Consider the following 265,974-nt stretch of genomic DNA (forward strand, 5'->3'; position numbering starts at 1 on the left):
AGTCTGCGGAGACATTGCCTAAAATGCACATTGTCCCGAGCTTCGCTAAACTCTGGCTTAGAAAAACCGAGCAGTGATAAAGAGGACGGAGGTCATTTTATGAACTTAGGAATTCATAAGTACCCATGATATGAACTTAGCAGTTCATAAGTACTGATGCGGAAGGAGCTACCAGATAGAGTTAGCTGAAAAAAGTGTAGCACCCACACACGATGTTATGCAAATATACAAATCACTTGTGCAAAAAGTTAAAGTTACTGCAAATATATATTTCTTTTCCCTTTGAAGAGCATATCACCGGAAAGATAAATAAGAAACTGCATCAACCCTCCTAATAGGTAATTTTGTTTGTGTCGTTGAGAGCTGGGTTCTGTAGGAATTCTTTTTGCCTGGGAAGACCCTTCCTGGGGAAGAAGCAATGTCCTATCCAGGCAAGACATCGAATTCACACTTTGCCTGCTTGGCTGTCTCACTTGGGCTTACCTGTATCTGCATACCAGCTTTCCACTTGAGAATGGGTGTCATTACTTTGAGGAAAAAAAAAAAATTCTCAGCTCTAAAAATTGCCCAACCATAAAAATGAAAGTGTTTTGTGCCTACTGCCGACATTCTTGAAATGCTTTTTGTATTGAGAAAAAATAAAATGAATTTCCCTTGCAGAAAGTGAGGAGCAACTTCTTTTCCAAGGAAGAAAATACCTATTTCAGGGAATAATACCCCATCTTTCTTTTCTTTCTCTCTCTCTCTCTTTTTTAAAGGAGTCACTAGTGCTGTATGCAGATAACAGGAGCTGGGTAGTCCCGGCTCAGTCACCTCACCTTTCTGAGCTTGGTGTCCTAACGGTTTTTATAACACCTGCCCTTCTGGCCTTAGACTGAAAAATGTGTTTATTCAAGAAATAAAAGAGATGAAAGTAGGGAGAATTCTTTGAAACGGGATCAGGGATTTCCCTGGAGGTCTAGTGGCTCGAATTCAGTGCTTTCACCACTGAGGTCGCAGGTCAGTCCCCGGTCTGGAAACTGAGATCCTACGGCCATGCATGGGGAAGAAAGGAAGGGAGGAGGGAAGGAAGGAAGAAAGAGGGAGGGAAAGAGTGGAGGGAGGGAGGAAGGAAAGAGGAAAGAAACTGTCTTGTGCTACAAACTACTATATATAAATATAAAATAAATAAACAGCAACAAAGTGCTACTGTATAGCACAGGGAACTATATCCGATATCCTGTAATAAACCATAATGAAAAAGCACTTTTCTATGTGTAAAACTGAATCTCTGCTGTACACCAGAACCTAACACAACATTGTAAATCAACTCTACCTCAAAAAAAAAAAGAAAAAAAAAGAAAAGGGGCTCTTGGATGATAGGGATGATTGCACCATAACTTGAATGTATTTTTTTTTTTCTTTTTAGGGCTGCGCCTGTGACATAGGAAGTTCCCGGTCTAGAAGTCGAATCGGAGCAGCCGCTGGAGCCTAAGCCACAGCCACAGCAATGCCAGATCCGAGACACATCCTCGACCTATGGCACAGTGTGGCTGTGCCGAATCCTTAACACACTGGGCAAGGCCAGGGATTGAACCCTCATCCTCGGGGACACTATGCTGGGTACTTAACCCACTGAGCCATAATGGGAACTAAGAATCGGAACATACTTAATGCCACTGTACTATATGCTTAAATACAGTTAGAATGGTAAATTTCATGATATGCATATTTTACTATAACAGAAAAATTTGCAGTGGCCCTTGACATTTGTCCTTAGGGTTTGAGGTTCCAAGAAATGGTTCCCAAGAGATGGCTCTTGGGGATGGGCGTAGAGCGAAGCTAAAATTTGGAGGACTTTACCTTGACTATGCTCAGACCTTCAATAAAATATTTAAAAAGCTGGGCGACACCAATACTGGCATCACAGCCTAACGATGACCTCAATGTCCTCCTCCCTACATGAGCAGAATAAATTCTTGTCTGCAGTAGCTTCTTTGAGGAAGTAGAGGGGCACCCAGGAAGTGGCAGAAGGTACACATTGGGGTCAGTGCTGTAAATTCTCCCACCTGCTCACCACTGTCTAGTCATCTCAAAACTGAAACAAGCGAGTTTCTGTCATGGGGCAGTTGAAATGAATCCTACTAGAAACCATGGGGTTTTGGGTTCGATCCCTGGCCTCGCTCAGTGGGTTAAGGATCCAGTGTTGTCGTGAGCTGTCGTGTAGGTGGCAGACGTGGCTAGGAGCTCACGTTGCTGTGGCTCTGGTGTAGGCCGGTGGCTACAGCTCCGATTGGACCCCTAGTCTGGGAACCTCCATATGCCTCGGTGTGGGCCCTAAAAATGCAAAAAAAAAAAAAAAAAAAGAAAAGAAACAAAAATCAAAAGACTTACAATCGCAGCTGTTGAAAACATTTAGAGAATTGTCTGAACCTCTCCTTTCACGTCTTGGAAAAGGTGACATGGATGGATTGGAATGCAATCAACTTTCTTATCCTTCACCACTCCCTTCAGAGTCTAGGGCCAGAGCCACAGCCAGCTTGAAGAAGGGGGACGAGGGGTCCACTGAATCCACACCCCAGACCATCTGGCCTGTGGTTCAGTTGTACACAACTTAACAGAGAAGCAACCAAAAAAAAGAGCGTGCATGTTTTGTTTCACTGTCAGTACCTGTCCTTGAATAAAATCCTGTGGTTCAAGCCCGGGTCAGTGGGACATGTGTGCCACAGCCAGTTGAAAGGAGGTTTACTCATTCTTGTCTTTCTTAGGGAGACTTACAGATCCGGACTGGCTTTTAGCAGATTAGTAGACACGAGTCTTGGGAGCAGGCTGTCAGGGAGGAGCTGAGACTCCGGAGGGTGGAAATATGGTGGCACTTAGGTCAAATCAGGCTTTCCTCACCCTGTGCTGAGCAGACACCAGCTCCCCGTGTCCTGCTGAACTTCAGCACCTCCAGGTCTTCCAGCTTCCCCAGGACTAAAGTATTCCTTCTGATGTGAATAATCACGCAGACATTTAGCCCAAAAGATGGAGGCAAGAAGCTGGTTAAGGCGAGTGAATTAATATTGATCCTCTCAGATCACAAAAGGAATGTAACCAACTTGAGGTTCACGATTCACTTGTTGATTATTTGTCCTCCTTTTAAAAAAGACCTAAGACCAGGAGAGTCTAGGATCGATAACTTAACAAAACACAAAAGCCCTGAGACTCTGCCTCTCATCTTTGTATGGCCTCCTGAGTGCCTCTGGCAGCTCATCCATTTCTGCCTGGCTTGGGGGTGAGGGGAGGGGAAGGGGTGAGGGGAGGGGAAGGGATGAGTATGGACATTCCTGGGTTCATGTGCCACCCACGCTGTTTGTCAGCTTATTGACACTGGACTTAGTTTTCTCATCTGTACAATAGGTCTAATAACTCATAGCCAACTTACAGGTGTTGTAAACTTAAGTAGCCATTGTAGCGAGTATTTACTGAGCACTGTTGAAGGCCCAGGTCTTATTTTAAGTGCTCAGTCTGTTTTCTCTCCTGTAATTCTTCTCAGGTAGGAATTCCAAAGCTGGGAGGTCTCGTTATGGCTTAGCTGTGATGGACCCAACCAGTATCCATGAGGATGTGGGTTCCATCCCTTGCCTTGCTCAGTGGACACATTGCTGTGTACTGCGGTGTAGGTCACAGATGAGGCTCGGCTCCCACGTTGCTGTGGCTGTGGTGTAGGCTGGCAGCTGCAGCTCCCATTTGACCTCTAGCCTGGGAACTTCCATATGTGGCAGGTGTGGCCCTAAAAATCAAAAAAAAAAAAAAAAAATCCAAGGCTGGGTTCTTGTTCATGGAGCTGAAGAATGACTTCGCGAACACACACTCACACAGGCAGCAAGCAAAAGACTTTATTACAGGAAAGCAAAAAGCTCCCAGCACAGACACTGGGAGGGGGAGAAAGGGTCCCCCTTTCTATTGTTTTATGGAGGCTTTTACTTCTTAGGGATGGGGGTACCAACGTGGGATCTAAACAGCATTCCTTTTTCCCATTGGCCTTGTCTGTCACCTCTATCAGGTCTTATCCAAGAGGCGTCTTAGGGATGGATCTGCCCCAGAGGTTTGATGGCTACTTTGTTCTTCTTCCCCCCAGATTAGGAGTTGCCCCTGTTTACATTCTTTTGCTAACACTCAAATATAGAGGTCAGGGGTTAATGCGCACCTTGGCTTATAACAAAAGTACTTTTTTTTTTTGGTCTTTTTGGCTTTTCTAGGGCCACACCCGCGGCATATGGAGGTTCCCAGGCTAGGGGTCAATCGGAGCTGTAGCCACCGGCCTACGCCAGAGCCACAGCAACTCGGGATCCGAGCTGCGTCTGCAACCTACACCACAGCTCACAGCAACGCCGGATCCTTAACCCACTGAGCAAGGCCAGGGATCCAACCTGCAACCTCATGTTTCCTAGTCGGATTTGTCAATCACTGTGCCACGACGAGAACTCCAACAAATGTACTTTTAATAATCAATTTTCCAACAAGCAAGGCGTGTTTGTCTAGGTTTGCTTTTACAAATCTTAAAACCATGGACATTAATCAGGGAACATATCAAAGCCCATGTTCCTACACTAACTACCGGAATTATTTATTCTGCCTCACGAAGACTGGTATTTTTTTTAATTTTTAATTTTTAATTTTTTTGGGTCTTTTGTCTTTTTAGGGCTGCACCCATGGCCTATGGAGGTTCCCAGGATAGGGGTCCAATCGGAGCTGTAGCTGCCGGCCTGCACCACAGCCGCAACAACGCAGGATCTGAGCCTCGTCTGTGACCTACACCACTGTTCACAGCAACGCCGGATCCTTCACCCAATGAGCGAGGCCAGGCATTGAACCTGTGTCCTCATGGATACAAGTTAAGTTCCTTAACCACTGAGCCATGACGGGAACTCTGGTATTTTCTTTTTAAACTTCCTCTGTTAATCCTCAGATCAGTCAGCTTGAGAACCATGGTTGTGTATTAGTGTTCAGACTGTGATTAACCTCTCAGGGTCTCAGAGACATGCAAGCCTCATTCTGCCACTCATTTGCAGAAGGTACTTGGCCAAATCGTCGACCACCCCAAACCTCAGTTTCCTTGTTCATAAAGTGGGAGCAAAAATAGGGTCCCCTTCTGGGAATTGTTTTGAAGGTGAAATGAGTCTGTTAGGGTGGCTGTGCCTGGCACACAAAGTGTTTATTAAATGTTAGCTGGTGCCATTAGGCCACCTCCTTTTTTCTTAGGAGATCTGACTTTTTGTGCATAGGTCATTGTCTTCATTTCAATTTACGGCTCTTCCGGAGTTCCCGTCGTGGTGCAGTGGTTAACGAATCCAACTGGGAACCATGAGGTTTCGGGTTTGGTCCCTGCCCTTGCTCAGTGGGTTAAGGATCCTGAGTTGCCGTGAGCTGTGGTGTAGGTTGCAGACGCGGCTCGGATCCCGCGTTGCTGTGGCTCTGGCGTAGGCCGGCGGCTACAGCTCCGATTCAACCACTAGTCTGGGAACCTCCACATGCCGCGGAAGCAGCCCAAAGAAATAGCAAAAAGACAAAAAATAAATAAATAAATAAATAAATAAATAAATAAAAATAAATTTACGGCTCTTCCAACCACATGGTTCAGGTCAAATCTGAAGTGTTGCGGAGGGGGAAGAGGGTATTACAGTGAAAAAGATCCTTGAGTTTGGTCTGACAGGACTGGGTTTGAAACTGAGTGTCTGTTTGAGCCTCAGTTTCCTCATCCATAACATGGGGGAACAATCCCCTGCCTTGCTGTGAGAATTAGAGATAATCCATGTTTAGGTACGACATATAGGTACTGTATTATTGCTGGTGTTTTGGTTATACAATGTACAAGATGGGAAAATAAAAAGGCAGAAAATCCTTTAAAAAATGAGAATAGGGGAGTTCATGTTGTGGCTCAGTGGGTTAAGAACCTAGCTAGTATCCATGAGAATGCAGGTTCAATCCCTAGCCTTGGTCCATGGGTTAAGCATCCTGTGTTGCTACGAACTGTGGCATAGGTGGCAGGTGTGGCTCAAATCTGGTGTTGCTATGGCTGTGGTGTAGGCCGGTAGTTGCAGCTCCAATTCGAGCCCTAGCTGAGGAATATTCATATGCTGCAGATGTGGCCTTCAAAAGAGAAAAAAAAAAAAAAGGAAAAAAATTCCTGTAGGAAAGAGAGGCAGAAGGTGGGGAGAGGGTGGAGGAGGAAGAAAAGCTGGGGAGGGCCTGGGGCTCAGGGTTCTGGGGGACAGATCTCCTCATTACCACCCCTCCGGACTCAGCGCTGGACAGGCACGGTTTACTGCCAATCCCAAGGGCAGGGCATTGGTCAGGGACTGTTATCCCTGCTCAGGGCTGAGCCAGATCTGCCCCCTTTTCATGCAGTTTCTCCCCACATCCCAGCTAGAGATCTGCTTTGACCCAAGAAGCATTCTAGCCATAAGATACAGGGGACTGGTCCCTGGCTTCAGTGCTGAGGTTTAGACCACAGAACAGGCGGTCAATTCCTTGCCCCAGACCCCTTAGAAGGGAGAATGGCACTTTACTTGCCACAGGAAATTGCAAGCCTGCCTTTAAAAATTACAGGGCTTATTACCACCAAATGTGGTCAGTAGAAATGCACGTCAATCCAGCTTCCTGGTTTTTAGTTTGCAGGCTGATCCTCAGTCATCTCCCTCTTCTGAACGCGTGGAAAATTGGGCATCGGTTCCTTTAAATAAACCTTTTCTGCTGGAGTGAGTCACTTCTCCAGTTTTCTAAATCATGTTGTTTTCCTCATTCTCTCTGTTCAGGAATTTTCTTTCCATCTTACCGAAGACCAGAGTTTGCCCTTCTGCTGGAGGAAGTTTTCACAGGGTGTCCTTTTATCTCGCGATGTTTTAAAGCCTGGTTGAATTTGCTAGTAAAATCTGAGGGTGGCAATGAGAGGAACAGGAAATGAATCCTCTGGGGCAGGCAGCAAAGCCTGCTGGAGTGGTTCGAAAGTAAAAGAAACCTTCTTCCAGGAGGCGTTTCCAACCCCACCCCTTTCCTCTCTGCCGGGTTTCCAGAGTTTTTTTTTTTTTTTTTTTTTTTTTCTCTCAAGTGCCAGGAAGCAGCCTCAGGAATCAGGACTTGTGAAGTTAGGCAGTCTAGGGGTCTTGGCCTCGGGAACTTGGTGACTGTGAGGTTGCCGGGACGGGGTGGAGCAGGTGAGTGCCTGGTACCGAGGTGGCTTCTGGATACCACGTTTCTGGGACTCACTCAAGGGGCCGTGGAATCATTTCTGGGTCCTGCCAGGGCCTCAGATCTCCGAGTGAGTTTCTGTCTGAACCACAGCCACTGGCTTTGCTACTTTTGAACTCCGAGGAATTTCCAGTTCCTCTGCTGCCTCAGGGACACAGTGACTCTCTTTTGCTGGGTTACTTTGGAGACTCCACAAGACTATATACCTACTTATGTTTGTTTTCTTTTCGTTTGGCCTGGGGTACAGGGTTGAGCTACTCATGGGGTCAGATGCCAGTTCCCTGGAGCACTTTGTCAAGAAGCCCCGGGGACAGCCCCCTCCGCTCTGCCGTGTTTTGGGTATTTTCTTTCATCTTCCCACTCCCACCCTGTCTCCTACCCACCTTGCTGGCTCCCAAAGACAACTCTAAATCTTTTGATATGTTTCCCTGAATTGATCTCATATCTTTGCAAACTGTATCATTGTTTTGTGTGTGTACACTACTTTTGGAAGGCAGCTATGTTCACCCCTCTACCACCAACGCCACCGATACACTCCTTTTTTTTAACTGTGTGACCTGGAGCAAGAAGGCAGTTTCTCCGAACCTCTGTTTCCTTATCATTAAATGGGATTAATACTCCCTCATGAGGTGGCCATGGGGATTTAAACGGATAATGACAACCTTAGCCGCTTAGAACCGTGACTGGCTCTAAGTACGTGTTAGCAATTAGTATTACATATTAGAATTATTTGTATTGTGTTCCTATTGCATAGCTTGTTCTATTTCTTTTTTTAAGCAAGCACACTGCGCTACAAGTTCTGCTTTTGGCCAGATCCCACTTGGTAACCACAACTTGCTCTTCCACGATGGACAGGCTGCTCAACCCTATGTAAAGGCTGTGTAAGCACGTGCCCATCAATCCTTAGCCTGATGCAGCTTGCAAACGTTTGCCCATCTGATACGTACAAAGCAGGGAGCTCGTTGCTTTATTTTGCATTTCTCAGCTTCTTCATGAGTCTGAGCATCATTGGTCCACTTTGGCCTTCTGAGTACCCTGTCAGGGAACCCTGTGTTTCTATCCACTGTCCTTCTATAGGGTTTTTTCTTTTTCCCTTGTTGATTTGCAGGAAACCTTGTAACATTCTAGATGTTGCTGCTCTTGTGTCCTGGGAACAGGGACACAAAAGTTTCAGTCTCTGCCTTTGTGATGCTCACAGCTGAGGACAGGAACTAGTCACAAAACAGCGGGACACCAACTGGCTGGATGCTCTGGAGAGTCTCGAGGGAGAGTCAGGAAGACCCTCCTGGCCTAAGAGTTAGCTGTGAAAAGGGCTTCATTCTGTTGGTGTGTTTTCCCTCATAATTCTCAGAGTGGAGTCAGGGTAGCAAAGGGCCACGGCACTTCTCTTCGGCCCTGGGCAGGTGGCTGGGCTCTTTCAGACACCTCATTAATCCTCAGGCATCCGTGAGATGGGTCTCTGCCCTCTGAAAATTTATATTCCATTTGGGAGAAAAAAAAAAAAAAGCAGTTCTGAAGAAGAGAGGTGTTTGATTTTTTTCCCCCTCTGTTTTTATCATCAGAAAACATTTCAACTGACTGACAGCAAAAAGGCAGGGTTAATGTGTATTTTGTTCTCTGTTGTATCTCCAGGCCCCAGACTGTGGTGAGGACCCCAGGATTTGTCTCCTTGGTAAGTTCTGCTGGGAACTTTGCGAGGAAGGACTGTGCTTCTAGAATTTTCTAGGCAGCTGAAAGTGGGACCTGGTGGCCTCCGGGTCACGAGGTGATCGTTGTATTTGAGGGCCAATGGGGAAACCATGAGCGTTTCCGTTGAAGGTCAGCAGAGCCTCTGAGAGCTGTGGTGAGGGGCCTCCGTTTCTAGACCTCCTGGCCACGCAGGAAGGCTCCATGAATTGAAAACATTGATGTCTTCATCACAAATGCAGCAAAATCTGTAAACTCTTGAAAGAAGAGAGTGGTAAACGAGGGTCCAAGGGAAAATGACCTGCCCAAAGCCACACAGCCAGAGCCAAAGGTCAGGTGGCCAGGGTCCCCGCCCAGCCCTGCCTCCTGTTCTTGGGCTCTCTCCTGGAGCTCTAGACGGAGGTGCTGCCTGGAGGCTGGCCTACCTCATTCAGCCTAAGTGACTCAGGAGTTTCGAAAACAGGAAGTTAGTGAGCGGTGCTGTTGGTTCTTTATTCGACTTTTATTCTTGTCGTAGATGGGCCAGGAGAGAAGAGGCCTGTGAAGCGGCTGCCACGGTGAGGATCCCAGGATTTGCCTCCGGTAAGGTCGGATGGGGCTCTGGAGAGGAAAGCCTTTGATTTTAGGGTTTTCTAGGCTTTGAGTGTGGGAGCTGGTGGCCGCAGGGCCCATGGGGAGATCCTTGTATTTGAGGGGATGGGGACCTGGGAGAGGGAGCAGCTCCTCTGAGAGCTGTGGTGAGGGTCCCCAGACCCCAGATCTCCAGGCCCCTCCGGCTTCAGTTGGTCATTCCTGGGTGTTTTTTTTGTTTTGTTTTTGTTTTTTTTCTTGATACTTCAAGCCAATTATGCTGGGCAGATGATCAAATAGAAACCAAAATTTAAATCTCAACTGACTTTCCTGCTATAGTTACCCATCCGCTGATACACAGACCCACCAATATAAACACACGCATCAACAGATACATGCGTGCACACCTAAGAATTCAATTATTTATTTTTTTGAGAAATTGAAGGGGTACAGAACAGTACAGGAATAATATAATGGCAACCACAGACTGGTCATCAGAGACTTGTGCTTGTGAGGTTAAGCATTTGTTGGTGAAGTCACACATCTCTTCGGTTTGGCTAGAAGTTTTGTTGAGGTTTGGACACATTTTCTGGTGTGTGTGATAGCGCCGGCTGGGGCCTGCAGTGGACAGTGTTTGTTTGCAAGGTGGACCTCTGGCAGGTTCTGGGGGAACCCCCAGTTTGGGGCGGCCAGCCTGGGCTTGTGGGAGCGACCACACTATCGCTTGAGTGTTTCGGCCTGACAGCAGCTTTCAAGTACTCTTGAGCGTAGAATGAGATACAGGTTGTTGTCTCAGAAGATTAATGCAAATTTGAGGTTCCTTTTCCCTAGCTTTGAGGTAGTTTCCCAAAGGAGCAAGGGTGCTGCTAGAATGGTGCCCGAAGGATTGTTTGTGATTTGATGAGATTTATTTGCAATTATATTGCGGCATAAAAGGTGATTTAGGTTCTGGGATAAGACGCTGAGGTCTAAATCCAGGCTCCAGCATGTATTGGCTTGGTGTGTAAGGTTCTAATCCTCTCTTGGCATTAGTGGATTTGTTAAAATGTCCTGTTTTCGTATTTTGGGGGTTTCTGTGGTCTTTCCAATTTTTAAATAATTTATAATCTTCAAAAACATTTTGATTATGTGTCTTTCTTCATTAAATTCCTTCACTGGCTTCCAACTGTAATTAGAATGAAATCCAAATCTTCGTGATGTCTGTCATTGAGGCCCTTGAGTGAGATGCTCAAATCTGGGCCTGATGCTTCTCACCAGCTTATTTCCAAAGTGATTTTTCACCATAGCAAAATGAGGGGGTAACAGCAATATCTTCAGAGGATTATAGTAAATGAGACAAGAAAAATACATGGTTATTCTTGTATGGTTATATGTTATAAACACATATATAAGCATTTACGTATATCAAAGTACTTTGGGGTACACATTTATTATAAAAATATTAGGTATGTATTATATAGTACAAATATCTTTATATGGACTTATTATTGAGATATATAATTTAAAGTGAAAGAAAACTTCTGGAGGCCTTTCCATTCCTGCCCATCTCCTCCTCCTTATGCATTATGTATCAAAATATTCAAAGTTTTATGTTCTGCATATGTAGATGTGTGCATATTTTATGCATATATATATATATATATATATATATATATATGAATATGTGAATAAAATTGGAAAAAAAACACCAGGGGTGACCCCCCAGATTATTTCTAAATGGAAAGTTTCTAGGTGGCTTTTCCTTTTCTGTTTAAAGTTCTCCAAGGAACATGTTACTTTTACTGTTTTAGGAGGAGACAAATATAACAATGAATATTCTTTTAAAAATATTACTCTAACAAAGTTTCTAAGTCATGAGCTCATGCGGTAAACCTAGGTCCATAAAAAAGGAAGTGCATTTTTGGTCCTTGTACTGAGGCCAGAACCTAGAGGTGGCCCGTTGTTAACGGTGTAAAATCTAGCGCAGGTGCTCATTCTTCCCAGGCACTACGACCAAAGAGATGTGATCTAAACAAAGGCTGAATCCCATTCCGCAGTATGTTCCAGAAAGCCTGGGTCAGAAAAGAAGCCCCTCTAGTTTTTTTCGCTACTGAGTGTCCATTTTAGTAAGATACAAAAAATCACTTCAAACTGCATGGCCAGGCTATTGCAAGAAAAATGAAACAAGTGAGGTGAACTGGCTACAGAGGACGGACACCAGTTATGTAATAGCCAATGATATCCTGGCCTTGGAAATATATATATATATATATATATAAAATTAATACATGTATAAATCTATCACATACTATCAGAAAATGCTATTGAATATATAACAAGAGCCTTAAGAAGCTTTATTCTTCTTGTCTCAGTAATACTATTTCTACTTATTCTATTTAATTAAATATGCTCTTATCTCAGTATACTACTTCTATTTATTCTAAGCGATTATTCTGTTAACGTAATCAGAGGTATACATGGAGATTCACATTGTAAAATCATCCTAGATATAATCAGAGACTGGTTAGATAAATATTGTCCATTTGTATGATTACAATCTTACAGATTTTAAAATACATGTTGTAGAAAAAATAAAGACATAAAGATGTGTTCATTATCAGAGGAAAAATCCACTTGCCTCTCAGAAATATGGTGTGTTCAAATATGAGGGAACATATAGGTACATAAAATATTTGTTAAGAGAGATAGTAAGATATTAGGTATTTATCTTTGGATGATGGAATTATAGGCAATTTTTATTCACATGTTTATCTTTTCTATATTTTCTAAAATGAATACAAGAAGCATTTTTAGCATCAGAAAAAAATAATTCTGCTGTCATTTGATTCTTTGGTTAATTTTATTCCATAAAATAATGTTTTAACAGTGGTTAGAGCCAGTTAAAAATGGAAGGACACTGGACTTAAAGGTAGTAAACAGAGCTGGGCCCAGTTCAGATTATTTCTAGGTTCATATATTGGAATAAAAATATGTATTTACTTAGAGGTTTTAATTTAAGTACATATGCATTTAGGATAAATAATACATGCAAATGGTACACTTTCACGATGTGCAAAGGGTGTAGAATGAACAGCAAGTCTCTTTCTTGTCCACCCCGGGGCCTCTTCCAACCCTACTCCACCCCCAGGCCTTTAGTTCCTCTCCTCTGAGGCAGCCACTGAAGCAGCTTCCTGTGTGTTTTCATCAAAGATCTGTGAATACGACATGGATGTACTTTCTGAGTTAGGTTTGTCTCTTTCCAGAATTTCCTTATCTTTTGTTTTCTGCTCATGTGTATATATGTGTGTCTGTAATGACAGAAAGTCTCATTGTTTTATCTGTTTCTAAAAAATAAAAAATGAAAAATAGATGCATAATTTTTTTGGTTATATTGCAACTCACTTTTTTCATTGTCATAATAACCTGTCTTGAATATCTATCCAGTTTTATTTCAGAAGATGGGGTGCATTTTCTTAGCTGTTGCATAATGTTCTGTAGTATGATTAGGTTATTTAGCCATTTCTTTATTGGAGGATATTTGGGATGTTTCTAGTTGTTCAAGGTTATATCATGCTGTGGTGGGAGTCCACATACAAACCCTGTTGAGCACACGTGTGTTTCCATAGAGTGCGATTTAAGGAATGAACTTGCTAGTTGGTTCCCTTGAATATCCAGGAGTTTTCGTTTGTTGTTTTTTTTTTTGTTGTTGTTGTTGTTGTTTTGTTTTGTTTTGTTTTGCCTTTTCTAGGGGCTCACCCGCAGCATGTGGAGGTTCCCAGGTTAGGAGTCGAATCAGAGCTGTAGACATGGACCTACAACAGAGCCACAGCAATGTGGGATCTGAGCCGCATCTGCAACCTACACCACAGCTCACAGCAACGCCAGATCCTTAACCCACTGATCAAGGCCAGGGATCGAACCCACAACCTCATGGTTCCTAGTCGGATTCATTAACCACTGCACCGCGACAGGAACTCCTCGTTTGTGGTACTTTGAACACATGCTTTTAGTTGCTGGCTGCACATTTAAGATACCTTTCCTAAATAAAAATATTTTCATGATAATTGGTTGCTTTTGCAGTACATGATGTAGGCTCTGCAGGCTTCATGAATCTAGTGTAAACCAAAATGTATATTTCCAAGACACTGTCCTTCTGCTTTCCTAACCAAGAAAACTTGTCTAAATAATAATGTCGGTTCTAGATTAAAAGGGAGAAAAACATTTTGCCCATAACTCCAAGAAGGAAATAATCAAAGATATGTACAGGATACATGAAAAAACCTCTCAATGCAATATTATTTTTAATAGTAAAGAAATGGAAAATTGCTTAAAATAAATTTTGATATCTCCACATGCTGGAAATTAAGACACACTAAAAACATGCCCAAAAAGAATATTTATGGTAGGGTAAATGTTCATTCTAAATACTAAGTGGGTAAAAACAAAAACAAAAACAAAACCCAGGTGTACATAGTTGGATGTGCAATCCGACTCTAATTTTTATATAAATGCACCTTTGTGTGTATGTGTGTGTGTTGAGGGGGTATATAACAATGATAACTGTGACAATTTTATAATTTATTATATTTTCAATTTTCACCAAAATAACCCCTAGCATTCTATAATCAGGGTTGGAGGAAATTGAAGTGTAATTGATTTACAATATTGTATAAATTTCTGCTATATAGCAAAGCGATTTAGTGATATATGTATATATTATATATGTGCACGCACACACACACACACACACACACACACACACACACACACACACACACAAACTCCTTTTAAAAAATATTCTCTTCCATTATGGGTGATCATAGGACACTGACTATAGTCCTCTGTGCTGTGCAGCAGGGGCTTGTTGATCATCCCGTTCATGTGTAGTCGCTTATGTCTGCGAACCTCAACCTCCTACTCCATCCCTCCAAAGGTGTTTAAAAAAAAAAACACCAAAACTAAAAGCATCAAAGTCTTTTGCACCATTTAAAAAAGTACATTAAAATTTACCTTTATGCTTTCATTTTAACATCAAATGTACGGAATACATGGGTCCTGGCTCACTTGATCACCACCTCAAGTGACAGTCAGAATTTGTGGTTTCATCCAAGAAAATCAGCAAAGGCATGAAGCTTAAAAAGTCAGGAGCCTTAGAGTTCCCATCATGGCGCAGCGGAAATGAATCCGACTAGGAACCATGAGGTTGCGGGTTCGATCCCTGGCCTCGCTCAGTGGGTTAAGGATCCGGCGTTGCTGTGAGCTGTGGTGTAGGTTGCAGATGCAGCTCGGATCTGGTGTTGCCGTGGCTCTGGTGTAGGCTGGCAGCGACAGCTCCGATTCGACCCCTAGCCTGGGAACCTCCATATGCCACTGGTGCGGCCCTAAAAAAAGAAATGCGTGCGCACGCACACACACACACAACAGTAAGTGGTGGTTTTCTTCCTCATCTGAACATAACAATGTGTTTTGACCTAGGTTACAACTACATCCTCCTAACGCTTGAGCAGCATGAATTTCAACAGATGTCTCTATAATATTGGGGAACATTTGGACAGTGATGACCTGGCTTCCCTCAAGTTCCTGAGCCTGGACTACATCCCACATAGGAAGCAGGAACCCATCAAAGATGCTCTGATGTTATTCCAGAGGCTCCAAGAGAAGAGAATGTTGGAGGAAAGCAACTTGTCCTTCTTGAAGGAACTGCTTTTCCGAATGAATAGACTGGATCTTCTGATCAATTACCTGGAAACCAATGAGGAGGAGATGGAGAGTGAGCTTCGGATACCAGGCAGGGCCCAGATCTCTGCCTACAGGTGGGGAGAACGTCCATGGTGTGGACCTGGGAGGTGGGGGTCGAATGAACATATCTTTAGGGGCCTGGCTGAGGCTGTGTGCAGGCTGTGTGTGTGTGGTGTGACTTTGAACACTGCAAAGATGTCCCATCAGGGCCAGAGGAAGAAATTTGGAGGGAGTTTCTGTGGTGGCATATTGGTAACGAACCCAACTAGTATCCATGAGGATGTGGGTTCAATTCCTCGCCTTGCTCAGTGGGTTAAGGATCTGGCATTACCGTGAGCTGTGGTGTAGGTCACAGACGCTGCTCCGATCCCTTGCTGCTGTGACTGTGGTGTAGGCCGACAGCTGCAGCTCCGATTTGACCCCTAGCCCAGGAAGTTCCATAGGCCGTGGGTGCGGCCCTAAAAAAAAAGGAAAAATAAATTTCCATGTTCTTTTAATGATACCAGTCACTGGATTAGGGCCATCCTAATCTGCTGTGACCTCATCTTAACAAGATTACATTCACGGAGACTCTTTTCCCAAATGGAGTCACATTTACACATACTAGGTGGACATGAATTTGGAAGGAGAGTGGGGAAGGTTATTATTCAATCCAGGGTAACTTTGGTTTAATAGAATTGTACAGTCCTTATAATGAAAATCTTTTCATTAAGGCACCAACTAGTCATAAAAAACAATGGCTCCATAATTAGGAAAGCTGGAGGGTCTCGTCTTGTGCCTATGATCTTGGTCTTCTGAAGGTGGCACTCCTGCCATGTGAGCAAGGCCAAGGCAAACTGCCAAAGCAGAGGACATGGGCCTCTGTTAGAGGGTTAAGAGACTCTAACAAGGGCAGGAGCTGTCTGTTAAAATCTTCAAGACAGAACACTAAACCAACTGTAATGGAAAAAATAAAAATCATTAAAAAAAAATCTTTGACGTGTTAGCTTGGGAGCAAAAGGGTCAGCACAGATACAATCTACTGCTTGTTCATCATTGTTGAATATTTTCCAGGAAATGAGAAATATGCTAGTGTGACCATTTTCCAGTTATAAGAAAACACTAGACAATTAAAATTTCAAAGTATCAGAGTTCCCGTTGTGGCTCAGCAGTAACAAACTGACTAGGACCCATGAGGATGCAGGTTCGATCCCTGGCCTCACTCAATGTGTTAAGGATCTGGTGGTGTTGTGAGCTATGGTGTAGGTCACAGACAAGGCTTGGATCCCACATGGCTGTGGCTGTGTCTGTGGCCGGCAACTGTAGCTCCAAGTTCGACCCCTAGCCTGGGAACTTCCATAAACTGCAGGTTTGGCATTAAAAAAAAAATTTCAAATTATCATTGCTACCTATAAAATCATTACCTTATAAACCATCCATGTTTCTTTCTGGACAATGATGGTACAGAAACGTCAGCAAGTGTCAGTAATGCAAGATGTAGAAAGGCAAGATACCTTGTGATAAGGTTAAAAGGGGAGATAGCTTTTGATTGGACCCAATCTTGGCCAAACTGAGAAAACATCACAGAACCACTTCTAGGGCAGAGATTTTCTGAGAAGGATGAAGTGGGTGATAATACTGAGTAACCGCTGCTTCTACACTGCAGTTGATCATTGAACAACATGGGAGTTGGGGGTGAGGACTCCCTGCACAATTGGAAACCCACTTATAACTTAGAGTCCACCCCTGTATCTTAGGTTCCACATTTGCAGATTCAACCAACTGCAGACCATGTGGTACTGTGTTAGGTATTTATTGAAAAAAAAATCCATGTACATATGGACCCACGGACTTCAAACTTATGTTGTTCAAGGGTCGACCATATTTTTATTTTCAGATTTTCATTTTCTAATTTAATTTTGAAGTTAACATGTTTTTGTATTGAAGTTATTTTCCATTATACCATAATAGCAAAAGATTTGCTGCCGTATAAAATATTCCCTTATTCAATCAACAAGCATATCCCAAGAGCCTATCGTATTTTGGGAAATAATAATACCTGCCATGTTTGAACACTTAGTGTGTTGCCAAAGGTTGGTTTAAGGGTTTCAGGTACACTTATTTATGTCATCCTCAACCTCTCCCAGTGGGGTGGATATACTACTATCCACAGTCTACAGATAAAAATGTATAACATGTCTAAAAGCCCACAGCTTGATGGTGGATCAAAGGTTCCAACACCAGGAGCCAGGGCCCCTGCGCTTAAACCCTGTATCTCATGACCTTCTGGGCCTTTAGAAACCAAAAGGGCACTGATTCCACTCTCAGGGAACTCATCATAAACAGACAGTTACAGTGTGTGTTACCCTTCTAGAGACACCCAGGCACAGCGGGCTGAATGTAGCCTTGAGGACAGGCAGGCAGTGCCTGAGCTGTTAGTGGATGAGGGGTTGTCTGGAGGTGCACAATGAAATGGGGGTGTCGGGGGCACAGCATCAAAGGGTAAGGGGCAGAGCAGCTGGTTGGGTTTGGAGAGGAGATGGGGGGACGATGGCGAGAAGTGGCTGGAGAAGAGGTCAGCTCAGCTCAGTTTACAAAAGTCTATTCCAGAGGGATGTGTTTGGCCTTCCTGCTGAAGGCAGTGGCTGGGAGAACATTGACTAGTTTTAATTAAGGAAGTGATGATCTGATTTGCACTCTGACAAGCACAATATCCAAAATCAAAGCCTTTTTCTATTGTAACAAGATCTTGATTTTCGGGAGTTCCTGTCATGGCCCAGTGGTAATGAACCCAACTAGTGTCCATGAGGACGTGGGTTCGAACCCTGGCCTTGCTCCATTAAGGATCCAATGTTGCCATGAGCTGTGGTATAAATTGCGGATGTGGCTTGGATCCCATGTTTCTGTGGTTGTGGTATAGGTCAGCAGCTGCAGCTCCAATTTGACCCCTAACCTGGGGACTTTGACTTCATATGTGGCAGGAGAGGCCCTAAAAAGCCAAAAAAAAAAAAAAAAGTGGGCTAATTGGGCATGAATCAGTAGTCTCAGTGTCAATACACCCCTTTCCAAGGACTAAACCCATAAATCAAATCATTAGCTGGCTTTATTTTATTTTTATTTATCATTTTGGCTGCACTTGCAGCATGCAGAAGTTCCCAGGCCAGGGACTGATCCTGTGTCCCAGCAGTGACCACACCAGATCCTTAACCCACTGAGCCACCAGGGAACTCCCTAGCTAGCTAGCTTTTTAAAGTGAGCCATAGGAAACAAGTGCACTGTGACTCATGCATCAAATGGGAAATTATTGAAGAAAGTAGTTCTAAAAGTGATTCTGTTTCCCACTACAGGGTCATGCTTTTTCAGATTTCCGAAAATGTGACCAGGTCGGAATTGAAGGACTTTAAGTTTTTTTTGAGTCAGGAGATTGCCAAATGTAAACTGGATGATGACATGGTAAGACCTGGTGTCTCACCGAGATTTAGTCCTGAGGGTGAGTCAGCCAGTGGGGACTTCTGAGACCAAAGAGAATGCGAGTCGGTAAAAGTAACCTGAAGTCTCAATTTTTTATTGGGGGAGAACAACGTTATCAGGCATGAGTGCTGTAGATGCATTGCCTTTGTATATTGTAAAGTGCTGCTCATATTAATTTTCAGGAACAAGGCAGGGTCTTGGGAAGCTAGGGTGGGCACTTGGTTTGGAGAAAGTGGCAGTGAAAAAAATGAATCTAAAAGCCAGTATGGGGGCAGTTCCTATTGTGGTGCAGTGGAAATGAATCCGACTAGTATTCGTGAGGATGTGTTTGATTCCTGGCCTCGCTCAGTGGTCCAGGATCTGCTGTTGCCGTGAGCTGTGGTATAGTTCGCAGACACAGCTCAGATCCCCCATCGCTGTGGTGTAGGCCGGCAGCTGGGTAGCTCCGATTTGGCACCTAGCCTGGGAACCTCCATATGCTTTGGGTGGGGCCCTAAAAAGCAAATAAAAAATAAAAAAAAATAATAAAAAAAGCCATAATGGGGAGTTCCAGCTGTGGCTCAGTATCCATGAGGATGTGGGTTCAATCCCTGCCTTTGCTCAGTAGTTTAAGGATCTGACGTTGCTGTGAGCTGTGGTATAGGTCGCAGCCACGGTTCGGAACCCACATTACTGTGTCTGCGGCTACAGATCCAATTCGACCCCTAGCCCGGGGACTTCATATGCCGCAAAAAAAAGACAATAAATAAATAAATAAATAAATAAAAGCCAATATGGTTCCATCCAGTTTTCCAACTTTATATCTCCTCCCTCTAGACCTTGCTTGATATGTTTATAGAGATGGAGAAGAGGGCCATCCTAGGGGAAAGAAATTTGGAGACTCTGAAAAGAATCTGTGAACAAATCAACAAGGCCCTGCTGAAGAAAATCTGTGATTATGAAGAATTAAACAAAGGTAAAAATAACCTGAGGGTGGAGTTCCTGTTGTGACTAGTATCCATGAGGATGCAGGTTCAATCCCTGGCCTCACTCAGTGCGTTAAGGATCTGGCATTCCTGCAAGCTGCAGCATAGATCACAGATACAGCTCGGATCTGGCGTTGTTGTGGCTGTGACGTAGGCCGGCAGCTGCAGCTCTACAGTTCCGAGTGTGGGCACTTCCATACACTGGTGGTGCAGCCCTTAAAAGAAGAAAAAAAACAAAACAAACCTAAGAGCTGTAAATCAGCAAATGGTAGTCATAAATTGATTGAGCCCTCTATGTCACAGCTGTTTCAAATCAAATGTTTGTTTGTTTGTTTGCTTTTAAAATTCAGATCGAAGAATGAGCCTTGAAAGTGCTTCGGATGAATTTTCAAATGGTAATGCTTGGAGATGTTTTCCGGGTTTCTTTAGTTTAATTTACCCCCTGAGAGCTTCACAGACCCAAGAGACCTGCCGTGCTAATAGCAGTGGCTACTTGTTGACACCTTCTCTGCAGGTTGGTAGATGTCGAAGCTGTCAAAAGACAGAGGCCCTGCAGCCCCAAGTTTGAAATGAGGGCAGTTGGTCAGTGATAAGATTTTCACTTACTCTGTGGACTGCATGGATATTATATTTAAGGTGGTTTGTGAATTCTCACTTTCAAAATGAAACGGACAGCACTAACGGCTGGAACCTAGCCAGACCACAGACTGGGACTTGAACCCACATGCCAGGACTTGAACCTGGCCTAAACCCAGATGGAGACTTGAACCCATGTTTTTAAATGAGCACTCACCTGATGTCTGGACTTGTGGAGGTTCAGGTTCTTTATGCCTCCTCACAGAAGGAATTCAGCAAGAGACAAAGGGATAGGCAAGAAATAGATTGATTAGGATGGAACGCTTGTGAGAGATGCAAGCAGGCGGGCAAGAGGGTCTTCCCGGAGGATTAGGTGGGCTACAGTTTTATCATCCAAGGGGAGTGGGGGTTGGAAAAGCCCACCTCTTCCTTTTTGGGAGTAGCAGCTCCTCCTCGGTATCCTGTAAGGTGTGTATTCAAATCAGCAGAAGGGCGGTCCTCAAATTCCTGTCTTGGTCTGAATCTGAACGCAGATCTCCTTCCATCCCCCACCCAATGACCTGAGGCAATTCTGAACTTCCTTCCACGAGCCGAGCAAGCCTGCCTTGCTCTGATGGCTTTTTTGAGCAATTTATTAACTCACGGTGATCTCCCAGCGTCCCCTAGATTTCCCTCTCTATCTATGATTCTTTATTGGGACTTCTATAACTACCCGTGTCTACTCCATCCCTATCAAAAGGGACCTTACGTTGTCCTGAGTGCCATGTCCCTCCTTACCAAAGGAACTTCCCTGCCGTGTCTCTTTCCAGATATGTCTCAACTGGTGATCCAGGAGGGGTCCCTGGGAGAGCTGGCCATGTCGGACTGTCTGGGAGAACAGGACAGTGAATCAGAGGTAACTTCCCGTCTCTTTTTCCCTTTGCGCTGCAGATACTAATTATCAGATTCCTGAGCATTTTTAGCTTCCAGATAAAACTGAACAGCTCTTTGGTTTCCTGTGTATTAAGTTTCTATTTCTATTGGAATAGTTGGAGGACAGAGGGGTAGGGAGCCTCTAACCTCGTCTTTCGGCAGCTGCATCAGCTTTGGGGGGAAAGATGAGCAGGATTGGAAAAAAGTTGTCTTTTTTTTTTTTTTTTTAGCTTGGCATTTAAAAACTGATTCTCCTTCGTGATTAGGTGTAAGCAGCAAAATGCTCATGATCCAAGTGTCTCTATGTTCTCGTCCGGGTGAGCTGGCCCAAGAATTGCCTTTCCAGATATAATCACTTCTGTTTCTACAGCCTTCAACAATTCACCGCATCCTGACTCACCAGTCCATTCACTTCTCTCTGTGGCGGGAAGCAGAGGAAACCCTGTATGCTAGAAGTCTAGTGGGAGACTTTTTTTTTTCTTTCTTCTTTTTTTTTTTTGCCTTTTTGCCTTTTCTAGGGCCACTCCCTTGGCATATGAAAGTTCCCGGGCTAGGGACCCAATCGGAGCTGTAGCCAACCTACCCTGGAGCCACAGCAACACGGGATCCGAGCTGCGTCTGCGACCTACACCACAGCTCACGGCAACGCTGGATCCTTAACCCACTGAGCGAGGCCAGGGATCGAACCCACAACTTCATGGTTCCTAGTTGGATTCGTTGACCACTGAGCCACAATGGGAACTCCCTGTAGTGGGAGACTTCTAATTAAGCTTGAGAGAGTCCATTTATTAGCGGGCTCCTGAGCAAATTACCAGATCTCTCTCAGTCTGAACATCAAGAATTAACCAAAGTCACGCGGCACTTGGTGAACAGTGAAGCACTCTGCAAGTGTCGTGCCCATCCATCAGCTAAGGCTACCGAGTGCAAGAGAGATCATGTAACTTGTCCAAAGTCTTAAGGTTATTAAATAGTAGAGCCAGGAATTTGGCCCCCTAGCCTGGGGCCCTTTTCTCTGCCTCCAGAAACTGCACGGATTTCCCAATAAATGTTAACTACCTTAGTTTAGCACTGAAACAGCCCTGGAAAAGTCAGGAGGTCACCGCCTTTCCTCTGACTGATACTGTCAAGTGCTGGAGTCTAGATACTGTAACCTGTAGCACAGCCAAGACCTGCGACTGGCACATCTCTATCCTCCAGTCCCTGTGATCCTCAGAAGTGGATTAAGCCGTCAGCTTTAAAAATCCTGGGGCCATGTTGTGTGACGGGCAGGCCCTCAGCTATTAGCCCAGAAACCTGGATGAGTTGAGCAGAGAGCCAGGGGGATCACAAGGTCACAAAGTGGCAGCTCAGAGACAGCATGAGGACACCCATGTGTCCAGCAACTCCTGCTCAATTAGAAATATATCCTAGTCCCTGGCATAGATGTCCTCTGCTTTGAGCAGAAAGGAGAATGAATAATACCAACACGGGAGTTCCCGTTGTGGCTCAGTGGGTTAAGAACCCAACATCGTATCCGTGAGGATTCGGGTTTGACCCCTGGCTTTGTTCAGTGGGTTAAGTATCTGGTGTTGCAGCAAGCTGTGGTCATAGATGCAGCTCAGTTCCGGTGCTGCTGTGGCCTAGCCTCAGCTGCAGCTCTACCCCTGGCCCAGGAACTTCCATGTGCCTCAGGTGTGGCTGGAAAAAGAAAAAAAAAAAAATCATACCAATGCAGTGTGATGACAACACTATTCATAAATATGCTCAGGAAGCCTGAGTGTGGGACACTGCTGTTCCACACTAACTGGGGGGCAGAAGTCTGGGGATCTTGGTGGGTGGGAATGAGTGGAAACTAGTTCCTTGGGGGAGCAGTGCCAAGTTGGGGTGGGGCTGTGAAAAGTGCACTCGGATCCCAGTTTAGCTGAGGACATGTCTCCCCTCTTACCCGGGGTTGTTTGTTCACATCTCAAGTGTTGGACCCACAGAGTCAGCTCCTGAGTTGGATTTTTTTGTTTTCCAGGCATCAGAAGCGGTTTACCGAATGAAAAGCAAGCCTCGGGGATACTGTTTGATCTTCAACAATTATGATTTTAGTGTAGCACGGAAGAATATAGCCAGACTTCACAACATTAAGGATAGAAATGGAACAGACTTGGATGCAGGTACAGAAGAACCCAAAAGGGAAGGGAAATATTTCTAACACCTATGTTTTTATCAAAAGGCAAGAATAAGAGCTGAATCAACAGGGCCACAGGTTTTTAAAAAGATAGATAAAAAAACAAAACAAAACAAAAACAGAGTTCCCGTCATGGGACAGCCGAAATGAATCTGACTAGGAACCATGAGGTTTCGGGTTCGATCCCTGGCCTGGCTCAGTGGGTTAAGGATCTGGCTATGAGCTGTGGTGTAGGTCACAGACACAGCTTGGATCCTGCATTGCTGTGGCTGTGGCACAGGCTGGCAGCTGTATTTCTGATTCAGCCCCTAGCCTGGGAACCTCCATGTGCCTCGGGTGTGGCCCTAAAAAGCAAAAAAAAAAAAAAAAAAAAAAGGATATAACCACATTTCCCTGTGGAAGTGAAGAACATTCATATGTATTTTCTAGTTTTCTGCTTTTTTTTAAAAAATAATTTTTAAAATCAAAGTGATGTATATATAAACAAAATATCAAATCTTACTAAGAGGTTTATAAAATGCAATGATAAGCTTTTTTATTTGTTTTTTTTTTGTTTTCTTTTTTGGCCACACTCATGGCACTTGGAAGTTCCTGGGCCAGGGATTGAATCCGAGCTGCAGCTCGACACCAAATCACCACCAAGAGAAATTCCAACAACTTCCTTTTTTTTTTTTGCTGGGGGTGGGGGCACACCAATGGCATATGGAGTTTCCCAGGCTAGGGGTTGAATTGCAGCTGTAGCTGCTGGCCTACACCACAGCCACAGCAACACAGGATCTGAGACGAATCTTTGACCTACACCATAGCTCACGGCAATGCGGATCCTTTAACCCCTTGAGCAAGGCCAGGGATCTAACCTGCGTCCTCATGGATGCTAGTCAGATTCATTAACTGCTGAGCCATGACGGGGAACTCCTCCAGTGAGTTATTTTTAGAATAAAGTTCAGAAAGTTAAGATAGGTTGATTTTATTTGGTATTTTTCTTTTTTTCTTTTTGCCATTTCTTGGGCCGCTCTCGCGGCATATGGAGTTTCCCAGGCTAGGGGTCGAATTGGAGCTGTAGCCGCCAGCCTACGCCAGAGCCACAGCAACGTAGGGTCCGAGCCGTGTCTGCAACCTACACCACAGCTCACGGCAATGCCAAAACCTTGACCCACCGAGCAAGGGCAGGGATCGAACCCGCAACCTCATGGTTCCTAGTCGGATTCATTAACCACTGCGCCACGATGGGAACTCCTATTTGGTATTTTTCTATTTTGGCCACCCTGAGACATATGGAGTTCCCAAGCTAGGGGCCAAGGATCAGATCCAAGCCAAAGTTTCGACTGTGGCAACGATGAATCCTTTAACCCACTGTGTGGGGCTGGGGATTGAACGTGTGTCCTGGTGCTACAGAAATCCTGCCAATCCCATTGTGCCACAGTGGGAACTTCAAGATAGGCTGATTTTATTTTTTTATTTTTTTGTCTTTTTGCCTCTTCTAGGGCCGCTTCCTGCGGCATATGGAGGTTCCCAGGCTAGAGGTCTATCGGAGCTGTAGCCACCGGCCTACGCCAGAGCCACAGCAACATGGGATCCGAGCTGAGCCTGCGACCTACACCACAGCTCACAGCAACGCTGGATCCTCAACCCACTGAGCAAGGCCAGGGACTGAACCCGCAACCTCATGGTTCCTAGTCGGATTCGTTAACCACTGCGCCATGACGGGAACTCCAAGATAGGCTGATTTTAATCACCAGGACTCAATGAATGGTTTCGGTTAACATTTGTTTATTTAAGCAAATCTATTCTAAGGTTTTAAAAAACCCACAGAACTTAAGTTCACTGACTACACCATTCATCACAACCATGTATCTTGTTATTGAAAAATAGGTTTCAGACCTTGATTTTCATTTATTTACTCTTAAATCATTTTTATTAGGGTATTGATTCTATTTCTGATCAAGGGTACAAAGTAGCAAGCAGTATGCAGGATGAGTAAGTTTTGAGATCTAATGTACAGCATGGTGATCAGAGTTAATAATGCTGTATTGAACACTAGAAATATGTGAAGAAAGTCTGTTTCAGGTGCCTTCATTACACACACACACACACACACACACACACACACACAGAGTAACTGAGGAAATATGTTACTAAATTTACTGCAGTAATCATCTCACTATTCATATCATCATGTACATCTTAAAGATATGCTATTTTTTATGGCTGTTTTCCAATAACTTTTATTTTATTTTAATTTTTTTATTTTGCAGCCACCCCTGTGGCAAATGGAAGTTCTTAGACCAGGGATTGAACTTGAGCCAGACCTGCAACCTACACCACAGCTGCAGCAATGCTAGATCCTTAACCCACTGCGGCAGGCCAGGGATCCAACCGGCGCCCCCACAGAGACAAGCTGGATCATTAACCTACTGCACCACAGCAGGAACTCCCCAGTAAATCATTTACAAAAATGGGCACCCATTATGTGTTTGCTAACCCCAGATTTATATGAACTTTATGCTTCCGAGCTTTGGGTCCTCTCCCTTTCAGCCTAGTTCTTAATTTTGATGAAATTGTAGGGGAGGCAAAACCTTAACCTCTACCCACCTTAGATTTATAGGTGAGACTCTTGAAACAAAAAAGAAAAACAATTTATTAAAGCATGCAGTGCTCAAAAGTTACGCTATTTTAATTTAAAACAAAGAATCAGACAGGGAGTCTGAAAATGTTGAGGTTGCCTAGATCTACTAGCATTTGGGGAAAAAAAATAATATTAAGTATGTAGAAAACAAAGCAATGAAAAATAAAGCAATTGCTAATTCCAGGAAAGACAAAAAAATTAATAAGAAAGGATGCATAATTTAAGAATATTGTGTGTACATAGTAGTAGCAATATTTCTATTGCTTTCAGTAGAAGTTGTGAATGTATAAGAGCACCAAGTGCTCATCACCCACAGTGGGAACTCAAAAGTCTAAAATTTATAAATGAATAAATAACAATGTACCCAAATTCATTACAAAATGGAGGCTAACACCAAAAAAAAAAAAAAGTAGTTAAAAGTTGAAAGTGGCTGCCTTCATACTAATGACTAGACAGAACATGACCAAGTAATAGGGAGGAGTAGAGAGGGGATGGCTGTTTTTTTTGGGTAATGACTTTTAGTTCTACTTGACTTTTTAAACATTCATGTCTTGTATTTCGATGAACAGTTTTGAGAAGGTTTAGGATAAAATAAGTATGGATCTTTTATCCAGGAAAAGTTATTTGCACCTTATTTCTGATTATGCAAGTAATACAGTTAGATTTTAGACCGGTTATGTTGTAAGCCTAAATAATAGCTTACCCATCTTGTATACTAGTTGAGAAAAGGCAACAGGCCAGTAATAGCACTCTCCCCTTTCTCATTTGCCTCAGGACTGGAAATGTTTGCAGCTAGTGGCAGTAAACACTAAAAGCTGTGGAGTTCCCTGGTGGCTCAGTGGGTTAAGGATGTGGTGCTGTCACAGCTGTGGCTCAGGTCGCTGCTGTGGTGTAGGTTCAGTCCCTGGCCTGGGAACTTCTACATGCTGAGGGTGTGGCCAAAAAATAAAGTGAATGGAATCCAGCTACTAACATAGACAGGTTTATTCTTTTGTTGTTGTTGTCTTTTTGCCTTTTCTGGGGCCGCACCTGTAGCATATGGAGGTTCCCAGGCTAAGGGGTCTAATTGGAGCTGTAGCTGCCAGCCTACACCACAGCCACAGCAACGCTGGATCCTTAACCCACTGAGCAAGGCCAGGGATCGAATCCGCAACCTCACGGTTCCTAGTTGGATTTGTTAACCACTGAACCACGATGGGAACTCCAGACAGGTTTGTTCTTCAGTTTTCATTCAAATTCTTATCTATCTGATCAATGTTCTCGCTAGTTTTGGGTTATGGTCTGGGAACTTCTGTGGTGTAATGTGACTTTTCTTGTTTCACTTTTCAGCGGCTCTGAGCAAGACCTTTAGTGATCTTCATTTTGAAGTAATACCTTACAAAGACGTCACAGCAAAGGGAATCTGTGATGTTCTGGAATACTACCGAAACTTGGACCATAATGACAAAGACTGCTTTGTCTGCTGCATCCTCTCCCATGGAGACAAGGGCATCATCTACGGCTCCGATGGGAGGGAAGCCCCCATCTATGATCTGACCTCTTATTTCACTGGTTCGAAGTGCCCTTCCCTTCTTGGTAAACCCAAAATTTTTTTTATTCAGGCTTGTCAAGGGGATAAATACCAGAAAGGTATAGCTATTGAGACAGACTCAGAACAGACAGAAGCCTATTTAGAAATGGATTCATCACTTCAGAAGAGATATATCCCAGACGAGGCGGACTTCCTGCTGGGGATGGCCACTGTGAACAACTGTGTTTCTTACCGAAGCACCATGGAGGGGACCTGGTATATCCAATCACTGTGCCAGAGCCTGAAAGAAAGATGTCCCAGGTAATTTTTGTTTCTTCAAACTTGCATTCATCTCGAAGTGTCTGGCTGTGGATCGCCTAGCTGTAATTCTCAGGTCAGTTGCCATGGGGGAGAGACGGCAAGTGTGAGGATCTTGAGTTGACAGATAGAAAAAACTGAGATACTTCCTGAGGAGTTTCTTCTGTTTAGGACCTCATACGACAATCAGGGTGTCATAGCGTTGGCCGCGTCGTAAAGTCATGGAGTCCAGCTCTATCTCTAGGCAGAAACATGACTGAACCAACTCAACTAGTCGGGAAGGCTTCCAAGAAGGCAGTAGCCCATTTCAACATTCAACCTCCTCCAACCCTGTCAAAGCTCTTTAATAGCTAACCAACCTCAAACCCTCTCGTGGAAAGTAAGTGCCAAAGAAAGGAAACCTTTTATATTCCCACGAATTTGGCCGGATTTGAAGCCACGCAAAATGTGGGAAAATATCTTTCCCTCATTTATCGCAGCTGATGTTTCCTTTAACTAAATGATGGCTTTGTGTGGCACAGCTCACCAAATGCACACACACACAACCAGCAGATAAGTAGCAAGGAATCTTCCGCAGGTTGTTTCTAGTTCTACGTCTCATTATGTTATAAGTGTATGAAGAGCAAGAATTGCCCATGGCAGATAAAGGACTGAACCAGAACATCCCCGCTACATTTTCGTTTTACAACAGACCAGGAATCCTGCGAGGTTCCAGGAGGCTAGCAACAGAAGTGAATGAACAGGTTGCCCAACTAAGCTGTTAAGAGAGGCTAGTGAGGGAGTTCCCATCATGGCGCAGTGGTTAACGAATCCGACTAGGAACCATGAGGTTGTGGGTTTGATCCCTGGCCTTGCTCAGTGGGTTAAGGATCCGGCGTTGCTGTGGCTGTGGTGTAGGCCGGCGGCTACAGCTCCGATTAGACACCTAGCCTGGGAGCCTGGGAACTTCCACATGCCTCGGAAGCGGCCCTAGAAAAGGCAAAGAAAAAAGAGAGGCTAGTGAGAAAAGGGTGGGGTGGCTGAAAGAGACATTTGATTTCCACTTGACTAAAGTTTGATGACATCATAGATGAATCCATGGACAAAAACGCCAGTTTGAGGCAGAGAATGTTGGGGGCAGGCGTTGAGACAATGATCCTGAGTAAATCAGAGATAAGTTATTAAGCTCTAAGATATATTCTTTACCTGGAAAGCTGTGGTAGGTCTTGGTTTAGCAACTTTTTTTTTTTGGTCTTTTTGGCTTTTCTAGGGCCATACCCGCGGCCTATGGAGGTTCCCAGGCTAGGGGTCGAATCAGAGCTGTAGCTGCCAGCCTATGCCAGAGCCACAGCAACACTGGATCCGAGCCTCTTCTGCAACCTACACCACAGCTCATGGCAATGCCGGATCCTTAACCCACTGAGCAAGGCCAGGGATCAAACCCTCAACCTCATGGTTCCTAGTTGGATTCGTTAACCACTGAGCCACGACAGGAACTCCTTGGTTTAGCAACTTATCATTTCAAACGCCTAATGTTCGAGGGAAATAACAATCACAGATCACAGCATGTGAAGGGTTTACCAGTTGATTTTTTCCCCTACAGATGATTACAAAGTTATGTTATGTTTTTCAGGGGTGAAGATATTCTTACCATCCTCACCAAGGTGAACTTTGAAGTAAGCAATAAGGATGATAAGAAGAACATGGGCAAACAGATGCCACAACCTACTTTCACCCTGAGAAAAAAACTCTTCTTTCCTCTTAATTAATGCTATTGTTTGATTGCATAACACTATGCTTAATTTATTGAAGGGCTGCTATTTTCCCTATTTTGGTGGGTGGGATAGATTGAAGGAGTAGGGCCGGAGTCATTTTTATGCAAATTCAAAGCTAAATCTTTGACTTTTCAATAGCTAGGCTGTAACAGCTACAGGCATGATTTGAATTATTTTTAATTCGATGAAAAAGTTTAAAAATAAACTAGTAGATACAAACAGTTATATTTTAAAAGATAAAAAGTTTAAAGAAATGTAACATCACAAAGGATCAAAAACAGCGGATGAATGTTCTTCCCACATCTTTCATCTACCTTCAGCCCAGAATAATTCAGTTGAATTCTCTTCAAACTGTTAACTATTTAAAAGAAAAAATTAAGGAAGTCATTCCAAAGTTTTAACCTCAAACACAGAGTTAATGGTAGCACAAAGGAAAAGTTTCCTACTTGAGAGCTCAGAATAAATGAAGGTTTTTAAAATTAAATCAGCAATCATGGGAAAAAAATCCATATTAAATAAAAATAAAATGTTAGGAGAAGGCATTGAGAAAAACCATAATCTCAGTCCCCTCCTGAGGAGGGCTGATTCCTTATTCCTGGTTCAGACTTAATTTCTGCGGACTGGATGTGATTTTATGGGAAAGCATATGAGCTATTCAATGGGTATGCAAGAGGAGAGCCAGCGCGCTCACTCACAGATGACTCTGGAAGCTTGATGTTGACAGTGAGAGAGCCATGGCCCCTGATTGCTGATGTGAGTGTGACCAGCAACCTCAGAAACACATGAGCCTCTGCCTCTGAGCCATGAGAAGACTTTACTTGTCAGTAGGAAAAGACTCCCTGACTCTGTTTAGACTTTGATTTCAAAAGCCTGGCTTTTGAATGATTTTCCTTGTTTAAAATTAGTTGTAAGTATAGCTTTCCGCCCACTTTTAAGAGGACTGATGTTAATAGAGTATTAACTTTATACTTCTGGGACTACTTCCCAAATTATTGTACACACTAATTTACAAATTAAAAAAAAACTAAAAAAAAAATTCTTGCGTTAAAAACTTTAAACGATTCTAAATATTTTATTATTTCTATTTCCAAACTTGCTTTTTAGGCTTTCAGTACTTAGAATATATACATGCTTCTATAGCAATCAATATGATTTGCTTTTTTGCTAACAATGCTGTGCCTCTTTTATGCATTTGCTTGTTATCTGTTCATTTCAAATCTTTAGTAACTTAGTAAATTATCTTTCAAAGCTAATTTTAAAAATATGGACTTTTTTTTAATGGAATAAATATAACTTTTCTTACCACTCCTTGGAGAGTGTTTATGTTTGTTTTGGGGTTTTTTGTTTGTTTGTTTGTGTTTATTTTTTTGGCCACACTCCGTGCATGTGGAAGTTCCTCAGCCAAGGACCAAAGCTGCTCCAGTACAACCCTGGATCCTTAACTCACTGTTACTCAAGAAAACTCGTTTTGTTTTTGTTCTTTGCCATTGGAATCTTACTGGCAGAAAAATGTTTGGATCATAGATTTGAAGATATGTTATCCTTGAGCCTTGTAATGCTGGCTTACGGAGTTCTATTTTTTTTTTTTTTTTTTTTGCTTTTTAGGGCTGCACCCTTGGAAGTTCCCAGGCTAGGGGTCTGATCAGAGTTACAGCTTCTGGCCTACACATGAGCTGCCTCTGCAACCTACACCACAGCTCACAGCAACCCTGGAGCCTAACCTACTGAGCAAGGCCAGGGATTGAACCCATATCCTCATGGATCCTAGTCAGGTTTGTTAACCAGTGCACCACAAAGGGAATTCCCAGAGTTCTATTTTTAAAACATTTCTTGACTACATTTAAAAATTGGGAGATGTGGAGTTCCCGTCGTGATGCAGTGGAAACGAATCTGACTAGGAACCATGAGGTTGCGGGTTTGATCCTTGGCCTTGCTCAGTGGGTTAAGGATCTGGTGTTGCTACAAGCTGTGGTGTAGGTCACAGACTCGGCTTGGATCCTGTGTTGCTATGGCTGTGGTGTAGGCTGACAGCTGTAGCTCCGATTGGACCGCTAGCCTTGGAACCTCCACATGCTGCAGGTGTGGCCCCAAAAAGACAAAATAAAATAAAATAAAATAAGTAAAAATTGGGAGATGTGACCTAAAAACCATAATACTTTCATTTGAAAAATCAGAATATCTGACCACGTTAACTCCATACTCTTGCTTGGCAACAATGGAGTGGGTTCACCTAATCCCCACTCCTCAGCCTCCCACACCACCCACCCAATTCCTTCTTATGAAGCTGCTGCCTATTACCATTTATCATCGTGCTTGTGTGATTCCTTTTTCTCTTATATCCAACCCACTTCTCTTATTTACGTTGCCTGCCCCATGGGCATTTGAATTTTGGTGATGGTTTAGAGAAGCTGGCAGGAATCATTAGAAATTCTGCCCACAGAATTCCCATTGTGGCTCATCAGGTTAAGAACCCCACAAGTATCTATGAGGATATGGGTTCCATCCCTGGCCTCCCACCGTGAGTTAAAGGATCTGGTGTGAGCTGTAGTGTAGGCTCGCAGCTGCAGCTCTGATTCAATCCCCAGCCCAGGAACTTCCCTATGCTGCAGGCCGCAGCCATAAAAACAAAAATAAAACCGAAACAAACAAAAAAACAAAAAAGAACCCAACATAGTGTCCATGAAGATGTGGATTCGATCCTTAGCCTGGCTCAGTGGGTTAAGGATCTGGCGTAGGTCTCAGATGAGGCTCAAATCAGGAATCCAGTGTGGCTGTGGCTGTGGCGTAGGCCTGCAGCTCGTATTCGACCCCGGGCCTGGGAACTTCCAGATGCTGCAGGTGTGGCCATAAAAAGAATAAAGAGGAAAGAAAGAAAAAAAGAAATTCTTCCCAAATTATAAATTACTGAACATGACTGAGAGGTAGCAGAGACGGAACACACATAGGAGAGAAAATGTTTGGGGGAATTGAATCAATAAATTCTTTCTCTTAACTAGCTAAATGTCCCAGGGGGACAAAAAGTACACCCCGAAATATCATCAATATTTAATAGAAAGAAGGTCTTTAAATCAGTGTCTCCTAATGAAATATGCATAGGTAGAAGAGAAAATAGTACAAAGCCCAGAGAAAGCTCAGCTCTAGGTAAAGAGAAAATCACCTTTCTTTTCCTCTTTTTTTGCTTTTTATTTATTTATTTATTTATTTTTATTTTTTTGTCTTTTGTCTTTTGTTGTTGTTGTTGTTGTTGTTGTTGCTATTTCTTGGGCCGCTCCCGCGGCATATGGAGGTTCCCAGGCTAGGGGTTGAATTGGAGCTGTAGTCACCCGCCTACGCCAGAGCCACAGCAACGCGGGATCCAAGCCGCGTCTGCAACCTACACCACAGCTCACGGCAACGCCGGATCCTTAACCCACTGAGCAAGGGCAGGGACCGAACCCGCAACCTCATGGTTCCTAGTCGGATTCATTAACCACTGCGCCACCACGGGAACTCCTCTTTTTTTGCTTTTTAAAACTGCACCAGAGGCATATGGAAGTTCCTAGGCTATGCCACAGCCATAGGCAACATGGGATCTGAGTTGTGTCTGTGCTACACTGCAGATCACAGCAACACCAGATCCTTAACCCGCTGAGCAAATCTGCGTCCTCATGGATAACAGTCAGCTTTGTAACCTACTGAGCCACATCGGGAACTCCGAGAAAATCACTTTTCAATGAAGGGTCATGAAAGTCTATGTTGAGATGAGAGTTCAAACATTCCCAGCCACTCAGAAGAGAACAGATTGTGAAAAGACACAACTCAACAAAGGCAACCCAAGAACTAAACTCACCATATGCATTTCTTAAGAAAACCTCACAGGAGTTCTTAAACCTACAAAAGCTATCACTGCCTTTGATGATAGAAAATAACTTATCTGCTCATGATTCTTATGTTTCGCTGCCTCCGTCTTCAGAATTACGTTCATAAATTGTAACAGAGGTTGATTTCCCGGATCGTTCGTCATAAATTTCTTCATTTTTGGCAATCATCTTTTGCCTATAAAGAAAGATGTATCACTATAGAATCAAAGAGAAGAAAGGGGAACAGGATATCTATGGGGCAGAGAAATGTGGTTTTATTTCTTCACTGGAAGGTGGGGATCTCATTCCTTATTTTCAGGGGTTTTGAATTTAGTGGGATATCATATTTAGATTAGTAAGTTCCCATACAAGGAATTGTCTACTAAATTTACACAAATGAGTAACGTCCCTTTATTAAAGCATTGACCAAAATTTCAATGATTTAGGGCATTCCCGTCGTGGCGCAGTGGTTAACGAATCCGACTAGGAACCATGAGGTTGCGGGTTCGGTCCCTGCCCTTGCTCAGTGGGTTAACGATCCGGCATTGCCGTGAACTGTGGTGTAGGTTGCAGACTCGGCTCGGATCCCGCGTTGCTGTGGCTCTGGCGTAGGCCGGTGGCTACAGCTCCGATTAGACCCCTAGCCTGGGAACCTCCATATGCTGCGGGGGCGGCCCAAAGAAATAGCAAAAAAACAATAATAATAATAATAATAATAATAATAAAATAAATAAAAATAAAAAGCAAAAAAAAAAATTTCAATGATTTAGAACGCATCTTCAGGTAACAGCCAAAGTTTTGACCTGAAGCTGATTTTCATGGGAACCAAACACAGCTCCATCTAAGGGTAAACCACTGACACCTAAATCCCTTGTAAAAAAAAAAAAATTAATAAACAGAAACCTCAATTAAATAGAGCAGGGAGACCAGAATGGGGAGCTCTCACACCCTCCATGGATAGCAGAGCCCAAAAGGAAGAAGACTCCTCTGCCTTCCTGGTGAGAACTCAGCCAGTGGGGCGCCCTGGACTCTTGGTTTATGATAGCTTCCCCACTTCCTTTCCCGCTCCTTAAAAGTGTTCTTCTTCCTTGCCTTACACATGGTTGCCATGGTTGCAGACCCCAAATTGCAATTCTTTGAGGATCTCAAATAAACCCTCCTTGCCGGAGAAATAACTTGCAGTCTATTTGTTTTAGGTCAACATTTTGGTGGTCTATGTGGGGATATACAGAGAAGACCTCTGATGATTCTGGGGCTGGTGAGCAAATGTGTATGGAACCCACCACTGAGCCCACTGAGTTTGCTGTTTTGCTCAATGACCCTGGAAAGTGAAAGTACATCTTTCCCCTGGATCCTCGCTCATGCCTTCTTTGTGTTTGAAGCTCGCTAGGCTTTATTCAGGATCCATTTTAAGATTTTTGTCTTCCTGGTTAAGGCCCTGTTCTATGTGTGAGTACTCATTTGGCACTTTGGTCTGATTCTGAGATTAGACTGTCTTAACTGAAGCTGGCTGAGAAGCTGTCAGCCCATTCCTTGGGGAACAGGGGCTGCTTCACTGAAATGGTGTCAGTTCAGCTATGGACCCATTCCTTTGGAATAGGATTTGTTCTCTGGAAACTGATTGAAAATCCTCTGATCTGGGTCCTCTGGGATCAAGTTGTTTCCTTTCTTTCTTTTCCTTTCTTTTCTTTCTTTCTTCCTTTCTCTTTCTTCTTTCTTTCTTTCTTTCTTTCTTTCTTTCTTTCTTTTCTTTCTTTCTTCTCTTTCTCTCTTTCTTTCTCGTCTCTTCTTTCTTTCTTTCTTTCTTTCTTTCTTTCTTTCTTTCTTTCTTTCTTTCTTTCTCTCTTTCTCTCTTTCTCTCTTTCTTTCTTTTTCCTTTCCTTTCCTTCCCTTTCCTTCCCTTTCCTTTCTCTCTCTTTCTTTCTTCCTTTCTTCCTTTCTTCCTTTCTTTCTTTCTTTCTTTCTTTCTTTCTTTCTTTCTTTCTTTCTTTCTTCTTCTTTCTTTCTTTCTTCTTCTTTCTTCTCTTTTCTCTTTCTTTTCCTCCTTTCCTTCCTTCCCTTTCTCCTTCTTTCCTTCTCTCTTCTCTCGTTCTCTCTTCTCTCTTTCTTGTTTCTTTCGCTTTCTTCTCGTCTTCCTGTCCTCTCTTTCTTTCTCTTCTCTTCTTTCTTTTCTTTTTTTTCTTTCTTCTTTCTTTCTTTCTTCTTTCTTTCTTTCTTTCTTTCTCTTTCTCTCTTTCTTTCTTTTTCCTTTCCTTCCTTCCTTTCCTTCCTTTCCCTTTCTTTTCTTTCTTTCTTCCTCCTTTCTTTCTTCTTTCTTTCTTTCTTTCTTTCTTCTTTCTTTCTCTCTTTCTCTCTTCTCTCTTTCTTTCTTTTTCCTTTCCTTTCCTTCCCTTTCTCTTTCTTTCTTTCTTTCTTTCTTTCTTTCTTTCTTTCTTTCTTTCTTTCTTTCTTTCTTTCTTTCTTCTTTCTCTCTTTCTCTTTTCTCTTTCCCCCTTTGGATATGTTTTCTTTTCTTTTTTTTCACTCTATGTTTCTTAGTGGGCTGAACTGGGATCTTTCCCTTTTGTAAGAAGGACCAGGATAGAATGAGAAACTATGTCCACCCCACATTTAATCTGGCAAGCCAGTGCTCTCACACTCTAGATGGGTCACCAATAGGGGAGACCGCCTACTAACTTAATCTTTAATTCTAGAAAATGAAGTCTATTAAACAAGACCAGACCTCTCTTAGTTTCCTCTATTGTTGCAAAAAGCCAGCACATTGGAAAAGAGATGGATACAAACTTAAATGCTTCAGACACTTTCAGGCCTTTAATCAGCCTCTCCAACCTCCTCCCAGTTCTCAAAGATAGGGCTCCAAGGAACTGGAGCCTCCCTCTTAATTGGGTTGGAGAAATATTTCTCCAGATTGGGGATGAACCTCTTCCAAGCCTAACTGTCATCAGAGCCACACAGTGCCCAGTCTCACTCTTATAAAGCAGTCCCTGCCTCTGAGTGTGAAAACAGCTCAAATAGTGGGGATCCAATGAGACTCAAGAGGTTCCTGTCTCTGAACCTATTCTCTTGGTCCTTTGACACATACACACACTTTTTTCCTTAGTTCCTCCACCCCTACTGATTTATTAAGCTGAGACTTCTTAGACAAGCGTCATGCCAGAATTTCTCTCTCCCCAAAGGGGGAAATAATTCTAGAATTTGACAACAGTCATCAAAGCAGCCAACCAGGTGAATCAAATGACCTTGTGACATCTTGTATTTGCTCTGTCTCCCACAGTACTGGAGCAGATTCCGGAAACTCAGATCTCTTGTCCCTATTAAATCAGCTACCAACCCCATTTATGAGCAACATCTTTGCCTGATTTTGGCAAAATCCACAGCACACCTCCCATCAAGATTCAAATAGAGCCTTCGATTCCTCTTCCCGGAATGAATCAACACCCTATGAGTAAAGAAGCTCTTCAAGGCCTAGAACCCATAATAGAAGACCACAAGGCTCAAGGCTTTGGAGTTGAAAATAACCCTCAATCCTAAAACTGAATATATTCAGAGGCTCAGGCAAATCTCATGGGTCCTTCTGTATAAGAACTAACATAGGCAAGGGAGAGGAGTCTGGACACATTCCCGGCACCACTTCAGATGAACTGACCTCAGTCAGTAACTTCTTTGGCCAGGCTCCCTGCCAGCCGTGCCTGTGCCTGGACTTCACCAGGGAACACCCAGGTTCACTTCCACCTATGCCTCATCCCACACCCTCCCACTTTCTAAAGATAACTCAGCCATGTCTTTCTGGGCAGCCTCATTCATACCTTAGAAGAATGTTTTCTTCTGTCAGGTGCTGGATGGTGCGCTGAAACTTTTCTTCAGCTTCAGCGAGCTTGGATTGGAGTGCTTTCTCCAGATTTGCCACCGTAGCTTTCTGCAAGACATGTACCTTTTAACAGTCTTCTTTCCCCATTGAGAGTCACTCAGAGCAGCGCCATCAGGCAGAGCTGCCCAGAGACCTGGTTCCTCCCTCCAACTCCCAAGCCCAGTCCAGCCAGGACCCACCTCTCTCTGGAGCTCCATCTGGGTTTGGTAGAGGGTTGTGTTAAGTGATTCCAGAATAAGAGCTTGAGCATGCAGCTCTTCCTCTAAGACCTGTGTAAGGAGAAATCATTTCGGGACTTCGTGATGATGTCTACTCAGTTATTCCCTTCTCCAGGGCACCTGGACTAGACTGTGAAAGTCTACGCCTTCTCCTGCCCTGTTACTATGCTCTCTTAAGGCTGCCTCTTCTGTGTCTCACTCATCCATACCCTTCCCTTCAGCCTCACTGTCACTGCCCCAGAGCCAGCACTCCTCAGCACTCACATGGGTTGTTCAAATAGCTCTCCATCCTCTCCTCATTAAACAAGTCTTTACTAAATATCTAGTATGGATTCCAACTATATGACTTTGTGGAAAAGGCAAAACCATAAAGACAGTAAAAAGACCAGTGGTTTCTGGGAGCTGGGAAGGGAAACAAGGAGGGATAGGAGGACAGAGGGTTTTTAGGGCAGAGAAACTGTTCTGTATGATGCTGCAACAAAGGGTACAAGGCATGATGCATGAGATAAAACCGATAGGATGTATGGCACAAAGAGTGAGCCTAAGGTAAACCATGGACTTTAGTTGAAAATGATGTATCGATATGGGTTCAACTGTAACAATTATACCACTAATGCAAGATGTTAACAGTAAAGGAAATTGTGCGTGTGTGTGTGTGTGTGTGTGTGTGAAAGAGAGAGAGAGAGAATCTCTGCACTTTTTGCTTAATTTGGCAGGGGGAGTGCTGAGCCCAGGGCATGCAAAAGTTCCCTGGCCAGAGCAGTGACCCAAGCCACAGCAGTGACAACACTGGATCCTTTAACCACTAGGCCACCAGGGAACTCTTTCCTTAATTTTTTAGTAAACCTAGCACTGTTCACAACACAACAAAAATCTGCTAATTAGAAAACTCCACCCCCCCAAACCTATTACTGTGTAAGGCATCAGGGACGTTATGATGAATAAGAGGATGAAATTCCTATTGTTATGGGTATACATGCTAGTGAGAGATGCAAAACAATTTTAACTAAAAGTAAATAAAGTACATACAAAATAAACTGAAAACGAACCAAGGATGCAAGTGCAGGGAAGGGATAAATGTGGAATCCACTTCAGAAAGATGCTGAAGAGACTATAAAAATGAGCCAGATGGGCCTCTGCTTTCAAGTGTCAGCCCCATTTAACTCCTACTTCTCTTCAGGGCTTTTGTCTATAAAGAGCATCCTCCCAGAACGTATTAACTGGAGAGGCACCATCACTTATGGCAATGGCATTGAGTGCTGAACCCGGTCATTTTGCATTTTTTCATTTATTTATTTTTATTAAACAATTATTTGCTACTTACTGAGTGTCTGTGATATGCCAAGCACTGTTTTAGAGACTGAGGATTAGCAGTAAAGAAAATATACAAAAATCTCTGCCTTCATGGAATGTATTGGGTTTGATGGTTATTAAGTCTGGGTAGAAGAATAAAACAGGAAAAAGGAAGTGTCAGGCAGGTGGTTGAGCGTTTAAGTAGAGCAGCCCTTGAGAAAGACCAGAAGGAGCTAAGGAAGTGAGCTGTGGGGACATCTGGGAAAGAGTTTTCCAAGAAAAGAAAATAATCAAGTACAAAGACCCCAAAGTGGGAGCAACCTGGCTTGTTGAGGAAACAGCCAGAAGTCCAGTGTCCCTGTAGCTGTACGATGATGGAAGAAACAGAGATGAGGCTGGTGGGGGGAGGGGGGGAAGAATCACCTGTTGGGTGGGCAGAACAATCCCAGGACCAAAACAGGATGGGAATAGTTCATGTTTCCACCAGCCAAAGCAAAAAAAAAAAACCAACCAACCAAACAAACAACAACAACAACAAAAAAAACCTTTTAATACACTGAGTATTGGGTGGACTGCTCAGAAGGGTATTATCTCAGGAGTGCAGAAAAACTAGTCCTAGACCAAGACTGCTCTAATTCTGCCTAACAAAGCTTAAAACCAAGGCTCGAAAATTCAAACTGTTGCCAGTAACTTAACTGAACTCCAGAGCAAAGCTCAGTGATATTTAAAGGGATATAAAAGTATTTAGCACACAACAAAGGAAACTTCACAATAGCTGGCATCCAATTAAAAAAAAAATCACTAGACATGCAAACAAGCAAGAAAATATGACCCTGCATGAGGAGTAAAACAGTTGATAGAAGCAGACCTAGAAATGACACAAGTGATTAGATTAGTAGCCAGGCTCATTAAAGTAGTTATTATAATACACCGAGTCTGCCTTGCACCAAAACCCACCCTTTACCTTGTAGGACACTGTGCTCTGTTTGCCCAACAAGGCTGAACCCGTGCCTGGGTTCTCAGATATCATGCCATGCTTTCATAATGCCTAATCTTTCCTGAAACATGTCCACTTTGGGTCCACATTTACTTCTCGGTGGAAGAACCACAAGACAGTTTGTGAGTTGGCCAGTTTCCCTTTTGGTGGCTCCCCCATGGGCAGTGCTTTAATTTATTCCTAGAGAGGCTGTGGGAGTGAGGTACACTCAGAGTTTTAAGGAAAAGCTTGGAATCAGAGTTCCAGGGGGGCAGAATTGTACTTTTCAGAGCTTAAAATGAAGAATTTGGCATTTTACTGTTTCAGGTCCTATTGCAGTTTGAGCCTTGTGAGAAATGGAAGGCATTTAACACTGAAGATCACACAGTATATTGTCCGTATGCTTGTTCAGAGCTGGCTCTAAAAAGACAACAATGGCCTTGCTTTTCAGACAGTTTTAAAATCCTTTTTGACTTATTGAATCTAGAAAATTAGGCTTTAGGTCTTCTATTTTTTATTGGTTTGGGGGAAATTACCATAGATTCCATTTTATGGAGAGTGTATCTATTTTAGCGATATATTTGTAAGATGTTAACTCTATAGAAAAAAAATGAGCAAACTTACCTCTTTGTTCTTCCTCAGCTCCTCTAATTGCAAGGTGTCCCTTTCATGTTGTTTCAAGAGCTCCTAAAAATAATTTTGGAGAATGTCAGCACTGGGGCTCTGGCACTTCTTTCAGAAAATGAAGAAAGCCAGAAGAGAATTCAGGAATATTCACCAAAGTTTAGATGTTTCTTTAATGAAACACACATTATAAGCTAATGACATAACATATTGAAGTAAAATAATGAAAATCTGAAGTTTAACCTTAGTGCATTGAGACATGTTAAGAGAGATCATATTTTCATCAAAGGCTTTTCTTGTTAGGGTACAGATTTAATACTGTTAAATATCCAGTTCTCCACAGATTGCACTTTATATTCTATGCAATCCCACTCAAAATGCCAGCAGGCTTTCTTGACAAGATAATTCTAAAATTTACACAGAAATACAGAGGATATAGAAGAGCCAAAATAATCTTGGAAAGAAAGAGCAAAGTTAAAAAATTTTTACTCCTTAATTTCAAGCTGCAGTAATTAAGACACTGTGTTGTTGGCTTAAATATAGACAAAAAGTTGACAAAACAGATGGAGAATCCATTCCACCCCCCAAGTACAACAATGACACCAAAGCAACTTAATGGAGAAAGGAATGATTTTTTTCCCAAAAAGTCATTCTGAAAAAAGGAACGTCTATCTGGGGAAAAATGACCTGTGCCCTTTGCCTTGTTCCAAACACAAAAATTATTCAAAATAGATCACAGAATCATAAAAGCTAAAACTATAAAGCTTTTAAAAGAATAGAGTATCTTCACATTCTTGGAAAAGGCAACAGTTTCAGAGAGGACACAAAAAGCTATTACTGTAAAAGGAAAAAATTGATAAACCAACTTTCATCAAAACTAAAATCTTTAGCATATGGAAAGACAACATGAGCAAAATGAAAAAGCAAACCACAGACTGGGAGACAGAATTCACAACATGCACATCTGATAAAGAACCGGTATCCATGCTATAAAAAGTACTCCTACAGGAGTTCCTGCTGTGGCTCAGTGGCAACAAACCTGACTAGTACCCATGAAGATGCAGGTTCAATCCCTGGCCTCACTTAGCGGGTTAAGGATCCGGTGTTGCCAAGAGCTGTGGTGTAGATTGCAGACATGGCTCGATCTGGTGTTGCTGTGGCCGTGGCATAGGCCAGCAGCTGCAGCTCCAATTTGACCCTTAGCCTGGAAACTTTCATATGCCATAGGAGCGGCCCTAAAAAACAACAAAATACTCCTATATACCGATGGTAAAATGATAAACAACCCAACTTCTTTTTAAATGGCAAAAGAACCAAAAGAACCAAAACTTCACAAAAGGAGACATATAAATGGTCTAATATTCATATGAAAGATTTCCTGACATAATTAGTCCTCAGGGAAAATAAAATCATAATGAAATACCACTTCATACACATCGGAATGGCCAAAATTTAAAGATTGGTAATACTAGGTTTTTTTTAAGGGTCGCAACTGCAGTATATGGAAGTTTCCAGGCTAAGTGTCCAACTGGAGCTGCAAGGGCCAGCCTACACCACAGCCACAGCAACACCAGTTCCAAGCCACATCTGTGACCTACGCCACAGCTTGCAGCAATGCCAGATGCTTTAACCTACTGAGCGAGGCCAAGGATTGAACCTGCATCTTCGTGGATATTAGTCGCATTCTTAACCCACTGAACCACAATGGGAACTCCAGGAATACGAGTTGTCATTGATATAGAACAACTGGAATTCTTATATATTTAAGATGCAAGAGTAAAATGGTACAAATCCTGTGGAAAATACCATGGTAATTTCTTATAAAGTTAAATCTATCCCTATCTTAGAGGCCAGTAATAACTCAAGAGAACTGAAAGCCTAAACCTTCAAAAATAATTGTACAGGGGTGTTTATAGAAGTTTTATTTGTAAAAGCCATACAAGGGAAACAGCCGAAATCTTCAAAAATAGAAAAAAGGTAAGCATATTGTGTGATATTCCTGCAAAGAAATATTCCTACTGTGTGATAAAAAGGGAGAAAGAACTGATGTGAATAATTCATGGATAAATTTCACAGAAGTTATACTGAGAGGAAAGAAGTTGCAAACAGAAGAGTATATACTGTATGATTTCATTTATAGGAAGTTTAAGGACAAGTGAAACTAATTTATATTCACTGGAATCAACAGAGTCGTTGTTTTGGGGCAGGTTTTGAGAGAGACACAGCTTAGCGGGAAAGGAACATAAATGTGCCTTCTGGTTGATGAAATATTCTAGATCTTGATTTGAGCGTTGGGTACCTGGATGAACACATTTGTCAAAACTCATCAAACCTGAGTTATGCGTGATCACATTTGCTTAATTTAGTTTGCAACAGTGCTTTTCCCTTCGGGTACAGTCAAGGATGAGGATGTTCAGGAGTTCCCGTCGTGGTGCAGTGGTTAACGAATCCGACTAGGAACCATGAGGTTGCGGGTTTGATCCCTGGCCTTGCTCAGTGGGTTAAGGATCTGGCGTTGCTGTGAGCTGTGGTGTAGGTGGCAGACGCGGCTCGGATCCCACGTTGCTGTGACTCTGGCGTAGGCCCGTGGCTACAGCTCCGATTGGACCCCTAGCCTGGGAACCTCCATATGCCTCATGCCTCGAGTGTGGCTCTATAAAGCAATAAATAAATAAATAAATAAAATAAATGAAAGGATGAGGCTGTTCAGAGACTGGGATTTTGGCAAATAGGGAATTTCAGGTTCAGTATATGTTTAGCATTCTCTTGTTTCCTGTTAATGCCAATTTTCATTCCCATAACCCGGGGGTAAGACTGTCTAAAGGACTGAAAGATGGACAGTCTGCTTGCATATATGCCCAGGGAAGCTGGGAAAGGAGGATCATGCCCCAAAAGACAAAAAGCTTGCCTCGTGGCTGAGGCACCTCTGGGAAACGGACATCCCACCCAGACTGCACCTTCAACCACTGATACGCTTTGGGCTGAGTTACCTCCTTCTCTTGATTGAAGTTCTCAAAGATAGCACTGTAGGAGTCACTTAGTTTCTTCTTCTCTTCTTCTGACTCTAACTCAAACTTTTTGGTTATCCTATGTTCTGTGGAGGTGAGGCAATCACATATATGTGTAAATGCAGGAAAAACAGACAGAGAGAGAAAACCAGAGTAACTGAAGATAGTGGCAATTCTGGCCCAGGTCAAAGTCAGGTCCTTGCAGGTGTTTGGCCTCTGATGCGCACCTGGAGATGCTTGAGAGTGAGGAATATGCGGCTGGTTCTCTATCACATCAGCCATATGGATTGCCCTCTAATGCCTCTGGATCCTTTTGTGTAGTTCATTTTGGATCTGCTGCTTATTATTTTGTCCAATCCCTCTGCTGAAGTAACCACTATGTTTTCCTGGATACTTTTACCTTAAAATACAGCTTTTGGCTAATGTGACTTTTCCAGCCATAAAATTCATTCTGTACTTAGCCCTGGGGTAGCAATAGGCTTAAGGGGTCTTGGTTGGAGGCAGAGGAACCTGCTAGCAGAGCCCCAATACTAAAAAGGAGGAGAGAAGGGTGAAGGGCTTTTACATCATGGTGCTGGGGATGGATAGGGAAACAACCTCTGGGCTCTCAGGAGAAGTGTGGACTGAGCTGCACGATGAAGAGATAAAGTCGTCTCTTCCAAAATTGGTTGGAGCATCTTAATGTTTTTTTTTTTTTTTTGTCTTTTGTCTTTTTGTTGTTGTTGCTATTTCTTGGGCCGCTCCCGCGGCATATGGAGGTTCCCAGGCTAGGGGTTGAATCGGAGCTGTAGCCACCGGCCTACACCACCGGCCAGAGCCACAGTAACACGGGATCCGAGCCGCGTCTGCAACCTACACCACAGCTCACGGCAACGCCGGATCCTTAACCCACTGAGCAAGGGCAGGGACCGAACCCGCAACCTCATGGTTCCTAGTCGGATTCATTAACCACTGCGCCACGACGGGAACTCCCAGGAGCATCTTAATGTTGACATGACCACATAGTATGAGGAGTCTGGGAGATGACCTAGGCTACGCTGCACCAGGATTCCAGGTAAAGTCTCAAACAGGAGCAGCTCCACATCCCATTCCCCAGCCTTGACTCCAGGGTCTTCATGCTACCTCATCGTAGTCCAGGGCGGGAAGCGCCCTGCGGATGACCTCTGCTAAAGTTAACTAATTCCGATTGAAATTGGGTTGGGCTAGGATATGGAATAGGTTTATAGAGACTCCAAATTCTACTTCAACTAGTCCTCTAGGTCAGGGAACAGAGTCCCCATAGATTTCTCTCCCCGTTTTCCATTTATGAGGAAGCTCGTGGGGTTAGGAGGGTCTCCTATAAAGCACTTTGCATGATCCAAGCTCTGTGCTGAGTATTGGAAACATTCAAAATATATGGTCATTGTGAGTTCGATCCCTGGCCTCACTCAGTGGGTTAAGGATCTGGTGTTGCCGTGAGCGGTGGTGTGGGTCCCAGATGCGGCTCAGATCCTGAGTTTCTGTGGCTGTGGTGTAGGCCGGCAGCTACAGCTCCCATTCGACCCCTAGCCTGGGAACCTCCATATGCCACAGGTGCAGCACTAAAAAAAAAAAAAAAAAAAATTTCCTTTGGAGTTCCTGTCGTGGCGCAGTGGTTAACGAATCCGACTAGGAACCATGAGGTTGCGGGTTCGGTCCCTGCCCTTGCTCAGTGGGTTAAGGATCCGGCGTTGCCGTGAGCTGTGGTGTAGGTTGCAGACGCGGCTCGGATCCCGTGTTACTGTGGCTCTGGCGTAGGCCGGTGGCTACAGCTCCGATCAGACCCCTAGCCTGGGAACCTCCATATGCCGCGGGAGCGGCCCAAGAAATAGCAACAACAACAACAACAACAATTAACAAAAGACAAAAAAAAAAATATGGTCATACATGAATGTATCAAATCACCATGTTGTACACTTTAAATGTATACAACCTTCTATGTCAATTATATCTATACATCGATATTTATCTATCATCTATCATCTATCTATCTATCTATCTATCTATCTATCTATCTATCTATCTATCTATCTATCTATCACATGGCTTCCTGGAGTTCCTGTCGTGGCACAGCAGAAATGAATCCGAGTAGGAACCATGAGGTTGTGGGTTCGATCCCTGGCCTCACTCAGTGGGCTAAGGATCTGGCGTTGCCGTGAGCTGTGGTGTAGGTCACAGACATGGTGAGGATCCTGAGTTGTGGTTCTGGCGTAGGCCAGCAGCTACAGCTCCGATTAGACCCCTAGCCTAGGAACCTCTGTATGCCGTGGGTGTGGCCCTAAAAAGACCAAAAAAAAAAAAAAAACCACCAAAACCCAAAAAACACATGGCTTCCTTTGGGTAGGACAGGGTAGCATGAAGGCTTTCAGTGTAAAAGATTATGCTGCCCTTTCCCCAATAAGTGGATATTTGAAACTAATTCAACAGCTTTTTTTCTGGAACTTTGGTATCACTCGTATCTAGATAACAAGTCTGATCACCCACAGATGTCCCCAAGCTTGTTCCAGCCCACGACTACCCAACTTGCAACCAGTGAGTTCTGGAAGGTACAGTTTAGACCTTCGGGTGGCTAAACTCCATAAAAGACTCCATCCTTGTTGCACTTTCTTGAAGACTCCAGGCACCTTCCATTCAGGAGTCCAGCCATGTGGCCCATCACTCTTGGTGACTCCAAGTCTGCCTTCCTCCAGTTGAGACCAAACTTAACGCCAGTTTTTTGGCGCACCTGTCATCCAAAGTCCAAAATCTCTGTACTCACTTTGCTGTAGAAGGATCTTTTCCCGCTCCAACTTCTCATCCTTCTCCCATTCTGCCTTCTTTTTTGACCATTTGTCCTCCATTTCATCATAAATGCTGTCCTGTGGAGGCATAAAGGTACCATGAAGAAAAGCATCTTTTTTTTTTTAATGTATTTTATTTTTTATTTATTTATTTTTTGTCTTTTCTTTTTTTTTAGGGCCGCACCCTTGGCATATGGAGGTTCCCAGGCTAGGGGTCCAATTGGAGCTGTAGCTGCTGGCCTTCTCCACAGCCACAGCAACGTGGGATCTGAGCTGCGTCTGTGAATTACAGCACAGCTCACGGCAATACCGGGTCCTTAACCCACTGAGTGAGGCCAGGGATTGAACCCATGTCCTCATGGATACTAGTCATGTTTGTTAACCACTGAGCCATAGCAGAAACTCCAGAAAAGCATCTTGAAAGGCTACACCCCAGCTCCAGGCCCAGCACTGTGCCCTCTGCAGATTCCCTTACCCGGGATGTTTCCTGGGGGCACCATATGGTAACCGGTGGGAGTCAATTCCAGCCCAGCCTCCCAAGAGCCTACAGAACCCTAAAGATCAAAGGTAAACTCTGCACAGTGTCTGCCCCATTGTAACTGGGCTTTCTTTGAAGACAGACAGGGTTCCCCATGTTGCAGACACTCATGTTGGTTCCCTCTGAATCAGGAATCACTCTTGGATAGCACAGGAGGAAACAGGAGAATGTCTCATTGTTCATTTTTTTTTTATAATTATGCCTACTATATAGGGGCCATACCTGCAGCATATGGAGGTTCCCAGGCTAGGGGTCTAATCAGAAAATTTTTTATTATAGTTGATTTATACCTCACCTACCATATTTTCTTTCAAGTCATTGATGAAAACATTGTACACAATAGTGCCAAGTCAGAATGCTGGTTCACTCCCCTGAAAGTCATTGATATTCATCAATTAGAACTCCTTTAGGATTATTTGTGTAAGAAATGCCTTTGTGCTTCCTCTTGCTCTACTTCCACTTGCTCTGTATTTTCTTTCTTTCTTTTTTTTTTTTGTCTTGCTTTTTTGTTTTGCTTTTTAGGACCACACCTGCGACATATGGAGGTTCCCAGGCTAGGGGTCTAATCAGAGCTAAAGCTGCCAGCCTACACCACAGCCACAGCAACGCCAGATCCGAACGGCATCTTCAACCTACATCACAGCTCACGGCCGCACTGGATCCTTAACCCGCTGAGTGAGGCCAGGGATCGAACCCGCAACCTCATGGTTCCTAGTCGGATTCGTTTCCACTGAGCCATGACGGAAATGCCCTATTTTCTTGTTTTTGCATCATGAGATTTCTTACCAAATGATTTGTCAAAATGTCATAGATATATCATGTCTAGTAATTCTATCTAGACATTCATTTGAACACTTAGGGAAAAAATGGGAGGTTTTTCTCAGTGTTCATTTTTTTTCTCAGCAAACCTAACTTCCTCTGCAGTTGGGGTTAAATAAGCCTAATGTGATGCTGTCCTGTTGGTTGGCTCAGACCTCATGAATGTGGGACATCAACACTGGAAGGGCCAGGACCAGGATGCTGCCGGTAAGGTCTCAGAACCCTGACCCTACTTCCTTCTCAGGCTTGCAGCAGGTTCCACATGTGGTGAGCCTCAGAGCTCATTTGCAATTGCTTGTGGCCCTTTAGCTAGAGGGTCTCATCCTTTTCAAGACTGGGAGGCAGGTCAGTCTCCACAGAGCTCACCCTCTCTGGCGAGGCCCAGATTGAAGCAAATACAAAGCAGACCTGGGAAACTGGGGCACTTTAACCGCTTGCCAGTTGATGCTTCTCTTAGGCCCTGCCCATTGTTTCCTCTGACTTGTATCAAGGGGCATCTTCAAAAATGAGTCTTGAATAGAAGCTCAAAACTGAAACTGTGAGTTGGAAATAGAATTGCAGAGGTGGTACTGAGGCTTCACTTGGGTTCCTCCCTCGTGCTGTAATCAACCGTCGTTGTTTGCCTGAGACCGAGTTCTTTCTTGGGACTCCAGACCATCAGTGCTAAACCTGAAAAGTCCCTGGCACACCAGGACCAGTTGGTCACCATAGGATGGAGGCTTGCTGCCCAGGCCCTTCCTCTGTCCACTTCTGGTCTCCCACTCTCTGATCCCTCTAAGGGGGGGAATCACGCCTTAATTCTGTTTCCCTGGGCCTCCATCAGATTAACTGATGAAGCAAATGGGCCATGTTCTGAGAGGACGAGGGCCTCCCCCTGCTCTGCCTGCGGGAGTCGTGCAGAGTGACAGGGTCTTTTTGGATGACCATTTGGCCAAATGCATCAAAGGCCTCAAGAATGTTTATTCTATTTGACCCAGTGCTCTGCTAAAATCAAAGATGTTACAAAGTACAAATATCAACAGTGGCTGTCTAGGGGGTGGTGATAGTTCTTTCTTTTTGTTGTTGCTCTTGTTGGCTTTTGAATTTCCATTAAAAAACAAAACAAAACAGGAGTTCCTGTCACGGCACAGTGGAAACAAATTCAGCTAGGAGCCATCGTTTAGTGGGTTAAGGACCAGGTGTTGCCATGAGCTGTGGTGTAGGTTGCAGATGCGGCTCGGATCCCGCATTGCTGTGACTGTGGTATAGGCTGGCACCTGAAGCTCCAGTTAGCCCCGTAACCTGGGCACCTTCCTATGCCACGGGTGTGGCCCTAAAAAAGCCAAAAACAAACAAACAAAAAAACCCAAAACAACCCACTGAGCAGGAATTACTTTTGTAATCACAAACATATTTTCCAAAAGGCTTCCTTAGGGTCCAGGTGACCAACTGGTCCTGCAGAGTTGCCCTCACCATCGTCAGGTTCAAGGATGGTGGGAATTTCAGGAAACTGGATGCAGCAAGTGCCACTTGAGGTTCAAGGAGGCTGGGAACTTCAGGAAATTATTTTCTGGGCAAGAGCTCTCGATCCATCTCAATGCCAGCCAGGGATGAGCCTTGCTTCTTTCACTCTCATAATCTAGAAGGCGCTCTGAATCTCACCTGATATATGTGAAACATATTCTTCAAATACTTATATTCCTTTCCCATCTCCTCTGGACAAAAGGAAAACAACAGGGTCATCATTATTTCTCTGAAATACATGTTTTCTTTCTTTCTTTGTTTTTGTTTTTGTTTTTGTCTTTTTTAGGGCCACACCCAGGTTATATGGAGGTTCCCAGGCTAGGGCTTGAATCGGAGCTACAGCTGCCAGCCTACACCAGAGCCACAGCAACACCAGATCCGAGCTGTGTCTGCCACCTACACCACAGCTCATTGCAACGCTGCCGTATCCGTAACCCACTGAGCGAGGCCAGGGATTGAACTCACAACCTCAGGGTTCCTAGTTGGATTTGTTTCCACTGCACCACGACGGGTGCAAATATATACTTTCAAGTTCAACTGTTAACTCCCCTGCCCACCTCAAGCTTATCCCGCTAGTGGTGAAACCATGGTGTGGCCTCAGGACACACTCTGGATGCTTTTAGAAATTCAGATGCCTGGACCCCACCCTAAACCTACTGAATCAAGGTCTCAGAGGCCAGACCCAGAGTCTGTCTGTCAATAACATGCTTCTCAGGTGACCGGTGCACACCGAGTCTGAGAACTAATCCCTGGGGCAAACCTACCACTGAAGGAAAAAGAGAAGCAAAACCTTGTAGGGTGTATCTACTTCTCTCTTCTTAAAATAATGTTCCCTAGTGTGCCTCGGCTTTGAAAACAATACATATTCTCTTCAGAAAATTGGAAAACGAGCGAGATGCAAATATCAGCTTTTAAAAGCGTAAGATAAAAGAAAGGGAGAAGATTACAGAATTTCTCCTACTCCCTGTGGAAATAAGTCTATAAACTCAGAATTCTGAAGGAGATACACTTTTCCCTTCTCCAGGGCAGCATAAATAAAGGGAAAAGTGGCTCGCACAACCCTTACAGGTGACCAGGCCATACAAATCATAGAGTGTCAGTTAGAATTTAATGAGATCATTATTTTACAGGTGAGGGAACTTGCTGAATTGGCACAGTATTACATTTGCAGATTTTTTTTTTTTTTTTTTTGTCTTTTTAGGTTGTACCCACAGTACGTGGAAGTTCCCAGGCTAAGGGTTGAATCAGAGCTGTAGCTGCTGGCCTACACCACAGCCATAGCCATGCAGGATCCAAGCCGTTTCTTTGACCTACACCACAGCTCACAGCAACGCTGGATCCTTAACCCACTGAGCGAGGCCAGGGATCAAACCTGAGTCCTCATGTAAACTAGTTGGGTTTGTTACCACTGAGCCACGATGGGAACTCCCCATTTGTAGAACTTTTAAACATTCTTTAAAAATTGCTTTCTAATTCTTTTCACTCTGATAAAAGCAGGTGTTATTGTCCTCAATTCCCCAAGATTCAGGGAGATGAAGGAACTTGCTCAGATCCCAAAACAATCCCCAAACGTGGCTGCAGGCCCTTCCATCTTCTGGGTGTAGAGAGGACATTGGTTGACAAGACTTCCCTTTTTTTCGGTTTTATTATCAATCACTCCCTCTTCCTGGGCATTAGAGGGAAAACCTCGAAATCCTAGCGGAGTCCACCCACAGCCACGGGAGTGCCTTGGCCCTAGACCCACACGGTCAGCCTCCACCCCTTCACCAGGATCATTCCCAGGTCCCAACCATACCTAGTTTATCCTGGGCAGCCAATTTCTCTGCCTTCAAAGCTGCTTTGTAGTTTTTCTCCAGCTCACAGAGCTGTGCTGCATGAGCCTCCTCAAGCTCCCTGTGAGATCCCAGGAGAAGGCCACAGTCATCCCTAAAGGGTTCACCGGATCCCATCTCCCCTCCCTCATGCAGGCAGCTGGTGGGCCCTCACTTCCTGCCGCATCCTCCCGGCACGCCACCCGAAGACCCTTAGTTTCACCATCTCCTATTGTGAATGGAGCAGGCGGGGGCCATAGGCTCCTCGCAAGAGCACAGCCTTTGCTTTCAGCTCTCTTGGGAAATTGGACTGATGAGCGCTCAGGATAATTTTAGAGCCCAAGGTCTCTCCAGCCTTCATTCCAGGAGGCAGATGCTGGCCTGGTTCAAGAGGTGTGTTAAAATAAAAGGCCAGCTGAGCTAACAAGCCAGAAACATAGAGGAACTTTAAATGCATGTTGGTAGGTGCCAGAAGTCAGTCTGAAAAGGCTGCAGGCTGTATGATGCCAACCATACAACGTTCTGGAAAATGCACAGCAATGGAGACAGTAAAAAACCAGTGGTTTCCGGGGGTTCATGGGGAGAGAGGGATGCAGAGGCAGAGCCCAAAGGATTTGTAGGGCAATGAAATTATTGTGTGATATTACAATGGCAGATAGATATCACTAACATTCGTCAAAACCCATAGAATGCACAGCACCAAGAGTCAACCCTAATGGAAACTATGGACTTTGAAGGTTACAGTGAGTCCATGTAGGTTCGTGGATTGTAATGAATGCCCTTAGGGACGCAAGATGTCATTGCTGACATAGGTTGAGCAGGTGTGGGGGTCAAGGGTGTGTGGGCAGTCTCTGTACTTTACGCTCAATTTCACTGTGAACTTAAAACTGCTCTAAAAATAAAGTCTGTTAATAAAATAAATAAGGGAGTTCCCATTGTGGCTCAGTAGTAACAAACCGGACTAATATCCCTGAGGACATGGGTTCGATCCCTGGTCCCACTCAATGGGTTAAGGACCCCTTGTTGCTGTGGCTGTGGTTAGGCCGGCAGCTGCACTTCCACTTGGACCCCTAGCCTGGGAACTTCCACATGCTGTGGGTGCGGCCCTAAAAAGACAAAATCAATAAATACATACATCAATAAATCCTTAAAATTAAAAAAATACATACATAAATCTTTTTTTTTGTCTTTTTTTGCCATTTCTTGGGCTGCTCCTGCAGCATATGGAAATGCCCAGGCTAGGGGTCGAATTGGAGCTGTAGCCACCAGCCTATGCCAGAGCCACAGTAATGCGGGATCTGAGCCGTGTCTGCAACCTACACCACAGCTCACGGCAACGCTGGATCCCCAACCCACTGAGCAAGGGCAGGGACCGAACCCGCAACCTCATGGTTCCTAGTCGGATTCGTTAACCCCTGAGCCAAGACGGGAACTCCACATTCATCTTTGAAATTAAAAAAAAAAAAAAAAAGCAATTCTGTGACATCTAGGAGGGCTTCTCTCCAGCAGGACTACTGAGGCTGCTCTGGGGCCCAGTGGGGGAGGTGGAAGGGGAATTTAAGGATTTTCTCACTCGCACAGACAATGCTCCTCCTTTTCCTTCCTCTTGGTTTGTCTCTGCGGCTCTGCCTCCTGCCCCTCCCAGACCTTCTGTCGGATTTGCTCAAGCCCTGAGCAAGCCCCCAGGGGGCAGTAGAGGTGGAGGAGGAGGTGGGCAGGGAGAGACTGGGCTAAGAACAACAGTAGCTACCACAGAAATCTCACAGAGAACTGATAAATGGTTCTCAGCAATCAACAAAGGAGGGGAGTTCCCGTTGTGGCTCAGCGGTACTGGCCTCCCTAAGTAGTTAAGGATCCCCCATTGCTGTGACTCTGGCGCAGGCTGGCAGCTGCAGGTCCAATTTGACCTCTAGCTGGGGAACTTCCATAGGCCACAGGCGTGGCCCTGAAAAGCAAAAAAAAAAAAAAAAAAAATTGGAGATTTCTTGAAACTATGTTTTAGCGACCTCAAACCGTCCTGTTCTCCAAAGATGTCGCTCTCATTCTCCACCCCTCACCACCCAGCTCCATTTGGCGCTGTCTGAAAACCCAGGCAACTGAAATCCTGCAAGGAGGCAGGAGCCTTAGGACCTTTGGTACACAGGCACGTGTGCCAGAAAGCCTACCTCTTCTTGCTTTCAAAGTTCTGCTGCATCTCAGCACAGCGGAGATCCATTTCATGGGAGAGCTGGAAACGAGGCCAGTGTGAACAAGTCAGGACAGAGGAAATCACTCCCACTCCAGCCTGCAACTTCTGAGAAGCCTCCGCATTCATGGCGAGTGCCCCCCTCCCCAGGCTCACCCTGCCGTGTCCTGTAGTGCCATCTCACACCATTGCTGAGGGAATAGAGCAATTCTTGTCTCTCTCTGTGTTGTTCGGTGCATGATCAGTTCATAATATTGGTGCATGGAAATCATCCTTTTCACTGTTTTGTGGGCAAGTCTGGTCTCTTTGGCTGGACTATAATTGCTTTGTAAGATTCCGGCTTTTGGATTTGGGGATACATAAGTCGACTGAGCGAAGGGCATGGCCTGGAAGAGCCAGAGACCTAAGCCTCATGTTCTACTTTCATCGAACTTAAAACCAGGGCTGATAGGGAGTTCCCATCATGGCTCAATGGTAACAAACCCGACTAGTATCCATGAGGATGTGAGTTCCATCCCTGGCCTGACTCAGTGGGTTCTGGATCTGGTGTTGCGGTGAGCTGTGGTATAGGTTGCAGACGAGGTTTGGATCTGGCATTGCTGTGGCTGTGGTGTAGGCCAGCAGCTTTAGCTCTGATTTGACCCCTAGCCTGGGAACTTCCATATGCTGAGAGTACAGCCCTAAAAAGACAAAAATAAAAACAACAACAGAAAGCCCAGTGCTGGTTGGCAGAATGGCCGTGTTGCATAGCAGGAAGTGCTCACTTCCAGGCAACCTCCAATTCTAATGCACCCAGTCTTCTGGTCAGTGTCTCAAGAAGAATGGACACTGACAGCTGAAACAAGGGTTCAGGGTCAGCCCTTCTCCCTTCTACACAGTCACACAACAATGGGGGGTGTTCACAGCCGGAGAATTTTAAGAGTCACTATCCGAGGTACTTCTTTTTTTTTTTTTTTTTTCCTTTTCTAGGGCCATTTGTGCGGCATATGAAGGTTCCCAGGCTAGGGGTCGAATCAGAGCTGTAGCCGTTGGCCTACGCCAGAGCCACAGCAACGCGGGATCCAAGCCACATCTGCGACCTATACCACAGCTCACGGCAACGCCGGATTCTTAACCCACTGAGCAAGGCCAGGGATTTGAACCTGCAACCTCATGGTTCCTAGTCAGATTCGTTAACCACTGCACCATGATGGGAACTCCATATCTGAGGTCCTTCTATGGAAATATTCTCCACATGTGTCTTCAGCTGGGCTGAGATATCAGTGACTCTAAAGGTGAATTTTAACCAGTAACCCACCCCTGATGAGGTGAGGATCTCATGCAAATTATTTAACTTCCTGAGCTTCAATTTCCTTTCTGAGGAAAGAGACCATAAATCTGGCAGGGTTTTCAGATAAATATAGAAACAAATCAACAGAAGGGAAGGCCTCAGCCTGAGTCAGTCGCTGGGTCACTGTAGGATTCAGACACATCTGTGGTGTATGGGGGGGGGGGGGAAGGGGGAGGGAGGGGTGTCCTGCTGGGCAGTCAACCTTCCCACTGGGTTTCAATGGGTTTCAATGGGTTTCAATAACAATTGGCAAAGGGTGGGGGAAGAGGGATCTGAGCATCCCTCTGGTTTATCCCTCCAGCCAGGCCACCAGGCCCTCTGCTTGGGATGCAGAGGAGTCCCTGATAAATACAGATAATAAAATCTAAAGGAAGTATCACCAAAGTCTCCGGGGAACATGAAGGGTACAAATTGAAATCAGCAGATTCCGAAGCATGGGCTTTGGCAGTTTCAACAGCAATAGGAAGTGGGTTCTAGACACTTCTGGGCAGCTTTTGAGCAAAACTGGAAGTACTGGTCACACTGGTGTCATTGGCAAGAACCTCAGCAACCTCTGAAATTTAATTCACCATGCAGGCCCCAGCAGCCCTGCTGGAAATGGCCAGTGTCCCCTAGTGTGGAGAGGATAGTGGCATTGAATGCCCGGAAATTAAGTTGGGCTGTGAGGAGGGACTTGAGTTCTTGCAGTTAGGGATGAAAATGGGATCAGAACTACTGCTGGGTGACCATGGTCAGAGCTGTCGCCTGGACAACCTGGCTCCCACAGGTAAAGGGCTTGGCCTCTTGCCTGGACCAGAGCAGGTGATCTGAAACTATTGGTCTCTCCCTTTCCTACAGAGATGTCGGCTAACTCAAGGATCACTCACCAATTTCTGGGCAGAATGATGATCTCTGTTCATTTGCTCTATAATCACTGTCAGCTCTGAGATCTGTTCCTCTAGGTCGGTAACGATGTCAGTCCTACAGGACAAGTAACCCATCATGCACACAGCTTCTCATGCACACAGCTTCCAAGCCATGCCAATCAGGCCCCTCCCGGAAAGTGGCTGGCTCGGGCCTGGTGAGAGCCAGCCGTGTTCTGCACCTGCTCCCTCATCATGAGGGTGGGGGTGGAGGGGTGGAAGGGTGGTCAGGAAGAAGGGATTTGGCAGTAGGGTGGCTGAGCCTCTGACATAGCCTTTTTGGGTAAGCTGGCCAGAAGTGAGCAGGGGTGGTAGAGTGACCCATTGAATAGAGGAGAAAGAGAATATGTCAGAAATCTATTAGGGTTTGGAGTTCCTATTGTGGCTCAATGGTTAGCGAATCCGACTAGGAACCATGAGGTTGCGGGTTGATCCCTGGCCTTGCTTGGTGGGTTAAAGATCTGGTGTTGCTGTGAGCTGTGGTGTAGGTTGCAGATGCGGCTTGGATCCTGCATTGCTGTGGCTCTGGCGTTGGCTGGTGGCTACAGCTCTGATTCGACCCCTAGCCTGGGAACCTCCATATGCCGTGGGAGCAGCCCTAGAGAAGACAAAAAAAAAAAAAAGAGAGAGAGAAATCTGTTAGGGTTTGACCTTGACTCAGTAAAGAGAGTTGAAAAGGAGGAGGGAAAAGTTCAGAGGATTAGGAAATGAGGTGGGGGAATAGGATTAATGCTGACAGGGCATCATAAACAAGGAACGGGCTGGACCAAGAAGGGATTGTGTGGCTTTCAGAGTAGGTTATAGATGTTGATGATTCTGAGTCTGGGGCGTCCATGAGATCAGTAAGCTTATTCAGCTCTATTTGGTGGAGCTGGAACAAACAGGGTGGCAAGCAGTGCAGCAGAGACGAGCGCCTTGATACAAGAGAGTGTGAAAACGAGAGAGAGGATGTAGGAGGAGATGGGGGAGGCGAGGATGTGAATGAGAGACTGAGGAGTAGAAAGAAAACCATGCGGGGACTGAGTTTACATGGTCCTGGAGGATAGAGAGCGGATGGACCATGATTGGCAGAGGGGGTGGCCGCCTGCTCAACCAGGATGGAGTCAGGCCAGAAGCACCCACGCTGCATCTCTCAGAGGCTTAAACTGAGTGGTATCTGTGGACATAACGAATCAGAGATGCAGACGTGAGGCTCCCAGAAATCCTGATGTTAGTGTCAATTCTCACCTTCCAAATGCAGACTCTTTTATGAATATTTCATCCATGTGTTACCTCCAGGAACAACTACCTCCTTTAGTGCGAGTGACACCAACCCAGTCATCCTCCAGGTTGGAAAAGGCCTGACGTGTCCATCCTCCTGACTCCCATGGGCTCTGAGCAGGGCGGTGGGAGTGGAGAGGAGTGGGTTGCAGGGCTGAGGAGGGAAGGGACACTGGGGACTGGGCGTCAAATGAGGGGCTTGTCCTTGAGGCCAGGCTGGGACAGGTGGATGTGGGTGCAAGGACATTACCTGGAAAAATTGACTTTGTTCATGTGCTCTGATTCCAAAAGCTTTTTCCTCTCAAATATCTCATCTCCCAAGGTGACGGAAATCTGCTCCCTGTTCCGAATGAGGCGGTAGCCAGGTGACACGTTTATCACTTCCTGGGAGTTGGGGTGGAAGGTAAGGTAAACAGTGCAGACTTGGAGCACTGAGCCTGCGCCGATCTTCTGCTAGGGCCCTGCTCACATCTTACAGACAGACGCGCGAGGTGGGATTCCAGGGCCCAACTCCCTTCTGTGCCCTCCCCGGGGTCCCGCTCCTGAAATCTGATTGTAAGCCTCAGCTGGCTCCTGCACATCCCCATGGGCCTCTCAGATCCAACACGTGCAAAACCCAGCCATTGATACCACCCCCCCACAACACTCTGCCTCTGGGCCCTGCTCCTTCCCTTCCCTGCAGCTGGGCATTGGGAAAACTGCTCACAGTTTGGAATTAGATGGGCCTGAGTTTAAATCCTGTCTGGCTCTGCCACCAACCATAGCTATTCAGCATCTCTCAGAAAGTGAGGATAGGGCGTTCCTGTCATGGCTCAGTGGTAACGAACCCGACTAGCATCCACGAGGACTAGGTTCTATCCCTGGCCTCACTCAGTGGGTTCAGGATCTGGTGTTGCTGTGGGTTGCGGTGTAGGTCACAGACACAGCTCAGATCCTGAGTTATGGTGGCTATGGTGTAGGCCGGCAGCTACAGCTCTGATTTGATCTCAAGCCTGGGAACCTCCATATGCCATGGATGTGGCCCTAAAAAAAAAAAAAATTAGTGAGAAGGAGAACTCTCAAAAGACTTTTTTGAGGAATAAATAACACATGAGAAAATGCCTAGCACAGTTACAAACAAAACAACCCCTAAAAACATTTTAGTCAGTTCCACCTCATCCCCAACCAGACACCAAGTCTTTTACTCACATTAAGTAATTTATTGCTCTCCTCTTGTTTTCCCAAATGGATTTTCATCCTGCAAGAGAAAGGTGTGCTCAGAAAGCAACTGATGAGGAAAGAAAAGTTCCAAGCTTGGGAGCTGTACCCCGATCCCACCACCCATCTGTGAAAAGTGACCTTACCTGGAGTAAATCTCTTAAAATGCTCTCCTTCAGAAAATAGGAGGGAGTTCCCTTCATGGCTCAGCCGGTTACAGACCTGACTAGGATCCATGAGGACACAGGTTTGAGCCTGGGCCTTGCTCAGTGGGTTAAGGATGCGGCGTTGCTGTGAGTTGTGGTGTAGGTCGCAGACACAGCTGGGATTTGGTGTTGCTGGGGCTGTGGTGTCGGCTGGCACCTGCTGCTCTGATGCAAACCCTAGCCTGGGAACCTCCATATGCTGTGGGAGTGGCCCTAAAAAAGCAAAAATTGAAAAAAAAAGGGGGAGTAGGAAATATTTAAGAGTCCCGGGATCACTGGCACACAGATTGTGATGAAACGGTGGTCAGTAGAAAAGTGAAAAATCAAGTTGTCATTAGTCTAATAGTAGAACTATCCCTAAAACACAGGCCGAGAGACTTGGCGTGAAGATCCCCAGTGCTCCTCTAGAAGCACAGTGCTTAATTTTCATGCACATATTTTTAGCGACATCTACGTTGTCTGCACAACAGCCATACTTGGTGTTTGCACCGGAAATTGGTGTTCTAGAACCCTGAAAGTGCTCATTACATGCATTCAGGATAAGCAAAGTGCTACTATTGGGAGATCTAGTGTTAACTCTGATTAGAATCAATTTTTGTTTGCAGGTACGAAAACACAAGCATAACGTCAGGTACTTAAGTGTCTCAAGAGTATCTATAAGGGAGCTTATCTGCAAGGTTGAAAGATTCGGAAAAGAGTAATTAGCTTCCGATGCGGTAAAAGAAATGCAAGTCAGATCCTCAGAACCCTCTGATGGCTTCCTGTCTGTTAATCCCCACCCTGCCCCCACCCCCACCCCGTGCAAAGTCATAGCTTGAAGCTCTAACACCCGAGGTCTCAGAATGTGACCATATTCAGATTTACCATCTTTAAAGAGGTGATTTAGTTAAAATGAGGCCATTAGGGTGAGCACTGATCTCATTTTACTGGAGTCCTTGCACGAGAGATTAGGATGCACAGGGGGACCCATGGGGGGAACATGCCAAGGAAAGCCCAGGGGAGGAAGCAGCAGGCAGGCAGCCATCGGCAAGCCCCGGAGAGAGTCATGCACTGGAAACCAAGCCCACGGGCACCTTGATCTTGGACCTCTGGCTTCCAGAGCCGTGAGATAATAAACTTCTGTTGCTGAAGCTACCCAGTCTGTGGCTTTTTTGTTATGGCAGCCCTAACAGCGGACACACCATCTCTTACAGTGGCCAGCACAACTGCCAGAGTTTCCTGCTGTTACTGTAACACATTACTACAAACTTGGTGGCTTAAAACAACACCAACTTGTTATAGTTCTGGAGGTCAGAGTCTGAATGGGTCTCTCTGGGCGAAAATCAAGGTGTCAGCAGGGCTACACTGCTTTCTGGAGGATGGTAGGGAAGAATCTGTATCCTTGCTTTTTCCAGCTCCTAGAAGTTGCCCTCTTCCTAGCAGCCTTGTCCTCTATATTCAGAGCCAACACTGGCATCACTCCTGCCTCTGCTTCTATTGTCATGTCTCCTTTTCTGCTATTCTGACTTTCTCCTTCCCAGGTAAGGACTCTGATGTTTACATAAGGCCCACCTGGATATTCCAGGTTGATCTGACCATTTCAAGGCCAGCTGATCAGTAATATAATTCCATCTGCAATCTTTTACAGTTTAAATTTTTTTTTTTTGCCTTTTTAAGGCTGCAAGCACAGCATATGGAAGTTCCCAGGCTAGGGGTTGACTTGGAGCTGTAGCTGCCGGCCTACACCACAGTCACAGCAACGCAGGATCTGAGCTGCATCTGTGTCCTACACCACAGCTCACAACAACGCCGCGATCCTTAACCTACTGAGTGAGGAGGGATCGAACCCATATCCTCGTGGATACTAGTTGGGTTCTTAACCTGCTGAGCCACAATGGGAACTCCTCATCTGCAATCTTAATTCTCCCTTGGCAAGTAACAGGGCATAATCTCATTTGCCAGGGATTAGGACGTGGACTTCATGGGGGGCGGGGGAAGGTCATTATTTTGCTGGCCACATTCACCAGCTCTGCTGTGTCTCTGAGTTCACTTTGCAACTCTCTCTTCTCACTTCCTGCACTCCCCTTGTCTGGGCCTCTTTGCCTTCCAGTAAAAATCAGACGTGCCAAGCACATTCCCACCTAGGGCCTTGGTACTGGCTGTTCCCTTTGCCAGGAGTGCTCCCCCCAGGTATCAGCACAGCTCTTGCTGTTTCTTTACAAAGGGATTGCCTGACCTCTCTTTATAAAACAGCAGCCCCACCCGCACCATCCCCTTCTCCCTGTGCCTACATTATTTTTCTACCTACCACTTGCAGACCTTGGATGGATTAATGCGTTTATGGTCATCTCCCTGCCCCTCCCCAGTGGAATGCAAGGTCAGGAGAGTGGCAACCTCACTGCAGGCCCCATGCACCTGACTCAATGTCTCACAAATAATAGGTGCTCAATAAATATTTTCCAAATAAAGAAATAGAATATAGAGATTCACGCAAAAGCCTAAAGCTAAGTTACACATCTAAGTTTATAAACGAGGATTAAAATTTTAATTGATGTGTAAAAGCAGAGCTGCAATCTAGGGACAACCTTAGACATTGTAAAGTAATCGGGAAAAGGATGAGTCAACACCATAAATCCGTGGAAGGCTCTTTGCCAATGACATGCCTTGGGCATTGTACCCTTTTAGGGCAGGTATGGCCCTCTGGGGCACCCAGCTGAGAGCTCCTTTGTAGTGACCTTGAAAGCTGTGGGTGCAGAGGCCACAGAATCTGCTTGTAAGATCTGAGGTTTGGGGCAAATCCCAGTGGATTCTGGTAATTCTCTGACATATCTGGCAGCAATTAGCTCAAGTCAGGAAAGTCTGCGAAGGCCAAGAAGGGAGATTATTTTATTCACGTACTTTGGAACATTCCTGCCCCATGGACAAAAAGTACTTACTTTGGGGTGATAACAGATTTAGTTATTGGTTGGACATAATTTTGTTTTTTTGAAGCTGAAGGAAGAGGAGTTAGCCTGAAAGAGAAAAAGAAAAACAAGAAAGAGAAAATTGGAAATTTAGAAACCTAGTTTGGTACTCCCAAATAAGGGAGATCCCCACAGTGACCCTAAATTGGAATATATGGTCTGACAGTGGGAATCTTTAAAATTAGGAAGTTCTTGGGGAACCTCAGGCCCAAGGCCTCGGCACTTGTTCACTAATTTGGGGGTTCCTCATTTCCCGGAGCGCTTCGTCCCTCTTGGAGGGGAAGCCTCGACAGGTCCTTTCTCTGCTGCACTAATTCTGAGACCTCGTCATTGAAAAGCTCGCTCAGCCCAGGCAGCACTGGCCAGACGGCTGTGCAGCCAACAGGCTGTAGAGCTGGACTTTCTGACCCTCTGGGATTTTGCTGCCAAGTTGAATGTGCTGCAAACCTTGTGAAGGAAAGAAGGCTGCAAATGGAACCCAATCGCCCAGGCTTTGCTCCATCTCGAATAATCCTTACTTGGGCTTCACTGGAGAGGTCTTCCTGGGTGGCTGAGGAGTCTTGATTAGCCTTCGTGGTCCCAGGTTCCAGGGGTCCCAGCAGGTGCAGTAGATGAGAGGGTTGGGGTACATGGCAGGTCGGGGGCCGCCCTGGCTTCTAGGTCAGAAGGCCCTTTCTGAAATGAGAAAAGAGCAGCAGAGTTACACTGTTCAGAATCAGAGCAATAATACTTAGAGACCAATTGGGAAGCACCCAGGAATGGCCCACAGTGCAGACAGAAGACTCTGGAAGCTGTTGAAGTGGTGCAGGGTCTTCACTATAAATAACACCTCGCCCCTGGCCATCCCAGAGACGTGACTTGAAAGCAATTTAGGAGTTCCCGTCGTGGCTCAGTGGTTAACGAATCCGACTAGGAACCATGAGGTTGTGGGTTTGATCCCTGCCCTTGCTCAATGGGTTAAGGATCTGGCATTGCTGTGAGCTGTGGTGTAGGTTGCAGACATGGCTTGGATCCCGAGTTGCTGTGATTCTGGCATAGGCCGGAGGCTACAGCTCCGATTGGACCCCTAGCCTGGGAACCTCCATATGCTGTGGGAGCAGCCCAAGAAATGGCAAAAAGACAAAAAGACCAAAAAAAAAAAAAAAGAAAAAGAAAGAAAGCAAGCAATTTAACATTTGACATAGCCGAGTGCTTATTGTGGGCCAGGGATTGATCCCGCACAGTAGGTTGCCATTTCATTTTGTTGATGGTCTCTTTTGCTGTACAACCTAAGTGCCCATCAGTTGATGAATAAAGAAGATGTGTTATGTAGCTACAATGGAATATTGGTCATAAAAAAGAATGCAATCTTGACATTTGCCTCAACATAAATGGACTTAGAGGCTATCATGCCAAGTGAAATAAGTCAGAGAAAGACAAATGCTACATGATTTCACTTATATGTGGAATCTAAAAAATGAAACAAATGAGCAAACAAAACAAAACAGAAACAGAATCATTGATACAGAGAACAAACTGGTTGCCAGAGGGGAGTGGGGTAAGAGATTGGGCAGAATAGATGAAGGGATCAAGACATACAAATGACCAGTTATAAAATAAATGTCATAGTGATGTAATGTACAGCGTGGGGGCTATAGTCAATAATATTATAATAACTTTGCATGGTGACAGATGGCAACTAGACTTATCATGATTAGTTTGTCATGTATATAAATGTCAAATCACTCTTTTTCATACCAGAAACTAATATAAGGTTGCATGTCTGGGGAGTTCCTGTTGTGGCTCAGTGGAAATGAATCTGACAAGCATCCATGAAGACGCAGGTTTGATCCCTGACCTCGATCAGTGGGTTAAGGATCCAGCATAGCTGTGAGCTGGTATAGGTCCCAGACGCAGCTTGGATCTGGTGTTGCTGTGGCTGTGGTGTAGTCCAGCAGCTACAGCTCTGATTTGGCAGCTCTAAAAAGACAAAAGACAAAGACAAAAAAAAAAAAAAGGCAACTGACTGAATGGGAGAAGATATTTGCAAATGATATATTTGATAAGGAGCTAATATCCAAAAGACACGAAGAACTCATAAAACTCAATAGCAAAAAACCAAACAATCCAATTTTTAAATGAGCAAAGGGGAGTTCCCTGGTGGCCTAGTGGTTAAAGAAGAAGAAAATTTAATAATTAAATAAATAAACATGGGCAAAGGACCTAAATAATCATTTTTCCAAGGAAGACATACAGATGGCCAACAGACACATGAAAAAATGCTCAACATCCCTAGTCATCAGGAAAGGCAAATCAAAACCACAATGAGATATCACCTCAAACCTGTCAGAATGGCTATTATCCAAAAGGCAACAACTAGCAAGTGTTAATGAGGATGTGCACTGTTGGTGGGAATGTAAATTGGAGCAGCCGCTTTGGAAAACAGTATGGAGATTCCCCTAAATAGTTAAAAATAGAACTACCATTGAATCCAGCCATTCCACTTCTTGGTATTTATCTGAAGAAAACAAAAACACTCATTTGAAAAGACATACCCGCCCCTATGATCATTGCAGCACTATTCACAGTAGCCGAGACAGGCAAGTTAAGGATCTTGAGAGGGAGAGTATATCTGGATTATCCATGTGGGTCCAAGGTAATCACTAGGGTTCATATAAAAGGAATGTGGGAGGGTCAGAATCAGAGAAGAAAATGACCAAGTAGGAGTCCTTGAGAAAGGGACCATGAGCCAAGGAAAGTGGGCAGCTTTTAGAATCTGGAAGATGCTAGGGAATGAAACTCCCCTGAACCTACAGAAGGAATAAAGTCCTGCCAACATCTTTTTTTTTTTTGTCTTTTTGCCATTTCTTGGGCCGCTCCCGCAGCATATGGAGGTTCCCAGGCTAGGGGTCTGATCGGAGCTGTAGACAAGAGCCTACACCAGAGTCACAGCAACGCGGGATCCGAGCCACGTCTGCGACCTACACCACAGTTCACGGCAACGCGGGATCGTTAACCCACTGAGCAAGGGCAGGGACTGAACCCGCAACCTCATGGTTCCTAGTCGGATTCGTTAACCACTGCGCCACGACAGGAACTCCAGTCCTGCCAACATCTTGATGTAAGCCCTGTGAGGCCCATTTCAGATTTCTGACTGCAGAACTGTGAGTTAAACTGGCATTGTTTTAAGGCACTACATTTGTGGTAATGTGTTTACAGAGCATCTGTAATAGGAAACAGAAATTTGGTGGAAAATTAGCAATAGAAACCTAGACACCTAAGAAAATTAAAATTGCATAATTACTTTAGGTTAAAATGTATCGCATAAGAGGAGTTCCCATCGTGGCTCAGTGCTAACAAACCGATTAGCATCCATGAGGACTTGGGTTTGATCCCTGGCCTTGCTCAGTGGGTTAAGGATCCGGCGTTGCCATGAGCTGTGGTATAGGTCGCAGAAACAGCTTGGATCCCTTGTTGCTGTGGCTGTGGTGTAGGCTGGAGGCTGCAGCTCCAATTTGACCCCTAGCCTGGGAACTTCCATGTGCCCCAGGTATGGCCCTAAAAAAGACAAAAAAAAAATTGCATAAGAAAACAAATATAGTAATAGTAAGCTACACACTCATACATATTAATGTAAAAAACATTGATTTAGGAGTTCCTGTCGTGGCGCAGTGGCTAACGAATCCGACTAGGAACCATGAGGTTGCGGGTTCGGTCCCTGCCCTTGCTCAGTGGGTTGACGATCCGGCGTTGCCGTGAGCTGTGGTGTAGGTTGCAGACGCAGCTCGGATCCTGCGTTGCTGTGGCTCTGGCCTAGGCCGGTGGCTACAGCTCCGATTCAACCCTAGCCTGGGAACCTCCATATGCCGCGGGAGCGGCCCAAGAAATAGCAACAACAACAACAACAACAACAAAAAAGACAAAAGACAAAAAAAAAATATTGATTTAACCACAAAGTGATTGTGACTACACTAGAAGTGTGAGGGTGGGGGATGGAATGGAAAACGTTGGCCTAGCAACCAGGCCCCCATATTTAGCTACCTGTGTTCCCCTTAGCTTGGGCACCAGGTCAGGAGATCTCAGGGAGGCAAGGGAAACAGGTGGGAAGAAGATGATGAGAAGATGGTGCCACAGGCAGTTAGAATTCAAGTAAGAAAGAAGGCTGCGGAGATAATACAGAAGCTTCCTGTGAGGGCAGAGCCAATCCTGAGCCTGGGGGGGTTAGAGGAGTCCCTGCAGCAGGAAGTGAGAGGCTGGGGCAGCCTGGCTCCCAGCAAGTGCCTTCACTTCTCATCTGCCATCTCAACTGAGAGGTTCTTTTTTTTTTTTTTTTTTTTTTTTTTTGCTTTTCAGGGCTGCACCCATAGCATATGGAGGTTCCCAGGCTAAGGGTCAATTGGAGCTACAGCTGCTGGCCTACGCCAGGCACAGCAATGCCAGATCCTTAACCCACTGAGCAAGGCCAGGGATCAAACCTGCAACCTCACGGTTCCCAGTCAGATTCGTTTCCGCTGCACCATGATGCGAACTCCTGAACTGAGCGGTTCTTCAAGGCCTGGCTCCACCAGGACACTCTCTGTGCCCCCAGGGAGCCTCTAAGTGACTTGTCCACAACCGATATTTGATAAAATCTGGTTACCAATAAACTGGGTGGCTCTAATCACAGGGACCAATCAACAAGGAGAAGAAGGATCCACAGGTGAAACTATAAAAATATCATGGTCATTACAATATTATAGATACATCAAAAATTAGAATTAAAAACCAAAATGCATAGGTAAATTATGGGACAGCCACTCAGTGGAGTTTTAAATAGATTTTAATTGACCCAGTGAAAGCCTGTGGAAACATGAAGAATGAAAATGAAGCAAGATATAAAACAGTGTGTGCGCAATGAACAGCTACGTAAAAGTTTTAGCAGTATGGATGTGGGTTAGAAATGACTACAGTAAAAAATGATATTGGGTCAGAATGTCAGGATTATGATTTTTTTCCCCCCTCCACAACATTCTTTACTAAAATTTTCCTTGGGTTTTGGAGTCAGATGGGTCTGACTTTGCATAGACGCTTCTCCACTTATCAGCTGTGGGATCTTAAGAAATGAACTTTTACTTTTCTGAGTCTCAGTTTCCTCGTCTGTAGGGAACATGGGAATTCATGCCTCGCTGGGCTGCTGTGTACATGAAATGAGACCATGTCAGGAAAGCTCTCGGCTCACTGCCTTGCCTACATTAGGTTTCTAAAAACTGGCAACTGAGTTTAGGAATATTATGTACCCCAGTGGTGTTTGGCTTATGGAAGATCATTGCCCCCTTTTTTTGGCCACAACGTGTAGTGGTTTGATGGTTTGATGGGATGGGACCTGGGCTGCAGTGGTGAAAGCACTGAATGCTACCCACTACACTACCAGGGAACTCCCAGAAGCTCTTATTTCTAAATTTGTAGAATAGGTTTATTTTTGTGTTTGTGTTAAATTGAAACTAAATTGCTAGCTTCAACAGTCATCAATTTGTGTGGAGTTCCTGTAGAAGCTCAGTGGAAACAAATCCAACTAGGAACCATGAGGTAGCGGGTTTGATCCCTGGCCTTGCTCAGTGGGTTAAGGATCCGGCATTGCCGTGAGCTGTGGTGTAAGCCGCAGACATGGCTCGGATCTGGTGTTGCTATGGCTGTTGGCATAGGCTGGCAGCTGTAGCTCCGATTCAACCCCTAGCCTAGGAACCTCCATATGCCATGGGGGCAGCCCTAAAAAAAAAGGCAAAAAACCCCCAAAACAATTATCAATTTGTGTCTAACCTCATTCTTCTATACCCAGCCCACTTCTCTAACACTAAAGCCAAAACAAATCTATTATTTTAATTATACTTAGGGCAAATCTTTATTTATTTATTTATTTTGGCTGCACTGGAGACTTACGGAGTTTCCCTGGCCAGGGATCGAAACTGCACTGCAGTTGTGGGCTGTGCCACAGCTGTGGCAATGATGGATCCTTAACCCACTGTGCTGCTAGGGAACTGCTAAGGCAAATCTTTAAAAGAGACCTGAGATTTGTTTCTATATCATCGTGACTATGTAAATTTCTCCTCTATGAATGTACCCATTTATACTTTTAGCCAGTTTTGCATTGAAGAATATTTGTTTCCTTTTTTTTTTTTCCTATTACGAACAATGCCTCAGTGTACATTCTTTTGCTCTTAAAAAGTAAAAGCCTCTCCCTCCAAATACGCAAGGGGATGATATGTAAAATATTTCACAGCTAGTAAGACAAGGCTATCGATCAGAGTAGCCATGGGCTGCAGGGCTGGGACAGGGTGCTGGAGGTGCCCACTCCCATTCCCAGCCACCTCCCCACCCAGGCATTAACCCCTTACTTGCTGAATCCTGAGGAGGTCTGAGGGTGCCAGAGGAGATGTTGCGGTAACCAAGGTGGCAGGGAGGGCATTCGAGGGCCTTGGACAATGTGTACACACAATCAGTATGGCAGTATTTCAGTCTTTCAATAAACTTGCATATGAGCTAAACATCAGCTACCTCCCTTACTCTCCCAAGAGGAGAGTACTCTTACTCTCCTAAGAGGAAACCACTATAACAGCTTTTTGGATATCATTCCAGAAATGTTCTATAATCTTTAAAAATTTTTGCATAAATCAGACCATACTTGACACACTATACCATGCCTCGCTCTTTTTATATAACAGGATATCTAATAGGTATTTTCATATCAGCATAGATAGATCTGCTGCATTCCCACAATGGCTTGATTTGTTGCATTGTACGATTCCAAGAACATAGGTGTGTGTGCGTCTTAGAGTTCTTTCTCCTCAATCTTTTCCTTTCCTGTATCTCTCCCTGATGATTTTACCTGGGGCTCAGTGCACTAACCGTGCCAGCTAGTGAGCCTGTAGTCACAAGTAAGCCAGCTGAACTTCTAGAAAGAAGAAAAAAATTATATAAAATCTCTTTTCAAAGAGCTTACCTTGGACTGCCCAAAGATTTGTTTTTCCCATGTGGTTCCTCTCCAAGGCAAGGCTCTTAAAGACCCCACAACGATACAGAGAAACTGTCTCCCATCAACACAAAATCAGAATTCATTTTAGGTTAAATCCAGAGGTTCCAGAACTTGAGGCTTTAGTGGTCATTCCAAGTGATTGAAATGCCAGAGCAGAAAATCCACAGTGTGTGTGGTGCAGAGAGACAGGCTGAAGCCAGCCAAAGTCTTTTACGAAGGCTGACTTGGAGCGTGCATGAATTTCCCTCCTAAAGACAATTCAGTACTGCAGGGAAAGTCAAACTAGAACAGAAGGTCACCTCCGTTCCGATTCTCTTGATTTGAGCCTCTAGTTGTGAGGTTTGTCCTTGGGGATGGCAGAGGAAGGTTTGTTTCTTTTATTGCTATGGAAACAGAACAGCAGCACCTCATTGGCTCGGACACTCTGCTCTTAAAGAGAGAAGGCTGGAGAGGCAGCCATTGAGAAATTCTCCAAGGCCGTGAGACAAGGTATGTTTAAGATACACTTTCTGGGGAAATAGAATTAAATAGCACTCCTAGGCTTAAATGGCTATGGCAGGCAGCATCTGTGATGGATTTGAAGTTCCTCTGTTATTTGCTCACAGAAACCTAAAATGCTAAAGTAGGCACTTTCTTCCTTGAATTTCAGGCTTTGAAATCTATGAAAGTAATCCCCCGGGACAGGAGTCCTTTTCAACCAAAGGAGCTCAGATTTTTTTTTCATAAAGGGAGCTGCTTCTTTTCATTATAGAAAAAAAATGCTTGCGTATTAAACGCCAGTTACTTTCATTTTTATTTTACTAAACCACCTCACTCTAAGAACTATATTTGACAAATTTATAATAAAAATTTGCACGAACTAATACCCTTATTACATACTATTCTCACCTACTTATTTTTCGTCTATTTAAAATGAAAGCTGGGAGTTCCCGCTGTGGTGCAGCGGAAACGAATCTGACTAGGAACCATGAGGTTGAGAGTTCGATCCCTGGCCTTGCTCAGTGGGTTAAGGATTCAGCATTGTCGTGAGCTGTACTGGAGGCCGGCAGCTGTAGCTCCAATTCGACCCCTAGCCTGGGAACCTCCATATGCCGCACACGGGTGCAGCCCTAAAAAGCAAAATAATAATAATGATGATAATAATAAATAAATAAGAATAAAATAAAATGAAAATTGATCATAAATCCACTAGATTGAGTTCATGATTCATTGATAAGTCACCACCCAAAGCTTTTAAAACTTTGTTGTAAGTCCATCCATTCATTCTACCCCACACTTATTAGCTACTGAGTGCCAGGTGTGGTTGCGTGGTATGGGGAGTTAGCTCCATTCCTGCGCTCTGTAGGGCTTAGGGACTATCGGGGAAATGGACAATAAATTCACTAAAATCACAATGAAGCTTATATTAAGGGCTTCACCAGGGACTGGATTGCAGGGATTTCTGTCTAGTTTAGTGAGTCAGGCAACAGTTTTAACTAGAGAAAGAATCTGACTGGCTTCGCATATTAGAAAGATAATTTTGACTGCACCATAGAAAACCAATGGGAAGGGCCAAGACAGGAAGGAAAGAAACCAGCTAGGAGTCTGTGGCAGTTGGCACATGAGACCCCGTGGGGGCCTCAACGGAGGGAGTAGCAGTGGGGATGGAGAGAAAGAGGACACATGGGGATTGAGGGAGAAGGAGGAGGCAGTAAAGATTCCTGGGTTTCTAGCCCAAGCCATTGGGTAGGTGGTGGTGCCATTTATTGAGATGGGAAATTCTGGGGGATGAACAGACTCAGGGAGCAGGTCATGATTTCTTGGTCTTATTGAGTCTGAGACAGCCAAGTGGTGCTGTCTATTACAGAGTTCGTTCCATGTTTGGGGAGTTCCAAAGAAGAATTTGGGCTAGAAATACTTCAGGAGTAGATAATATCTGAAACCAAGGGAGTGGATGAGATCACCCAGGGAAAGGATGTGTGCAGAGAGCAGGATCTAGAACAGAGCCCGGAGGAACACTAATATTTATGACAGTGCGTCTCAAAGAGTGGGCTAGTTAAAATATGCACAACAATCACTTGAATGAAAGTGGCTTAAATCAAACAAGTTCATTAATTTCATGAAACATAAGTTCTGGAGAGCATGCCGAAATGTCATTGTAGAACTGGATTCTTCCCATCCTTTTGTCATGCCAGCCTCAGTGTGTTGACATACGGGAGCCCCAAGATTGCATTGTGGCTGCCACAATTCCAACTTTGGGTGTATTCTCTAAGTACCATGAGCAGATCAGGTGGAGACAACTTCAATAGCTAAAGGGAGGGAAAGATGTTACCAGGAGAACAATGGGATAGGATCTAGGAATTGGATATTTACTTCGAATCTGTTTATTGTGTGAAAAATTATACTCAAAGGCTTTCTTTTTTTTAATTTCCCCAATACATTATTTTTTTTTTCTACTGTACAGCATGGTGACCCATTTACACATACATGTATACATTCTTTTTTTCATACATTTTCATGCTCCATCATAAGTGACTAGACATAGTTCCCAGGGCTCCACAGCAGGACCTCATTGCTAATCCATTCCAAAAGCAACCTTTCTGATAATTAAAAAATAAAGCATGGTTTGGGTCTTGTGTGGAGAGGGCCTAAAAACAAAGATACACAGGAAGCGGATGCTAACGGAAAACCCCAGCCACTCCGCTTGGCTGAGACTTAGCACTAATTACATTGGGTTTTTTCCCCTTCTTTCCCCTTTTTAGACATGAATACAACTTTGTCAGCTTCAAAACAGGGGAAGGGAAGGAAATGAAAACTTCTGGGGGCTAAGTATAAACTGCTCTTCTCTTTGGTTGAATTTAGGGAAACGGGCATTGCATAAAAGGCTCTTTCCAGAGACCCCGTAAGGGGACTGATGCTACTAACATTCACAGCAACTTTCCCCAAAGCAATGTTCCTTAGTGTTTGGAATGGAGGTGGCTTAGGCCAGAATACTGATGGGATAACCAAGTAAAGTTGAATGAGAGAAACTGACTTGACGATCCGCCTGTGTCATCAGAATTAGTCTGCATGTCGTTGGGGGAAATGGGAACCATCTCGGGTGAGGCTTCAGCCTTCACGAAGTGGTGAATGTGATCAGTGGGTGAACATTTAGAGGTTCTCACTTGTGTAATTTGTTTGTGGCTCTCTGAGAATACACCCAGTGTAGAGAAGGCCAGTGTTCTTTTACGGAGCCTGTCATTATTTTCAAATTACTCAGTTCTCTTTGATCATTTCTTGTCCTTCAAGATCCGTATAAAGGATGCTATGCTAAATCCCACAGACTCACTCAGCAGTTTCCAAGTAGCCCATCACCAGGGAACCACAGAATCATGCAAAAGCCTGCAGTACCACTCTTACACCCAGAAAGAGGGTGTTGCCCTGAGCCCTGATCTTCCGAGGGCTCTGCATATCACAGGTTTACACAAAAACCTCAGTTTATTATAGAACACATGGGCACTTAATCTGAAGCTCAGTTCTGGAATAGCAGGACGTGGAGCCCTAAACATCCATTCTCATTGCTGACATTGTCAGGCCCCAGGGGGATGCTTCTCCACATCTCTTGCCCTTTATCTTCCAAACAAAAATGATTGTATCCACATGCTATGATATAAAGGTTTCTGTGTGGTTTTGCTGCAAAGGTCAGAGTCCCTGCTTTGGAATGCAGGAGCAGTGAGCTGAGGGGAAAGGGAAAAACTCTCAGAAAGCATGAATGCACAAATTCACACATGATGAGATGGTGTTTCCCAGTGGTGCTGAGCATCCACTTTTTGCTTCTTTTCATGTTTTCATTTTTAAGTCCACAGGTACTCATCTATTGGAGTGGTACTTGCAAGAGTATTGTGGCTGAAGAGCATCTTGCAATGTGAATTCTGATTATCTTTAAATTTATACATGTATATAGGTCTAGATGGAACACGCATGAATCTTGGTACCAATTCTTCACATTATTGTATGGATCTAGAATCTGCTTTGAGAGATGGTGAAAGAGCTATGTAAGTGGTAGTGAATTACCTGAAATTAAAATACTTTGGGAGCTCCTGCTGTGGCACAATGGGATTGGTGGCATCTTGGGAACGCTGGACACGGGTTCAATCGCCAGCCCAGCACAGTGGGTTAGGGATCTGGTTGGTGTTGCCGAAGCTGCGGCTGGAATTTGATCCCCGGCCTGGGAACTCCGTATGCCACCGGGTGGCCAAAAAAGAAAAAAAAAATTGTAAAATTTTCTGACCCATTGTTCTAATGTTTGAATGTGATGTGAAACTCTTGCTTTTAAGCAACTTGGTGATTTTGCTGAGAAGGTAAGAAAAATAAATGTAATGGAGTAATACTTTTTAACGTAATTGACCTTTATGTATCTTTCTCTAACATCTCACATCCCCTTTGCTGTGCTTCACCTATGCTTTTTTTTTTTCCGTCTTTTTAGGGTCAAACCCTCGGCATATGGAGGTTCCCAGGCTAGGGGTCGAATTGGAGCTGTTGCCGCCGATCTACGCCACAGCAACAGCAATGCTGGATCCGAGCTGCGTCTGCAACCTACAATACAGCTCACGGCAACGCCGGATCCCTAACCCACTGAGCGAGACCAGGGATCAAACCCAAAACCTCATGGTTCCTAGTGGGATTCATTTCTGTTGCTCCACGACAGGAACTCCCCATCTGTACTTTCTTATGCTAAAGAATATAACATTTTCTGCCTGTTCACCAAAGTTGTGTTTTGGCATCTTTGCCAAACCTGCACAGCATTTGTTCATTTGAAAAATTTATGGCATTTTAGCCCTTATTTCATAAAAACTAATGAACAGAAAAAACAAATTTGATCCTAGCATAACTCAAACTTAAAAACAGAGATGAAAGCCAACAGGATGCTTGCTGAAAGTCTCAAATCTTTACTCTCATCAGGGTTTTGAACTTAAACACGTCTATTGATAATCATTTGTGAAAGAAAACAATAAAAAATGCTGGGAATAGCACTAAATTATTTATGAAAGACGTAGATTTCAATATTTCCTACAAAGTGTTTTTATTTCTAAGTGGATATTAAATATTTTTTAAAATACAGCAATTAAATTGCAACAGAAAATAAACATCAAAGGGCTTTTTCCATTAGAATCCAACAATTCTCAAATTTCTTGGAAATAGTTTCTAAACAGCTAAGAGTATTAACAGTAAATTGTAGACTATAGGAAAAGAATTGCTTCATACTTCCTGAGTCTTTTCAAATTAAAGCTCTGTATGTCAGTGATTTTAGATTTTTGTTGTTGTTGCTGATACTTTGCTAAGGAAACAATATGGCTATTCTATTTTTAAAAAATCTACGAAAATACAATAAAATCTGTTTACTACTCCTGTCTACTGTTGGTCTGTTTTGTGTTGGTCTGGCAAATTGAGGTCGTTTTCTGTACCAAAAACAACATAATGGAAAGACTTAATACAGTGTTATCTGTGAAAAGAGCTGAGACAAAAACACACGAAGACAAACAGAAATTTAAGAAGATACTCATATTTATTTGATTTACATCTGACAAAGCAAAAGTAGGTATACAAAGAGCTGTTTGACAAAGTCAAGCTCCAGATATCAAACAACAGTATCTCCCTGGCAGCCCCAGAGGGCACCCATGCCACTCCCAGGCAGCTGTGCTGGCAATGCAACCACTCAATGTGGGTGCGGCTGTGCTGTGCGTGGAGTACAGGCTTGCAGGCATCCCAAAGGAGTGGGCCACTGACTACTAAGAGCTCTAGGTCCAGATGTCAAAAGTCAAAATTATTACCAACAAGTACTAATTATGTATCAGAATGGTCAGAAAAAATTACAGGCTTTGAATACTGTATAAAATACACCTTTTCTAGAGAATAGGCTCTTGAGAGCTGCCTTTATTTCCTCCCTTTGCCAAAGTTTGTTCGTTCAGGTCAAATCAAGGACATAGAGTACAGAATTTTTTTTTTTTTTTAAAGCTACTTTAACAATGGTCATTAACTTTTCCCCAAGACCCATGCCTAAGGCTATTTACATCACATTTGGGATCATCATAATTCAGGAGAATTTTAAATTCTGAGTTCACAGGGAAGGTATTCCTCCTAGTAGATAACAGGATACTCAGAAATACCTGAGATGTAATCACCGAGAACCTTCAGTAGAAAAAAAAAAAGACTGGAGTTTCCTATACTGGCATCAAAGTACATACACAGTTGATAACAGGAAAACTAAAATGTGAACACTGCTAAAACATAACAGATAAATTAAGAAGGAACTTGCTACAAGGCTCTAGTTCTTAACTATACTTTATACATAATTTCATCATAATAGAGATTCTCAAGCTGTACCAAAAATGATTTCAGGTGGAAATTGCAAAAACAGCAAAACTCAATTTCAAAACAGGATTCATTTTTATTTTTTATTGTTTTTTAAATTTTATAATGATTTTTATTTTTTCCATTATAGCTGGTTTACAGTGTTCTGTCAATTTTCTACTATACAAGGTAGAAAGGTGACCCAGTTACATATACATGCATATAGCCTAGGATTCCTTTTTAGGGACAAGCATGCACCAGTATACAATCACTGTATTTCTGGTGGGATAGTAACATCAACTGAATTTTCAAAAACCAAAGTCTGGTTCTCTTCAATCAGATGGGCTTATTTGGCTGTGATTATATCCCCACCCTGCCTCCAAAGTGATCATTTTCACATTGGTAATTTTCAGAGTACACTAATTATACAGAACACTCTAAAATCTAGCTTGATTTATAGGTGTTTATATAATAGACATAAAAATCTGATAATTTAACACTTGTACCACTCTCTGGCCCTATATTTTCCTATTTCCTGATGTTTCTTGGAAACTGGCAATAGGAAGATTATACTTGCTTAGAGAATAAATAAAAAGCTTAAGGGATTTGCTTAAAATAAGCACCCTGGAGTTACTTTATGAAGTAGAAACTCAAATATTATCACTTAAAATGTGAATTGGAATATTTTAGAAATTTCAACGTCAGGAATTCTTTTGGTCCACGTTCAGGGACACTTACATTCACTTATAGACCAGCTGGAATCCCTTCTGAACATTCACGTGTGTGGTCTGCTGACTTCAGAATGACTGAGCAAGGGGGAGAGAATGGGGAGAGGACACACTTTTTTTTTAAAGAAATTTATGTAGAAAAGTTCTATTAAAAGATTCTAAAAACCATGGAAAAGTCACCCATCTTCCTACTGCATGTGTGTTGGTTTTTCCATCTGAAGGAGAGGCAGCTCAAGAGATGAGAAGGACCCTCCTCCGGCCTTGTAACAGGTGTATGGATGGGAGCCACTCATCAAGAATTCTCCAGAAGGAGTTCCCATTGTGGCTCAGTAGGTTAAGGACCTGGCACAAGCTGTGGAGTAGGGTTTCAGATGCAGCTTGGATCTGGTGTTGCCATGGCTGCAGCTCTGATTTGACTCCTACCTTGGGAACTTCCAAATGCTGCAGGTGTGGCCATAAAAAGAAAGAAAGAAAAAAAAAAAAAAAGAATTCTCCAGAAAAATGCCTTTCAGTTATGTTGGAAAAAAGGAGCAAAACATTTGCAAATTAAAAACCAAAATGAACAAGTAACATACTTCCCATTTTCAAAAATCATTAGCCCCCTCCTTCATCTTCTCTCCATTATGCCTTTCATGTAAGTGGCATGTCTTTCTGAACCGTACTGCCAAGATAAGGCCATGTCACCTTGGTCAGCAACCCTCGGAAAACAGAAAGAAAGAAAGAAAACAAATCTGCTTCTTCCCAATTCACAGCCTTGCATCACACTGCTGAAAACGGAAACCTAAGCCCCAAGTTTCACTTTGCCATTTCACACAGTTTGTTTAAAAAAAATAAAAAAGGAATCCCAGAGGGAAAAAAACAAGCTCTGACTTTCCCTTTAAAAAGTTCATTCTCTAATTCTATAGATATTGAGAAAAAGGCATATGTGTTTTTGTTTTATTTTATATTAAAAAAAAAAACCACAATCTCAAAGCAAGCACCTGGGTTTTACTTCAGTTTATAATAATTTACTGTGCCTGAGAATTTTTGTGCAAATACATGTCATCTTTCATTAAAGATATGCATAGCACATTTGGGAGAAAATTTTGTTGCAACCAACTTTCCTTACAAAAAAACTTACAGACATAAATACACAACACTCTCTAATTCCTAATGATTGCACTTCTGGTTTAACCCTTCCAGCCTCCAAGGAAATTTGAAAGACATGTAACATTGTTCATATGCCTCGGCCACTGCACTTATTCAGAAGAAATGTTCTGAAAATAAGTTTCCTTGGTTCCAATGCACCCATATTTTCTTTCTTAAAAGTAAATCCCACCTACCCCCCACTCATGTTGTTTTGGGGGGGGATGTTGTATAAAAATACAAATTAAAAAATGAACTCTTATTAATCACAAAAACAAAAGGAATGTGGATGATGTTTGGGCTCCCAGGGGCTCAAAGGCCTGCAAACAAAGCAAAAAGGGAGTCTCCACTACTCTGATCTTATGAAAAAGGTAAAATTTCTTGTTTGATAATGCAGGAAGCATTCTCTTTGGTGGATGTGTAATTTCACCAGACACTAACAGGGGCCAACGTAAAAGGTGTCCTTCTCTTGTCTCAACAACACACTGAGTTAATTTTAGCAACCCTCCAGAATAGCTTTCTAAAGGCAACCTCAGTGCTGCTCCTTCTTTCTTCCTGTCTCCCATCCTGGGTCTTCCCTGCTTATGCTCATCAGAAGTAAATGTGCGACCAAGTTCAGGGTTTCTGGTGTGTTTCCATATTACTGAATTTATTTTCTAGTCACTTTTTATTTTCAAGACCAGAAAAACCACCAGATGGAAGACGTTAAACCTTTCCTCTTTTTCTGCCTCCAGACACACATAACCCATTCATTTATACTTCCAAGTTATCAGTCAGACCTCATGCTCTAGGGCCTCATTCCAACTCTGTTTCTATTCTCCCACTTTCCTCTTCCCACATTCACAACCCTTCTGCAACATTCCTTTTCTTTCAGACAAGACTACATGTATCAGTGCAAATCTTTCCTTCATGTGCTAACTTGTTAGAGAGGTCAGTCAATGGCTAGACCTCAGTCCTCCTTCAGGATATCCATTTTGGGTGAGGATGTGCAAACTGGGGTGCCAAAGCTACCCATCATGACCGGAAGACTCTGATTCCTCCTCAGTCCACTCAATAAATTGCTACCTGAATTTAAATAGATAGCAGAGCTTGGTCTTTGAAGACCATTTTCTGCCTCTTGGCTTCTTCCATGTGCCCGGGCTTCCGGGGTCTTGATCACTCTGGCTATCCCCAGTCTCTTCAGCCTCTCCACCAAGTTCATCTTCAACTGGCCGACATCAGGAGGGTTTCGGGATGGTCTCAAGCCATACATCTCTTGAAGGAATGTTTCAGCTGGTCGAGAGGCCAAAAAATTGTCAGAGAGATGCATTCGAGGCTCAAGGGGCAAAGGAGAAGGGCAAGGTGAGTGGGATGGTGAATTTGGTGGTGTGGAAGGGATAGCTGGGCCTCTAGGGAGAGGCTGGAGGAGAGGGTTCTCTGAAACTGGGCTGTGGTATACTTTAGCAGAGATGCCTCGCTCTTGCAGAAGTTTGGCCAAGCTCATCGTACTGCTGAAGGTTGTGGTGGAATCTCGTCGGTTGGTGATGGATTCACTGATGCTGAGTCTATAGGACAGAGCAGGAGAATTCACCACCGTGTTTGATGAACTGCTACCACTACTGCCACATCCTAATGAAGGGAAGCCAGAGCTTCACCAAGAAAGAAAAAAAGGAAAAACAAAAGCAGGAGAATGATTTTAAGAGTAAAAAAGTAATCCCAGTCAGCATTTAAAGTAATTAGGGTAGCTATCCATAGTAAATATAGAGGAACAGGCAACACAACATCAGTATCTGAGGAATGAAAAATCTGCTGTTACCTCAATGATTAGTTATTTGTAATTTAGCCATTAACTTATTGAAATATGTTTCTTTTCATAGAATATGAAAAAGTTTGCTCTTAGATAACTTTACTTTTTAAACTTTTTTTGGTTTGTTTTTTGGTCTTTTTAGGGCCATACCTGCGGATATGGAAGTCCCCAGGCTAGGGGTTAAATCAGAGCTGCTGTTGCCGGCCTACACCACAGCCAAAGCAATGCCTGATCCGAGCTGCGTCTGCGACCTACACCACAGCTCCTGGCAACGTCAGATCCTTAACCCACTGAGTGAGGCCAGGGATTAAACCCTCATCCTCATGGATACTAGTCAGGTTCATTACTGCTGAGCCATGATGGGAACCCCAGGATAACTTTATTTTTAAAAATGAAATCTAAAATATGTATCTGGAAATACAGTTAAATTTTATGATGAAAAATAAAAAATTTAAATATTAAAGTAAACTTTATAATTTTTTATTAATATATCCATTCCACGAAATGAAATACACCGACAATCATCCATGATTTAATAATCTTCGACCTTTTAGAAAGTACAATCTTTCATAATTAAACCAAAAATGCTCTTCTAAGGAGAAACATTTCTTTTTAAACTTTCAATTTTATATGACTGAGAATAAAGTTCTAATCGTTAAATTTCCACTTTCAAGGATGTTAATTCCAAACAACACAAGCATAAGGATATCCATGGAATGAATTTTTCTCCATCTTGACTGAAAGCATGCATTCTGGGGAAATTACAAATAATTAAAAGCTTTGACAGCTATCAGGATTGTTCCTCTCATTTTATGTTTTGTTAAAAAGAAGAAAAAACTAAATAAGCAATCAGGTACTCAAGGAAATGGTAATAGAATGGAGAGGGTATTTCTTTGGCAAATAATTTCCCCTTGAGCAAACATTACCAGCATTTAATAGATAAACTTCCACATTAAAACAAAATATTCAGAATATCTAGATATTAAGATTTTTAAAGACTATGAACAAAATGCAAATTTAGGGTCGATAAGTAAACTTTTTGACTCCTTAGTAAGCTAGTCCAATTAGGAGACTCTAATCTGAGGCGGTCTGTCTCCTGTACTCCCAGTCTCCCTGTCTCTGCTTTGTAGTAGAACTGCCCATCCCTTCCTAGATTATATAACCACTACCAAACCAAAGGATGTGTGGAGAGGCTCCTCAGGAACCAATTTTATAAAATCTGTTATCGTGCTGACTATTTGAATAAGGTAGAAAAACTGCAGATGTGTCTGTTTATTAGACACTTTATTGAGGTCTTTATAGAAAGCACCCAAATGGCTTACCTAAACAATCAATTTGCTTTTTTACAGACATTGTGAATCATATCCTTTCCCTCCACACTGGCAGCTAGAAAGTTACAACTCAAGTACATGGCTCCCCTTACTTACCAAGTATATAAGATTTTATAGCACAATTTGTACACTAGTTTTACCTATCCATTTTATATCCTTTCTCTTGATTCCTCTCTGCTTCATTTTTCTTCTCTACTTCCAGTTAACATATCTCTGCAATGCTCTACAAATCTCTGAAAACCACCTTAGAGTCTTTTGGGAATTGATGGGATAGAAATTGCGGCAATATTGCTTATTACTCTATTCTGTATAATAAATACTTTGGAATGCCCAGAGGGTTCTGGCTTTGCCTTCAGCTTCTGGGAGGTAATCTGTGCCATATCTCTAAAAGTGCATTTGTTTAGGGTAGAGGCTGGCCATACTAGATCTTGGGGTGGACCTGGCCACACCCAATAGTTGTAAGATGGTGACTGGCCATAATAGAAAGAGCAACCAGGTGATTCAAGGTGGAAACTTTAGGTAAGTGGACCCAGAGGTGAGTTCAACCATATGGGTCATCAGTCATTCGTGATTACACACTGAAGCCTCAATAAAAAATCCAGACGCTGAGGCTAAGGTGAACTTCCTTGGTTGGCAATACCCTTGTTTACAGTCACACATAGATGCCAGGAAGTAATGAATCTTAAGGATAAAGGAAGCTTCGTGTGAGGAACCTTCCCAGACTCTGTGTTTCTTCCTTTGGCTAATTTTATCCTGTAACTTTTCCCTGCAATAAATAATAACAAAACCACATCAATAGCAGCTTTCAGTGAGTTCTGCGAGTCCTTCTGGAAAATTTACTAAACAAGAACATGGTTTTGGGAAGTCCCTGAATTTGCAGGTGGCATCAGAAGTGAGAGCAGTCTTGTGTGGAAGGCTGGTCCCTCAAGTCTTACAGTTTGACTAACTCTGACGTAGTTCCATCTGGATCATTTACTCACTGTCTGCCCCTGGACCAGCCACCTGAGCTTTCTATGCCTCACTTTCTTTTTTTTTTTTTTGTCTTTTGTCTTTTTTGTTGTTGTTGTTGTTGTTGCTATTTCTTGGGCCGCTCCCGCGGCATATGGAGGTTCCCAGGCTAGGGGTGGAATCGGAGCTGTAGCCACCGGCCTACGCCAGAGCCACAGCAACGCTGGATCCGAGCCGCGTCTGCAACCTACACCACAGCTCACGGCAATGCCGGATCGTCAACCCACTGAGCAAGGGCAGGGACCGAACCCGCAACCCCATGGTTCCTAGTCGGATTCGTTAACCACTGCGCCACGACGGGAACTCCATATGCCTCACTTTCTTCATTTAGACACTACATACTTGCTTACCCTGCCTACTTCAGAGAAATAATGATCAAATGAGAATACAACGTGCAAGGATTCTAAAGACAAATTATCACAGAACACTGATTAAAATTCTGAGGAGACAGTAAATTAAAAAAGAAATTCATGAAAACACAGTTGAGGAAGCTGTAAAGCCTCAAAGTGCCCAGCCCTTCTTACCTGGGAGTAACCTGAGTGATATCAGAGGGATGTAAGATCCTACAGGTGGTGAAGGTGAATGTCGAGTTTGTGCACGACAGACACTTTCCTGGGTTTGAGGTTGCAACTAAAGTAAAGAGTTTTAGGAAATCAAATACAAAATTGAAAGACTAGGTTAATAATGTAAAACGTTCATCATAATTTATTAATAATATAGCACTTAATCAAGTGTCTTTTGTACAAAAATTCCCAAATCTAGAAATGATATAAATATTACATTAGTATCAACTGGTTAGTATACAGCCGAATCCTTCAATAATTTGAAACTGTAATTCAAAAGTATCTAAAATAGCTTAGAAATAAGACAAAAACACAGTCTGAAAAAAATGCATTTAAAAAAACCCCTCGGGCTAAGAGCTAGTCATCAGATATTTCTAGTTAAACTATCTACTCCAGCAGTTCTCCAAGTGTGGTTTGCACCTTGGTGGGAACCTACAGGCCAAAATCACTCTCACAGCCATGTTAAGATGCTATCTGCCTCTTTGACTGGGTTGGCATTTGCACTGCTGGTGCAAAAGTAAAACTGCTGGTGCCTTCGCACAAGGCAAGGTGATGGCGCCAAGCTGTACAAGTGGTATTCGCCAATGCCATCCAATTACAGTAGGAAAAAGACAAAAGCCAGAATCACACAAAAATGTCCCTGATGAAGAAGTAAAAATTATTAAATCTTGTCCTTTGAATCTGTTTACTATTCTGTGTGATGAACAGGAAATAAGCATTAAACACTGCACATACCACGACACAATGGTTTTCTGAGGGAAAAGTACATGTGCAATTAAGTTTTACATTTTTCCCCCCGTAGAACACCATTTTTACCTAAAAGAACAAGTAACACAAAAACTACAATTACTCAGACTTGGATATCTGGCAACATTTTCTTGAAAATGAATGTAGTGAGCCTGACTCTTCAGGAAAATAATTGATAGGATTTGTTGCCAGGGATACGATTTGAGTTTCCAAGGGAAAATTAGTGTTTTGGTAGACTTGTATCCATCACTGAGAGCTTGAAAGTTTTCTTTTCTTTTATCTTTTTAGGGCTGCAACTGCAGCATATGCAAGTTACCAGGCTAGGGGTCGAATTGGAGCTATAGCTTCTAGCGTACACCACAGCCACAGCAATGCCAGATTTAAGCCACATCTGTGACCTACACCACAGCTCACAACAATGCTGGATCCTTAACCCACTGAGTGAGGCCAGGGATCGAACCCACGTCCTATGGATACTAGTCAGATTCATTTCTGCTGAGCCACGATGGGAATTCCTTAAAAGCTTTCTAACATTAAAAGACTTACCCAATGAGAAAGGTGGTAATATCACACACTTTTAATATATCATATAATGAAAAGTGCCAACATTTGGAAGAACTATGTAACTCAGTGAACCAATATTTTCCAAATGACCAATGCATGCCGTTAAAAAATCATGCATGGGTAAAAGATGCATTCTAAGTGTAGGACAGACCAATAGATTTTAATGTGGCAAAGTTTGAAAAGTTCACTAATAGGGTTTTAGGTTCACATTGCTACAAACCTTAAAGAAACTATCACTGATGAAGTTTTGGTATAATATCAAAGAATATCCACTAATACCTCAGAGGCTATTAAAATACTTTTTCCTTTTTTAACTACCTATTTGTGTAAGGCTGCATTTTATTCATACTCTTCAATCAAAACAACATACCATAAAGGACCCAATGTAAAAGCTGATATAACAATCCAACTATCTTCTATTAAGCCATAAACCAGAGACTTGCAAAACCATAAAAATTTCTCACTACTTAGAAAAATAGAGCTATTTTTCATAAAACATACTTGTGTTAACAAGTAACTATTTTAAAATACTGAGCTAATAAATATTTTTATAATTTTTTAGTTTTGATTTCTAATACGGTATCTATCAACCCACACAGATAAGCTCTCTGGAATTCTCAATGATTTTTAAGAGTGTAAAGAGATCCTGAGTCCAAAGGTTTGTGATCCACTAAGTGAATTGCTCTCTCTTTCTCTCTCTCTCTGCCTGATCTATTTACGCAGGTTAGCTAAAAAGCAGAGGGAATTAGAAGGGCCACTTATGTTACAGATTTCCATTATCTTATATTCAAGATTGAGTAAATTCCAGTAAGATTTAGAGACAGTCAGGTGACCATACAGCTATGCGGAAAGTCAAGTATTACTGGTATTATAAACTCAACCGAGCCCTCTTCTCACCTGTAACTGGACCACCAGCTGAAGTCACGGGAGGCAGGAAGATTCCTGTTACTGGCTGGGATATTGATGGTTTCTGTTCCACTTGAAGAGGTTGCTGAACCTGAAAAGTGATACCTTCCTCTTCATCTTCTTCTAAATCTGAGAGGTGATAGATGGTATCCTTGGGAAACTGGGTAAAGCCTTTAGTGATGACACCTGGCCGTGGGTCAAGAATGGTTCCTAAATTTGGTTGAGCAAGTTGCTGCCACTGATGCAGAGTTTGTGATCCTGCGTATGCAAGCCAAAAGGGGGGCATGTTTAAAATTGCCTAAAAATATTAAATCTTGAAAGAGAAGCTAAAATTACATGTATATGGAGAACAGTATGGAGATTCCTTAAAAAACTAAATGTAGAACTACCATATGATCCAGCAATCTCACTCCTGGGCATATATCTTGGAGAAAACCATAATTTGAAAAGATAAATGCACCCAAACATTCACTGCAGCAGTATTTACAATAGCCAAGACATGCAAGCAATCTAAATGTCCATCAACAGAGGAATGGGTTAAGCAGACGTGGTACATATATACAATGGAATATTACTCAACCATAAAAAAGAGCAAAATAATGCCACTTGCAGCAACATGGATGGACCTACAGATTATCATACTAAGTGAACTAAATCAAAGAAAGACAAGTATCATATGATATCACTTATATGTGGAATCTAATAACAAATGATAGAAAAGAACTTATTTACAAAACAGAAATAGACTCACAGACTTCAAAATCAAACTTATGGCTACCAAAGGGGAAACACAGCAGGGAAAGATAAATTAGAAGTTGGGGATTAACAAATATATACTACTAACTGTTAAATAACAAGGACCCACTATATAGCATAGGGAAATCTACTCAATATTCTATAATAACCTACATGGGAAAAGGATCTGAAAGAGAATGTATATATGTATATGTATAACTGATCCACTTTGCTATAACCCTGAATCTAACACTACATTGTAAGTCAACTGTACTCCAATAAAATTCAAAATAAAATAAAATAAAATCATATGTGTAAAAAAGTAATGATAATAATAAAGCTACTTATTTGGTCTTAATATTTTGGTAAAATTTGTAAATTAAAGTTCTCCGTGGAAGACTGACAAGACGCTAAAGGTATGAGTAATAATCTATTTCAAAAGTTAACTTCAAAAAGGCAAATTTTACCAAAACATTAAGATGAAATTTTGCGTAATGCAGACCCCTTTTATGATAATAGCAGAGGAGCATCTGATGATTGTCAATATTCCATAAAACAAAGAAATCTATTTTGTTTTTTTTTGTTTTGGTTTTTAGGGCTGCACCTGCAGCATATGGAAGTTTCCAGGCTAGGGGTCAAATCAGAGCTACAGCCGGCCTACACCACATGGGATTTGAGCTGTGTCTGCAAACTACTCCACAGCTCACGGCAATGCCAGATCCTTAACCCACTGAACAAGGCCAGGGATTGAACCTGCATCCTCGTAGATACTAGTCGGGTTTGTAACCTGCTGAGCCACAGCTCAACTCAATTCAACTCTATTTTGAATTCAAGTTCCATCTTAAACTGAACTGAACTGAAATTAAAAGAACTGAACAACAGAAAAATATAGACACACATATTTCTAAGTAAATGACACTTCTTGGGTAAAGAACTCTTTTTTGAAAAAGTGGAGATGAAGTATTACATTTAGATTATTTTATTCATCTACTACATTAGATTTATTTTACCATGAAAACTGCTGTCAAGGATATTCTTTAGCAAAGGACAAGATAAGATTACTCCTCCTCCCTCATATTTGTATAAAAACAACATGAGTTGAAGAGAACTGACAGCTGATGGCTTGGAGACTGCAGATCTCCTCATTCCTTTTCCACAAAGTACTGCAGTGCACAGTCACACAGACAGCAAAGATTTAGAGATAAAAAGTATCTTCTGCACACAGGGTTCTTATAATTACAAGAGAAATCTCAATTCTGGGGGAAGGCAGAGCCAATAAACAACATGGCTTAGAAATGGCCTTTACTTATTTATTACCTTCAAGGGGCTTGACAATTTGTAATTTTTCAGGCATAAAACCTCGAAGGCAAGTGGCACTGCTGAGGTCCGTGATCTCTGACTGGTCCGTGCAGAAAGAGGCAAGGCTCTCTGTGGGGGTGCCACAGCCATTAACCCCTTCTTTCTGGTCAGCCAGAACCTGGATCTTCCGCTCCCATTCTTCAGCAAAGAACTGCTTCTCGCTTAAGTAGTTCTGTCGCCGCAGACTCAGACGATGCAGTGCTGTTGCCAAATCGCTCTCTGCAGAGGGTCCTGGTTGATCCACCTTCTGAACATTCCTACAGGAAAACCACACTCACTGACTAGATCTGTGAGAGTCATGAGCACAGCACAGACCTCTCCTTTCCACAATGGGGACTGTTCAAGAGCTTGATCTTAAAAACCTGTATTTTTTTCCCTAGATACGGGGAATACAGAAATAGTAACAACATACTAAAATCTCTAATACTACTATATAACATTTTAATAGATCATTTCAAGTGATTTCAGATAGGCCAAAACATACTTTATTACTACGTTGTGTTTACTAACTTTTCTGTTTCACTTAACTTATGAAACGACAGATAATGACCATCTATAAATTCAGTTTAGACAGTCAAAAAACTAAATATTACCATATTTCACTGAATCTATAATACCATTGATGGCAAGGGGTATCATTATTTTACTACTCTTAAGAAAGAAAAAAAATGCTACCCATTAAATTATGACATGTCATTAGCTACAAAAATAGAAAATTTTAAATTGGGCCATAGAATTTTCTATGAATATTATAGACATTTAAAAGAAAACAACAAGATTTGTAAATACTGCTTTCTCATAGTTCTGCAATACATTTTTTTCCATTAAATATTTTAAAAATTGGAGGTATCTTATAATTGATACCAAAAGAAAGAGTAGAAAGCCGAGTTTTAGTTATTCCATGTGTGAATTCAAATAGATCTGTTTGTTAGATCTTTTCTTAAGGTAACTGTGAACAATGAGGTAGTACTGACACATAATACTACTGTGGGTACAGAATCTACCTGTACAGAGCAGGCAATGCAATTGAAAACTCAGGGTGATGGACTTCTGCGTTAGGAAACTGTCTCTCAGGTGCCAAACATCTAATTTTCAAAAACATTCAGCTGACTTCCCAGTATTTTTCTCTAATTTCTAGTTGTATGTAAGTCAATGAACTGAACTAATGAAAAAAAGAAAGAAAATCCAAATTTAAGCAAGTAGGAATTGAAAAGCAATCTACTTTTCCTCAGTAGGTATTCAAGATTATTGTTTATTCTACAGGCACCAAAGGAGCTGAGATTATGAGCATGGGTTATGAGAAAGTGTTACCTAATGCTATGCATAGCTGCCAATGACCAAACAGATTCAAACAAATTTGATTTTGAACATGAAGCTTTAGATTCAAATTTTGCCAAGCCAAAGAAGAAAACAGTAAAGAATTTTATAGTTCAATGCAAACTCCATTTTGAATATACTTAATTAAACTTAACCTTTTTGGGAATTCTGTAGAGGCTCAGAGGAAACCAATCTGATTAGCATCCATGAGGATGCAGGTTCTATCCCTGGCCTCGCTCAGTGGTTAAGGATCCAGCGTTGCCATGAGCTATGGTGTAGGTTGCAGACGTGGCTCATATCCTGCATTGCTGTGGTTGTGGTATACAGGCCAGCAGCTACAGCTCCGAATGGACCCCTAGCCTGGGAACCTCCATATGCCGTGGGTACGGCCCTAAAAAAAATAAAAATAAAAATAAACTTAGTCTTTTCATTACAAGTAATGATAGAGGGAATCATTATTAAATGAAAACTGACATTCCAGAACCTCCTTGGGGCAGCACAAACTCCTTGGGGAGTTGGTGTAAATCTACGTTTCTTACCCTGGGTCCTCCTCCAAGTTGCCCCCTTGGATCGTTTTGTTCTCTGTTTGTTGTAAACCAGACTCAAAAGGTTTTGCTGTCATGATGACACTTGAACGGTTGGAGCCTGGAATGGGCAGCAGGGCCGGGAATGGGACAGAGCGGCCCCGTGTGTCATTGGCAACTTTGACAGTATCAAACACCCGCTTCTGTTGGACTCTGTCAAAAAAGAAGTGTTCATTACTGCCACTGCCTGCCACTGGAGTGCTCTAGAAAAGAGACATGTAAGTTCATTAAAACTAAAGCCATCCTGACTAGTCTCTGAAGCTTAGGAGAAATTATTAAAAAATAAATTTCGGGACAAGAGAATGTTCTCACAAATGTGAGCACTATGAGGAAAAAACTAAACTGTAAGCAGATTTACTACTGAATCTCATAATACCGATCACTTTGGATTGTGACTTCTTTTTCATTTCCATCCTGGTGGCTGAGTAACAACACATGTGACTGGTACTCACTTTTGCTTGAAGAGAGAAGATTCCTCATCCAAACTTAATTTCTTCCGCATGGTCCCCTCAATCTCAGCTGCCAGAGATTCCTAGGAAAAAGAGTTTGAGCTTATTACTACAGTGATTACCTAAGAAGCCTGTTAGGAGAAATAAATTGTCTTTAACTTAATTAACAGAGTTTCCAGAATCCTTTTGGTGTTATAATAAAAGAAAATACAAGAAAATAGTCAGGCTGAAATACAGGGGGAAAAAGAGACATTCTGGAAATGAAACTTTTAACAAGGAACCAACTACTTTTCCATGATATATTTTTACAGGAAAACAGTGGGAAAAACCAATTATGATAAATAAAAATATTACATATGCAGACACACAAAAAGAAAAGATTTGAAAGGCTATAAATCAAGATGTTAAAAGTAATCCTGTGGAGGTCAGGATTTGATGGTATTTAACTATTTTTTTTTACATCTCTGTAATTTCTAACTTTTCTATAATAACCACATAACTTTTTTCTTTTCTGGTAAAAATTTTATACTATAAAAAGAAAATTAGGCAAGCTCCCCCTTTCCCTGGCCAGGAATGAAGATTCAACAGCATGGGTGGCATGCTCAGTGGGGCTGAACTGAAATCGCTGGAACTGGGGGTGCTTGTATGAACTCATGATTTTTAAATAGACACTATGTAAACATGGATATGAATGGAAAGATAGAGATGTGTTCATGTGGGTGTGTATGAACATAAACATACTTGCCAGTTTTAGAGGGCCTGAAAGCAATGAGACTCTGGTGGCAACGGATAGCTAGCACCCAGATTTTGGATTCTAAATATCATTCCTCATTAAAAATAACCAGAGTTCCTTGGAGAAATGAATGATCCCAGGACTGGGCCAGGGAAAGGACAAGATGAGCTTGAAGGAGATTCCCCTGGCCATATCTGGGAAAATTTAAGTATCAAAATAAAAAACAGTAATAATGGATTATAATCCATTGATTAAACTGTGACTCCATGAGTCTATACTGACATAATTTGATGAACAAATGAATAAATAAATGAGACAAAAAAGTTCTAACTTACAAAAGGATGCCAATCAATAAACATTGAAAAAATAATGGAATTAGAAAATCACCATTTGGCAATCATCATTGTAGTAACTAAGGCAGATATAAAGCATCAATGGGTATTAAAACTAGTGGGTAAAGTTTGATGAGGAACAGAATATTTAAACAATCTTGAAGTATCACCTCATGAAAATAGTAATTTTGATCACTTGGTTAAGGTTGCAAAGCTAATTAGTAACACTAATTCAATTAACCATTAATTAACAAAGATAAACTTGACAGTGGAAAAAAACTGGCAGATACTACATTATTAAGCAAGAGATCAAAGTTAATTAACACCATCAATAATGGGATAAATAGACAATGTGGGCCTCCCAATGCAATGTACTGAGAAGAGCACAGCATTATTTCTGCTAAAAATGCATTGCTTGAATTTAATAGTGGGGAAACAATAGACAAACCCAAATTGAGGACATTCTGCAAAGGTCATGAAAGACAAAGCAAAGACAGAACTATCCCAGACTGAAACAACCAAATGCAATGTATCCTTCAAAAGATATTGATGAGACAATTGGCAAAATTTAAGTGGATTCTGTGGATGAGACAGTGATCAAATCATAGCAATGTCAATATCCTAAAGTTGATGGTTGTTATGTGGTTATGTAGGAGGGTGTCTCTCTTTTTAATAAATACACACTAAAGTATTAAGGGGTAATAGAGTTATCTGTAACTTTCTGCTAAATGGTCCAGAAAAAATAAAGAGAACAATATGGCAAATGTAGTAAAATGTTAAAATTGAGGAGTCTAGGTGAAGGACAATAGGAGAGTTTTTTGCACTACAGTTGGAATGATATTCTAAGTTTAAAAGTATTTCAAAATAAAAAGTTAACAAAAATTCTGGGGAGTTCCCGTCGTGGCGCAGTGGTTAACGAATCCGACTAGGAACCATGAGGTTGCAGGTTCGGTCCCTGCCCTTGCTCAGTGGGTTAATGATCTGGCGTTGCCGTGAGCTGTGGTGTAGGTTGCAGATGCGGCTCGGATCCCGCGTTGCTGTGGCTCTGGCGTAGGCCAGTGGCTATAGCTCCGATTCCACCCCTAGCCTGGGAACCTCCATATGCCGCGGGAGTGGCCCAAGAAATAGCAACAACAACAACAACAAAAAAGACAAAAGACAAAAAAAAAACAACAAAAAAACCCCAAAAAAACAAAAAAAACAAAAATTCTGCCCCAATATTCTTTACAAAATCTACTAAAATTTATAGTCTCTTACAAAATTTCACAGGATTGCATATAAGTGAGAACTTGATTGTTAAAATAATTCTGAACCAACATGACAAATTCTGGTATAAACTTAGAAGTTTTCATTAATTTCTTTAATTCAATAAATAAATATTGTTTATTGATGAATTAAATAAACATGATTCCTGCACATGTGGGGCTTATACTCTAACTGAAGTTAAATTTACCAAGAAACTCAAGATCTGTTAAAAGAAGTTGGAGATGTTCAGAGTACTATTTGAGTAAGTGGTATGTGGTGGGACTAGGGTAAGGATGACTCAAGATTAACAAGCTCTATGGTACACAGACCTAAACCTAATTTCCTTAGGGTTCATCTCACATACTACAACAGATATGGAAAGTCATCTGTTAGAAGGAAGGCTACAATAAATATGAGTATTAAGGGTAGACAAAGATATGCAAACAAAGGCCTAAACTGAATTCCATCAACAAGGACAAACCATGTAATCTCTTCTCAAATGTGCTACGTCATTAGAAATTGTTTTACTCTCAGAACCATCCAATCTTAAACAAGTTTCCTTAAGCATGTAACATCTTTTCCAATTCCTTACCCCAGAAAAAACTCCACATGACTGGGAGAAGTAGAGATGAGCGGCAGGGCTAGATCTACTCCGAAGTTCCTTTATTTCTTCTTGGGACTCATGTAACATCCCTAGACACTCCATATTCCTATCTTGTAACTCATGTAGCTGAAAGAAGGATGGCAATCAGTAAACCTTATCATAGTCTCAAAATGACCATGGGGAAAAAACCCATTGGGATGTGTTTTATTTTTATCAGAGGACTAACTTTATGAATATAAACTTAATACAAAGACTCTGAAACAAACTAAGCAAGAAAGGTATATATATTTCAAGCTGCCAGAATAGGGGGTATCTTGGCCAGATTATATATAAGCATGATTTCCTAAAAATCTGAAATGTACCTGAGACAACTGTACTGTCAATTCAACATTTAATGCTTCTTACCCTGAAAAAAACCCCTTATATAAGAAGTGTAACAGCCATGGTCAAGTTAGTTTAGCATAATATTATACGTGCATATTTTTAAACATCACTCTTAAGTTTATAAATGACAAAATCAAGTCAATAAGGTATTGTATAAGATGTCAGGGTGCTCAATCGTCCTGAACACTTCTCCCTTGTTTCAGAATCTTCTTTGTTGTAGATACACAAGCATGTTAAAAGAATACATAATTTTCAGAGTACATTTTAACTTCAAAAATTTCTTCAAGTGTGCTATATGGACTGGATCATCAGAACCACTAGCGCTAGGGGTGCTTATTAAAAATGCAGATTATCTTATTTTAAAAACTATTGGGGAGTTCCCGTCGTGGCTCGGTGGTTGGCGAATCCGACTGGGAACCATGGGGTTTCGGGTTAGATCCCTGGCCTTGCTCAATGGGTTGGGGATCTGGTGTTGCCGTGAGCTGTGGTGTGGGTCGCAGATGTGGCTCGGATCCCGTGCTGCTGTGGCTCTGGTGTAGGCCGGTGGCTGCGGCTCCGGTTCGGTTCGACCCCTAGCCTGGGAACCTCCATGTGCCATGGGAGTGGCCCAAGAAATGGCAAAAAGACAAACAAACAAACAAACAAAAAAAACTATTGGGTTAGTTAATGTAGACTGGTAAAAGGTCACATATTCCTAAAGAAACTTATAAAAGTCAAGGTTTCTCTATTAATCATGAAGGATGCCATGTTATTGGTTTTATTGACAGAATTTTTCAAAAGTTTTACTTTTTAGATCTCATTATTTCATTTTAATCTTTTGTTGTTGTTTTAAATCTGGTAATCACCTTTAATCATTCTTATTCACAAAGAAGAAACTATTCATTCCTCTCCTCCCATATTATATAAAATAAAGGAAGATCTTATTACCTCCATTGTTAGTTGTCTTTGAGCATCTTTGGAAGCTTGGAGGTGAAGTCTCAGTTCTTCCTTCTCAATCACATGCTAACGACACATTAAAAGAGACACAAGTGAAGCCTTCCCATATAAAATACAGGTTGCTCTCTCTCTTTTTAAAACTTCTTAAGAGTGTCTTTTAGGGATACAGTCTAGAGGACTACCAAAGGCTAACTTTTCAAAAGCCATATCCATCAGGGTGTTCAGACGACAATGAGCATAAGTCGGTAATTCACATCACACTTTCTGAGGAAAATATAATTCCATTTTACGGAAAGAAATAGTGATTTGAAGGTAGTTATTCATGATATTTCACGACAAAAGTCTAAAACAGCAATGAGACTAAAGCACTGTAAAGGGCAACAACCATGTTTACTGTATCTGGCACTCGGCACAATGCCCAGTACGAGGGCAGTGCTTAGCAAACAAACATCTCTTGAACAAATGGACCTACTTCTTTAAGTTTGTGCTGAAGATCTACAATCTGAGACAAGAGAGAAGAGATCTCTTCTTGGTAGCGAATCAGTTCATCACTCTTTCCAGATAATTCTTCAGTCATTCTGGACATCTGAGCATTTGTTTCACCTTGAAAACAAAATAAAACATGTAAAAATTAATGTAAATATGGGTAGAGGTTGGCAAACTGTGGCCTGTGGGGCAAATCCTATTTTGTAACAAGCACTGGACTATCATGAATTGATTTTTCTTTAAAATACATTTAAAATAATAAATTTCAATAACACAACAGAGAAAATTAAAGGTTCTTCTGAAACAGGTACATGTAGGAATTTAATAGGAGGCAATGAAGCGAAAGAGAGGACCTGTAAAGACAAGGAAGCTAAAGATTTTGCCTCAATCTTTTTCTTTATGAAAGACAAGAAGGCTGCAAAGACAGAGGTGAATTATATATCTTTGCAAGTGCCAAGGCATTTTTGTCTTTGAGAAAGCTTCAGGGATAAAAGTAAGATACCCAAAGCAATGAAAATCAAACTTAACAAACCTAACAAGGAATATTTCCAGAATGGAAGAGTCACAATCTGTTAAAGCTACTGAGATGCTTCTGTAGGAGAGAGACTTCCTTGGATACCCAGCAAACTGAGGAAGGCCTCTAAGGCAATTCTTATAGCCTAGCATTCTTGAATGCTTTATAATTCACTGGGGGAAATAAATCTTCATTTCATATAAAAACTCTAGCATCTAAACACAAGTGGCAAAACTATTTCTCAGTGTTATACAAAACTATTTTCAAATTGATGGAAACCCTGTAACATTTCAAAGGACAGCAAGAAGGAGGCAGGAGACCGGGATCTAAGCTCTTGGGAAAGTCATTTTTCTTGTTTTGTTTTGTTTTTTAAAGTGTAAAATGTGGGTAATGATAGCGTTGAGAGAGAAGACTCAATTTACATTCCTTCTGGTTCTCTAATATTCTGCAGAAGGTACTACATTCTGAGGCCCACAGTCCAAATGATTTGATATGATGTTATCATATCTTCTTTTCCAACATAAGAGGCTATTTATAGAGAGATTAATGTTTTTTCTCTAGTAAAGCTAATCTTTTCCCAACCGATTTATTTTTTTGAATTATTTTAGTCAACAATATATGAAGCCAAAACATATTCTTTTATAGACACAGAGCTGGCATTTAATACTGACTGAATGTTACATTTTATGCCACCGTTTAAGCCTCAGCTTTGCTACTAATCAATTTCCTGACTTTGCAAACCATATTCTCTGTAGGATTATTTCCTCATCAACAAAATAAGACCTGTGGTTCCTTTCATTCTAAAATGCTGTAATGGATAGAAATAAAGGTCTTTATTTAATGATGATGACAATTTGAAACAAAGATATTTCTTAAAAGCACATATGGTACTTTAGAGTTGTGGACTCAATGTGATATTCCAAGATTTTCAGTTAATTATTTAAAATTGTTCTGGAGATGCTTCTCCTGAAACTGAAGATCGAATTTCTGAGTTAGTAATATCCTACCAAAGAATTGTCCAAAGGCTGTAACACAGAATACTTACGAAGTTCTTTAACACAATCACTGACAAGCTGCTGTTCCTTTTCTTCATAGGTAATAGTTTCTGTCTTTATGTGACACGCCTTCAAGAAAAAAAAATCAGTATGTGATAATATCTTCTAATGACTTTATAGTATTAGCTAAAAATACCTTTAATACTCACTTGAAGATAAAAGTTCATCATTTACAAAGGAAAAAAAATTAAAGCTTTATCATAAAATAAGGATATGGAAAAGGGCATGACAAACGTCTTGCCCTCATTCCCCTCAGGGCCTTTGTACATGCCTGCTCTTCCCCACCCTAAACCCCTCCCCTCCACTACACAGCTGTGATCGGCTAATCCTTAACCTCAACTCAAATGTCACTTCTGTTTCTTTTCTTTTTCTTTTTAAGGCAGCATCAACGTCATATGGAAGTTTCCAGGCCAGGGGTAGAATTGGAGCTGCAGCTACAGGCCCACACCACAGGCTCAGCAACACGGGATCCGAGCTGCATCTGTGACCTATGCTGCAGCTTGTGGCAATGCAGAATCCTTAACTCACTGAGCGAGGCCAGGGATTAAACCCACATCTTCACGGATACTAATTGGGTTCTTAACCAGCCGAACCACAATGGGAACTCCCTCATTTTTTTTTTTTTTAATGTCACTTACTTAGGTAGGACTTCTTTGATCTGCTTCCCCAGCCGCCATTATATAGGTTCATGAAACACTGTAATTTTCCAATATAGTTCTTAGTTGTAATTATTTAGTTATTGGTATAAACTCCACAAGATATATATTTTATGCTGTGGATTTCTCTATTGCACCTGTCAGTTTGCTACTATCCACTTTTCAGTGGGACCTAAGAAACAATGGAAGGCAAACACCTGTGCCCTAGCTGCCACTTCCCTAACTGGAATATTAATAGAAAATCCTTAGTTATACCATATTTCACCATAATACTACCTGGACCTAAACCTTATAGCCTTTAAGGTAAAGGAGAGTGGGAATTAAGTTGACTGTACTTTGGATCGAAGAACCATATTCTCTTCTTCCAGTTCTTTGAGCTTTTCCTGCAGCATGTCCAACTGCAGCAAACCTTGAGATAAGCTAAAGGACTCATTGAACCGGAGAGGTGTAGAACAGCTGGAATCAGTTTCACTCTCCTCAGAAGCAATGGAGACAATTCGCAGTAACTCATCTTTCTTGGACAGCTCATGCTGCAGTTGATTAACCTGGACATCAAAAGGACTTGATTTACAAGACAGTCTTTACTTTGCATTGTTTACAAGTAATACAGCTTCTAATTCATGGACCAACTGTTTCTTGCCATAAAACAAAATCATAAAGTCAAGCTGCTAGATTTTACTGACTAAAGTAATAGCGGCTAAAAAGAGAATACCAAAACTGAGATACTGCCTAAGCTATAATTTTAGAGTATTAACTCAACAAATATAGCTTTTCTTATACTGGGTGAAAAGAAAGGCCAATTTAGATATTCCAGGTAATAGGCATTTAGGAGGAAAATTGCACATAAGATAATGATATATTCACAGTATAAAACAAAACTGAAGAAACTTGAAAGTATCAGAATAGAGCCTTACTTCAAATTGTTAAAACTTATGTTTTTAACCCCAACTTTCGTTGTAGGAATAAGTACTTTCAATGCAAAGGCTTGAATGTTATTAAATATGATGCATTTATAAAATATACATGAAACCAGATAATAAAATTGTAAAAAAATTGAAATGTAACCATTCAAGTTAATAACTAAATTAGTTCTCACTAAAAATATTTATTGCTATGGAATAAATATATTTTTTAAAAATAGCTTTTCTTTTTCTTTTTTTCCTTTTGTTTGGGATTTTGAATAAAGATAATTCCTTTGGGTATTTATTATTTGGGGATATATTTTTTAAAAATAAATTTAAGATAAGATCACACACAGAGTTTACACAGGGGTAAGACTAACGGGTTAGAATCTAAGCAGGATGCCACAAGTACTGTAGGCACTGAATATAGGCTTTTATATGGACTAAGGTAGAGCCACACAAGTACTCTTCTGTACAAAAATGTCTCATTTCTCTACTGGTTAGTTCAACGGGTACCAACAATCGACATGTGCTAGTGTTATTTATCTACCTATTGTCATCACTTCAGGGACACCCAGGAAAATAAATTCTACACTGCTCAAAACCTAATTGTTTCATGTTGCAAATACCTGATCCAAGACTTACTTGATCAAAAGCTTGTCCCAATTGCTCCTCCAGGGCTTCATTCTGCTCAGACAAGACATGGTTCCGCTTTAAGAGAGCCTGTCCAATCCGAGCAGCTAGCTCCAGATCACGATCCCTCTGTTAAAATACCAAATACGTCTTTTCTTTGAGTACAAACAAAATTAAATGGTAGTTTAGAAATTCTGCAGTCAGTTTTGCTAAACTCAAAAGCAATGTCCTAGAAAGCAACAAGAACCATTTTAATGCCCAGATGCACAAATGGATACAGGGCCTGACACACAATGTTTAATATGTGTTAGTCAAATGAATGACTGCCATAGTTATAAATGCAAGAGAGCATTTCTTTTCTTGATATCAAGTAAGATTTATTGATTGCCCTGTTAATTAGGATCCAGCAATGCAACCTTTAAACTTATGACTTTAAGGACTTAGAAAATCAATACAGTTTTAAAAAATGAGGACAGGGCCTGATGCACAGTAAAAGTCAATAAATATTTGTTGAGGCATAGTAATGATACAATAGGCATGTTGAAAGCAGTTCCAATTAGGGCAAAGCTTACACACATTCAGAGCCAGAGGCTTAGAGGAAAGCATAATCGAGAGCCCTATTGTAAAATGATGTAAGAATCATAATATGAAATAAACTAGGAGATATAATGGACTAGAAGTTTTGAGGTTACAGCATTCTTGGAATAGGGAGAAAAGGGAAGCTGAAGAAGTTGGTGGTAATGATGCAAGAAAGCCTACAGAAAAGTCAAGCCAGGCAAGAGTTACTCTTTCTGGGTAGATAGTTACACTTAGCAAGAGCACAGAGGTCTCATCTACATGGTGGTGGTGAGGATTATATTCTGTAGGATGGAAACTGTCAATATACATCTAAATGCCTTATAGTATACGAGTATGGGTTCTGCTTACATTAATAACTGTAAATAAAATTAAGCTTAAATCCTTTTGCTCCACAGCAACATGAAAACAGGTGGGTGGGTTATCTCCAAATTTTCAAGGCTGACTTACCTCATTTTTAGTATGGCATAAGTCACATACACAAAATCATTCTGGAGAGCTAATGGGGGTGGGGGAAGCATGGGGAGAAAGGTATTTCAGAGAAAGACAGTTTCTGTAATATTAACTAAAATGGAAGCATAAGGAGAGATTTCTAAGACCGTCACTTGGAAGAGCTAAACTATACATACTAAATACTAAACTACTAAAATGTCATTGACAAAAGTGAGCTTAAGTAAAAGCCTAAACTGAAAGGAGAAAAGGACAGATGGTCCAAACCATTGGTGTTGATGTGCAATGAAGCTGCTTCTTGAATGGGCAGCTGTTTCGGGGTTAGTGACAGCAAGGATTAAAAAAAAAAAAATTTTTTTTTAAAGATTCCTTTCCTAGGACAGAGAAGCCAGCCATCGCCATTATAACACAATTACAAAAAATTAAGCCCTCTACTATTTCACAACAAAAAACTTCAGGAACCATTCTACTTTGGAATGCCAGTTGGCATGCTAGAAAAAAAGACATCATCATTGTTCATTGGTGTACACATTTGATAGATTCTATATGATCTTTAAGTTTTAGTTTTTTGTATGAGAAAAGAAAAAGAGATTCCTACCTCTGCCAGGAGATGTGTAACCATGTCGATGTCATTGTAGGTCTTGGTCATCTGCTCCACCCTGTCTGTGCCTAGAACTAAGATGGTGAAAAACGACTGTTGATAGGATATAGAAGTAACACAGTTTAAAATATTTATAGAGAATTGAAAGATTAAAAACAACAAATAACTCAGGCTTTTACAAAAAGCCGTTCAGAATAAAAACATAGGTGAAATAAAGAAAAGAGAAAGAAATATTTCATGGGTTAGACACTCAGGAACTAGACCACTTACTACAAAGTGTACATCATACAGTGAAGTGAGACAGTATCAAATGATCACAAGGCAGTTGCTCCTTTCCCATCTCTGCCCGTAAGATTGGGACTTTGCCACCCTCGCTCACACTACAGAATGTGGGTCTGGAGAATGAACTGCATTGTTTTATATCCTAATCTAAATTAAAGTTATTGAGGGCGGAGTTCATGAGGAGTTATGTATAAAGGAATTTAATTAGAATTCTTTAGTGATTATCTTAAAGATCTAAGATCACCTATAAAGTGATATCAATAAACAAAGAATAGGACCTTGTAGGACTTTTTGGAGTTCTGTTATGAACCCCTTTTTAGTAGAATTAAAAACCCCTTTTCTTTTTTTAAAAATGACTTTATTTTTATTTATTTTTTTCTTTTACAGCCGCACCTGCAGCACACAGAAGTTCCTGGGGTCAGGGGCTGAATCGCAGCTGTAGCTCCCAGCCTACGCCACAGCCACAGTAATGCTGAATCTAAGCCGCATCTGTGATCCATAGCTTGCGGCAATGCTGGATACTTAACCCACTGAGTGAGGCCAGTGATTGAACCCAAGTCCTCACTGACACTATGTGGGGTTCTTAACCTGCTGAGCCTCAACAGGAACTCCCCTAACCCCTCTTCTTTATGATGATCCTCATCAAATGTAGGCCTTTGCTATAAAAAAACAATAACAACTATACACTATACTATTACCTGTACAACCCAAACCCATTACTTCTGGCACTCTATAATTCAGGAACTGCACTTGAATAATTTAGCTCCAAAGAACAGGACCAATATGACTCTAATAATTCCACAGCCACAATAAGCAATAGCTTTTTAAGCTAATGAAGCATAATAATAGAGGAATCCTTTGACTTTCATTACATGAAATTGACTTGTGTTTGACTCAGATTGATTTTATATTAGTTTGTTATGAAGTTTGAAAAATTAGAGGTTTGAGGCAGAAAAGCTGAATTCACCTATTTGAGTGAGCTTGAACAAGTCACTTACCCCTTCCGAGATTCAGATTCCATATTTATAATATCTCACAAGGTCATCAGGAGGTTCAACTATGATAATTTAGTATTCAGTAAACAGCTAAGTATCATATAACTATACTCTTTAAACCCAACTGGCATGTATGAAACAGCCCCAATTTAAAATTCTCTGTAGATAATGCACGGAATTGGCAGCAGATACTATGATTTAAGTCATTTGTAGTTCCTTAGTCCCACCTTAACACTTGAGATTGCTCAAAAGACATCGTTTAGATAGGTCTTACTTTAAAGTGAACTTTTAATTTTTCTTCCTAGCATCACTGCTTAAAATGAAATTGGAAATTACCCAGAGCTTAATTATTAATAATACTCTAAAAGTAAAACAAAGAGCAGATTGATAGTATTAGGGGATAGCTAAAAAAGTTTTAAACTGAAAATAAGAAAACAAAACAAACCAAACATCTATAAAGAAATATTTTGGAGTTCCTGTCGTGGCGCAGTGGTTAACGAATCCGACTAGGAACCATGAGGTTGCGGGTTCGGTTCCTGCCCTTGATCAGTGGGTTAACAATCCGGCATTGCCGTGAGCTGTGGTGTAGGTTGCGGACGTGGCTCAGATCCCACGTTGCTATGGCTCTGGCATAGGCCGGAGGCTACAGCTCCGATTTGACCCCTAGCTTGGGAACCTCCATATGCCACGGGAGCGGCCCAAGAAACAGCAAAAAGACAAAAAAAAAAAAAGACATATTTTTACTTCAAAAGAATTTGTATTTACAAGCAGAGAACCAGCTCTATAATTTAACCACAGGGATAAGGGAAATAGGCTTTTGGGCCTAAGGAATCTTCACAATTTAACTTGATAGCATAGCAGGAACAAAGGATTAAAAATTAAGGCAGATACTAACAGTGTGTGGTGTCTTCTACTTCAAGCCTTAATAATAAGATGAAGGCAAAAACCCAAATTGATATATCCGTGCTCTAAACTACAGAAAACTAGCCAATGATTGCAAAAACAAATGTAACACAGAGCAGTGGGTCTCAATTCCAGATTCAAATTTAATTCATTTGGAGGTGCTCCAAGGCACAGGTAGTAAGTAAAATATGCCTAGATGTGTGATGTAAAGCTAGGGATGAAATCCACTGATTTAGGGTTAGCACTCAAAACAAGAACCAGGAATCTTGGGGACTCAGTTAAAAACTGTTTTTACACAACTAATTTAAAAGACGTGGCTTATATTACACGACTGACAAGAGCTGAAGATGAAGTGACAAATTTAATTTGTAGTGAAACCAGTAAATTTAGGATAATTAAAAGCTGTGACGTACAAGTCATACATGATGAAAGAGGAACAGAAAATGAAGGACACAGTAATACAGAAAAGAAATGTTTAGAATAAAATATGTTTTAGTGAGGAGAAACTAAAACATATTTCCTATAAATGCTTGCCATCTGTCATAGCCTGACAATTTAAATCTGAACCTTAAGAAGTTATCTAGTTCAATGACCTCATTTTATTATATGAGGACTCTTGACTGAAAGGAATTATGTGACATGTCCAAGAGGGCGAGGGAAGCTATTAGTGGCAAAGCCAAAATAATAACAAGGTGATAACAACTCTCATCTCACAAGGTCATAAGAAAAAACTTGGGTCTGCTTGTGATGGGCTCTTTGTACCATGTTGCTGTTTCTGCCACAGTGCCACCAAGATTAAAAGGCTTTCATCTGATGAAATATGAAATATTAGTATTTATCTGTGGGCACAAGTTATAAAATAGAGGTCTCAATTCTGTCTGTAAGCCAGGCCACAGCAGTGACAAGCACTGGAATCCTAACCACTAGACCACGAGGGAACTCCCTCAATTTTGGGTTTGTTTTTTTTTTTGCTATTTCTTGGGCCGCTCCCGCGGCATATGGAGGTTCCCAGGCTAGGGGTCGAATCGGAGCTGTAGCCACCGGCCTACGCCAGAGCCACAGCAACGCTGGATCCGAGCCGCGTCTGCAACCTACACCACAGCTCACGGCAACGCCGGATTGTTAACCCACTGAGCAAGGGCAGGGACCGAACCCGCAACCTCATGGTTCCTAGTCGGATTCGTTAACCACTGCGCCACAACGGGAACTCCTCAATTTTGTTTTTAAAGGGTAAGTCTGTCTGTCTGTCTGTCTGTCTGTCTGTCTATCTATACACCCAGAGAGGTTGGAAGACTAGACATCGAAATGTTAATAGAGATTATCTCTGGGTAGAGATTATGATTGATCTGTTTTTCTCTTTTCAGTTTTTTTCTAATTTTCCATGAAGAACAAATGTTCTCTGTAAAAAAAATAGCTCTTGTTAAGAGGTTTCAAAATGAAAAAAAAAATGAATTTTCAAATGCTTAAATATTTTTTTATGGCAAAGAAGTTAGATAATACAACCAGAATTCTCCAATTCTTATGTTTTATGTCAAAGAGTCATACCAAGCCCCAAAGGCAGGGCCACCTCAATTGTACAGAGTTGCTCAGTTGATGCCAGTTAGTCACAAAGCACATAGGAACACAAAGGACTCCTTTTTGCAGCTTAATCAGTTCTGTCTTCTCTTCTTTAACACAATACCTCTGATAAAGATAGGCTGCTTGGGATGATTCCAAAAGCACTCCAGGCAAAACTCTTAAGTGTTCTCTTGGCATTTAGGCATTGTGATTAAATGCTCTCAAAGCGATATAGTCACTGTAACCCTGGAACCGAGTATGCAGACCAAGCATTCTGACTTTATTATAATTAATCCTATCAAATCCTATTTTCTCTTTAGTTCACAGAGGTTAAAATAAAAATATGTTACATGGTATACAGAAATTAGCAGTGCTCCTTGTTTGTTTCCAAATATGAACTTTCTACCACTGCAAAAAAATTATACTTCAGGGAGAGGATAAACATTTTTTATGGAATAATTTTGGTTTCTGAAGCTTCTTAATGTTCAACATTTTTTGTTTAATATTTGGAGAATCTAATGTTCCTGACAAAATATGGAGGGAGGGAATACACACACGCATTTCACTAATTCTTACTTTATAACTGCGTATTTTCACATTTATCATTCCCCAATCATTTTCAGGATGGAAAATGCCAATGTTAATCCATTTTGATACCCCTGTCATACAGGATGGTGCTTGAACAGTTCTCTCAAACATCTTTTTCAACCTCTAGAGTTTTTACCACAATTATCTAATTTTAAAGACTCCTGGAGTTCCTGCTGTGGTGCAATGGGATCAGTGGCATCTTGAAAACACTGCTACGCAGGTTTGATCCCCGGCCCAGCACAATGGGTCAAGGATCACTGCGGCTCGGATGTGATCCCTGACTTGGGAACTTCATATACTGTGGGGTGGCCAAAAAAGAAAAAAAAATAAAGATCCCTAATCTTTCATCACTCTCCAATCCTCCCACAACAAAGAACAAAAACAAAACAATGAAAACCAAAAATGAAACACAAACACTGCCCAGATGGCAGAGTAAAAGCTGCAATAGCTCCTGGTAACTAGTGATAACTATGGATACGTCTTGAGGTTTTTACCCCAAAGAAGCGGTTCTTGCTGCTATGATAAAGAGAACATTTCTGCAATATAAAAAACTGCCTTCAAAAGAACTGAGAACAAAAAGAAGGCTGACGATATATACCATCTAGGACAACTTTTCTCACTAGGTTGCAGGGAAGAATTAAGATAATGATTTCAGTGACAATCTGCTCAGTTCTCCCATGAATAATACCTAACTAGTACATGATACATATGTAATAAGGTAATCCATTCTACGATAGATGTCTTAGGGTATATGACTTAATTCCTTTGTGGAACTGGTTGAGGGGAATTATAAATCTGCTAACTTCTACAGCTTGACTTATGGTTAATGCTTCCTGAACATTATCTGATGTATTTCCTTTCCTGCCTGAATAGGTTAATGATTTTTGAAGGCAGAGCTTGAGGAAAAGTATAGCTACCAATCAGAAGTAATAATTTCTACAACTGTATTTCTCTGAAAAATTCTCCATAATTCCTTAAATTCTCCAATTAATGTCACTGTGAAATGGCCATATGGCTTTGGTGACAATGCTTTAGATGATTGGTTCTCAAATCTGATTGTGCATCAGTACCATCAGGAGGACTTGTTAAAACAGAGACAGGAAAAAAGTTTCTGAATCAGTAGATCCGGGGTGGGGGCACAAGGATCTGCATTTCTAACAAGTAGCAAGTGAAGCTGATGCCTTAAATACAACTTATATAACCAAGCATCCCCCTCCCTTTTCTTATGTATTAGGAAGTGGTACAGGAGATCCCTTATTCCCAAATAAAAAATACCCTGAAAGGTAGATCACATTTTTATTTTTAGCCTTTGCATGAACAAATGGTATTTTCAGTCATGGAGCACTCTGATTGCACTGCTTGCTCCACAGCTGTGGGCTTTCTCTTAATAAAATTAAGAAAATCCTGCACATGAAACATTCTTTGAGTATTTTATTTTATTATTTATTTATTTAAAAACTTTTTTTTTTTTTTTGGTCTTTTTGTCTTTTCCAGGGCCGCACTCGAGGCATATGGAGGTTCCCAGGCTAGGGGTCTAATTGGAGCTGTAGCCGCCGGCCCACGCCAGAGCCACAGCAGCGCGGGATCCAAGCCGGGTCTGCGACCTATACCACAGCTCACGACAACGCTGGATCCTTAACCCACTGAGCGAGCCAGGGATGGAACCCGTAACCTCATGGTTCCTAGTCGGATTTGTTAACTACTGCGACAAGACAGGAACTCCCTGAGTATTTTAAACTTTGTGTATGGAAGGGACTAGGAGGGAATGATTTCTTTTGGACATTCAGTGCTTTTAAGAATTCTATATATACATTTTTTTTTTTTGGCTTTTTTTAGGGCTGCACCCGCGGCACATGGAAGTTCCCAGGCTAGGGGTCAAATCGGAGCTGCAGTTGCCAGCCTACGGCACAGCCACAACAACGCAGGATCCAAGCCACATCTGCAACCTACACCATAGTTCAAGGCAATGCCGGATCCTTAACCCCCTGAGTGAGGCCAGGGATTGAACCCGACTCCTCATGGATTCTAGTCAGGTTCGTTACTGCTGAGCCATGATGGGAACTCCTCGAGTATTCTATTTTAAGAGTAAACAATCTCTGTTTGGTTAGGGGCTCAGAGAACAACCAGAGCCCTTTCATTCATGTGAGATAGGCTTCCATCCCAAAATTGTGCCCAAGTTTCCTCCCAAATTTATTTTCTTCTCATGGCTCTTTCAATTTGTGTTACATAAGAGAAAAAGTGCTTCTGTCTGTGACACTTCTTTTTATCAGCTGTTAGAATTCATTTTAATGAGACCGAGTATCTATTGGCATGTGATGGAAGTAGAGATAAGAAGAGGCTGAAATAACACTGGGAGCTGAGCCCTAGGATGGCTTGCCGGGGTCTGTAATTATTATTCAAAACCACAAATCTTGACATCCCAAGGGACAGAAAACTGTGGAAAAGGGTAAGAGAATGATTGCATCATGCTTTTTAAAACCCTGATCAATTTGCTAAACAAAGTAAACCATTTATCTTTTACATTCAAACAATGCAAATTCATAATGAAGTTTATTGACATTTGAGTGAACTGTTAACCCAAAGAACTGATACCTTTTTGTTTTTTTGTTTTTTTTTTGCTATTTCTTTGGGCTGCTTCTGCGGCATATGGAGGTTCCCAGGCTAGGGGTCGAATCGGAGCTGTAGCTGCTGGCCTACGCCAGAGCCACAGCAATGCGGGATCCGAGCCACGTCTGCAACCTACACCACAGGTCATGGCAACGCCGGATCGTTAACCCACTGAGCAAGGGCAGGGACCGAACCCGCAACCTCATGGTTCCTAGTCGGATTCGTTAACCACTGCGCCACGACGGGAACTCCAGAACTGATACCTTTAAAATAACAGTGAAAATAAGTATAGTACAGTGATAACTCACAGACATGGAGAACAGACTTGTGGTTATCAATGGGGAGGGGAGGGAATGGGATGGACGTGGAGTTTGGGGTTGGTAGATGCAAACTATTATGTTTAGAATGGCTAAGCAATGAGGTCCTACTGTACAGCACAGGGAAATGTATCTAATCTCTTGTAATAGAACATGATGGAAGATAGTATGAGAAAAAGAATGTATATATATGCATATGTATGACTGGGTCACTTTTCTGTATAGCAGAAATCGACACAACATTGTAAATCAACTATACTTTAAAGAACTTTTTAAAAAGTACAGTACAGAGATAAAGTATCAGTGAAGAACTATAATTCTAGCTTACTTGCTTCATGATCTTAGATATATTCCATGTAGTTTAATTTTCAAATTGTTGAAGTGAAAATAGGACTACTGGATGAAAGGAATAGAACAGTTTTCTTGAACCTGGAAGTATGGATCTTGTAATATCCTATTAATCTCAAATTTTAAATTACTCCTTTGAACACTATGGTTTGATTTATATAAAGTCCTATAAACCAAGTATTTTAGAATTTACCTTTTATTTTCCAGTCTTTTTATGTAAAATTCATCTTAAAATTAATTCCATTAAATCATGATCTAAGACATCTTTCTAGTTACACCGGCATATTGAGCAAAGGGCAAGCAAACTAAAGGATACTTTCTCTGCCACTTTATGAAAATAGTGACAAGTTAAATTTGTCTCAATGAAATTTCAGTTTGAAACTTTCTCGCAAACTTAAAAACTCATTGAACAATGGAAAATGGAAAGAGAAAACAGTGCTCCTTTTAAAAAGCATTTTCCAGAAAATCTCAAGCAAGCAATTTCTCAAACTAGAAAGTTAAGAAAATCGTAAGAGCCTTAATTTAATATTCAGCTACTTAAAGGAATTATTGAGGACAGTTTTATTTGAGTTTCCAATTCAAGTTTAAACAATGCTTATAAGTCTTTTTTTTTTTTTTTGTCTTTTTGTCATTTATTGGGCCGCTCTCTCGGCATACGGAGTTCCCAGGCTAGGGGCCTAATCGGAGCTGTAGCCGCCAGCCTACGCCAGAGCCACAGCAACGCAGGATCCGAGCTGCATCTGCAACCTACACCACAGCTCACGGCAATGCCGGATTGTTAACCCACCGAGCAAGGCCAGGGATCGAACCCGCAACCTCATGGTTCCTAGTTGGATTCGTTAACCACTGTGCCACGACGGGAACTCCAAATGCTTATACGTCTTTTCCTGAGAGGTAAGTACCTGTTACACGAAAGTACCACTAAAAGTTAATGAAAATGAGGAGCTCACAACAATCACTCTCCGGGTAGAATCTTTAACATATTGAAGCCTTCACTGGGAAAATATCTAAGACCTGATGTAATCTCATATCTAATTCATATGAAAATAATTTTATAAATATATTGATATTGAATTTAGGGACCTACTGTGTATTCTAACAGCTACTACACATACAGCATCTTTACAATGAATGAATAAAAAAAGTACACTCAGTCTGAAAGCAGATTTTTGGAATAAGGTCAAAAGCAAAAAAAGGTCTCCATACTTTAAAGTTTAAAATTGTGTCCTACTTAATTTTGTCATTTTTAATAGCTGGGTGTAAAACATTTATTTTCTGAACAAATCTGGCTTAGTTTCTCACTGAAATACTCTCTCTGAATCTTAAGTGAATAATGAAAATTACCAGAAAGTGTACATGCAGTTCTCCTTGGCATTATTAAAACTACTTATGAATCTAAGAACTGTTTCTTAATGACTTGACAAGTTTCTGTGACTATGTCCGTTTAAAGGGGTAGATAAGAGTCAAAAAGCTAATGGCTCAAGATATTAAACCATTAGGACAATAAATGCTGAGAAATATAAAGAGATATTAACATTTTTAATACTTTTACAGCTTTTTAAAAAAGTTCCCTTTTCTACTCAGTCTGTGGAAAGTATCAAGTTAAAGATAGGAGAAATAGAAACCTCTGAGGATGCCTGAAACCCTGGACACTCGGAGTCATTAAGGATGATAAACTTTCTGCATTTAGACATAACACAATTGGAATCATCTCTTCATGTTGTTTAATCAGTTCAAGTAAAAGTAGGTACAAACTTTTTTTGGGGCTAGGGATGTCAAATGTTTTAAAAGCCAACAGCAAGATACTCATGATCTTTAGATCCACGGACAAACTCTAAAATACTCACTCATGTAACGGAAAGTCTCTTCGGCAAGGACTGGAGAGAGGGCATCAGATGCATGTTGTTGCTGGTGTGGGGACTGAGTCCAGTCTTGATTTTCATACAGAAAGAGAGAGTCCACTCTTAGCTTATACTGCGGTAGCTGTTCTTCTAGCAGGCTCACCAGCTCAACTTCAGGGAGATCTTCATTGGAACAGACATCTAAAGAGGAGATTCCACGTAAATGAATCCAACATATTTCAATCTACTAGGCTACAGGGAAAAATTGGTGAAATTGGCTTTGTGAAAGTAGGACAACTAAAGAAACAACAGCCAAGATCATGTCTCCAGTGATTTTTATTATTATATCCTGGTACTGGAGTTGGTCTTTCTCTAGGTTTCTTTGAAAAAGCCTTTAGTAAAAATAACATACCATGAATTTCCTTGTATGCTATCTAAAAATATACTGCTTAGGGAATATAACGATGTTTTAAAATTTTCTTATTTCCTCCTTATCTATTTACTGCTGCTTCAAAGAGCTCTGATCTCAAAGAACTTACAATGCTTGGGGGAGAAAAAGCCACACAAAACAACCAGCAGAATATAGTGAGTTCAAAAGGAGTAAAATTACATGTTCTTTAATAACAGAATTTGAACTCTGTGGGAAGATACTTCATTATCTGGAAAAATTATACCTTAGCATATTCTCATAGCATCTAGATATTTTTTAAAAAAGTTAACATTTACTGGTTAAATGTTACACAGTAATGTTAACATTCTAGCACAGTGTTTCAACACTGGTGCTAGAGTAAGTACTTAATCATTTTTATTTTAAAAATGTGATACCTTTGCCATTACTACCCTCTTACCTGCATACCTCTAACTCCCCCTGCATATACTTCTTGGGCTTCTTTGCCTTTGTGTTTACTCCTGACTTCTTATTTGAGATACTGCCCACCATTTAACACCTCCTAAATTTAGCAGTTTACAAAAAAAAAAAAAAAAAAGTCATCCCGTTTAACATGCTTAAAATATTAGGGCTTAAAATAGAGAAAATACAGGATATCATACCAACCCTCTTATCTTTTAAAGAGATCTGGTATTTCCTTTGTGGGTAGCATAAAGAAATATTTTCTAACTCTGGCAAAGAACAATAAAGTTGATTTTAAGAAAACATACCTTAAAAGAGTAAATTTCAACTATTTGACCTTAACAATGAAGAGGCTGACATTAATCAAATCAAATAGGAAGAGGCTGACAATATCAGATAATCCTATTTACCTAGACTAGCAGTGGCTTCATAACCACTAGGATGAGGTACATAATCACAGAGATGAGGCACTTAAATAGGGCTCTAAAGAAGCTCCTCTCAATCTTTAGCAGATCTCTTAAATAAGATATCTGAAAATAGCATAAGAGATAATATTTTCAACAAATGGTGCAAGAACAACTAAATATTCAATTGGGAAAAAAAATCTGGACCCTAACTTCGTTACATATTTAAAATTAATTATACAATGAACTACTGACTTCAATGTAAATGCAAACACTATAAGACTTTTAAAAGAAAGCAAAAATAAAAAAAAATAAAAATAAAAAAGTAAAAGAAAGCAAAGGAGAATCTCTTTGTGATCTTGGAATATGCAAAGATTTCTTAGAAATGACACAAAATATGAACATGCGGGTGCATGTGTCTCTTTTAAGTAGAGTTTTGTCCGAATAGATGCCCAAGAGTGGGATTGCGGGGTCATATGGAAGTTCTATGTATAGATTTCTAAGGTATCTCCAAACTGTTCTCCATTGTGGCTGTACCAGTTGACATTCCCACCAACAGTGCAGGAGGGTTCCCTTTTCTCCACAGCCCCTCCAGCACTTGTTATTTGTGGATTTATTAATGAGGGCCATTCTGTCTGGTGTGAGGTGGTATCTCATGGTAGTTTTGATTTGCATTTCTCTTATGATCACCGATATTGAGCATTTTTTCATGTGTTTACTGGCCATCTGTATATCTTCCTTGGAGAACAGTCTACTTAAAAGAGACACATGCACCTGCATGTTCATTGCAGCACTATTCACAATAGCCAGGACATGGAAACAACCCAAATGTCCATCAATGGATGACTGGATTCAGAAGATGTGGTATATATACACAATGGAATACTACTCAGCCATCAAAAAGAATGACATAATGCCATTTGCAGCAACATGGATGGAACAAGAGAATCTCATACTGGGTGAAATGAGCCAGAAAGACAAAGACAAATACCATATGATATCACTTATAACTGGAATCTAATATCCAATGCAAATGAACATCTCCTCAGAAAAGAAAATTATGGACTTGGAGAAAAGACTTGTGGATGCCTGATGGGAGAGAGAGGGAGTGGGAGGGATAGGGAGCTTGGGGTTATCAGACACAACTTAGAATAGATTTACAAGGAGATCCTGCTGAATAGCATTGAGAACTTTGTCTAGATACTCATGTTGCAACAGAACAAAGGGTGGGGGAAAAAACGTAAATGTAATGTATACATGTAAGGATAACTTGATCCCCTTGCTGTACAGTGGGAAAATAAAATAAACAAATAAATAAAAAAAATAAAAAGATTGTAGCCTCAAAAAAATAAATAAATAAATAAAAGGCAAGCCACAGTCTGGGAGAAAATATTTGCATCTCATTTATTTAATGAAGGATTTACATAGACTACATAAAGAAAATTTACAATTTAATAATAAGACAAATATAAAAATGTGCAAATTATTTAAATAGACAATTCAAAATATCTAGAAATAGCCAATAAGCACAAGAAAAGACAATCAATATCATTAGTCATCAGGGAAAAATGAATTAAAACCACATGGAGATACCAATATACACCTACTAGAATGGCTAAAATAAAAAGCACTGACAACACTACTAAGTGTTGATGCTGTTAAGCAGAGGTCAGCAAACTATGGCTCACAGGCCTACTCTAGCCTATTGCAAATCAAGTTTTATTGAAACAATTACATTTGTTTATGTACTGTTTTTATTGGTGCTTTACTGCTACATCAGCTGAGTTGAGTAGTTGTAACTTGGCAATAAAAAGGAGCGAACTGCTGACATGTATACTCCAATGTAGATAAATCTCAAAAACACATTGCTGCATAAAAAGCCAGGCACAAAAGACAGAGATTAATCTACAGGAAATTCTAGAACAAGCAAACTATCTATTGCAAAAGAAAGTACACTGGTAGATGACTGGAGCCAGCAGTTGAGGAGTGGGGTGATCTGGGTATGAGGGAACTTTTGAGGGGTAATAAAAATGTTCTATAACTTGATTGTACTAGTGGCTACATGAGAGTATATATGTTTATCAAAACCAAACTGTATACTTAAAATGGGTGCATTTTATTGTATCTTAATGCAGATATCTCAATAAAGTTGAATAAAAAATGAGAAAAACAAACTTTGGGTTTAGATGAGCTTCAGAATTTTGTGACATTTTAGAGTAGCACTGTGCATTTACTGTATGTTATCCAACACCTTCAACTGGTTTTGTAGCAGCATCCCATATTGAAATACGTTAAAAGATTTTTCAGCAAATATTTGAACTAAGTGAGATAAGTCTAGAAATAGCTGCACAAGTCAGATTTTGTAGACCAATGAGTTTTAGAATTAAAGTTTACCAAAAAAACTTGGGGAGTACAGTTTTTTTTAATTTAGTCTTGTAGATAAGGCTGTACCTGTGTTTGCATACACTGTGTGTCCTGAGAGCCTCTTAGGTGCCAGGTACTGTTACCAGGTGCCTGCAGGGTATAGAAACACAAGCACTCTGTCTTCGGGCAGCAGAGATAGGAAGACAGGAATAGAAAGACAACAGGGAGATAAGTAAGCACTTCCTACTGACTGACTAGGGCTCACACTGTGTAGGAAGTCAGACATAGATAAGGAACCACACCTAAGATTTTGGAAATGTGATAGGAGACCTGGAGATGGAGAGATTAATTCAGTTGGTCTCTGAGTAGACTGGGATGGAAAGAGAAGCTGGGTTTTATCATGGCAGGTCTTATATGCCTTTTATCCTATAGCAACAGTACTTCATTTATTAAACTGGACTCACCAGTAATGCTCTCTGAGTCTCTGTGATTGATATTCATGAGGCTTTCTTCACCTTTCGGTGATATAAAAATGGCATTCTGGGACTGATTCATGCAAGATCCTTTCTTGCTTTGGTTGAGAAGGACAGCTTTGGTTTGAATCAGAGTAAAGGAAATCCATCAAGCCATTCAATAAAGAAAAGCTCTGACCACATGGATGTTTTCTTTTAAACAGATTTTTTTTTCCTGATGAGTCAAATGACATCTGGAGGAACAAGTGCTCTCATGTGATTATCACACCTCGGATGGTCATGACCTAAAACAAAGAACACATCAAGTGACTTTAGAATTCAGCATGCTCATTAAAAACAGCAGCCCCATTGTCCAAAAGGTCTGTCGTTAAGAATGTTTTCCTAATGATACACACACCATGTAGATAAATCTCAAAATAATTATGCTGGATGAAAGAGATCAGATAAAAGAAGGATAGTTTATGATTACATTTATATAAAATTCTAGAAAATGTATACATCTATAGTGACAGAAAGCAGACCAGTGGTTGTCTGGGGTTGGGGAGGAATTACCAAGAAGCAAGAGTAAAGTTTGGGGGATGATGAATTATTCTGATTGTGATGATGGTTTCACAAGTACATACATAGGTCAAAATTTATCAAATTGTATATTTGAAATATGTGCAATATAATGTAAATTATAATTCATCAAAGCTGTTCACCCTAAAGCAACCAATAACTCAAGAATAACAGATAATAAACTGACAAAGAAGATGAATGGAAGATGGAAAATGGAAGATGGATGAAATAATATAAAACAGGGTTTCCCAACCCCAGCACTATTTGGGGCTGGATAATACAGTGTTGTGTGCAATGCAGGATGTTTAGCAGCATGCCAGTAGAATCCTCTTCCCTGATCCTCTCCCAGTTGTAACAGCCCCCAAGTGTCTCCAGACATTACCAATGGTCCTCTGGGGGAGAGGGGGTAAAACTGTCCCCAGTTGAAAATCACCAATAAAAAAGATGCTCAACTTCATTTATAATTAAAATAAATAAAAATGTAAAGAAAGTATTTTTCATTCTTTAGATCAGCAAACATGAACTTTTATTACATGCATTGCTAGAGAGGGTATGGAGAAAGCTGGTACTCATACTGTTGATAAAAGTGCAAATTGATACAAGCTTTCAGAAAGGCCATCTGGGAGTTCCCATAGTGGCTCAGCAGTTAAGGAATCCAACTAGGAACCATGAGGTTGCGGGTTCAATCCCTGGCCTTGTTCAGTGGGTTAAGGATCCGGCGTTGCCGTGAGCTGTGGTGTAGGTCGTAGAGGAGGCTTGGATCCCGCGTTGCTCTGGCTCTAGCATAGGTAGGCGGCCACAGCTCCGATTCGACCCCTAGCCTGGGAACCTCCATATGCCACGGGAGCAGCCCAAGAAATGGCAAAAAGACACACACACACACACACACACACACGCTATCTGGCAATGCCTATCAACATTTTCAATGCATATATACCACAACTGAACAACTGTACCATGAGGAATTTATACAATGGATATACTCAAGAATATGCCAAGATGTAGGCATAAGGATGCCCATTCAGTACTTTTTTTTTTTTTGTCTTTTTGCTATTTCTTGGGCCGCTCCCACGGCATATGGAGGTTCCCAGGCTAGGGGTCTAATCAGAGCTGTAGCTGCCCGCCTACGCCAGAGCTACAGCAACACGGAATCCGAGCCGCGTCTGCAACCTACACCACAGCTCATGGCAACGCCGGATCGTTAACCCACTGAGCAAGGAAGGGCAGGGACCGAATCCGCAACCTCACGGTTCCTAGTTGGATTCGTTAACCACTGCGCCACGACGGGAACTCCAGTACTTTCTTTTTTTAAAGCATACACACACAACTGGAATAAAAATATCCATAAAAAATAGTTTAAATATGGTACATATAGTGAAATATAATGCATTAAATATATGTGTGTACTTTTAAAAAAACTCAGTTGTTAATGATTAAGAAAAATGTTCAATATTCATTATAAGCCTAGCTTTATATCAAAATACTGTTCTACTAAACAGTGTCTGCTTAGCAACATGCAGCTTCTATTTATGGCTATTTCTTTCTCCTGCCTACTATTTATAGGCATTGTAAACATTCAGTGTTCTTTTAAGAGTCACACCCAAGAAATAGAAATGACCAAAATAAAAGAACTAAGGAAGACTGAAAATGGTCACTAAGGTAGCACAGAGAAGCATTTTCAGTAAACATTAGGGAACAGAATTTGAGAGAGAGAATGGGCAATGGAATTAAATATTACATAGAAGTCAAAAGAGACATTTGGTTTAAAATGGGGGGGTATACGGAGACCATAAAATCAACAGGAACCTTCTAGAAACCAGATCAACCAAGAGATTCAGCCCAAAGCCAAGCTGTAAGTAATCAAGAAGCAAGATGGTAAGATGGAGTTTAGTGAGTACACGCCAAGATTTGCAACATTCAGGCTTTCAGATTTTCATGGATCAGTGAAGTTTCAAAAACTTCTATGGTTATTAGCATAGGGTTGCTGTTTTTATACTTCATAAATGAAAAAAATGTATAAGGGAAAAAACATAATAAACAACAGTCCTTCCCAGAAAGGTCCATAATTTTATATTGGCATAACACATTTTTTAAATATTTGAATTCAGGAAATTTTAATAATTTTTTAAAATTCTATTTTACATATACAACAATTTTCTTGAAGTATGTTTGTCAATATAGCAATCTCGCCAGCCAGTGCAACATGAAATAAAGTTCAAAAGTATTTGTTCAGGTACTTCGATTTTAATTCCAGCTGTCCAAAATTCATTTTCATATCCAAGATGAGTCTACTGTATGCAATTAAATTCTTCCCCATGTACTATTTTACTGTCAAAATTACCACTCCCAAATTAACCACTGCAAGGGAAATGGAACAAAAATGGGATCAGACCAATAAAGATGTGCCCACCTCCACCTCCTGAAATTGGGAGGAGGAAGAAACTCCGTTGAAGTACTCGACCGTGAGGAATCCGAACAAAATCTCAACTAAGGGTTCTGTCAACAAAGAATCAACAGTGATTCTTGAGTAGGCAGTCAAAACCCATCTGTTTTGTAAGTTTTTGTGTCGCAGGTAATTTTTACCAAGGTCTTTCAAATTTCAGTGTTTAAGCATGAAGTTTTAGGAGTTCCCGTTGTGGCTCAGTGGTTAATGAACCTGACTAGGAACCATGAAGTTGCGGTTTGATCCCTGGCCTTGCTCAGTGGGTTAAGGCTCCGGCGTTGCTGTGAGCTGTGGTGTTGGCTGCAGACGCGGCTTGGATCCTGTGTTGCTGTGGCTGTGGTGTAGGCCGGTGGCTACAGCTCCAATTCAACCCCTAGCCTAGGAACCTCCATATGCTGCAGGAGCGGCCCTAGAAATGGCAAAAAGACAAAAAAAAAAAAAAGAATGAAGTTTTACTAGAACATAGCCATGCTCATTTGTTTGATTTGTCAACCGTTGCTTTCATGCTACAATGGCAGAGCTTAGTGATTGTAACAGAGACCTTACAGTCAGGCAAAATCTAAAATATTTACTATCTGACCCTTTAAAGAAAAAGCTTTCCAACCCTTGATTTAGTAGTAAAATAATTCAGGAATTGGAGATCCCGTAGTGGCTCAGCAGTTAGCAAACCCGACGAGCATCCATGAAGACTCGGGTTTGATCCCTGGCCTCGCTCAGTGGATTAAGGATGCAGCATTGCCTGAACTGCGGTGTAGATCACAGATGTGGCTTGGATCTGGCATTGCCATGGCTTGGCTGTGGTGTAGGCCGGCAGCTGCAGCTCCGATTAGACCCCTAGCCTGGGAACCTCCATATGCCACAGGTGCGGCCCTAAAAAGACAAAAAGACAAAACAAAACCAAACAAAACAAAAAACCAAACAAAACAAAAAACCAAACAAAACAATTCAGGCATCAAATAACCATGTCTAAGTCAATGATTTCCCAGATCAACTTCTGAAATAGGGAACCCCCTACAAGTATTCAGATATACTTGTTTTTTTGTTATGTTTTGTTTTAGGGCTGCACTCGTGGTATATAGAGGTTCCCAGGCTAGGGGTCGAATTGGAGCTACAGCTGCTGGCCTAGACCACAGCTGAAGCAAGGCCAGACCAAGCTGTGTCTGTAACCTACACCACAGCTCATGACAACACCAGATCCTTAACCCACTGAGTGAGGCCAGGGATCAAACCCTCAACCTCATGGTTATTAGTTGGATTTGTTTCCACTGTGCCACATCAGGAACTCCTATTTAGATATACTTGTAATTAGATCACTAATACTAGAAGAATTTCAGTAAAGAACAGACTTCTACTTTCTATACCTACAAGTATGCTTAAAAGTTATTTTCAATTTGTGAGATGTATTTTTTAAAAGTAATAAGTTACAAATTTGCTTGTGAAGAAGGAAGTGGAGAGGGAAGAAAAGATGAAGAGAGGAGAGAAAGAAGAGAGGGAGGAGGAGGAGGATGAAAAGAGAGAAAAGCAAAGTGCTCCTCATATCTATCCAAACTGGTTCTTAAACAAAATTGTGGTACTTAATCATATCATAATCAAAGATAATTATGAAAATCTAAAGATAACTTTGGGACCTTCTGCCTGCCATTTGTAACATAACTGGCTGGTTTAACCTTTTTTTTTTTTGCTTTTTAGGGCTGCACCCATGGCATACCGAAGTTCCCAGGCTGGGGGTCTAATTGGAGCTGCAGCTGCCCACCTACAGCCACAGCAACTTGGGATCTGAGCCACATCTGAAACCTACACCACAGCTCACAGCAACGCTGGATCCTTAACCAACTGAGTGAGGTCAGGGATCAAACCTGCATTATCATGGATCCTGGTCGGGTCTGTTACCGCTGAGCCATGAAGGGAACTCCTACTGGCTGGTTTAATCTTATATTTATATTATGAGTCCCTTTTTTTTTTGTTTTTGTATTTACATATATCACATAGGAACATACAAAAAGGTGTATGTGTGTACATATAAATATGTTTCAACTATGAATGTTAGATCTGTGATCTAGAGAACTGCTTTTTAATTAGTTTTGGTGATATTGTTAATGGTATGGTTTTAACGCTTACATACAAGAATGGAGAAAGCTAAGTAAACACAGAACTAAGTCCATCTCCAGAGTTATGCAGGAAGACTCTAGACCTGCAGGGCAATCCAGGAATCTGCCCAGCCTGCACACTGTGCTCCAGGTCAGGGGTGATCTGGAAATGATAAGTTCTTCCTGGTGACTCTTTAGAAGTAAGTAAACCCTTTGGATACGCCCTGGTCTAGATCTGAGCTCCTCAGGAGGATTAGTTTAGAGTAGCAATGTTGACTATAGAACAATGTATGCCCCTTGGCATTAGAAAAGCCTGAATTTCATTTTATTACTGGTTTTCTGACTCTGAGCACATTACTCAACAGTTCGTAATTGTCAAGGTGGGAGTAATAATTAACTACTCTTTACAGGGAGGGTCAGGTATGAGGACTAAATGAACAACAGAAATTCCTGGCTCAGTACCTGACATACAGTAGACACTGAAATGCTCATTCCTTCCAGCTTTCCCCTTTTTCTTGGGCCTGAAGAAAAAATGATGTCTTCTGCCTAATATTTCTTAAGTTTCTGGCTTAAGAGTCAGCTCTGAGCTCAGAATGGCTACCCTGGTTGAATATGTATTCAAAGCTTAACTATAACTAGTACCTTTACCCACACCATAGTTGCTGTATTAGTTTTTCTCATTGCTGTTACAACAAATTACCACAAATTTAGTGGTTTAAAACAACACCAATTTATTATCTTATAGTTCTGGACCTCGAGGGATGAAAAAGTTTTAATGGGCCAAAACCAAAAACCCAAGAACTGGAAGGGCTGTGCTTCCTCTGGAGGCCCTGGGGAGAATCTCTTTCCCTGTCTTTTCTAGCTTTTAGACCGGTAACCCTTGGCTCAGGGTAACCCTTTCCATCTTCAAACCCAGCACCATAGCACCTCCAAAATCTGTCTCTGCTTCCACTGTCACATTACCATCTTCTGCCAAATCTCCTGCTGCCCCCCTCAAGGACATCCACGGTTTCATTTAAGACCCAACTGGATAATTCAAGATCATCTCCCCCTCTCAAAATTCTTAATTTAGTCCTTTCTGCAAAATCCCTTTTGCCATATCAGGTAATACGCAAAGTTTCCAGGGGATTAGGATCTGGATATCCTTGAGGGCCATTATTGAGACTACCGCAGTGGTTAAAAACATGGATTCCAAAACTCAGCTCTACTACATACTAGTTGTATGACCCTGGACAAAATGCTGAACCTCATTTCTTCATGTGTAAAATCAGCTTAATAACATGGTCTATTTATGGGGTTGCTATGGAGATTAAGGGAGTTATAAGAGGATAACAGTACCTACCTTAGATGGTCATTGGGGAAATTACAAGAATTAACACATGTAAAGGTCTTAGAACAATAACCTTAGAATACAATAAGTATGCCAGTATTAGTTATTTCCATCACTACCAAATAGTACTATTTTATCATTATTACGACTGTTGTACCTTACACAAAGTTGAGCACACTGTAAACCCTACTGTTGACTGCTTAACAGCCTCTTCTCTCAACCTAAGCCATTTACTTCCTGCCCTCTGATGAGTGATGTTAGTTTAGTGCCATTAATCTTTTTTTTTTCCTACTTCTCCAATGCATGAATAAACAGAAAGCTTGCAGAATCAGAGTCCTAAATGGAGTAGAAACTAAACTCTGGCAAGCACAAATAATACTTTTTCAGTTCCCTTCCTAGATCGTACACAGATATTCTTAGTACTTTCTTGAGTACCATCGACTTGCTATGCTGGATCATTATTCACTCTTTTTAGGAACAACTTCACTGTTTTTCTTCATAAAACAATCAACCAAGCATGCATTATTTAACAAGAAGGCAGCCTTTGTTATTCTTGCACACTTCAGAGAAAATAAAGTAAATCAGCCAAGTGACTTATTTTAATAAGAATGAGACTTAAAAAGAACAAACATGTCATTCATATAAATATTGCTGGCAGAATACAACACACTGATGACTTAGATAGGTTAGCCTAGCTATGGAAACTAAATGGTCAACAGTGAGGGCCTAAATATAGGCCTTGTGCCTTAAAAAAATCTTGCTACTTCCTTAAAACAGGATATTCTGGCTAAAAGAGGCTTATAGAAAAGACTAAAACAATTCAGGGACACTTCACTTCAGCAAAGGTGCAGAGCCTAGAATTACAGTAAATATAATAATGTAACAAACATTTAAACTGGAAATATATTTTCACATTTTATTGTACAAATAATACTTTCACAATTAATTTAAAATACATGCTGGCTGCTGATGTGCACACAGAAGTGGGGACAGTGCCAATTACCAACTCCAGCAGCAGTTCTTGTAGGCAGTGACAACCTTAATCCAGACAAGATAAAGTGTATAATTTAAAAAATAAAATAAATGAACCATGTTCCTACAGATTTTTAACAAAGACAAAGAGTCACTAATTTTAATGTACCTGGTTACACCAAAGATAAAACTTACCAAAAAAGCCATAATAATTTTTAAACCAGACATTATGCCACTAAAAGACTATATGATGGCTTCAGTGCTAAGAGCTGAAAAAAAAAAAAAAAGGGTGGTAAGTGGTGTCAACCTCCAAATCCAACCTGAGAGTAAGCAGCAGACCTCACAAGTGCAAAGACCACACACCAACACCAAGTCCAGCTGCACTGATGGGCCACTACTCCAGTTGCCCTGGGGTGCACTACGTTCAGCCCAGCCATTCCACCAGCAAACGTAAAGTTCACCCTGAGGAACTATTTGGTCCTAGCAAATATCTGGTCCCTCTTTTTTTGTGTCATTCAATTAATGACCAGTAGGTTTTCAGAATATAAAATACATGGAGACAGCTCTACTCAAAAACAGGATGGATTCCAAAAGGCTACTTAAACCCATTAGTTTAAAAGTCCAAAACCATGAGTGAGATTCAGGCTTATGGGGTCTGCATTCTCACCTATCTGGTACATTTTTGGCATTTAAAAAAAATTAAGTGCCCTATTTTGTTTACAATGAGCATTTACTGAGGCAGGCAACCCCTCCCTGCCACAATCTCTACCAACAGAAGGGAGGGAACCTCTGGTAGCTAAGGAATCTACACCAGAGTTTCACCTGCAGATAAGAAAAGGTCTGGAACCACGGTGCCATCTGTGGTTTTTGATAAGTTTCCACAGCACTACTTTCACTCGTCATGCTCGGCCTTTCAGTTCTTGGACTCCAACTTTAACCTGAATTAACCTTTGACTAAACAGGCATCCCACCTGAACGATAATCCTCTGCTAAAACCACTTCAAACATTCATACTTCTTCACCCTTGGCTGACTGTCAACTGCACAGGCACATCTTTTTTTTCACACATCTTGGGACTGTCCTTCATAATCATTTTCCAGTCATATATCTAACGTGTAATCTTCTCACTTCCAATTTTTTACACCCTTTCTTTTTAGGGCCGCATCCTCAGCATATAGAAGTTCTCAGGCTAGGGGTCAAAATAGAGCTATAGCTGCCGGCCCACACCATAGCCACAGCAACACGGGATCCAAGCCGTGTCCTTGACCTCACGGCAATGCCAGATCCTTAATCCACTGAATGAGGCCAGGGATCGGACCTGTGTCCTCATGGATACTAGTTGGATTCATTTCCACTGCGCCACAACAGGAACTCCCCACTACTTCTATTTTAGTGTTCATCAATCTATCATTAGCATTGCTTTCAGAGACAAAATGGAATTTGTAATATTTATAAGATGCCTCAAAATTATACATGTATAAAACAAACATAAATAACAATAATGGCTGAGTTGAAAATGACCATCTATTGGTAACCAGCAGAGCTGAATGAATCCTTTGCTCTGAGGCATACTTTGTCCCTATCCAGAAACTTTCTTAAGTTACAGGTTCTAATCTAAGCAGGTAATTTTGTGTTACAACAGATTTATAAGAGAGTAAATCTACCATGCAAGGACGGGGCTTTCTGTCCTATACATTTGGAGATGTAATTTTATATGTTGCTTGTGCTTGGCATTTGGTTTCAAGCCAAATATTAAAGAAAGTTTGAAGAAAAAATAAGCCTACTATCTTGTTTGCAAAGATAACAAATTTATAGTGCAGTAATCCAGTTCAAATTATTGCAGTGGAAAAGGATACTGTTTCTCTCCGTTTCCTCAACAAACAGTAAATAGCAAGAGAATGGGTTACTGCTAACAGGTATTTGATTCATCAGGATCTTCAAATCACTAAAACTGCCACAGCAACATCGAAGAAGATTTTCTAGGCAAGGAATCACTTGTGAGTCAATGAGCAATTTTACAGAAAAGCAGCCACATTACACAGCAGTGTCTGTATATGCCATACTTTACCTTTTATAAAATTAGGCAAATAATCCAGAAGAAAAAGGATATTAGGGACTTTTTCGAGAACGCCAAGTCTAGTCATTATTAGAAGCCTTCTGTTTCACATTTCACATCTACATCCTCATCAAAGTACAATGATAGTTATTAAAATATGACCCTAATCATGTTAAATCATGCTTTCATACCTACTCTTTAGGAAGTTAGGAAAGCAGGATTTAAAAGAAAATGTGAAAAGGTAATAGTTTACGGTATTTGAATAATTAAGTTTTACCATCTAGAAAATAAACATATCCAGTGTGCTAGAATAACAACTGGGGCAACTAATAAATGTTATCACTATCCATAAATTTTATTTTGGAATTCTTAGAAGCATAATGCTAAACATGTTTCCCTTTCCCATTTGGCATTATGATGAGTTACAGATATCCATACGCAAAAGTTAGTCAGAAAAGTTAAAGAGCACCTTCATATTTGTAATGGACTATGAAATAACATATACTACATAACTGGTTTACTTTTCATGGACTTTTCATTAGTTCTCCATTCCTCAACTGGTGATATTAAAACAATCTCCCTGTTCCTCTGTTTCCTCATTTATAAAATGGGAACAATAACAGTACCTATTTTATAGGCTATGTGGATTAAATGAGTTAATGTTTATAAATCATATTTAATAGTATTTGATAAACAGAAGCATTACTTATGTGTTTCATATGATTAAAAAGTTAGATAAGGAGATAGAATTATAAAATATGAACAATACCATTTCATGAGACCTGGCCATAAGAATGTAGACTTAGAAGACACAGGATTCAGATCAGTTCCTACCCTTCCACCTTGTCAACAGCTTTAGCTCTCAAAAAGTACATGCTCTTATAAAAAAAACATGGCTCTATATCTCATCTGGAATTGCCACCAGCTGAGATACAGCAATAATTCAGGAGTTCTAACAATTATTCTCACCTTAGAGGTAATCCCGTCTTACCACTAATTACTGATGGTAGAGAAACTCTTACAAAATTTTACCCAAATAAAAAGCCCATGGTGGGAATGCACAGTGAAGCCATTCAAAGGAACCATACAAACCATGCTGTCAAATTAAGGTACATGTTCCCTAGGATCCAGCAATTCTGATCCTGGGTATATCTATCTCAAAGAAATTCTCATATAGCTCATAGAGACAACACCTTGGAGGGTAGACAGGTAAAATGTGGATATATACCACAGAACACAGTGCTAAAAATACAGTGCTGAATGAATAAAGCAGGAAGCAAAAGGAGAGAGATACCACAATGCAATGTACATAAATTAAATTTATTCTGCATCATAAACATATTAAAATTTGGAACAATGTAGTATGGTAACAGAAGGAAAATTTTTAAAAAATCTATGGAAGTCCTACTGTTCTTTTGGCAAACTACTTATCTATATTATTGCACCTCTTCAATCCTTAACATCTGACTATGCCTGGACATGAAAACACTTGCTGGAAACAATGAATACAAAATTAGCAATCTCTGTAATGTACACTATGTGGGACACAGTTCCTGACAATTTCTTAAAAGGCCAGTTGCTTTTATATTACCACCCAGCTGCTCTAAAGAAGTGTAGTTAGATTTCAGCCAAAGAAATGGTTAAAAAAAAGTGAGATTAAGCCTTGATGTTGACATCTTCAGGTGTTTGGTTATCTGATAAAAGTTTTGAAGGGAAAAGTGCTTAAAGTTCAAAGATGACAAGAGTTTAAAAGTGGTAATATAATAAGTTATATTCCTTAAACAAACATATTCATCATCTGATGAAAATCAGCCACAAGTGACACTGAAATTTCCATTCAGTTTCTCTTTAAAACACACAGACACGACACACACATATACATCTGTGCACCTTTCTTTCTCATTATAAATTAGGTAATATGTTTATTCAAAAAAATTCAGGCAATATATAAATATGAACAATCAAATGAAAGCTGTTTGTAATCTTTTACCATCCCTTCATTGGGAGATAGACTGTTGACATGCTGTTTAGTAGTCTACTCATCTATCTTTAAAGGTCAACATTTTATTGATCTGTGTTATCATTTTAATGTAACTCATTTGGTAATGGATTACACAGAATTCAGAAATACAATTACATAACCACTGATAGTTTCTACCGGTGACCTTGTAACAATTCTTTATACACTTTTAAACTTTTTTAACTCAAGAATCTAAACTTTTTTTGTAAAAAGCCAGGCAGTAAATATGTTAGGCTTTGCAGTCATGTAAGGCTTTTGTCATCTATTATCTTTGTTGTTATTTTTTAACCCTTTAAAAAGTGGAAAAACAATTCTTAGCTTATAGATTTGCTGGATTTGGCCCATTTGCTAGTTTGCTGACCTCTGGTCTATACCCTCAATCACAACAGTTTTGTACCACAGGGTAAAACAAGGACACAAAACTCTTCAAGAAAAGGCAACAAGTACCTGAATAAGCAATATGAACATGAAATCTTTTCAAAATTCTACTTCTAGACAAGAATTCCAACTTTTACATGATGGCCCAGTGATAGCAAATATCAAAAAAGATCAGAGAGGAGATCTTCAGTGCCCTAGTGGTTAAGCATATGGTGTTGTCACTGCTGTGGTGCGGGTTTGATCCCTAGTCTGGGAATTTCCGCATGCAGCGGTGTAATCAAAGTTTTTAAAAAAGACAGTATATATATATATAAATCCTAAAAACAGTGTTAACTACTATTTATGCATCCCTAGTTTTATCCCTCTTTCCCATCACCTATTTTTTTTTGAACTTGTTTCTATAAAAGATCATGATTGATTAGAAGTAAAAAAGCCATTGCAAATTATTATTTGGCAGTCAGAAATAATTTAGTGATGTCATAGTTTAGCCAAAGGAAATTGCATAGAAAATAGGGCAAAAAAGCTAAATGCAAACTTCAAAAGGGTAGACTTTTGTCTTACATTCACAAAATAGTCTTTAGTTCTCTAAGAGAAAGAGCAACGTGATACTTAAAATCTGAAATTCTGTATCCTCTTATTATTTATTTACTTTGCTTTTTAGGGCTGCACCTGCGGTATATAGAGGTTCCCAGGCTAGGGGTCTAATCAGAACCACAGCCGCCAGCCTACACCACAGCCATGCCAGATCTGAACTGTGTCTGCAACCCACACCACGGCTCATGGCAATGCTGGATCCTCAACCCAGTGAGCGAGGCCATGGATCAAACCCGCAACTTCATGCTTCCTAGTCAGATTCTTTTCCATTGTGCCATGATGATGGGAACTCCTGAAATTCTGTATTCTTTTAAATGACCACTATCTTCTCTGTACCACCTGGCAAAAGAAATACACAGTGCTATATAGTATAGTCAATTCTAACACTGCAGAAGCTTTTTCAAGATGCGGTTTTATTACAACTTCTTTAAAGAATGGAGACTGAGTTTAGTATGAATTATTTAAATTTTTGAAAATTTGGTAAATGGAGAAAATAAGAGTTATTGGAAGGATTATTATAATCACCTAACAAGACACACACTTCATCATCTTTACATGCAACAGCAGAGCTTCTCTTAGGAAAGAAATGCTTTTTATTTGGGAAAACACAAGGAAAAGGCACTTATGGTGGAAGGCAAGGCTGTTCTGTATAAGTCCAGGGAAACAACTGTTTGGTCCCTCCCACCCCCGCCCCGGGGAGGAAGAGAGAAGGGAAGGGAAAGAAGTCCCATCCAGATGGCAGTAACTCAAAGGCCACAAGAACACTAGGAATTTGCAGAAATCTCAGGGAGGGTTTTGGCTTCCCCATAACATGAAACCAAAGGTGCGAGCCAACTGTTTAGCTCCTAAAGGGTCTGTCTGGACACTCATCTGACATTTGGGCTATAGACATATTAAAATATTCATTCACAAGAGCATTTGCCATCAAGTATTTACATTCCAGGATACTGATAAAGTTATCATAATTACTATGTATCTTTTTTTAAACACAGAGAATCATGCCCTTTTGACTAAAGTAATAGTTAAAAAAAAAAAAAGAAAAAAACACTCATAAGTCTTCAAAAATGAATAATGCAGAGGAAACAGCATTACAGAGTTTGTGGATTTCCTGTTCTCTTAACCAAAAGTGAGGGCAAAAATGCCTCAAGCAGAGGCATTTTATATAACAGAGTCTGTGGGTACTTTATACGTACTATATATCTAAAACCAAATAAATCCTTCCCCAGCAAATCAGAAAGCATTTTTTGTTTTCAACACTGACTGGTAATATTTAGGCAGTAGATTAAATCAAAAGACACCATCATCTGAAAACCTACACAGACACTTCATGGAAGATTAAGAAATAAACTGAACACATAATCATGCTGACAAACTTAAGAATATTTCTTTATAATCTGCTATTCAAGACTTACTCTCAAATAAAATAGCACTTTCATAGAGCAGTAAAGTAAATTCAAATTTTCAAAATAAATAATTCAAAAAGAGGCAGAAAATCTGTGTCTTCATTTCTCTATCTCCTCTAACAGTCAAATATAAATTGGCTTTGGCAGCTTAAAACGATCCGAAAATTTTCAGTTATTTTAAACCTAAAATACTTAAAGCCTTCAGAAATAAGTTTCCAAAAACTGAAAAACGGTAGGCAAGATAGTTCTTCAGATCAATGAAGTAATCAGTGGCAGGAGGACATGCAATCTTTTAGGAGCAGGAACAGGGTGTAACTTAACATGGGAGTGAGTGATGGTCAGGATAGAATATTTATTATAAACATGGTTGTAAACATATAATCCTAGAATGATTCTAGAATTCTGCATATCTAAGACATATATTCATTTTAGTAATGTAATTCTACTGGGCAAGAGATGTTCAAGTTACGGTTCAGACATAAGACTCATGGTTTCCGAACCAGTCAACTCCAGGACTTCAAGATAAGGTTACCTTTTGAGGGAGAATTGCACACAGTGGATGATTCTGGTTTGCCAATGAAATTCAGAAATCAAATAAGAACGGATACAGCTTTCTGAGGTATGGCAAGTGGCTACCTGCAACATCTCAGACAATTAGACTCTGAGCTTGATGGGTATAGTAACCAGCTGGCTAAGGAAATTTAGGAACTCTCTCCATCTGTATTTTATTTTTTAAATTTTTATTTATTTAATTTTTTAATGGCATGTGGACGTTCCCAAATGGTCAGGGACAGAATCTGAGCCACAACTGCAGCAACACTGGATCCTTTAACCTGTTGCGCCAGGCTGGGGATCGAACCCTCGCCTCCACAGCAACCCGAGCTGCTGCAGTAGGATTCTTAACCCACTGTACCACAGCAGGAACTCCTTCCACTTGCCTGTAGTGGCTACCAGTATCCCCATTTCTTCAGGATTTTATCCTGAGCCCTCTCCTTTTTCTCATTAGGACTCTCATCTACTTCAAAGGCCTTAATTTCCAATTACATAATAATAAGTCCTTAAGGCTCTAACTTCAACCCAAATTGGCATTTCTTGGCTTTAAACTGGACCTCTCAGTATTAACTTATAATCAATACCATAAACTCACCACATTCTAAACTGAACCCATTATCCTTCTTCTATGAAATCTATTTTTTCCTGCTTTACCTATTAGTTAATATTATCAATTTACCTGAGCAGCAGAACCAAAGATTTCAGAGTCATCTTTCTTTTCCTCAATCCCTGCTTTCCAAGTTGTCACCAGTTCCCATCAATTTATTCTCCACGCCTGTTGCTCTGGCCTTATTTCAAGCCCTTCTCTCTGTCTCTGGCAACAGCTTTCCACCTAGGCCCCAGCTTCAGCCCTTGCTATTCTGAGTTAGCATAGCTCTTGGAGTGCATACTGCTACTCAGCTCACTCCTCCACTCCCTTAGCATAGTGTTCCTTAAGTTTCAAATGTCCTCTACCTCTAAATGCACGTGCACACACCCCCAACACACACTTATAGTAACTTGGTTTCTCATGCAGATTTTCCTATAAGGGAAAATACATTAACTATGGGAACCAAAACACATAGTTCATTTGACAGTTTTACTCTATGTTAAGAATAGACATCCTGGGAGTTCCTGTTGTGGCTCAGGGGGTTAAGGACCCAACGTTGTCTCTGTGGGATACAGGTTCAATCCCTGGTTTTGCTTAGTGGATTACGGATCTGGCATTGCTGTGAGCTGCAGTACAGGTTGCAGGTGCAGCTCAGATCTGGTGTTGCAGTGGTTGTAGCAGCAGCTCTGATTTGACCCCTAGCCTGGAAACTTGCACATGTGCACAGGTGTGGCTATAAAAAGCAAAAGAAAACAAACAAAAAGAATAGACATCCTTGCTTATTTATCATTATTCAGTGAGTCTGCTTAACGTGTCTTTTCCTCCAGGCCTGAGCGACTCTGCGCACACAAACTTCACTTTGTGGACCTGAACAAATGAAGAGGCATCATCACTACCCTGTGAGAATTTTCCTGAGCAAAAACGAGCTCTTTTGACACTGAAAGCAAAAACTCAAACATCTGTTAAATTCATGACCTTTCTCTAGAATATACCAAATGAAACAAGCCCTGTAAAGTTTTCTGAAGCTGGCTTCTAGGAGTTCAGTGGGTTAAGAATCTTCTGTAGTGGCTTGGGTCGTTGTGGAGGCATGGATTTGATCCCTGGGCCAGCACAGAGGGTTAAAGGATCTGGCATTGTTGTAGCTGCGGCATGGGTCACACCTCCATTTCCTTATTTTAGAAACATAGATAGTAAGGTATTTTCCCCCTAAAGTTAAGACATGGTAATGAGAAAACTCCAACAAATTGCTATATGGGAAGAGGAAAAAAGTCCTTAAGAGGCTAAAAAGAACTTGATGACTCATGGTCACAACTATGACTAGCAATTACTGTATTATAGTGATTATGGTGATATGCTTCGGGATTATAAGCTTCTAAGGAGTTCTTTCTCCCTATGCTAAATGGTTTCCAATTGCTAATTTTCTGGAGATTTTAAGTCCACTTCTAATTCTCTTTCCTCTCCCACGGTGAGGCTATCAGTCTTTGTTGCCAGTATGGCTCTCCCTTTTGCTGTTGGCTGAGAAACCAGATAACCGGGTTATCGGAGAACCCAGAAGGTGTCTGCTTGAGACTGAACCCTAGGACCTGTTTTTCAGCCCTTGGCTAGTTCCTCAAGTACCTCTACTTTCATCCCTCCTTCTTTCCATCCGCAGGGAATTAGCTGGCTGGCTTCTCTTCCTTTGGCACTGTCGCCAAGTGCTTTCTCACCTGGTGTTCTTTTTCCTAGGCTGGCTGTGAATACACTCTGTCCTTTGTCTCTCAAGAAAAGTCTAGGGTCTGCATCTCTTTTGTGAGAATTTTGCTGTTAATCAGTATAAAGAAATACAGTGGAAACATGGAGAAAATGGTTTAGGAAAACTTAACATTTTTCATTGTGATTTTGCTCCTTAACCAGTGTTTGTTGACCCCCTTACTCAGATGCTCCCAGAAGAGTACATGCTCAATTTTTCCCTCACTACAAGCTCCTTGAATGAAGGTATCTTATTTTTGTATGCCCAAAAAACCTTAAAGCAATTGACACACAGTAGGTCCACAACACATGCCCGACTATAAGCTTAATTATTAAAATGTCAACACAGAATTCAGAAGTAACTGAATGAACACAATTATTAAAACATTTCAGTTCAACATCAACTAAAGAAACTGCCTTGAAAAACAAAATCAAGCGAAGAGTGAACATGTGAAAGAAAACACTATTTGGTTTATGAAAAACTCTGTATAAGTGTTTGATGGTAAAAGGGTGATTTATTATTTTTATAGCAATAACACACTACCCACTTTTCTTGTGATAACTAAAAAAAGAACAAGTTGTCAGTTTTGTCAGGAAGCTAAACCTGAACCTTTGGCTCATTCCTTGGTTTTATCATGTTTCCCACTAAGACTGTTTACAGCTGTTTATGAATGAACTTAAAATAATCCCCATATCAAATAAGAAATGACCAAATATCTTCTTTAAAAAACTCACAATTGCTAATATGTCTCATTTGTAATCTTTTAATCTCTGTGACTAAAGATAAAATAGTCATAGTCAGTGGTTTAGCCTAACACTAGCTAAAAAGATGAGAATAGCTGAAAAGAAATTTTTCTTAAGTTGTTAAATTATATGCTTTAGGAACAGCAGTACCACCTCAGAGACACTGGTTGGTTCCCAGTCTCCTCTTCCTTTCTTCCCTCAGACAGAGAGTGCTCTTTCTTAACCAACAAGCTTCCCTTTGTTTTGATTTATACCACTGGTCTGAATAACCCCAAAGCACCACACAACATGCCTTTGACTGAAAGCGACTAAGAACCAAAAACAGAGTTTTGGCACTTGGACCCCAAACATGTACTTACTTTATTTAAGTGATGAATTTTTGAGAAATCTATTTTCTCAGTTGACGTACATTTTAAATATAAAGATGTAGTTAAGTTCTCTTTAAAAGGTCACGAAGCCACGTGGAGAGGGGCTGGTACAAATTCTTCAGCCATGGACCTCACACCATAGACATGTACCCTGTTGGCCTTTTTAAAAATTTATTTATTTATTTTAAATTTAATGGCTCCACTCTCTGCATATGGTAGTTCCCCGGGCCAGGGCCTGAATCTGAGCCACAGCTGTGACGTGCACTGCAGCGATGGCAATGCTGGATCCTTTAACCCACTGCACTGGGCCAGGGTTCAAACCTGCACCTCTGCAGCAACCTGAGCCACTATAGCCAGATTCTTAACCCACTGCACCATGGCAAGAAGTCCAAAAGAACTTTCTTCTTCTTCTTCTTTGGCCACACCCAGAGCATATGGAACTTCCCTGGCCAGGGAGTGAATCTGAGCCACAGCTGTGACCTATGCCACTGCAGCTGGGGATCAAACCTGTGCCTTCCCAGTGACCAGAGCCACTGCAACTGGATTCTTAATCCACACACCACAGCAAGAACTCCGTTGTTAGTCTCTTAAAGATCCTTCTTTTCTGAACCAATTCCACACCACATCTTCTCACTCATCTCTGATCCACTTCATTCCTCCCACCAATCAAACCATATATTTATCTCTAGCTTTCTCTCCAAACTCTGAGAATTAAGTGCAAACATAATTTCAATCATGCCCTTGCACACTTGTGGATGGGAGTGTAAATTAGCAATCTTCTAAGAAGAGGAACTGGGTGGCCTTTGCTTCATTCTCTTCTAATTTTTATACCACATGCATAGATTCACCCAGTTTTAAAAAATAATAAAATGTATATTACTTAAAAGTCTTTACTCCTACCTTCTCTAAACTTTATTCTACTGCTTATCCCTATACTCTACTAGCTTTACCTCTTCCTTGGCCTATTATCATGCCCAAAGCCTTCCATTTTATTAAAAACAGACAAAATAAAAATTAAAAAAAATATCCCGTCCCAACATGCTGGGTTACTTCCTAGCTGCTGACCTCTGTTTTCAGTCAAGCCTCTTCACAGAGTATTTACTCTCACTCTCTTTTCGTCATCTCTCCTTTATACCTCAACCCTACAGCAATCTAACTTTTCCTGAAACTACTCTCCCTTCAGTCATCAATAGTTCCTGCTAACTGATCCATTCACACCCTCCTAGTTGTCTTATGTCATTCTGGTTCAATATGATTGACTACTCCCTACTTCAACCTTCCTGCTATGGCTCACCTGGAGCTGCTTTCTCAGATCCATTCAATGGATCACCCAGCTCCATCCCTTTGATCCTTAAATGTTACTATTTTCCAAAGTTCCAATTGTGACCATGTTCTTATTTTCCACTTACCTTTGTGCAAACCATCCACTACCACAGATTAAACCACCTCTTTAGCATTAATAATTCATAATCTGGATCTTCAGATGAGACTTCTCCCTGAGCTCCACTAAAATTTCTCACAGGCTAATTATGATCCCCTGAAATGATCCACTGAACAGGACATGCCTTTTCTCTCACCTTGCCACATCCAACCCATTATCAAATCCTGTACAGTCTATTACCCATACATATCTCAAATGTGCCCCTTCTCTTCATCCCTTCTTCTATCATCCTAATTCAAGCATCATCATCTCTCAGAATACGAAACACCTCCTAACAGATTCCATGCTTTAATCTTCTAGTTTCCATAAGGCAACAAGAATAAAGGTGTTATTGTTGATGTTTGTTTTTTGGCTTCCCCACAGCATATGGAGTTCCTGATCTGAGCCGAAGCCGCAACCTACGCTGGAGGTGTGGCAACGCTGGATGCTTAACCCACTCAACCTTCATCCCAGCACTCCAGAAATCCATCAATCTCATTGTACCACAGCAGGAACTCCAACAGGAATAGGTTTTAAAACTAAACTCCTTTAAAAAAAAAGTTCAAAGGTGCCTGTAATATTTAGAATTAAATCTGTACTCCGCATCTCAATCTCCAAGATCCGGCCTTGCTGGGGCCCTGACTACTTCTTCCTCATCCTGCACCACTCTCTTTCTTGCTCATATTTAGCCACAGGCCTTCTGTCATTTCTTTCCACTTCCTCATCACACTCTCTCCTATCTTGGGCCTTTGCAACTGTTCACTGTACCTAGAATACTCTTCCCTCTTTATCTTTCTATTGCAACTACTTCTTACCCTTCAGGTCTCAGCTTAAAAGTCATCCTCAGGAAGAAGATACAGTGCATTTGACCTGAAGTAACCTCCCCTGCCACCATTATTTTCTAACTCAACATCTAATGTTTCTTTCACAACATATATTAGAATTCAATTCTTGGAAGTCCTCTTCCAGAAAGGAAGGGGGAAAGTGCTATTCTTCTTTCTTTCCTCCTCCTTGCTGATCAGAATGGAAATATAATGGCAGGATCTCAAACAACTCAATAAATATTTGCTGTTGAAATGAACTATCAGCTGAACTGGTGTGTGAATTCTTTCACTATTTAACATGTGTAACTATCAATTCTGTTGTTGGACAGCATAGCATAACACTCTCAAATTAGACCCTGTTTTATCTGAAGGATTCCTGCCTTCTTTGCGACTTGTCAGAAAGCTTTCTAAAGAGAAAGAACTCAAAGTCTGGCAAGAGAGATATATGGATAAGCTTCAAAGACCTCAACGATTTTTACAACATGAATTAGTTCCACTTCTATACCACGGGTAGGCTTTGTATGCTCATTTTCTAGCATGAATAAACCATAACAGAGGGCAGTTAAACAGGATGTCCCCAAGGGTACCTCACTTAGTAGTAAAGTCAGCAATAAAGTCAGAACATTACATATTAAGAAGCCAGTTATAAAAGAAATTTCAATAAAATGATCTCAATTAACAACTTGTCAATCAGTTGCTTACTGGACAGCTTTCAAAAAATGCTTCTTGAATTAAACTAAAAGTACTGAAAAGAGATAAAAAGTAGTATACAACAGCTTCTGACTTAAGGGAAGATAAAAATCCAAGAAATCTGATCTCAATGGGGAGAGTTCTAATGATCTCTAGGATCTAGATTAGATCTAAGATCTCATGATCTAAGATATCTAAGAACATAAGATAACAGCACCAAATAAGAAATAAGTATTTAATGAGTCTTAGAACTGTTCTATGGATAGTCAGTGGGGTGAGAGTTCTTTTCTAGCTGAAGTCCTGGTTTCACATAGAAGTAAGATTTAATACAGGACTCCTCAAGGAATATAGGTTCCTCAAGGATGGAAAGATTTTGAGTGAGACTGGGAGTATCCAGTAGGTAAAGGGACAAAGAGAGAAGAAGGCCCCAAAGCAAACAGCAGACAAAGCTAATGTGGTAGCTGTGTATAGACCAACTTACGTGGGATTGATTATGGGGAAGTACTTGGAGCTTTAAATTTGACTAGTGCAGATTAAGAAGTCTGAACTTGATCCCAGAGGGAACAAGTTCCTAAGTGGAAAGTGACATTTGAAAAATAAACCTGGAGTCAGAATAGAGGATAAATTTCAGGAATGGAGAGGTCAGAGACAGAAAAACAATTAAGAAATCTCATCGCATTATGCCTAGATTATGGTAAGAAAGGCATAAATTAGGTGAAAGGAAACAGCAAGAGGGATGTGTGGGGTTTGTGAGACATGGCATGAAATGAAATGGGACTTAATGGTTAAAATGGGACTAGATGAACTTTATTTATCCTCTCCTAAAAGATAATTACTTCTAGGGGAGTTCCCGTCATGGCGCAGTGGTTGGCGAATCCGACTAGGAACCATGAGGTTGCGGGTTCGGTCCCTGCCCTTGCTCAGTGGGTTAATGATCCGGCATTGCCGTGAGCTGTGGTGTAGGTTGCAGACGCGGCTCGGATCCCGCGTTGCTGTGGCTCTGGCGTAGGCCGGTGGCTACGGCTCCGATTCGACCCCTAGCCTGGGAACCTCCATATGCCGCGGGAGCGGCCTAAGAAATAGCAAAAACAACAACAACAACAACAACAAAAGACAAAGACAAAAGACAAAAGACAAAAAAAAAAAAAAAAGATAATTACTTCTAGTATATACCTCAAACATTTGGCTTAAAAACCTCACAGTTTTCCTTGCCCCTCACTCTGTAAGTTCTCTTTCCCAGACATTCACTATCTGTGCCCCTGCGCCCCCCAAAAAAACTGGCTTCTCCAACCACACAATATTTTCTAGCCAAAACAAAGGACTGTATTTACCAATTCCCTAGACACACCAGGAAATTCTCAAACCTATAACTTCATCCATGCTATGTCTTCTACCTTTAATGTCTTCTCCCCCTTCTACATATCCAAATTCTAGACATTCTTCACACCTCAGGTCAATGCCACTTTTTCCCATTAAGCTCCCAGGCTAGGGATCAAATTGCACCTGTAGCTGCCAGCCACAGCCACAGTCACAGCAAGGCCAGATCCCAGCCAAGTGGTGACCTACACCACAGCTGGAGGCAACGCCAGATCCTTAGCCTACTGGGTGAGGCCAGAGATGGAAACCACACCCTCATGGATACTAGTAGAGTTTGTTACCACTGAGTCACAACGGGAACTCCTCTCTAAAATTAAAAAAAGAAAAGGAAAAAAAAAAAGAAAAAATACACTTGTTCCTTATCATTTCTGATTAACTTTATATTCTCTGTGGCAAACATATTCTATTTTGGTATTTTTTTCCTTCTCTTTTCAGAGGCATTTGAAGACCTCGATAAATAGTAAATGGCAACAGGAGAGTATAATGGCTAAAAGCACAGATTCTAAAGACAGACTGCTTGAGTTTGAATCTTAACCACTATCCTTTATTAGCTATGTGACCATGGGCAAGTTACTTAATTTCTCTGTGCGTCAGTATCTTTATGTATAAAATTGAGATAGTAAGAGTAGGTATTTCATGAAGTTGTCAGTGGACTTGGCATAGAAGAGAATAAGCATCATTAAGAATGTCTATTAAATACAGTGGAAAAATAATGAATATTCTGTGATAACTGAATAAAGCTTCATTTCTTTATGGAAAGCAAAATGTCAAAAGCAAAGCCAATCTCTAGGTACGAAAGAGGTATATACAAATTATTCCTAAATCACCTTATGTATGCCCTAAGGGTCAGCTGTGCCCTTTAAAATCGTTCTTATGTTAACAATGGTTCCACTTTAGTTTGCTATTTCAATATTCCGAGAAAATATTCAGTTCGGCTTCCTGTGGCAATAAGATACCTAACTGATCTTATTGCCTCCAGTCTTACCCCCTTTAATCCATCCTCCATGGCTCACAGAGTATCTTTCTAAAATACAGACTTAATGTTTTCCTATTGCTACAAACTCCCTCCATTCCATACCCCTTAGGAAAAAGTTTAAAATTCTTAGTGTCTCATACAAACTCATCCAAATATGACTCCAGCCTAGTCTCCAGCTTCATTTCTCAACACTTCTTACCATGAAACCTAAGCACTTGGCTACACATCGAAGGCTTTTTGTAAGTCATCTCTTCGGTAAAACATCTCTCCATTAGTTTGCACGGGTTTCCATAACAAACTACCAGACTGGGCAGCTTAAACAACAGAAATTTATTTTCTCTTAATTCTGGAGAATTATGAGAAGTGTAAATTCTACCACTTAGCATGGTGTCTGTCCCACTGAAGGTACTTACTAAAGATTTGATTATTTATAGTAGAAGAAGGAACATGGACTTTGAAGAAAGGCAAGTGTGAGTTCAAATCCTGGCTCTACAACTGACTTATCTCATGACTTTGGACAAGTCACTAAATGCCAACCTTCCATTCTACATAAGGTAGTTATAAAGATAAATGGCAAATTATAATAAAAGCATTCTGTTGTAGGGCTGGTACATAGTAGGTGCTCAATAAATGTTATAGTAAAGACTCTGGGACTGCCTGGGTTTGACACCCAGTTCCATCACTTAGTATCAGCATGACCTTGGGTATGTTAACTTACCCTCTGCTTTAGTTATCTACAAAAACACCTCATACTGCTACTATGACAATAAGCTAATATAGGTGAAACATTTAGAGAAGTATCTAACACATAGTAAGATCTATACAAATGTTTCCTATTATATGATTACTGCAGATCAAATACGACTGGAAATCATGAATAACTTAGCTCTTTCAACTATTAAGTTATTTTAAATGTGAATATTACCTTAGTGTTCAGATTTCTTATTAACTAAACAGGATAGTAACTAGAGGTTCAAAAATTGGTATGGATGATATAAACAAAGCTGAAAATAAACATGCAATAACATTATCATCTCATTCCTTATATTGGTGTTTACCGTATTTTGTGTATTGAAGTAAAAATCTTAAGAAACAATTTTTTCTACTCTTTGTGACTACAGATGTTAACCATTTGCAGAAGAGAATAACACTCCTTGGCTCATATTTTCAATTACAGAACCACTAAACCTTTGAACTGGAAAGACTTTTGAGATGAAAGGCCAATCCTACCAAGGCTTACGTAAGTAAAGAGGTGCATTTGTAATGGTCTTTAGCTCTGTGGAGGATGAGAATTGCAAGTAGATAGAACAACTGGTTCAAAAGCACTAAAGCAGGGCTTCAGGATTTATTCTAGATGTCCAAGGTATGCAGTAGGAACCGGTATTAGGAAATAATGCTGGAAAATGCTTTTCCAACCTTTAAGGTCAGTAATTTCTTTCTTTCTTTCTTTCTTTTTTTTTTTAAGGTCAGTAATTTCTGAAGTAGGTACAAGTTACCTGACCCACACTTTGAAGTAAGGCAGATCTAGGTATGAATCTCTACTTGTTACATAAGCAAAGTTTTTGAACCTCAGATTATGCAACAGAATTATTTTAGTGATTAAGTGATCCAACGTATGTAGAGCTCATAACTGAGATGCCTGGCTGACTGGAAGTACTCAAATGTTTGTCTGACTCCTATCATCCTATGAATAAAGATCTGTAAATATAACAACTGTCTTTTAGTGTTTGATGAATGTCTGAGACTTTCTGAATGTTACTGAATTTTAAAAACAGAAAGCTGGAATAACTGCTGAGATGATAAAGTGTCTTCATGCTTGCCCTTTCTTACCACCAAATGTCCTTCACAATTTCTTCTGTAGTGTCATGTCACCACCATCAACATGCTATTTGGAGATCACTGTAGCTCAGACTTCCAATTCTACAGCAAAGATTTGAAGTTGAGGGGAAAAATGACTGAAATAAATTAAAAACAAAAACCTGAAAGAGTCCTTTTCATTTTATTTCTATGGTCCATTCTAGCTTGATGAATTTCCAGTGAAAAGTTTGTTTCTGGGGCAGAAACTGCAGGTTTAAATAAAAGGCTCGTGGGCAAGTAACCGAGTTCACCACTATTAAAATGACCCAGAAGTCTTTTAAGTGTTTGGGAGATTATCTTTATGCTGATACTAAAAGGATATCTGCCAATATTCATTATTTACGGTTGAAACTAAAGGCAACTGTCTTTCTTTTAAAAGATGTCTGGCTCAAAATCAATTGCAAGAAAAGCCCAACTCAACACAGAGCTCTTTTCCACTATCGTCTCATCTCTCTCCCATCACAGATGGCGACTGAGGCTTAAGATTTAACGTCCAGACACTAAAGCCGCTCATCGCTCGGGGATGGGGCACTAGGTGAGTACTGTCCGGCAGAGGATGGGATACTGCTAATCCTCCTCAGAGGCGCATCTGGGGTGAACCCGGGGACCAGAGTCCAATGCCCACCACTTCGCCCTTATCCTTAGAAAACCACCCGCTTCCCAGAGCGGGGCGGGGACCCGGCGAGCACCCAGCCCTCCAGTACCCAGCTCCGGCTCCGGTGTCCGCGCGCGACCTCCGAGGACCAGGAGGAGCGCGGGGCGAGGAGGCTCCTCTGCCTTCAAGAGAAGATGGCAAGAGCAAGTTCGGGTCGTGCGCGGGAAGGTTACTTACAGGAATAGCCCGGTGTCCTCGGTCCTGCGCCCGCGCTCCTTCAAGGAGAAGATTCTAAAAGCGGCGGCAGCCTAGGAGCAGCAGCCAAAGCGGCCGCCGCTGCCTGTAACCGCCCGGGCGTGGCAGGGACTGGTGGGCGACTTCACAACATCATCACTCGGCGACTTCGGTTTTGCAGCGACGCCGACTCAATTACAGTCCCCCGCCCCGCACAATTGGGGAAGAGAAGACAAGACCCACTCTCCCAGCAGCCTCTAAGGCGCTAGCGCACTACCTGCTGGGAATTGCAGTTTCCTCTAGGCCACGCCCCTAGCACGAAAGGCCACGCCCCCTAACCGGCGGCCCCGAGGCGGGAGGCGGGGCCGCGACCCTGCAGTCGGGGTGGGGCGAATCCCGTCCCGGCGGGGTGCCCCGGGCTGGGGCCGAGTTCCAGGCCCACAGTCCCAGTCCGGGTCGCGCCGCCCTCTTGAGCTTCGCGGCCCGCGCTGGGAGCGGGCCTGGCGCTCTCGCCTTGCCCCTGGGCGGGCCGGGCACCCGGGCCCTGCACCTTTGGCTGCCTGAGGAGAGCTGCTGGCTTTGGTCGCCTCCTAGGTAATGAGGGGACGCCGGGCCGGGGAGGGTAAGGGAGGGGCAGTTGGGACGTGAGGGAGCGCGGTTGCGTTCGCGCTAACCTCGGGAAGCCCGGGACTAGAACTCGCCACCGCGCCTCAAGCCCGAGCCCGGGCGGCCAGCGGGGCTGTGGAGGGAGCCCGGCTCTGCGTGGCGACCGGCCCGTGCGCCCCGCGCAGCTCCGGCTCTGCCCGGGAGTCCTGGGCCTCGCGGCGGCGGCGGAGGCACCTGCGTGCGGCGGAGGCGGTGCCTGCTGGGGTTGGCGGTGCCAGGTGTTCGGGGGCCCATCCGCCCGCCGCGCTCTCCCCCGGCCCCGCCACCCCCACCCTTACCCTTGCTCTCACCTTTGGCCGTGCTTCCCCGCTCGAGAAGTTTCCAAACCGAGGACGCCCTCCGGCCCCCGCGCCGTGTGACACCTTCTGTGAGTTCGCTAACAAAGTGCCCCAAAACAGGACTCGGAAGGAAGCTTTTACATCATTAAATGCTCAAGCTGCGTTTGGTCCTCGGTATTTAAGTTCAGCGTTGTGTTGTTTCCTCGTGGGTTTGTTGTGTCAGGCACCTTTTCCCTCAGAACTTGATCAGAATTTGTGACAGCGCCTACCTAGCCTAGAGCCTGGCACACAGTAGGCACTTCGTAAATATTTTTTGAAAGCGTGAGTCACGATGCTAAGTTTGGAAAATTCTACTGAGTTGTGCGTCGCTCTAATTTTTAAGACTTTATGGGTTCCCAGGATCTCTTTGAAACTTACAGTAATCTTAGAGCTCCGCGCAGTTAAATCAGGTTTTTTGCATTCCCACTAACAGTGGTCTCTTTTGGATGTTTACATTAACTAACTCTCTCCCCCCTCCCCAGTTGTGTAATTTAGATGCGCTCCTGATTTTCTCAGCAAGTGTTAATTTAACCTTTCAGATTAAAGCCTTAGGAGCAACCATTAGTATAGAACAGATTTAAATTATTTATAAGGCTTTATCCTAATTAGCTTTTTAGATACAAGTGCAAGAGACCACACTGATGTACCTGTGAATATATTTAGAAATACAAGTCTCACCCATGATTTTTTTTAAAGAATTTATATTTATACCTAGTGAAAGCGCAAGCAGGAGAAAATTATGACAGCAAAGCTATCCTTCCCTCCCCCCGCTGCCCTTAGCAGGGGCAGCTGCTGCCTTGACCTCAAAATGTCTTATAATATTATCTCTTAATAGTCTGTCACATCTAAAGCAAAATCTCTGGGATTAACCCATGCACAGTTCTCACAGATTGTGTTTCTTATGAGTTTTTCTGGGAAAAAAAAAAAGTGTAATGGAGTTTACAAAATTTTTGTTGTTTAAGAACTTATATTACGTGGGAAAAGCAGGAAACAAAATCCTGAGAACCAGGAAATTCAGTTAATCATGATATCTCTAATCTTACTGCTTGTGGGAATGTCCCTTACAAGTGGTCAGGGCCTTGTCTGCGGTGGTCACTATCCCAGGTGCCTAGCACAGTGCCTGACCCATGACAGGCATTCATTAAACATTTGTGGAGTGAATACTTGGCTTTTTTAGTCAATAGGACAGTGACTTTCAGGTGTATGGTTTTTTCATTTACTCGGATGTTTCCTTAGAATAAGTTAATGGAAGTGAGAATTTTATTAGGTCAAAAGGTATGAATATTTAAAAATTAATTGGAGTAGACTTGCAATGTTGTGTTAGCTTCAGCTGTACAGGAAAGTAAATCAGATATACATATATCGATTCTTTTTCAGATTCTTTTCTCATATAGGCCATCACAGAGCGTTGAATAGAATTCCCAGTGCTATATAGTAGGCCTTGTTACTGATTGATTTTTGTATATAAGTTTATATATGTCCCAACATTTTTATCATTATTAAAACATTGCCAACCTGCTTTCCAAATGAGCCCTATTGTTTGGTACTGCCACCAATAATATCTGAGTGTACCTTTCAAAACATCTTCTTCAGCTCTTATATTGACACAATATTTGCTAGTTCTGAGCCCTTTCAGATGAAATATTCAATTTGATCTCAGTCACCTTGGAAAGTGGGCAGGGCAGGTGTTGCATTCCCCCTCTTGTAACACAGCAGACACCAGCATCTTACATTGATGATAATGAATGGCAGGTGACAAAATAATCAAGCACTCTCAGATTTTTCTTCCTCCTGTTTTCTGCCTTTGGTTTGTACTGAATATCCTGAGTAAATTGACATCCTTCCCTAGCAATAAAATTGGCTGCTACTCTATGGTGAGCAAAGTCTTTTTCTTTCTCATTTTGTTCAGATGTTTGCAGATACCTTGATTAGACTTGGGAACTTCATTAAAATGAAATAATGAGCCACAATTTAGATGAAAGAGATATTGGTTAGGTATAAGGAAAGACCTGGCACTAACAGGTTTAGAGCATTACCACCTTTTAGGAAAGATCTGGAAACTTTTGGTGGTGCTTTAGTAGCTCCTTGAATCTGAAGAAGCTCTTTTAACCCTCTGAATCTGTTAGAATCTTCATAAACTATTGAGCTTAGTACTCCGTTAATGAAAGTGGACAGGACTTATTTGTATGATTACTGCATATCTTTCATATATGTCAGTAAATTCCAAGAAGTAAAAGAAATCAGATCTAAGAATCATAAAATAAAAAATATTCGACCTACAGAAACTATTATTTTTGTATGGAAACGACACAAAAAATTTTAAAACATATGGCGAGAAGAAAATGTTATTAATTCCTAGTCTGTTACTAATCCTGATTCTTTCCCAAATTTGCTGGTCAGTGACCCTAAGTGATTTAATGGTGATTAATCAGATGAGGAAGGTTAATTACCTATTAAACCATTTTGGAAGATGCAAAGTTTACTTATAAATGGAACCATTGGAAATTCTTGGAGTATATTTATAGTTGGCACCATTTATTAACCAAAAGTGTGTCCAACATTGCCTTTTCTGTATTCTTATATCTGCTTAGTGTTTTTTAAAAACATAATACAGAAAAGATAGGAAAGGAAAGATGGGGGTATATGGAGGCTTTGGAAATATTCAGAATTTCCTTTCCACTTCACTCTTTCTATTTTAATGTCAGGTCCCAAATAGTCTTCAGTAAACAGAAATGCTTTTAAGGACACTTTGCCAAAATGTCTGTAATCCTGTGTTAGAGAATAGCTGCCCAAATAGCAATGGGTTTATGGCAACTAGGTCTTCAAAGAGTTTGTATATAAATCTAAGTTATTTTGCTTTTGTTTTTTTTATAGTAGGATATTTCTTGAAGATAAAGCAGAAATCTTTGGAATAGATGGATTTTTGTCACTTTCTGTGAACTAAAGCGATTCAATGTCTCTTTTGGTAAGTTTTTATAAACATGGATCTAATTTTGTATCAACAGAGTAGTTAGAGGTTAGTGCAAGGTCATAATAGAGGACATACTCTGATGGAATATTCTTATGCTTTAAGATGTTTTGATCTGAATGACTTCTGGTCTTTAAAAATGAGTTAAATTTTCGTTGGGTTTTTGTCTTTTTAAAAAAGTGCTTCTCCTGTCCTTTTCTGTTATACTCCTTGTTTTCCTTTGTCCCATACCCACTTTTTTTCATACATTTACTGTCCTTAGATATTCTTCCATCCAGTTAAGCTATGCCTTATCCTTTAAATCTTTCAAAAATCTGTTTTACACATTTCCATCTGACTAAAGGTAGTCAATATAGTGTTAAAAATAAGCCTTTTGGGAGTTCCCATCGTGTTTTAGCGTAACGAACCCAGCTAATACCCATGAGGACATGGATTTGATACCTGAACCTCACTCAGTAGGTTAAGGATCCAGCATTGCCTTGAGGTGGTGTAGTTTGCAGACTCGGCTCAGATCCCAAGTGACTATGGCTTAGGCCGACAGCTACAGTTCTGATTTGACCCCTAGCCTGGGAACTTCCATATGCTGTGTTTGTGGCTCTAATAAAACCAAAAAAACCCCACAAAAGCCTCTTGACTTAACAACAAACATTTGAATCAGTGTAAAATACTGTGTATATATATCAACTTGTTTCTTGCCTATATTAAGTCCATGGTATCTACTTTAGATTAAGTAGTTTTAGAACTTTGATTATGTCTTATGTAGAATATAATACAAAGTTTGAATTATTAAAGCAGTACTCTTTTAAAAAGTGATAGGTACATTTGTATGATGATTTGTAATTTACAAATACTTTCTTATATCTCTCTGTCTTCAAAATTGTAAGTGATTGGCAGGGCAGGTGGTATAATCCTCATTTGGAGTTTGGCTCAAGACTGCCAAGAATTAGAGCCAGGGCTCAAACTGATATTTGCCAGTACACTCCATCACTCGCCAAGTCTGAGAGGCATAATATGAAGTTAGGAGGAGACTGTATTGTTAGTTATTTGGAAAATACAGAATGCACTTACTTTGTGTTTAAAGTTTTTCCACTTAAAAGGGGAACTTTGTATATCTGGAACATACATTGAGGTGAAATATCTACCTCATTTTCTAAAGCTGGGATCAGCAAACTTTTTCTGTAAAGGGCCAGATGGGATTTGTGTGCCCTATGGTCTCCATTAAATTACTCTTCTGTTTTAAAACCAACCATAGCCATAATATGTAAATAAATGCAAATGGATGTGAACTTTATGCACTAAAACAGGTGGGGGTCAGATTTGACTCATGGGCCATAATTTTTTGAACCCTTCTCTAAAGAATTACTTAAAGATTAACAATTTTATATCCATTTGTAGCTTGGATGAGATATAAGCAGGCACTTGATAGATGAAGATCCTGAGTTTTAGAGGGCTGTGTGCTTTCCTAGGGGACAAATTAGGGGGAAAGAACATCTTATTTAATCTATTTTGTCATAATTATGGATTTTTTTTTAAAAATAATAGAATTTGATAATGGGTCATTTATATTCATTTTGTTAATAATTTTGTTATATTCTTCTGCATTGATGAAATATTGATGAAATACTTAGAGTCCTTTGAATCAAAACATTCATATTTCCCCCAAATGAGATATTTATGCAACTGAGATATAGTTAATGTTTTTACTTATGAAGGATTCTTCCCCATTCAAGTTTTACCCTCTATTTGACAGCTAAGAAAAGATGTTTTCAAAGGAGCAGCAGGTAACAAAATTCCAGGTTCTCAGAAATAAAGCAGGTGTTCAGCACAAACTATGTTGTTTGCATGAACAGTTTAGGCACTGTGATCCATTCTTATCAGGGAATGGTGGGAAATTCCCAGAATCCTAGTTCCTAGATACCAGTCAATGGTCGGCCTTGCAAGCAGGTCTTTTCAAGGCCTACTGTGTTAACTTTTCCACACAGTGGTATTAATGATTATTGTGAAAGGTTTAGGGTAAATGTAGCAAAATATATATAAGTACCAAATATAATACTTAAATAATCTAACTGGAGATTATTTTTATTCTGAACAGCAGTGATAAGTATCTTCAAAAACTGTTAAATTGTAAGTTTTTTTCAGCTTATACAAACCACTAGACATTTTGCAAAACAAATGATTCTACAACTATCTTTTTTTTTTTTTTTGCTTTTTACGGCTGCATCTGTGGCATACGGGAGTTCCCAGGCTAGGGGTCACATCTGAGCTGCAGCTGCTGGCCTACATCACAGCCACAGCTTGGGATCTGAGCTGCATCTGCAGCATACACTAGAGCTCACAGCAATACCAGATCCTTAGTCCACTGAGCAGGGCCAGTGATCGAACCTACATCCTCATGGATGCTAGTTGGGTTGTAACCTGTTGAGCCACAACAGGCATTCGCTCTACAACTGTCTTGACACTATTAGCTTCTCTTCTTCAGAGATGAATTTTATATAAAATGGTGATATATGAAATTATTATCTTAAGACTGATAAGGTATACAGACTAGTAATTCAACTTAATCAGTAATTTAGGCTAACTGGGAAAATGACTAGTTTGGTTAGTAAGAAATCTGGGCATATTTTAAAAGAAAGGAAGTTTGATTACTTTAAGCAAGTGACTACAGAGTGTTAAGTAAACATGGATAGACTTAAAGACTCACTTGATATTATACTTTAATGTTCATTTGAAATGAATGTTTATGATATGCTTAAAAATAATTAAAAGTCTCTTTCACACAGTTTGTTTATGCTTTCGACATACTTTTTCTTCCTAAATAGTATAACATTAGCTTCGCTCCACTAACATGTGTAGGAGTTAAATTTCTTTGTTGACACTATGTAATAATAGAATCTTGGGTTAAAATGCAGGAAAATGTAAATCGTGATACTGGAACTAAGTCTCTTAATTTGATTCAAATTGATTAGAGATTTTATCACCTTACAAAATAAAATTGGTTCCAAATATATTCAATGTGTGTTTTAATGTGGATAAACATGGTTCCTACACTTGATGGAAAAAATCTGAGAATCAAGATAAAATTATATAATGAGTACAGCAGAATAATCTCTAAATATTCAGAGAAAACTCTAAAGATGAAAGAATTAAAAATCAACAACAGCAGTAAAAATGAATTGATATTCTTACTTCCAGGGTAGAGGGCAAGAATCAAGAGATCCTGTTGTGGCTCAGCAGGTTAACAATCTGACATAGTGTCCCTGAGGATGCGGGTTTGGTCCCTGGTCTTGCTCGGTGGGTTAAGGATCCAGCATTGCCCCAAGATGGCAGCGCAGGTTGCAGATGCGGCTCAGATCCAGTGTGATTGTGGCTGTGGCATAGGCCAGCAGCTGCAGCTCTGATTCAGCCCCTGGCCTTGGAGCTTCCATATATATGGCACAGGTGCTGCCCTAAAAAGCAAAAAAAAAAAAAAAAATCAGATACAGTGCCAAGTAAAATAACAGATATGAGATGTGAAATGTCTTCTGCATATCCAGCTGCTCCTCACTTCTCTCCCATACTGTGTACCTCCACAGTTTGAATACTGGCTCCAATGCAGATTCCTGCATGTTGCCCTTTCTGTTCCTTCAACAGACTTTTTTGTATGCACATGCCACCTTTATCTTATGACTTATTTTTCACTCATATTTCTGAATTTACAGGATTGTTTCTGCACTTCCCGAACACAAGTTGAATCACTCAGATCTGAAAAACAGTCTGAAACCAGTACCCATCAAAACTTGGTAAGAAGATGGTTAAGTACAATTAATGCTCTTCATTTGCCTTCTGTGATACCGTTTTACAAAATATAATTTTCAGTTCTTCTATATCTCTTCTTCTTTACAGTATCTTTTACTGTTTCTTCTTCCTCTGCTTAAGCTATTGTCCAAAAGTCTGTAATTGGCCCATGCTCTTCTGCCTAAACAGACTCTCCCAAGGCTGCTCCTGTGGTTTTAGTTGCTCAGATTTCATGTGGTCCTGGAGCTGTTTTTTCTTGGGGTCATGAGGGGACCCTGTCCATCAAGCAGAACTGATGATTATCAAATTTTTGTCTGCAACTTTGGACTTTCCTGGGCACCAACCAGTTTTGTGTATAAGAATATCTCTGACTGGAGTTTTCAAAGGCATCGCTGTGCAACTTGACTGATTTTCTCTAAAACTTCACAGACTCACTCAATTTCCTGCTTTGGCAAAATTCATCTACTAAATCATCCTGACTAGAAACTTTGGAGTTATCCTCACATTGCCTATACTTCTACCCCTAAACTTAGTTATACACCAGGCTTGTGGATCTGTCTCTGAAATGCCCTTGAGGCAATCCCTTCCTTCACCTGATCACTGCTGCTACTCAGATCTCATCATCTTTCACCTGGATTATTGCAGATAAACTCATTGTCTCTAGTTTCTTAGTGTCTAACTTCCTCTCCCACTCAGATCAGAATTTAACACTGTTAACCTGTTTGTTACACTTTCCAGCTTTAAAATTTCCATTGGTTTCTTAAAGCCTGTGGGATAAAGCCTAAACTTCTTAGTGTGGTATAAGGACTCTTTGATAGCATAGAATATGTCTAATGTTTGAGTTTCATTTCTTACTACTGAGTCTTAGCACAGAATGTTTATTTGAAATACCCTTCTCCATTTTCTGCCTCTCAAATTCCTCCTTATGCATAAAGAGTTGGCTCAGATATCACATCTCAGAAGCTTATGCTCTTGTACCTTTATTTTTTTTGTCCACGCTTGAAGCAGTAACAACACCAGATCCTTAACCTACCAGGCCACCAGGTAACCCCAGCCTTTAATTCTCTTATGCTCCTCGAGATCTTAGATAGTCCCATGAAATGGCATTTATTATTTTATCTGTGAGTGATTGATGTCTCTGTCTCCCACATGATCCCCATAAAACAGGCACCATATCTTTTTCATCTTTATCATCCCTGGGCAATACCTGATATATTTTTATTATTTTTTTATTTTTTTTTAAGTGAAAAGAAATTAGATTGTATTTTCATTTGTGTCATATTAATACATCCTTTTGGTAGGAAAATGTTCTTTCTGTATCAGAATATATACTGTTTTCATTACTTTTCTTAGTGATGTGAGTCATAAGTTCACCTACCATATTCGTTTACTCAATTGAAAGGTCCTGTCTTATTAAACACCTTGCTCCTCTTAGGTGAGATGAAGAATGAGAACAGTGGGGACCAAAAATGATAAAGGGCTGATAAGATCTAGTTTAGAAAGAGCTCGACAATGTCTTCTTTGTTGTGATCCAGACCAGCAGTTTTGTCCAGTGATTCTGCTAGCCAAGGCATCATTTATTTTTTATTTTATTTTTTCCTTTTTTTTATTACTCAAATGAATTTATCACATCTGTAGTTGTATAATGATCATAACAATCTGATTTCACAGGATTTCCATCCCACAGCCCAGGCACTTCCCCCCACCCCTCAAACTGTGGAGACCATAAGTTTTTCAATGTCTGTGAGTCAGCATCTGTTCTGCAAAGAAGTTCCGTCTGTCCTTTTTTCAGATTCCACATGTCAGTGAAAGCATTTGATGTTGGTGTCTCATTGTATGGCTGACTTCACTTAGCATGATAGTTTCTAGGTCCATCCCTGTTGCTAAAAATGCTGGTATTTCGTTCTTTTTAATGGCTGAGTAATATTCCATTGTGTATATGTACCACATCTTCTGGATCCACTCCTCTGTCAATGGACATTTAGGTTGTTTCCATGTTTTGGCTATTGTAAATAGTGCTGCAATGAACATTGGAGTACATGTGTCTTTGCGAGTCATGGTTTTCTCTGGATAGATGCCCAGGAGTGGGATTGCTGGATCAAATGGTAGTTCTATGTTTAGTTTTCTGAGGAATCTCCATACTGTTTTCCACAGTGGTTGCACCAATTTACAATCCCACCAACAGTGTACTAGGGTTCCTTTTTCTCCACACCCTCTCCAGCACTTATTGTTTGTAGACTTTTTGATGATGGCCATTCTGGCTGGTGTAAGGTGGTACCTCAGAGTGGTTTTGATTTGCATCTCTCTAATAATGAGGATGTTGAACATCTTTTCATGTGTTTTTTGATCATCTGTATGTCTTCTTTGGAGAATTGTCTGTTTAGATCTTCTGCCTATTTTTTGATAGGCTTGTTTGTTTTTTTGGTATGGAGCTGCAGAAGATGTTTATAAATTTTGGAGATTAATCCCTTGTCAGTTGATTCACTTGCAAAGATTTTCTCCCATTCTGTGGGTTGTCTTTTGTGTTGTTTAGGGTTTCCTTTGCTGTGCAGAAACTTTGAAGTTTGATTAGATCCCATTTGTTTCTTTTTCTTTTTATTGTCAATACTCTGATATGTTTATCTGAGAAGATGTTGCTGTGGTTTATATCAGAGAGTGTTTGGCCTATGTTTTCCTCTAGGAGTTTGATAGTGTCTGGTCTTCTATCTAGGTCTTTAATCCATTTGGAGTTTATTTTTGTGTATGGTGTTGGGCAGTGTTCTAATTTCATTCTTTTCCATGTGGCTGTCCAGTTTTCCCAGCACCACTTATTGAACAAGCTGTCCTTTCTCCATTGTATATTCTTGCCTCCTTTGTCATAGATGAGTTGGCTATAGGTGTGTGGGTTGAATTCTGGGCTTTCTATCCTGTTCCACTGATCTATATGTCTGTCTTTGTGCCAGTACCATGCAGTTTTGACGACTGTTGCTTTGTAGTATAGTCTGAAGTCCGGGAGCCTGATTCCTCCAGCTCCATTTTTCTTTCTCAGGATGTCTTTGGCTATTGTGGGTCTTTTGAGTTTCCAAACAAACTTTAAAATATTTTGTTCAAGTTCTGTGAAAAATGTCTTTGGTAATTTGATAGGGATTGCATTGAATCTGTAGATTGCCTTGGGTAGTATAGTCATTTTGATAATATTAACTCTTCCAACCCACGAGCATGGTATATCTTTCCATCTGTTTGTGTCATCTTTGATTTCTTTCATCAGTGGCTTGTAGTTTTCATAGTATAGGTCTTTCGTTTCTTTAGGTAGGTTTACTCCTAGGTATTTTATTCTTTTGGATGTGATGGTAAATGGGATTGCTTCCCTAATTTCCTTTTCTGCTCTTTCATTGTTAGTATATAGAAACGCTGTCGATTTCTGTGTATTGATTTTGTATCCTGCAACTTTGCCAAATTCGTGGATGAGCTCTAACAGTTTTCTGGTAGAGTCTTTAGGATTCTCTAGGTATAGAATTATGTCATCTGCAAATAGGGATAATTTTACTTCTTCCTTTCCAATTTGGATTCCTTTTGTTTCTTTTACTTCTCTGATTGCTGTGGCTAGGACTTCCACAACTATGTTGAAGAGTAGTGGCAAGAGCGGACATCCTTTTCTTGCTCCTGATCTCAGCGGGAATTCTTTCAGCTTTTCACCATTGAGAATGATGTTCGCTGTGGGTTTGTTGTATATGGCCTTTATCATGTTGAGGTAGGTTCCCACTATGCCCACTTTCTGAAGGGTTTTTATCAGAAATGGGTGTTGGATTTTGTCAAAGGCTTTTTCCGCGTCTATTGAGAGGATCATATGGTTTTTATTCTTCAGTTTGTTAATGTGGTGTATCACACAGATGGGTTTGTGGATATTGAGGAACCCTTGCATCCCTGGGATAAATCCCACTTGATCATGATGTACAATCCTTTGAATGTATTGTTGGATGCAGTTTGCTAGTATTTTGTTGAGGATTTTTGCATTGATGTTCATCAGTGAAATTGGCCTGTAGTTTTCTTTTTTTGTGGTATCTTTGTCTGGTTTTGGTACCAGGGTGATGGTGGCTTCATAGAATGAGTTTGGGAGTATCCCTTCCTCTGCAATTTTTGAAATAGTTTCAGAAGGAGAGGTGTTAGCTCTTCTCTAAATGTTTGACCTGATATATTTTTAAAGAAACATGCTGAGAAATTTATCTCTGGGATCTTCCTCCTCTTAATCTCTTAATCTTCTTTTAAAATAATTATTTCTATAAAGTGGAACCTGCCTCGCAAATACGTTAGTCCTACAAAATGAAGTAATCCCAGTTAATCCTGTTTATAAATTTATCCTGGTCTTATCTACAGTTACTTTCTTTTTTGTTATTTCAATTTTACTTACTAGTACTTTAAAGTCTTCTGGTTAAGTCAGAATGGCCATCATTAATAAGTCCACAAATAACAAGTGCTGGAGGGGCTGTGGAGAAAAGGGAACCCTCCTGCACTGTTGGTGGGAATGGAAACTGGTACAGCCACTATGGAGAACAGTTTGGAGATACCTTAGAAATCTATACATAGAACTTCCATATGACCCCGCAATCCCACTCTTGGGCATCTATTCAGACAAAACTCTACTTAAAAGAGACACGTGCACCCGCATGTTCATTGCAGCACTATTCACAATAGCCAGGACATGGAAACAACCCAAATGTCCATCGACAGATGATAGGATTTGGAAGAGGTGGTATATATACACAATGGAATACTACTCAGCCATCAAAAAGAATGACATAATGCCATTTACAGCAACATGGATGGAACTAAAGAATCTCATACTGAGTGAAATGAGCCAGAAAGACAAATATGATATCACTTATAACTGGAATCTAATATCCAGCACAAATGAACATCTCCTCAGAAAAGAAAATCATGGACTTGGAGAATAGACTTGTGGCTGCCTGATGGGAGAGGGAGGGAGTGGGAGGGATCGGGAGCTTGGGCTTGTCAGACACAACTTAGAATAGATTTACAAGGAGATCCTGCTGAATAGCATTGAGAACTTTGTCTAGATACTCATGTTGCAACAGAACAAAGGGTGGGGAAAAAAATGTAATTGTAATGTATACATGTAGGGATAACTTGATCCCCTTGCTGTACAGTGGGAAAATAAAAAAAAAGGAAATATGAACTCTAAAAAAAAAAAAGAAAATAAAGTCTTCTGGTTACATATGCTTTTGTACAATAGGATGTAATATCCAATGCTCATTTTCATTCAGGTATTACCCTTCAGACTGAGGTAGTGTTTAGAAAGCAAAGTGTCTGTCATTGGCTCCTTAATGTTACTAAGAGAGAGGTCTAGAACTCGGGAAACTTCCGCAAGTGCTGCTTTTTTTTTTTAAGTATTGTGCTAAGATACACATACCATAAAAGTCACTGTCTTAAGCTTTTTTTTTTTTTGTCTTTTTGCTATTTCTTTGGGCTGCTCCCCGCGGCATATGGAGGTTCCCAGGCTAGGGGTCGAATCGGAGCTGTAGCCACTGGCTTACGCCAGAGCCACAGCAACGTGGGATCCAAGTCGCGTCTGCAACCTACACCACAGCTCACGGCAACACCAGATCCTTAACCCACTGAGCAAAGGCAGGGACCGAACCCGCAACCTCATGGTTCCTAGTCGGATTCGTTAACCACTGCGCCACGACAGGAACTCCTCTTAAGCATTTTTAAATGTACAGTTGAGTGGCATCACATACATTCATAAGGTTGTGTAAGACCATCGCCATTCATCTCCATAACTTTTCATCTTGTAAAACTGAAACTCTGTACCCAATTAAACAATAACTCCTCTTTCCCACTCTCCTCAGCTCTTGGTAACCACCATTCTACTTTCTGTCTCTGATTTTTGATTACTCTAAGTACCTAATGTAAATGGACTCATATTTAATTTTTTAATTTTTATTTTTTTAATTTATTTTATTTATTTATTTATTTTTTTTGTCTTTTTGCCATTTCTTGGGCCGCTCCCGCGGCACATGGAGGTTCCCAGGCTAGGGGTCTAATCGGAGCTGAGCTGCCAGCCTACGCCAGAGCCACAGCAATGTGGGATCCGAGCCGCGTCTGCAACCTACACCACAGCTCACGGCAACGCCGGATCGTTAACCCACTGAGCAAGAGCAGGGATCGAACCCGCAATCTCATGGTTCCTAGTTGGATTCGTTAACCACTGCGCCACAACGGGAACTCCTAATTTTTTAATTTTTAAATTATAGTTGACTTAAGATGCTCTGACAATTTCTGCTGTACAGTAAAGTGACCCAGGTATACATATATATTCTTTTCCTCACATTATCCTCCATCATTTTCCATCACAAGCGATTAGATATATTTCCCTGTGCTGTATGGCAGTATCTCATTGCTTATCCACTCCAAATGCTATGGTTTGCATCTACTATCCCTCAGTTTTTTCACTTAGCATAATGTCCTTAGAGTTCATTTGTATTACAACATGCTGCAGAATTTTCTTATTTTTTAAGGTTGAATAATATTGCATTATATATGTACTACATTTTGCTTATCCATCTGTTAGTGGACTCTGAGTTGCTTCCACATTGTGGCTATTGTGAATAGTGCTGCTGTGAACATGGTGTACAAATATCTCTGAGACCCTGATTTCAAATTCAAATTTCATATTCCTTTTAGGAATATACCCAGAAGTGGAATTGCTAGATCATGTAGTAAATCTGTTTAAGCTTTTTGAGGAACCATTGTACTGTTTTCCACAGTGATTGGAACTTGTACACCAATAATGTATAAGAGTTATAGTTTCTTTACATCCTCTTGAATACTCATTATTTTCTGGGTTTTTGTTTGTTTGTTTTTTTTTGGTAACATCTTTATAAAGAGTGTGGAATGGTATCATTGTAGTTTTGATTTGCATTTCCTTAATGATGAGTAATAGTGAGCCCCTTTTCGTGTGTTTATTGACCACATGTTTGTGTTCTTTGGAGCAATGTCTATTCAGGTCCTCTGCCCATTTTTGAATTGGATGAGTTTTTTGGTTGGGTTTTAGTTCTCTATATATTTTGGGTATTAACATCGTTCCAGAAGTATAATTTACAAATATGTCCTCTCATTCTATGGGTTGCCTTTTAACTTTGTTGATAGTGTCTTTTGATGTACAAGGTTTTAAATTTTTCATGAAGTCAAATTTGTCAATTTTTTTTGTCACTAGTATCTTTGGTGTCATAGCCAAAAAGTTATTGTCAAATTCAATGTCATAAAGCTTTTTCCCTATGTTTTCTTCTAAGAGTTTTATTATTTTAGGTCTTAAGTTTAGGTCCTTGATCGATTTTGAGTTAATTTTTGTATAGGTAAGGGTCCAACTTCATTTTTTTGCATGGGGATATCTAATTTTCCCAGCACTATTTGTTGAAAAGTCTGTCCTTACTCCATTGAATTATCTTGGCACTCTTATCAAAAGTTATTTAACTATATATATGAGAGTTTATTTTTAGCCTGTTGCTCTGTATGTCTGTCTTTGCGTCAGTACCACATTGTTTTAATTACTGTAGCTCTGTAGTAAATTTCGAAATCAGGAAGAGTGAGTCTTCCAATTCTTTTTCCTTTTCCCCAAGATTGTGTTGTTCGGGATCCCTTGAGATTTTAATAATATCAAGTCTCCCAATCTTTTTTTTTTTTTTTTTGGTCTTTTTAGGGCAACACCCACAGCATATGGAGGTTCGCAGGTTAGGGGTCAAATCAGAGCTATAGCCTCTGGCCTACGCCACAGCCATTCCAGATCTGAGCTGCATCTGCGGTCTATACCACAGCTCACTGCAACACCAGATCCTTAACCCACTGATCGAGGTGAGGGATTGAACCTGCATCCTCATGGATACTAGTCAGATATGTTTCCACTGAGCCACAAAGGGAACTCAAGGTCTTCCAGTCTTTGAACACGAGATGTGTTTCCATTCAGTTTTGTCTTCCTTAATTTCTTTCAACAATGTTTTGTAGTTTTCATTGTAGTCTTTCACTGCCATGGTTAAATTAATTTCTAGGAATTTTATTCTTTTGATGATACTGTAAATGGAATTCATGATATTTTTCCAGATTATTTATTAACCAGGTCTTTTGAATTTTTAGGAATTTATTAACAAGTTTGACAAGGACAAGGACACTGCTATGATTTTTGCTTTCTAATTCTCTAGTCATCAAATCAAAAAGAAGTGAGATTAGTTTTAAGATGATTTATTGTTAATGAATTTATGTTGTCTTCTTGTGACTGCCGTGTTGTTTTAAGTGTTAATAACTTGTCTGTGTAGTAATTTGATATCAGACCTTGCCCAGCATCAAGCCTGCCCCTTTGTCTTTTTCTCCCTTTTTTGAAAATTAAGGCAGTAATTTAAACACAGTATTGCCATTCTGGCTTCTCATCTGAGTTCTACTATATTTGCAAGCTTAATATCCAAATGTAATCATCTTTGGTCTAGTGGTTTGAACCTACTTAAAACAAATTGTTTTAGGCTTTGGCTACTTAATTACAATGAAAGTACTTCTAGTTTAAAGAAGACTATTTCCCTAATGGAGTTGATGAAAGCAAGATAGAGGTTGATTAACCTGATTTCAATCCATCATCTGGTAACCTGATGCCATTTTTTCAAGCAGTGAATTATAAGCCTCAGTTCATTCTGTGCTCTAACCTTCCTGAGAGACTTGAGCTTATCTCTTTAAAGTTTTAAAAAATTGCTACATGTTCTTTTTTTCTCTCTCATATGTATTCTTTAAATATGAATTTCAGACTACCTGTTCTAAAAAAATTAAATTGATTTCTTTAGATTTCTTTCTTCATTGGGATTGTATCCAATCTTATGGTAGACTTTCTTTTTATATAGCTTTTCATCACTCTTGAAGATTATTCTTCTTTATTCACCTTTAGCCATAACTTAGTACTATATTTTTCTGCTCTCTTAAAAGTTTAGGAAACATGTAGAATCATGGATGTAAAAAGTAGTTAGCAGAATTCCTAGTACATTCCCTTCTTCCCTTTCTTTACTTTGGAGGTAGTAACAAGATTCCTACCATCTACTAGTGCCTGTAAAGTTTCCTAATGTCTTGGAGTACTCGTGTCCTTTGGGAAATCCACATAGCTATCATGTCACACCAGAGGTGGCCTCTTTTCTCCTGCATGCATGATATTTCACTGTATTCTGGGATCTGGTGCAAACCTATTACTTTGGCTCCATTGTTCTTCATGAAACCCTCAAATGGTATATGGTAATTATAATTAACTCAGGAGGCCTGTACCCTATTCTGTTCTCCCATCTCTTGAGGTTTATTTTTCTTTCTGACCTCCCTTCTGATTCATCTCACCTTGTGAGAAACTTCTTCAGCTTCTTTTAATAGGTTGCAGTGTGGAAATGGTTTCTTGGAATATCTCCCCTAGCTGAGCAGGTACCTGTATGTATAATGGTTTTAACTGGCAACCACTTGAAGCAAGAGCATAAGCAATAGAATATGCCTCACATGTCCTTGCATCTCTTCCCTTGATATATTTATTAGATACCCTGAAGAGTCAACAGTTATTCTTAGCAACTCCTAAAAATGCTTAATGGAAATTGTGCTGAAAAGTGTTCTTTGATAACTATGAATCTTCTTTTTCTGCCCTCTCCCCCTTTACAGTTTGATGGCCTTATAACTAGCATCATATATTAGCTCTTGCAAACACCTTATGGATCTTAAAACAGTCTCTTAAGTCATCCTTCAGTGTGTTCCTAATGAGCACTAGTGTTATTTGAAAAGACAGTATCAGTATTTTATATTGGAGTAGGGGACCAAATTGGGGCACCAAAAAAGTTTATACCTATTTTGTTTTCATGTTTTTAAAACAATGTAGGTTGATGAGCCATCCCTTTCCTTGTTGCCTCTATCCACCAGAGCCAATGAAGTGATCTGTTCCACCAACGTTTCTCACTATGAACTCCAAGTGGAAATAGGTAATAATTCTCAATCTTACATTAATTGACCATTATTGTTAGAAATGAAATTGATGACAAAAAGCTTAATATCTAAATAGGTCTTTTTCTGTTGTTACCCAGAACATAAAATGAAATACTGTGTCAGTCAGATCTCTTAATTTTATTTCTATGCTAAAACAGTATCCCAGATTTTTTTTTCAAGATTGTTTTCTAGAATTTTTACTTTTTCGCTGAAGTACTTATAGAGGAGGAAGACACTAAATCTAAATATTCATTGTTTTGTGTTTGTTTTTGTTTCTGTTTAGGATTTTTAGGGTGGCACCCTTGAGGCATAAGGAAGTTCTGAGGCTAGGGGTCAAATTGGAGCTATAGCTGCTGGCCTACGCCACAGTGACAGCAACACTAGATCTGAGCCGAGTCTGCAACCTATACCATAGCTCATGGCAATGCCGGATCCTTAACCCACTGAGCGAGGCCAGGGATCGAACCTGTAACCTCATGGTTCCTAGTTGGATTGTTTCTGCTGCTCCACGATGGGAACTCCTATTGTGTGTATCTTTATTGTGAAAAACTTCTGATTATTTATCTGAATTAAATCATGTAAATCTTTTTAGTCACAGTCCTTTAACCAAATTACTTTCTTTTAACTTAAAAACTCACCCAAAATCCCATTTACAGTAGAAACTTTTTTCAGTTAAGTTTGGAACAAGCAGAGTTATCGTTTACAGCCTTATGCATGTGAAACATTCGTTCTGTTAAACCCCGCAGACAGATTCTGCATTAGGTGCTAGGGATATCAAGCCATGTAAAGTACTTGAGTTCACATTCTCTCTGGGAAGATGAACATGAAAGACAGCTTTGTTTTATGCACTGGAAGGTATTGTAGTAGAAGTGTGACAAGTGTTAGGGAACTGAGGAGATGGAACATCTAGCTGTCCATCCTGACTCTTCTAGGAGTTGAGGAAGATTGCCCAAAAAAAAAGGCCGGGGTGGGGGTGTGCTGGATCTTGAAAAAGGAAAAGTTTACTAAGTATTCTAGTCAGGGTTTTTTGTTACAACAGAAAACAGCCTTGGAGTTCTGGTCGTGGCACAGTGGAAATGAATCTGACTAGGAACCATGAGGTTTTGGGTTCAATCCCTAGCCTCAATGGGTTAAGGATCTGGCATTGCCATGAGCTATGGTGTAGGTCACAGACATGGCTCAGATCTGGTGTGGCTGTGGCTATGGCTGGCAGCTATAGCTCTGATTAGACCCCTAGCCTGGGAACCTCCATATGCCGAAGGTGCAGCCCAAAAAGCAAAAGCAAAACAAAAACAAAAAGGCAGCAAACAGTGACCACTTAAAAAATGAATTTTTTTTTCTTTGGCCATTTTCTTGGGCCGCTCGCACGGCATATGGAGGTTCCCAGGCTAGGGGTCTAATCAGAGCTACATTCAGCCTACACCAGAGCCACAGCAACGTGGGATCCGGGGCGTGTCTGCAACCTACACCACAGCTCATGGCAACACTGGATCCTTAACCCACTGAGCAAGGCCAGGGATCGAACCCTCAATCTCATGGTTCCTAGTTGGATTGGTTAACCACTGTGCCACTATGGGAACTCCATAAAATGAATTTTTTTTAAAAACAGTTTTGCCAACTTATAGAATCATTGGCTAGAGAAACAGACTCGGAAGAAACCAAGAGAAGCTACATGGTTAGAACCATAGCTAGGGCAATAGCATAAGAGCAGCTTAGTTAGTGTACTACTTAATAGGGTACTTTTACCACCAGACATTGGGACCCCACTGGTGAGTTCCAAACTTAACTAAAAAACATTTCTACTACAAATGGGATTTTAAGTAAGGTTTTAAGTGAGTTTACTGCCCCCGCTTCTTTATGTCACTCCATCCACCAATTGACCAAAGCTTAGGCCATTGACCCTCCTATGCCAGGGTCAGGTGACAAGAGAGAATAAGAATTTGACCTTTTTTAGAGTTCCCTTGTGGTGCAGCAGGTTAAGGATCTGGTGTTGTCACTGCAGTGGCTTGGGTTGCTGCTGTGGCATGGTTTTGATCCTTAGCTTGGGAACGTCCACATGTCACAGGCATGGCCAAAAAAAAAAAAAAGGACTTTAACTTTTTCTAAAAATAAGACTGGTTACAAGTGCCCCAAAATTAGAAAGGACTTTCAGATGGTGTCAGTCCAAATAATTACTTCAGTAGGTGACTGAGCAAGGGCTGTTAGAGGAGGTACCATCATATAGTTCTTCTGTGGCTAAACTCAGGAACAAAGGGAGAGTAAGCAGTGATAGGAGATAAAGCTGAAAAGGATGTTTGGAGCACATGGTGAAAGATCTTATATGGGGTGTGTAGAAGTTCAGATTGTTTGTCAGCCCCTGCAGTGCACCCAGTTCATTACTCAAAGGACTTAAAGATAGGTTTGAAATTTATCCTCTGTTGCTAGAGAATCATTGCGGGATAGTGATGATAGCAATAATAACATCTAATAGGCATCAGGCTGAACATTTTATCTGTTATTTTTTTATTTCACCCTTTTACCACTCCCATTTTGCAGATGAGGATACTGAGGCTCTGAGAATTTAAGTAATAGTCCTATAGTTAGTGACTCAAAACCAAACTTTTGTGACTGTAAAGGTATAAGCTCTCAGCTGCAGCACTGTAGTACATTTCTTTGGATAAAATGCTGAATTTAGAAAGACAATTGGCAGCAGTTCTGGGCAGCAACCCGGAAGAGAGAGATCAGTGATTTATAACCAGCAGTATCATCCTTTTCACCTGAGTCTAATTAAAATTTGCAGTGTGTGTATCCCATCACAGACCTACTGAATCAAAATTCCTGGTGAATGGACCTAGGCACAGGTGTTTGTTTTGTTTTTTTACTTTTCAGGGCTGCACTTGTGGCAATGGAAGTTCCCTGGCTGGGGGTTGAATCAGCTGTAGCTGCTGGCCTACGCCACAGCAACTCAGGATCTGAGCCGTGTCTGCAACCCACACCTCAGCTCATAGCAACACTGGATCCTTAACCCACTGAGGCCAGGGATGGAATTTGCATCCTCATAGATATGAGTCGGACTCATTACTGCTGAGCCACAATGGGAACTTCCTAGGCACAGGTTTTTGAAGTAGTTACATCAGAAGTTGTGGTACATGTCTTGGTTAAGAATGCAGGGCATAGTGGGGAAGTCACTGTATCTATCCAGGGAAAGAGGACAGGACTTGAGCTAAGACAGTGATGCTAACACTGGGAAGGAAGGGATTAATTTCAGATTAACTTCATTTCAACACTAAAAGTGGCAGAATTTGGTGACTGCAGAGAGAGGGAGGAAACTAACATTTATTAGGTTTCTGTTAATAGGTTACCATTCTAGGTGTTTTTAATTTAAAAACTGACAACACCAAAAGCTAGTGAGTATATCAAGAAACTGCAGTTCTTATACATTGCTTGTGGCTATGCAAAGTGGTTCAGCCACTTTCCAAAAAAGTTTGGCAATTTCTTCTAAGGTTAAACATATGTGACCCAGCAATCCCACTTGCAGGTATTTGCTAAAGAGAAATGAAAACATATGTTTACTTAAAGATTGTTTTTGACAGCTTCATTTGTAGTCATCAAAAATTGAAAATAACCCAAGTATCTATCAACTTATAAATAGATAAAAAATAAGTTGTGGTATATCCATGTAATGGATTATTAACTCTGCAATAGAAAGAAACTAACTATTGAAACACAGATGAACCTCAAAAGCTTTACACTAAGCAAAAGAAGTCATACACAAAAGACTATTCTCCTTATGATACTATTTATATGATCAATAAATCACATCAGCAGTTGCCAGAGACTGGGGGTAGTGGATTGTTGACTAACATTGTTTGAATATGTCATGGTTTGTTTACCACATTACAATATTAACCATTACAAGAGGTATTCAGTAGTGTATGGTTGTGTTTTTAATTTGCAGTCCTCTGTCTTGAGCATCATTTCATGCACTTATTGGCCATTTCTGTGTCTTCTTTTGTGGCTTGCCTATTTAATCTTCTGTCTAATTTTTAATTGGGATGTTTGTCATTTATTATAGAGTTGTAAGTTCTTTATATAGTACTCTGAGTATAAGGTTTGTTAGACATAAATATTGTTAATACTTTCAATCAGTGGCTTGCCTTCTCATTTTCTTAATAGTGTTTTTTTTTTTTTTTGGTCTTTTTAGGGCCACACCTTTGGCATATGAAAGCTCCCAGGCTTGGTCTCAAATTGGTGCTGTAGCTGCTGGCTTATGCCACAGCCACAGCAACTCTGGATCTGAGCCATGTCTGCGACCTATACGAGGACAGCACCATATCCTTGACCCACTGAGCGAGGCCAGGCATCAAACCCGCGTCCTCATGGATACTAGTTGGATTTGTTATCGCTGCGCCACCACAGGAACACTTAACTGTGTTTTCTTAAAGAGCAGGAGTTTTTGATTTTGATGAAGACCAGACTATCAGTTTTTTCCTTTGGTTGCTAATTTGAGTTTTACATCTGATGTAGGAAGAGGATTTGACAACTTGACTTCTGTCCATCTTGCACGACATACTCCTACAGGAACACTGGTCACTGTAAAAATTACAAATTTGGAAAACTGCACTGAAGAACGCCTGAAAGCTTTACAGGTAACAGTACAAAAATATGGTACATTTAATGTAGTGTCTATTTGAGGTGATTACACCTGTAAGAATTTTTTTCTGCAAATTAATAGTTCTGTTAGAGAAGCGTAGATTTCTTTGCTTTTTTTTTTTTTTTGCTTTTTTTAGGGCCACACCCTTGGCATATGGAGATTCCCTGGCTAGGGGTTGAATCAAAGCTACGGCTCAGCCTACACCACAGACACAGCAACACCAGATCCAAGCTGTGTCTGTGACCTACACCACAGTGCACAGCAATGCTGGATCCTTAACCCACTGAGCAAGGCCAGGGATTGAACCAGCAAACTCATGGTTCCTAGTCAGATTCATTTCTGCTGTGCCACAACGGGAACTCCAAAGAAGGGTAGCTTTCTTCTAATAAATATGCAATTAAAGAATTAGAGAGAATACCTGGAAGCCAAATCCATGAAAGAACAAATATATTCAAACTTTGGTAACTACTGTAAGTCGCTTCAAATGAATAACTTATTCAAAACATTGGTCAGGAATTTATTTAGATATGCCTTGTCAGTCCCATCACAAGTAATGATATAGGGAAATAGAAGAAACAAAAGCAAAGTTTCTTTTTCATCCAGCTAAGTAAAATTAGTTTCTGAATTGATAAATTTTAATAGCATTTCAGAAATATTATAATACTGTTTCCATTATCACTCATCATTTTTGATAAAAAGAAAGGATTTTGTTTTGATATTATCCCAATTTTTAAAATATTTATATGTGCACATGTATATTGCACAGAAAAAGACTGGAAGAAATTATACTAAAGTGTTAACAGTAATTCTCTCTGATTTAGTGTCATAAGTGACTTTTTTTTTGGCAGCACCCAAGGCACATGGAAGTTCCCTAGGCCAGGGATGGAACCTGTGCCACAGCAGCAGCCTGAGCTGCTTCAGTGGCAACGCCAGATCCTTAACCTGCAGCACCACAAGGGAACTCCTAGAAGTGAGACATTTTAGTATAGTTTTTAAATGTTTCTATCATGAGAACATGAGTATGACCTCTGGAGTCAGATTGTCTAATAAATTCACATCCTACTTTCACTTCTTTTATTACGTACTCTTGGACAAGTTTTCTAACTTATTTTTAAGTGTCCTCTTCCATAAAATGTGATTTATAATATCACATACTTTGTGTAGTGTTGTGAGATTTAAAAGGATAACAGCACTAAAGTTATTGCTTAGTACTAAGCTCTGTTGAGTGTTAGCTGCCACTACCGCTGTAATCTTCATCATGAGGGAAAAAGGTTGTTTTAAAATGTCTTGTCTCTTATATGTCTATCCTAGAAAGCAGTGATTCTGTCCCACTTTTTCCGGCATCCTAATATTACAACTTATTGGACTGTTTTCACTGTTGGCAGCTGGCTTTGGGTTATTTCTCCTTTTATGGCATATGGTAAGAAAACTCATTTTAGGTAAAATAATTGATGGTTTAGCCTAGATACTATAATAAGTGTAATCTTAGATTTATGATTCACTACTTTTAATTTATAAATCTGATAGCCAATTCTAGATTTCATGATGTACTTCTATATCTGGTTCATGTTGAATTTTAGTCTTCAGAAAAGAAAGTAGAATGGGTCTGATCATCAGTGAAACCACCACTGATTGCTTCTCCAAGTCCATGCCTTTGTATAAGCTGTCTTTTCCCTTCAGTTTCCTTCCTCTCAGTGGAGAGCTGCTATTATTCAAGGAGAAGTAGATTTTCCACTTGTGCATACCATCCCTGTCCTTGTTTCTGTGCATCATAAACTTATTTCACTGTATTGTAAATATCTGTGTGTGTACCTCTCTTCTTCACTGGACTTGAGCTTCTTGAGGGCAGGATCATGTATGTATTTTTCATTTTGCTGTCCCCAGGTGCTCCTAAAATACTAGCACAAAGTAGTGTTCACTAGGTATATTGAATAAATAAATGAATGGATTCTAGATTTAGAAGATATACATACTCACACAGTATGTATTATTTTTCAGTAAAGTTGAAGATTGTTAATTCATTTTCCTGATGTCTAGCATGTTGTTGGAAAGTCTTTTTAAAGATTCTTAAGGGAAAATTACCTTTGCATAGGAAAATGGTTATACTCTAAAATGTAATGTGGAGTGGGGCATGGGTGTTTATGGTTGAAAAAAACATTTAAAACAGCTAGAAGCAAAATTATATTCAGTGTTCATTTAAAGATTTCAGGGGTTTCTTTCAGGTTCAGCAAGTCAACTCTTGAGGACTTACTTTCCTGATGGAATGAGTGAAACTTTAATAAGAAACATTCTTTTTGGAGCAGTGAGAGGGTTGAACTATCTGCACCAAAATGGCTGTATTCACAGGTATTTACTTATTTGTGCTTTTAGGAAGGAGGAGTTGAATATTAGTATGGAGGGTTAGGGAAGTCGCAAATGAAAATTGAGGGCAGAAGGGCCAGTAGGTACGGTATTGCTCATATTTTATAGTTCATTCACCAGAAATGTTCAGACCACTTCCTTTGTGCCAAGTGCTATGCCCATTGCTGGGGTGGGGTGCCTGTCCTCGTAGAGATCAAGTATCAATAATGAGGGACAAGAGAACCTATCTGTTTGGGGTATAAAGCTGTAAGGAGTGGGATCCTAGTTAACTCTGGTGTTTTTTTTTTTTTTTTTTCCCTTAAGTAAATAAAGAGCTTCTTTATCTGCCTTTCAGCATTATGTAATGTTTATATCATGTACAAATTGTAACCAAGCTTTGATTTCTTGAACATTTTGCAACACTAGATTATCATACTAAATAGCAATTCTCTTGTTGCTAGACTATAGGTGCAGAAGTAGTTGGCTGAATATTTAAAACATGGCTGTTCTAAGATACATTAGGACTTTGTTTTCCTTTTTAATTAAGTTACTTTTAAATAAGCTTGTTTTTTGGGAGTTCCCTGGTGGCCTAAGCGGTTAAGGATTCTGTGTTGTCACTGCTGTGGCTTGAGTTTGATCTCTGGCCCAGGAACTTCCACATGCCATGGGTGCGGCCAAAAAATAAAAATAAATGAATAAATAAGCAAACTTGTTTTCTTATTGTTTGTTTCAACCTCCTTCAAGCTTTTTTTCTTACTCTTTGTTGTTTCTTAGCATTCTGGTTAACTGAAGATTTCTAACAGACGATATTGTAATTAATCAAGCTTTTATCGTACTTTACCGGACCATTGGCCATCCTGCTCTGTTAGTTTACAAATTCTGAGTTTAAGATGAAAAATAAGGCTCTTTTATAATTTATTTGTCAAGGGAAATTTTTCTGAGACCGATCTTTATAAATTTTAATGCTGCAAGAGGCTGTCTTTACTGGATAATATTGCACTTAACTTTAAATTCTGACTTTATGCTTCAATACTATTTTATAAAGAGTGTTTAATTTCCAAGGAAATACATGGATTTATTCTGACCAGATTTTTATTCTTTCCTCATTGGCCAATTTCCTAGCATTTAGGATTGTTTCTTTTTGTTCTAGGAGTATTAAAGCCAGCCATATCCTCATTTCTGGTGATGGCCTAGTGACCCTCTCTGGCCTGTCCCATCTGCATAGTTTGGTTAAGCATGGACAGAGGCATAGGGCTGTGTATGATTTCCCACAGTTCAGCACATCAGTGCAGCCGTGGCTGAGTCCAGAACTACTGAGACAGGTCAGATGTGGCCATTACATTGGGTTGTCTGTGCGTCTTGAGTGTCTTCTGAATTTGACTAAAGGGCAATTGCACCCTTATATTTGGATGGATGAAAAGCTCCCACAAGGCTTCTTTATTCTTTCTTGTCAAAATTATGTTAGGAGTTTTTAAATGTATACCTAATGTATAATATATTAGGTATATTTTGATTTCTCATGAGTTTTTTCCATTATTATTTACTATCCTTTATCAATGAAGCATATGTATATAACTTTAAAGGGGATTTACACTGAAGGACTTCAAATTAATTGTTCTACAGGATTTACATGGATATAACGTAAAATCAGATATTTATAGCGTTGGGATAACAGCATGTGAATTGGCCAGTGGGCAGGTACCTTTCCAGGACATGCACAGGACTCAGGTAAATACTGCTAAAATTTCTGAACTACTTTCTTTTCATAAGAGCCCTTACATTCTAGGAGTGCCTGTCATGGCACAGTGGAGACAAATCTGACTAGGAACCATGAGGTTGCAGGTTCGTTCGCTGGCCTTGCTCAGTGGGTTAAGGATCTGGCATTGCCTTGAAATGTGGTGTAGGTCATGGATGTGGCTCGGATCTGGTGTTGCTGTGTCTGTGGTGTAGGATGGCAGCAGTAGCTCCAATTGGACCCCTAGTCTGGTAACCTACATATGCCGCGAGTATGTCCCTAAAAAGCAAAAAAAAAAAAAAAAGATCCCTACATTCTAGATAAATTCTTTTAAACATCTTTGCCATAGACTTAAGATCCTTATTGTTATTTTAATATTTTGTCTGAAAAGGGTTGAAGGAAATTTTTCTTTCTTTTAGATGTTGTTACAGAAACTGAAAGGTCCTCCTTATAGCCCATTGGATATCATCAGTATTTTCCCTCAATCAGAATCCAGAATGAAAAATTCTCGATCAGGTGTAGACTCTGGGATTGGAGAAAGTGTACATGTCTCCAGTGGAACTCGCACAGTAAATAGTGACAGACTACAAACACCATCCTCGAAAACATTCTCTCCTGCCTTTCTTAGCTTGGTACAGCTCTGTTTGCAACAAGATCCTGAGAAAAGGTAATATCAGTCAGTTCTAAATAGCATAAGTTTTGTGATACTTCCTTTCCACCAAATTAAAATCTTTATCAATCTTTTCATCAAAACACTATAGTCTAATTCAGAAAATACTGGTGCTTAAAGTAAATACAGGCAATGAACAAGTGGGAAGAATACTAGATGTGAAGTCAGAAGACTTGGACTTAAGTCTTGGCTGTAACATTTCCTAATGAAGTGACCTTGTAAAAATCAGTTCTCCTTTCTGTACATTAATTACTACATTTATGTTAAGACATTTTAGAAACTTCATGCAGTTCAAGAGTGTTAGTTGCCGGTATGGAGTTCCTGTTGTGGCTCAGTGGTTAACGAATCCGACTAGGAACCATGAGGTTGGGGGTTCGATCCCTGGCCTTGCTCAGTGGGTTAAGGATCTGGCATTGCCGTGAGCTGTGGTGTAGGTTGCAGACGTGGCTTGGATCTGGCATTGCTGTGTCTCTGGTGTAGGCCGGCGGCTACAGCTCTGATTCAACCCCTAACCTGGGAATCTCCATATGCCGCGTGAGCGGCCCAAGAAATGTCAAAAAGACAAAAAAAAAAAAAAGAGTGTTAGTTGCCGGTATTACAATAACTATTGTCTTAGATAACTATTAGCATTAGTATTTAGAAAATAAGGTGTGTGTCTTTTTGATCTTTTTTTTTTTTAGCCTCTTAACGCCTAGTGTAGTTCCTTAGAATTAGTAAGTGCATAATAAACGTTAAGTCATGGACCAATTGAATGTTATCTTTAGAATTGATTCTTCTCATTAGTCAAAGTTGAAGCTAAGAGTTTGGCTTCCTGACATACATTGTTTTTCCTTTTAATTTTTGTGTATGGTTTTAGAGCTCTAGACTTAAGTTCTAGTATAGTTTACACAAAAAAATCTATATTCTAATGTGAGGTTCTTTTTTAAAATAATTTTTTCAAAAAAATTTCAGGCCATCAGCAAGCAGTTTATTGTCCCATGTTTTCTTCAAACAGGTGAGATGATCTATTTTATGTTGTCTAGATGTGTTTTTTTAATACTATTAAAAAGTCATGTCATTTTGTTGGCTTGATGAGACAGTTTCATTACCAGGATTCTTAATAATAACTTTCATACAAGGTAGAGTTAAAATCAAGAAAACCCTTTTGGTAGTTCAATTACAGACTTTTAAAAAATATTTCCATTCTAGAGTTCTCTTATGGCACAGTGGGTTAAGGACCAGTGTCGTTGCTACTTTGGTGCAGGGGGTTCAGTTCCTGGCCCGGAAACTTTCACATGCCCCAGGTGCTCCACTCTTTCCCCCCTGCCCTTACACCAAAAAATTAAAAAGAAAATGAAATATTTCCACTTTAAAAAACAAAATGAGTGAAAATATGGAATGTTGTCTTGTATTACTTTATCCTTAGTTTATATTTTGATTAGAGCATTTTGTTTTTCTGTATTGGCTAGAAATGAAGCAAGGGCAAAATAATCTGATAAAAATCCGTTTATTTGGCTGTTACTTCTTAGATGACCAGAATCAGAGGCGTTTTTAAGTGAAAATGCCTAAAAACAATGTAAACACTTTTAACATTTCTTTGAAAGTCACTTTTGCTATTGTAACTAATGTATTGAATTCATGTACCAATAGCCTTATTTTGAGTTTCTTTAACAGATGAAAGAAGAAAGCCAGAGTTCAATACTTTCACTGTTGCCTCCTGCTTATCGCAAGCCATCAATAGCACTGCCTCCAGTGTCACCTTGGACTGAGCCGGAATGTGATTTTCCTGATGAAAAAGACTTAAACTGGGAATTCTAGGGCTGCCAAATCCTTTTATGTCCTTTATACTTGACATTTTCTCCCTGCTGCTTTTTCTTCTGTATTGCTAGGTACAAATACTAGAATTATACTTGAAAATACAGTTGGTGCACTGGAGAATCTGTCATTTAAAACCACTCTGTTCAAGGGAGCGTGAGTTTGTAGCTCCTTTCGTTAGTTCAGAGTGCTATTATAACTCCAGGGAAACTTTGGAATTATGATGTAAGTGCATTTTGTGACATCTTTTCTCAGTTTTTTTCCCCCCAAGCTGTGACTTCTGTTTGATCTCTTAATGTAATTTTTGAGCCAGTTACTCTTTTCAGCATTTTGCTGCCCTCAGGGGAATGAGTCCTCAGAGGACAGAGCTTCCAAGTACATTTTTTACTTCCAGATTCTCTAGCCTTTTTGATCAGCTGTTGTTACACCAACAGGCTAGTTTATCCTGGCATCAAATCCTTTTTTGGTAGAAAGGAAAATGTTTATATGGTCCCATTTTATTCTGTTAATCCTTATGGTAATATCAAACTGAGCCTCACATTAAATGATTCACTTGAAAATACATAGAGAAGGTGTAATTTGCTTTTTTTATTTTTAAAAGGCTGAAGTAACACTTTTCTACTTATGTAAATTATAGATCCTAAATTCACGTACCCTGTGGGAATTCAATAAAGATTTATTGAATTGAGTTTATGGTTAATAATTTTCTTTGTGTGGTTTGACAAAACTCAAACATAGATTCTAATTTGTTTCACCAAGGGAAGCTCTTTCTCAAACAAAGAGAGTTATTTATATAACCCGTTGCATTGAAGACAACCTGATATTTGAGTCAATGGAGACAGAAGATCTTCCAGCCCTTTATGTGATTATTCTTGCTCCTATAGGGGAGATGACATGGAGATCTTAGTGGTTTTACCTTACTGACAGAAGAGATATGCTATCTTAAAAAGAGTATGTAGTTTGAACTGTGACAAGTTGAGACTTATCTCAATTAGTAGATTTTCTTAATTTGCACTTTATTTAACATTACATAAAAAATTATTTTTATGGGAGTTCCTGTTGTGGCTCAGTGGGTTGTGGACCCAATGTTGTCTCCGTGAGGTTGCGGGTTCAATCCCTGGCCTCACTCAGTGGGTTAAGGATCCGGTGTTGCCACAAGCTGTGACATGGGTTGCAGATGTGGCTCAGAATCTGGTGTTGCTGTGGCATAGGCCCTAGCTACAGCTCTGATTTGATCTCTGGTCTGGGAACTTTCACATGCCACAGGTACAGCCATAACAAAAAATACTTTCAAATGATTCTTTTAAGACTAAAAATTAAAACCAATGAAACAAATAACATACGAATTAATAGACAGTTTGAAACACAAACCATTTCATGTTCATTGGCCAGCCCCCCCCCCCCCCCCCAAGAATGTCTAGGTTCTTCCAATAGGTAAGCCAGAAAAACTTGCCAAAGTGGAGGAGAGAGAGGAGATGAGTCCCAGTTGAGGCTTTGAGATCACCTGTGGTAGTAGTGGGGGCTATGATTAATTCCATTAACCACCTCCTCTGAAATTCCCCTTCAGCAAGAGGTGTTCACGGGAACCACAAAGGAGGTTTTGCCAAATCTGTGTGGAGAGTCTTGTGTACTGCAAGAGGTGGACTGTGGAGGCAGGAAGCAGTGCCTCTTAGGTCTACTATATTAGGATTCTCCAGAGAAACAGAATCAATGATTGAGATAAATATATATATATATATATAATTTTCTGTGTACCTGAAACTAACAGGTTAGATTCTTTTCTGTTATAGGTTATAAAATATTGAATATAGTTCCCCGTGCTATACAGTAGATCCTTGTTTATCTGTTTTATATATAGCAGTGTGTATCTGTTAATCCCAAACTCCTAATTTTCGCTCCCCATGCTTGCCCCTTTGGTAACCCTAAATTTGTTTTCTATGTATGAATCTGTTCCTGTTTTGTAAATAGGTTCATTTGTACTATTTTTCAGATTCCACATATGAGTGATATCATGTAATATTTGTCTTTCTTGTCTGACTTCATTTAGTATGATAATTCATGTTGCTGCAAGATGGCATTATTTCATTCTTTTTTGTGGCTAATATTCCGTTTATATATACATAAATACACATATGTGTGTATACACACATACACACCTTCTTTATCCATTAATCTGTTGGTGGACACTTGGGTTGCTTCCACATCTTGACTATTGTAAACAGTGATGCTATGAACACATTGGGGTCCTGTATCTTTTTGAATTATAGAGTTTTTGTCTTTTCTGGATATATGCCCAGGAGTAAGATTGCTGGATTGTGTGGTAACTCTTATTTTTTTAAGGAACCTTAATACTGTTCATAGCGGCTGCACCAATTTACATCCCCACCAGGAATGTAGGAATGCTATCTTTATTTTCTCCACACCCTCTCCAGCATTTATTACTGTAGACTTTTTTTTTTTTTTGTCTTTTTGCTATTTCTTTGGGCCGCTTCCGCGGCATGTGGAGGTTCCCAGGCTAGGGGTCTAATCGGAGCTGTAGCCACTGGCCTACGCCAGAGCCACAGCAATGCGGGATCCGAGCTGCATCTGCAACCCACACCACAGCTCACGGCAACGCCAGATCATTAACCCACTGAGCAAGGGCAGGGACCGAACCCACAACCTCATGGTTCCTAGTCGGATTCGTTAACCACTGCGCCACTACGGGAACTCCCTATTACTGTAGACTTTTTGATGATGGGCATTCTGACCAGTGTGAGGTGACACCTCATGATCGTTTTGATTTGCATTTCTCTAATAATTAGTGATGTGGAGTATCTTTTCATGTGCCTGTATTCCATCTGAGTGTTGTCTTTGGAGTAATGTCTGTTTAGGTCTTCTGCCCATTTTTGATTGTTTGGTTTTTTTTAAATTGAGCTTTAAGAGCTATTTTTATATACTTTGGAAATTAAGCCATTGTCAGTTGCATTGTTTGCTAATAGTTTCTCCCATTCTGCAGATTTTCCTTTAATTTTGTTTATGGTTCCCTTTGCTGTGCAGAAGCTTATGTTTGAATAGATCCCATTTGTTTGTTTGTTTTGTTTTTTTGCTGTATTTCTTTTGCATTGGGAGACTGACCTAAGGAAACCTTGCTATGATTTATGTCTGAGAATGTTTTGCTTATGTTCTCTTGAGGAGTTTCATGGTGCCCTATCTTTAAGTCTTTAAACCATTTTGAGTTAATTTTTGTGTATCATATGAGGGAGTGTTCTAATTTCATTGAACTTTCCTAGCTTTCCCAACACCACTTGCTAAAGAGACTGTCTTTTCTCCATCATACTCTCGCCTTCTTTGTTGAAGATTAATTGACTATAGGTGTGTGTGTTTATTTCTGGGCTCTCTGTTCCATTCTGTTGATCCATATTTTTTTTTTTTGTGCCAATACCACAGAGTTTGAATTGCTGTAGCTTTGTAGTATTGTCTGAAGTCTGGGAGGGTTATGCCTTCTGCTTTGTTCTTTTTCCTCAGGATTTCTTTGGCAATTCTGGAACTTATATATAGTTCCATATAATTTTAGGATTATTCTGGTTCTATGAAAAATGTCATGGGTAATTTGCTAGGGATTGCATTAAATCTCTAGATTGTTTTGGGTAGTATGGCCATTTTAACCATATTACTTCTTCCAGTCCAAGAGCACTCTCTCTTTAAATCATTTTAAATTTCCTTTATCAGTATTTTATAGTTCTCAGCATATGTCTCTTACTTCCTTGGTCAAGTTTTTCCTAAGTGTTTTATACTTTTTGATGTAATCTTAAAAGGGATTTTTTTTTAATTTATATTTCATTGTTAGTATAAAGAAATGCAATCGATTTCTGTATGTTATCTTGTATCCTGCTACCTTGCTGAATTCATTTATCTTTTGGAAGAGTTTGAGAATAATTGGCATAAGTTCTTCTTTGCATGTTTGGTAGAATTTCCCAGTGAAGCCATCCAGTCTTAGGATTTTGTTTGCAGGGAGTTTATTACAGATTCAGTTTCACTTCTAATGATCAGTCTGTTCACATTATCTATTTTTTTTTTAACACATAAGGAAGCAGTTATTTGAGGTTTGACATGAAATAATACAAATAAAATTTGTATAAACACATTCACATTGTCATAACAGATAGCAAAAGACAAAGTGAAAAAATTGGTGGCTATATATAGTTGGACACTGTTGTGTATTGTACACTAGAAAGTCTTTTACAAAATAGATCAACAGAAGACCAATCTTCAGTGTTGTCCTGCAAGTTGGGTTACTTTAGAAATGTCCTGTTTTTTCTAGTATTTCCCTTTAGTATGGCTGGTAATTGTTTTGGTGATTTACACCCTCTCGAGATACCTTGCCATAGGTGTTCTGTTGAACACTGTAGTCTGCATATCCCTGTCCATAGCTATAGTTCCCATAGTTATAACCAGTATAATCATAACTGCCATAGCCACTATAGTTCTGATCACCACCATAGGCAGTATTGTAATTTCCATGTGCTTGATCATAGTATTTAACTAAGGTCCTAGTTTCAGTTTCAGTCCTGACCTCAGCCACAACCCCTAGTACCACCTTGTCAACCCGATGCAGCACCTCTTCCTCATTTTCATTGTTGTAATTGCCTCCTATATATGTCTTTGGGTTGTGCAATTTTGATTTCATACTTTGCAGAACCAATTCGATGATGTCTGCTTTCTAATAACTTTACTGGTTCTTTATCTGTATATGTAATAAAATCCTTTTGTTTTTGTATCTATGGGATATTCAATATTTTCAGTCTCTCCATAGGCTCCAAAATAAGAAATTTGTTCTTGAGAAATAAGAAGTATCTGGGCTCAGTCCATCAACAAAAACCTTTTTAGGGGTTTCTTCCCTTTACAAAAATAAAGTTTTGGCCCTTTTAAGTTCTATTTGCCATCCAGTTTAAGTTCCAAAACCTTAGCAGCAGTAGCAGGATCTTTGAAAAGCAGAAATCCAAATCATCTTGATCTTCCAGTGAGTGGATCTGTTTTAATTATGCAGTCTACAGCTTCCCCAAATCAAGACAAATATTCATCCAGATCATGCTTGCATCCTAGCTCAAGCCTCTCATAAGTATTTTATCATCTTCTCACTGATTCTTGCCTTGATCTTGGATCCCTATGCAAATTCCTTGTTTCTACACTCCTTCAGTGTTCTCCATGATGGTGGAATTGTTAGCACCAGGGTGTGGGTGCACAGTCTGAGTCTTGGCAATACAGGCAGTAGAGCTTTGTATGGAGCTGGGTTTAAAATGGCAGCGTAAAAGATTATTTCTTCTTGATGCAGTTTTGGTGGGCTATATACTTGTAGAAACTTGTCCATTTCTTCTAGATTGTCCAAATTGTTGGCATACAATTGTTCATAATGTTCTCTTGTGATTTTTGGTATTTTTGTGGTATCAGTTATTTCTCCTGCTTCATTTCTTATTTTATTAGCATCCTTTTCTTGGTGAGCCTAGCTAGAAGTTTGTGGATTTTGTTTATCCTTTCAAAAAACTGGCTCTTGGTTTTATTGACTTCTTCCATTTTTGTTTTCAAATCTCTTATTTCCTCTCCAATCTTTATTATTTCCTTCTACTGACTTTAGATTTGTTTGTTCATCTTTTTTCCAGTTCTTTTAAGGTGGTAGGTTAGGTTGTTTATTTGGGATTTTTCTTGTTTTTAGAGGAAGGCCTATGTTGCTATAAACTTCCCTCTTAAGACAGCTTTTGCTGCATCCATAGGTCTTATGTGGTTGTGTTTTTATTTCATTTGTCTCAAGAAATTTTTTGATTTCCTCATTAACCCATTGGTATTTTAGAAGCATGTCATTGAGTCATGTCATTGAGTCTCTATATAATCATTTTTTTTCCCTCCTTTTTCTGTGGTTGATTTCTAGTTTCATGCTGTTGTGGTCAGAGAAGTTGCTTGAAATAATTTCTATACTCTTTTTTTTTTTTAATTTTAGGGCCCCACCCACAGCATATGGAAGTTCCCAAGCTAGGGGTCGAATTGGAGCTGTAGCTGCTAGCCTATACCACAGCCACAGCAATACCAGATCTGAATCGCATCTGCAACCCTACACCACAGCCAGAGCAATACTAGATCTGAATCGCATCTGCAATCTACACCACAGCTCACAGCAACGCTAGATCCTTAACCCACTGAGCAAGGCCAGGGATCAAACTTGTGTCCTCATGGATGCTAGGCAGACTCATTTCTGCTGAGCCACGATGGGAACTCTGAAATAATTTCTATACTCAAATTTGTTGAGGCCTTTTTTTGTGTCCTTGTGTGTGGTCCTTGTGTCTGTCCTGGAGAATGTTACATGTGTGCTTGAAAAGAATATTTGAAAAGTGTGCATTCTGGGTTTTTTTAATGTAATATTTTGAAGATATTAAATCTAACTGTTCTATTGTGATATTTAGGATCTCTGTTGCCTTACTGATTTTCTTTCTGTCTGAAGGATTTGTCCATTGATATCAGTGTGGTGTTAAAGTCTCCCACTATTATTGTATTACTGTCAGTTTCTCCCTTTATTTATTTACTTACTTATTTTTGTCTTCTTAGGGCCACACTCACAGCATATGGAGGTTCCCAGGCTAGGGGTCAAATTGGAGCTATGGCTGCTGGCCTATGCCACAGCCACAGCAATGCCAGATCCAAGCCATGTCTGCAAACTACACCACAGCTCATGGCAACACTGGATCCTTAACCCACTGAGCAAGGCCAGGGATTGAACCTGTGTCCTCCTGGGTACTAGTCAGATTCGTTTATGCTGAGCCACAACAAGAACTCCCCGTTTCTCCCTTTATATATGTTACTATTCATTTTATGTATTTAGGTGCTCCTATATTGAGTGCATATATGTTAACAAGTGTAATATCCTCTTCTTGTACTGGTGCTTTTATCTTTATAAAGTATCTTTCTCTCTTTCTCTCTTTTTAAAGGCTGCACTTGCAGCATATGGAAGTTCCCAGACTAGAGGTCGAATCACAGCTGTAGCTGCTGGCCTGCACCACAGCCACAGCAATGCCACATCTGAGCCACATTTGTGACCTATGGCGCAGCTCACAACACCCCTGGATCCTTAACCCACTGAGTGAGGCCAGGGGTCAAACCTGCATCCTTGTGGATACTAGTTGGGTTCATAACTTGCTGAACCACAACAGGAACTCTTTCTCTTTCTCTATGGCCTTTGTTTTAAAGTATATTTTGCCTGATATGAGTATTGCTACCCCTACTTTTTTGTCATTTCCATTTGCATGAAATTTCTTTTTCCATGCCCTCACTTTCAATCTATGTATGTCCTTTGTCCTAAAGTAGGTCTCTCGTAGACAGCATCTTGTAGGTTCTTGTTTAATTATCCAATCTCCTACTCTGTGTCTTTGGATTGGAGCATTTAGTCCGATGACATTTAAGGTAATTATTGACAAGTATGTATGTATTGCATTTAAAAAATTGTTCTAGTTTATTTTGTATTCCTTCTCTGTTCTTTTTCTTGTTTTTCCTTTTGTGGTTTGATGATTTTCTGATGATGCTTGAATTCTTTTTGGTTTTTGTGAATCTATAGTATGTTTTTGATTTGTGGTTACCCTGGCTTTCAAGTATGTTAACACATTATCTGCTTGCTTTAGACTGGTAGTCATATAAGCTCAAACACATTCTAAAAAAATCTACATTTTCTTACTCCCCTCCTCCACATTTTATGATTTTTATGTTCTATTTATTTACATCTTCATATTTATCCTTTTCCTGTTCATTGTAGTTGTAATTGCATTCACAAAATTTTTCGATGTTTTTTAATCTATGTATTGGCTTATATAAATAGTCTATGATCCTTTTATATATTTGCTTTTTCTATTGTGATTTTCCCCTTTACTATAGGTTCTTTTCTATTTAGAGAAGACTTTTCAATATTTCTTTTTAGTAAAGGTTTAGTATTGTTATATTCTTTTAGTTTTTGCTTGTCTGAAAAATTCTTTCTCCTATTCTAAATGAGAGTCTTGCTGGGTAGCATATCCTAGGTTGCAGGTTTTTCCCTTTCAGGATTTTGAATATATTTTGCCACTCCCTTTTGGCCTGCAAAGTTTCTGTAGAGAAATCAGCTGATAGGTTTACGGGGCTTCCCTTGTACCTAACAGAGTTTTTCTCTTGCTACCTTTAAAATCCTCTCTTTATCTTTACATTTTGCCATTTTAATTATGCCGTGTCTTATTGCAGGTTTGTTTTGGCTCATCTCTAGTACCTGGATAGCTGTTTCCTTTTTTAGGTTTGGGAAGTTTTCAGTGATAATTTCTTCAGATATATTTTAGATCTCCTGTTCTCTTTCTTGTGCTCCTGGGATCCTTTTATGCATAGTTTGGCATGCTTTATATTATCATATAGGTCTTGTATGTTGCTTTCTTTCCTCTTTTTTTTTTTTTAATTTGCCCTTCTGTGTGCTATTCTTTTTTTTTTTTCCACATTATCCTCCATCCTGATCCATCACAAGTGATTGGATATAATTCCCTGTGTTTATAGCAGGATCCCATTGCTGACTACAAATGCAAATTTTCATATACTAATGCCAGACTCCCAATCCATCCCACTCCCTCCCCCACCCCCTGGCAAACACAAGCCTGCCCTCCATGTCCATGATCTGTTTCTGTATTGTAGATAGACCATTTGTCCACATTTTAGATTCCACATATAAGTGATATTGTATTATATTTGTCTTTTCTCTTTCTGACTTACTTCACTCAACATGAGAGTCTCTAGTTCCATCCATGTTGCTGCAGATGGCATTATTTTGTCCTTTTTATGGCTGAGTAGTATTTTATTGTATATATTTACTACATATTCTTAGTCCATTCATCTGTCAGTGGGCATTTAGGTTGTTTCCATGTCTTGGCTATTGTGAATAGTGCTTCAATGAACACATGGGTGCATGTATCTTTTTCAAGGAAAGTTTTGTCTGGATATATGCCCAGGAGTGGAATTTCTGGGTCGTATGGTAGTTCTATATTTAGATTTCTGAGGTATTTCCATACTGTTTTCCATAGTGGTTGTACCAATTTATGTTCCCACTAACAGTGAAGAAGGGTTCCCTTTTCTCCAAACCCCCTCCAGCATTTGTTATTTGTTGACTTGTTAATGATGGCCACTCTAACTGGTGTGAGGTGGTACCTTATTGTTGTTTTGATTTGTATTTCTCTAATAATTAGTGATGTTGAACATTTTTTCATGTGCCTGTTGGCCATGTGTATTCTTCTTTGGAGAAATGTCTATTTAGATCTTCTGCCCATTTTTCAATTGGGTTGTTTTTTGTTTTTTTGATGTTGAGTTGTATGAGCTGTTTGTATATTTTGGAAATTAAACCTTTGTCAGGTGAGTCATTTGCAAAAATTTTCTCCCATTCTGTGGGTTGTCTTTTCAGTTTTTTAAAATGCTTTCCTTTTCCATGCAGAAGTTTTTGAGTTTAATTAGACCCCATTGGTTTATTTGTGTCTTTATTGTCTTTTTTCTAGGTTGTAGGTCAAACAAGATTTTGCTGTGATTTATGTCAAAGAGCATTCTGCCTGTGTTTTCTTCTAGAAATTTTATAGTATCTGGCCTTACATTTAGGTGTTTAACCATTTTGTGTTTATATTTGTGTATGGAGTTAGAAAATGTTCTAGTTTCATTCTCTTACATGCATTTGTCCAGTTCTCCCAGCACCATTTATTGAAGAGACTACCTTTCTTCCACTGTATGTTCTTGCCTCCCTTGTCATAGATTGGTTGACCGTAGGTGCTTGAGTTTATTTCTGGGCTTTCTATCCTGTTCCATTGATCTCTGTTTCTTTTTTTTTGTGTGTGTGCCAGTACTACACTGTTTTGATGACTAGCTTTATAGCAGAGTCTGAAGTCAAGTAGCCTGATTCCTCTAGTTCTGTTTTTTTCTTTTCAATATTGCTTTGGCTATTACAGGTCTTTTGTATTTTCATACAAATTTTAAAATATTTTGGAGTTCCCTTCGTGGCGCAGTGGTTAGTGAATCTGACTAGGAACCATGAGGTTGCGGGTTCGGTCCCTGCCCTTGCTCAGTGGGTTAACGATCCGGCGTTGCCGTGAGCCGTGGTGTAGGTCACATATGTGGCTTGGATCCCGCATTGCTGTGGCTCTGGTGTAGGCCGGTGGCTACAGCTCCGATTTGACCCCTAGCCTGGGAACCTCCATATGCTGTGGGAGCGGCCCAAAGAAATAGCAAAAAGACAAAAAAAAAATTTTTTTTTAAATATTTTGTTCTTGATCTGTAAGGAATGTCATTGGTAATTTGATAGGGATTGCATTAAATCTTGACATTGCCTTAGGTAGAATTGTCATTTTGACTATGTTGATTCTTCCAGTCTCTATTGATTTCTTTTCTGATCTTTATGATTTCCTTCCTTATATTGATGTCAGGCTTTGCTTGTCTTTTTCTAATTCTTTCAGGTGGTAGATTAGGTTGTTGATTTGGGATTTTTCTTTTTTGTAGAAGGCCTGTATTGCTATGAACTCCCTCTAAGAACTGCCTTTATGGAATCCCATAGATTTTTGTTTTGTATGGTTGTGTTTTCATTGTTGTTGGTCTTGAGGTAAATTTTAATTTCTTTTTTATTTCCTCGACTCACTGGTCTTTTAGTAGCATGTTGTTTAGTCTCCATGTAGTCAATTTTTTCTCATTTCTTTTCCTATGGTTGATTTCTAGTTTCATGATACTGTGGTCAGAGAAGATGCTTGAAATAATTTCTATACTCTTAAATTTGTTGAGGTTAGTTTTGTGCCCCAGTAGGTGGTCAATTCTAGAGAATATTCCATGTACACTTGAAAATAATTATATTCTGGTTTTTTTGGATGTAATGTCCTGAAAATATCAATTGAGGCTAACTGCCCTCTTGTGTCATTTATGATCTCTGCTGCCTTGTTGATTTTCTGTCTAGAGGATCTGCCCGTAGATGTGAGTGAGGTGTTAAATTCTCCTACTATAATTGTATTCCCATCATTTTCTCCTTTTATGTCTGTTAGTATTTATTGAAGGTATTTGGGTGCTTCTATATTAGGGGCATATATATTGATGAGTGTAATATCCTCTTCCTGAATTGATCCTTCGTTATTAGTGTCCTTCTTTATCTTTCTTTATGGCCTTTTTTTTTTTTTGGTCTTTTTGCCATTTCTTGGGCTGCTCCCGTGGCATATGGAGGTTCCCAGGCTAAGGGTCGAATCGCAGCTACAGCTGCTGGCCTACACCAGAGCCACAGCAGCGCAGGATCCGAGCCACATCTGTGACCTACACCACGGCTCATGGCAACGCTGGATCGTTAACCCACTGAGCAAGGGCAGGGATGGAACCCGCAACCTCATGGTTCCTAGTCGGATTTGTTAACCACTGTGCCACCACGGGAACTCCTATAGCCTTTGTTTTAAAGTCTATTTTTCTGATACGAGTATTGCAACTCCCACTTACTTTACTGTCATTTCCATTTGCATGAAATTTCTTTTTCCATCTCCTCACTTTTAGTTTATATGTATCTTTTATATGTGTTGCTAAGGTGAGTCTCTTATAGGCAGCATATTGTTGGCTCTTGTTTCTTTTTATCCAGTCTGCCACTCTGTCTTTTGATTGTAGCATTTAGTCCATTGATATTTAAGTTAATTATTGATAAATATATACCTATTGCCATTTTAAACTTTATTTTCCAATTGATTGTATGCTTTTCCTTTGTTCCTTTATTTTTCTTTTTTTGGTTGGTTTATTTCCTTTTATTTTATACTTGTGTTCTCTTTTTAGTTTTCATGAATGTATTGTTTGGTTTTGATTTGTGGTTGCCATGTTTTTCGCATGTGTTACTTCTTCCAGTATCTTATTACTTTAGAACTGATTTTCATATAGGCTCAACACATTTTTAAAAAAGAATCTAGATTTTCTCACTCTTCTTCCCACATTTTGTGAGTTTGATGTCCTTTTTTACATCATGTTTATCCTTTTGCTCTTCCATATATTTATCATCACTTTCACAAATAGGTTTTTTTCCCTTTTTGATCTGTATACTGGTCTATTTAAGTGATTACTTTGCAATTATGATTTCCTCCATCCTGTATCTTCTTACTTCATTCCAATTTAGAGGAGAATTTTCAGTATTTCTTTTAGAATGGGTCTAGCATTGCTGTATTCTTTTAGTTTTTGTTAGTTGGAGAAATTAGTTATTTGTCTTCCTATTTTGAATGATAATCTTGCTGGGTAGAGTATTCTAGGCTGCAAATTTTTCTCTTTTATTTTTTTAACTCAATGAATTGTATTGTTTTTATAGTTGTACATCCATCATCACAACCTAATTTTACATTTCCATCCAAACCCCCATTCCATCCCTCCCCTTTCAAACTGTCTTCTTTGGTAACCGTAAGTTTTTCAGTCTGTTTCTATTCTATCTATTCTATTCTATCCTTTTTTTAGATTCCACATATAAGTGATAACATGATATTTGTGTCTGTCTGACTAACTTCACTTAGCATGGTAATTTTCTGGGTCCATCCATGTTGCTGCAAATGACAATTTCATTCCTTTTTATGGTTGAGTAATATTCCATTGTGTGTATATACTTTATCTTCTTTATCCACTCCTCTGTTGATGGACATTTCAGTTGCTTTCATGTCTTGGCTATTGTATATAGCTCTGCAATGAACATTGGGATACATGTATCTTTTCAAGGCATGGTTTTCTCTGGATAGATGCCCAGGAGTGGGATTGCTGGATCAAATGGGAATTCAGTTTTAATTTTTTGAGGAATCCCCATGCTCTTTTCCATGGTGGTTGCACCAATTTACATTCCCAACAACAGTGTAATAGTGTTCCCCTTTTTCCACACTCTCTCCAGAATTTATTGTTTGTAGACTTTTTGATGATGGCCATTCTGGCTGGTGTAAAATGGTACCTCAGAGTAGTTTTTGATTTGCATTTCTCTAATAATGAGTGATGTTGAACATCTTTTCATGTGTTTTTTGGCCATCTGTATGTCTTCTTTGGAGAATTGTTTGTTTAGATATTCTGCCTATGTTTTTGATGGTGTTCTTTGTTTTTTCACTATTGAGCAGCAGAAAGTGTTTTTATATTTTTGAGATTAATCCCTTCTCAGTCTCTTTATTTGCAAATATTTTCTCCCACTTCTATGGATTGTCTTTTTGTTTTGTTTATGATTTCCCTTGCTGTGCAAAAATTTTGAGTTTAATTAGGTCCCATGTGTTTTATTTTTGTTTTTATTTTTGTTATTCTAGGGGGTGTATCTGAGAAGATATTGCTTTGGTTTATGTCAGAGAGTGTTTTTGGCCTATGTTTTCCTCTAAGAGTTTTATAGTATCCGGTTGTATATTTAAGTCTTTAATCCATTTTGAGTTAATTTTTGAGTACGGTATTAGAGAGTGTGCTAATTTAATTCCTTTATATGTAGCAGTCCAGTTTTCCCATTACCATATGTTGAAGGCACTAGATTATCTCCATTCTATTTTTTTTTTTTTGCCTCCTTTGTCATAGAGTAGTTGACCATAGTTAGGTGTGTTTGATTCTAGGCTTTGTATCCTGTTCCACTGATCTATATTTCTGTTTTTGTGCCAGTACCATACTGTTTTGATGACTGTAGCTTGTAGAATGATATGAAGTCGGGGAGCCTGACTCCTCCAGCTCCATTTTTCCTTCTCAGGATGGCTTTGGCCATTCTTGGTCTTCTGTGTTTCCAAGCAAACTTTAAAATATTTTGTTCTGGTTCTGTGAAAAATACCATTGGTAATCTGATGGGGATTTCATTGAATCTGTAGATTGCCTTGTCTAGTATAGTCATTTTGACAACATTGATTCTTCTAGTCCAAGAGCATGGTATATCTTTTCATCTGTTTGTGTCATTTTGATTTCTTTCATCAGCTTCTTATATTTTTCAGAGTGTAGATCTTTTGGCTCTTTAGGTATTCCTAGGTATTTTATTCTTTTTGATGCAATGGTAAATGGGATTGTTTCCCTAATTTCTCTTTCTCATCTTTCATTGTCAGTATATAGAAATGCCATATATTTCTGTGTATTAACTTTGTATCCTGCAACTTTATCAAATTCATTGATGAGCTCTAACAGTTTTCTAATAGTGTCATTAGGATTTTCTATGTATAGTATCATGTCATCTGCAAATAGTGATAATTTAACTTCTTCCTTTCCAATTTGGATTCCTTTTATTTCTTTTTCTTCTCTGATTGCCTTGGCTAGGACTTCCAGAACTGTGTTGAATAGTAGTGATGAAAGTGGACATCATTGTCTTATTCCTGATCTTAGCAGGAATTCTTTAAGCTTTTGGCCATTGAGAATGGGGTTTGTCATATATGGCCTTTATTGTTTTTGAGGTAGGTTCCCTCTATATACCCACGTTCTGGAGGGTTTTTTTTTTTTTTTTTCCTTTATAGGGCTGAACCTGTGGCACAGGAGGTTTCCAGGTAAGGGGTCGAATTGGAGCTGTAGCTACTAGCCTACACCACAGCCATAGCAACACAGGATCCAAGCCACATAAGCAACCTATACCACAGCTCATGGCAATACCAGATCCTTAACCCAAGGCCAGGAATTGAACCTGTGTCCTCACGGATGCTAGTCAGATTTGTTAACTGCTGAGCCATGACAGGAACTACTCTGGAGGTTTTTATCAGAAATTGCTATTTAATTTTTTCAAAAGATTTTTCTGCATCTTTTGATATGATCATATTGTTTTTATCCATTTTGTTATTCTGGTGTATCACACATTGATTTGCAGATATTGAAAAATCCTGGCATTACTGGGATAAATCTCACTTGATCATAGTGTAAAATCCTTTTAATTTATTGCTGGATTTAGTTTGCTAGTATTTTGTTGGAGATTTTCAAATCTATGTTCATTAGTGATATTGGCCGGTGATTTTCTTTCTTTCTTTCTTTTTTTGTTTTGTGGTATCTTTGTCTGGTTTTGGTATCAGGGTGATGGTGGCCTCATAGAATGAGTTTGGAAGTGTTCCTTCTGCTGCACTTTTTTGGAATAGTTTTTTTGTTTTTGTTTTTTGTTTTTTGTTTTTTGCTTTTGCCTTTTTAGGGCTGCATCTGTGGCATATGGAGGCTCCCAGGCTAGGGGTCTAATTGGAGCTACTGCCACCGGCCTACACCAGAGCCACAGCAACGCCAGATCCGAGCCGTGTCTGCGACCTATACCACAGCTCACGGCAATGCCGGATCCTTAACCCACTGAGTGAAGGCAGGGATCAAACCTGCAACCTCATGGTTTCTAGTCAGATTCGTTTCCACTGTGCCAAGACGGGAGCTCCCTGGAATAGTTTCAGAAGGATAGGTATTAACTCTCCTCTAAATTTTTGATAGAATTTGCCTGTGAAGCCATCTGGCTCTGGACTTTGGTTTGTTGGGCATTTTTAAATCACAGTTACAATTTTAGTACTCGTGATTAGTCCATTCGTCCTTTTTATTTTGTCTTGGTTTTGTCTTGGAAGATTGTATTTTTCTAAGAATTTGTTCATTCTATGTTGTCCCTTGTATTGTCACATAGTTGCTTGTAGTAGTCTCTTATGAGCCTTTGTTTTTTTGTGATGGCTGTTGTAACTTTTTTTTCATTTTTAATTTTACTGACTTGCCTTCTCTCCTTTTTTCTTTTCTTTTTTTTTCTTTTCATGTTTTGGGTCCTCACCCTTAGCATATGGAAGTTCCCAGGCTAGGGGTTGAATCAGAACTACAGCTGCTGGCCTATGCCACCACCACAGCAACACCAGATCTAAGCAGCATCTGTGACCTACACCATAGCTCATGGCAATGCCAGATCCTTAACCCACTGAGTGAGGTCAAGGATTGAACCCACATCCTCGTTGGTACTAGTAGGGTTCGTCTCCACTGCCCCACAATGCTGATGCCTCTCTTTTATTCTCAATGTGTCTGGCTAAGGGTTTATCATTTTGTTGTTCTTTTCAAAGAAACAGTTTTTAGTTTCATTGATCTTTTCTATGGTTCTCTTTGTTTCTTTTTCGTTGACATCTGCTCTGATCTTTATGATTTCTCTCCTTCTCCTAACTTTGGGTTTTGCTCGAGGTGCAAAATTAGGTTGTTTGAGATTTTCCTTGTTTCCTAAGGTAGGCTTTCATTGCTAAAAACTTCCCTCTTAGAACTACTTTCACTGCATCCCATAGGTTTTGGATTGTTGTGTCTTTATTGTCATTTGCTTCTAGGTATTTTTTAACTTTCTCTTTGATTTCTTCAGTGATCCTTTGGTTGTTTAGTCTTCACGTGTTTGTGGGGGGTTTTTTTTTGCAGTTTTTTCTTGATTTCTAGTCTTATATCATTGAGGTGGGAAAAGATGCTTGATATGATTTCAGTTTCCTTAAATTTGGAGTTAGGGTTAAGCCTGTTGTGACTCAGTGGTTAATGAATCCGACTAGGAACCATGAGGTTGCGGGTTCGATCCCTGACCTTGCTGAGTGGGTTGAAGATCTGGCATTGCCACGAGCTGTGGTGTAGGTTGCAGACGCGACTTGGATCCCGCATTGCTGTGGCTCTGGCATAGGCCGGCAGCTACAGCTCCGATTCACCCCTAGCCTGGGAACCTCCATATGCCGAGGCCCCAGAAAAGGCAAAAAGATTTAAAAAATTTTTTTTTCTTAAATTTACCGAGGCTTGATTTTTGGCCCAGAATGTGATCTATCCTAGAGCATGTTCTGTGTGCATTTGAGAAGAATGTGTATTCTGCTGCTTTTGGATGGAATATTCTATAAATATCTGTTAAGTCCATCTGGTTGAATGCATCATTTAAGGCCTGTGTTTCCTTGTTGATTTTCTGTCTATGATTTGTCCATTGCTATAAGTGGGGTATTAAAGTCCCCTGCTATTGTGTTATTGTCAATTTCTCCTTTTAATGTTAGCAGTTGCCTTATATGTTGTTGTGATCCTACACTGGGTGTGTATATATTTATAATTGTTATATCGTCTTCTTGTATTCATCCTTCGATCATTATGTAAAAACCTTCTTTGTTTCATAATAGTCTTTGTTTTAAGGTCTATTTTGTCTGATATGAGTTCGCTATTCCACTTTTCTTTGATTTCCATTTCATGGGATATTTTCTTCTATCCTCTCATTTTCTATTTGTTTGTGTCCCTAGAACTGAAGTGGTTCTCTTGAAGGTAGAAAATATATGGGTCTTATTTTTGAATCCATTCAGCCAGTCTGTGTCTTTTGATTGGGGCACTTAGTCCATTTATATTTAAGGTAATTATTGATATGTGTGTTATTACCATTTTATTAAAAACTTTTTCTTTTTTAGAACTTTGAATATATTTTACCACTCTCTTCTGGCCTGCAGTGTTTCTGCAGAGAAATCAACTGATAGCCTTATGGGGTTTCCCTTATAATTATCTCTTTGTTTTTCTCTTGCTGCCTTTAGGATCCTCTCCTTATCTTTAACTTTTGCCATTTTTATTATGATATGTCTTGGTATAGTTCTGTTTGGGTTAAGCTTGTTTGGGGCCATTTGTGACTCCTGTATTTGAATATTTGTTTCATTCTTTAGTTTGGGGAAGTTTTCAGCCATAATTCCTTCAAATGCATTTTCAATCCCCCCCACCTTTTGTGTGTGTGTGTGTCTTTGCCATTTCTTGGGCCGCTCTCGTGGCATTTGGAGGTTCCCAGGCTTGGGGTCCAATCGGAGCTATAGCCACCGGCCTATGCCAGAGCCACAGCAACTTGGAGATCCGAGCCACGTCTGTTACCTACACCACAGCTCAAGGCCAGGGATCGAACCCACAACCTCATGGTTCCTAGTCAGATTTGTTAACCACTGAGCTACCACTGGAATTCATCAATCCCCTTTATTTTTTCTTCTCCTTCTGGAATCCCTATGTAGATTGGCCCACTTTATATTATCCCATAGATCTCTTATATTGCTTTCATGTTTTTTCATTTAGTTTTCTGTCTGCTGTCCTGTTTAGGTGATTCTTTTCCATTATTCTGTCTTCCAAGTCATCATTCGTTGTTCACTGCCTTTAATTCAGCTTTGTCTCTACAAATGAATTTTTAAATTTTTCTTGTCTCCTCCTTATTATTTCTAGTTCCTTTTTAAAATAATCTGTGTTATTTTTGATATCTGTTCTTAATTCCTTCAGTATTTTCATTACCTCCTTTTTAAACTTGGTGTTTGTTAGGTGGCAGAAGTCTGTTTCATTGTTTGTTCCTTCTGGGGAATTTTCCTTTTCTTTTACAACTGGGAATCGTTCTTCTGCTTCATTTGCTTGTATTTTTCTTATATGAGTTTAAGGAAAACAATTATCTACTGTAGTCTTGGAGTGCTGTTTATATGTGGGAGGGTCCCTGGGTGGCTTGTGAGGGCTTACTCTTTTTTTTTTTGGTCTTTTTTTGTCTTCTCTAGGGCCACCCCTGCAGCATATGGAGGTTCCCAGGCTAGGGGTCCAGTTGGAGCTGTAGCCGCTGGCCTATCCCAGAGCCACAGCAACACCAGATCCAAGCCACATCTGCAACCTACACCACAGGTCAGGGCAATATCGGATCCTTAACCCACTGAGTGAGACCAGGGATTGAACCCGCAACTGCATGATTCCTAGTTGGATTCGTTAACCACTGAGCTACGATGGGAACTCCCCCCCCCTTTTTTTTTTTTTGACATGAGGGATGCTTTTGGTTTGGATGCTTTCTATCTCTTTCTTTAGTGTGTGCAGGCCACTGTTTACTTGACAGGAGGTGAGCAGGTATATAGCCTGCACGTGTTTCCAGGGAGCTGAGGGCAATGGGCAGGACCTGGTTGCCAGGCCTTGGTAGTGGTGAGGACACACAGGAAGGTGGGGGGGAGCAGGCTGTTCCTGGTTTCAGGGGCCTGGGCAGTGGCAGTGACTCTCAGGGGGGAGGTATCTATAGCCCTTAGCCTCAACAGCAGGCCATGTATATTTCCAGATGGATGAGAGCAACAGGTGGTACTCAGTTGCAGAGCCCTCCTTGGCAGCGACCTGAGGTGACTGGGTTGCAAGCAGTTCCTATTCATGAGACCTTTAGTGGGGGTGGGCTATGCCCAACTCGGGAGTGTGAGATGGCTGTGGCAGTTTGTGCTCATTCCTCTAGCCCATGCAAGAGGCACCCCACTGTCTGAGAGTCTGTATATGTGCAGAGAAAGTTGTTCCTATGGCGGTCCCATCCCTCCTCCTCTCACCCTCCCTAACAATGATGCCTTGCTTCTCTGGCAGGCCCAGGCCTCCTACCTCACTCCCTCAGCTGTGGTGCACTGCTCCTCAGCCCTTGGCACTCCTCTCCCTAGCCGTTCAGGCTGACTCCACACAGTCAGTCCTAGTCCTCTCCCCAGAACTGACCTCCAAAGCCTGAGTCTCAGCATGCAGCCCCTGCCCTAGTGTATCAGGCTGTGATGTCCTGGGTTGTGGTAGCAAAGATCTGAGTGGCTTTCTCTCTGCTTTGCCCTCCTCTGGCTGGCTGCTGCACTTTTCTCTGAGGCTTTGAGGCTACCCCTCCATCCTAGCTGATCTCCCCATCAGTTAGGTGTCCTTCCAGGGTGTGATTCCTTTCCTCTTTCACAGCTTCCTCTCAGGAGTGCTGGCCCCATCCTGATTCCTTTTCATCGCTTCTTGCTCTCTTTCCTTTTGTTCTGCTGAGTTATGTGGAGGGTTTCTTGCAGTTTTGGGAGGTCTGAGGTCTTGTGCCAGCATTTAATAGATGTTCTGTGTGAATCACTTGTATGTAGATTTTATTCTTTTTGATGTATGTATGGGAGAAAATGAGTGCAACATCCTACTCCTCTGCCATCTTGATCCCATCCCCTCCCAGCTAGGTCCTTTTTTCTTTTCTTTTCTTTTCTTTTTTTTTTTTTTTTTGGCTTTTTAAGGCCACACCCATGGCATGTGGAGGTTCCCAGGCTAGGGGTTGAATTGGAGCTACAGCTACTGCCCACAGCCACAGCAATACAGGATCTGAGCCACATCTGCAACCTATACCACAGCTCACGACAACACCAGATCCTTAACCCACTGAGCCAGGCCCAGGGATTGAACCCACAACCTCAGTGTTCGTAGTTGTATTCATTTCCATATGCCGTGATGGGAACTCCCAGCTAGGTACTTTTTCTTGATAAGTCTGGCTTAGGGCTTATCAATTTTGTTGATCTTTTCAAATAACCAGCTTTTAGTTTCATTGATCTTTTCTATGGTTTCCTTTGTTTCTATTTCATTGATTTCTGCTCTGATCTTTATGATTTCTTTCCTTCTACTAACTTTAGGTCTTGTCTGTTCTTCTCTCTCCAGCTGCTTTAGATGTAAAGTTAGCTTGTTTATTTGAGCTTTTTCTTGTTTCCTGAGGTAGGGTTGTATTGCTATAAACTTTCCTCTTAGAACAGCTTTTGCTGCATCCCATAGATTTTGGAGTGTCATATCTTTGTTGTCATTTGCTTCTAGGTATTTTTTAATTTATTCTTTTATTTCTTCAGTGATCCATTAGTTGTTTAGTAGAATGTTGTTTAGTATCCACATCTTTGTGTTTTTTGCCATTTTTTTTCTTGTTGTTGATTACCAGTCATATAGCATTGTGGTTGGAAAAGATGCTTGTGATTTCAATTTTCTTAAAGTTACCGAGGCTTGATTTGTAGCCCAGGATGTGATCAATCTTAGAGAATGTTCCATGTGCACTTGAGAAGAATGTGTATTCTGTTGCTTTTGGATGGCATGTCCTACAAATATCTATTAAGTCCATCTGGTCTAATGCTTCATTCAGGGCCTGTGTTTCCTTATTGATTTTCTGTCTGGATAATCTGTCCACTGCTGTAAGTGAGGTGTTAAAGTCCCCCACTATTATTGTGTTATTGTCAATTTGTTTTTTAAGGTTGTTAGTAGTTGCCTATCTGGTGGTGAACCTATGTTGGGTGTGTAGATATTTAAAATAGTTATATCTTCTTCAATTGATCATTATGTACTGTCCTTCCTTATCTCTTAAAATATTCTTCATTTTAAGGTCTATTTTGTCTGATATGAGTATTGCTACTCCAGCTTTCTTTTGATTTCCATTTGCATGGAATATTTTGTTCCATCCTCTCACTTTCAATTTGTATATGTCCCTAGAAGTGAAGTGGGTCTCCTGAAGACTGCATATATATATATATATATATATATATATATGGGTTTTGTTTTTGTATCCATTCAGCCAGCCTGTGTTTTTTGTTTGGGGCATTTATCCAATTAACAATTAAGGTAATTATTGATACATATGTTCTTATTGCCACTTTATTAATTGCTGTGGATTTGTTTTGTTGCCCTTTTTTCTTCTCTTCTTCTCTTGTTCCCTCCTCTTGTGGTTTTATGACTATCTTTAGTGTTGTATTTGAGTTGATTTTTCTTATTTGTATATCAATTGTAGATTTTTGGTTTGCAATTACTCTGAGGTTTTGATATAAGAGTCTATATACATATATACCCGAGATTGTTTTAAGTTGTTGGTCTCTTAATTGTAAGTGCATCTCCAGTGTCCTGCATTTGTACCCTCCTCTTCTCATGATTTCTGATTTCTGATTTTGGTGGATGATTTCGTACCTTTACTGTATATATACCTTTACTGGTGAGCCTTGTCATTTGTGGTATTTTTGTTTCTGGTTGCAGCCTTTTCTTTTCTGCCTAGAGAAGTTCGTTTAGTATTTGTTGTGAAGCTGGTTTAGTATTCCTGAGTTCCCTTAGCTTTTGCTTATCTGTGAAGCTTTTGATTTCTCCTTCAAATCTGAATGAGAGCCTTGCTAGGTAAAGTAATCTTGGTTGGAGGTTTTTTTCCTTTCATCAAGTTAAGTATATCAAGCCACTCCCTTCTGGCCTGCAGTGTTTCTGCTGAAAAATCTGCCAATAACTTTATTGCGGTTCTCTTGTATGTTATTTGTTTCTTTTCCCTAGCTGCTTTCAAGATTTTCTCTTGATCTTTAATTTTGGTCAGTTTGATTAGTATGTGCCTCGGGGTGTTCCTCCTTGGGTTTATTTTGTATGGTACTTGTTGTGCTTCCTGGATTTGAGTGAGTGGTTCCTTTCCCATGGTAGGGAAGTTTTCAGCTATTATCTATTCAAATATTTTTACTGTCCTTTTCTCTCTCTCTTCTTCTGGCACCCCTATAATATAGATGTTGGTGCATTTAACGTTATCTCAGAGTTCTCTTCATTTGTTTTCAATCTTTTTTTTTCTTTTCTGTTCCACATCCTTGATTTCCACTGATCTATCCTCCACCTCACTTCTGCCTTCTGTATTCTACTGTTTGCTGCTTCTAGTGAATTTTTTATTTCAGTTATTGTATTTTGCATCTCTTCTTGCTTAAGTTTTATATCTCGTATCTCTTTGCTCAGTGTTTCCTATAAGTTATCCATCTTTGCCTCCAGTTTATTTCCAATGTTTTGCATCATCTTTGGCATCAACAGTCTAGGTCTTTTTCCTGGAGGCTGAGAATCTCCTGATCACTTAGCTGTTTTTCTGGGGTTTTTTTCTTTCTCTCTTATCTGAGTTAGAGTTCTCTGTCTTTTCATTTTTATAGGTTTTTGGTGTGGTGACCTTTTTACAAATAATAGAGTTGTAGCCTCTCTTAGTTCTGGTGTCTGCCCCCCTTTTGGCTGAAGTTGGTACGGGGCTTGCTGTAGGCTTCCTGATGGGAGGGACTGATGCCTGCCCACTGGTAGGTGGAGCTGATTCTAATCCCTCTAGTGGGTGGGGCTTTGTCTCTGGGTGAGATTAGAGGTGGCTGTATGCCTGGGGGGTCTTTAGGCAGCCTGTTTACTGATGGGTGGTGCTGTGATACCACCTGGATTATTGTTTGGCCTGGGGCCTCTCAGTGCTGATGAGTGGGGCCAGGTTTTCCCAAAATGGCCACCTCCAGAGAAACATAAGCTAATGGATATTCCTAAGAGCGTTGTTTCCAATGTCCTTTCTCCATAACAAGACACATTCACCCCCTGTTTTCCCAAGAGGTCCTCCAAGAACTGCAGTCAGGTCTGACCCAGTTTCCTATGGAGATTTTACTTTGCCTTGGGACCCAGTGCATGTGAAAGTCTGTATGCACCTTTTAAGAATGGGGTTTCAGTTTCCCCCATCCCATGGAGCTCCTGCGCATAAGCCCCACTGGCCTTCAATGCCAGATGCTCTGGGGGCTCTTTCTTCCAATGCCAGATCCCCAGGCATGGGGACTTGATGTGGAGCTCAAGTAGGTGAGTCTCTGTAATACAGTTACTTTCCAGTCTGTGGGGCTTCTCATCTGGGAGGTATGGGGTTGCTTATATCATGTAATTGCCCCTCCTACTTCTTGATGTGGCCTCCTCTTTGTCTTCTGGAGTAGGATATCTTTTTGAAAGTTTCTCATCAATTTGGTTGAAGATTGCTCAGCATTTGGTTGTAATTTTGTTGTTTTTAGGAGCGAAGTTGAGCTCCAGTCCTTCTATTCCTCCACCTTAATCCTGTTTCTCAGCTAGGTACTTTTTAAAGCAGTTTGTTTCATACAGTTTCTTCCCAGGTTTTGTTATTAAAGAGGCCATTTCATACTTTTTCAAGTAAGTTAGAAAGTCTCTCCAGTGTATTAGAAACCTCAGGAATCAGCAGTATTAAACTTGTTCTTTATTATTCTTATAGTGTAAAAAGTTGTATTATCAGATGACATTGAAATTAATAGATGTTCTACAGGCCCACTGAATTGCATACTGTTGAATCTAGAGCTGAAGAGTTCAAATATATTCATAACAAAAGGCTAAATAAACATAACTGCAAATAGCATGAAAACTGGGTGGTCAGGGATAATTTAGAGCATAGCAAAGATTTGGGAATCCAGAGAACTCTGGAGTGCTATTGTTATATTGTATATTGTGAAAAGGGGGAAGACCTGGGAAATAAAACTTCACTAATGAATTTGTATTAATGAGTTTGTTCCCTAAGGTTCATAAACAAAAATGCATTTACATCAAGATAGTTTCTTTTTTATTTTAATTAAAACAAAATGGTTCTAACAAGATGAAATTTGGTTACCAAATTCTATCACACAAAAGACAGATTTCCAAACCATTTTGTTAATTGGAGAAATGATATTGTCTGTTGGCTTCACATATCATTCTGAACTGTTTAACATTTGGATAATATCACAAATGAGCGAACATTTTCCAGTATTCTCTTTTAATTTTTTTTTGGTCGCATTTTGTGGTTTTCATAATCTGAGACTGGATCATTTATATGAACTAAGCCTGCTGAAACCATTCGAGGACATGTAAATTTTCCAGTATAGCTTTCTCCTCGTTTGTTAATCTCTGGAGCAGTATATGGTCTTGTAGTACATTTTAAGTGATTATGGCTGTCATCTGGGCTCCTTCCTAGCCTTGCTCTTGATTTCACTTTTTCAAGATGCTTAAATGAAGTCACATGTAAATCCTCAAATCTATCTGAACAATCCTAAATATTAAAGATAAAAGATCATGTTGGTGAGTTAAGTTTCTTAAAAGTACATTTTAGATTTATAAGAAATAAAGTTTGTCATATTAGCAAAGAATAAGAGCATTCAGATATTTCATAGGCTGTCCCCAAATTTAGACCCTATACTCAGTGTCTGCCATTGATACCATAAAAACAATACTTTAAAAATCCTATTGTTTAAAAGGATCTGTTATTTCAAAAGGGATGGTAGATATGAAGCTGGAAGGCAGAAAATCTTAGGGAAGATGTCCTTAGAGGTTGGACTCCTGGACAAAGCCAACCCTCCTATCATTCTCCTCCAAAATATCTCTTCCCCAACCCCAAATATAATTTATGAACTTTTACTTTTTATATCATCAATGCTTTCATTCTTTAATAAAACACCTTCTTTAATATACATATACACATACACAGAGCCCAGCATCTAAGAATATGGTTATGATGTTTATACTAAAATATTAAACATTTTTGTGTACATTCTGAGACTAAACAAGTAAAACATTTAGGAAAATAACTGGAAGGATATACACCAAAATAATTTTTAAAATGATGATTGTGGTGGAATTATGGGCTTTAACTTTTTTTTCAATTTTATATTTTATGATAAAAATATAATTTGCATGTACTCATAGGAGTTATTAATCTTTTCTCAAATTAGTTTGAGAAGTTTGTCCCTTGATGTGCTGCAGTGATGGCCACACCAAGGGAATGGGCCTGTTTTGATGTGGAGAGAAGGTGGGAGTGGATCAATGGAATTGGAGGGTAGGAGGAACTTGGGCAGGACTAAGAAACAGGGCAGCAAGAGAGAAGATGTACCAAAAAGGAAGTAGGAAGAGTCTACGTTTTGGCCTGCATTTGTAAGTAAACATTTTTCCTTTTCCCTCTTATGTACATGAAAACAATTAGGTAAGCCACATTATGAAGGGAATTTCTGCTACACTGGTGAGTCACATACTTTTTGCTTCGAAGTTGACATAACTGCTAGAGTGCCCCTGGAAGGGCATGGAGACCACACCACTGGTTATTTTTCTGGAAGTTCCTTCAACTCAATATCTCTTTCTTCTACTTTGATTGTTTTGGGAGATTTCCCGGACTTTAGAGAATGAGGTGAGCAAGTCTTTCTGGTGACCTGGAAAATGCCCTCTCAATTCTGTTGTCAATTTCACCAAAGAGAAAAGTGTAGGTACTGGTGGTTTAACAGAGAGAAATAAAAGGTAACTATCTCCCTTGCCCACTCTTAGGATAAGGGTTCTGAGATCCTATATGATCCCATACCATATAACATAAACACAATTTCTTATTTTGCTTGGAAAAGTGATATTAAAGATTCTGCTTATATGAAAGAACTTGGGAAAATCTTTCCTTTCCAAAAACTATGAACCCATCTTCTACTTCCTTTTCTTTATTTGTACATACATGTGTGCATGTGAGTGCATGCACACTCACATACACACACACATGTACCTACTATTACTGAATTTAGAAAAGGGAATTCAGGAGTTCCCATCGTGGCACAGTGGTTAACGGACCCGACTAGGAACCATGAGGTTGCGGGTTCGATCCCTGCCCTTGCTCAGTGGGTTAACGATCCGGCGTTGCCGTGGGCTGTGGTGTAGGTTGCAGACGCAGCTCGGATCCCGCATTGCTGTGGCTCTGGCGTAGGCCAGTGGCTACAGCTCCGATTTGACCCCTAGCCTGGGAACCTTCATATGCCGCAGGAGCGGCCCAAAGAAATAGCAAAAAGCCAAAAAAAAAAAAAAGGGAAAAAAAAAGGGAATTCAAAGTTGAGAGAATAAACTGTATTAGATAATATTTGCCCTGCTACTAATTTGCTTTACTATTTACTAAAGCAAATAATTTGCTTTACCATGGAAAACCAGTTCGAAGCAATTATTCTGAAATTAGATGTTTTCTCATTCAAAGTTAGAGTGAATTACATTAAATTATCAACATAATATCATTTTAGAGTTTGTGAGTTTTCCCAACTGTGGGTAGTGCCTATTTATATATACTAAGAGAAGAGTAGTAGTGAGAAAGTTGAAATAAGTCCCTTCCATTCCTACATTTTTTGTTTGTGTGTTTTTTCGCCTTTTCTAGGGCCGCTCCCTCGGCATATGGAGGTTCCCAGGCTAAGGGTCTAATTGGAGCTATAGCCGCCAGCCTACTCCAGAGCCACGTCTGCGACTTACACCACAGCTCATGGCAATGCTGGATCCTTAACCCACTGAGCAAGGGCAGGGACCAAACCCGCAACCTCATGGTTCCTAGTTGGATTCGTTAACCACTGCGCCACGATGGGAACTCCCATTCCTAGATTTTTAACTTTGCTTTTGAATCGTTTTCATAAAGTCTAGTAGATTTATTTTCCTAATTATGTTAATATTAAAAAATAGATTTGAATGCCCATCTTTCCCAGCCATGATATGACAGAGGGATAGTGATGAAAGAAAAGAGTAGAAGGCTTTTGTTTGTTTCAGTTTTTTTGTTTTTGTTGTTGTTGTTTGGGTTTTTTTGTTTGTTTTGCTTTTTAGTGCCACACCTATGGCATATGGAAGTTCCCGGGCTAGGGGTCGAATTGGCCGGCTACAGCAACACTGGATTCAAGCCATGTGTCTGACATATGCTGTAGCTCCCGGCAATGCTGGATCGTTTAACTCATTGAGAAAGGCCAGGGATAGAACCCACATCCTCATGGATACTAGCTGGGTTTGTTTCCACTGAGCCACAACGGGAACTCCAAGAGTAGAAGTTAAATTGATATTTTACAATTAATAATTGAAGAGATTGTAAATTTTGCATATCTCTATTGCTTAGCAGAATAATTGGCACATAATAGGAGCTTCATATTTGTTTACTGAAACAAGGATAATTCAGTGATCTGAAAAAAGACTAAATATTTATACTTGTATCTGCATCTGCATGAAAAGACAATCCCAGCCTTTGTATAGTAAACAGCCACTACCAATGGTTGTTCAGGCAGTGTCGGCACAACAGCCCCTGGCTGAGGGGTGAGTAAGGGCTGAAACAGCCAGTTCTCTGAAGACAGAACTGAGTGTCCGGTCCAGGCTGTGCCAGCCTTAAGAGTCTGCCTGGAGGAAAGAGTGTTTTTTTTTTCTAATTTGTGCTCTGTGGGTCTCCTTTATCTATTTTATACAAAGTCATTAAGTGTGTTAACAGTCCCTTGATTTCTGATTGCATTTTGAATGAGATGAGGTGATATTGGAATGTCAGGAGAATTCTTTAAATGTAGAGGTCTGTAGGAATTCCCATCATGGCTCAGTGGTTAACAAATCCAACTAGGAATCAGGAGGTTGTGGGTTTGATCCCTGGCCTTGCTCAGTGGGTTAAGGATCCAGCATTGCCGTGAGCTGTGGTGTAGGTCACAGACACGGCTCGGATCTGGCATTGCTGTGGCTCTGGTGTAGGCCGGCAGCAACAGCTCCGATTAGACCCCTAGCCTGGGAACCTCCATATGCTGTGGGAGTGGCCCTAGAAAAGGCAAAAAGACAAATAAATAAAGAAATAAAAATAAATGTAGAGGTCTGTATGTCTGGGGGCAGTAAAGGTCAACAAATATACTTGCAGGCATACATATATACTCTAGAGTATCTAACAACTTTGTCAAATACAGGAATAAAAGACTTATTAGAAAAACATTATTACATGTATAGTTCTTCTTGCAGTCCAATGAAGCAATGTCCTTGGAACAGATTTTCTTAGAATTCTTGTGGTGGGCAGTGTGGTTGGTAATGTACTAACTATCTTGTTAAGTGTCTTTTTTTGTTTGTTGACATGGTCTCTTTCTTTTCGGACTTTGGGCTTTAGATTTTCTCTTTTTAATACTTCTGGGAAGAGGGATGGTTTTGAGTTTTTCTCAGCTACAAAAACTTTAAGAAACTGTAATTCAGGGACTTTGGCACATTTTTCATAGCAAAGTTCGTTTGGTTTTATATAAAGAGTTTCTATTTCCTCTCTGTTATGTGAAAATGTTAAAAAATGTTGTTTTTTATTATTATTATTATTTCCTCTCAATCTCTGACGATACTGTTCTTCTAATTTTGATTCCTCTCCAGCCTCTGAATTAGGCCGAGTTAAAGTGTTATATTGTCTAGAAGGAAAAGTGAATTTGTTTATGGGTTCCTCATCTTCATTTGACATCTTACAATTAGGAATTCTTGGATACCATGACAGTATTGCTTCAGGTTTTTCCTGTACTATCAATTTATAAGTGTTACTGTGTTCCTTTTTGTCAAGGGACTTTGTTTTCAGTGTCTTTTCAAAGCAAGAATTTGGTTGAGTTATTTTTGATTTATCACTCCAACTATGTGGATCTCGAATCTCTGTTTTAAAATCAAAATTTTCTGCTTGAGGAGGCTGCATAAAACCATGTTCTTTCCTTTGTTTCTTAAGCACTATATCCATAAGTCTTTCTGATGACTTATTTAATGGAATCACCTGGGTATTTTTGTTGGATGGTTGTACCTTAATTAAACTCAGTGTTTTAGATGCTGTAGGATGTCTTTTCTGTTCCTTCATTATTGGTGAACTCTCTTTAAAACTCTGTAAGGAGCTGGGTTCCTTTTCTTCCTTCCTGGACAACTCTATTTCTACAAGTCTATCCTCAGGAAACTTTTGTAAAGTGGTTTTCTGAGTAATTTTTGAATATTTATTTTGCTTTTCTGAACACTCCTCCACAAATCGATTTTCATCTCTTAAAGACAAATCTGGCTTTATACATTTTAATGGCAAGGCACTAGAATTAATCGTATTTATGTGCTGGCTGATCTCGTCTAATTGCCTTTCTGAGATTTGTCCTGATTTTGACAGGTTTTCTATAAAAAGGCCCTGGAGGTGTTTTCTTAAATCAGGTTTTAGATCTAAGAGTTCATTTTCTGATAAAACTATAAGATAGTTTTGTAGAGATTTATTTAAAGGATATTTCATGTTTATTTCAAGCCTATTACCAAAACTCCCTCTTGAAATATCTTGTCTTAATTTGCAAATAGATATTGAGGCACTTTTAGCTCTTAGAGAAGATATGTTTGAATGTATAGGTTCAGATTCTCTCTCTCTAAATAAACTGTTGTCTGAAAGGTTTTTTAGGAAATAGTTTTGGAGAATTTCATTTAAAAAAGATTTTAGCTTTATTTCTAAATGTTTGTCTATGAAATAATGATTAAAGTTATTTACAAAAGACATGATTTCTTTTACAGTTTCTGAATATTTCTCCAGAAATACATTTTGCCCCTTTGGTTCTGCTTTCTCATTCATCAAACATAGATTTTGATAGATTTTTGGTAAGTCCTCTTTGGTGATATGTCCTGATTCTGAAAGCTTTTCGACAAGGTAATGCTGGATATGTTTACTTAATTCAGATTTTAAATTTTTTATTTCTGACTCCGAGAGTTCTTCGAGAAATACACGCAGTTTTGGACTCAAAATAGGTTTTCTGTCTAATTTGTCTGCTTTATCAAAATTCTCTTTGATTTCTTCAAGGTCTTCTCTCTTAGTTGGAAAGGGATGTTCGATTAGTCTTTCTAATTCTTCTTCTGTCTGTCTGTTTTTGGACTGACTATATTTGAAAAAAACATTAAATATGTTTTTCAAAAATGATTTTAACATTATTATATCAGAGTCATTAAGTTTATCCATTAATGAGTTACTTAAATTTTCTAAAGTAGAACTTAGATCATTTTCTTCTCTATCAAGCTTCTGACCATTACTTGGCACACATGTTTTTTTATCTGGTTTTAATTGATATTTTGAATCTTGTGGGGATGTATTTTGGCCTTTGTCTATGAATTCAACTTTATTAAAAGAAAAAGTGGCATCTTTGTGAATGATGGGTATATTCTGCTCTGTAAGAGGTTGTTCTGTTTTGCTTTTGATTTCTGAATAATACTCTGTGGAATACTTTGGCTTTTCTTCAGCAAAAGCTACGTCTGTATCCAGCAAAAGACTCTTTTGGTATTCCTTATCTAATTCTATCACTTTGATTATCCCTGATTCTAAAAGAGTATCTACAGGAAATGCTTGTATTATCTGACTTATAACAGATTTGGCTGGCAGAAATTCTATTTCATTATTGTTTTCTTCAAAGTGAACAAGACGATTGGAAGACATACTCTCCCAAGCTGTGGCTAATTGACTCCATGAGTTTGTCTGTGTCTCATTCAGTTCTTTCGCTCCTATCCCCAACTCTGAGAAGATTGATGCAGTGAATATTTGCTTTATAACATAATCATGTACAAGCCTATTCAAATCTGGTTTAGAGCTAGACACTTCACTTTTTAAATGTTTCTTTTTGAAACTACTCTTTTTTTTAATTGGAAAATCTATCTCACCAGCCTCTGAATGTTTTTCAGAAACAAGTTCCTCTTTCACCTCTGGAGAATTCCCTGTTCCACCTTCTGAAAGTGAATCTACGGTAATATCCTTAATTATTTGACTTAAAAGAGAGTTTGAATTTAAAATGCCTCCTTCTGAAAGCCATCTATTTATATCTTGATTTTTTTCAAATACTTTGCCTTCCAAACTACTTGGTCGTTTATCATGAACACTCAGAAGTGGAGAACTATGACATTTCTTTCTTGCTTCAGTGTCCACAGCAATGTCTGATGTAGAAAATAATCTATCAGAAAGGTCTTGCAGATTTTTACTCAAAATTGACTTGAGCACCATTGATTGTTTTAACTTTTCTATGTGGGAGGTAAGACTTAATGATTTTGAGAGGCGACATCTATTGATGTTTACTTGTCCAGTCATTGATGGTTCTCCTTCAAAGTTTGGTAGAGATACATTTGGTAGTCTTTCCTTTAACTTATTCTTATTATCTAAAGCCTTTACTGTGGCGATACCAGGATGATGGGCTAAATTATTATTAGAGTCTAAAGCTTTTATTGTGATGATACTTGGATCACCAGCTAATTTATTCTTAGGATCTGAAGTCTTTACTGTGGTGATACCAGGATCACTGGCTAACTTATTATTGGTGTCTGAAGTCTTTATTGAGGTGATATCAAGATTATGGGGCCTGATTTTATCTGCAGGTCTTGAAGTTTTTGAATGTATTGGGTAAGGAGGGTCTTGGTCTTCATGCTCTATCACCTCTGCACTTAAAATAGTTCCACATTTGAACATATCTTGGTCTTTCCTTTTTCTGACTGACATTTTGTTGTTTATATTCCTTAGAAAAGGATCAAAACCGTTCTTGATGTTGAATTTCTGGAACTGTAATATTAAAAAAAAAGGTAAGAAATTCTGAAGCATTTATTTTGAATTTATAATAAAATTTCTAGTTAATTTTCTTGGAGCAATCTGTCAGTTTATCTGTTCATCTTCCTACCTTCTACAAAAGATAAACAACTTTAATTATTTAAAAATATTTGAAATTAGAATAATAATGAGAATTTTTAACATGAAATTTTCAAATTCCTTATTTTGATACTCTGTTGTATTCCAGAGCTTTTTGCTACCCGGAATATTTTTAACTACTTAAAAGGTACTCATAACTAGTTTTTTTTTTTTTTTTTAAGAACTCAATTTCCAGTGTTAGCTGCACTTGCTTAAACAGTGGCTAACATGAGGAGCTAAGTCCTATCCATATAAATATTTTAGCAGTAATGTGGGTAATTTTTTGAAATGTAAAGCAAGTAGTAGATAGTCCATTAAAAGTATCATAAATATTCTCTAAAGACTGACTTGGGAGCATAGATCATCTGCCTTCAAGTCTCCAAGTTTTAACATGTTACAGTAGAATCTTGCTTTTTGATAAATATTATATATCCCTCAGAAATGGTAGAGAGTAGGATAACAATTCTAGATTACAGTGAAATTTCAATGTAATACCCATAGGCAATTTTGTAGCTCTGGAATCAGGCTATTCTATCATTGAAATAGCCTTCAAAATGAAGGCTCTTATTCAAACTCTTTTTCCATACAAGTTCTCCATTATCCAGTTGAAAAAAAAAACAAAAAACAAAATGTGAAATAATCATCCTAGCATTTGTTCTCGTTTGTATGGTTTTCAAATGCCTAATGATTGAGATTCATTAGGTCAGAGGTGGGGCCTGTAAAGACAGGTGAGTGTTTCTAATGGGTGTAGTCTGGCTTTCAAACCACTGAATTACATAAAGTATTGCAGAAACCTAGTATTTAAGTATAATTGATATTGGGATAAGAAAACTCAGGACTCACCTGATAGTTTGGTTTGAATTCTATATATTCTGGACTGAAAGATGGTGAAATATATTCTTTTGGTGAAAAAGTCACCTTATAAGAAGAGAAGTTTTAATTTTAGGCTGCTTGTAATGAGAGGATATTTCAAGAGATAATTCTATTCATTCAGTAGTTATTGAAGATATTAAACATTAAAAACTAAATAAGTTTTTTCTCATAACTATTATAATGTGCCAATCATCAAAAAAATTTATGTCAGATATATACATATAAAATCTTAGCTTCCCTGATACCATAACATTCACCCTATTGAATCTGTAAAATCAAAGCAATAGTTAGCAACTTCAAGCAGAAAGAAAAGTAGAAAGGAAAATAGAATTGTTGTAACAAATTAAACTAATTTTAAAAGCTGTGAAATACTTTAGATAATAAATGGCATCTGATGTCATACTGAGATAGTGTTTTTAATGACTCTCAACCTGTAATTGTTTTGTTGTTGCTGTTGTTGTTTTTTCTTTGCCACACCTGTGGCATAGGGAAGTTCCCAAGCGGGGGGGTTGAAATCCAAGCCACAGTTGAGACCTATGCCACAGTGGCAGCAATGCCGGATCCTATAGTGCACTGTGCCATGCCTCCACAGTGACCCAAGCCTTACAGTCAGATTCTTAACCCACTGTGCCACAGCAGGAACTCTTCAACCTGTAACTATTAAATGGGTACTTACTGCCTGAGGAAACATTTGGTCTAATCAAGGTATATAGAATTATAGAACAACTGAACCTTTAGAAATGGAAGACACTTTAGAAATAATTAAGTCCTACTTTTTGTTTTACACAAGAATCTTTAATTAAGGTCATTGCCTAAATTACCCACATGATTAGCAGCCTAAATGTAGACATCCTAAAATTTCAACAGGTGTTCTTACCACCACATAATGAAGACTGCAGTGAAGAAGAATGTTGCCTAGAAGCATCATAATGTGCATTCACACTTCCAACTCATCTTAAGAAGACTTGACACTATCTCTCTGTAGCATACTTAGTACTATAAACCACTTTCCTATATATTGTTTCCTTCAGTCTGTAAAGGTTCATTATATATCAAATCAGTAAAGTAACAATTCAATGAATGACACTTTTATAAGAAGTATTTTCTGGTTTGAGTATTCATTAATATTAAGCAGTTACTAACCTGACTTTATTCTTAAACCTTCAGCACTTTCCCATGTATTGTTATTCACTGTTCTTACACACTGACTCTAAATAATTTCTGTATCTCAATATTCCCCACTATAGTCTCTTTCCAGTCCAACTCTGAATTCCAAAAATACATCTCATACTTTTCCATACCTGTTCTTTTGCTTGAATTTTCCAAAATCTTCCTTAAAATCAGTTTAAATTCTAACATTTGAAAGTTCATTACTTTAAATGAATTCAGTAGAAAGGTAAAATTAGAAATGTATGATATGTATGACAAGGAAGTGGAAAAATAAATAGTAGAAAACAATATTATTTCATTTTTCTAAAAAATACGAAACAGGAGTTCCCTGATGGCTCAGTGGGTTAAGAATCCAGCATTGTCAGTGGTGTGGCTTGGTCACTGCTGTGGTATGAGTTCAGCCCCTGGCTCAGGAAGTTCCACATACCATGGGCTCAGCCAAAACACCCCCTGTAAAACAAATAAATAAAAATACCCCCCTAGTATATGCATGGAAAACTACAGGAAAGGATACAAAATACTAACATTGTCTTTTTAAGGGAGTAACCCTGGAGGAGAAGAGAGAGGACACTACTAACTTTAATTCTGCGTTATGATTAGGTGAGTATACAATATATTTGTAACAAAATCCAGGGTAGTTATATTAGAGGGAAATGCTCAGGATGCTAGAAAAGGACAATAAAACGAGCCAATAGAGGAGCTTCAAAATGGTAGAACGAACATGTGTGTTTACTTTCTTCTACCTCCCAAGGTTCCAGTAAATTAAAACAAAATAGTAACTCCAGAAGAAAAAAATCTGATGACAAATTGAAATTATAATGGAGCAATCATAGTTCAGGCACACAAAAACAAAGTCAGGGGACCAGTAAGGATCTGATCTCATATATGTCTCTGTGCCACTGAAAAGAGCTTTGTCTGAACTGTACCAGACTCAAGGACACTGCTGGTGGTACTCACGACAACACTTGCCAGCTGCATACTTATGGTCTTAATGTCTCCCCTTGTAACTCTCCAACCATTTCAGATCCCAACCAATCCTTACTTAACAAGCACTCTTACTTTTTGCCAGCTCCGATCATAATTCTTTTTTTTTTTTTTTTGCCTTTTCTAGGGCTGCTCCTGCGGCATATGGAGGTTCCCAGGCTAGGGGTCTAATTGGAGCTTTAGCCGCTGGCCTATGCCAGGGCTACAGCAAGGCCATATATGAGCCGCATCTGCGACCTAAACCACAGCTCACAACAACGCCGGATCCTTAACCCACTGAGCAAGGCCAGGGATCAAACCTGCAACCTCATGGTTCCTAGTCAGATTCGTTAACCACTGAGCCATGACGGGAACTCTCCAATCATGATTCCTGATAAGCAACTCATGTAACTAATTGTGACCTTGAATTTTTTACCTTTATAGGCCTTCCCCATTTTGCAGCCAAGTGGAACACAATTCAAGGGGTTGCATCTTGTTTCCCAGGCTACACAGTCCTAACAGACCCCCAATAAACACCTTTTTATTTTAATCAGGTCTCCATTTCTGAAGTTTTGGTTAACAAATTCCAAATCAGTAAGGTGATCAGTAAGGTAGAGACACCAGGATCCAGAAATTTGAGAGAGTTCAGAAAATATGAATGCAGATGAGATTGACCTAATGGGAAACTCCCATCAAGAAAACTAGAGCTGTAAACAACAGGAATCAGGCAGGCCTGAGAAACAATAAATTCAAGGTCATCATATACAATGAGTATCTTAAAACAGAGGCAGACTGAGCTGATAGGTATTTAACTGAACTTTATCCTTTTCCTTCTTCCTTCCTGGACTAGACTGTGATTCCTGGAACTATAGAGTCCATTCCATTTTACCTTATAATAACATACACATGCTAAGGCTACCTTCCAGAAAGAAAGGACACATGGGTCCATGATGACTCATGAAACCACTGTACTACAATTTAAGGCAGTGTTTCTAACTTCTTGTTACAGACAAATTTACTGATCTAACAAATTCCACATATGCTGAGTCTATTCATCCACAATGGAATGAAACTAGACATCAGTAAGAGAAGGAAACTGAAAAATCTCAAGTATGTAGAAACTTAACACAGTCGCAGTAGGTACACCCAGTGCCCAGAGCTTGGTTTCTAAATATCATTCTCCAGTAAAACAGCCAGGTCCCCTTCGAGAAATAATTGATTTCTAGGACTGGGGTAAGAAAAATACAGGATAAGCCTGGAATGTCTTATGGTACTAAAACGTAAGAAAGTGCTCAGTAAACAAAACTGACAAGGGCATGTCCAGGCACACAGGACACACTGAAAAAGGTACCATTAGCCAAAGCAGGAAAAATTTATACAACAAACTACTACCATATTGGATTATAACCCAAAATATAAAATAAATATACATGAGTTTATACTCATAGAAATAAATTATATAAGTAAATGGGGGAGAAGAGACAAATCTTTCTCACATAAGAATTCCAAAAAAACCACAAGTAGATACTTGCCCATCCAAGAAGTAGAGCTTAATCCTTGCCCATTACCTACCACCCACACTTATACACACTTGAGGGTGAGCTAGATTTACTTCCAAAAATCAGAGCAGTGAATGAGAAAAACAGTAACTTCACTGTGGAGAAGCCTGGAAATTACTATCTAAATACATGGTGAAGGCAAATATCACTACCATCGTCTTGAGGATATCAGGACCCCCAGAGTGATGTGCTGAGACAGGCATTTCACCACTGCGCTATCTTCCCCTCAAACTCATAACCCAAATTTAATCATGAGAAAAACTCCAGACAAGCACATATTTGGGGCCATTATATAGGATACCTGGCCAGTGCTTGTCAAGATTGTTGAAGTCATGAAAAGAAACAAAACCAAGGAAAGTAAGAAACTGTCACAGACCAGAGGAGTCTGGGAAGGCATGACAACTAAATATAATGTACTGAAACCTGGAGCAGAAATAAAATATTAATGGACAAAATGGTGAAACCCAAATAAAGTCTGGAGTTTAGTTATTAGTAATGTACTGTCAGCTTCTTAGTTTTGGCAAATGTACTATGACGTAAGATGTTAACAATGTTAACAAAAGTGTTGGTGAGACTGTGGAGAGAAGAGAACCCCTGTGTGGGAACTACAGATTGGTACAGCCACTATGGAAAACAGTATGGGTTTAACTATGGGGTAGTTAAAAATGCTATTTGGTCCAGCAATCCCATTCTGGCATATATACAATGGGAATGAAAGTACTATCTTAAAGAAATACCTGCACCCCTGATTCACTGAAGTTTTATTCACAACAGCCAAGACATGGAAATAACCTACATGTCCATTGATTGATGAATAGATAAAGAAAATGTGGTATATATAAATATATATTTATACACACACATACATACACACCACACAGTAGAATACATGGACCTTGAGGGCATTATACTAAGTGAAATCAGTCAAACTCATGATGTACATTCTCACTTACATGTGGAACCAACTTAACAATGCCAAACTTGTAGAGAGTAGAATGCTGGTTGCCAGGGGCTAGGAGGTAGGGGAAATGGGGAGACATTGGTCAAAGGGTACAAACTCCCAGCTGTAAGATGACTAAGTTCTGGGATCTAATGTCTATTATGGTGACTATAATTAGCAATACTTTATTACATATTTGAAAGTTGTTAAAAGAGATTTTAAATGTTAACACCATACATACACACACACACAAAGGTAATTATGTGAGGGGATGGAGGTGCTAACCTTAAGGTGGTAAACATTCTTCACTATATACATGCATCAAATCATCACATTATCCCCCTCAAACTTATGTGTGTCATGTCAATAATGTCTCAGTAAAGGGGAAAACAAGAAAATAACGGGAAAGTTGATGAGGGGGCGTATGGGAGTACGAGTAGAAACATACGTATTTATCTCTTTGTGGCTGGCTTATTTCACTTTGCACAACGTTCCTGAAGTTTATCCACGTTGTAGCATGTGACATGATTTACCTTTTTCAGAAGCCACATAGTGTTCCACTGTCCATATGCACCGCATTTTCTTCATCTATTTACTGTTAATGGATGTTTGGGTTGCTTCTACCCCTTGGCTATGGTGAATAATGCTGCAGTGAACATGGGTGTGCGAATATCTTCTTGAGACTTTGCACTGAATTATTTGGGATATGTACCCACAAAAGTGTGATTGTTGGATCATATGGTAACTCTATTTGTAATTTTTTAAAGGAACCTCCATACTTTTTTTTATAGCAGCTGCACGATTTTACATTTCACCCAACAGTACACAATTGTTCCAATTTCTCCACATCCCTGCCAACACTTGCTGTCTTTTGTTTCTGGGATAACAGCCATCCTGACTGGTGTGCAGTGGTATCTCATGCTGATTTTGATTTGTAGTTCCCTGATAATTAGTGATGGTGAGTATCTTTTCATATACTTGTTGGCCATTTGAATATCTTCTTTGGAGAATTATCTACTCGTGTTTTTAGCCCTTTTTTGTCTTTTTTTTTTTGGACTGCACCTGCAGCATATGTAGGTTCCTAGGCTAGGGGTTGAATCAGAGCTATAGCCACTGGCCTATACCACAGCCACAGCAACACCAGATCTGAGCCATGTCTGTGACCTACACCACAGCTCATGGCAATTATGGATCTGTAACCCAAAAAGCAAGGCCAGGAATCGAACCTGCATCCTCATGGATACTAGTCAGATTAGTTTCCACTGAGTTACGACAGGAACTCCCTAGCCCATTTTCTTTTTTTTTTTGTCTTTTGTCTTTTTGTTGTTGTTGTTGTTGTTGCTATTTCTTGGGCCGCTCCCGTGGCATATGGAGGTTCCCAGTCTAGGGGTTGAATCGGAGCTGTAGCCACCGGCCTACGCCAGAGCCACAGCAACGCGGGATCCGAGCCTCGTCTGCAACCTACACCACAGCTCACGGCAACGCCGGATCGTTAACCCACTGAGCAAGGGCAGGGACCGAACCCGCAACCTCATGGTTCCTAGTCGGCTTCGTTAACCACTGCGCCACGACTGGAACTCCCCTAGCCCATTTTTAATTGGGTTGTTTATTTTTATGTTCTTAAGTTATAGAAGTTCACTATGCATTCTGGATATTAACCCTTTATCAGCTATATCATTTGAAAATCTTTTCTCCCATTGCATAGGTAATCTTTTCCCTCTATTGACTGTTTGCTTTGACACACAAAAGTTTTTGTCTGGGGTAGACTCATTTGCTAGTTTTACAGTTGGTTTTAAGTACTCTCAAACTTAGACCTCTCAAGCCACCTGGATAAGGGCCTTACCAATTTTCCAATGAAAAGAGGTAAGATATTCATGCCAAAATTATGCTCGATTTGTCCTTTAAGTGGAAATTCCACACAATGTTGATTTCATAAGTAAATTCTGTCATTTTAAAAAATATTTACTTTTCACACTCTTTCACACTCATTCTATTATTTAATTTTATTTTTAACATAATCCTTATTTTACTTTTTTCTGTAAATGTACTCATTTGTTGTTAATTAGTTAATAAACATAAGGAGCAACTACCATAAACCAAGCATTCTCCTAAGTACTAAATCACCATTGCTCCCTTTCCCTTCATTCCTTGCCCCAATAATACAGTAACATTTTAGTCAGCCCTAAAACATAAGGTATAGATTTAACTTTAAAGATATTAACACATTTTATGTTTGCTTTAGAAATAAAATATTTCACTTAAAAAAAAAGAAGAAAGAAATGTATTGGCTCATATAGCAAATCTGGTTCCAGGGACTCAGTGTGACCAAGTCACTAACTCTCTATTTCCTTTTTCTTCTCTCTGTGTTGGCTTTCATAGGCATTCTCTCTTGGTAGAATAATTATCACTGCAAACTCTTGATCTACAAGAATAAAGACTGCTTCTCTAAATACTTTTACATCAAATTATATGGTTGTCCTTGTTGCCACAGGAGCAAGGTATCAAGTTTGCCAAGTGACACCTAAGATTGGAGTTAGGGCAGGACAATATCCTCAAGAAAAGATATTGACAAAACAAAAATATGTTAACTATATGAACAATTACCAAATATTGTTGAGAATTGTCTATTTCTACAAAAAATATCAATGTTTTATCCCATATCCCAAAAATAGATGTGTTAAGTATTTAAATATCAAAACTATACATAGGAAGATACATAGCAGAATGCTGACATAATCTTGGAGAGGGTAAAGATGATCCAAACAAGGTATAAACTAACAGCCACAAGGAGAAGGTGCCAGATTTGGCTACACAAACATTTCAAATTTCTATAAGGACCTGAAGAAGTTAAAAAACATAGATAACAGCATAGAAAACAAAGCATTGTTATTCAAAATTTATAAGCATTCTCACATATAAATAAATATACAACCCATTTTGTAAACATGAGCAGAGATTATAAACAAAAGAAATACAAATAAAAAATAAACACATGAAAGTTATTTTCTGTCATTAGTTCTCAGGAAAATGCAAATTAAAATATCAATGGAATATCATTTTTGTGCATTAAATTAACAAAAAAATGACCAGGATAAGGGCTATTATCCTATGTTTTGGGTGGAAATGCAAATTAGTAAACCTGGTTTAAAGGGTAATCTGGCAGTATCTGTCAAAATTAAATTTGCTCACAACTGTGATCTCACAATTGTGCTTCTCATATTTATCCTATAATATACTTCCATAGGTGAATAAAGATAATACCATTTAGTAAGTGACTATTATGTTCCAAGCTCCTTTAAAATTCTTTAAAATAGATGATAGTATACTCATTTCACAGATGAGAAAACTGAAACTCAGATGTAAATTGCCTAAAGTTATATGACCATGGTAGTGGAAGAATCTGAATTTGAAGCTAGAGATTTCTGCCTTTAAAATCCAAGTACTTTTTCTTATATTCTACTAGTTCTCTCACTGTCACCAAACACTGCTTTTTATTGGTAGGTAAAATTAAATACCCCATCTCCCTACATTTCTTGCATCCTGACCTTTGAGAAAATGATTTAGTAACCTGTCATTTTCAGGGTTTAAATAGAAACTTATTAAGCTATATCTTGAAAATCTTAATTTGTGAAGGGCTCTAAAATGTGAAGGAACTACTGAAAGACTGTCACCTGAATCAGCTACGGGTTGAAAGAGATGCTAGTCCTTTCCAATTCAGATTAGCACTCCAGAAGTTTGTTTCAAAACACTGCATTTCTTTACTACACTGGCTAACTTGGTTCATCAAAAACTCTTCTTTTAACTTCAAACTTCAAAGTTTCTTTTACCATAGAATTGTGAAGATTTTGTGATTTGCTTATGAAGCAATTAGCTTAGACTTTTAGGAATTTGTTCTAGAACTCTGATATGCCCTCAATTTACAAGCCTGTTTCCCTAGGTGATAGATTCTTTCAAACTTCTAAGTCTGTTGCTTGTATGTAACCTATGTTTTATGGGTTATCCACTGACTTTATCTTGTTTAATTTAATTTAGTTTTATCTGTCACATATAGGTCTGTCACCCTTAAGAAAAAATTTAAGGTAAGTTTTCTTTATTTTTAAAAAATTAAACTTTATTTTGAAATATTGTAGGTTCACATGAAGTTGTAAGCAATAATACAGAGAGCCTGTGTACCTCTTATCCAGATTCCCTCAATAGTAACACCTTGCAAAACTGTAGTAAAATATCACAACCAGGATATCGGTATTATACTGTTAAGATGCAGAACATTTCACAGGATCCCTAATGTCTTTTTATCATCATACCCATTTCTGTCCTGCCTCTACCACCTACTTAATGCCTAACAACAACAAATATGTTATACATTTTTATAACTTTGTAATTTCAAGAATGTTACATAAACAAAGTCATTTAATGTATAACATTTTGGGATTGGCTTTGTTTCACTTGGCATAATGCTCTGGAAATTCCTCCAGGTTGTGCATGTATCAATGTTCCTTTGTATTGCTGGGTATTATTCTATGGTATGGAGAAAGCACAGTTCATTTAGCCATTCACCAATTAAAGAATATTTGGGTTGTTTCTGATTTTTGGCTACTATGAATAGGGCTGCTATAAATACTTGCGTTCAGAAGGGTGTGTGTGTGTGTGTGTGATCATAAGACTTAATTTATCTGGGGTAGATGTCCAAGGATGTAATTGTTAGGTAACATTGCAGTTGCATATTTAGTTTTTTGAGAATCTGCCAAATTGTTTTCAGGAGTGGTTATAAAATTTTAAATTCCCATCAGCATTTCTTCATATTTCACAAGCACTTAATTTTATTATTATTTTTTAAATCATGTTTTAGGTAAGAGGCTTAGGTCAAGGTTTGATTTTGTTTGCCCAGGGTTGTCTAATTGTTCCAGCACTTCTTGAAAAGGCTATCATTCCTCCATTAAAATGCTTTTGCGTCATTTCAAAAATCAGTTGGGCATACTTTTTGTGGGTCTATTTCAGGAATGTCTATTCTGTTCCATTGATATTTGTGTCACTCTCCTCTAATGATACTCTATCTTGACTCTTGATTACTGTAGCTAGTAGGCCTTAATATGCTACAGTGATTCCTCCTTTTTTTTTTTATGGCCACGCCCAAGGCATATAGAAGTTCCAGGGACAGGGAATGAATCCAAGCCACAGCTGTGATCTAAGCTGCAATTGCAGCAACACCAGATCCTTTAATCCACTGTTCTCAGGCTGGGGATCAGACCTGCTCCTTTGCAGCAACTCGAGCCACTGCAGTTGGATTCCTAACCCACTGTGCCACAGCAGAAGCTCCTATTTTTTTCTTTTTAAGGATGATTTTAGCTATGCTAGGACCTGTGCCTCTCTGTATTTTAGAATTTTCTTGTCTATGTTTACAAAGAGTCAGTATTTAGATAGAAATTATATTAAATCTATAGGTCAGTCTGGGGAGAACTGACACCTTTACTATGTTGAGTTTTCTGATTCATGAATATGGTATGTCTATTTATTTAGGTTTTTTTGTTTCTTCCATCAACATTAAAAATTTTTTTATCTAGATCCTGTATGTGTTTTGTTAGTTATAAGAATTTAGTTTTCCTTTGAATTACTGTAAGTGATACTGTATTTAAAGTTTTTGTTTCCACATATTTATTCATTGTTGATATGTAGAAACAGCATTGAATTTTGCATTTGGAATTTTTATCCTTCAACCTGCTGAACTCACTTATTAGTTCTAGTATTTTTTGGTAGACTCCTTAGTATTTTATAGATAATTATTTCATCTGAAAATAGAGACAGTTTGTTTTTCTTCTTTTTCAATCTGTGTGACTTTTATTTCCCTTTCTTGCTCTGTTACAATAGCTAAAATGTACAGTGATATAGTGAAAAAGAATAGTAAGAGCATACATCCTTGCCTTGTTCCTGATCATGGAAGAGAAGCATTCAATCTTTCACCATTAAATATAATGTACCCTGGAGGGTTTTGTAGATGCTCTTTATCAAGTTGAGGAAGTTATCCTCTAATACTGGTTTGTTGAGAGTTTGATATCATGCTTGGGTGTTGAATTTTATGAAAAACTTTTTTTCAACAATTAACATGATCATATGTTTTTTCTCCTTTATTGTGTTGATATAGTGGATTACGTGGATTGATTTTCAAATGTTGAGCTAGCCTTGAACATCAAAATAAATACCATTCGTCATGGTATATAATTCTTTTTATACATTAGAGTATTTTAAAAGCAACCCAAATAAGCAGATTTTTAGCTGTTTAGAGACTGCCTGCTTTTCATACTCAAGAAACTGTGCACAGCATATACTAGCCATAAGTAAAATAAACCCTCGAGGTATAAGTTCCCCAAGACTCTGGTGCCCTTTGGGGTTCTCTGACCCAGAGACTCCCTGCCATGCTGCTGAGTGAAATCACTTAGACAGGTAACCCCCTCTCTGATGCCCCTCTCCTCTAGGAATTTCCTTGGCTTCCCGTCCCTTTGATTAGTGGTCTGTGTGTTGTATCCTCTAGATAGTCTCATGCTGTTGAGAGACTTTCCCCACATGCAAACCTGTCAAAGTGTCACTCAAAGCTTGTGTATCCTACTGCCACTTCATGGTCACATATTTTTTCCTGATCAGCCCCCAAATCCCTTGAGCCCCCCCCCCCATATTCCATTATGGTCAAAAAGCACCACTTCATATGTTTTAACTATTTTAAATGTGTTGAACTTGGTCCAGCAAGTGGTCTATTTGGTGAATGTTCCATGGGCACTTGAAAATGATGTATATTTGGCTGTTGTTAGAGTGACAGATCTTGTTGGTTAATTGTGTTGTTAAAGTGTTCTATATTCTTTCCAGTAGTTCTATATATTGCTGAGAGCGAGGTGTTGACATCTCCAACTATAACTGAATTTTACTTCTTCTTTCAGATCCACCATATTTTACCTCATATATTGTTATGTTTTGTTACTTTAGGAATGTTGTGTCTTCCTAGTGGATTGATGCTTTTATTATTATATAACATCCCTCTTTGTCTCTAGTATTTCTTTGCACTGAAGTCTATCTAATTTTTTTGGTATTAACATAGCCATTGCTGCATTTCATGATTAAATCTTGCATAGTACATTACTTTGATTTTAATTTACATGCTATTTTTTTTTTGTCTTTTGTCCTTTTTTTTTAGGGCTGCACCCATGACATATGGAGGTTCCCAGGCTAGGGGTTGAATCAGAGCTGTTGCTGCTGACCTATGCCAGAGCCACAGCAACGTCAGATCCAAGCTGCATCTGCAACCTATACCACAGCTCACAGCAATGCCAGATCCTTAACCCACTGAGCAAGGCCAGGGATCGAACCCACAACCTCATAATTCCTAGTCGGATTCGTTTCTATTGTGCCATGATGGGAACTCATATATGTCATTGTATTAGAAGTTAATTTCTTGTAGACAACATATCCTTGGATCATGTTTTTATTCACAAGCTAAATCTTTTTTTGAAGTATAGTTAATTTATAATGTGGTATTAGTTCCAAGTATTCAACTAAGTATTCAGTTACACACACACACACACACACACACACACACAAACACACACACACATTCTTTTCCAGATTCTTTTCCATTATAGGTTATTACAAGATATTGAATATAGTTTCCTGTGCTATACAGTAGGTCCTTTTTGTTTACCTATTTTACATAGGGTAAACAACTTCCAATTTATGTCTTCCCCCACCCTGCTATCCCCTTTGGTAACCATAAGTTTGTTTTCTATGTCTGCAAGTCTATTTCTATTTTGTAGATTAGTTCGCCTGTATCATTTTTAAAGATTCCACACATAAAAGTGATATTGTTTAATATTTTTCTTTCTCTGACTCACTTCACACAGTATGATAATCTCTAGGTCTACTTGTGTTGCTCAAATGGCATTATTTCATTCTTTTTTATGGCTGAGAAATATTCCACTGCGTGTGTATACTATACCTTCTTTATCCATTCATCTGTTAATGGAAACTTAAGTGGCTTCCATTTCTTGGCTGTTGTAAATAGCGCTGCTATGAATATAGAGGTGAAAGTATCTTTTTGAATTAGAGTTTTTGTCTTTTCTGCAAATATGGCCAGGAGTGGGATTGCAGGACCATAGGATAACCCTATTTTATTTTTTAAAGGAACCTCTATACAGTTCTCCATAGTCATTGCACCAATTTACATTCCCACCAACAGTGTAGGGGGGTTTCCTTTTCTCCACTCCCTCTCTATTATTTATTGTTTGTAAACTTTTGTTGTTGTTGTTGTTGTTGTTGTCTTTTTTTTGCCTTTTCTAGGGGCGCACCAGCAGCATATGGAGGTTCTCAGGCTAGGGGTCTAATCAGAGCTGTAGCCACCGACCTATGCCAGAGCCACAGCAACTCAGGATCAGAGTTGCATCTGCAACCTACACCACAGCTCACAGCAACGCCGGCTCCTTAACCCACTGAGCGAGGCCAGGGATTGAACCTGAAACCTCGTGGTTCCTAGTCGGATTCATTAACCACTGAGCCATGACAGGAACTCCGTGCTTGTAAACTTTTTGATGTTGGCCATTCTGACCAACATAGGTTGTCTTTTTGTTTGTTTATGCTTTACTTTGCTGTGCAAAAACTTTTAAGTTTAATTAGGCCCCATTTGTTTATTTTTGTTTTATTTCCATTACTCTAGGAGATGGATCCAAAAGAAATACTGTTGCAATTTATATCAGTGTTCTGTTTTCCTCTAGGAGTTTTACAGTATATAGTCTTATGTTTAGGTCTTTAATCCATTTTAAGCTTATTTTTGTTGATGTTAGAGAATGTTCTAAGTTCATTCTTTTACATGTAACTGCCCAGTTTTTCCAGTACCACTTATTGAAGAAACTTTTTTTTTTCCATTGTACATTCCTGCCTCCTTTGTCATAGATTAACTGTAAGTGCATGGATTTATTTCAGGATTTCTATCCTGTTTCATTTATCTATATTTTTGTGCCATATCCATTTTGATGATTGTAGTTTTGTGGTATAGTCTGAAATCAGGGAGTGTGAGTCCTCTGTTTTTCTTTCTCAAGATTGTTTTGGCGATTTGAGATCTTTTGTGTTTCCATAGAAGTTAAATTTTTTTTTGTTCTAATTCAGTGAAAAATGCCATTGATAATTTGATAGGGATTACACCGAATCTGTAGATTGCCTTGGTAGTATGGTCATTTTAACAATATTGATTCTTCCAATCCAAGTACACAGTATATCTTTCTGTTTTATTGTTTTCAACTTCTTTCATCATCATGTTACGGTTTTTAGAGTACAGATCTTTTGCCTCCTTAGGTACTTTTGTTCCTAGATATTTTATTCTTTTTGATGTGATGACAAATGGGATTATTTCTTTAATTTCTCTTTCTAATAGTTTGTTTTTAGAAATGCAACAGATTTCTGTGTATTAATTTTGTATCCACTAATTTTGCCAAATTCATTGATGAGCTCTAGTAGTTTTCTGGTAGTGTCTTTAGGATTTTCTATGTATAGTATCATGTCACTTGCAAACAGTGGCAGTTTTACTTCTTCTTTTCCAATTTGTATTCTTACTTTTCTCCTCTGATTGCTGTGGCTAGGCCTTCCAGAACTATGTTGAATAAAAGTGGTGAGTGGACATCCTTGTCTTGTTCCTGATGTTAGAGGAAATCCTTTCAGCTTTTCATCTTTGAGTATGATGTTAGCTATGGGTTTGTCATATATGACCTTTGTTATGTTGAGGTATGTTCCCTCTATTCCTGCTTTCTGAAGAGTTCTTATCATGAATGGGTATTGAATTTTATCAAAAGCTTTTTCTGCATCTACTGAGATGATCATATAGTTTTTACTCAGTTTGTTAATGTGGTATATCACATTGATCTGCAGATATTGAAAAATCCTTGCAATCATAGGATAAATCCCACTTGATCATGGTATACGATCCTTTTTATGTATTGTTGGATTCAGTTTGCTAGTATTTTGTTGAGGATTTTTGCATCTATGTTCATCAGTAATGTTGGCATGTAATTTTCTTTTTTTGTGGTATCTTTGGTTTTGGTATGAGGGCAATGGTGGCCTCATAGAATAAGTTTGGAAGTGTTCCTTCCTCTGCAGTTTTTTGGAATAGTTTCAGAAGGATGGGTGTTAACTCTTTTCTAAACATTCAGTTGAATTTATCTGTGAAGCCAACTGGTCCTGGACTTTTGCTTATTGGGAGTTTTTAAAATTGCTGTTTCTATTTCAGTACTGTAAATGGTCTGTTCGTATTTTTTATTTCTTCCTGGATCAGTTTTGAGAAATTTTACCTTTCTAAGAATTTGTCCATTTCTTCCAGGTTATTCATTTTATTGGGGTATAGTTGTTCATAGTAGTCTCCTATGATCCTTGGTATTTCTGTAGTGTCAGTTGGTATCTGATTTTATTGAATTGAGCCCTCTCTTTTTCTTGATGAGTCTGGCTAAAGACATCAATTTTGTTTATCTTTTCAAAGAAACCAGCTTTTAATTTTCATTGACTTTTTCTACTGTTTCCTTAGTCTCTGTTTAATTTATTTCTTCTCTGATCTTTATGATTTCTTTCCTTCTACTAACTTTGGGCTTTGTTCTTCTTCTCCAGTTTCTTAGGTGTAAGGTTAGGTTGTTTATCTGAGATTTTGTTTTTTCTTCCTGAGGTAAGCTTGAATCATTATAAACTTCCCTCTTAGAACTGATTTTTCTGCAGTTCATAGGTTTTGATTGTTATGTTTTCATTTTCATTTGTAGGGGTATTTCATTTAATTTGTAGGTATTTTTTGATTTCCTCTTTCATTTCTTCAGTGATGTATTGGTTGTTTAGTAGCATATTGTTCAGCCTCCATGTGTTTCTGGGTTTTTTTGCAGTTTTTTCTTGTAGTCAATTTCTAGCCTCATAGATAACATTGTGGTTGGAAAAGATGCTTGATATAATTCAGTTTTCATAAATTTACTGAGGCTTGCTTTGAGGCCCAAGATGTGATCTTTGCTGCAGAATGTTCCATATGCACTTGAAAGGAATGTGTATTCTGCTGCTTTTGGATGGGATGCTTTATAAATATCAATTAAGTCCATTTGGTCTAATGTGTCATTTAAGGCTTGTGTTTGCTTATTGATTTTCTCTCTGGATGATCTACCCATTGATGTAAGTGGGATGTTTAAAGGCCCCCACTGTTATTGAGTTATTGTCAATTTCTCTTTTTATGGCTCTTAGCATTTCCCTTATATATTGAGGTGCTCCTATGTTGGGTGCATATATGTTACAATTGTTACATCTTCTTGGATTAATCCTTTGATCATTATGTAGTGTTCTTTGTCTCTTTTTGCTTTTTAGGGGGGAGGGACTGCACCTGTGGCATATGGAAGTTCCTGGGCTAGGGGTCGAATCAGAGCCACAGCTGCTGACATACACCACAGCCACAGCAACGTGGGATCTGAGCCACATCTGTGACCTACACCACAGCTCACAGCAACACCAGGTCCTTAACCCACTGAGCGAGGCCAGGGATCAAATCTACGTCCTCATGGATCCTACTAGGGTTCATTAACTGCTGAGCCACAAAGGGAACTCCCTTTTCACTTTATTTTAAAGTCTATTTTGTCTGATATGAGATTATAACCCTGAATTTCTTTTGACTTCCATTTTCATGGGATACCTTTTTCCATCCCCTTACATTCATTCTATTATGTGTCTCTAGATATGAAGCCAGTCTCTTGGAGGCAGAAAAAGTATGGATCTTGTTTTTGCATCCATTCAACCAGTCTGTATTGAAGCATTTGGTTGGAGCATTTAGTCCATTTACATTTATGTTAATTATTGATATGTATGTTCCTATAGCCATTTTGTTAATTGTTTTAGATTTATTTTTGTAGGTCTTATTTCCCTCTTTCTTCTTTTGTCCTCTCTCTTGTTATTTGATAACTATCTTCAGAGTTATGTTTGGATTCCTTTTTATTTTTTGTGTATATATCTATTATAGGTTTTTGTTTTGTGGTTACCATGAGGTTTTTGTATAGTAGTCTATATGTGCTTTTTCCATTTAGGAACTTTCACTCTCCCTACCTTAAAAAGTAATTTTCTTAAGTATTTCCCCTACTTATGTTGCAGATAACAGCAGATGGTGTTAAAATCTTTACTTCAGTCATCACTTCTTTCTTTCTTTCTTTCTTTCTTTCTTTCTTTCTTTCTTTCTTTCTTTCTTTCTTTCTTTCTTTCTTTCTTTCTTCCTTCCTTCCTTCCTTCCTTCCTTCCTTCCTTCCTTCCTTCCTTTCCTTTCCTTTCCTTTCCTTTCCTTTCCTTTCCTTTCCTTTCATTTCCTTTCCTTTTTTTTCTTTCTTTTTTTTTTTTTTTTGCTTTTTAGGGCCATACCCACAGCACATGGAGGTTCCCAGGCAAGGGGTCTAATTGGAGTTACAGCTGCTGGCCTATGCCACAGCCACAGCAATGCCAGATCCGAGCCACATCTGCGACCTACACCACTGCTCACAACAATGCCAGATCCTTAACCCACTGAGCTAGGCCAGGGATTGAGCCTACAACCTCATGGTTCCTAGTCGGATTTGTTTCCGCTGTGCCAGAACAGGAACTCCCAATCATCACATTATTTTAAAACTCATGAGAAGTAGATTAGTGTATAATACTTGCCCATTATGATGTTTCTTTCTGTGGTTCCAAGCCTCCTTCTTTTGTCATTTTCTTTCTTTTCAGAGACTTTCCTTTAGCCATTCATTAAGAGTATATTTTCTTCCAACAAATAGTTTACCTTAAGTCTAAGAATGTCTTTATTTGCCTTTCACTCCTGAAGGATATCTTTCCGGGGTATAGAATTCATAGTTTCCAGTTCTTTTCTTTTAGTACTTTAAAAATATTGTGCTACATTCTCTAGCTTCTATGATTTTTTTTTCATTTTTAAAGTTTTATTGCAGTATAGTTGATTTACAATGTTGTGATAATATCGGCACTACAACAAAGTGATTCAATTATATATGTACACACATCCATTCTTTTTTATATTCTTTTCTCATATAGACCATCACAGACTATTGGGTAGAGTTCTCTTTGCTATACAGCAGGTCACCAATGGCCAATCATTCCATATACCACACTGTGCATATACAAATCCCAAAACCCTAGACCATCCCTACCCCACCACATATCTCCTTTGGTAACCATAGTTTGTCTGTGAGTCTTACTGTTCTGCAAATAAGTTCATTTGTATTCTTTCTTCAGATTCCAAATGTTAAGTGATATCATATGATATTTGTCTTTCACTGTCTAACTTACTATGATAAACTCTAGGTCTAATCATGTTGCTGCAAATGATATTATTTCATTCTTTTTTGTGACTAATATTCCATTTTATATATGTACCACATCTTCTTTATCTATTCCTCTCTTGATGGACATTTAGGTTGCTTCCATGCTTGGCTACTGTAAATACTACTGCAATGAACGTTGGGTGCATATATATTTTCAAATGAATGGTTTTCTACAGATAGACGTTCAGGTGTGGGACTGCTGGATCATATGGTAGGTCTATTTTTAGTTTTTTTGAGGAACTTACATACTGTTTTCCTTAGTGGTTGTACCAATTCACATTCCCACCAACAGTGTAAGAAGGTTTACTTTTCTCCACACCCTCTCCAACATTTATTGTTTGTAGATGTTTTGATGATGCCCATTCTGGCTGGTGTACAGTGGTACCCTATAGTAGTTTTGGTTTGCCTTTTTCTAATAATTAGCAATGTTGAGTATATTTTCACATGTTTTTTGGCCATTTTTCTGTCTTCTTTGGATAAATGTCTCTTTAGGTCTTTTGCCCATTTTTTTTATTGGGTTGTTTCTTTTTTTGATATTGAGCTGCATGAATTATTTGTCTATTTTGGAGATTAATCCCTTGTCAGTTGCATCATTTGAAAATATTTGCTTCCATTCTGTGGGTTGTCTTTTCGTTTTGTTGATGGTTTCCTTTGTTTTGCAAAAAGGTTTTCATTTAACTAGGTCCCATTTGTTTTATTTTTGTTTTTATTTTCATTAGTCAAGGAAGTGGATCTGAGTTTCTGCAGTTTATGTCAGAAAGTGTACTGCTGTTTTCCTCTAAAGTTTTATAGTATCTGGTCTTACATTTAGGTCTTTAATCCATTTTGAGTCTATTTTTGCATATGGTGTTAGAGAGTGTTCAAATTTCATTCTGTTACATGTAGCTGTCCAGTTTCCCCAGTACTGCTTATTGAAGAGACTTTCTTTTCTCCATTGTGTATTCTTGCCTCTTTTGTTATAGATTTGTTGACTATAGGTGCATGGGTTTATTTTTGGGCTTTCTATCCTGTTCCATTGATCTATACTTCTGTTTTTGTGCCAGTACCATTCTGTTTTTGATGACTGTAGCTTTGTAGTATAGTCTGAAGTCAAGAAGCCTGGTGCCTCCAGCTTCATTTTTCTTTTTTAATGTTGCTTTGGATATCTGGGGTCTTTTGTGTTTCCATAGAAATTAAAAAAAAATTTTTTTGTCCTAATTCTGTGAAAAATGCCACTGGTAATTTGATAGGAATTGTATTGAATCTGTAGATTGCCTTGGACAATACAGTTATTTGGACAATATTGATTCTTCCAATCTAAGAGCATGGTATATCTTTCCATCTACTTGTGCCATCTTTGATTTCTTTCACAAGCATCTCATAGTTTTCAGAGTATAGATCTTTTGTCTTTATTCCTAGGTATTTTATTTTTTCAATGTGATGGCAAATGGGATTATTTCCCCAATTTATTTTTCTGATCTTTCATTGTTAGTATATAGAAATGCCATTGATTTATGTGTATTAATTTTGTATCCTGCACCTTTACCAAATTCATTGATGAGCTCTAGTAGTTTTCTAGTAAAGTCTTTACGATTTTCTATGTCTAGTATCAAATCATCTGCAAATAGTGATGGTTTTATTTAATCCTTTCCAATTTGGATTCCTTTTATTTCTTTTTCTTCTCTGGTTGCTGTGGCTAGGACTTCCAAAACTATGTTGAATGAAAGTGGACATCCTTGCCTTGTTCCTGATATTAGTGGGAATTCTTTCAGCTTTTCACCATTGAGAATGATGTTAGCTGTGCATTTGTCATATATATCCTTTATTACATTGAGGTAGGTTTCTTCTATGCCCACTTTCTGGAATTTTTTTTTTAATCAGAAATAGGTTTTGGATTTTGTCAAAAGCTTTTTCTGCATCTACTGATATGATCATATGGTTTTTAGTCTTCAATTTGTTAATGTGGTGGATCACACTGATTGATTTGTGGATATTGAAAAATCCTTGCATCCCTGGGATACATTCCACTTGATCATGGTGTATGATCTTTTTTATCTATTGCTAGATTCAGTTTCTAGTATTTTGTTAAGGATTTTTGCATCTATGTTCATCAGTGATGTTGGTCTATAATTTTTTATGGTATCTTTGTCTGGTTTTGGTATCAGGGAGATGGTGTCCTCACAGAATGAGTTTGGGAATATTCTTTGAAAATTTTTGGAATAATTTCAGAAGGATAGGTGTTATCCTTCTAAATGTTTGATAGAATTCACCTGTGAAGTCATCCTGTCCTAGACTTTTGTTTCTTGGAAGTTTTTAAATCAGTTTCAATTTCAGTACTTGTGATTGGCCCATTCATCTTTTTTATTTCTTCTTGGTTCAATCTTGGAAGATTGTATCTTTCTGAGAATTTGTTCATTTCTTCCAGGTTGTCCCTTGTATTGGCATATAGTTGCTTGTACTAGTCTCTTATGATCCTTTTTATTTCTTTGATGTCCATTTTCACTTCTCCTTTTTCATTTCTAATTTTATTGATCTGAGCCCTCTCCTTTTTCTTGATGAGTCTCGCTAAAGACTTATCAATTTTTTTATCTTTTTGAAGAACCAGATTTTAGTTTCATTGATCTTTTCTATTGTTTTCATTTATATTTCATTTATTTCTGCTCTGATCTTTATGATTTATTTACTTCTTTTCACTTTGGGTTTGTTTGTTCTTCTTTCTGTAGTTGCTTTAGGTTAAGGTTAGGTTGTTTATTTGAAATTTTTCTTGTTTCCTGAGGTAGGCTTGTATTATTATAAATTCTCTCTTAGACCTGCTTTTGCTGCATCCCATAGGCTTTGGTCATTGTGTCTTCATTGTCATTTGTCCCTAGGTATTTTTAAATTTTTCTCTTTGATTTCTTCAATGACACATTGGTTGTTTAGTAGCATATTGTTTAGCCTTCATGTGTTTGTTTTTATTACAGTTTTTTTTCCCTCATTGTTGACTTCTAGTCTTATAATGTCGTTCTAGTCTTATAATCAGAAAAGATGTTTGATATGATTTCAGTTTTCTTAAATTTTCCAATGCTTGATTTGTGGCCCAGAATGTAATCTATTCTAGGTAATGTTCCATGTGTGCTTGAGAAAAATATGTATTCTGCTGCTTTCAGATTGAATGTTCTATAAATATCTATTAAGCTCATCTTGTCAAATGCATCATTTAAGGCCTGTGTTTCCTTCTTGTTTTTCTGTCTGGATGATCTGTCTATTGATGTAAGTGGAGTGTTAAAATTCACCTTTATTAATGTGTTGTTATGGATTTCTCTTTCTGTGGCTGTTAGCAGTTACCTTAAATACTGAGGTGCTCCTATGCTTGATGCATATATATTTACAGTTGTTGTATCTTCTTGGATTGGTCCTTTGATCATTACGTAATGCCCTTCGTTGTCTCTTGTAACTTTATTTTAAAGTCTGATTTGTCTGATATGAGTATTGCTAGTCCAGCTTTCTTTTGATTTGTTTACAAGGAATATCTTCTATCCTCTGACTTTCAGTTTTTGTGTCTCTAGAGCTGAAGTGGGTCTCTTGTAGAAAGAATATATAAATGGGTCTTGCGTTTGTATCCATTCCTCCAGTCTTTGTCTTTTGGTTGGAACATTTAGTCCATTTACATTTAAGGTGATTTTTGACATGTACATTCTTATTTCCACTTTGTTAATTGTTTTGGATTTTTTTGTGTTGGTCTTTTTTCTTCCCTTCTCTTGTTCTCTTCTTTTGCAGTTTGATGACTATCCTTAGTGTTGTGTTTGGATTTCTTTTTCTTATTTGTGTTTGTATCTATTAGATTTTTGTTTTGTGAGGTCTTGAAATAGAAGTTAATATAAACACAAGATTGTTTTAAATTGCTGGTATCTTAATTGAAAATGCATCTCCAATATCCTGCATTTGTACCCTCCTTTTCTCAAGACTGCTGGTTTTAATATCATATTTGTGTATGGATGATTTTCTACCTTTACTATGTTTGCCTTTACCAGTGAGCATTCTCATTCATAGTTTTCTTGTTTTAGTTGTGGCCTTTTCTTTTCCACCTAGAGAAGTTCCATTAGTATTTGTTGTACTGCTGGTTTGGTAGTGCTGAATTCTGTTAGCTTTTGTTTGTGAGTAAAGCTTTTGATTTCTCTTGCAAATCTGAATGAAAGCCTTGCTGGTTAGAATATTTTTGGTTGGAGGTCTTTTCCTTTCATCACTTTAAGTGCCACTCCCTTCTGGTTTGCAGTTTCTGCTGAAAAAAAAAATCAGCTGATAACCTTATCAGAGTTCCTTTTTATGTTATTTGTTACTTTCCCCTGACTCCTTTCAATATTTTCTCTTTGTCTTTAATTTTGGTCCATTTGATTTATATTTGTCTCAGGCTGTTCTTTCTTGGGTTTATTCTGTATAGTATTTCTTGTGCTTCCTGGATTTGAGTGAGTGATTCACTCCCCATATGAGGGAAGTTTTCAACTATTATCTCTTCAAATATTTTCCACAGTCCTTTCCCTCTCTCTTCTCATTCTGGCAGCCCTATATTGCAAATGTTTGTGCATTTACAGTTGGCCCAGAGTTCTCTTAGACTGTCCTCATTTCTTTTCATTCTTTTTTTTTCTTTATTCTGTTTTGTGTCAGTGATATCAACCAATCTGTCTTCCACCTCACTTATTCATTCTTCTGCCTCTTGAATTCTGCTTTTGGTTCCTTCTAGTGAATTTTTTATTTCAGTTATTGTGTTTTTCATATCTGCTTATTTAATCTTCAAGTCTTCTATTTCTCTGTGCAGCATTTTCTGTAATTTATCAATCTCTGCTTCCATTCCCCCCCACCCAAGATCTTGGATCACCTTTACTATCATTACTCTAAAATCTTTTTCATAAAGGTGGCTTATCTCCAGTTAACTTAGCTTTGCTTCTGGAGTTTTGTCTTGCTGCTTCAGCTGGGTCATATTTCTTTGCCTTTTCATTTTGTATAGCTTTTTTTGTGTTGTCTACTTTTTTGTGGGCTACAGGGTTGTAGCCTCTCTTCCTACTAGTGTCTGCCCCCTTGTGGGTGAAGTTGATACAGGGGATTGTGGCAGGGTTCCTGATGGGAGGGACTGGTGCCTACCCATTGGTAGGTTGAGCTGAATCTTGTTCCTCTGGGTGTGATTAGTGGTGTCTGTGTGTCTGGGAGGACTCTCAGCAGATTTTTTCTGATGGATGGGGCTGTGTTCCCACCATGGTTGTTGTTCAGCCTGGGGTTTCTCAGCCCTAATGGGTGGGTCAGGTATTTCCAAAATTGCAGCCTCCAGAGGAGTGCATGCTGATGAATATTTCCTGGACCTCCTCCTTCAGTTTCCTGCCCATACAGTGAGTCTCCATAGCCCCTGCTTTCCCAGGAGACTCTCTAAGACCTGCCAGTATTTATGATTGTATGGGGTCCCTACTTTGTCTTGTGACCCTGTGCATTTGAAACCCTGTGTGCACCCTCACACAGGGTTTCCCCCAGTCCTGTGGAGCTTCTTTGCTCAAGCTCTGCTGGCCTTTAAGGCCAAATACTCCAGTGGCTCCTCCTCCCAATGCCAGACCCCCCAGGCTGAGAACCTGACATGGAGTTTAGAACTCTGTTGTGGGAGAGCCTCTGCAACACAGTTATTTTCCAGTTTGTGGGTCATTCCTGGCAGGTATAGGATTGCTTATGTCATGAAAGTGCCCTTCCTATCATCCTAATGTGGCTTCTTCTTTGTCTTTGGGTGTAGGATATCTTTTTTGGTAGCTTCCAGTCTATTTTGTTGATGTTTGCTCAGCAATTAGTTGTAATTTTGGTATTTTCATGAGAGGAGGTGAGCTTGAGTCTTTCTACTCTGCCATCTTGCCTCTGAGTCCCCATAGCTTCTATGATTTTGAATGAGAAAAACACTGTTATTCAAGTTGGTATTCCTCTATAGTTTTCTATTCTCTATAGGTTTCATTCTTTATCTCTGGCTATTTTCAAGATATTTTTTTCTTCAGTTTTTTGGAAGATGAAGTTGTACCTTAGTGTAGCCTTTTTGGAAGGTTTATCCTCTTTGGAATTTGCTCAGCTTCTTTATTTGTTTAAAATTCATTTTCTTTTTTAAATTACTTAATGAATTTTATTACATTTATAGGTGTACAACAATCATCACAACCAAATTCAGCTTCTTTAACCTATAGGTTTATGTCTCCCAATAGTGCTTATTTTTAGCCACTACTTTAAATAATTTGTTTTTTTCTTCTTCTCCTTCTTCCTCCTTCCTTCTCTCTTTCTTTCCCTTTCTCTCTTCCCTATCCACTTCTTCTGGAATTCTATTAATATATTAACTCTTTCATTATTATTCCACATATCCCAGGGAGTGAGGAATGTAGTATTCCTGGGATTATGAAAATATATTTAGAGCATATATATGAACATTTGCCTAACACTACCAACATTTACCTGTAACACTAACAGAGCAACTGGTCAACAAAAACTACTATTTCTGGTAACAGAAATAAGCCAAAACCCACATGGTAAATAAACAAAATATAATATCTTTCAGGTGCCTACTTTGTACCACTGTGCTAGGTTTAAGAAAATAGAATGACAAGTGGGATAAATACCTTGCCCATAGTAAAAAGGCCATGGGCACATAATCAGTTATAAAGGATGATAATATTGCTCTATGGTAATGTGTTGAATCACCAAGGGTGCCATAGTTAATATGGAGTTGAGCTCAATCTTAAGCTAGCTGTCAAATCATCTTTATCTGGCAGTGCTACTTTGCTTATGCATACTGTGCTTTGTAAATTTATCTCCATCCAAAAATTATGTTACTGTAATATAATGGTTTACTCAAAGTTAAGGTCTTTTCCTCTACCTGGCTATAAGGTCTTTGAAGTCAATAGCTACATTTTTTTCCAGTCTCTTCAATAAGTGGTTCTGGGAAAACTGCATCAACTACATGTAAAGGAATGAACTTGGAAAATTCTCTAACACCATAAATAAAAATAAACTCAAAATGAATTAAAGGCCTAAATATAAGACCAGATACTATAAAAATCCTAGAGGAAAACACATTTAGAACACTCTGACATAAATCACGGCAATGTTATTTTGGATCCTCCTAGAATAACATATACAGAAACAAAAATAAACAAATGAGACCAAATTAAAAAGGTTTTGCACAGCAAAGGAACCCATAAACAAAATGAAAAGACAACTTATAGAATGGGAGAAAATATTTGCAAGTGATGTGAATGACAAAGGATTAATTTCCAAAAATATACAAATATCTCAATAAAAAAAATTTAGTGTGCAGATGATCTAAATAGGGCATTTCTTCAAAGACACACAGATGGCCAATAGGCACATGGGAAAATGCTCAACATTGCTAATTATTATCACCTCACCCCAGTCAGAATAGCTATCATTAGTAAGTCTACAAACAATAAATGCTAGAGAGGGTGTGGAGAAAAAGGAACCCTCCTACACCATTGGTGGGAATGTAAATTGGTGCAACCACTCTGGAGAACAGTGTGGAGGTTCCTTAAAAAACTAAAAATAGGAGTTCCCGTCGTGGCTCAGTGGTTAATGAATCCGATTAAGAATGATGAGGTTGTGGGTTTGATCCCCGGCCTTGATCAGTGGGTTAAGGATCTGGCATTGCTGTGAGCTGTGGTGTAGGTTGCAGATGCAGCTCAGATCCTGCATTGCTGTGGCTGTGGTGTAGGCCGGCAGCAACAGCTCTGATTAGACCCCTAGCCTGGGAACCTCCATATGCCGCTGGAGCGGCCCAAGAAATGGCAAAAAGACAAAAACAAACAAAAACAGTAAAAATAGAGTTACCATATTAACCTGCAATCTTACTCCTGGCCATATATTCAGACAAAATTCTAATTTGAAAAGATAATGCACCCCAGTGTCCATTGCAGCACTATGTACAATAGCCAAGACTTGGAACATGGAAGCAATCTAAATGTCTATCAATAGATGAATGGATAAAGAAGATGTGGTATGTATGTGTGTCATATATATACATGTGTGTATATATACATATAATATACACTATATATATGCACATATACACACTATACACACACACACATATATACTGGAATATTAGCCATAAAAAGAATGCAATAATGCTATTTGCAGCAACATGAATGAACTTAGAGGTTATCTTACTAAGCAAAGTAAGCCAGATAGAGAAAGATAAATATAATATCACTTATATGTGGAATCTAAAAAAAATAAAATGAACTTATTTATAAAACAGAAACAAGCTCACAGGCATAGAAAACAAATTTATGGTTACAAAAGGGGAAAAGTTGAGGTGGAGGAGGGATAAATTATGAGTTTGGGATTAATGTATACATACTACTATATACAAATGATATAATCAACAAAGGTCTACTGTACAGCACAGGGAACTATATTTTGTAAAAAATATATTTTGTGATAACTTATATAAGGGAAAAGAATCTTAAAAACTATATCTACATACACACACACATATATAACCAAATCACTGTGCTATACACCTGAAACTAACACATTGTAAATCAACTATACATCAATGAAAAAGTAAATAAAATACAAAAAAAGAGAGCTACATTCTTTTCATTTTTGTATCCACAGTACTTGGTACATGGTAGAAACTCATTTAAAAAGTATTTGCTGGAAGTGGGGTCAAGATGGCAGAGGAGTAAGACATGGTGCTCACCTTTTCCCAAAAACACATAAAAAAAAAAGCCATCTACCTGTTGAATGATTCACACAGAACACCTACTGAATCTTGGCAGAAGACCTTAAACCTCCAAAAAGGGAAAGAAACCCTCCACATAATGGGGTTGAACAAAAAGAAAAAGAGATCAGGATGGGACCAGCATTCCTGAGAGGGAGCTGAGAAAGAGGAAAGTAACTCACATCCTGGGAAGCCACATAACAGACAGATCAGCTGAGGCAGAGGGACCTCAAAGCCAAAGAGGAAAGAGCAGCAGCTGGACTGAGGAGGGAAAAGCAGAGTGAGAGCCACAAAGACCACCTGTACTACTGCCTCTGGACACCACACCCTGAGAGATGCTCAGTTGGGGGGTGGGCACTGAGACTTGGGCTCTGTAGGTCAGTTCCAGCAAGAGGACTGGGGTCAGCAGTGTGGAGACAGCCTGAGGGAGCTAAGGAATGGCAGACCAAGGGCTTGGGAGCAGAGCGCCACAGCTGAGGGAACCTGGGAGATTGTCTGGGCCTGTAGGAGAAGCAAGGTGCCATTGTTGGGGAGGGCAAGAGGAGGTAGGGTGGACTGCCGTGGGAATTTTTTTTTTTTTTTTGCTTTTTGCCTGTGCTAGGGCTGCTCCTGCAGCATATGGAGGTTCCCAGGCTAGGGGTCCAATCAGAGCTGTAGCCACCGGCCTACACCAGAGCCACAACAATGCCAGATCTGAGCCGTGTCTGCAATCTACACCGTAGCTCATGGCAATGCCGGATCCTTAACCCACTAAGCAAGGCCAGGGATTGAACCCGCAATCTCATGGTTCCTAATCGGATTTGTTAACCACTGAGCCACAACGGGAACTCTGGAATTTCTTTCTCTGCACATACGAACTCTCAGAGGAAAGGGCTATGGATGGTGAGGCAACTCATGGGCTGACAACACCCTTCTTGTTCCAGCTATGGGTGGTGGCACCTCCTGCATGGGCTAAGTGGGATGGGGTGCTTCTTGTGTGGCCTACAGGTAGCAAGGGCAAACCACTGCAGTTATCTCTGACTCCAGAGGTGGGTGTGGCCGCCACCACTAGGGGTCCATGAACAGGCACCACTTGTGGCCCCAATTACCTCAGAGGGCAGCACAGAGAAGGGTTTTGCAACTGAGCACCACCCGTTGATGCTCTCACTCCCATGGGAATGCACATGCCCTACTGCACTACTGCCAAATGCTCCAGGCACTACCTGAACATGCCTGAGATCATTACCACTTCCCAGAGCCCTGCAACTAGGAGTAACCTGCGCCACCTTCCTGCAGGTCCTTGCTACTGTTAAGAGCCCAGCAATCTGGGCTCTTGACTACTAGCCCTGCTCATTGCCTCCTCTTCCCTGGAAACACAGACAGTACCCTATCAAGGGGTTAATAGCCTTCTCACTCTGAGGAAAAAGCAAATATCCAAACTCCCATGCCAAAATAAATAGTAAGCCCCCCCCCAATACATAGGAGTTTTTTGCATACAAATAGCCCTTCAAGACTAAAGTAATTGATTTCCTTAAACTCATAGAATAAGAAAAATACAAGCAAAATGAAGCAGCTCAGGAACTATTCTCATTTAAAAGAACAGAAGAATTCACCTGAAGCAGCAAACAATGAAACAGAACTCTGCAGACTAACACCACTGAGTTCAAAAAGAAGATAGTGAAAATACTGAAGAAATTAAGAGTGTATATAAATAGTAGTACAGATTACTTTAGAAAGGAACTGGAAAATATGAGGAACCAAGAAAAACTAGAAAATTCATTTGCAGAGATGCAAACTGAGTTAAAGGCACCAGAGAGCAGAATGAATAATGCAGAGGAACAAATTACTGATGTGGAAGATAGAGTAATGGAAATCACCAATCAGGACAGCAGACAGAAAACCAAATGAAAAGAAAAAAACACATTAAAGCATATAAGAGAGCTATGGGATAATATAAAGTGGGCCAATCTACACATAAAAGGGATTCCAGAAGAAGAAAAAGAAAATGGGATTGAAAATACATTTTAAGAAATTATGGCTGAAAACTTTCCAAATCTAATGGAAACAGATATCAAGATACAGGAAGAACAGAGGGCCCCAAGCAAGTTGAACTCAAATAGACCCACACCAAGACATAATAAAAATGGCAAAGTTAAAGATATAAAGAGAGGATTCTAAAAGCAGCAAGAGCAAAACAAAGACTTAATTATAGGGAACCCCCCCTAAGGCTATCAGTTGATTTCTCTACAGAAACACTACAGGCCAGAAGAGAGTGGCAAGATATATTCAAAGTTCTAAAAGGGAAAAATCTGTAGCCTAGAATACTCTACCTAGCAAGAATGTCATTTAATATAGAAGGAGAAATAAAGAATTTCTCAAACAAAAACCAAAAGAGTACAGCACTATTAAACCCATTCTAAAAGAAATACTGAAAGGGCTCCTCTAAAATAAAAAAGAAGAAAAAAGATGGAGTTCCCATTGTGGCGCAGTGGTTAACGAATCCAACTAGGAACCATGAGGTTGCGGGTTTGGTCCCTGCCCTTGCTCAGTGGGTTAAGGATCCATTGTTGCCATGAGCTGTGGTGTAGGTTGCAAATGTGGCTTGGATCCCACACTGCTGTGGTCTGGCGTAGGCCGGTGGCTACAGCTCCAATGAGACCCCTAGCCTGGGAACCTCCATATGCCACAGGAGTGGCCCAAGACATGGCAAAAAGACAAACAAAAAAACAAACAAACAAAAAGAAATAGGATGAAAGAAATCACAATTGGAAAGCAATCACTTAATAAGCCACTATATAGATCTAAAAGGAAAAAAAAAACTATAAAAGTGACAATAAACAAGGAGCAGCAAAAAGACAAACATGAATATGTTAAAAAAAAAAGGACATTAAGTTCATAAAATGTGGGGAAGCAAAGTAAGAAAATATAGATTCTTTTTTTTAAGAATGTGTTTGAGTCTATATTACTATCAAGCCAAAGCAAGTGGATATAGGAAGGGGTTAACATACTTGAAGAACAGGGCAATCACAAATCAAAACCAACCATCACATTCACAAAAACTAAAAAGAAAAGTACACAAGCAAAAAATGAAATCATCCAAGCAAAAAAGGAAAGGGACAAAGTAGAAACATAGAATCAATTTGGAAAACAAGGTTTAAAATGGCAATAAATGCATATTATCAATAATTACCTTAAATGTCAATGGACTAAATGCTCCAATCAAAAGACACAGAGTGGCAGATTGGATTAAAAAGCAAAAGCCTACAAAATGCCATCTACAAGAGACTCACCTTAGGGCAAAGGACACATACAAACTGAAAGGGAATGGGAAAAGATATTTCATGCAAATGGAAAAGACAGGAAAGCAGGAACTGCAATACTCATATCAGACAAAATGAAGGCCATAAAGACAAAGAAGGGCACTATTTAATGATAAAAGGATCCATTCAAGAAGAGGATACTACAATCATCAATATATATGCACCTAATGTAGGAGTACCCAGATACATACAACAAATACTAACAAACATAAAAGGAGAAATCAATGTGAATACAATAACAGGAAACTTTAACACCCCACGCACATCAATGGACAGATCCTCTAGACAGAAAAATCAATAAGACAACAGAGATCCTAAATGACACAATAGAAAAGTTAGACTTCACTGACATTTTCAGAACATTACATCCAAAAAAAATCATAATATACATTCTTTTCAAGTGCACATGGAACATTCTCAGAATTGACCACATACTGGGACACAAAACTAACCTCAACAAATTTAAGAGTACAGAAATTATTTCAAGTATCTTCTCTGACCACAATGGCACAAAACTACAAATCAACCACAGGAAAAGAAATGAGAAAAAAATGACTACGTGGAGAACATGACAACATACTACTAAACAACATGATGTGCTACTAAAAAACCAATGCATCAATGAGAAAATCAAAATGGAAGTTAAAAAATACCTCGAGACAAATGATAATGAAAACACAACTATTAAAAATCTATGGGAAGCTGCAAAAGCAGTGCTTAGAGGGAAGTTCATAACAATACAGGCCTTCCTCAAAAAAGAAGAAAATTTGATAGGGATTGCATTGAATCTGCAGACTGCTTTGGGTAGTACAGCCATTTTTACAATATTAATTTTTCCAACCCAGGAGCACATCTTTCCATTTCTTTACATCTTCTTTAATTTCCTTGATTAATGTTTTATAGTTCTTGGCACATAAATCTTTTACCTCCTTGGTCAGGTGTATTTCCAGTTATTTGATTTTTTGGGGGTGAGATCCTGCTGTGTAGAACTGAGAACTATGTCTAGTCACTTATGATGGAGCATGATAATGGGAGAAAAAAGAATGTATACATTTATGTGTAACTGGGTCACCATGCTGTAAGTAGAAAAAAAATGTATTCTACAGATGTGATAAATTCAGTTGAGTAATAAAAAAAGAAAAAAATTGTATTGCAGAAATAACCATAAATAAATAAATACCACGTGTATTTTTTTAAAAAAAGAAAAATCTCAAATTGACAACTTAACCCACTACATCATTGAATTAGAAAAAGACAAAGAAACAAAAGCTAAAGTCAGCAGAAGGAAGGAAATCATAAAGATCAGAGAAGAAATAAATAAAATAGAGATTCCAAAAACAATAGAAAAAATCAATAAAAACAAGAACTGGTCCTTTGAAAGGGTAAAAGCATTTGACAAAACTCTAACCAGACTCAAGAAGAGGAGAGAAAGAACCCAAATAAACAAAATAAGAAATGAAAAAGAAGAAATCTCAACAAATACTGCAGAAATATGAAAAGCCATAAGAGAATACTATGAACAATTGATTTCCAACAAATTTCACAACCGAGAAGAAAAGGATAACTTTCCAGAGACTTACAGCCCACCAAAACTGAATCAAGGAGAAATAGGTCAACTGAAAAGACCAATCACCAGAAATGAAATTGAATTTGTCATGAAAACATTCCCTACAAACAAAAGTCCAGGACCAGATGGCTTCACAGGCAAATTCTACCAAACAAAGAGGAACTTATACCCATCCTTCTTAAACTTTTTAAAAGGTTGAAGAAGAAGGAATACTCCCAAAGACATTCTATGAAGCCATCATCACTCTAATACCAAAACCATACAAATACTACTAAAAAAAAATTATAGGCCAATATCTTTGATAAATATAGATGCAAAAATTCTCAACAAAATTTTAGCCAAGCGAATCCAACAACATATAAAGAAGATCGTGTACCACGATCAAGTGGGATTCATCCCAGGTTCACAAGGATGGTTCAACATACGCAAATCAATCAACATCATACATCACATTAACACAAGTCAAAAACCACACGATCATCCCAATAGATGCAGAAAAAGCATCTGACAAAGTCCAACATCCATTTGTGATAAAAACTCTTACCAAAGCAGGTATACAGGGAACATACCTTAACATAATAAAAGCCATTTATGACAGACCCACAGCCAATACAATACTCAACAGAGAAAAGCTGAAAGCCATCCTGCTAAAATCTGGAACAAGATAAGGATGCCCACTATCACCACTTATTCAAGGTAGTACTGGAAGTCCTAGCCACTGCAGTCAGGAACAAAACAAATAAAATGTATCCAAATTGGAAGAGAAGAGGTAAAATTTTCACTGTATGCAGATGACATGGTACTATATATAGAAAACCCTAAGGACTCCACACAAAAACTACTCAAACTGAGCAATGAATTCAGCAAAGTAGAAGGATGCAAGATGAACATTCAGAAATCGCTTGCATTTCTGTATACTAACAATGAAATATTAGAACAAGAATGTAAAAATATAGCACCTATTAAAACCACACCCACAAAAAATTAAATACCTAGGAATAAACCTAAGGAGGTGAAAGACTTATATGCTGAGAACTATAAAACATTAGTCAAGGAAATGAAAGAGGATTCAAAGAAATGGAGATATCTATGCTCCTGTATTGGAAGAATTAATATCATTAAAATGGCCATACTACCCAAAGCAATCTACAGATTCAATGCAATCCCTATCAAATTACCTATGACATTTTTTACAGAACTACAACAAACCAAAAATTTATATGGAACCATAAAAGGCCCAGAATTGCCAAATGCAGTCCTGAGGAACAAAAACCAATCAGGAGGCATAACTCTCCCAGACTTCAGGCAGTATTACAAAGTCACAGGAATCAAGACAGTGTTGTATGGGTACCAAAACAGACATACAGACCAATGAAACAGAATAGAGAACCCAGAAATAAACCCAGACATCTATGGTCAATTAATCTTTGACAAAGGGGGTAAGAATATAAAATGGAAAAAGTCTCTTCAGCAAGTGGTGCTGGGAAAACTGGACATCTGCATGTTAATCAATGAAACTGGAACACACCCTCACACCATATACAAAAATAAACTCAAAATGGCTTAAAGACTTAAACATAAGACAAGACACCATCAAACTAGAAGAGAACATATGCAAAACATTTTCTGACATCAATCATACAAATTTTTCTTAAGTCTCCCAGAGCAACAGAAATAAAAACAAAAATAGACCAATAGGACCCTAATCAAACTTATGAGCTTTTGCACAGCAAAGTAAACCATCAAAAAAAATAACCTACGGAATAAGAGAAAATAATTTCAAATGTTGCTACCCACAAGGGCTTAATCTCCAAAATATACAAGCAACTCATACAACTCAACATCAAAAAAACAAACAACCCAGTTGAAAAATGGGCAGAAGACCTAAATAGACATTTCTCCAAAGAAGAGATACAGATGGTCAACAAGCACATGAAAAAATGCTCAACATCACTAGTTATTAGAGAAATGCAAATCAAAACTACATTGAGGTACCACCTCACACTGGTCAGAATGGCCATAGTAAGTCTACAAATAACAAATGCTGGAGAGGGTTTGGAGAAAAGGGAACCCTCTTACATTGTTGGTGGGAATGTAAATTGGTACAACCACTATGGAAAACTAAATATAGAACTACTGTATGACCCAGCAATCCCACTCCTGGGCATATATCCAGACAAAGCATTCATAAAGAAGATACATGCACCCCTATGCTCATTGAAGCACTATTCATAACAGCCAAGACATGGAAACAACCTAAATGCCCATCAATAGATGAATGGACTAAGAAAATGTGTTACATACACACAATATAATAATACTAGGCATAAAAAAGAACAAAATAATGTCATTTGCAGCAACATGGATGGAACTAGAGACTCTCATATTAAGTGAAGAACATCAGAAGGAGAAAGACAAACATCATATGATATTACTGATATCTGGAATCTAATATATGACACAAATGAACCTATCTACAGAAAAGAAACAAACTCATGGACATAGAAAACAGACTCATGGTTGCCAAGAGGGAAGGGGAAGGAGTGCGAAGAATTGGGTGTTTGGGGTTAGTTGATGCATCTGGAATGGATGAGCAATGAGATTCTGCTGTGTAGCCCAAGAAACTATATCTGATTAGCTGTAATGGAATATGATGGAGAGTAATGTGAAAAAAAGAATATCTATACATATATATATACATATATATGTATAGATAACTGGGTCACTTTGCTGTACAGCAGAAATTGACAGAACACGAAATAATCTATAATATAAATTTTTCAAAGTATTTTTTGAATGCCTAGGTTCCAGACATTGTTCAAGATACTAGGAATACAAGACACATTAACTCCTTAGCTCTCAAGATGTTTGCATTCTGGTCTAGAAGTTGAACAACTAGATTAAAGACCTTAGTAATCTGTCATTAAGAGGATGGCTTGTATTTTGCTTAAGAGTCTCTAAGTGAATCCCTTGGAGACCCTCATGGCTTCATATTTATGGTAAAATTTGTCTTTGTAAAAATAGTTTGAGTTGGAATAGACATAAAATCTTCATTTCTCTAGATCACTGATACTATCACAATATGAACTGTTTGAATGGTTCTGGGAATTCCATGTTATGAGGATTCAGTTCCATCTAATAACAAGTTGGCAAGGCACTGGAAATATTTTATATATATTATCTCATTGAATCACACTTTTTGGTTAAAAAGGCCTTTTAACCAAAGGTCAAAAATGTACCCATATCTACCCTCCTGATCCTGCCCTAGGTTCCCGTTAGGTGCCTTTTTCATAGGAAGCTCCCCAGGCAGCTTGTGCATTCATCTAGCATTATAGATGTATTATAATTATCCGTTGTTTGTCAGCTACATTCACTAATGCACTTTTAGTTACTCAAGATCAGGGGGGCAAGAGAAAGTAGTTGATCATACGCATTCTAGGGTCAAATCCCACCTTACCTAAACTTATTGACTCAGTTTCCTTATCTGAATAATGTATATAATAACAATGACATTTTTGGTAAGGATTAATTGATGCACATGAAAAGCTTAATATGGTACCCATCTATAGTGTATTAACTAGAATGGTGCCTGCTCTATAATACGTATTCAATAAATATTTCATGAATTAATTCCCATTTACCTCCACCAAGTAGTGAAGAGACTGATGCCAGAATCCAAGTCTTCTGACCCCAAATCTTTTACTCTTTCTATAATAATATAGTATTATGTATACATGCCATGTAGTATTATGCCACTTTTTTCCTAAATACTTTTTAGGCCAGTAATCAGATGGGAATTTTGTGCTATTTTTAGATACATAAACCTAGAAGTAGTTTGAATACCAAAACATTAAAATTTCTAGGACATTTTAATGACTTACTGGGACAACAGGATTGAATATTAGAATCAGTAATGTCCTGGACGATTAGGATTTCTATCTTTAAGTAAGGAGTCTAAGACATTCTTATATCCAAGTCAACTCTACCAAAGAGTATTAGCATGGAGTTCCAATATCTGGGATAAAGGAGTCAGTCATTAAAAATTACAAGGAAAAGTACTGACAGTTCTTTTAGGGCTTAGAGTCTTTCACTCTGTGTGAGGTTGGTTCATACCTATTGAGTGCAAAATGTGAAGGAGACCGTGTTTTTCTTTCTCTTCTCATCTTTCATCTCAGTGTTTCTTTCTTGCCTGATCCTCATCCCAAGCCAAACAACCCTTGTTTCATTTCTGAAATATTGCTATTATCCTAGCATGGCATTTAGATAGCTGAATGCTGAACAACTGAAAATTGTTAAGGTGCCAAAAAAAAGAAAACAATCCAGTATAGTTAATTTCAACTATTAATGGAAAATTTGGATGAGGAGAATGGCTTCTTTAAAACTGTTCATGTCACAACAGCCGAGCAGAGATAGTCTATGCTTTCCTGGTGCTATTGTGAATTGCCTGTTGAGCAGCAGCCATTTTGGGAGAGGCAGAAGTAAAGAACTGAATAGTATTACCTGCTAAAGTTAATATTATATTTATATTGGTTTATTATAACCTATAATAAACTGAGATAAAATAAAATTTATAATTCATAAATTCACAATAATAAAGTATATGCTTTTTTAATGGCAGAACAATGTCAGTAAATATTGACTCAAAACAATGTAAAATGTTAACAATGATTTTTCAAGGATAGATCAATCTACTTACTGATTTTCCTTTTCTATTTGTATTTTTCTGTCCATAGGGCTTATCTTGCATGAACTCATCTGAAAAAGAAGGAAAAAAATAAATAAGTTAGCACTTGTGGCATTTGACAGAAATGCCTCGAATGATTACTAAGAGCACTGGCTCTGCAGCCAGACAGCCTAGACTCAGATAGTATCTGCAATGAACTAACCATCTAACTTTGGACAAGTTATCTTGCCTCTCTGTCCCAGCTTCCTCATCTGTCAGAGGGTGCAGATCCTCTTATAGGGCTCTGTGATTTAAAGGCTAAGGCATCTAACACTGTGTCTGGACCATAATAAGCACAAATGAATGTAAAATTTGCTATTATCGTTACTGTTAATACTATCCCCTCTATTCTAACCCATGACACACTGCACCTTTGGGTCTGTCTGCTAGCGACTCTGCTTACTAACTTCAATAGTATTGTTAAAATCCATAATTAAGTTATAGATAAATGTCATAATGAACTATACGTTTATGTACATAAAAGATTATCCATTAGTCAGATTATAGTCAATGTATAGGATACTTCTACTTTTCTGGCTCTATTAAGGGTCAGTTCAAAAAATGAAGAAAAGGAGTTCCTGTTGTGGCTCAGCAGGTTAAGAACCCAACATAGTGTCCACGAGGGAGGATGCGGGTTCCATCCCTGGCCTCACTCATTGGGTTAAAGAGCCAGCATTGCTGCAAGCTGTGGATGCAGCTCAGATCCAGTTGTAACTGTGCCTGTTGCGTAGGCTAGCAGCAGCAGCTCCAATTTGACCGTTAGCCTAGAAACTTCTATTTGCAGCAGGTACAGCCCTAAAAAGAAAAAAAAAAAAAGTAAAAACTAAAAAAAAAACAACTTCAAAAAACTACAAAAAAAAAAACACCTTATCATTGTAGTCTAGGTAGTTATGAATGTTTTGTGGCTGTTAATGATTATAGACCTTATTCAAAGCCGTGCTTGAATGAATGTTTAAAGATTGCTTTGAGAGTTCCCATTGTGGCTCTGCAAGGTAATGAATCTGACTAGTATCCATGAGGATGTGGGTTTGATCCCTGGCATTGCTCAGTTGGTTAAGGATCCAGCATTGCCATGAGCTGTGGTGTAAGTTATAGCTTGGATCCTGTGTGGCTATGGCTGTGGTGTAGGCCTGTAGCTCCAGCTCCAATTTTACCCATGGCCTAGGAACTTCCATATGCTGAAGGTGAGGCCTTAAAATTTTTTAAAAATTAAAAAAAAAGAAAAACCCTCAAAATATTTTTAATAATCCTTCTTAGAGATTCATGTTAGCCTATCCTCTAGTAGTCATTTGGGTAATCGTCCATCATACTTTGCTATACATATCCATCTCTGTAAAGCTGTGTAGACAATCCTCATTCTAGATACCTTTCATGAGTAATTCTGTATTCCCTCAATTCAATTCATGACCCTAGAGAGGATTCTTATGTAATAAACTTAAAGAAGTTATAAAGTATGGAGTGGAATGACCACAGTATTCACTAAGCTGTGGTGCTAGGCTAAAATATATGTGTATAAATATCAGGAGTCAGAAGGTATCTATGAAAGTAGCTCCAAAGTAACTGGGTTGGCATATGCCTCTAATTTGCTTAAAAGTAATGGTAATTCAGGGAATACAGCAAAAGTGCTATATGAGCCCTACCAAATAAACTCTTTAATTACCATATTTTATTTTATATAGTGTATCTACAGGAGTATTAGGTTAATTATATAAGACTGGTCTACATAAATAAACTGAAAAGTGGAATGCAAAGTATAATAAAACCATTTAAATACATATTTAGTTATCTTGAATAGTTTTTAAAATGCTCTGTTCAGTTATAAATTTAGGAATATAAACTTTTAGTGAAATAGGAGACCAAATAGTCTTAAAACCATCTCTTTCATTTTACAAATGAGAAAAATCCAGAAAATTTAATGATCTGCCCAAGAGAAAATAGGAGTGAACAATAAGGAAAAAAGCCCTGTTTTCCTTCCTAAGCATTTACTTATTTAAAGATACACCACAGATATTCTTTCCAGTTTCACATTTGATTTGACACTGCTTTATAAAAGCTCTTCACTCTTCAGAGGAGATTGGATCACTGACTTGTTTCACAGACTTCTTTTATAGAATCGTCAAACCACTCAACTCTCCCATGCCTCAGTTGCCATATCTATAAAACTAGGATAATAATGTCGACCTCACAGGGTTGTATGAAGATTACATAAATTAATATATTGGAATGTTTATAAAGTTATGAAGATTAAATAAGGCAATATAAGGCAACTACAAGGGAGTACTGAAATATTTATTCTTAGTATCTAGTTCCATTCTTTCATTTTTAAAATGGGGAAATCGAGGTTTTATAGGATAAATGGTTGACTAAGGTCCCAGAGCTGGTTAGTGGCAAGGCAGGGGTGAGATCCAGTATACATTCTCATTAATATTTTCTATTAATTGATGGACTACTTATCCTTTTCAAAGAATAGCCAGAAATAATAAAATAAGGAGCTTGCTTGCTATTCTTTCAGATTTACTCCAAAACTTCTTTTATGATTAGAAGACTCCAGAAGATACTAGAATGAAAGTTTTGTAGGAATCATATTATGGGTACCCAAGTATCCTAATCTTCCAGGATGTGGATATTATTCCAAATGGTCGCTTTCTCTTCTATAATAGATAATAATTTAGGTGTACTTTCAGGTTTTTTGTGATATTTAAGGTATTCCTGAAACTGGCATCCTATGTTCTAAAATAGCTTCCTGGAGTTCCTGTCGTGTCGCAGTGAATGGTTAACGAATCCGACTAGGAACCATGAGGTTACGGGTTCGGTCCCTGCCCTTGCTCAGTGGGTTAACGATCTGGCATTGCCGTGAGCTGTGGTGTAGGTTGCAGACTCAGCTCGGATCCCGCGTTGCTGTGGCTCTGGCATAGGCCGGTGGCTGCAGCTCCGATTCAACCCCTAGCCTGGGAACCTCCATATGCCGCGGGAGCGGCCCAAGAAATAGCAAAAAAAAAAAAATTTTAAATAAAATAAAATAAAATAGCTTCCTGCATTCCAATATATGTTCTTAGAACTATTATTATATAGAATAGATAGATAATACATATACATATGTACATATATTGATAAATACAAAATCATATATGGCTAAAGCATTGCTTTGTAGTCATTTTCATTTCACCACATTCAACTATTCAAGATAAGTCAAATTTCTCTTTTGAGGACTTTCTTCTAAAAATATACTTCAAAATCAAAATTTCATCTAATATTTTCCTCACATGTCCTTTTTTTAAAAAATATATTTTTCATCTGTTTCTCCCTAAGTTCCTAATTGGAGAACACTCTCCACAACTCAAAGATGCTTTCACATCAGAAATGTGCTAGCTTGCTTATCTTCCTTGTCAAGTGTTTTAGTGACACTCTAATTTTCTCTTCATTTTAATTAGATGGGTGTTCAGTTACTACAGTTATAACTGCCCCAACTGTTAAACATTGAAACACTGATGTACTAATCTGTAAAACGTTGCTGCCTCAAAATGTCTGAGTGCCCAACTTACATTCATTGCCCTGGCTACACTGATTTCCTTAGGAATCTCCCATTTCTTTCAACCCCAACATGGCACAGCAGGGAATCCAAAACTCTGATCCAACAGCATTGTCTGATATAGTTTTCCATGCTCATGCTGTACTGATTGTTAAGAATCTTGATATTACCTTTGGGTTTACTGATATGTCAAATGTGTCTTCAGAATGATATCAAAGAACAACTTGAATTAGAAAAACCTCTTCACTAGACAGATCTATAGGTAGCCAGAATGTTTGTAAACATAGATAAATGTAAAAATGGTTTAGTAATATTATAATACATCAAGATATATATTATCTAAGCTATTAAGGCCACCTGTATTTGCTCTGCTTGATTTCCTATTAATATTGTAATTCCATAGGTTTTTCGTGCCAGTAACCACAAACATCATAGTGTAATTTACATTTTGAAGGAAAGTCTTCATAATTATTTCCCCTAACTTCACTGAATTTCACTGAATATTTGAAAATTATAACTATATATACAAATAATAACTTACCCATGCTATTAGTGATATTTAAATTTTCATACACTGTGCTAAAGGAACAACAAGAACTCTGAAATAAAAACAGACCAGAGAAGGTGAATAGAAAATTAAATACCATTATAATTTTAAAACAATATTATTGACAGCTATAAATAATAAAATGAGACCCAATGTTACTATTTGCTTTATCTTATATAAAGGAAATAATTTATAACTAACCAGTGCAACTGTAGGTGGTGAGATAACTTGCATGGCTGAAACTCTGGATTTAGTAGATTGTTGAGAAATGGCAACCAAAAAAAGTACTGGTATTACTTTGTATGTAATTGACTTTTTATTATTCCCCTCAGGACCAGGGGGAAAAAACAGTAACGTGAAAGATAAAATAAGCTATCAAGGAAAGCATATATAAAAAGAGGATGGAGAAACAATATCCTGGAAAATGGTAGATAAGGTGCTCAAAGAATCAGTTCCTTCAGTGAAACAAATATAAACTGTCAGAGACTGACAGATGAACTATTTCAAACTTCAAAGTCTAACACAAAACTTAAGAGTAACCATGGACATGTTAATGGAAAAAAAAAAGGGAGTTCCCATCGTGGCACAGTGGTTAATGAATCCGACTAGGAACCATGAGGTTGCGGGTTCAGTCCCTGCCCTTGCTCAGTGGGTTAACGATCTGGCGTTGCTGTGAGCTGTGGTGTAGGTCACAGACACGGCTCAGATCCCGTGTTGCTGTGGCTCTGGCGTAGGCCGGCGGCTACAGCTCAGATTCGACCTCTAGCCTGGGAACCTTCATATGCTGTGGGAGTGGCCCAAGAAATAGCAAAAAGACAAAAGAAAAAAAAAAAAAGGACAGCTAAATTTTGGTGTTTTAATAAATCTGTGAGGTCATGAGCTGGTACTGAAATTATGGAACAGAGACTTCAGTGACTGACCACAAATGATAAGAATATGGTTTCTGTAGGACTTCCTGTTGTGGTGCAGTGGAAACAAATCCAACTAGTATCCATGAGGATGCAGGTTCAATCCCTGGCATTGCTCAGTGGGTTGGGGATCTGGCACTGCCATGAGCTGTGGTGTAGGTCACAGATGCAGCTCAATGCAGCTCAGATCCTGCAATGCTGTGGCTGTGGCATAGGCTGGCAGCTGCAGCTCTGATTTGACCCCTAGCCTAGGAACTTCCATATGCTGTGGGTGTGGTCCTAAAAAGAAAAAAAAAAGAATATATACTTTCCAAAAAATAGTTTGGATAGGTCACTAAAGAAACTTGTGACTATAGCCCTCAAAAATCAACAAGAGGAGTTCCCATCATGGCTCAGTGGTGAACAAATCTGACTAGTATCCATAAGGACACAGGTTCAATCCCTGGCCTTGATCAGTGGGTTAAGATTCTGGTATTGCCATGAGTTGTGGTGTAGGTCACAGATGTGGCTCAGATCTGGCATTGCTGTGGCTGTGGTGCAGGTCAACAGCTACAGCTCTGGTTCAATCCCTAGCCTGGGAACTTCCGTATGCCATGGGTGCAGACATAAAAAGACAAAAAAAAAACACACAGTAAACCCTAGAGAAGGAGGAGAATTTAATTTCCAGAGTTACATTATAATACTTAAAATGTCCAATTTCTAACAAAAAAGAAAATCATAAGATATACTAAGAAATAGGAAATAAGGCCCATTCATAGGGAAACAATTTGATAGAAATGTTTGATAGAAATATGTCCAAAAAGCAAAGGGAAACCATGGACAAATGAGTAAAGGAAATCAAGGGAAAAATATGAACAAAATGTAAATAAAGAAATAGAAATTATAAAAGGAACCAAAAAGAAATTCTGGATCAGAAAGTACAATAACTGAAATGAAAAACTCTGGAGAAGTTCAAGAGCATATTGAGCAGAAAGAAGATAGAATCACTGAATTGAAGATATACATTAAAATTATCCAGCCTGAGGAACAGAAGAAAAAGAAATGAAAAAAAAAAAATGAACAGAGCCTAAAGGAGTTTGGGGACAATAGTGAAGTAAACCAACACACATTATGGGAATCAAAAGAGCAGAGAGAGAAAGGGTCAGAAAGAATATTTGAAGAAATAATGGCCAAACACGTCCCAAATTTAATAAAAGGCATGAATCTACATATGGCAAAAGCTCAACATAAAGGAGGATAAACTCAAAGATATATACATCAAGAGATAATAAAACTTCCAAAAGACAAAGACAAAATAGAGTACTTGAAAGCAGCAAGAAAAAAAAAAGTGACTCATCATGTATAAAATTCTTCAATAAAATTAACAGTGAATTTCTCATTACAAACTATGTTAAGTTAGTGGAAAGGAACAAAACTGTCAACCAAGAATTATATAACAAGCAAAACCATCCTTCAAAAATGAAGAATTAAGACGTTCCTGCATCAACAAAAGTTAGAGGAGTTTGTCACTATTATTTCTGCTTCACAGGAAATGTTAAAGGAGTCTTTCAGGCTGAAAGGAAGACATTAGACTGGAACTCAAGCCCATATTAGCAAAGAATGCTAGAAAAGGTAACTATGAAGGAAGCTGTAGTAGTCATTATTGGAGTTCCTGTTGTGGCTCAGCAGGAACAAACCTAACTAGTATCCATGAGGATGTGGATTAGATCCCCCGCCTTGCTCAGTGGGTTAAGTATCTGGTGTTACTGTGAGCTGTGGTGTAGACTGCAGACATGGCTCATATTCAGCATTGCTTCAGCTGTGGTGTAGGCCCACAGCTACAGCTCTGATTTAACCCCTAGCCTGGGAACTTCCATATGCTATGGGTATACCCCTAAAAAGCTAAAAAAAAGTCATTATTATTATACTTTTGGTTTATAACTTTTAAATTTTCCTACATGATGAAAATATTTTAAATTATTTTGTACTGAAATATAATTGACATATAATACGGTAGTATTATGATTAGATATATGTATATATTGTAGAATGATTACTAAGTTTAGTTTATATCCAGCAGGACATATTTATAATTTTTTTCTTTAAGATTTATTCTCTGCAACTTTCAAATGCACAACACAGTGTTGTTAACTATGCTGTACATTACATCCCAAGGACTTATTTATCTTATAAATAAGTTTGTACCTTTTGTACCTTCACCCATTTTGCCCACCCCCCAAAATGCACCTCTGGAAACCACCAATCTGTTCTCTGTACAAATGAGTTTGGGGGTTTTATATGTGAAATCATAAGATTTCACATATAAAGGGAATTCCCATTGTGTCTCAATGGAAGTGAACTCAATTAGTATCCGTGAGGGTGCAGGTTGGACCCTTGGTTTCGATCAGGGGGTTAAGGATCTGGCATGGCCATGAGCTGTGGTGTAGGTTGCAGACTGGCTCAGATCTGGCATTGTTGTGGCTGTGGCTGTGGCCAGCAGCCATAGCTCTGATTTGACTCCTAGCCTGGGAATTTCCATATGCTATAGGTGCAGCCCTAAAAACAAAACAAAACAAAAAAATAAAAGATTTCATATATAAGTAAAATCATACAGCACTTGTCCTTTACCTGACATATTTCACTTAGCATAATGCCCTCAAGGTCCATCACTGTGTCACAAATGGCAGGACTTCCTTCTTTTTTATAACTGAATAATATTCCATTGTGTATATATACCACATTCCCTTTATCTATTCATCCAGTAATGGCTACTAAGATTGCTTTCATATCTCTTGTATTGTAAATAATGCTATAATGAATATGGGAAGGCATATATCTCCTTGCAATCCTGTTTTCAGTTTTTTTGATATATGCCCCAGGACTGGCATTGCTGGACCATATGGTAGCTCTATTTTAAATTTTTTGACGAACTTCCATAGTGTTTTCTAATGTGGCTACACCAATTTACAGTCCCATAAACAGAAAGGATTCCTTTTTCTCCACATCCTTACCAACACTTATCACTTGTTTATCTTTTTGTTGCTGTTGTTAATAAATGGCATCCTAGGAGGCGTGAGGTGATAGCTCATTGTTGTTTTGATTTGCAGTTCCTCGTGATTAGTAATGTTGAGCACCTTTTTTTTGGTCATTTCCATGTCTTCTTTGGAGAAATGTCTGTTAGGTTCCTTTGTTTTTTAGTTGGTTGTTTTTTTGCCATTGAGTTGTAGGAGTTTCTTATATACTGTGGAGAGTAACCCTTCATCATATAGTCTGTAAATATTTTTGCATATTCTATGGTTGCCTTTTCATTTTGTTGACTGTTACAGTAAATAAAATTCTACAATACTTGCATAAAAACATATAAACCAAAGGAAGAGAGTAGAAAATGGAATAGAAGAGATAGCCCAGATATAAACCTGCACATATATGGTCAACTGATCTTTGAAAAGCATGCAAAGAATACACAATTGGAAAAGAACAATCTTTTAAGTAAATGGTGTTGGAACAAATGGATATCCATATGCAAAAAAAAAAAATGAAATTGGACCTTTATCTCACACAATTCACAAAAAAAGTCAACTTCAAATGGATCAAAGACCTAAGACCTTTTGACTCCAGTATCCCTAAATATGTTTTTTTTTTGTCCTTTTTAGGGCCGCACCCACAGCATACAGAGGTTCCCAAGCTAGGGGGCTACTCGGAGCTGTAGCTGCTGGCCTACGCCACAGCCACAGCAACACAGGATCTGAGCTGCGTCTGTGACCTACACCACGGCTCATGGCAATGCTGGATCCTTAACCCACTGAGCGAGGCCAGGGATCAAATCTGCAATGTTATGGTTCCTAGTTGGATTCATTACTGCAGTGCCAGGATGGGAACTTTTTTTTTTTTTTTTTTACAAAATATGTCTCAATAAATTTTAATGCTGTAGGTGCTGAGAGTTTCAAAACTATTTCTTAATGGTATCAAGAATGGAGCAGCTCTTAGTCTACCAAATAATTTTTAGGAATCTAGTCAAGGAGGCAAGTTTTGCATGAGGCATGGGGAAATGGCCCATCCTCTATTCATAAACTCCTTTGCGAATATTTGCATGTCCTGAATGAGTGTGTCAAATGAATCTCCTTGGAGGAAGGTGTCATGCCTGTACTCCTGGAGAAAGTTGGATGCAGTTAAGACCTTGTCTGCAAAGATTGTGTGTGATGGGCAGGACTGTTGAGGTACCCACCAGTAAGCAGGTATTTTGTGCCCCTCCCGAGATGAAGGCAAGCTGTGGCTGAGAGGCTGTCGAAATAGGAATGAAACAGAACATAGCAGCTAAATGTGTAATAGCAAAATATTTATCAATTGCTGATTAGATGAAGTTACATACTGCAAGCACCATAGATTATTTCCAAGTGTAAGAACAAAAACAAAAAAAAAACAAAAACCAAGTTTAAGGACAGGCCAACTTAAACTGTTAAATGGAAAACAGGTGGGGATAATTACCCCTACTTTAAGTAGGTCTCATGTAACAAGTTTCAATACTTGAGGGCCTTGTTTTAATTTACATTGGGATGCATTAACTATTTTAACTGGGAGGGATGGTCTGGGGACCCCATTTTGCCAAGTCAATTTGTAAATGCTCAAGACAATTTTATTATTCATTGGTTCAGAGCATCCATGGCAATTCTGAGATATTTTAAGACAATGGGTGCTATAACCATAGAGAATTTAGGCAAGACAATGATTACAATGGTTAAAGTGAGGCACAGCTATTTGTCCTTTATTTTATGTTAAGGAACTCTTCTAAGATTATATCAGTAACATGTTTAATGACTATCCATGAATTATTTTTTTTTGGCAGTAACATCAGACGATAAAGTTTATTTTTTTTCATTTACTCAATGAATTTATTACATTTGTAGTTGTACAATGATCATCACAATCCAATTTTATAGGATTTCCATCCTACAACCCCAGCGCATCCCCCCACCCCCTAAACTGTCTCCTTTGGAGACCATAAGTTTTTCAAAGTCTATGAGTCAGGATCTGTTCTGCAAAGTTCAGTCTGTCCTTTTTTCAGACTCCACATGTCAGTGAAAGCATTTGATGTTGGTGTCTCATTGTATGGCTGACTTCACTTAGCATGATAATTTCTAGGTCCATCCATGTTGCTAAGAATGCCAGTATTTTGTTCTTTTTAATGGCTGAGTAATATTCCATTGTGTATATGTACCACATCTTGATCCACTCCTCTGTCAATGGACATTTAGGTTGTTTCCATGTTTTGGCTATTGTAAATAGAGCTGCAATGAACATTGGAGTACATGTGTCTTTGCGAGTCATGGCTTTCTCTGGATAGATGCCCAAGAGTGGGATTGCTGGGTCAAATGGTATTTCTATTTTTAGTTTTCTGAGGAATCTCCATACTGTTTTCCACAGTGGTTGCACCCATTTACAATCCCACCAACAGTGCACTAGGGTTCCTTTTTCTCCACACCCTCTCCAGCACTTATTGTTTGTAGACTTTTTGATGATGGCCATTATGGTGGTGTAATGACTATCCATGAATTATAACTGTAAGTTAGACCCAGTATTTTTTCCAGCTTTATTGAGCTATAATTGACATATAATGTTGTGTAAGCTTAAGGTGTCAGATGTGTTGATTTGATACACTCGTATATTATGATTATCACCATAGTGTTAGTTAACACCTCCATCACATCACATAATTAATAACATTTCTTTTTTTGTGGTGAGAACATTTAATATCTATTCTCTTAGCAACTTTTATTTTTATTTATTTATTTATTTATTTATTTATTTATTTATTTTTGGCTTTTTGCTATTTCTTGGGCCGCTCCCGTGGCATGTGGAGGTCTAATCGGAGCTGTAGCCACCAGCCTACACCAGAGCCACAGCAACACTGGATCCGAGCCATGTCTGCAACGTACACCACAGCTCATGGCAACGCCGGATCGTTAACCCACTGAGCAAGGGCAGGGACCGAACCCGCAACCTCATGGTTCCTAGTCGGATTCGTTAACCAATGCACCACGACGGGAACTCCCTCTTAGCAACTTTTAAAATGTATTGTTAACTAAAATCACAATGCTGTACATTAGCGCCTCATAACTTATTTATCTTATAACTAGAAATTTGTAGTCTTTGACCAACATGTCCCCATTTCCCCACATCCAGGTAACCACCATTCCACTGTTTCTATGAGTCCAACTTTTTAAAAAGACACACTCACACACACACACACACACACACACACACACACACATATATATTTTAACCACATATAAGTGACATCATACAGTATTTGTGTCTGTATTCCTACTTAGCATAATGCCCTCAAGGTCCACCCATGTTGTCACATATGGCAGGATTTTCCCATTTCTCTATTCCATTGGACATACATATATATCACATCTTCTTTACTATTCATCCCACCAACACTTCAGTTGTTTCCTTGTCTTGGTTATTGTGAACAACACTGCAATAAACATGGGAATCCAAATATTGCCTTGATATCTTGTTTTCACTTCCTTTGTATATACCTGCAAGTGGGACTGCTGGATCATATAGTACCTCTATTTTTAATTTTCTGAGGCGCCTCCATGCTATTTTCCATAGTGGCTAAGTCAACTTACACTCCCACCAACATTGCCAAAGATTCCTCTTTCTCCACATGCTAGTCAACATTTAGCGTCTCTTGCCTTTTTGATGATAGCCATTACAGCAGGAGTGAGGTAAAATTTTGTGGTTTTGATTTGCATTTCCCCGATGATTATTGATATTGAGCATCTTTTCATGTACTTGTTGGCAATTTTTATGTCTTCTTTAGAAAAAATGTCCATCAGAATCTGTGCATTTTTTAGTTGGATTGTTTGTTTTGCTATTGAAGTCTTATGAGTTCTTTATGTATTTTAGACATTAACCCCTTATTAGATATATAATTTGCAGAATATTTTCCCCCATTTGGTGGGATGTCTGTTCATTTTCTTGATTGTTTCCGTTTACCGTGCAAAATGAAGTTTTCTTGTGAGAGTATGACTGACCTCCCAAGTGAGCCCCCAAAATATTTGAGAGCAGGGAAAGAACAGGTTTAAGGGTTTTATTGTGGTTAGATGGTAGGGCTGAAAGGAGAGTTCCCATGTGGAGGAAGATGTTTTTATGGCAACAAAGGAAGGCACATCCAAGGCTTCTTATAGGCTTGCCCAGAAATGGAGCAGGAGGGAAAGAGAGGTGCAGTTTAAAAGCTGTCAGCAGTCAAACATCAATAAATAAACTGAGGCTCTTTATTATGGGGTGGAAATGTCTGTTAATATCGATGTCAATATTCTGGTCCTGATATATTGTACTATAGTCTTGCAAGATTTATAAAGATCTATCTGTATTATTTATTACAAGAATGAAAATCTATAATTATCTCAAAATAATATTTTAGTTTTTTCAAAAGAACATTCCACTTAACGAAAGCAGAATGCATAATGTTTTTAAATGTATACAGAATATTTACCAATATAGACAATATTCTAGGCTGTAAAACAAGTCTCAATTCATTTATAAGGATTCAAATCATAGAAAATATGTTCTCTGATCAAAGAGAATTAAATTACAAACATCTCTAGAAAATTCCCAAACATTAGGAAACTAAATAACACACTAAACTATGCAATAAATGAGATCAAAAGGGAAAAATTACAAAGCACTTTGAACTGAATGAAAATTAAAGCAAAAGCCAAAAATTGTGGGATAAATATAAAGTGGTACTTAGAGGGGAATTTATAGCAATAAATATATTATTAATATATAAGTAACTGATACATTAGAAGAAAAGAAAGATCTCAAATCTTTTACCTCAACTGTCACTTCAAGAAACAAGCAAAAGAGTGAATTCTTCCAGAATATTGAAAAGGAAATAAAATTTCCCATCTCATTTTATAATACCAGTCTTGCTCTGATAACAAAAGCAAACAAAGATACTACAAGGAAACTACAGGCCAATATTTCTAATGAAATTCATATTCATGGAAAAATTCTTTTATAAAACTCAGTGAATAAGTCCAACAATATATGAAAAAAGATAATATATTACAACCAAGCAAGGTTGATCCTAGGAATGCAAAGTTAATTTAACAATAAAAATCAACGTATTTTATCACATTAATATACTAAATAAGGAAAAATGATCAACTCAATAGTTTCAGAAAGAGCATTTGACAAAATGCAGAACCCATTCTTAATAAAACCTTTCAACAAACTAGGAATAGAAAGAAATTTCCTCAACCTATGAAAATCCTGCAGCTAATGTCATATTGACTGATGTCATCAAGATGGCAGAATAGGAGTTTCCTTTCACCTTCCACCCAAAGAACACCAATTTTGACAATCATCCACAGATGAATGCACCTTTCTGGAAGCCTAGAAATCTAGCAGAGAAGTTCCAGTGCACTGCTGGAGTGAAAACATGAGAATGGATGCACCAAAGCGGGTAGAGGAGCAGTTTTGCTTTCCTGCATCACCCCTCTCCCAAGGTAGCACAGTTTAGTTCTAAGAGACACCCTCTTCATCCACTGTTTCTCCTATGGGGAAAGCGAGAGCATATGAATGAGGAGACAGCTTTCACAGCTATGTGGAACACTACCAAAGAGGCCTATTTCCTTCTCACCTTATCCAGAATACTGAGGTGAGCCATGTGAAAGTAGAGCAGAGAGGAGCTGGGAGAACAGCAGTCAGGGCTTGGAATGCATAAAAGGATAATGATCCTACTAGCTGCTTCAGACACCATCAGGAAGCCTGCCTAAGGGCCACTGGGACACTTTAATTTCAGATTCCCCAAAACTGCCCATGGGCATCCCAACACATTGTATGAATCATTCACACATACCCCACCCTACGACTGGCTTCCTCTGCATGCCCCTTAGGGCAGTGAGTGTGAGCTTTTGCCAACAGCTAGTGAACATGCACAGAAACATAGCCCGCAGAGTTGGGAGAAAGCACACAAACTTAAGCATTCAACACTCAGAAGAAGCAAATGAGAGGCTAACACCTTTACAGAATTGAGAGAAGGCATATGCTATTTAGAGATTACTGTCCCCCTACTAGCCACCACCTCCCAAAAGGAACAAGAAGTATGGAGCAGGCATATCCACTGAAAAAGTCCAAGAATTAGAATACTTAGCAGGGATGACAGAAGCTATTTCTCTCCCAAAGTCAGACAGTAAGGACTGGAGGAGGTGACTACTTCCTCAAATGTGAAAATAGCAATGCAGGATTTCAAAGAGCACAAAAAAAAAAAAAAATCAAGGAAACATGACACTGAAAGGATGAAAATGCAACCTAACCCTCCCAGAACCCAGGAAGTTAATAAACAGCTCTAAATGCCCCCGAATTCCAGACCCTGTTCCCTGCCAGCAAATAGGTCACACTTCTTGCTGTTCCAGGGCCTGCTTTCTGTATGAAACTAGGTGAAAGAACGTAAAATAGGCCCTTGAATGCGTGACCCTGGCCTAAGTAAGATAACAGGAAATGAGCTGACTTATCGCTTATCTGGACGCTATAAGACTGCTGGCACCATAGAAGAAATGATTACACATTAAAAGCCCTAGTGACCTATCTCAACTGCAATCTGTCACTCTGCCCAGGAGCCTGCACAAATGTGGACCTCTGGAGCTGTTTTAAAATGATTGGTCCACGGAGCGCGGGCTCTCGATATTTTAAAATGATTGGTCCACGGAGCGCGGGCTCTCGATATTTTAAAATGATTGGTTTGCAAAGCGCGGGCTTTGTTGTGAACCCCATAAAATCTGTCCCGAATCCGCACTCGGGGCCGCAGTCCTCTACCCCTGCGTGGCGTATGACTGTGGGCCCCAGTGCGCTTGGAATAAAAATCCTCTTGCTGTTTGCATCAAGACCGCTTCTCGTGAGTGATTTGGGGTGTCGCCTCTTCCGAGTCCGGATGAGGGGGATTTTTTTCCTTCTACTGGCCTTTCAACACCACCAAACAACACCATAATTTTCCAGTAACAGACTCAAAAGAAATAAAAATCTGCAATTTGCCAGATAAAGAGTTCAAAATATTTGTTTTATGGGAAGCTCAGCAAACTACAAGAAAACACAGAAAAAAACGATTCAATGAAAACACGAAAATAATACATGAACAAAACAAAAAGTTTAGAGAGACAGATCACTAAAAAAAGAACCAAACAAATTCTGGAGCTGAAGAATACAATGAAAAATGCAATTGAGGGCATAACAGCAGGATTGTTTATACAGAAGAAAGAATCTATGAACTCGGATTATTTGAAATTATCCAGTCAAAGGAGAACAATAAAAAGAGAATGAAGAAGTGAAGAAAGCCTAAGGGAATAGGCTTGTGGGATACCATCAAGCCAAACAACTTACACATCACTGGAGTCCCAGAGGGAGAACTGAGATAGAAAAGAGCAGAAAGTGTATTTAAAGAAATAATAGCTGAGGAGAGATTTGGACATACAAATTCATGAAGTTCACTGGTTTCCCAATAAATTCAACCCAAAGAGATCTTCTCTAAGACTGTCTATTTTTAACAATAAAGGGAGGATTTTAAAAGCAGCAAAGAAAAAAAAAATTCTCGCATACAAGGGAACCCACAAAAGGCTACTAACAGTTTTCTTAGCATAGACCTTGCAGGCCAAAGAGAGTGAAATGATATATCAAAGTGATGAAAGAAGAAAAAAAATAGCAACCAAGAATACTTTACCCAGAAATCTCTTCTTCAGAAATGAAGCAGAGATAAAGATGTCCCCAGAAAAACAAAAGCTGAAGGGGTTCATCACCTTCCTTACAAAAATGCTGAAAGGAGTTCTTCAAGCTGAAATTAGTAACATAAAAATATATGAAAATATAGAACACACTGGTAAAGGTAAATATATAGTCCAACACAGAATACTGTAATACTGTAATATGGTTGTGTATTATCACTTAACTCTAGTATAAAGGTTAAGGGAGGAGTTCCCTGGTGGCTCAGCAGGTTAAGGATATGGTGGTGTCTCTGCAGGGACTTGGGTTGCTGTTGTGATGCAGGTCACTCTCTGTCGGGAACTTATGCATACTGTGGGCGTGGCAAAAAAAAGGTTAAAAGAAAAAAGTGTTACCAATAACTAATGAATTTGTTAATGAATATACAATATAAAAATAGGTAAACTGTGACTAAAAACTATACATGTAGGGAAGGGAGGGTAGAGTTTTTGTATGTGATCAAAATTATGCTGTTATCAGTTTAAACAGACTGATATGAGATGTTTTATGTAAGACTCATAGTAACCACAAAACAGAAATTATAATACATATACAGAAGATAAAAAGAAGGGAATCAAAGCATACTGCTATGAAAAATCATCAGTTCATAAAGGCAGACAATAAGAGAGGAAGGAAGGAACAAAAGGAATACAAACAGCCAGAAAACAATTACTAAGATGTAATTAGTAAGCCCTTACCTATTAATAATTACTTCAAATGTGAATTTATTAAATTCTCCCATTAAAAAACAGACTGGCTGAACGGATTAAAAAAAAAAAAACAAGACCCAAATATATGGTGTCTATTAAAAAAAATCACTTCAGCTTTAAGGACATACATAGGTTGAAAGTGAAGGGATGGAAAAAGATATTCCATGCAAATGCAAAAGAAGAGAGAGCAGGGGTAGCTATATTTATGTCAGAAAAAAATAGACTTTAAGCCAAAAACTAAAAGAGACAAAATGTCATTATATAATGATAAGGGGGCGATTCACCAAGAGGATATAACAACTGCAAACATGTATGCAACCAACATTAGAGCACTTAAATGCATTAAGCAAATACTGGTAGACCTGAAGGGAGAAATACACAGCAATATTACAACAGTAGGGAACTTCAGTATACTACATTTAACAATGCACAGGGAACTTCAATATACTACATTTGACAATGCAGAACACCCAAACAGAAAATCAATAAGGAAGCACTGGATTTGAACTAAACTTTAAACCAAATGAGGCTAACAGTTATATATAGAATATTCCATCCACAGCAGCAGAATACACGTTATTTTCAAGTACACATGGAACATTATTCCATAATACACCATATGTTAGATTGCATAACAAGTCTTAACACATTTAAGAAGACTGAAATCATACAGAATCTCTTTCTGTCTACAATGACATGAACCTAGAAATCATTAACAGGAGAAAATGAAAATTCACAAATTTGTGGAAATTAAACAACACACTCCCAAGCAACCAATGGGTCAAAGAAGAAAACAAAAGCGAAAATTTTTTATAGTTGTATATTTGCATTTAATAACTTTTTAAATTATAGTTGATTTACAAGGGAAATTTTAAAAAAATCCTAATACTAATGAAAATGGAAAACATGCCAAAACCTATGGAATGCAGCAAAAGCTGTTCTAAGAGGCAGGTTTTTAGTGCTAAACCCTATAGTAAGAACAAAAAGAAAGCTCTCAAATAACCTACCTTTACACTTCAAAGAACTAGGAAAAGAAGAACAAACTAAGCCCAAAGTTTGCATAAGGAAGGAAATTTTAAAAATCAGAGAATAAATAAATGAAATAGACATAAGAAAATAGTAGGAAAGATCAACAAAGCTAAGATATGGTTTTTGAAAAGATAAACAGAGTTGACCAACCTTTAGCTAGATTAAGGAAAAAAGAAGACTCAAATACATAAAAATAAACCGGGAGACATTACAACTAGTACCACAAAATGCAAAGAGACTACTATGAATATTTATATGCCAACAAATTGGATAACCTAAAAGAAATGGATAAATTCTTAGAAACACACAGCCTACCAAGATTGAATCACAAAGAAATAGAAAATCTGAACAGACCAATAATAAGGAGATTACAGTAGTAATCAAAAATCTCTCAATGAAGAAAAGTCCAGGACCTGATGCCTTCATTGGTGGATTCTACCAAACATTTAAAGGAGTACTGAAGCAAATCCTTCTCAAACTCTTCCAAAAAACTGAAGAGGAGAGAATACTTCTGAACTCATTTTACGAGGCCAGCATTACCCTGATACCAAAGTCACTAAGGATGCAAAGGACAGTAAAAGAAAATTAAAGGCTAATATCTTTGATGACCACAGATATAAAAATCCTCCAAAAAAAAACCCTAATAAAATTGAATTTAACAGCACATTAAAAGGATCATACACTATGATCAAATTTGATTTATTCCTCAGATGCAAGAGTGTTTCAAAGCATGCAAATCAATAAATGTGATACACCAAACAGAATGAACGATAAAAATTATATGATCATCTCAATATATATACAAAAAGCATTTGACAAAATGAAACACATTCTCATGATTAAAAATACTCAAGAAATTATGGATAGAAGAAATATACTTCAGCATGATAAAGGCCATATATGATAAGTCCACAGCTAACATCATATTCAATGGTTGAGCTTTTCCTCTAAGATCAGGAAAAGACAAATATGCCCACTTTCATCATGTCTATTCAGCATAGTACTGGAAATTGTACCAATTAGGCAAGAAAAAGAAAAAAAAAGTATCCTATTCATTAAGGATAGTTAAGGAAGAAGTAAAATGGTCTGCAGATGACATCATGTTATATATAGAAAACCCTGAAGACTCCACCATAAAAGTGTTAGAACTAATAAACAATATCAGTAGAGTTTTAGGCCATAAAATCAATATAAAAACATCAGTTGTGTTTCTATACACTAACAATGAACTATCAGTAAGAGAAATTAAAAAACAATTCCATTTAAATAGCATCAGAAGGAGTTCCCCTTGTGGCACAGCAGAAACAAATCTGACTAGGAACAATGAGGTTGTGGGTTTGATCCCTGGCCTTGCTCAGTGGGTTAAGGATCCAGCTCTGCCATGAGCTGTGGTGTAGGTCGCAGATGCAGCTTGGATCTCGCATTGCTGTGGCTGTGGCATAGGCCGGCAGCTGTAGCTCCCATTCAACCCTTAGCCTGGGAACCTCCATATGCTGTGGGTGTGGCCCTAAAAAGCAAACAAATAAATAAATAAATAAATAGCATCAAAAATAAAATATTTATGAATAAATTTAATCAAGTTGGTGAAAGACATTAAAAATTATAAGACATTGATGAAAGAAGTTGACAAAGACACAAATAAATGGGAAGATATCCAATGTCTATGGACTGGAAAAATTAATACAGTTAAAATGAACAAAATGATCTACAGATTTAATACAATCCCTATAAAAATTCCAATGATGTTTTTCAGAGAAATAGAAAAAATACTGCTAAAATGTGTATGAACCCCAAGGGACCCTGAATAGCCAAAGCAATCTTGAGAAAGAATAATGCTGGAGGCCTTATACTTTATGATTTCAAACTGCATTATAAAGCTATTATAAGCAAAACAATATGGCACTGGCATAAAAACAGACAGAACATAGTACAGAATAGGAGATTCCAAAAATAAGCCACCATATATCAAACTAACTTTTGATAGACTAGCCAAGATTTCTCAACCGTTGAAGAATAGTCTCTTCAATAAATGGAGTTGGAAAAACTGGATATCCCCATGCAAAAGAATAAAATTAGACACTTACCCGATAGCACTCACAAAAATTAGCTCAAAATGGGTAAAAGACTAAAATGTAACACTTGGTAAAACTCCTACAAGAAAACAAGGAAAAAACTCTTTGAAATTGGTCTTGGCAATGATTTTTTTTAAAGATATAACATCAGACACAAAGGCAACAGAATAAAAAATAAACAAGTGAGGCTATGTTAAACTGAAAAGCTTTGCACAGCCAAGAAACAATCAACAAATGAAAAGGCCATCCAGTATCTCAAAAAGGGCTACACTATGTAAAGAACTTACATAACTCAATAGCAAATACACAACGAACAGATTTTAACAGTGGGCAAAGGACCTGAATTCTCTCAAAGAATACATCCACATGGTCAACAGGTACATAAAAAGGTGCATCATCAAGGCAATGCAAATCAAAACCACAGTGAGGTCACCTCATAACTTCAAGGACGTAAAGAAAAGGGAATCCTTGAGAAATGTTTGTACTAATGTAAACTGATATAGCTACTATGGAATACAGCATAGAAGTTCCTCAGAAAGTTTAGTTACTATATGATCCAGCAATCTAACTTCTGGGTATATACCAAGGTAAACGAAAACAAGATATCAGAGATATCTGCACTCTCAGGTTCACTGCAGCATTAATCGCAATAGTCAAGATATGGAAATCTATGGGTTCATTGAAAGATGAATGGGTAAAGATGTGTTCTCTATCTCAACAGAATATTCTTCAGCCATGAGAGATATGTAAATACTGCCACTTGTGACAACATGGGTGAAATCTGAGGGCATTATGCTAAATGAAGTAAGTCAGACAGAGAAAGACAAGTAACTGTATATCTCACTTGTATGTGGAAGCTAAAAAATGCCAAATTCATAAAGCAGAGAGTAGAATGGTGGTTACCAGCAGCTGGGGTATACGGGAGATAGGCAAACACAGATCAAAGGGTTCAAGACTGTAGTTATAAGATGAATACATTCTAAAGGTCTAATGTACAGCATAGTTACTATAGTTAGTAATACTATATTTTATACTTTACTTTTGCTAAAAGAGTAAATCTTAAGTTTTCTCACCACACACACACACAAAGGTAACTGGAAGATGACAGATATGTTAAATAACCTGATTATGATAATCATTTCACAAAGTATCCTTGTATCAAATCATCATGTACATTTTAAATACATGCAATTTTTGTTAATTAAATCTCAATAAAGCTTAAAAACTATTATATTTAACAGTGCAGTGATAGAATTGTTCTAGATGTTTACATGGTGAAATACACATTTTCAAAACTCACTGAACTGTTCACATAAAATTGGGTATATTTCATAATATGTAAATGATATGGGTTGACTTGTGCCTCTCAAAAAAGATTTATTGGGAGTTTCCATCGTGGTTTAGCAGAAATGAATCTGACTAGTATCCATGAGGAGGCAGGTGATCCCTGGCCTCGCTCAGTAGGTTAAGGATCCAGCATTGCTGTGAGCTGCAGTGTAGGTCACAGATGTGGCTTGGATCCCACATTGCTGTGACTGTGACGGAGGCCAGCAGCTGCAGCTCCGATTCGACCCCTAGCCTGGGAACTTCCATATGCTGCAGGTGTAGCCCTAAAAAGATTACTGAAGTCCCAAGCCCTAATACCCCAGAATGTGCCCTTAACTTGAAAATAGGGTAGATGTAGTAGGTTTTTTTGAATATATATAATGACTTTTATTTTTCTCATTATAGCTGGTTTACAGTGACCTGTCAATTTCCTACTATACAGCATGGTGACCCAGTTACACATACATGTATAGATTCTTTTTTCTGACATTATCATGCTCCATCATAAGTGACTAGACATAGTTCCCAAGATGTCATAAGTTAAGGTGAGGTCATATAAGAGCAGTCTGGGGCCTTAATCCAATATTACTGATATCTTTATAACTGGAGATGGCCTTGTGACAATAGAGGCAGAGAGTGGCATGATATAGTTAACAACCCAAGGAATGCCAAAGATGACTTGGCAAACACCAGAAGCTAGAAGAAGCAAGGAAGGATTCTCCCCTATAAGTTTCAGGGGGAGCTAGATCCTGCTGACACCTTGATTTCAAACTTCTAGTCTCCAGAACAATGTGACAGTACATTTCTGTTGTTTTAAGGTACAAATTTGTGATACTTTATGGCATCCCTAGGAAATTAATATAGTAGGTAATAGCTCAATCAAGTTTATAGAAAACAAAAGGGAGAAAAATCACCATAAGATTCATATTCATAAAATTAAAAGTCTGGAGTTCCCGTCATGGCGCAGTGGTTAACGAATCCGACTAGGAACCATGAGGTTGCAGGTTCGGTCCCTGCCCTTGCTCAGTGGGTTAACGATCTGGCGTTGCTGTGAGCTGTGATGTAGGTTGCAGACACGGCTCGGATCCCAAGTTGCTGTGGCTCTGGCGTAGGCCGGTGGCTACAGCTCCGATTGGATTCCTGGCCTGGGAACCTCCACATGCTGTGGGAGCGGCCCAAGAAATAGCAAAAAAAAAAAAAAAAAAAAAAGACCAAAAAAAAAAGAAACAAACAAAAACAAACAAACAAACAATTAAGTCTAATGATATCAACATGTTATTCAGGAAACATCTATAGGAACACTTACACACTATTGGTAAAATGTATACAACTAGCTTAGTAAACAGTGTGGCTTTATCTGTAAATTTTAATTGAGCATATTATCTATTTGGAATCAGTAATCCCTCTATGTATACACCCCAGGGAGTCTCAGGCCACAACAATGTTCATAACAACATTATTTACAATTGTTCCCAAACTAAAACCAACCCAAATTCTATCAAAAATGGGTGGGACTAATAAATTACATTCACACAACATTTAAATTATAGTCCATTCAACTGGATATTTTATAGCAATGAAAATGACTTAACTACATCCATACAAAAATATTATTAAATCTCACAAATATAATACTGAAAACAATAGGCAATAACACAATAAGTACGTGCGTAACCTTGTTATTTGGGAATGTAAAAATAAATAGTAAAGCTACAAAGCAGAGAAATGTTATCACAACAGTGAGGATAGTGGCCATCTCTGAAGAGGATGTGATGCGATTGTGATCAGGAAAGGACATGCAGTTGAGGGGGAGCTTTGGGTGTACTTGCGCTGTTTATTTCTTGATCTGGGCACTGATTACAATGGTTGTTGCTTTATAGTTACTTATTAAAATGCTCATGTTTTAGGCACTTTCTTATGTATATTTTACAAGACAAATATATTGAAAAGAGTGGTGAAAAAGTGTAATGGCTTCTTAGAACAGATGAATAACAAGTATTAGGACACTGACAGTACTAACTTTAGAAGAAGCAACAAGCTAATAAGGAAGTGGATTCAACTGAATATAGGGAAATGTTTATCTGTCACTGAAAAGAATTTTACTAACATTTCTTCTTCTTTTTTTTTTATGTCTTTTTATCTTTTTAGGGCTGCACCCACAGCATACAGAGGTTCCCAGGCTAGGGGCTGAATCAGAGCTGCAGCTGCCGGCCAACACCAAAGCCACAGCAACGTCAGATCTGAGCCACGTCTGTGACTTACACCACAGCTCATGGCAATGCCAGATCCTTAACCCACTGACTGAGGCCAGGGATTGAACCCACAACCTCATGGTTCCTAGTCAGATTTGTTTCCGCTGTGCCATGACGGGAACTCTCCTAACATTTCATTAAAGCCCAGAAATTATTTATTGACCCTGCATATTAATTATAGCAACTTCCAGGTAAAATTGGGAGAATAAAGCAGGATAGCAAAGTTTTTCCACTAATGTCTAATAAAACAAACAAAATAATAAAAGGTCAAAATTTCATAAGCAGCAGCTAAATAGGGAATGGGGTACAATTTTTTGTCTTTAACTTCAAAATGGAGCAGCCAAGCAAAGTCATAAGTGATGCTAGTATGCTGTGCAAAATCACCTGGTTCCTAACCCTACCTCCAGCCCTAGAAGCAATTCCAAGGAAAGAAAATAAATCAACAAAAGCCTTAGAATTCTTACCAGTATCTTCCAATTTAGAAAAAAGCAGAGGAAGAAGGAAGTCCTAGAAGTCAGACTCCTAACACTACCTTACTGAACCTCATCAGAAACAGAAGAGTTTGCAGATGGCTACAACTTCACATTTTCCTCAACAATTTCTTAATGTCACCTAGACCTTTCATCCAGAAGAGTCAGATCCAAAAGTGAATGAAGCCATTTTTATAATATTTACAGAAGCCCATTATGTCCCCCACATTGGTCCAGACTGGGCCCTTCTACAGTGTGCTCAACCAAATGGTCATTATTCCTGCGATTTAGCGCATCATCAATCAAGTAAGAGAATGTAATTGGCTCAATCAGATTGTTTGAACCCCTGAGGCCCCTTTTGGTTTGGCTGCCACATGGAGGTGTACAAGCAGGCCAACACTGGATTGTCATTACAGGAAAGAGAAGCATCATGCCCAGGAATGGTCGAGGTGAAATCTCAAATTTTTGGAATAGACCTATATAGCCTTCCATTCCCTTTGTCCTGATTGTTACCCAGGGAGCAAATGAGAGGAAATTATCTCTTTCTGGGAAGAGCTGCAAACCATGACCAAAAAGTGTGGGCTTGGAGGAGGTGAGAACAGTACAGTTTGTCTCTCTCTCTCTTTTTTTTTTTTTTTTTAGTAGGATGTTCCAATGGTCAACAATCTCAGAAACATGTGGATGGTGGGGATTGTGAAAAGCCCATCAAATACCTTAACCATCAGCTCTTTTTAAAATGGCTTTTGCAAACTATTTTTAGAATGCAAATGCTGTGTCTCCTACAAGATGTGCAAAAATGCAAGAGGATCATGGAGAACTATCTCCCAACAAAATGGAAAGATTAACAGAATGATGTTCACCACACATTAACTATTAATGCTAATAATTTCTGAATGGTAGAATTGTAGGCTTCTTCTCTCTTGCATCTCTGGGGGATTGCTTGAATTTTTTTTCTTTTTTTAGAACCACACCTGTGGCATACGGAGGTTCCCAGGATAGGGGTCGAATCAGAGCTGCAGCTATCAGCCTACACCACAGCCATAGCAACGCCAGATCTGAGCCACATCCATGACCTACACCACAGCTCACAGCAATGCTGGATCCTTAACCCATTGAGTGAGCCCAGAGATTTAAACCACATCCTGATGGATACTAGCTGGGTTTGTTACCACTGAGCCACAACAGGAACTCCAAGGATGGCTTAACTTTTCATAAGTATGCATAATTTCAACTCTGTACTTTAAAAATTCATTATTAGTATTCAGGTCAAGATGATAATTTGAGTTTTTACAATATCTTTGTAAAATGAACAGAGAGATATAAAAATAGAAGAAAATCTGTATAACTACTAAAAAACTGAAAGGATTACTAATTAGAGCAGGAATTAGAATTCCTCTAAAATGGTTCAGTTAAGAGGGTTTAATATAAATGAGAGCTGTGAGTACAGATAAGGAACCAATAAAGGATATTGAGAGCAATAGTTGAAAAGTGTCATCTATCCAACCATAGCCCACTGATAGGTGGAGTCACCCATTAGCAGCTACAGACATGAAGGAAAATCCATTGTTAGAACCACAGCACCAAAGTAGGAAGATAGCTGGACAGAAAAACCCCACCTTTCCATCCCCTCTTGCTCTTCAATATCCTGCCAGTGCCTGCTATTTGCTGCACCTAACTGGAAGTCCGCCAGAAAGAGACCTGGTGAAGTAGCACATAGGGGTCATTCTCTTCAGGCAAAACAAACAAACAAACAAAAAACCAAAAACTAAAAACCAAAAAAAAAAAAAAACCCAAAAAAACAAAACAGGACAAAGACCAGTGGAGAATAGATCAGAGTAGGGATGGGGTGGAAAATAATAGGCATAGGTACTATCCACAGTGCAAAAATGTTTCTGTAAGACATAGGCAAGATCAAAACAGATTGAAGGGCTGACCAATCATTTTATCTCTGATAAAATCCATCTCAGATACCAACAGAAAACAGACCTTCCTAAGAAAAATATGAGCAAAGGGAAAAATTATTAGAAAATTTAAATTATCTATCTCAAAATATGGTCTAGTTTTAATCAGTTGGAAAGGTTCCCCTTATTTCTAGTTTTAATTTCTATAGTCTCAAATAGTTTCAAGAATTTACTACATTTGTGAAAAAACATATAGCTTAGAAAAACTTATAGGTGAAAAATTATTTTTTATTAATTTTTTATTGTTAAGTCAGAAAGAGAAAGACAAATACCATATGATATAGCTTATGTCTGGAATCTAATATATGGCACAGATGAACCTTTCCACAGAAAAGAAAATCATGGACATGGAGAATAGACTTGTGGTTGCCAAGGAGGAGAGGAAGGGAGTGGGATGGATTGGGAGCTTGGGGTTAATAAATGCAAACTATTGCATTTGGAATGGATTAGCAATGAAAAATTATTGAATTAAAAATACAGTGGATAAAATAACTGCAAGGAGCATTTTACTTGCATGAGTTGGGTTGATTCAAAGAGCAGAGTTAGCAAAGACAATGGGTTTGGAAGGTCATGGCATATTTCCTAGTCTATCAATCACTATTTAAGGATTTAAATTTCATAAATGGAATTTATGGCTTAATAAGGAAAATTAGGAATTCCTGTCATGGTGCAGCAGAAACAAATCCGACTAGGAACCACGAGGTTGCAGGTTCGATCCCTGGCGTTAGGGATCTGGTATTGCCGTGAGCTGTGGTATAGGTTGCAGACGAAGCTTGGATCCTGTGTTGCTGTGACTGTGGCTGTGGCCAGCAGCTGTTTCTCTGATTTGACCCCTAGCCTGGGAACCTTCATATGCTGCTGGGGAGGCCCTAAAAAGCAAAAAAAAAAAAAAAAATTACATTCAAGTGGATGAACATAAAGTTACTGATATCACACAAACCACACCCTACCTTCCTTAATCCTAGACTTCTGCAGACACTAGTGACTTTAAACTCAAAGATTCATAAATAATCAGAGTCTTTATCACTACTCCTTATAGAATGTGGAATTAATCTCGCTGCCTCATGCCTGACATTTGCTATGCTAGAACTAGGTGGTTAATTCACCCTCAAAGTACTCAAATAATTTGCATTGAGCAAATGATTTTGATTAATTACATACAATGAGGCCCAGGAGTTGTAATGTATTCAGAGATTCCGAATAATACCTCAATACACTGCAATATTTTTAATTAATTAACTACTTGAACAAATATTTATTGAGTGCCCATCATGAAATTGTCACTACTCTGAATGGTAAGATACACTGATGAGTAAGATTAAATCACTACCATTTAGAACCTAAGGTCACATGGGAGTGACAGACAATTATGACACCAATTAATACATGAAAAAATTAGAGATGGAGTCGGGTAAGTGGCTAATTATTTTACTTAGAGTGGTCAGAGAAGGCCCCCTAAGAAGGTAACAGCTGAGTAGAGACCTGAATGGTGTGAATAAATGAACCCCAAGAAGATCTGGAGGCAGAGGATTCCCATAAGAGAGAAGAATAGTGTAATACTACTTATAACTAATTATATAAAAACCACCCCTGATACTACCCTGTTATCAACAGAACCTGAATTTCACTTGTAACAGCAGGTATTCATTCAACATAATGAATCATTATTGGCAATCCCATTCTATTTTTGCCAAATACTAGTTTTCCCCTTCTTTGAAACTAAAGGTTGTTATATGACCTAATTCTAGTCAATGGGACACAAACTATGCTGAAGGATTACTGGGTTAAACTATTATTTCTTTGTAGAAATAAAAGGGGGCGGGGGCAAGTGCAAAACAAAATCCGAATGTTCTACCCCCTCCCTTGATCTACGTACTATGCCTAGGACTGAAACAAACAGCTGGGGATCATCAGGTGACAAGTATGAACATGAAAAAGAGGAAAGGTAAAAAGGAGCCTGGTTCCTAGTCTTTGATGACACTGTTAAGCCACTGTACCTATGCCAGGAATCCCTACCTCATGACTTCATTGATCAGGTATGTGGTTTCAAAATAAAGATCACAGAGCTATAAGAACTGCTATTAAGACCTCAAAAATATTTAAGGTGGTGTCGTACAGACTCATTTGACTAGACAAAAAATAATTCTAAGCATTTTAGGGTGGCTTCTTAGATCCTCTCTGCTAGACCAGAGAGCTTCTAAGATTCTTAAGGATATTGTGCTACACACCCTGACTATCAGCCAGAAGTAAGTAAGAGTCTGTTTTAAAGATATTTAGGGGTATAACATTTGGCTGAGATAATAATTTAATACATAGGAATCCCACAAAACTTTAAGACAGTTGGAGTTCCCATCGTGGCATAGTGGTTAACGGATCTGACCAGGAACCATGAGGTTGCAGGTTCGATCCCTGGCATTGCTCAGTGGGTTAAGGATCTGGCATTGCCATGAGCTGTGGTGTAGGTTGCAGACGCGGCTCGGATCCCGCGTTGCTGTGGCTCTGGAGTAGGCCAGCGGCTACAGCTCCGATTCGACCCCTAGCCTGGGAACCTACATATGCCGCGGGAGCAGCCCAAGAAATGGCAAAAAGACAAACAAAACAAAACAAAACAAAACTTTAAGACAGTCATAGTATCTTGGACTGAAAGAAACAGAGACAATTTAAAATGCAAAGAGGACTTTGAAACAACTTTCTACAGATAAGACATAGGCTGCAAAGTTACTCAGCTACCAGTATAAGATCTTTTTTATGGAAAAAGAAAGATTCTCAGAGGGCAGAGCCGGAAGCTTCAGAATCACTGTGGCTCACTGACTGCTATATGCTTCACTTTCCCCTTCATTCACCTTTGGAATATAAGGGCCAATTGTCATCCTATTCCTGATTCACCATTGTATATAAAGAACAGATAACTGGTCTCTTCAATTTACAGGTCTTAAGGTTGAGAGAAGCCATGTTCAGAAGTTTCATCCACCTGGAACTGATTTAGATGATGAAATTCTGTACTTAAGCCTGAGCCTGATGCAATAACGGCATGAGACTTAAGAATCTTGGAAGTGGAGTAAGTGTATTTTGCATATGGGAAAGAAATTACTTGGAACTAGAGATGGTTAATCTGTGGCTGGCCCCCAGTGAACACTTTCCAAGATTTACATTCTTACGTAGTCCCCTTCCATACTGGGTCAGGGCTTAGCCTTGGACTTTCTTTAACTAACAGAATGAAGTGAAAGCGACACTATGCTAGCCTGAAGCCTTAGTCCTAACAGTACCTGAAGCTTCTGTTTTTATGTGTTAGAAGCCCTGAGCTGCCACATAAGGAGTTCAGCTGCCCTGCTAGAAGGACAACATATAGTGAAGAAGCTGCATGGAGATGGAGAGGGATAATCCCTAAGTACATGCAGAGAGAGAGAGAGAAACAGACACATCAAACCAGATGTCCATGAATCCCAGCTGAGCCCAGACCTACAGTTGTTCCTACAACTGTACACCTTAATAGGTGTAAAACATGTAAGTGAGCCATCATGTATGTTTCAGCCCAGACAAGCTCCTATAGGACTAAAAGACCAGCTAACATCAAGTGGAGCAAAACGACTGCCTATAAGAGGACAGTCAACCCAGAGATTCTTAAGAAACAATATGGGATTCACCCCAGGTTCACGAGGAAGTTCAACATATGCAAATAAATCATCATACACCACACTGACAAAAGCAAAGTCAAAAACCATATGATCATCTCAATAGATGCATAAAAAGCATTTGACAAAATCCAACATCCATTCATGATAAAAAGCTCTTACCACAGTGGGTATAGAGGGAACATACCTTGACATAATAAAAGCCATTTACAACAAACCCACAGCAAATATAATACTCAATGGAGAAAAGCTGAAAGCCTTCCCACTAAAATCTGGAAGAAGACAAATATGCCCGCTCTCGTCACTTTTATTCAACATAGTATTGGAAGTCCTAGCCACAGCAATCAGAAAAACAAACAAACAAACAAACAAACAAAAATAAAAGGTATCCAAATTTGAAGAGAAAAGGTAAAATTGTCATTATATGCAGATGACATGATACAATATATAGAAAAACCTAAGGACTCCACACAAAGACTACTCGAACTGAGCAATGAATTCAGCAAAGTAGCAGGATACAAGATAAACATTCAGAAATCTGTTGCATTTCTATATACTAACAATGAAATATTAGAAGAAGAATATAAAAATAAAATATATTTTAAAATTGCACCCCAAGGAGTTCCCGTAGTGGCTCAGCAGTTAATGAACCTGACTAGTATCCATGAAGATGCAGGTTTGATTCCTGGCCTTGCTCAGTGGGTTAAGGATCCGGTGTTACCATGAGCTGTGGTGCCGGTCACAGACATGGCTCAGATCCCGTGTTGCTGTGGCTGTAATGTAGGCTGGCAGTTACAGCTCTGATTCGACCCCTAGCCTGGGAACCTCCACATGCCACGGCTAAGGCCTTAAAAAGACAAAAAAAAAATCACATTCCCAAAAATTAAATACCTAGGAATAAACATGACCAAGGAGGTGAAAGACTTATGTGCTGAGAATTATAAAACATCAATCAAGGGAATGGATTAAAAGAAATGGAAAGATATCTATGCTCCTGGGTTGGAAGAATTAATATCATAAAAATGGCTATACTATCCAAAGCAATCTACGGATTCAATGCAATCCCTATCAAATTACCCAGGACATTTTTCACAGAACTACAACAAACAATCCAAAAATTTATATGGAACCATAAAAGACCCAGAATTGCCAAACGCAATCCTGAGGAACAAAAACCAAGCAGGAGGCATAACTCTCCCAGACTTCAGGCAGTATTACAAAGTCACAGGAATCAAGACAGTGTGGTACTGGTACCAAAACAGACAGACAGACCAATGGAAAAGAATAGAGAACCCAGAAATAAACCCAGACACCTATGGTCAATTGATCTTCAACAAAGGAGGCAAAAACATAAAATGAGGAAAAGACAGTCTTATCAGCAACTGTTGCTGGGAAACCTGGACATATAAATCAATGAAACTGGAACACACCCTCACACCATGCACAAAAATAAACTAAAAATGGCTTAAAGGCCTAAACATAAGACAAGACACCATCAAACTACTAGAAGAGAATGTAGGCAAAAGATTCTCTGACATCGACTGCACAAATGTTTTGTTAGGTCAGCCTCCCAAAGATACAGAAAAAAAAAAATAAATAAACCAGTGGGGGGAGTTCACGTCTTGGCACACTGGAAGTGACTCTGACTAGGAACCATGAGGTTGTGGGTTTGATCCCTGGCCTCGCTTGGTGGGTTAAGGATCTGGCCTTGCCATGAGCTGTGGTGTACGTGGCAGACGTGGCTCGGATCTGGTGTTGCTGTGGCTCTGGCATAGGCCAGCAGCAATAGCTCTGACTGGACCACTAGCCTGGGAACCTCCATATGCCATGTGGGCAGCCTTAAAAAATACAAAAAATAAAAATAAAAATAAACCAATGGGACAAATTCAACTCAAAAGCTTTTGCACAGAAAGAAAACCATAAAAAAACCAAAACAAAACAGACAACCTATGGAATGGGTTTCAAATGACGCAACCAACAAGGGCTTAATCTCTAAAATATACAAACAACTTATACAACTCAACAACAAAAAAAACCAACAACCCAATTGAAAAATGGGCCAAAGACCTGAATAGACATTTCTCTAAAGAAGACATGCAGATGGCCAATAGGCACATGAAAAGATGCTCAGCATCACTAATATTAGAGAAATGCAAATCAAAACTACAATGAGGTACCACTTTGCACCAGTCAGAATGACCATCATTAGTAAGTATACAAATAACAAATGC

At 39.4% G+C, this 265,974-nt stretch overlaps 5 protein-coding genes, 1 long non-coding RNA gene and 1 pseudogene across 15 annotated transcripts; 3 read left to right on the top strand and 4 right to left on the bottom strand.

The window, feature by feature from the left end:
• Window positions 1-6,925: 6,925 nt before the first annotated feature.
• On the top strand, window positions 6,926-29,813 carry CASP8 (caspase 8). The gene is made up of 11 exons (XM_047773227.1): window positions 6,926-7,178; window positions 8,845-8,884; window positions 9,416-9,480; window positions 14,923-15,260; window positions 18,513-18,618; window positions 19,453-19,591; window positions 19,952-19,996; window positions 20,987-21,072; window positions 23,089-23,230; window positions 27,200-27,701; window positions 29,311-29,813. The coding sequence occupies exons 4-11, from the start codon at window positions 14,956-14,958 to the stop codon at window positions 29,444-29,446; spliced, it is 1,461 nt and encodes a 486-aa protein (XP_047629183.1). The 5' UTR covers window positions 6,926-7,178; window positions 8,845-8,884; window positions 9,416-9,480; window positions 14,923-14,955; the 3' UTR covers window positions 29,447-29,813.
• Window positions 29,814-33,272: 3,459 nt separating this feature from the next.
• FLACC1 (flagellum associated containing coiled-coil domains 1) lies at window positions 33,273-68,102 on the bottom strand. 3 transcript variants are annotated; one of them, XM_047773228.1, is made up of 15 exons: window positions 67,725-68,102; window positions 61,288-61,444; window positions 60,743-60,817; window positions 57,613-57,661; window positions 56,675-56,808; window positions 55,129-55,222; window positions 52,913-52,974; window positions 50,732-50,829; window positions 49,075-49,127; window positions 46,055-46,154; window positions 43,261-43,364; window positions 40,271-40,333; window positions 37,339-37,428; window positions 37,098-37,207; window positions 33,273-33,487 (listed from the first exon to the last, which is right to left on the bottom strand). In XM_047773228.1, the coding sequence occupies exons 2-15, from the start codon at window positions 61,398-61,400 to the stop codon at window positions 33,379-33,381; spliced, it is 1,254 nt and encodes a 417-aa protein (XP_047629184.1). In that variant the 5' UTR covers window positions 61,401-61,444; window positions 67,725-68,102; the 3' UTR covers window positions 33,273-33,378. The 3 variants fall into 3 exon arrangements, with proteins under 3 accessions (XP_047629184.1, XP_047629186.1, XP_047629185.1); XM_047773230.1 differs by lacking the exon at window positions 67,725-68,102 and adding an exon at window positions 67,120-67,295; XM_047773229.1 differs by lacking the exon at window positions 67,725-68,102 and having other exon boundaries at window positions 61,288-61,682.
• Window positions 68,103-73,262: 5,160 nt separating this feature from the next.
• TRAK2 (trafficking kinesin protein 2) lies at window positions 73,263-137,761 on the bottom strand. 4 transcript variants are annotated; one of them, XM_047773233.1, is made up of 17 exons: window positions 136,703-136,995; window positions 135,844-135,968; window positions 110,896-111,188; window positions 106,820-107,014; window positions 97,373-97,449; window positions 95,761-95,877; window positions 94,549-94,758; window positions 93,548-93,626; window positions 91,975-92,105; window positions 91,494-91,568; window positions 90,171-90,308; window positions 87,272-87,351; window positions 86,775-86,972; window positions 84,877-85,175; window positions 82,816-83,082; window positions 80,569-80,674; window positions 73,263-77,547 (listed from the first exon to the last, which is right to left on the bottom strand). In XM_047773233.1, exons 3-17 carry the CDS (start codon window positions 110,984-110,986, stop codon window positions 76,869-76,871), a joined length of 2,742 nt encoding a protein of 913 aa, XP_047629189.1. In that variant the 5' UTR covers window positions 110,987-111,188; window positions 135,844-135,968; window positions 136,703-136,995; the 3' UTR covers window positions 73,263-76,868. The 4 variants fall into 4 exon arrangements, with proteins under 4 accessions (XP_047629189.1, XP_047629188.1, XP_047629190.1 ...); XM_047773232.1 differs by lacking the exons at window positions 135,844-135,968; window positions 136,703-136,995 and adding an exon at window positions 137,656-137,761; XM_047773234.1 differs by lacking the exon at window positions 135,844-135,968 and having other exon boundaries at window positions 73,263-77,463.
• Window positions 137,120-166,265, top strand: STRADB (STE20 related adaptor beta). Of its 3 annotated transcripts, none has more exons than XM_047773235.1 (12): window positions 137,120-137,293; window positions 140,557-140,647; window positions 144,349-144,429; window positions 154,302-154,401; window positions 158,912-159,033; window positions 160,350-160,458; window positions 161,261-161,384; window positions 162,529-162,700; window positions 163,002-163,106; window positions 163,533-163,780; window positions 164,735-164,777; window positions 165,437-166,265. In XM_047773235.1, exons 2-12 carry the CDS (start codon window positions 140,636-140,638, stop codon window positions 165,578-165,580), a joined length of 1,260 nt encoding a protein of 419 aa, XP_047629191.1. In that variant the 5' UTR covers window positions 137,120-137,293; window positions 140,557-140,635; the 3' UTR covers window positions 165,581-166,265. The 3 variants fall into 3 exon arrangements, with proteins under 3 accessions (XP_047629191.1, XP_047629193.1, XP_047629192.1); XM_047773236.1 differs by having other exon boundaries at window positions 137,125-137,293; window positions 140,560-140,647; XM_047773237.1 differs by lacking the exon at window positions 164,735-164,777 and having other exon boundaries at window positions 137,122-137,293; window positions 165,437-165,549.
• Window positions 166,266-169,889: 3,624 nt separating this feature from the next.
• On the bottom strand, window positions 169,890-179,263 carry LOC125121977 (heterogeneous nuclear ribonucleoprotein D-like; annotated as a pseudogene).
• A 10,433-nt stretch (window positions 179,264-189,696) lies between these two features.
• Window positions 189,697-197,285, bottom strand: C2CD6 (C2 calcium dependent domain containing 6). The gene is made up of 2 exons (XM_047773240.1): window positions 193,722-197,285; window positions 189,697-190,037 (listed from the first exon to the last, which is right to left on the bottom strand). The coding sequence occupies exons 1-2, from the start codon at window positions 197,226-197,228 to the stop codon at window positions 189,765-189,767; spliced, it is 3,780 nt and encodes a 1,259-aa protein (XP_047629196.1). The 5' UTR covers window positions 197,229-197,285; the 3' UTR covers window positions 189,697-189,764.
• Window positions 196,236-206,995, top strand: LOC125123441 (uncharacterized). 3 transcript variants are annotated; one of them, XR_007134057.1, is made up of 4 exons: window positions 196,236-196,485; window positions 197,250-197,308; window positions 199,994-200,054; window positions 206,968-206,995. It is a non-coding gene; the product is annotated as an uncharacterized LOC125123441 (long non-coding RNA). The 3 variants fall into 3 exon arrangements; XR_007134056.1 differs by lacking the exon at window positions 206,968-206,995 and adding an exon at window positions 203,806-203,854; XR_007134055.1 differs by lacking the exon at window positions 206,968-206,995 and adding an exon at window positions 200,862-202,742.
• Window positions 206,996-265,974: the final 58,979 nt, after the last annotated feature.

Source organism: Phacochoerus africanus, chromosome 3 (genome assembly GCF_016906955.1).
Source record: "Phacochoerus africanus isolate WHEZ1 chromosome 3, ROS_Pafr_v1, whole genome shotgun sequence".
Taxonomy (NCBI): domain Eukaryota; kingdom Metazoa; phylum Chordata; class Mammalia; order Artiodactyla; family Suidae; genus Phacochoerus; species Phacochoerus africanus.

Coding starts and splice junctions, on each gene's coding strand:
- CASP8 (XM_047773227.1), top strand. CDS start 14,956: ATGAATTTCAACAGATGTCTCTATAATATTGGGGAACATTTGGACAGT. Junction 19,592..19,951: donor TTATGAAGAATTAAACAAAG/GTAAAAATAACC, acceptor TTTAAAATTCAG/ATCGAAGAATGAGCCTTGAA. Junction 23,231..27,199: donor TGGAACAGACTTGGATGCAG/GTACAGAAGAAC, acceptor TTCACTTTTCAG/CGGCTCTGAGCAAGACCTTT.
- FLACC1 (XM_047773228.1), bottom strand. CDS start 61,400: ATGTACCCCAACCCTCTCATCTACTGCACCTGCTGGGACCCCTGGAAC. Junction 60,818..61,287: donor ACCTCTCCAGTGAAGCCCAA/GTAAGGATTATT, acceptor TTTCTCTTTCAG/GCTAACTCCTCTTCCTTCAG. Junction 50,830..52,912: donor AACTTTGAAAGCAAGAAGAG/GTAGGCTTTCTG, acceptor GGGATCTCACAG/GGAGCTTGAGGAGGCTCATG.
- TRAK2 (XM_047773232.1), bottom strand. CDS start 110,986: ATGAATCAGTCCCAGAATGCCATTTTTATATCACCGAAAGGTGAAGAA. Junction 97,450..106,819: donor AGAGACTTTCCGTTACATGA/GTGAGTATTTTA, acceptor TCACCATCTTAG/TTCTAGGCACAGACAGGGTG. Junction 86,973..87,271: donor TCTTCTCTCTTCAAGCAAAA/GTGAGTACCAGT, acceptor CTTTTTTGACAG/AGTCCAACAGAAGCGGGTGT.
- STRADB (XM_047773235.1), top strand. Junction 160,459..161,260: donor TTCTCCTTTTATGGCATATG/GTAAGAAAACTC, acceptor GGTTTCTTTCAG/GTTCAGCAAGTCAACTCTTG. Junction 164,778..165,436: donor CCCATGTTTTCTTCAAACAG/GTGAGATGATCT, acceptor TTTCTTTAACAG/ATGAAAGAAGAAAGCCAGAG.
- C2CD6 (XM_047773240.1), bottom strand. CDS start 197,228: ATGTCAGTCAGAAAAAGGAAAGACCAAGATATGTTCAAATGTGGAACT. Junction 190,038..193,721: donor CTGCAAGAAGAACTATACAT/GTAATAATGTTT, acceptor TTTAATATTTAG/GATTGTTCAGATAGATTTGA.